Source organism: Hippichthys cyanospilos, chromosome 12, assembly GCF_059441005.1.
Source record: "Hippichthys cyanospilos isolate Australia breed blue-spotted pipefish chromosome 12, RoL_Hcya_1.0, whole genome shotgun sequence".
In the NCBI taxonomy this organism is placed as follows: Eukaryota; Metazoa; Chordata; class Actinopteri; order Syngnathiformes; family Syngnathidae; genus Hippichthys; species Hippichthys cyanospilos.
In genome coordinates, this window is record NC_142380.1 from 17996039 (window position 1) to 18232834 (window position 236796).

The 236796-nt window shown below is 38.4% G+C and overlaps 10 protein-coding genes across 13 annotated transcripts; 2 read left to right on the top strand and 8 right to left on the bottom strand.

The window, feature by feature from the left end:
• Nucleotides 1–2295: 2295 nt before the first annotated feature.
• tgs1 (trimethylguanosine synthase 1) lies at nucleotides 2296–17144 on the bottom strand. The gene is made up of 15 exons (XM_088430273.1): nucleotides 16928–17144; nucleotides 16748–16815; nucleotides 16476–16594; nucleotides 16266–16350; nucleotides 14911–15018; nucleotides 14060–14578; nucleotides 11666–11789; nucleotides 10564–10650; nucleotides 10264–10420; nucleotides 7839–8139; nucleotides 6207–6353; nucleotides 5792–5938; nucleotides 3606–3824; nucleotides 2897–2973; nucleotides 2296–2684 (listed from the first exon to the last, which is right to left on the bottom strand). Exons 1-15 carry the CDS (start codon nucleotides 17032–17034, stop codon nucleotides 2571–2573), a joined length of 2379 nt encoding a protein of 792 aa, XP_088286399.1. The 5' UTR covers nucleotides 17035–17144; the 3' UTR covers nucleotides 2296–2570.
• An 817-nt stretch (nucleotides 17145–17961) lies between these two features.
• tmem68 (transmembrane protein 68) lies at nucleotides 17962–34472 on the top strand. 2 transcript variants are annotated; one of them, XM_088430323.1, is made up of 9 exons: nucleotides 17962–18065; nucleotides 18377–18524; nucleotides 18833–19006; nucleotides 20673–20772; nucleotides 22749–22916; nucleotides 24697–24890; nucleotides 26662–26722; nucleotides 26892–27031; nucleotides 29848–34472. In XM_088430323.1, exons 2-9 carry the CDS (start codon nucleotides 18465–18467, stop codon nucleotides 29950–29952), a joined length of 1002 nt encoding a protein of 333 aa, XP_088286449.1. In that variant the 5' UTR covers nucleotides 17962–18065; nucleotides 18377–18464; the 3' UTR covers nucleotides 29953–34472. The 2 variants fall into 2 exon arrangements, with proteins under 2 accessions (XP_088286449.1, XP_088286448.1); XM_088430322.1 differs by having other exon boundaries at nucleotides 18022–18065; nucleotides 18456–18524.
• A 6350-nt stretch (nucleotides 34473–40822) lies between these two features.
• On the bottom strand, nucleotides 40823–71152 carry xkr4 (XK related 4). The gene is made up of 4 exons (XM_088429984.1): nucleotides 69950–71152; nucleotides 50599–50798; nucleotides 47036–47390; nucleotides 40823–45659 (listed from the first exon to the last, which is right to left on the bottom strand). The coding sequence occupies exons 1-4, from the start codon at nucleotides 70645–70647 to the stop codon at nucleotides 45059–45061; spliced, it is 1854 nt and encodes a 617-aa protein (XP_088286110.1). The 5' UTR covers nucleotides 70648–71152; the 3' UTR covers nucleotides 40823–45058.
• A 2787-nt stretch (nucleotides 71153–73939) lies between these two features.
• rnf31 (ring finger protein 31) lies at nucleotides 73940–121827 on the bottom strand. 2 transcript variants are annotated; one of them, XM_088430119.1, is made up of 26 exons: nucleotides 121716–121827; nucleotides 118412–118457; nucleotides 117573–117771; nucleotides 115641–115787; nucleotides 114688–114843; nucleotides 112876–112932; nucleotides 109184–109388; nucleotides 106777–106957; nucleotides 106284–106417; nucleotides 103797–103969; nucleotides 103319–103498; nucleotides 103084–103239; nucleotides 101286–101453; nucleotides 101022–101207; nucleotides 96862–97068; nucleotides 96515–96688; nucleotides 94737–94835; nucleotides 94565–94654; nucleotides 90784–90898; nucleotides 87692–87804; nucleotides 86027–86137; nucleotides 84298–84346; nucleotides 80038–80134; nucleotides 78336–78501; nucleotides 78177–78251; nucleotides 73940–74559 (listed from the first exon to the last, which is right to left on the bottom strand). In XM_088430119.1, exons 3-25 carry the CDS (start codon nucleotides 117768–117770, stop codon nucleotides 78201–78203), a joined length of 3213 nt encoding a protein of 1070 aa, XP_088286245.1. In that variant the 5' UTR covers nucleotide 117771; nucleotides 118412–118457; nucleotides 121716–121827; the 3' UTR covers nucleotides 73940–74559; nucleotides 78177–78200. The 2 variants fall into 2 exon arrangements, with proteins under 2 accessions (XP_088286245.1, XP_088286244.1); XM_088430118.1 differs by having other exon boundaries at nucleotides 103319–103552.
• Nucleotides 121828–125297: 3470 nt separating this feature from the next.
• On the bottom strand, nucleotides 125298–150918 carry LOC148415198 (potassium voltage-gated channel subfamily B member 2-like). The gene is made up of 3 exons (XM_088428848.1): nucleotides 150654–150918; nucleotides 147440–148171; nucleotides 125298–130191 (listed from the first exon to the last, which is right to left on the bottom strand). The coding sequence occupies exons 2-3, from the start codon at nucleotides 148025–148027 to the stop codon at nucleotides 128248–128250; spliced, it is 2532 nt and encodes an 843-aa protein (XP_088284974.1). The 5' UTR covers nucleotides 148028–148171; nucleotides 150654–150918; the 3' UTR covers nucleotides 125298–128247.
• Nucleotides 150919–151893: 975 nt separating this feature from the next.
• LOC148415199 (dnaJ homolog subfamily B member 6-like) lies at nucleotides 151894–158319 on the bottom strand. Its single transcript, XM_088428849.1, has 8 exons — nucleotides 158152–158319; nucleotides 156829–156925; nucleotides 154904–155013; nucleotides 154717–154782; nucleotides 153520–153630; nucleotides 153265–153411; nucleotides 152983–153178; nucleotides 151894–152651 (listed from the first exon to the last, which is right to left on the bottom strand). Exons 2-8 carry the CDS (start codon nucleotides 156891–156893, stop codon nucleotides 152546–152548), a joined length of 801 nt encoding a protein of 266 aa, XP_088284975.1. The 5' UTR covers nucleotides 156894–156925; nucleotides 158152–158319; the 3' UTR covers nucleotides 151894–152545.
• Nucleotides 158320–159352: 1033 nt separating this feature from the next.
• On the bottom strand, nucleotides 159353–181307 carry exoc3 (exocyst complex component 3). The gene is made up of 16 exons (XM_088430404.1): nucleotides 181169–181307; nucleotides 180275–180468; nucleotides 177671–177890; nucleotides 175607–175779; nucleotides 173928–174140; nucleotides 173258–173436; nucleotides 172292–172408; nucleotides 171859–171976; nucleotides 171259–171384; nucleotides 170365–170465; nucleotides 170115–170225; nucleotides 168450–168591; nucleotides 168233–168355; nucleotides 163823–163984; nucleotides 163297–163418; nucleotides 159353–161093 (listed from the first exon to the last, which is right to left on the bottom strand). Exons 2-16 carry the CDS (start codon nucleotides 180416–180418, stop codon nucleotides 160889–160891), a joined length of 2256 nt encoding a protein of 751 aa, XP_088286530.1. The 5' UTR covers nucleotides 180419–180468; nucleotides 181169–181307; the 3' UTR covers nucleotides 159353–160888.
• A 1750-nt stretch (nucleotides 181308–183057) lies between these two features.
• Nucleotides 183058–204191, top strand: gad3 (glutamate decarboxylase 3). Of its 2 annotated transcripts, none has more exons than XM_088429355.1 (16): nucleotides 183058–183222; nucleotides 183809–183910; nucleotides 185203–185309; nucleotides 185400–185535; nucleotides 185703–185793; nucleotides 188746–188858; nucleotides 194941–195056; nucleotides 195460–195539; nucleotides 196040–196094; nucleotides 197612–197728; nucleotides 200492–200556; nucleotides 200685–200763; nucleotides 200947–201096; nucleotides 202149–202256; nucleotides 202360–202449; nucleotides 202523–204191. In XM_088429355.1, the coding sequence occupies exons 1-16, from the start codon at nucleotides 183201–183203 to the stop codon at nucleotides 202694–202696; spliced, it is 1605 nt and encodes a 534-aa protein (XP_088285481.1). In that variant the 5' UTR covers nucleotides 183058–183200; the 3' UTR covers nucleotides 202697–204191. The 2 variants fall into 2 exon arrangements, with proteins under 2 accessions (XP_088285481.1, XP_088285482.1); XM_088429356.1 differs by having other exon boundaries at nucleotides 202364–202449; nucleotides 202523–202667.
• A 195-nt stretch (nucleotides 204192–204386) lies between these two features.
• On the bottom strand, nucleotides 204387–208376 carry buc (bucky ball). Its single transcript, XM_088429577.1, has 4 exons — nucleotides 208115–208376; nucleotides 204666–206426; nucleotides 204516–204601; nucleotides 204387–204395 (listed from the first exon to the last, which is right to left on the bottom strand). Exons 1-4 carry the CDS (start codon nucleotides 208374–208376, stop codon nucleotides 204387–204389), a joined length of 2118 nt encoding a protein of 705 aa, XP_088285703.1.
• A 12529-nt stretch (nucleotides 208377–220905) lies between these two features.
• On the bottom strand, nucleotides 220906–227504 carry cahz (carbonic anhydrase). Its single transcript, XM_088429420.1, has 7 exons — nucleotides 227339–227504; nucleotides 226984–227181; nucleotides 225282–225400; nucleotides 224408–224500; nucleotides 222887–222949; nucleotides 222627–222782; nucleotides 220906–221282 (listed from the first exon to the last, which is right to left on the bottom strand). The coding sequence occupies exons 1-7, from the start codon at nucleotides 227370–227372 to the stop codon at nucleotides 221163–221165; spliced, it is 783 nt and encodes a 260-aa protein (XP_088285546.1). The 5' UTR covers nucleotides 227373–227504; the 3' UTR covers nucleotides 220906–221162.
• Between the last annotated feature and the right edge of the window lie 9292 nt (nucleotides 227505–236796).

Consider the following 236796-nt stretch of genomic DNA (forward strand, 5'->3'; position numbering starts at 1 on the left):
AAACTCACCACCTCTGCACTGTGTGTGAGGCAGACCTATGTACTAATCAGTCTCCGTGCCATCCCAATGTAAATAATAAACTGTAATTCCAAATATAAGATGCACCTGTGTATAAGACGTACCCTTAATTCTGAGGTCAAATTCTAGTATTTTCTATGATACAGTGTATAAGAAGCACCGACACTTTGGCAACAATGTCCAAACTATAGCAAAACAGAATCGACGTAATCTTTTATAAACTTCGTTTTCTTGTGGTGATATTCGCAAGTTATGTATTTGTTGTGAGTTAAGCGTGTATCAGATTTCCAACTTTGTCAGCGGTCAGTGAATACCCGGCTACTGTAATGTTGATTTCGTCAAAGCGTTTGCTCTTCCTGGGGACGCAGTTTTGAGTTCATTTTACCATAAATACACGATTGCGCAGCATCCCTTTTTCACCAAGTTTGATTGTGTGTGTATGTCAAGACCGCAATTAATAAACCAGTCAAGTGGACTGATTTAATGCCTGCTTCTTTTATTGAAAATACAACCTCAGCTAACAGAAGCAGCTGTTAGCTGCAACAGGTGCTGGCCACCCCAAAAGCATCATCCTTCTATGTGTGTAATATCAACAGCGGCCAGAAGGGGCGCCAAAAACAAAAGATCAAGCACAAACGTATGAACTTTTAAACTGAAACATCTCCAAAACATTATTTCGGGTGCAGTCCACGCGGACCGGTACCGGTTGGGGACCATTGGTTTACAGGATGCAACCATACTTTTGGCCTTATTTTTAGGGAGAAAAAAAGAGTGTCTTCTATTTGTGGAATTACAGTATTTAATAAATGAACATATTGGCACATCACTATCACAAGTAATATAGCAGTGGTTTTGAAGCGGTTTGCATGTACTGTAGGTGTGTATGTGCATACCAATTCATTGTCTGACTGGCAAACATGTTATGTTCATGTCCTGCTGATGACTTACATTTCGGGCATACTGTCTATGTTTTCCTAACAACTTTTTCATCAGTTTAGTGTTTAATATCTGTGTGTGTCCTGGTACTGACTGGTTGGCAAACCGATAGCAGGTTGCAGGTCAAACCTTTTGGAGTCGGGGACCCCTTTTAGAGAGCAAATTTTCCAAGGACCCTCATTGCAAATATTTGCAGAAACAAACAACAAAAAAAGCCAAACATAAGTGCTCTTTTTATTCAGCAACATATTCAATTTGACAACACGTATATTTGTTACTTTTCGGCTTCACTGAAATTTCCAAAATAAAAATTGCAAATTGTACTCTTCCTCCCCCAAACAGGTTGATGAAAATATTTAGCGACTAAATAATCAAGCTTTGATGATGACATGGGTCTTTTTGACAAATTTCTAAATTATTACATTTTAAAAAACAATATATTAAAACGTTCAATGCCAGGAATGTATTTTTTCGGACATTCAATCCCCGATACTTAAGTACTTAATACTGCACAAAAGGGGAAAAAGTTTTCCTTCTTAGCTTTCCGTAGCTAAATGAAACATGACGGCCACTATCTGAATGGCGTTCTCCATGTAATATAAATCGCGATTACTAGTCCTATGTGCGGATATAAAAAGTATGTGGACTTGACAGAACATTTATTTACACATTACTGAAATTTATAGTGGGTTTTAAAATCAATATCTACACATTACACATTGTCCTTTTAAACCAGTGCTACTCAATTATTTTTTACAAAGCCCCCCTAGGAAAAAACAAAACAAAAACATTTCGCCTCACCCTACTTGCTATAAAGACTGTAAATAAGATTAACAATCGAAAAAAAAAGTATAGGTGGCCACAAGTTGTATGTTTTTAACATTTACGAAAAGAAATAAAAGCAATTTAAATAAGCCTTCAACAAAAGATAAGTTTTAAGCCTCAATGATAACCTTCAAGCCTGTACCTTCATCCACGCCCCCGGCGGGGCCCGCCCCACTATTTGAGAAGGACTGCACAGCTAAAACAGCAATATAAAATAAAATGCCGCTTTAGTTTTGCTGGCTTCATCGCCTTGTTAGCAAGCAAATTGCAGACACAAAACACATTTTGACAAATTTAAAAAATATATTAAGCTGCTTGAATTGACAGCTTGATAGAAGAGTCGTGAATGCTTTCAAAAGTTAAAATCAAATAAACTAAAAATACCCAAATTATTTCACGGACACGGACCCCACTGTGAGAACCGCTGCTTTAAACAGTTTTTAGCAGTCGATTAAAAAGCCATTTCATCCAAACAGCTCATATGGAGACAAAAGCATAAGAGGCTTAACAAAAAAAAAAACTAAAAAATATTTATTGGCTCATAACACCAAGTACAAAAACAATGACAAGAACTGTAAACTGTAAGAATTGCAAAATGGAAGGTTTTATAAAACCAATAAAATTTAGTAAACTGTGTTTACTTACCAAGACTTTTTAATTAAAAAGTACAAAATGCAATGTTAAAAGTTACTGTAACACCACAGCCCTTTGGCGTACTTGATGAATTCAGTGCCAATGAAAAACTTCAACTCAAATAAATCATTTAGTGGGTTTAGCTTTTTCTGCAGATTTTAGGTGTCTGTCCTAATCAAACTGCCAAAGTAAGCAGTTAAGGTCTTCAATTTGTTGTTGAGGAAATTCTGCTCCACCTCCACCTTTCCTCCGGGACCAGCCAGCGAGGCTATCTGTGGACAAAATGGACACACACACTTCATTGGCATTAGCAAAATGGCAGGACAGATGGATTTAGTGCATAATGCTGAGGTAAATACTTCGATTTAATGGCTATAGCAGTCGCATACCCAGATGGCTTTTTCAATAACATGCAACAATAAAGTACAAACAGTTACCCTGTTTTTGCCCTCCTGATTCCCCCAGACATATTAAAACTTCTTACCTGATCCATGTCTGCGTTGCGCGGCAGGAAGTATACAATGTTCTCTGATATTTGTTTGGCCAGATGGAAAATCTGAAATGTGACTTGCGCTAAGGATAGAAACCAACACAATAATTTCATTTATTCACCCAATCTGCTTCATACTACTTAACGGGGTGAGCATCTACAAAAAAAAAAAAAAAAAGATAATTCAATACAGATCTCGATACACGGGGCCCCAATAAAATTAAAGAACGGTTCAAGTGGAACAATTTGATTCAGTTTAAATTTTTGGGATTCTGACAGGCTTCGAGATAGTACAGATTCGTTCACAGACTGAAATACACGAGGTACATTGCATCATACTGCTTCTCATGTTCCATCTTTGGTTCTCAAATATTTTTTTCAAAAGCCCCCCCCAGTATCTGTCTGGCATGCAGCAAACATTCACAGCGTCTCTCTTTTATCATGAGAAATCAGTGATGCACTGAGGGCGCGAGAGGGAAGGTGCAAAATAGCGAGTGATCATTGTACAATGTTCCCCACGATAATAAATAGTTTGATATTTATGGATATTTACCCAAGTATGTACTTAATTTGATATCGATTAGTTGAAAGATTAGAATAGCAGGTGACAAGCAACCACAGAATAAATGTGTTTAAAAAACTTAAAATGTTCAGCTTTTTTCTACTCTGCTGACAAAGGTCTGAAAACCAAAGATAAAAGGATATCCGTCTGGGTCCATCATGGTCTTGATGTCAAACACCTCAGCAGTCAAGTAATCTGGTCCGCCCCAGGGGGGTGACAGGAAGACAACATCGCCACAGAGACGGGGCGCCAGCTGGAGGAAGTCACCTTGCAGGAACTCGATTTGATGCGCAACTCCATAAACAGTAGCATTGTGGTGCGCCAAGTCCAGACGTACTGGGTCGATATCAACAGCTAGGACTAGGAATAGGACACAGTTATACATCAGAACAATTTTCATATCATGCAATTAAAAATTCCTGGAGAATCTCTAGCAGACACATACACAAAAGGGAAATTCAAATCTATACATCTGCAGTACCCATCATGTGTAAATCTGAATTTGAAAGATTTAAATAAAAGCTTGGGGTATTCTCATGCAAAAAAAAAAAAAAGGAGAGAAGTATAACTGCTAAAGTGGTAAACAATAAATGGAAGAATTGATTATAAAAAAAAAAAATCACGTCACTACTTTTTTTTTTCTTGCTCCTGCGGCTTATAGTCCAGTGCGAGTTATCTGCAGGATTTAACTAGCCACAAAAAACAAAGGGAGATAGAAGAAGACTGTTGAAGTATTGATCGTGATGGCAGAGTGGGGGTTTGTTGGCGCTCCCAATCTGTTTATTGCTCGATGCCTCAATGACACAGTTTGAGGAAGACATCTAGTGGTCATTAAATGAAGCGCAATAAAGTCGTATTTAAAGAGTCAAAAGACTTTTTATTCCGCAGCATTCATATTTAAATGCACAACAATTTTAAAAGCATTGATGGGTTGTTTGGGATTTGATTTTCTATGCACATTACTGTTTGACTACACTAGATAATAGCAAGGTTTGTAGTCCATACAATAACAATATAACTAGCAATAATAACAATAATTACTGAAAGCATAAACATGCCAGTTTAAAAATGCACATTTATGCATCAAAATTCAGCTTTAACAGATTAATCATCCTCGAAAGGTGTCAAAAAAATAAATAATTTAAGTTACCGTTTATAGGACGTGCCCATGCTTTTGGCCTTCTTTTTTGAGAAAAAAGTGCACATTTTATTTGTGGAATTACAGTATTTAATTTTGCTCCTTTAGATAGCTATATTGGTTTAAATATGCAGTGGATATTTAATACAATTCCATTGCGCTAGCCCTTAACTTTGAACCAACCTTTAATTCAGCTAGCTAGGAGTACAAACACATGTGATTTATGAGGTTAATTTTCCCATCACTATTGGTGACCCCCGGTATACCGTATAGATACTTTCCCTGTGACGTTTCTGAACTGGACAGGCGTGTGGACACGTTGGGGCTCACTGTGCTACTGTCTGGTGTTTTTCTCGTTTGACACGAGAAATCTGGTTGAGCCAATGTCAAAGAATGATACGTTACTATACAATACTTTGTTGCAACAGTACAAGTGAGAGGGACAGTCGCTTTCCAATATTTACAGCACCAATTTGGAATCCTTGTCGAAAGACAGTGGTCAAGCTTTCACAAACTTCACTACTGTTCAGTACGTTTTGAAAAAATTCCCTATTTTGGTAAACCTTCCCCCTTGTATGTCAAGAAATATGTTTACGATTAGGCACCAAACCTTAATGTGAGCAATGTTTCTTAATTGTCGCTGCCATCTGATACTTGTGACTGTGCTGCTCCCACAACTATTTTCTATCTCCCTTTCTTTGGTAACTTTATTACAACACACTGCTCTAACTATTTGAATGCTCCACCTATCACACAAAGTGTAGCAACTAAACGACTTTGGGCTTTCTTTTCATAGACATGTGCACCTGTGCTCAGCATCAAAAGGGATGCTTCTTGATTTTCATGTCGGCAAACCTAGTTTGCAAATTTGGGTGTTCTGGCAGATGGATAGTGTTGTCTTTTACATGCCCAGGCACATGACAATTTGATGATAGAAAGTAGACTGGACTTTAGACCGGGTAAATGCACATATAAGTTGGAGGACAGATGGTGTACAATGATTTTAGTGCATTTGATTAAGGTGCAAGCAGAAAGATTCTTCAATCCACTTGTTCGTGTGGTTGATACCACAAGATCTTATTCATAAATACAACAACAGCATGCATTAAACTCTCACTCAATTATCGTAGAAATCCATTCATGGAATGCAACATCATTTTTTACATTTATTACAATACGCAAACATTACCTCTTTTCCCAGTTAGAGCAAATTGGATGGCATTTCCTCCAACGCCACAGAAGGCATCAATGATTAGCTGTGTGTTGGAAAAGCTGGACTCCACTCTGAGGGCAATGTGCTCAGCAATCTTCTCTGGTGTCACAGAAAACCAGCCCTCTGAAACATGGAACAATGTTACGTTTTTTGAAATAAAAAGCCAGTAAAAGCAAACATGGCAATGACTGATGAAACTCATTCTTTCTTTCAACTTTCCTAAAAACTGATTGTAGACAGCCCTGTGATTGGCTGACAACCAGTTCAGTGTATACCTCGCCTACTGCCCAAAGACAGCTGGGATAGGCTCCAGCACGTCATGGCCTTAATGGGGATAAATGATGAAAAATTTGGATGGATGGATAAATATAGAGATGTCGCCCACACTAACCTCGGTCTAGTTTGATTCCTTTGTCAAAGCGAGAGAAGAGTCTGTAACGCTGAGCCCAGTATTTGGCCAGGCCTGGTTCTTCTGCCATGTCTGCGGGTATCTTCTGCTTCCTCTGTCTCTTACTCTTTTTCTTTGGCTTCTTTGCATCTTTCACATTTTTTCAAAACACACAATCAGTATAACGTCTGCTTCATTAGGAACACACAAATGTTCAGTACTCTGGTTTACAGTACATGTAAACCTTTGTATACTAAAACAATAACATAAAAGTTGCATTAAAATTATTTTCCCAAATATGATGCAGTCTATGGCATACATACAATAAACACATAAACTGGAACCAGTCAACCTGTAAAACATGCACTTCGGAAGAGTGACGGGTTGATGATCCACACTAAAGTTTTATGTAGTCTTGCACTTTTCCCAATCTGTCTTATGATTTCTAAGCAGTGTTGGGAGTAATGCATTACAAAAGTAATGTAATTACTGTCATTCATTACATTTTGCTGCAATGCAGCAGTGTAATGCATTTCACAAGGAAAAAAAAATATATTTTACTCCACCACTACCAAAAGTGGTGGGGGGGGGGGGGGGGGGGGGGGGGGGGTCCTTAAATTTGCCAACAACATTGCAAGACCAATATGGCCATTACTTTCAGTTCGTCAGAGATAAAGACAAGAAAAATATAATAGTTGGGTGCACTTTGTGCACGACACCTAAAGAGCTAACCACGTCGCAAAACAGCGGCAGTAATTTAACAAACCATTTAGAGCGGTGCCATAGTAATGTGAAGTGAGCAAAAAGACAACATGCGGAAAATTGAGAGTAGGGTAAAACAAAGCAGGCAACAACAGTGCTCTCACGCTCAGGGATGCCACTTTGACCTCAAGAGGTTAGGAGACTCGTGGCAGAGTATATCATACATAGAAGATATGCGGCCACTTTCCGCAGTGGATTCGCCAGCATTTTAAAACCTTGTCAGCGAGATCCCTGTCACAAATAGTTATAAATGACAAGGTAAGTTAACACTAATTTTCACTGTACAATTGCTATTAATAATAATCTATAAATACTTGCGGTCAATGTGTATCAAGAACTCAGGTTAAAAAGTACATTAAACACAATAATGACAATGTAGGCTAGCTGCTAACGTTAGCCCCACTGAAACCATCTATTTTTGATACGTCTGTCCCGACTCAACTTGAAGTTGAATATCAGTAGTACGGGATAAAGTATAAAAATACCATCAGTCCATATTTCCAGTTATGTTGGTGAGAGTAATATAAATGTAATGCAATAGTAGTGTAATGCCTTACATTTCACATGCGGTAATATTGAAATGTAACTAATGACTTTGAAATCACAGTAATAAGTAATAAATAATGCATTACAATTTTGAAGTAACTTACCCAACACTGCTTTAGAGTAATTAATCCATTAAAGGTTGTGTAAAACCTCTTGATTCCCATTAAATACAGGCATTGATGAGGCGACTTAGCGTACTTAGCATTCGATGCTATATTCTTGATAATGTCAAAATGCTCTAAAATGGCTGGCGTTGAATGAGTTAAATCTTCATTATCTTGAAATGAAATACAATGTGTCATTTGAAACTGGCAGTACTGTACTCACCGCCATCGCCTGCAGGTCTGTCGGGCAAGAGAAATTCTGGCACCTCCAAAGATTCGAGCTGTCTATTGGACTGCTCTCTGAAACAGCCTTTTTTTTCAATGTGCACCAAATCAGGACTCTCCTCTTCCATTGACCCACTACTTCCATGTGTTATGTTCCTCTCAGTACTTGCATCATTTTTCTCAGTTGAATCCAACATAGGAGGCTTTTCTTCAGAGTGCACGCTTTCTTGTTCATGTGGATAGTTCTCGTTCAAAGTCATATGTTCCTCCCTCTGAATCGTTTCAAGGAAGTTTTGAACCTGTGAAAAAAAAGCTTTATTTGGTATCCTTTGATTCAAAACCCTTACTTTCAAAATTGCCTAGTCTGTGACTTTTTTCTATATTTTGAATGATATCATATACTGTACATTGTATGTTTTTATTTAGACACAGGCAAAGTAAAATGAGCATACAGTGGTATGGCCATACTGTAATTGATTCAATGTGTAGTAAGTTTGTTTCAAGCAGAATATGCATGTTGGATTTCCATACATGTGAGCAATTAGCTTGGACTTAAGTACAGTAATTTGCTACTTAGACTTTAAATTTGGCTGTGTTCACATTTTAGTCAGACCAAACTTAAGACAAAACATGTATGGAAGGTGTGCACATTTAGTCTGGTTTGTTTATAATGCATGCTGGCATTTTTATTGTCAGCAAATAAAAACAAAACAAAAAACAACACAAAACTAAACATCAACAAAGACTCAAATATCTGATTGCATCTTGTGCAGAAGTGCTGGGTATTGTGTCTTAAATGTGTATTGGGATATGGCAAAGGCATTTTGCGATACATATTTCGATATATTGGGCCATAATTTATGGCATATATATTAACAATGACTGAAAAAAAACAGAAGGAAATTACAATAGACAAATTCTACTTATTCTTGTTTCAAAAGCCACACATTATTGACTTGTATGAGCACACGATAAATAAAAAAGCAATTTTTGATTTCAAGCACGCTGTTGACTGTGTTAATATGTCCCCAGCAGTTGACAATACTCTTTCAGATGACGTAGCATATAAAAGAAACAAAACAAATTAAAACAAAACTTGAAATCTCAAAATTTCCATTTGAATTAAACTCAACGTGAGATTCGTCCGGTCGTTAATATGGCTGCTCGTTGAGGAGTACATTAGTGGGAGTCGGATATGATTGTGCTTCTCTGGAACACATACAGGAGCTTACTACGGCTGACCTGATTACGAGAAGAAAGCCTCAGATATGACTCCAACGGCAGCAGCCAAGGAAATGTTATCTTTGTATCATGAAGATTTATTTTTCTGCTTTTTGCCCTCCTCTGCCGCCACTTTTGCTGTGGAACATGGCCTCACTCGAAAGGTCATGTGTTGTAACAATTAATGTGGTGTTTTTGAATGATTTACATGGAAGATGCAATTCATATGACAAAAATCATGATACGAAAGCCACTCTGGAGCGGATTGATTAAAAAAAAAAAAATATATATATATATATATATATATATATATATATATATATATATATATATATATATATATATATATATATATATATATCAACCAAAAACGAATTATTACGAAAAATAAGGCGTTTCAAAACCGATACGCGATATATTGGAAACTGAAAATCGTATTGCAATAAGCGTATTACGTCACGTCGTACTGCAATATATCAATATTATTGCCCAGCACTATTGTACACTAACAGTTAAAAGTCTAGAAACAACCTATTTGTATGATTTTCTTTAGCTAAGAATTAATATTGTGTATTTCAATAGTCATAGAATACTGTGAAAAAATATTGATAGAATTACTTTGTAAATACATAAATGTTTCACAAAGAATATTTAATCATTTTGATTGTTCAAGTTGGCATCTTTTACACATCCATGACCTGAAATGACTTTCAGTTCACAGATGTGCATTTTCAAGTTAATAGCTTGAATTTCTTGACTGCTTAATGTATTTTAGAGTATTTTAATTTTTTGCAAAAAGCTTTTGCTGCTTTTATGAGATGAGGCCTTTGATTAAGGGTAGTTTGGCAACACTAGCCACTCACGAGGCAAGCAGCTAGGAAAATAAAACAGCCAAAAAGTTGGCTTATCTTAAGAATTGAATATTTGTCTTGTCTTTTCTTTGTGCTTTTGTGGTTCTCTCAATTTTAATCAGTGCAGAATTTACATTCCATCTTACGTGGTGTGAGCCATACGGGAGTTTGGTGGCAACCTATCCAAGATCACCTCTTCCAATTGCTTGATGCTCACCAATGATTGCATGACAACTACTTGACCAAACAAACCCCAGTAGTCACATAAAAAAAGTTCCTTTAATGCATGTTTTTATTTATTCATTTTTTAAGCAAAGATGTGTTGGCATAAGTGCAAAAACACATTCATACCTTTTGGAGGGTGGAGCTACACTGCGGCTGTGTTCCATCTTCATCTGTCTCAGTAAATCTGATGTGTTTGCTCATGCTGCTGCCAGTTCTCTTTGAGCACCACTGCTTCTGACGTTTCTGACCAAAACTGGCTTTAAAATTAAAAACACTGTCAAATCTGAGAAAAAGATAAAATGTTATTAGTTTTACAAACATAAGAGTCATGGATATTTAATGTAGTGGACTAACTACAGCGGACTTGGTATGAACAGTTAAAAAAAAATAAAAACTAAATAAACAGTGACAATAACTTGGACGCACAGTGATTCTGGATTGTGTTTGAGTCCAAGTCTGCTCCAGGCTTCGTCGCATGTTGGGTGTGGGTTCTCCTCCACATCAAATTCATGACTGCAGACAAAATAAAAATAAGGCCATCTGTACAGTTATCTTCATGCGATGATCGCAAATCACGTGTCATCTTGCCGGCCCGCAAGAAGATTTTCTGTGGCCCACAGGATATTTATTTATTATTGGAAATGGCCCGCAGGTCTACTGCCGTTTGCAGGCCGCAAGTGTTTTGCACACACCAATACTACATTGGGTGATTTTGTCAGGTAGGTTACAAGCACCCCTGTGAAAAATGTACCCCCTGAAGTTAAAGTCCCCCTATATATGAATAAATTACCACCAATTTATTTGTTAGTTCTGTTTTAAAAGTATTCCACTTGAGTGACTGATAGAAAATTGCTAATTTCTCTGAAGAAAATTTTGCCTACTTTTCTACATTTTCCCAGAGAAAATATGTTGATGTTGCCTTGAGTAATATGGCCTTGTTCATTTAATATGCATGCTATGGGGATTTTTATGTAAACGGAAGTTTGTCTTCTGTGCCAGTTTATACTTAAAAATGACTGACAGAGCCGTAAGAAAATATCGCTATATTCTTCCAATCCTATCATATGTTCGTTTTCAGTAGGTTCAATTAGGTGCTCTAGACTATGTTGCGGTCCTTTTCACTTTTTCAATAAACATTTGATCAGTCTGGCCCCCAGCTTGTAATATTTTTTTTTCATTTGGCCCCCCTGGCTATTAGACTTTGACACCCCTGTTGTAAATGATACAGTAACTTCAAATAGCTTACTCTTTAAACTTAACCTTATTATATACATCAGAAATTTCTTACAGCAGTTCACACAAACTTTCACCTTTATTTGGACTTTTTGTAACATAAAAAAGACCAAATTCAGAGGCTTACTGGTTTATAATGAGCCATGTGGGATCCATGTCTATTTAAGTTATTAAATTAGCTCCTTGCCCTGTGAAAATATCTGCTATACTACAATTGTGCCACACTTTTGAGAAAGCTTTGCTCAATGAGTCTTTAAATAAATACATAGATAAATAAATAAATATTCAAACCCACCTGCGTTTCACTTTCCTTGGTCCTCTTCTTGAGGGGTTTTCATCATCGTCATCATCTTTCCCATTTGATACCTGATTTGTAAAACCCAAATGTATGTTGAAGCTGCCAGCAGCTTGTTGGGATTCTAAATGAACAAACAAACAGAAACAGATTTTGTTATATCTAGTGAATAGACAATGCATTTTAATTGGACTAATGTGAGACATTTTTCAATTATAACAGGAAAAGGATCATTGTTAATACTGCATACACCTACACAGAGGGGTAAACATTTAATGTAGAATACAGTATATAGATTATTTAGAACTGCTTATCCTCAAAAGGGTCGCAGGGCTGCTGGTGCCTATCCCAGCTGACTTCAGGCAGTAAGCGGGGGACACCCTGAACTGGTTGCCAGCCAATCGCAGGAAACAGAGACGAACAAGGATTCACGCACCCAATCACACCTCAAGACAATTTAGTATTTCTAATACACCTGCCGCGCATGTTTTTGGAGTGTGGGAGGAAGCTGGAGTACCCAGAGAGAACCCATGCGGGCTTGGGGAGGACATGCAAAACTCCATACAGTAAGGCCGGAGCCAGCTTGTGAAGCGGCCATGCTAACCACTGCTCTACCAAGCCATCCTACTAAAATCCAAAAAAGTTAAATTAAACCACAGACTCAAACCCTGTTCATTGCTCAAGTCAATCTTGTTCTGTGGTCTTCCCTGTCTTCCTTTTAGTTAATATCTAAGAATACAATCCATCCCACCATCCAATAATTTTCAAAATTAGTGGTCGGGAGAGTGAGTGGGCGCCAATCCCAGCTGGTCAAGTGAAGAGGTACACTCCAGACAAGGTATGGGCCGATATTAAATTTTCAAGAAATGATAATCATGAGCAGAAACATCGATGTGAATTTTTTTTTTTATAGTCTTGTAAATTGAAATATTAAATATCAGAAAAACACTGAGGGCAGCACGGTGGAAGAGAGGTTTGCATGTCCGCTTCACAGTTCAGAGTCCCGATTTCAATTACAGCTCGCTCTGATTTTCCTGTGGAGTTTGCATGTTCTCCCCGTGCCTACATGGGCACTCTCCAGGCAGTCCGGCTTCCTCTCACACTCCATAAACATGGATGGTAGGTGCACAGTGATCCCTCGTTACTTTGCGCCTCCCCTATCGAGGCCTCATCGTGGATTTTTTTTTAATTAAAAAAAAAAAAAAAAGTATATAGTGGAGAGACACGCTGTGAAGTTTTTCTGCATTCCAGACAGACGAGGTACCCATAAACGCACTTGCCACGGACGTCGAACTACTGCAGTACACATATTTCCTTAAATCTTAAATGATTAAACCTTATACAGTAACTGTACTTTTATCCCTTCCCATCCATTTGGCTGTAGTCTCACAGAGAGCCGTGGTTATATTAGCGGCACCCTGAAGTCTAATTAAAGTTAAGCCTGTACCTGAAGAAAACAGGATAACAATCAGAGTTGACATTCTTAATTCCAATTTATTACAAAAGAAATCTAGGTATTAGATTTACAACGCTCTAGAAAAACATCTTTCCTCCTTTCTCTTGCGTCTATTAACAGTGTGTGTTTCATGAGAAAGATGGGCACTCCTACAAGACACGTGATTGGTTCCAAGTGCAACCATCGACCAATGAAGGCAGGAGTTGTACTCTATTCCTAACTCCTTCTAATTAGGTGGACCAAGAGGACTGCTGTTAGACGTATAACAGTAGTTACTGTACAATGTTTAATAATTTAAGATTTAAGTAAATATCTGTATTACAGTAATATTTGTCTTAAATATGTATGGTACCACATAACACATGCATGAAAATTCTATGGTGGTGGTCTGGGGGAGGGGTGACGCTACTTCGCGTAGTTTCACTTATTGGGGGGTCATGAGGGCTTACTGTAGTAGACACTATAAATCGGTGTGATTGGGTGCGTGAATGTTTGTTTGTCCCTGTGTGCTTGGCAGTTGGCTGGCTACCAGTCAAGGGTGTCCCCCGTCTACTGGCCGTAGACAGCTAGGCTCCAGCAAGCCAGTGATCCTAGATAGGATAAGTGGCTATAGAAAAACCATGTTAGGATGGTTGCAAAACACTGGATTTTCTTTTATTTTTGTGTTTCTCTTGTCATAACCATTAAAACTAAAGCAAAGAAAGGTTGAACTATTACAAATAGTGTGAGATGAACTCATGTAATATACATGTATCACACTTTCACTGAAATAAATGGACTTTAGCCTTGTTTTTTGCACCCACTTGTGTAGTATACCCTTTCGAGGTTCGCGTAGAACTGTAAGTTCACACACATTTTTTCCAAGTCATTACATACATACAGAAACAGTGTTTCTGATATTGCAATAAAAGGCATATTTACATCTGTTCAGGTATTACCTGTTTGTTGCTTTTGATCCTGCTGTGAAGAGACATCTGATTTTTTGCCATGATTTCCCCCATCAGAGGGCTCAGAAATACAGTCCTCTTCTAGTTTTTTTGCGATATGTGCCATATTGGAACTCCGTCTGGTTGTTGTGTCAGAGTCAGCTGCGATACTGCAACTGGCCTCTAAAGAGCAGTTCTTTTCGAGAAGATCATTTAATACATCCACAACATCATTCTTTTCATGAAGGCATTCTTCTGAGTGCTTCCCTATACGATTGTCCATTTCCTCATCCACACTTTCTTCCCAGGTGTTCTTTTCACAAGATGAGTCAGTGGTCCAGCCCTGTGCTGCCCAGTATGAGTACTGCTCCCAATAGTAATAATATGTCTCTGCAGCATGTTGATCCCAGGTGGCCTTTGTGTTGGGGTCATCCCATGGGGCGGTGACACATTGGGAATCTTCTGAAGACTGCAACTCATCTGCATGTTTCTCCACCCAGCTGTTCCACAGAAGCGCTTCACCTTGTTGAGCTATAGCGGAAAGAAATGAAATATTTAAAGAAATAAATAAACACCTATTACAGAGAGACAATTTAATTGCGACTTGTGATGTTGCCAACCAAGGTTGTAGGCACACAACCCTAACCCTAACATTCCATGGAGTATAATATCAGACCACTAAAAATTAGCTTACAAGAATTTTCTAATGTAGTCCTGCAAGTTACATGTACAGTTGTCGTTTGGACTAGATAAATGAGTCTTTGATATATACCGTAATTTGTTTAATGCAAAACAGTAAGACATGCTTTCCAATTTAATAAAATATCCACATTTTTTTACTGGTATTTTAGTTTCTGTCCTACCCCAGTATGTCTTCCAGCCAGCATCATTGGCAGATGGAGTTTCTTCTGCTTCACTCTGTGTATTTGTCTTTGGTTCTTCTTGCAGCTGATCACTAATGCCTGTGAAACCTTGGCAGACATACAAATCACAATGGATAAAAACAATACATTTTGAGGGGTTAAGGATTGATGGCCAAGGAAGAGTTAACCATAGATTTTTTAATAGGCATATGAAAACTGCCCTATCTCGAATATTTTTATAGTAAGACAGACAGACAGACAGACAGACAGATGGAGATGGATGGATGGATGGATGGACTTTATTATCATTACACCCGCAAAAGTACAAGGTAGGATAGTTTGACTTAAAAAGCTCGAACCGTCCAAAAAACATACAATTGACTGACAGAGGGAGATGGTGGGGTGCGCTACGCTGAGCACTCCGAGATCCTAGCGATGATAAGGTTACATCAGGTGGTGATGGAGAAGAAGAAGAAGAAAAAAAAAAAAGAGTCCGCGGCCACGACCCTAAAACCATGTTGGCACAAAGAGATCATGCAAACTTCACACAAGAAGGTCGAAGCCAGCTGGAATTGAACTCGGATCCCTTAACTATGAGGTGGACATGCTAACCACTCACGCACCGAGCCGCCCTAGATAATAATCACTGCAACTAAGGGATCACATTGAACCACACACTTTCCAACCAGGAGGATGAAAAAAATGCTATTTTAAATTTATTTAGACAAAATACATGCATGAGCAAAATATGTGCTGTTAATATATTCATTTTTTTCCTTGTGTATTTCTCAATAGGGTGACAAAGTAGTCAACTGATTAGGACGCCTCACATGCGGAGGTTGCGGGTTTGCTTCTGACTCCGGCTTTCCTCTGTATAGTTTGCATCTTCTTTCCCTGCACGTGTGGATTTTCTCCAAGCACTCAGGTTTCCTCCGCGATTCAAGACACTCTAAATTGTCCTTAAGTGTGATTGTGAGTTTGAGTGTTTGTTCGCCTTTGTGTGCCCTGCAATCAGCTGAACATCAGTTCATCATCAGTGTAGCCCACCTACATCCTTACTACAGCTGGAAGAGGCCCCAGCACACCTGCAACCCCCATGAGAATAAGCGGTTAAGTTGGATGGATGGATGGATGGATGGATGGATGGATGGATGGATGGATGGATGGATGGATGGATGGATGGATGGATGGATGGATGGATGGATGGATGGATGGATGGATGGATGGATGGATGGATGGATGGATGGATGGATGGATGGATGGATGGATGGATGGATGGACGGACGGACGGACGGACGGACGGACGGATGGAATGATCCCCCATTAAAAATATCGAGGAATAAATTATGTCTTACCTTCGTCAGTAAGTTGTGAATTTTCCTCTTCTTCCTCGAAAGTTTCTGTATGATAAGTAACTAGTCGTTTTGTTGACCTCTTTCCCTGCCACATGATCAAAAATAACATTCTGAAATAGGTACGCATGCCTCGGATGACGTTAAAATGGTATTTGCAACAGAGGGACAAAGCATTCTTTTTTTTTTTTACTGTCACTGAGCAAAATTTACCTCTTTTCGCTGGCTGGAAGAGGTGGCAAATGCAAGAGGCAAACCCATGCTAGCCATCAGTTGAGCCTCTTCATCTAAAAGTTCAATTTCCTCATCGCCATCTTCTTCATTTTCCGCTTCTACAGAAAAGGCAATGATGTACCAAGATGATCGAACTTTATCTAGTCAACGAGTCTTCCTTGCGTTTCCACTCAAGATATTTAAATCGCATAGGCACTAACTCAGTCAAATGTGAGAGAAAAACTGTTTTAATAATACATTGTTTACCACACCTTGTGTTGCAGCGTCTGCCTGGTCAGGTGAAAGAAGTCTATTATCTGACCGATACAGCTCTCGATCACTGAAAGGGCGCAGACAAAAAGACTATGAACACAGCATCGAACCATTTTTTTAAACAGTAAAACACTTGTTCGCAAAGTATTATAATTAAACATTAAGAGAAAATCACTGACTGCACAAAAGCTCTGGAGCAGCAGCAGTGAATTATTTCTTCGGATGTATGTTTTCTGCTGAAGAAAATGTCTGCGACGATTGTCACCGTGCTATTTTCCAGCATCATGGCAGAAACTGTACGTACATTTGACCTTATAATTTCAACCTCAAACACTACTTTCTAAAAAAGCAGCATGAGCATAACCCAGTTCCGTCGTAGGTATCAGATTTAGTACCTCCCGGCTAGTTTGCGCATAGTAATGACGTCAAACTACGGCACCACCACACAAACAAAAACATTGCATGCGCTTTCCTCACGAGTGTATTATTGCACATTTTTTGTCACAGAGCCTCTTTTATTAACAGTACCGTATACTTTCGATAACTTTCGTTGTGTTTAGTCGTTTAAACATAGAAGGTGTTGTTCTTGAATTCTACGGGGTCTATTTGTGTATATTTAGTGTTCGTCTTCGTGCAGTGGACCAATTTGTTCTTGAAAATATCACCGGAACGTTTTCTGTGTTACACTCAAGTCATTCTGGATCCACAGTTTCTACACGAATGAACCAACAATTGACCCTCAAACCTGACGCCAGACAGAAATCCTTACGTTGCCAATGTTATTGGCAATTTTCCGTTGTTCTTTAGACGAAAACGTCGAAGTGCGTGCATATTCTAAGTGCGTGTTTTTTCAGGGTCCTTGCATAGAGTAATCAAAGCCCCTTTCTGAACCCACCACCGTGTTCATTGTTTGATGGTTCCGTAAAGTATATGCAGCCCAATGTTTGCGTAACACCCATGTATTGTACTGTAACTGTAAGAGAAAATTAATAATAATTTACAAGGTGATAAAATGTACAAATATCACATTTTTTTCCAGAATCATTGGTCAATTGGTTTTTCGCATGGCATTTACAGTGCGCCGTAGAAATCGTAAATTACGTAAAAATAATCGGGGGGGGGGGGGGGGGGGGGAATAACACATGCCCACCGACAGCCTTACTTCCGTTTCGCTACCCGGATGTGACATTGTTATTAGTCCATTTTAGTATAAGTCTGTGCCTGGACCCGGAATCACTAACAGGGTATTTGTTAGGTAAATGTCGTAGCGAGGAATGGGGTTTTAGGCAATGTCTACAAACAGATTATCTCGTCATGGTAATTTATTATTATTTTTTAAAATATCATTCGTGTTTTTGTCGTGATTACATGAACTTAATTTTACAATGTTATCAGTGAGTTAACATGATCACGCCACTGGCCCACCGTTTTTGTTGTGATTATTATCAGTCATTTCTGTTTTAGAAGTTTACGCACTTTTCGTCGCTCCTCTCATAGCATTCCAAATCACATGTGAGACAATGTCATTGTGAAATTGTGACGCCATAGCAATGCCATTTATCTCACGGGTTACTCTCCCAGAAGCAGTACATAAACCTCGATTTTAATTGTTTTCTTCATTCACCTAGTTTGCTCGGTTACAGTAGCAAATGCTATCCAAGTATCATCAATTGAGTAATCCAGAGCCACATCTCCTGTGACTGACAGCAAGCAAGGATGTCAGATGCTGGGAACCAGTCATGTCTCATGGTAGCAGAGGACACAGTCAGCTTACTAGTAAGACATTGTCAACCTCCTACTTGACTTAGCGTATTTTATGTATCCCATGGACTGTTTACCCCATGCAGTAGTAGGTCCGCACTGGCAGCAGTGTTTTACAATGTGCCCTTTACACTCCGAATATATTTGGTGGAGGTTTCTTTCATAAACAAAAATGTACCAACATTGATTTTTGTATATGTTTATATAAATATAATTGTAAGATACTAGTCGTGTGTTAGTAGTAGCCACCAGTGTTTGTTTCTTTTTTTTTGTATTTTTGTATGTAGAAACTATACTCACTGTATGTCCTCTTTTGTTGATAGGTTTGTTGCTTTCACGCATTGGAGGAATGGGTTGGCCTTGGTCAGGTGGAGGACTACCTGAGTTTTTTGGAATATTTACTGTGGGTCTTCACTCCTCTAGCAATCGTCTTTATCCTGCCCTTCCTCATCGTCATTCTCCTCTACCTTTCAATACTTTTTCTTCATGTCTATAAGGTATGCAAAAACATTTTTTTTTAAATTACAGTTATTGCATTCATGTCCAGTTTCTACAGGGGTTTTCAATTTTTTTTGGAGTCGGGGACCTCTTTTAGAAAGCACATTTTCGCAGGACCCCCGTTGCAAATGTTTGTGAGGGGAAAAATCATATGAGCCATTCTATAAGTGCCCTTTATATTTAGCAACATATTCAAATTGACAACAAGTATATTTGTTACTTTTCAGCTACCCTGAAGTTTTGAAAATAAAAATTGCAAATTGCACGCCTCCTTATAACAAACCAAGTCAATTTCCCCCAAAAAGGTTGCCAATTATTTAGTTAAAAACAGCAATATAAAATAAAATGCCACTCTTGCTTTGCTGGTTTCGTCGCTTCGTTAGAAAACAATTGAAGACACAAAATGCATTTTGACAAATTTAAAAATTACATTTTTAAAAATACATTAAACTTGTTGAATTGATTGCTTTATTGAAGAGCCGTGAATACTTCCATAATTTATTATTAAATGAAATGATTGCAAATATGAAATTTTTTTTATTAATAACTCACAGTTCTAATCTGCCTAGATGTTACAATGGATTCTATCTAGGTAGACAGACAGCGAATAACAAACGAACCTGACTCTTCTTTAATTTCGTTGTGTCAGTAGTACAGCTCTCACTCATTTATATTGTAAGACTGTAAAGAAAAGAAAATACACCAAAGATAACTCAGATAAGTTTCTTATGCAAAAATTGTATATCTTACTAAATGTACACAAATTGCATTGATTAAATAAATCAAATTTAATCACTTTATTATCGATTAAATCAATCTAATTATATCTGTTGTTTGTTTTCAGTTATTAATAAATTTGAAGCATGATCATCACGCATACAGTAATTCAAAATCAGGGGCTACTAAAAACTGTTCAAAACTGGAATTGATAACAAAAAAAAATGTAAAAATGTAAAAGTTTCACAGGCCATGTAAAATAACGTGACCCTTGAGTTTGACACCTGTGCTCTAAAGGTCATAACAACACTCTCAGCTTTTGAGGACTGTGGCAAATGGAATTGTGTTCTTAGTACCGATAATATTCTATGTTGATTTGCATAGTCAATTAAATCATGACATTTTAGTACTGCGTGTACAGTCATATAATTGTGATAGGGTATTTGTTGTTGTTTTGTGATTTGATCAGGTTAAAACTCTTGTAGCGCTTACTGTATCCAGTAGCTGATTTTGTAACTTAAAGGTCAGGGTGCAAACGATTTGGAGTGTCTTGAAAATCATTTTCATCATCAATGTTTTGTCATACATAAGTGGAATTTCTTCAAAGTTGTCAAGCTTAGTTCAATTAAAAACTAGCTTTAATTACGCAATGCAAATGTTTCCAAACCTACTGGAGCATGTGGCATTGCAAGTGTAGTAACTCTGTCCACCACTAGGGATACTAGAAGTGACGTTATTAGAACCTGCAAGCAGGCTGCACTCCACACTTATTGGCAAGAAACGTGTTTGAATGCAAGGATCTTGATCAAGGTTCTATCATATGGGCTAACAAAGTGATTTGCTTGTCGTATTCTGACTTTGGTTTGCAGTTTTTTCCCATCACAGCTATTGAAGTTTTTAAAATGCATTGTTGAAATTGTTGTTAATCTATTTTGCATCTTTTAACAGAGGAAGAATCAGTTGAGGGAGGCATACTGCAACAATCTTTGGGATGGAGCCAGAAAGACTCTGGCAACTTTATGGGATGGACATGGCGCCATATGGCATGGTAGGATTACCTGACCTCTCCAGTCTCCAATCCATTGTTACACAGGACAAGCAGATGCATCTAATTAATTCATTGATCAATTTATTTGAAAGGGGGCAGAAACACACTATGAAAAATGGTTTTAAAAAAGCCAGAATTAGCTAGATAGCTTTTTTTGGCGCTGGCCGATAATAGCGATATATCGATAAATTGCAATATGAAGTGATGCAATACGCATATTGCAATATGACATGAATTTTCCAATATATCGCCTATTGGTTTTGAAACGCCTTATTTTTGTAATATTTCGTTTTTTTATATGTATCCGCTCCGGAGTGGCTTTTGTAACATGACTTTTGTCATATTATGAATCGTGTTTTACATGTAAGTCATTCTAAGTGCTTCACAAACATTACATCAAATGTTACAATAGTGTTGCGTGTATGTTGTGACTGGAGAGGAAGATTGGTCGAGGAGGCGCTTGCATGGCAGGTGAGGAAGATGTTGAGAGAGATGCGAACAGCAGAAAAAGAAAACTCTACTGTTCAAATTGTCCACAGTAAACTCTTGTACAGTATGTCTTCCCGAGCAGCCATATTAAGGACCAGTAGATGTTGCGTTTACTTCACATGGGAATTTTGAGATTTCAAGTTTTGTTTTATTTCGTTTTGTACTCTTTTATATGCTAAGTCATTTTCATAATATGAAGGGGAAAAAAAACGTACAGAAGTGACTGTATCTCGAGGTTTCTCTGTACATGTATTTGATAAATGACAATAAATTTCTCCCTGGTTTTTGTGGTATTTTTTTCACCAATGCGAGTGACGTCACAGATCTGTTCAATTTATGATTGAAGAGCACTGTAACCACTATCCTGTGCTGGAACTCTTGGCAATGTGCTACCTGTGTATTCCTCCCACATGAGTTCCATCAGAAAGAATACAGTATTCCCAACTGCTGGGGACGTATTAACACAGTCAAGAGCCTGCTTGAAATGAAAAAATGTTACATGCTTTATTTTTTTTAAAGAATGCTTAATGTGTGCTCAGAGATGTCTGAAAAAGAATAAATAGAATTTGTCTATTTTTATCATTTCCTTCTGTTTTTCAAGTCATTTTGATCTATAGGTTTATATATATATATATATATATATATATATATATATATATATATATATATATATATATATATATATATATATATATATATATATATATATATATATATATATATATATATATATACACACACACACACACAAACATTGCCCAATACTGTATATCGCAATACGTATCACAATATGCCTTTGTTGTATCGCAATACACTTTTGAGACTCAATACCCAGCCCTACTGTATTTTTCATCTGCAGTGCCGTGGTCATGAAAAAAAAAACAATTACAAGAAATACAAAAGAATAGTAAGACCACCCACTTGGTAATTATGAGTTAACTCAAACTCAAAATGATGTTAATGCAGCCTTAGTCTTTCCAAGTGTTATCGGAGGGACTGTCTCATTTTTAGTGGTGGATATTGTGTCCTACAAGTGTTTTGAGATATATTATATTACGATACAGCAAAGGCGTAGAACAGGGGTCACCAATGTGGTGTCCTGGGCACCAAGTAGCCCCAAAGATCACATGAGTAGCCTGCAGGCCTTTTCTGCAAATAGCGTACCAGAGATAGAACATTGTTCATTTTCTATGAATTTTACTAACAATTATCCATGTCTTTTATTTGCATTACATATTACACTTGACTTACACATTTACTACAGCTGTTCCTTAATTATTGTGAAAAATCATTGACATGATAGGTGTCTTCACATATAGTGGTAGCCCCTCGTATTAGTACCAAAGAAGTAGCTCTCGGTTTCAAAAAGGTTGGTGACCTCTGGCATAGAATCACACAATTCTACTGAAACAGAATAATTCTTGTTTTCTTATTGTTCACTTGTGCCTTTTAATTTTGTATTCATTTATTTATTTTCTTCACACCAGGCTATGAGATCCATGGGATGGACAAGATCCCTGACAAAGGACCGGCATTAATAGTCTACTATCATGGAGCCATTCCAATCGATTACTACTACTTCTTAGCCAATGTCATTATCCAGAAAGGACGAACCTGCCACTCTGTAGCTGACCACTTCCTTTTCAAAATACCAGGTATAGGCTCTTTCTGACAAATGCAAAGTTTGCAAGTGTGCTTCTGACTCTTCTGTAATAATTTCACATTGGTATTTTAACGGCTGTAACATAGTTGACAAATGCTTTCTCCATTTCTTCTTTCTTTTCTGACTCCTGTTTATTTTCAGCAACAATTGGATTAGTATATACACAGTGTTCCCTTGTCACCTTGTGCTTAATGTTTTGCGGTGTCAGTTCTTAGCAGTTTGTCAAAAATTAGAGATGAGTTTCTGCCACTAACAACATAGCTCTCATTTTGTCTGAGATCAAGGTGTCATTCATGCCTTTAAGGCAGTGCTCTCGTTTGCCCGTGTCCCTGTGTCTCGACAGACGCGCACTTTCAAATCAATGTACTTCCATCAGATGCATGGTCTTTTTTTTTGTTTTTGTTTTTTTTACATCAAAATATTAATAATCGTCCATCCACTCTTTTATTCAGTAAAACAGATATTGTCTCATTATTACTGTCCAGTAAATATATCTATCCTGCCTTGGATCATCTTATGGTTCTCTGCCTGAAAGGAGAAGCGATTAGTACTGCAAGCCTACTATCATTTGCACAAATATCAGTTGCACAAATCTGAACAGTATTTTCATACGCATGGTGTTTACGAAACTACGACATCATTAAACATCGTTTGGTGATATCACTGCGAAAGGGAAGATATTAATTGAAAATATTTTGGTGTATTTTCCATCATTGGTTATTGGCATAACTACAACAGTTCCTTACAAAGATCCCTGGACTCCATATATTCCTGTTGGGACCCATAGCTGTTTCGTATTGCGAGTCTTGGGGACCCAATAATTTCCAGAAGTAAAATGAGCATTGTTTGATGCTTTCAACACTAAATTATGGAGGGCCTCAAATCCATAATTGGGGAAGGTGAGGAAGAATTCATCATGAAGGAATATTGGCGTGGATATCAATATTGCGAACTGACCAACATTCAAAATGACTGAATGAGAAGAAGCAACAGATGGTCAACTCAAAGCTAGCACTGCTGCTAGCCTGTAGGGCCCAAGAGAGTCATAAGTAAGTGTCCCTAGAGTTTATGGATGTACAACGTCCGTTAGGAGGGAAATCCTACTTCGCGTAATTCACTTATCGTAAGGGTTTTTCTTGTTGCCATTAACTGCAAAAATTGAGGGAACACTGTGTGTGTGTGTGTGTTTGTGTATAATGTACATAAAGACACATATATATATATATGTATATATATATATATATATATATATATATATATATATATATATGTATATATATATATATATATATATATATATGTATATATATATATATATATATATATATATATATATGTATATATATATATATATATATATATATATGTATATATATATATATATGTATATATATATATATATATATATATATGTATATGTATATATATATATATATATATGTATATATATATATATGTATATATATATATATATATATATATATATATATATATATATATAATTTATTTATTTATTTTTTAAATTTATTTATTTTAACCAAACATTGCCCAATATATCTCAGTACATATCACAATACGCCTTTTGTTGTATTGCAATATATCGCAATATACTCTTAAGACTCAAAACAGCTCTACAGCATTTGTCATCTGAGGTGCCGTGGCCATGAAAAAGGAAAAAAAAAAATATCCACACACATTTTTCGATTTGATGTGGCATACAGACACATACGCAGAATTATTTCACATTATTTCATTGCATTTGGTTCCTCCAGGATTCAAATTGCTATTGGAAGTGTTCAGTGTGATGCATGGTCCTCAGGAAGAGTGTGTACAGGCACTGAAGAATGGCCACCTGTTGGGGATCTCTCCAGGAGGTGTGCGGGAGGCTTTGTTCAGCGATGAGACTTACCCTCTTTTGTGGGGAAAACGCAAAGGCTTCGCGCAAGTCGCTATTGACTCCAAGGTGGTACGTAATTTTCCCTGCAATCTTCAAATCTTTTACCTCTTGGTGTTCACATCCGGCACAAGTTTTTATTTTTTTATTTTTTTTCTGATTATCGTTTGATATTATGGTGGGGTTGGGTTTAGGGCTCTTAAAAATGTTCTTCGGATGACAATGATCATAATTTGTTTAATGAATGCCACATGTCTTGGTCATATTTATGAATGAAATAAGGTGACATGTACCACACATGTGCCCGCATCCTGACTCTGTCTGCCTGGAGCATAGCAGGGTCTGCCAAAATCCCAAACACCACAGGCTGGGACTCAAAGTTGTTAGAATGCACTACTTTTGAAGCATAGCGCAGTACACTCTTTGTCACCAAAATGTCAGATGCGCTGGGAGGGGCGCCTATCTGTTTGCTGGCACATCCAGAAATGTGCAATGCGGTCAACCGACCAAATTTCCAAACAAGGAGACTTGCACCTGCACAAAAAAGTTAAACTGGTTTTTACACTGTGCAAATTTGGCTCCATAAGGACAATTTAAAGTGCCCTGTATACCCTCCGTGCATGATTTTGCTATGTGGGAGGAGAATGGAATACCTCCATGCAGGCTCAGGGGGAGGATGCAAACTCCTCACAGGAAGCCTGAAGGCAAACACTCGACCTTTGCGCTATGAGGCCGCCATAGTAACTGGCCGGTGTTTGTGCCATCCCAGTTGAATGAGTTCACTTATTTTTTTATTTTTTATTGTGCAGAACAGTAACATGACATTTCAAAAAGGGAAAGGAAATGTTGCACATGCTAGTGGTTCAGATTCTTGGGGTTCAAGGGTAAACTGCAGGCAGTTTGTGTGTTTCATATTGTGAGTCTTGTGTTGAACACAGCACATTGTGACATGCCTTACGATGTTGTACATTGAATCAGTAAGCGGCATTAATTGTTCTCCAGTTCAAGTATAAATGATTGCTGCTGTATAAACGAAAACATACAAACTAGTAGGTTTTACAAGTACATGATGGATCAGTCAGCAACGTGTGTAACGTTACTGTACATAGTAACCAACTTATCTTCTCATAGACAGTTTTATGTTGTGTGAAAAAAATATGCCTTCTTGCAAATGATGAACTCAACATATCATTCCTACACAGTACAGTACACCAGTAAGTATTACATAAATTGTAACTACAAACTAGCACTTTCTTTCGGGCTCCTATAACAGATTATTGCATTGCATTGGTGCCGCAGGTATTTTAATATCATTGAACAGTGTTATAAATCACTGATTCTCAAATAGCTGTATGTGTTCCCGGGGGTATGTGAAGGCAGTTCAAGAGCTGCGTGAAACTTTAACAGAGTTTCTGCAGGTATCAGCAAATCTGATTTTGTTTTTTAATGCCTGACAGGAGCAGTACAAATGCTTTTCAAATTAAGAGAAAATTGATTGGATCACGATGGAACTTATTGCTAAATTGTGTGATAATATCTTTGCGAAACATTTTATGCCTTTTTTTTTTGGGTCAAATTTTAAATAGATGAAATGAGCATTTGTGCATTGTCATTATTGAAATAATTTTCTGACAGACGAGCAAGAAATAATTTAGATATTGTCACATTACTAAAAATAAATATTTCACAAGAGGAATATCATTGAAAAAGGTTGAAAACCACTGTAAAACAATTTCAAAACAATAAAATACAAGCAGAGAGCTCAAAATGACACAATGACCATCTTTGTTATTCTAATGTTTCACCTTTATCCATCCTTACTGTGTCATATGTTCTCTTTCAGGCCATAATTCCCATGTTTACCCAAAATGTTCGAGAAGGCTTCAGATCTTTGGGAACACTGAGTAAGTACTGATCAAACAGTCTGCCTCGAATTATTTCACATTCAATTTTATCCTTAAGAATAATTAAAAAAAATCACCTCTGTTCACCAGTAGCAATTTCTCAGGAAACAGTAGGATACAAACTTCCACTGGACACTAATGCAAGACTGACTTTGTGTTTTCTGACCAGGATTTTTCCGTTGGACGTATGAAACTTTTCGTCTTCCTATAGCTCCTGTTTATGGTGGATTCCCAGTCAAGTTCCGAACATTCCTTGGCGATCCAATCCCCTACGACCCAAACATAACTGCTTCAGAGCTGGCAGAAAAAGTAAGTTCAAGAGAAGACATAACTCTACCTAAATTGTGAGAAGGAGGTTAGGGTTATTATAAATATTTTGACAACTGATTAATTGTTTAGCGACAGGGTTTGAAAAGGAAGTACAGTCAAGCCAAACTGTTGGTGCAATCCTGTACACTGTAACATAGAAAATACCAGAATTTGACCCTAAAATTAAGGGCGCGTTTTATACATAGGTGTGTCCTGTATCTAGGGGATTACGGAATTTGCCAGTAGGTTCTGAATTAGTTTGCCATTCAAAAATGTTTACTGCACATTGATAGCTCCACACTTCCTTGCAATATAACATTCATCAGTCTGTGCTTGTGGCTTTTACTGTTTAAATTTCAATTAATTCCCGAACCTTGAATAGGGAGGGTTGATTTTGATTTTAAAAAAAAAAGCCAGATAAACCGAATGATGAATTAATTATGTCTTGTATCTCAAAATACTGCAAAGGTCAGGTCTCTCAAATCTCTCATCACCACTGTATAAGTTTCCGCTAATGCTTTTTTTCAGTTACATATCAGTAATAGTGCGCAGCATATGAATGTTTGTTTCTATGGGCCCTGCGATTGATGGGCACCATTGCCAGAAGTGGGCTAAACATCAGTTCATCCATGAATATGATGAGTGCTATAGAAAACGGATGGATGGATTACAAGTTGCTTTCATAGTATTTCTGTGAAACTGGTACAGCAGACATCTCCACTGACTGTTGACATTGCATTTGTTTGCCTTAGAATCCATTGAAGTGGGACATTGCTGTGCTTGACACCTTCCGACACACACACACACACACAAACACGAACACCACCCCGATTTCTAACAGTACTTCACAAGTAATAGTGATGGAACAAACAGCTTTGGCGGGCAGTGTGAAAGGAGCTTTGAAAGTCAGAAAACACCAAGATTTTTTATTTTTGTTTCAAGATCAATCTCTTCTTCAGCAGTTGTAATAGCATTAAATGTCTAGCAACAATGGGAAAAAAAGTATGAAAATGATAACTTAAGGGTCTCAATCACCAGTGTCTCTGCGAGTTGCAAACAAGTTGTGGTCGCTATTTTACTTGCATCGCCTCAAGATACCAGTAATTAGCAATTACTCTAAATGTAGTCTTCCAAGTTAGTAATGTAAATTAATGCATTACTTTTTGCTGTAAAGCGGTAGTGTAATGTATTACACATAATAAAATTGTAATATTTTACTCAAGAGAAATGGGAGTAACGCAATGCATTACAATGCGTTTTCAACCTGAAAGTGGTATTTTTTTTTTCCCTAAATCGCCAAAAACATAGCAAGATCGGGGGAAAAAAGTCCGGGGCAAAATGTTTAATTTCTTTTATATGGACAATATGTACTCAAGATGGACATATGCTCATTAATTTCAGTTCATCAGAGATAAATACAAGAAGAATATAATAGTTAGGTGCACTTTGTGTGCGACACCTGAAGAGCTGTCCACATCGTCAAATAGCACCAGTAATGTGACAAACCGTTTAGAACAGAGCCATAGTAACGTGAGGTTAGAGAAAAGAAAACCCACGGAGGATTGACAGTGGAATAAAACAAAAGCAGGTAAAATTATAATTCTCTCGCTCATAGAAGCCACTTCTCCTAACAAGAGGTTAGGAGACTTGTGGCGGAGTATGTCGTGCATAGAAGATATGCGGCCGCTTTCCACAGTGGATTTGCCAGCATTTAGAAACCTTATCAGCGAGATCCCTGTCGCCACTAGCAATAACAACAAAGTAAGCTAACACAAATTTCCACTGTACAATTGCTATAGTCTATTAAAGTTGTCCATGTGTATCAAGATGAAGCAAACAAAAATTCATGTTAAACAGTCCGTTAAACACTATAACGATGATGTAGGCTAGCTGTTAATGTTAGGACCACCAAAACCATCTGTTTTTGAAATATCTGTCCCTAACCTAGCTGACTGGATTTGAATTTGGAACATTAACAATGAAATTGTGGAATGCACTAAATGTTTATGCCTAAAGCATAAAAAATGCATCACTATGCTGTGAAGCCAAGAAATAAAGGGATTACAATACAAAAAAAGGTTTTATATATTTAAAGGTTTACAATACAATACAGATTAAATGATTTATACTGTTTTTAGGCTTTTATCTGTAAGGTTTAGACCATTTTTCATTACAGACAGCAGGGATTTAGACCGTTTTTCATTACAGACAGCAGGAGGTGCTGCATTTACTATTGTTAGTCGCTATAACAGACATGGCAGCCTCCGGAGGATTGTCACCCCCCATGTAATATTATTTAATGATAACAAGACCTACAATCATATTTAAAACATACTGTTGGTCATTAAGAACACATTTAATTGCAAGTTTTTGAAATTTATACTCATTTAATTTATTCGTTAATGAAAAACGGTCAAAATCTTACACAGTCTCCCTTTAAGCCAAGCTTCCACTGGATGTTTAATGAGCGTAATGAGCTAAATTTAGAATGGCAAATTCATATGTCTAGTTATGCTGGTGAAAGTAATATAAAAGTAATGCAATAGTAGTGTAAGGTTTTACATTTCAGAACAGTAATATTATAATGTAACTAATGACTTTGAAATGACAGTAATAACTAATAAATAATGCATTACAGTTTTGAAATAACTTGCCCAACACTGCTCATGAATTGCACACTAAAACCTTAGGGAAAAAGTTGATGGATCCTGAAACTGTATTCAAACCAAACTGATTATATATGATTAAGAAAACGTGGTGTGGATGATTTTGTATCTGTTGATGACTTTTTTTTTTCCAATTCTTTTTCTCTGCAGGTAAAACAGTCGATTCAGTCCCTCATAGACAAGCACCAGCAGATCCCAGGGAATGTTCTGAGAGCCCTTCTTGAGCGGTTTCACACCAAATACAAAGCTAAATAGCATCAGCGAACACAAAATATCCATCAGATGAGTGGAACAAAATGACATTCAGAAGGTATATTCTCAAAAAGGACGACAAAGCTGGGAAAGTGGAACTAAACTCAAAAGAAAGCGTACAACTCAAAAGTTTGGATTTGATGTATCCTTGTTACACATGTTCTGGAACTTTTCTGACACATTTCATTAGACCTGAGACAGCTGCTGAGTTCAGTTTCAGTGCCAAACACAAGACGGCTGGTTCCCTCTCCAGACGTGCTCTACGGGTGACAAAAGATTATGTGTGTTCATTTTCAGGAAGTCAATGCGCGTAATATGCAGAACCATTTGTTTGAGTCACGTTGAAAATGCCTTTGTTGTTGTGTCACAGAAGGGGTCTCAATCTCGCCGCCCAGGGGCCATTTGTAGCTCATAGAATGATCATTTCCTGTCCCCCATCATAGTCTATTAGGAATGCGTGCTACACTTTTTAGTTGTGTTTTTGTTGTGCATTTTATTGGCTACCATAGCACAGGCTCATGAGAGCTTTTGCTGGTAAAACATAATTCTGAAGAGACATCAAGTTTTCCCCAGTCCTGGTCATATCGTTGTCAAAAGGAGTTTCGAAGAGAACTTTTGGCAAAACAATCAATTTGAAGAAAAAGATTAACATTAATTTTATTTGTTGTTGTTGTTGTGTAGCCAGCACATTGAATGCACAAACAAAGTTGTGTGAAAAAGTCTGACGTCATTATTCCGGTAGACATTCTGAAAGGTATGCAAGGTACAAGGAAGATGTTTGCAGTAGGCAGAACCATTCCTTTTTTGAATCGGAACTGTCATGAATAAAAATTGAGAACATTTAGTTGTACTTTTTTTTTTTTTAAACACTCAATTGCTTATTTTGTGGAACACAAGATGTGGCCCAGACTTTCTCCAGACTATATCTAGCGGCCCACACAAAAGTGAGATTGAGACCCCTTTTTTAATTAAGTTACACTGAATTGCATTGGCAACTGCATTGGCCTCAATTATTTACCGTATTTCTCTGTACAAGTCACGTATAAGAAGACCCTTCCATATTTATTTCAATTTGGGTGAATTTTACAAAACACAAGTATAGCCCTACCCCTGACTTTAGTAATTACACATATCATGATTGTCCAATTCAAACACATGCGGTTATGGGGGGAGGGGGTCGGGTGGAAACCAGACAAGTGCGATGCAATGTGCGCGCGCGCGTAGACGTAAATGCTCAAACTACGGTTACAACAATAAAACGATTTAAGATTCAATACTTTATTTTTTGGCACAGTTGAATGCGAATTCTTCTAAAAGTCCTGAAAGTCATCATCACTGTCTGACACGCCACTTAGCTTCTCCCATTGAAATCCCGGACGTCCTCTTCTTTCTGTCTGTCATTTGCGTAACATCCTCGTTAGTCTTCCGCGGGTAGTCATCTTCGTACCCGTCCAATTTGTTTGAAATGAAGGTCTTCGGAGATGATTTCCTGAACATCTTACTCTGGACATTCTTTACCCAAGTGAGAAATGTTGTGAGAAGCGTGGAAGGTTGCTTTCGGTGTTTCTCCTCCCACATGCCGACATCCATGCCCGCTTGTTCAAGCACATGTCTTAGGGCTGAAGGAGACTATAGTAAAGCCTTTTCATAATGGGTCAAAACTTTTTATCCACACAGCCTCATTGTTGACAACAAAGAGGCAATAAGGTGGTGCTTGACAAAAGTGCATTTGAAAGTGCAATTGCGCAAAAACGAATGAATACAATTTTGAATTAGAGGTATATATATTTTAAGACTTTCAAATAACACGATAGTACTTATTTTGCATTCAAATTAATGTTATTCAAACACAGTTGTAAAAAAAATTGGTCTATATTGAGTTATGCAAGTTGAAAATAAGGGAAAAAAACTCGACTTGTACACGGAGAAATATAGTAATTACTAGGGCTGCTCGATTGCCAAAATACTAATCACAATTATTTTGGTCAATATTAAAATCACGATTATTCATCCCAATTGTTTGGTCAAACATGTCTATTTATTGCACTTTTTTTAAACAAGCAGAATATAAACAAGGCTTCAAGGCTTGACACTTACAAATAATAATTATAACCTTAAAATAAATAAAGTAAATGATAAGTAATGGCAAAAAATTGGCACAAAGGGCAACACAGCTAACTTACTAGCTGAGTGCAAACCAATGAAAAAAATTAAGCCTACTTAGAACTAGGCACATTATTTACTTTTAAGCAAATATTGAATCAACAAGCAGTCAAAATGTCATTTTCGGTCATTTCAAACCGAATTTATTCAAATTTTTTGCCAATCGTATTTTTCAAAATGGATCTCAATTGACAGCTAGCACACTATATATTAGGAATCAGAAATCAGAATCAGAAACTCAATGCCATTTCACACTGGTAAATAATATATAAGGGTGAAAAAATACGAGGGTTTTGTCATACAAACATGTTGGAAACATTGCCCCCCCGGTGGTTGTGCTTGATTTGTGCTTGTAATCAAAAAAAGTCGTTGACTGTTTAAATGTTAATATCGCCGTGGATCAGCTTAATTAATCGTGGCAGCGAATATCGTGATCGTGTTTAAATTTCGATCAATTGTGCAGCCCTAGTAATTACTATTTAAGATTCAGATTCTTTAATCGCTATTTATGTTATAGAGGAAAGTCTTTTGATTGTGTACTTTGAGTAAATACATAAAAAAAATGTTTTTGACAAAGTCTGACCAAATTGTTTTGAAGCCTTTGTACAGTGTGTCTCTCCCCCATTTTATTGAAGGTTTTCTGAAATGTGCATATGTAATTTGAAGGCCAATTATCGGAAAAGGGGACTGTTGGAAAATATCTACTTCACATGATATTACTATGTGGAGATATTGGATCTTTTTTTCACTGAACATGGTAAATCCACAGGCCAGCTACTGCACTGCCACTTACATAAAATATGACTTTCATAATCAACCATCCATCCATCCCTTTTCAGTGCCGCTGAAATTTTACAGGCAATTACAGTAAAACTCCTCTACAACGAAACCTGCATGTGCAAAAAAATCCCCCGTTGTGAAAAAACATGTTTTAGCCTTTCCCTCTTTCTTACTTTCTCATACAACTAAAAAAAAAAACCTGTTGCATAATACGAAATGTTTTTTTTTCTGCCTTTGCGTTGCACCACTTAACGCTCTGCGCAGATTTCTCCCTGCAGTCAGATATTCTCCCATACTCTAGGTGGCGGTAAATGGTCTTTATAGAATATAAATAACTCCACTCTATAACAGGTAGAGAGTCCTTGTCGATCCAAACGATCGAAACAGACTTCTCATCCTTCCCCAATGTCTTGCTCGCCAGGAGTTGTTTACGGTATTTAGATCACTGTATTTGTTTTTAGACGAATAAGAAAGTTTTGTTTTGTTTTCGTTTTTTTTTTTGTTTTGACTGCCGAACTTCTATATGAAAATGAATACTTATTGCAGATTTGGCTTTTTTTTTTTTTTCCAGCGTTGGATGGTTTTGTTTTTAACTTCATTCAGATAACAGATTGCACAACACGTGTTTGTTGTTTACGTTCGAGACATATTTGCGATTGAAAAGTCCCCTATTGTGAAAAATTTCTGATATGATTTTGTTGTAGAGAAGTTCTACTGTATTTTGAATGCACACATTTGTTGCTGAAAAATCTCATTTGTTTGAAAATTGCAGTTGTTCATGCCAATTTTGCCAATGTCACGAACCTTGGAAAGAGACAAATTCAAGTTTCAGGAAATTCTGGGGAAATTCTGTTTTCTTGGAATTCTGCTATGTTTAAAGCATAATGTTCTTGGAATTCTGCAGTGATATTCATCTTTTTTCTTTGTAAGTCTCCATAGTGACTTTTTTTCCAAGGTTTTGATGATCTTGCCACACTTTCAAAGATGCCTTCAAAGGCATTTTTTTTTAGACTTTTCTTAAAGTTATTTAGTTTGAGTACAGTTCTTATGTGACTCTAAAGAAAAAAAATTGACCTTCAATTTACTGCTCAATAAAGCTCTACTTATCAGTGTCTCTGCACAAAACTTAAATATTGAATCAATTCTCTAATGCTACACAACTGTTCCATTAGTAAGATGTAGATTGCAAAATTTAATCTTATTGTTATCATTCCTGGATCCTGGGGGCTTTCAAGTGTTTTAACATGTGCAGTAATTTTTTTGTTTTGTTTTTTTACTGGCCTTATTGTGGTTGGATATGGAGTGTATTTATTACTTTTTGGTGTGTGTTTTGACATACATATTTGCATGTATGTACTAATGATTCAACAGATAAGATTTTTGCACAAAATGCTTTAAAATTGTACTGCCAACTCAGAGTTCATTTTTGTAATTATTGGATTTTTTTCTGTTTAACTATTTTACAGTATATCAGTGTCCTTGCTGTTTAATATGTATATGTGTTCGATTTATCTGATTTTAAATGAGACAATCTAAGTAGGCTACTTTTAAATTTGAATAAATGTATTTTTTTAATGTTACTTTTGAGTTAACAGTGTTCCCTTTGATGTGTTTTTTCTTTTGCTTTTGTGGATTGGATATATTTTTGAGCTGTCTTTGGCTCATATGAGGACCAAGCACTTCCTCAAGACCAATAGGATTTAAAAAGCTAGAAAAGTAAGACCAAGACAAACATACATCATTTTAAAACTTCTATTTCACAATTACTCTGCATTATAAACCATTCCCAACAACTTAGTTTGAAAACAAAATCAAGTAAATGGCAAAGTAAAATTGATGCAATAATGCATCTCTGTTCTGCAATAACCACTCACATTCAAATCCGTGTTTCTTTCGCTTTCCTATTGAGTTCTATAGGTTTTGTGTCTAATTGGTGGAAACAGGTTTAAAATGAAGGCTTGAAAGTCAACAGTCAAGTGAAAGTCACGGACCGCATATATATATATAAATATATATATATATATATATATATATATATATATATATATATATATATATATATACAAGTAAGTAAACTTACAGGTCCTCAATCGGATCGCTTGAAATAGATATGTAGAATAAAATATATAAAAAACAGAAAATAAACATCAAACTGACCACAGTGTACTTTATTAATGAAATTTGGTAATCCATGTTGCATTAGATTCAAATAAAAATTTACAAAAAAAATGTTATTGTACAAAAATGTTTTGATCTTGATCTCAATGGATTTTTTTGGTGTAAATTTATTGTATTCTTCATCGACTTAACACATTCTTTCACATTTTTAGCACTTCAGACTTTAATCACAGAATACAATTGAGCAATCTTCTGAAACATTTGTATCATTTTAGTAATACACCACATACACCATGTTTTTTTTTTTTAGTTCTTAGAAGCACTGTATATTGTCTCATAATTACAGTCATCCAATTTTGCATCAAACTTCAAAAGACACCCTTCACAGTCAGAACTCGAGGATTTAAACATGTACATTTTGCATATGTTTATTTACAGATAAGCTCTAAAGTCATAATTTCCCACATATTCATACGCATAACCATCCAACTGTCTATACAGATGCTTAAACAGGATGCTAGATTCATGAGTGGAACAGGATAAAGAACTGTTTTTCCTCTCTACCATTCGTGTCATGATACCTCATGATTTTAGCAGACCTGTTGCTGTAGGTAAGAGAGGATCATCTTGCTACAGTAATGTGAGTCGACTGGTGGGGTGCTGTCAAATTGAGAAATTAAAATACCATATTGTTGCTCAATCATTACTAAAACACAACATGGAGATTAGAAAGAAACTTCAAGCTGGAGCCCGCCTTTGTTTCAAGAATTGTTTAAGAATAAGACCCCCCCTCTCCCCCCACCACACACACACACACACACACACACACACACACACACACACACACACACACACACACACACACACACACACACACACACAGTGCACAGATTATTCATTCATTGTTAAAGTGATTATTTATCTAAATGTCTGTCTGTTTTCCTAACATCATTTTACATTTTCTGAGTAAGACACCCATTTACCTGATATAATTTTACTGTAACTGAAATTTTGTTCTGTGTACCAATAATTTCAGCTTGGACAAACTGAATTAAACCATATTCTGTGAGATTTTTTTGTTGTTGTTGAAAATATCAAATGAATGTGGAAGATTTTGAGTAGTGATGAAATGCCTTGTAAATTGGGTAGCAAAAATGGATTTGAATCTGAACATTTCTCTTTGAGTTGTAAGATGTGAGTGCATCAAATCCAAGTAATCCACCTAAAATTTACTGTATTAATCAAGTTCAACAAATGCTTTTAATGTTTGTCATTGTACACCAGTTATACAATTATAGACATACATACACGTTATTTACTTGGCGTAAAATAATTCAATTGCAATAAACTTCTGCATGTATTATTTCTCAGAAATTTTAAGCAGACCAAATTATCCAACTGAACTTTCATGGCCAGTTTTGTTCTATGCTCGTAGATGTCCTTGATGTTTGCACATGTGCATCTCTGTCGATTTTGGGCATAGCAAAAGAATAAAAAAGAAAAAAACCCTGGCAAAAATGCTTTAGTTTATAAATACTACGTACATATTTTTGATACTCTATAAACGGAGTACAAGTATATGCAATATACAAATCAAAATAGACACACTGCACCATATTGTCATTGGATCAATGATCTTGAACTTGCCCCAAAAAAATCCCGATTGTGTAAGGTCTGTACCATATATATATATATATATATATATATATATATATATATATATATATATATATATATATATATATATATATATATCAAGTGCAAATACTTTTCCTGCAATTTTTCAGGGGATAAAGGTGTATCACTTCTATTTTCATGCCTTTATAACTTGATCAGATAAATTGGATAGAAAATCAAGTGCAAATACTTTTCCTGCAATTTTTCAGGGGATAAAGGTGTATCACTTCTATTTTCATGCCTTTATAACTTGATCAGATAAATTGGATAGAATACCCTTACAATCGGCTGACTTATATATATATATATATATATATATATATATATATATATATATATATATATATATATATATATATATATATATATATATATATATATATATATATATATATATATATATATATATATATTTACAGTTTATTTTTGGCACAAAACACGTATAGTGCAATTATTTGTATACACTGTATGATGTTCAAATGCAGTATCAGCAAATTATACTTGCAAAATTGACACAATAAAACAGGTGGTTGTAATTATGTGGATTTACTCATAAAACTTTTATGCTAAATTTTGTGAGGTAGCTTCTTGTCACCGGGAAAATCACATTAAAGTGAAAACTGCAAATCAATATATCTCGCATCCAAATTAATTTTTCAATACCTTGTATACCAATCTGCACTTGACATGCTGACATTTTATTGTACGGTGCCCGGTGCCAGAATTTAACGCAGCATATAGAATTTTTTAGCTGCTAGCTAAAAATGCTTGAGTGCCCCCGAGGACAGTGGGTTCATTTTTTAGACGGAAATTAGCGCACACTCTGATGCTGACATCCAGACACAGTTGCTCTCACTACTGGATTAGTTTTGAACACTCAAGGCCTATTGAAATGTGTCTTCTGTGGGTCTGATGTTACTTTAAATTAAAAATAAATAAATAAATAATTAAATTTGGTCATTAATTAATAAGTGGAAATAAGTTATTTGGTCCTCTGTGGTTGTAATTGTTTTTCAGCCCCCCCAAAAAAGACAACTTACAAAACTGCAAGATGCACATATTCCTTTCAAATCACCGGTGTGGTAGTGTTTTGGTTCTCCATTTGAAGAAATTAAAAGCAAAATATTAGCATAGAGAGTCAACAAAAATGACTCTCCTGTTAATGTTTACATTTACATTTTCATTAGCCACTTATCCCCACGAGGGTTTCTGGTGTTGTGGTGCTTCTCCCAGCCGTCTTCAGGCAGTAGGCGGGGGTCATCCTGGACTGGTTGCCAGCCAATCACAGGTCACACAGAGACAAACAACCATTCACTCACAATCACACCTAAGGGCAATTTGGAGCGTCCAATTCACCTGCCATGCATGTTTTTGGAGTCTTGGAGGAAGCCGGAGTGCCTGGAGAGAACCCACGCGGGCTCGGGGAGAACATGCAAACTCCACACAGGAAGGCCAGGGCAAGCTGGAATTGAACATGTGAGACAGACGTGCTAACCAGTCGGCCACCACGCCACCCTCAATCTTTTATTTAGATATCATAATATGGGCCCTGAAAAAAAAACACTCATAACAGACCTTTTTTTTCCACATATCTGTGTTCCACATATCTGTGTTTGAATAACATTAATTCTAATGCAAAATAAGTAGTAATGTGTCATTTCAATTTCAAATCATGTTATTGTTGCAACATTAGTTTAAACTTTAATCTCTACGCGAATGCGTACATTTCTCCGCACTTGCCCCCCCCATAATCGCAACAGTACATTATTCAATATACAAAAAAGAAATGCGTCTAATAGTATTGTAATTTTATCATTATAAAAACACACGGCATGTGTAATAATTGGACAGCTGTGATATGTGAAACCACTAAAGTCTGGGGTAGACTTATAATGGTCTTTTTGTAAAATTCATGAAAATTGATGGAAAGAAACATGGTTGACACACGTCAGGTTGACTTGTACTCGAGAAATACGGTTTGATTGGTACGATTGGAAAATATCTGTTTAGGACAAGCACTGAAGAAAATGTGGATCAGAATGAAAGGATAGTTTGTCTATCAGTTCTATGCTGCTACAGTAGTATACATATTGCTGAATTCTGGCAGTTTCATACACATTGAACAATATCTTGAATACACAGAACTTATCCCTGCTTTTTAATTAGAACTAAAATGGTAAAATGAAAAATGAAGCCTCATGATCCACTTGTGTTTAAGGATAAGATTAAGCATAGCGCAATTGAATTGTAATTATCCACTGCATCTTTAAGACAAGAGTGCCATCTTGGAGAGCAAAAACTCATCAAAAGTTGTTTGTGAGGCTTCAATTTCCCATCACTAGTTGTAGCTACCCTTTTTGCAGTACTTTGAGGAAAGAGGCACAGAGGAAAGTGAAATGTTTTCGTCTCATCCCTCTTTTTACTGCCATGTTGCAATCGGTGGGTGACATCATACACCACAAAACTATTCCATTTGCAGAAAGAATTTAAGTCAAATCTTCCCGCTATTCACAAAAACTCAAAAAAAGAAAAAAACCCAAACAAACAGAACCATAATTACTCTTTCCGTAATTTAAAATGTACTTTTTAAGACAGTTGAATGAGACAAGCCATATTGAATCTCAGAATTTTCAAAGACAAAATGGTACGGGATTGGAACCACAGAAATAAGTTCCAATAATCAGTCATTTGTAAGAAAAGCAAATGCACTTTGCATTATTCCCCAGTAAAATGATCTTAGGTTAAAGCAGCCTTCCTTGTCTGTCATGTCTTTTTAAGTTGGAATACAACTAATTTGAACAAATAAGGTCCACATAGGCACACACATATTCAAGTACAGCATGTCAGCATTGTATGACAATTAATGTCTCGGACAATTAGTAGGCATTAGTACTTTAAAAATGTCCACAAATTTGAAATAAAGTAACCCTTTGCTATAGGTGCATCTGAATTAACAGCTCAAATATTCTAATTATCCAATTGCCTCGTGTTGTGCTTTTCTCTTACCTTGTAAACATAGAAAACAAATTGCACAAACAAGTAAAACACCTGGAAGCTACTTTGTGTAGTTGTAATGCTGGATTTGACAAAAATTACATCATGTTTCGTGATTATGTGCTTGTATAAAGGTCCCAGTGTTCACACGCACGCACACATACTCATATATATATATATATATATATATATATATATATATATATATATATATATATATATATATATATATATATATATATATATATATATATTTTTTTTTTTTTTTTTTTTTTTTTTTTTTTTTCCTCAAGTTTTGTGATTGCATGTTTGACCCTGGAATATATATTCTATTTCCAAAATTTTCATTAGGGGCATTGGGGAGGGAGGACTACCTGCTCCAGTGGGTTGTTGTCACACTAAAAATCTGTTATATCTTTTTGGGCTATTACCGTAATTCCCCAAATATAATACACACTTTTTTCCCAAATGAAGGCCCACAGTTGGGGTGCATCCTATAAACAGTAACTTAAATATTCAATCTTTATTTTTTTTATTCGAGACCATTCAAGGTAGATTGATTTGTCAGCCACAGGAGTTGAGTTTTGACACACGTGTGTGTCTTTTTATATTGGCCGTATTCTTACTTACAATAATTACCATAATGGGATGAGCTAGAGGATGTGGACGTCAGTTGGCTGTTGGCATCAAGTGCCTGTTGCAGCTAAGAGCAGCTCGTGTTAGCTCAGGTTGTTACGGCATTATTTTCAATATAAGAAGCGGGCAGTTTGAACCAACGTACGAGCCCACCCTCGTTCACACACGGGAATATTACCAAAAGTTATGATGTCTCTAGCTGAGTCAATTAGGAGTGCACCGGTTAGAGAACGTGGAAAGGTATTCCATTTGACTCGTTATTTATTGTGGTCATTTGACATATACACACAATCATATACTTGGTGAAACGCGAATGCTGCACAAGCTCCGGTATTTATGGTAAAATGAACTGAAATTGTGTCGCAAGAAAAAGGAAAAACAAGAAGTTTGAGTGTATTCAACATTACATTGGCGATACGTTCACTGACAGCTCATAATGTGGGAAATCTGAAACACTCTTGATGCAAATATATAACTTACGGATACGAACGCAAGAAAATATGACGACTTTAAAAAAAATGCTTTATTCTGTTTCGTTATAGTTTTGACATTGTTGCCAAAGTGTTGGTGCAACTTGTACACGGTAACATAGAAAATGCCAGAATTTGACCCAAAAATTAAGGTTGCGTCATATATTTTGAGGAATTACGATATTTTAATTTGTACAAGCAATCAGTACCATCTGGGAATTCCATTTTTTCCCACAAAATATAAATACTAGACACATTAGCCGAATATACATACCTGAATACATCTACACACACAATATCCTTACTACACATTCCTACACACACACACACACACTACTGTGCAAGGTCTTAGGCTAACTTGAGCGTTATTGTTCCTTTTATCACAGCAGCCATTCTGAGCAGGAATAAAAGAAAACAGCCGACCAATTTCCATTTAACTTAGTGAAGGGCTAGGGAATAGACAGCGAGAAAAAGCCCTGATTTTGCATTGGTGATACTAATGAAAGTGCAGCCATTTTTTTCACATTTTTGGTCTCGGTTGAGGTCTGTGATTTACACACTAGTATTGTAGTATAGCGCGGCATGTCATGAATAGTTAAAGCAACGTCTTTAACCCCTTGATGCCTGAATTCACCGGTTGTTCCAAAAGTCATGGACACATTTAGCTATTATATTAATAAATTGCTATATATTATATATGGCTATATATTAGATGTATGTATTAGCTTTTAAATTGAAGTACAGTAGTTTCCTTTTTGTACCATTTATAGTTAAGTCGAAAAGAGAACTTGAAATGTGCCCAAAAAAATAGTTGAAAGTATATTCCCATGAATAATAATTTATTTTTGAGGGTTGGGGAATTGGGGGCTGCTTTCAAATAGATGCTGAATTAAGTTGAGGTAATTTGAGCATAGCACATAAAATTGATCTAAATTTAGTATTGTGTAGTGATAGGAAAAAGAAGCTTTAAGATGCTTCAATGAGCCAGTGATTGTATTTATTTATTTACTTCTCGATGCGCCAGTGGTATTTTGTGCATGTTTAAATCTCATCCGTAGATAATGTGAGGAGAAACCGCTTTCCTCTATGCAAAAGAGCATCTCGGAGTGAGAAGTCTGAGCCTGTGGATGGCAAGGTATGCTTGGTTGTTGGTCTCTTTATGCCCTGCAATTGGCTGGCAACCAGGGTGTCAACCAGGGTGTCACCCGCCTCCTGCCCGTACACAGCTGGGATAAGCACCAGCAGGCCTGCGACCCTAGTAGGATAAGTACCTAAAGAAAATGGATGGATGTTTGGAGAGATGAATAAAAATAAGCAAATAAGTAATAATAATAATAATAACGGCGTGTCATTTAAAGGTGCCATTCTTAACACTCAAGAACATCATTCAATATTTTACATAAACATTAACGATAAGAAATGGAATCAAATACATAAAAAACAGAAGGTGGTGGAACAAGACTGACATTACTTTAATGGGCATATCTTAAACTGGTGTGAGTCGCTTCCTAACTGCCATGGTTCTGCTATGGTGTTTTTGGTGCAAAGCAAGCATTTTACTTTGTCTTTTGTAGTGATCAGAGGGAAAACATGTGCAAGCTGGCTGCACACAGCTTGTCAAACTGTGGGTGGGTGTATCATTAGTGCAATATCCTTTATGAATAGGCCGTTAAGACAGAGCCAACTGTGGGTGCAAATGAAGTGCATTTCAAGGTACTATCAGTCTTATGTTGAATAGGGAGCGTAATTAAGACATTTTTAAAAATGGTTCATGAAGCATCTTGTAGCTCAAATTTCAGTAGCATCATGCAAAATAGCAGGCAACAATGGTAAAAATGGTAAAAAAAAAAACTGCTGCCAAGATTCTTTTATTGATGTAGTTTTTTTTTCAGACGTTACAACTTTTATAACTGTCATACTATTATAAAACACACAATACAAACTCAAAAAAACCCTTCTACTACCTACTTTTACTCCCATTCAGTCTGACTGACCTTTTAGTGTGGAGAGGAGCACATCACTTCAAAGACTCATTGCGGCAGACCGGCATCAGTTAGAATCAAACCCAATCAGTCCATCAATATCTTCAAAAACACAAGTCAGCGCTACTCTACCTCCTCATGTTAGCGACACAAGGACACAAGTTGTCGAGTCGATCTGAGTGGTCCAAAAAGAGATGGCGTGTCCCATCTGACTAATGAAACCAGCGAAAATAATGCTCGCAAAATGTCTATTATGTTCTATGGAGGAATATAATTGCTGTTTTGACTGTATTTGGACTGAAAGAGGTTTGATGTGATTTGATTTGTGACAATCGACTTTGTTTCACGTATAGTGTATGTGGCAGATGAAATTTAGACAAATGTTATTGAAACTGTTGTCTGTAGTTGTAGGGCAAGCAGTTATAAATGAGATGAATGAGCATCTACCATTTCAGAGTCATGTAAAGCATGATAATGCCATCCAGTGGACATGATTGTTAGTTGCACTCTAGTCCCCTGTATTAAACATGATGGTTATTATAGCCTAGGTTTAAACCCCTTAGCTGGCTTTGTTTTCGTGTTATTCCTACATTGCTGTGTGGTGTTTCAATTGCGGTGTAACTGTAGATAGGACCACAGACATAAATAACAAAACAGAAAATAGAATTAGAATTATGAATGCAGACAGAGGTAGACCAGCACCTGATGAATGACGAACCAGAAAAGAAAAAGTCAAATGTCGCCCTCTAATGGTGGTGGACGGTTGGACAAAAATACACCGACGGACTGATAGGCCGACGATTACAATTTCGTCTGGCTTGAAAAAGAAAAACGACGGACCGACAATGAAGGAAAAGTGGGTGGAACTCTAACAAATGTCGGACCAGGAAAAAATTGTAAGTTGACCACCACTGGCCCACAGGTGTGGAACTCCAGTCCTCAAGGGCAAATATCACGCTTGTTTTCAACCTTCTCTTTCAAACACACCTGATTCAAATGTTTAGCTTATTATGCTAATAAGCTAATCATTTGAATCAAGTGTGTTGGGGAGAGAAAACCAGCAAACATGCAGGATACCGGCCCTCAAGGACTGGAGTTCCACACCTATGCCTTAGACCATTGCATGATACAGTACAGAACAAGAACGACAATGAGCAGTACCCATATTGTTTTGAAAAAATAAGAAAATACTGCATGTTGTATTGGACTATTGTACTTCCTGCTTGCTCCGATTTGGCACTGCAAGCACAATCTTGCCTTTTGTGCACCTGTCAATTCCTTATATCCAGCACAGACCTAATTGCTCCTGTTCTCCTTAACTACATCAGAAGGTGGAAATCCAGTTTAGCTAAGTGAAGGAGCCTGTACTGCTTATTGTAGACTTAAGCTGCTAGCAAGGTGTTATTTAATGGCAATTGAGGAGTCGGAGGGAGACACAGGCTGTGAATGTGCATATTCAACATGACAGCTGTACCTTTTTGTTTGACCTTTTTACTAAGTCAGGTTTGACAACTGAGAATAAATGCTACTTTAACCACGGTCTTCAAGTAGTTGACCTCCTAGCATGGACCAGAACAATCTAAAGATGGTTAAAAAGTCTGCACTTGTGGAGGGACTACAACACCATCTACAGAATAAGGCGCTCCACATCGTCAATATTACCAAGGAAAGGTTTTGGCACTAGAAAAGGGAACAGATAGTGCTGTCACATGGAAGTAAGGTGTACACACCATCAGGTCATCTGAACTCTCAAACATGAGGGCACCTGCACAGTAAGACATGGATGACTATTTCAAGTTTTTTTTTTTTTTTATAATTCTGAATCAGGTATATTTTCCTCAGAAATTCAAGTGTCATTTAGAGATACACGTAAAACATCTGATGACTTGAAACTTGGACCCGTGAGGGATATGGAAATCCTTATGTTTTTTTTTTTTTTTTTTTATACCTTAACCCAGTCCACTTGGAACAAAACAGTGCACCAGCCTCTTGGGGGTTTGAGTTTTTAAGCACTCTGTTGATATGCATTTTTCTCACACCAGACAGAATTTCCCTGATGAGCCGAAGTAAAAATAATAGCAAAAACAAAAAACAAAGACCTAAAAACGCAACAGGAGATCGCGTTGAGTTTCACCTCTACTCCGATCGATCGGTGACAGCAGGGCAAATTCCGGTTAGAAGGTCACTGAGTTGACGAAGAAAGAAGGGGCGGAGATGCGACGGGTAGTAACGTGTTATTGCCACAGTCTGTTTTGCAGATTGTGGCTGCTGAGTGGAGTTATGAGAGCACTATAATGTGGTTTCATACTCCAGCCTTTCTTGTACCAGCGCATCATCTTTATACTGCAACCGTGGGGGAGTCAGCGAGCAGTCTATGGCCAAAATCGCCTTGCGTATACTACGGTCGAGGACATGGCGCTCCCAAGCTGGGTAGCGGTTCCTACAGAGATCAATCTTGATGACAGTCTCATCAAGGCGGGCGGCACGAGACGACGGTGTGGATGGCACAGTGGGGCGCACCTGAAACACAGGCATGCAGCCATCCCTTTCCATGTATTTTGCAGCGTCGCGCTCCAATGTTGTGGCGGCTCCCCGGTTGGACCGCAGAGAATTGGTGCCACCCTCGGACGGTAGGGTGGAGAACTGAGCGGTGGCATCCAGGTCTAGGCGCTGGCAGCTTGGCGAATGTCCGAATCGTGGCCCATTGGGATGGAAAAAGGCATAGTACATGAGCAAGAAAACCACCCCTGTGAGGAAACTACTGAAGATGACACATAGTGCTGGCACAGCAAAGGAGTCAGTGGGATGAGGTGCCCGGTAGATATACCACAATGCACTGAGAGCTGCATTCTCCACCAGTATCACCAGGTAGTAGATAAAAAGACGACACCTGAGTAACAAAATCAGATAGAGGCAAACATGATTATTATTGATTATGCAGCCAAATTTCTCTCTTACCCTTATATATTACCGACTCTGAAATCTCTCTTTGTGATAAAGCTTATACTGAAGTGGTAGTGTTGTAGTTCTCTAGATCGTTTTTGGTCTCAAGAGGAGTTCATAAGGATCTCATTCTTGTCTTGTAATTGAATGCATTTTTACTCACTATAAGGTGACAATATGGCGGACTCTGGAGTTTTGACCAAGACCGACCGGATGTCAATTTTGAGGTATTTTAGGCTTCATTGTTAATATATATGCCATAGATTTTTTTTAAAACAAACATTGCTCAATATATTACAATACATTGAGCAATTGAGAAACACACATTGTTTGCATCATATATACACTGTAATTTTCAAGGAGGTTCACATGTAGAATTACAATATATAATTATCCTTATTTTTTTGTCCCAAAGACCATATTGCCAGAGACGCTTACAGATTGGACAATGTATAGCATTGAATTACACTGTTCCATTAATGTTTAGCCAGTTACCTTAAAGGCAATGTCGTTTCCTTTTTGGCCTCAAGCGGTTCTTGTATTCGACTGGAACTTGTCAGATTCGATAATGCCACCACATTTACTCAGTGGCTGAAATGTTGATGTAGCAGCCATATTGGATATGGCTCAGCCAGGCAATTCTACATTATATCTTGTTTTCATAGTCAACACACCTAAAATCTTTCACCCGAGAGGAGAAAGTGGAGCCCAGGCTAGTTGGATAAATATGGATTTATGGTCCATAGGTTCATATGTTTTGCAATAAAATGATGGTGAGTTGGCAACTACAACTGTATAGTTTTAAAAACAGTAATTAGTGTTTTGTTACACTTATGTGCGGCATGGTGGAAGAGTGATTAGCAACTTCACCTCACAGTTCAGAGAACTGAGTTCAAGTCCAGCTCGTGCTGGCTTTCTTTCAGATTCCAAAAACGTACATGACAGGCATATTGCACACTATAAAATCTAAATTGTCCTTAGGTGTGATTGGGTGTGTGAACACTTGTTTGTCTCTGTGCGCCCTGCAATCGGCTGGCAACCGGTTCAGGGTGTTCCCGCCTACTGCCTGCAGACAACTGGGATAGACACCAGCAAGCCAATGACCCTTAAGGGGCTTTAGAAATTGGATAGATGGATAATTATAAAACTGCAAGTCGGAAGAAAATTAAAGCTGGATGGAGGTTTAGAATGGGAAACGTTTTTCACATTTTTTTGCGTCAAGTAAAATTCAACCTTGAGAGTTTCATAGTATTTGCATTTAATGCAACAAAACGTATGAGCGTAAATCTTAAAAACGATAACATTCATCAACATCCCTCTCACCTTGTCCGTCCCTCCTTAACATTGAACCAGGAAAAGATGTAGATAATGCCCACCACCATGTCGAACACAATTTCTTCCCATTTGCTGATGCAGAAGTCCGTCTCACAGTGGACAATCCAGAAGGTCATGATGCACCAGTGCAGTACAATGAAGATGCCAAAGTAGAGTTGAAATACAGACGCAAAGAGTGCAAAAGTGATGACCCTTGCTGCGATGGTGAAGAAGTGCCAGCAGAACTGAATGATGACAGCCAGGTAGGTGATGGGCTTCTTGTCATCCCGAGATTCTCGGAGGGCTTTCTGATAGGAGGCCAGGGCCCAGGCCAGGGAGACTAAGGAAGCCGCTGCTGTCATACCTGACACACAAACAGGTTGCCCTTCAGATCCACATTAAGCAACACGGGCGTTCTTTCCAGGGCAGACTGGTGCAAGGCTTAGCACAAACACTTGAGGTTAGACTGTTTTCTAGTAGTCATACACCAACATGTAAATGTCAACAAGAGCATTATTTTCATCAACTGGTAGCATTTAGCACAACATTTCACAATAAAGCTTATAATAAGATTAAAACATCATGTCTTATGTCTAACATGGCACATATCTAGGATTAACAACAAGATGTATTTTGCTAAAGCGCTGAACTGAAAGTTTATGCTGGCTGAACTAAACAGGCCGGAAATATTGTTTTCTAACAGACAAATGCATTTCTTTTTACAACTGTCAAAATAACAATGTCAATAATAATAATAATGATAATAATAATAAAAATAATAACACTGACCGCCATGTATGGGAAAAGAAGTTGTTTTTGATGTTGTAAAGCGAAAAAAAATGGCTTACAGAGGGGACAAAAAAAATGTTAAGTTCCACGTCGCAGGATGAAAAAAACAAAAGTCAGGGACATCGTAAACAAGCTTATATCTGTCATCCACTGTAATTAAATTTGTACCCCACTGATCAACAACTTGAGTGACTGTTAGTTCTTTAGCTTGTTGAATAGAGCTGCCTTTTTATGCGTTTAGCTCATTAGCATTTTCGTTTGTGCAAGGTTTTGTTATGTTAGTCTATTAAAAGGTTTCGCATCCAATTGTGATCTAAATCTAAATGAATAGCATTTGTAAGTCAGTTAGATGATTGATTTAATCAATGTAATTTGTGCAGATTTTGTAAGATACATAATTCTTGCATATAGGACTATGAGTTATAGTGCAGCCATTAACCATTGAGGGCAGGAATAGATATAATTCCGGGGCGGGAGTATTACCCAGATTTTTTTGTTAATAAACTAGAATTTCAAGAGTAAACTCTGATTGAACAGGCTTCACTTTAATTAGACTTCCGGGTGCCGCTAGTATAACCGCAGCTTTCCGTGAGACTCCAGCCAAAGCATTGGGAAGACATTATACATTTACTGTATAAGGTTTAAAAACTTCTGTAAATAAGTGTGCAATGGGCTCCGGTTTACAAGATTAATCTGTTCCACGGTTGGAATCGTAACGCAAATTTGCCGTATGGCGGCTGCCCAATCCAAACCTATGTTAATTAGTTAATGCGTGTAAAATCGCAGGTAAAAATATCAAAATTGAATTTACATATTTAAAATTGGTATAAAAATAGTATAGTATTTGCTACGTATATATAAAAAATAAAAAATATATAAAGGATTTATCTACCTTTGAGCAACGTGACAAGCTTGTTATGGCCATATTCCCTAGTGAGGGTATCCTAGGCTAAGCTAGCTTAGCATTCTTCGTATTTCTTGACTCTCCAGCTTCGAGAATCTCCAGCTTCGTTTTCATACAAATCATTTTCTTACTTTTCTCTTTAACATCACGAGCAATCTTGGGACCCATGGCTAACCAATTTAAGTTTGAATAAAGCACTACAATGCACAATACATAACATATTTAAAGCACTCTCAAACGAGATCAAGTCTTTAGGCAGCCATCTTTGTGACCCCGTGCGCCAACCAATAGCAAATCCAACATCTTCATGATCCCGACCAATAGTAGACCAGTGTCTTAGGGAGTTGTGACACTGACAAATAGCAGACCAGCTTTGTAGTGACGTAAACGGTGACATGTGTAAAGATGTATGAGCGCACACTGACCGCCATGTTGGATGTGTTGCGCACACTGACTGTCATGTTGGATGTGTCGTGAGGCGAAAGAAATGGCGTAAAGAGGGGAGAAAAAATAACATCGCGGGCCACGTCATAAGGTGAAAAAAACGTAAGGCAGGGATGTCGTAAACTGAGGGTCTACTGTACTGCTGTAGTTTGAAATCCGAGAAGTGCCCGGGCAAATGCATTTATAGTTCACTCGTCTGTCTGCCATGCCGAAAACCTTCACCTACATCTCTCCGCAATATAGATTTTTTTTTTTTTTTTTTTTTATTGTTCAATTTTCTTTTTATCTGCGATGCACTGAGGGGATAACGGAGACCCGAAGTAGCAAGGGATGACTGTATTTCAGTGAGTATACCACATTTCCCTGAAAGAGAATTGGAGCAACAACAACCATAATAGGAAAAAGTACATCGCATAGAAAAATGATTAGGTGAATGAAATGTATAATTTCCAGTTACACTATACTCTCCATACCAAATCAAACAACACAAAATGATTGGGTGAATGAAAAGTATCATTTGCAATTACACTATACTCTCCATACCAAATCAAACAATAGACCCGTATACAGTATGTCTCAGTGGTAGTGTCTTCATTTTGCAGCCGCAACGTTGCGTGTCGAGTCCCTGACCCAATACCCATGTTGATGCGTTCTTGAACCAGACACTAAACATGAAATTGCTCCCAGTGAATGTGATGCAGTCTTGGATGACGGCATCCTTCATTGGAGAATGAATGTATGGGTGATTTACGTCAGTATGCTAGTTCAACTTTCCTGAGATGAAAATGCAGGGTTTTTTTTTTTTTTTTTTAAATTTCGAAGTCAGGGCCCATGTATATGGCAGTCACTGTGGGATGGGTTTGAAGATGACATACTGATAATAAAAGCATAAAAAATACGGGGTTTGTAGGGAAGGAATTCCATTGTCATAAAACCATATTGTTATTGCATGGATTGCAATTAAACATTTGATCCCTTGAACAGGAATTAAATTAGGGCCACAGCAGGTAGAGGACAAAATCTTAACCACTCATCTGCCATAAACCTGCAAGCAGATGGCATTTGTTCTATGGGAAGTTACACCAACAGTTATAACTCAGCCAGGAAGCCTTTTTTTGCACAATGGCATATTAAGAATATCCAGAGACTTCTATTACAACTTGACAACATTATTCCCCCCCTTTTTCATTCTTTGTTGCTGTTGTTGTTATTTTATAAATATTTCCCTGTGGTAGTATTACTTAATAATTGATTTCCTGTTCATTCGGGATCAATGGAACATGAAATGGCGTACAGTACATTACCCCCCCCCCCCCCCCCCCCCACACACACACACACACACACACACACCACCCCACATACACACACATATGACCAACCACTCACTTTGCAACATTTAAATTAGTTTATTTAGATGATGCAAAGTGTATCTTACCTTGCACAGCCTGAAGTTTGTGTGTCTGTATGATGATGCACAATTGCAGAACCAACTGTGGCGCACTCTCTAGAAATGTGGCCAGCAGATGCAACATGCTCACGTCTGCAAACTCATAAATCATCCTCCAGTGGTAACGCCACCGGTCTGTCTCAGCACTCTGACGACTCCGAATGCCTAGATAAATGGTATGGAGGTACCTGTAATACAACAAAAACAGTGTGAGGGGCAACAACTTTAATTTCTTGTGAAATAACACACAATTGCACACTCCATTTTTTTGGTGATATAGTTATAATATAAAAATGAGCATGCACTGTCATGACCAGAGATGGGCAGTTTGTCGTTATTGATGGACTGTCCGTCTATGACGGATCATCAAATGACGAAAATGTTTGAAAAACAATGGACAACAGAAGCTGGTGTGGAAGGCAGAAAAGCTCTGACGAGACACAGTCAAACTTGCGTCCACCCACAGCTTGGGTCCTGGTACCAGCGCTCTTAGAGGGGGTTGGCCTCTTTTCCAGACTGGAGTTTCCCACAGAGAGGAGCGCAGAGCAAGAGTGGGCATACTTATAAGCCCCCCCCCCCCCCCCCCCCCCCCCCAGCTCGGGGCCTATAAATTAGGGTTCAAGAGGGTAGCCTTTCAACACTTGGGTGAACTCAGTTGTCAACTGATCACAACCTGATGGTCTGTTTCTTCGAGGGTAATCCTTGCAGCTTCAAAAGTATTTCAGAGTAAACAGTTCTTATGTTGTGCGCCAAAACCTCATTAAACGTTTAGGACCGCCCTTCCCAAAAAAAAAAAAAAAAAAAATCTCTGTAATAGCGTTGTGTTTTTCTGCATTTTGTTGTTGTTTTGAAAACATTTCATAACATGTGGCTGGTGTGCCTAAAAACAATAAAGGTATCCAAAATCCATAACTAATAAGGTGTTTAAATATGCCAACTATTTGCTCTATCTTTTTAGACAGTTTCTATGCCAACCTACATGTATGGTAAAGCATGTGATGGCTAAGACTATATTTTAAGATTGCCTTATCCAATGCATGGAATTTTTCTGTTTCTTATTATGTGCTCGTGTGCTTGTTTGATTAAAAAACTTGAAAGAATAATTCCATGAATGAAACTCTTCAAATGCAGTTTAACAGCATACTCATCTTCTGGGAATCGAATCCGCTGTATGTAGATAAGCATGTCTTGACGGCAAACGGAACTAAAGTAGTGAAGACAATATTTGCGGCTATGAGATCAAGTGAGTCCAACAAACTGGATGTTTTCTTCTTTTTGTTGCAAAAAATTAAAACATTAAAACAAGTTTTAACAAAAATTCACAAACATACAAATTGTTACAAATACCACTTTTATTGCTATCATTCAAGATCTACTTTAACTTTGAAAAAGAGGTCAGTTTGACCCACAAAACAAGAGGGGTTAAATGCAGTAGAGTACTGAATAGCTGCTGTTTGTGGCATGAGCTGCACCTGTTTGGTATTTGTATCGTGTACTGACATCGACTTTAGCATAGCTCCATGTTTTCCAGCCAGCATAGTCAAATTGTTTTGAAAGGTGAAGAGCACAGGTGTCAAACTCATGGCCCGGGGGCCAGAACCGGCCCGCCACATGATTTTATGTGGCCCGCCAAATGCTGATTTGCTTTCAAGTTTCTAGCTAAACTTGCAGGTTGTCTTAAAAAAATAAAAAATAAAAAAATAAAAAATCCGTTCCAGATCTATCTTTTGAACAGTTTTTTACCAGCCTCTGACTTCAAAACTAGGTAAGGATTTAAATAAGCGAGAACAGCGTTTATTAGACACATGTTTCTATTTTTAAGTCCTAAATTTTCAGGATTTTAGAGAAATTCAGGGGTACGTTAAAATTTAAGCAATGACTGACTTTTTTAGACTATTTTTAGATGTATTCCGGCCCTCTGACAGAAACTATAACTACGATGTGGCCCACGATAAAAATTAATTTGACACCCCTGATGTAGAGCAAGGTATACCATAAAATGTATCCAAGAAAACTGTCCAGTGATGGAGTAAGAATGCTCTCAAAAAGATGTATGCGTGTTTAACAATGTGTATGGGTATGAATCAAAATTGTGTTGTTTCAATTGTTTTCGTATGAGTACGGCATGAAATTGTGTTGAGTTTATCAATTGAAAACTTGCGAGTGCAAGTTATTTTGAATACAACTCTCGCTTGCCTGACTATGACCACGCGAGACACCATTACATGTCTTTGCATTAATCTCTCCTTTGGATTCGTGGATCTGACCCCTTGCATTGTGGATCTGGATATGCAAATTAATATGACAGGCTACCAGGCAAAGTCAGTCGATCTGCGAGTCATCTTACTGCATACGTCAACAGCTGATGGTTTGCAACGTCAATTATTTACTCATAAATTGTTTCATGATTGGACTGACAGGTTTATGACCGTAGCTAGCAAGCTCATGACCTGTGTCTCCAAATCCATGTAATGTTTGAAAATCATGAATATAAATCATAAGTTGGTCCGTAACAATGGTTTTAAGATATTAACTGCAATGCAACCACAACAATAAATGAGTAATACATAATATTAAACATATTTATTTGTAGACAATTCATCTTTATCTCGTAATCAAATTCCGTTTCAGCGTTCGTATCTGTAATTCAAATCAACTGCAGTGCTTGTTTCGGCCAGCAGAGGTCACTAGCTGTAATAGAAGCTTCCAAATGATGCAATTTTACAATAAACTGGCCCTAAATGGCAACAAATAGCCCACAAAGCTTCATTTGAGCATTACTAAAAAATGTGCATGCATTATCTTTAAGATTGAAGACTGGTGAGCTTTTGAAAGCTTCTGTTTGGCATTCAGTTCATGTTCAATTCAGCTATTTTTTTCTGCTTTACGCATGCATGGCGCCAATGACTTTGCCAGGTAGCTTGGCGTGACATCATCATTATTTGCATATACATATCCACAAATGCAAAGGAAACCAAAGGAGAGATTCGAAAATCCAAAGGAGATATTCATGAGAAGAAGTGAAGTCGTATCTCGCGAGAGTCGTACTCATATGAGTGGTGAAACACGCATACGTTTTTTTGACAGGGATCTTAGTCCATATCGAGTTCTGTTTCAATGAAACTATTAAATGGCTTCTGTAATAACTCAAAAGGAAAACTTATTTTGATGAGATTTGAGATCTTTCTTCAGAAATATGTATCTAACAAATACATAAAATAAATGGAGAGAAAATGCTGGAATGAGCATCGTAGATTCATTCGAGGTTCGTTTTTTTTCTTTTTTGTGTTCGTGGTCTATAATTCTCTGTCTGGTTCTCTGCCTTTTTTTCCCCACACACATATACTTCTATTCATGCACTCTAACCACCAGCATATTAATTTATTTAGCAGCAAGCTAATGATTCATGAAATGAAGTTTCATTGTCAATAAGTATATGCAAAATGTAATCCGGTGCGAGTGTATCACGCTGCAGCATGTTCGCTGCTCAAACTTGTCTCATTGAGCGTGTTTGTGTCTGCAGAGACTGAGCTGACTTGCTGACCTGCCACTCCAGCTACATACATAGCGTAACGGAAGGTGTCCCAGTTCTGACTGCCTGTCACATCCAGTGAAAAGGAAAGTGATGTCTCATTTTCATTTCAGCCTCACACTAAAGCCATCCGAATCAGGACAGTCGCTATTACCATGGAAACGCCACTTTTTTGCTTAATAGCATCCACTCTCCCAAGTAGCAGCGGTCGTTTATGTAGGTATTACAGTACTGCAATTTGACCATTAATCCTAAATAATTCCATTTTGAATTTTTTACAGTGCAATAGTGAGTGGGTCGTTTCATCATGGCTGAGGATGGAGGTGGTCTGTTTGCAAGCATGAGCTCAACCAGCCAAAGTAAAATTTGAAGGATTCTAAAACACTTTCCATGACCCATCATCATAAAACTGTATCATTTTTTTCTCCGTCTCTCTCCTTTCTCATTCTTGTCAGTGTCCACTCGAAAATAGAAAAGGTGCAAAAGTAGGTCAGAGACGTCCTTGTGTGGCCTGGGGTTTTAATATGCAGGCCAAAGGCAAGCCAGTCTGCACAGATAGTCTTGTTGAATATTTGCTCAGTTATTGCTAAATGCTTTGCAAGTGGATTAGAGTACATTACAAGCTACAAACATGGTCATAGGTATGACTCTATGAAGAAATGTTTTCCGAAATATGTTCAAAATTAAAAGCCTAGCCATTCTATTGTATATAGATGAACTTTGATGCATAGGGCTAGTTTTTTATAATCTGGCCACACTTCTGACACTCGCAATGCATTTGTGATCTTGTTCTTTAGGTAATGACCAAGTGCTCTTGCCCAGAGGAGAGTGGTACTGTCGAGGAACCAGTAGATTAAGAGCTTCATCATTCATCTTATTTTTTTCTTCACCAAAACAAAACGTGGAGTATGCATCACTGCAGAAGCTACACACTTGTTATTTGTTAGCACCATTCTTCTTTCGCTCGTATATGTGCTGACATTCATATATTGATAACACTGTTGATGGTGTGTTTACGCCACTTTAAGTCGCTGTGTTACAACAGCGCCTTCCAACGTACTGCAACAACATGGCAACGCTCAGTCTAGTGGAGTCTGAAAAAGTCTAACACACAGTTGTTTAACTCCAGTCCTCGAGGGCCTGCTAATCATTTTAACCAAAACAGGCATTTTACTTACATCAAAATGAACTGGAGAGCCAATAAAACAAAAGACGTGTCAACAGACCGTAAGCATAAACATCGGTCCCCTCCAACAAATCTGTTCCCTCCAGAAACCACGACTCATAGCAAGAATTCTCAGAGCAAAATCTCTCCTTCCAACTTCAGAATGAAAACATAAGTAAAAGACGTGAAGGTCTACTTGGATTAGGTGGGGTTGTATTTACCCTTGCATCGGCGATACGGGGCCGGTGGTATGATTACTTTTGTCCATACTGTGACGTAAACATTGGTGCTATCGTATGAAAGATTGATTTCCATTCCTTAATTAGTATTACACGTATATTATGTATGTGTAGTATGTAGCAAAATTGCCATCCAAGGGTCACAGTTATCACTAGAGTGCTTAATTGTCTTAACAATAGATAAGCACAAGTCAAGGGTGTCAGCTACCCTCCATAAAAAACGTATTTGATGAGAATTGTATTATTTCTTATTGTTGTTGCTATTTTAAAAAATGAAAATTCTTGCCCATGGAACTAAAAGACTTAAAAACTTCCAAAAGTTGAATTTCCATTATATGGGCCCATCAGATTTCTGTTTCCATTACCAGTTTGCTTTTGCGCAATATGGATTTAGCGCAAATCTGAGAGTAATGGAAACACACTAAGTTTTGGCAGACTAAAGGGTTGCCTTGACAATTGCTGCACCAATGCTTGGATTACATCCTCATCTGTGATCAATAATTGATCAGTAAAACGGTGGTTGCGTATGAAAAGAAACCTGGCACATCTTCCTTGGCGTTAACTGCAGCTTGAACTTTGACAAGATGCCTTAGATTCACTCTGAAATCAAAGCATTTATCATCAAGAGACTGTAGCGCAGATCCATTGCTTACATCGTTGACACCTTCAACGTCTCTCAGCATCAAGTACAAAGAATAAGGACGCAAATGGAGATGTTTTTGACATGCAAATGCAAGACAACTGCTCAGGAGGATCATTTTCCATTGCAGCAGGGCTCTCGAAGACCTGGTGACCTCAAGTCCCTGTGACAACCAGAACATTTTGAAGAGCTTTTTTATCAACATGGCTTCCATGGTCAAATCAGTGCCCTCAAACCAGCTCTAAACAAAAGGCAATTATAAAAATGTGGACATACTAAATTGTCCTTAGGTGTGATTGGGTGCGTGATTGGTCGTTCGTCTCTGTGTGCCCTGCGATTGGCTGGCAACCAGTTCAGGATGTCCTCCGTCTACTGCCCGGAGCCAGCTGAGATGGGCAACAGCAAGCCTGCGACCCCAGTGGGGATAAGCGGCTATAGAAAATGGATGGATGGATGTGGCTTTGGCCAAGGCCCCACACCCTGATAAAAAGATGGACACTGTAAGTGTCAAAAGATGGATTCCTCAAAAGATTTTATGTTGAATTACATCACAGCCATCAGAGGCCTAATAAATTCTGCATGCATTCTAGATTCACACGAAAACCAATTAAATTCGGTCCCTGTCTGTCTGTTTTGAACTGTTTATTAGTAGGGTATTCCCGATACCGATACTGGTATCTGTACTCGCTCCTATACTAGCGTATTTTATGTACTCCTACTCGCCACCGCACCCGATACTACTACGTCATCAACAGACTGCCGTGGTATGTGCGACGCGCATTGGATTTAGAGCGGAAGTTTTGAGGGGGGGAAAAATGGGCAGCCAAACAGGTGGGCACGGTGTGTGTGTCTAATGCCGAGTCAGATGGAGCGCGACAACGCGCGTCGTTTACGCTCGACGCGAGTCGTTTTGTGAGTGCGAGTCGCTAAATGCTCGTTAGCTTAGCGCAGTAACTATGGTTCAACAGCCCAGCTGTTAAAAAAGGAAGCAAACGCTGCACATATAGCAGTTGTCCCGAGTTCTCCCTTCCGCCATTCTACAAGCCAGGTCAGTGCTCTTGCTTGGCTCCGTTTTTGTATTGAAAGCTCAGCTGGCCGTGTTGGGTAGCTCTGGGTGACCGCAAAGCAGCCGCCATGATTCATTCCTGTCTCGTGTGTCCCGTTGAACGTTCCCGAAGCCGATTGGCTGTCGCTACGCCAAACATGACAAAAGTATAAGTTTTTGAGATGTATGTTTATGTTATATGTGCACAATATTGATCAGCTCTGGAACGTATGCAGGACTGCTTCTTTTGTGATTCCTTATAACCTCATCAATAAATTTTATGAATCATTGCTGTACAAGATATTAAATACAGTATGGCTCTCACAGAATTTACAGCATCACAAATTGATGTTATGCAAAATATTTTTGTTTTTAAAGGGAATTATGTGTTAAATTTTCTAGTGGCTGTCTGTAGCTGACAAAACCTTTGGCGAGGAAAAGTCTGACCTTTCCGTGTTCATTAAATGGTCAGGCTTTCCATAGCCATCCATTCATCTATCGATCTTCTTATCCTCACCAGGGTCGTGGGCCTGCAGGTGCCTATCCAAGTTGACTATGGACAGTAGGCTGGAAACACCCTGAACTGGTTGCCAGCCAATCGCAGGGTACCCAGAGATGAGCTATTCACGCATCCAATCACACCTAAGGACAATTTTGTGAGTCCTATACACCTGCCATGCTTGTTCTTAGAGTGTGGGAGGGAGCCGGAGTGCCCAGAGAGAACCCATGCCGAAGGCCGGAGCCAGGTGGATTTTAATTTGGGTCCCTGAACTGTGAGGTAGACATGCTAATCATTGCGCCACTGAGCCATTCAGTCTTTTCAAAGTATGTTGAATATATTTCAGTATCCATCCATCCATTTTCTATAGCCGTTTATCCTCAGAAGGGTTGCAGGCTTGCTGGTGCCTATTCCAGCTGGCTTTGGGAAGTAGGCAGGGGACAACCCTGAACTGGTTGCCAGCCAATCGATGGGCTATATTTTAGTGTATTAAACATGATTTGTGAGGGTTTTAACTTTTATATGGATTACCGTATTTTTCGGACTATAAACCGCAGGTCATAACATCAGATACTTACGCAAAAAGAGTGTTATATGGGTAGTTTTTTATTTTTTATAATTATTTTAAAAAAAATTGCCTGCCATCCTTTCTTTAACCAGTATTCAACATGGCCTGCATTTTTAGGCACCAACATATTTATGGCAAAAATGGATGTTTAATTTTCAACAATATAACACTCAACAGTATACTGCAGAGTTAAATAGCAGTTCAAACTCAAAATCATTTCTTCGATAGCATCTTCTTCTGTTCCCAATGTTTAATTGCTAAGGATTATTTTAGTGAACTATAAAAAACACATTGCAGATAATTCAGTACATACAACCATGTATGTATGAATTATCTGCAATGTGTTTTTTATGTTCACTAAAATAATCTAGCAATTAAACATTGGGAAACAGAAGAAGATGCTATCGAAGAAATGATTTTGAGTTTGAACTGCTATTTAACTCTGCAGTATTCTGTTGGTGTTATGTTGAAAATAAACCATCCATTTTTGCATAAATATGTTGGTGCTAAAAATGCAGGCATGTTGAATATGTTAAAGAAAGGATGGCAGGCAATTTTTTTTAAAAATAATTATAAAAAATTAAAAAACTCCCATATAACATCTTTTTGCGTAAGTATCTGATGTTATGACCTGCGGTTTATAGTCCAGCACAGCTTATCCATGACAAAAATTGATTTTTTTGCTCAATTTTCGCTGCTGCGGCTTATATACCGGTGCAGCTTATAGTCCGGAAAAAGACTTGTTCCACAAAAAATACTGCTTCTGCTTCTGACATAAAGTACAGTATATTGATCTTAAAATTGGAGGTGTGTCAGTAGCAACAGACTGTCTGTTGTTCCATCATCCGTTTTGCTGACAGACTAGCAAATGATGAAAAAAACTTTATTGAAATGAAATGATGGAATAAGCCAGACAGAGCTTTGTCTGTCATTTTCATCCGTCGTTGTAATGGTCAGTTGTCACTTGACTGAATCCTCCACATTTCTGACAATAGTTAAACTCTTTTATACTTGAGAGTAGGGGAGCAAAAAACAGAGCTTTATATGGGCACAATTTGTAAATGATGTGTTAAGCCTCGCTGGCCGCCTGGACCACGTGACCGTTTCAGGAATTGGTTTGATGGTTTGGCGAGTACTGTATTGCAAAAATAAAACAACCGGAAAATGCCTGTCATTGTCCATTGTTGCAATGGAATCAGGGCACTAAAGGAGAATACAGGTATACTTTTCGACTATACTGAAGCATGATGGCGGGCAATCCAAACCTATGTTAATTATCTAATGCGAGTAAAACCCCATGTTCATCAAAATCAAAATTATACATCAAAATTATACATACATATTAAAAATTGGTCTCAAAGTATCAGTACTCAGTATAGTGAGTGCTACTTATATATACAGTAATATACATGTATACAATTAAATAACAGAATAAATAAAAAAAATATATGAAGGATTTATTTACCTTTGAGTGACGTGACAAGCTTATTATGGCCATATTCCATAGTGAGGGTAGCCTAGCCTAGGCTAGCTTAGCCTTCTTCATTTTTCTTGATTATCTCCAGCTTCGTTTCCATATAAATCGTCTTCTTACTTCTCTCTTTAACATTACTAGCAATCTTGGGACCCATGGCTAACCAATTAAAGTTTGACGTAAGCACAAAAATGCACTATCAATACGTTTTTGTAAGTTTGTAGTGACATAAGCAGTGCCGTGTGTATAGACATGAGCGCGGATCCACACAAGCACGCTGACCGCCATGTTTGCGGTGTTGTAAGGTGAAAAGAATGGCGTAAAGAGGGGGCAAAAAAAACATCACAGTCCATGTCGTAGGATGAAAAAACGTAAGGCAGGGACATCGCAAACCGGGGGTCCACTGTATTTTTTGTGTGTGTACTGCCTTACACTACCTTGTTACAGCAAAATGTAATGAATTACAGTCAGATGGACCGAGAGAGGAGTTCCAGTGTACTGCCGGACTGTAAATGACGGACCAGCAAAAAAAATGTAAGTTGCCCCACCTCCGCTAATTATATTTCAAGCCATGTACATGCAGTCTAATCTTAAATTAATAAATATCCCCATCTTGCATGCTGGGATGAATGCTAATCAGATTGCTCTTATCATTGACCGTTTAATTAGAAAAAACAGTTTGATCATTTACATTCTAATGAAATTCATAAACGCCCCTCCTCTAACTCCTTTCTGCTTTGAGGCACCCCTTCGGATGATGTGACTGGCCCTTGTTTTTCGCTATTAGCTACCCTTTGGTAACATCACTCATCAGCAAGGTCTCTACATCCACCACATGATTAAGTGGTGACCAGTCCAATGTGGAACTGCCTCTCACGTTAGGCCAAATGTGATAAGATCCAGCTTCCCAGTCCCTCTGCAAAGTATAAAGTAGTCTAAGAAATGGAGCGGTGATTGAATCAGGATTTTGAATTTTGGTTTTGTTCTGTTTACCTGCGTATGTTGAGGTACAATGGATAACTGCCTAGAAGGCTAGACGTTATCCTACGTCCTATTTTGTTGCTCGTTTGTCAACATTGTTCCAATTTTTGTACTTACAGTACAATACCTCATCACACTCGTTCTTTGTCATGATGCAATACAGTAAATTATTGCACCTCACCTAGGGATTTTTTTTTTTAATGAGAATATAAATTGTGGTTGTACTTGGTTTGCTTGGTGTTTGTATATTTTCAATAAAATTACTTCTAAAGACAGTATCATAAACTAGCACATTCTAATAATGAGATCTGAGTTCCAAATGACATGTAAAATGATTAGTTTGCAATGAGTAACACCTGAGTAATTACCTGAAGAGTCTTTGTCTCAGTTTTCAATATCTAAGGAGCTGACCAAAAGAGAGATGCGTTATGAAGACCTCTGTGATTAGTACCACAATCCATCTATCTTTTTTAAAGACTATGCCTACTTAGAATGACTAATGAACATTAATGACAACGTGTACCTAATCTTATTGAATTTTGAATAAGGGAGAGAATGTTGAATATGTTATGTAAGCTGCTCCTTCAGCCCCGTAGTGTCTTGTGGCCAGAGAGACCTCTGCAAGATGGATATGAATAATGCAAGAGGTGGATACACCTTTCACGCACGCACACGCACACACGCAGCCACGCATACACACCCACACACACGCCCACGCGCAGCATCACACACATGCATGGACAGACAAGCACACACGGTGAAATATTTAGTGCAGTTGGGGTTTCCTGATGGGAGATTTTTTTCCCCGTGTCTGCTTTGAACAGCTGCTGTTGAACTGTAGTCACACCCCCTTCCTTAAGTCACCATGACAACACAAACTTACTGTTGCAATGAAGCAGCATTGCCGAACAAACCCATTAGTACCAGGAGTACTGATGAGTTCATTGATGCACTATGCATATTTCAAATAGATACTACATAATTAACCACTCGCGCCATAAAGATGTTGTGATAGATGGTCCTAAATGCATTGTGGCAGCACATCCACAGTAGTTAAACACGGCAGCAATATGGAAATTTGGAGGTATGTGCCAAGAATATAAATGCCTATTAAGTTCTGTGCAAACAAATGTGCAGTCCATGGAGATGAAATACAGGTATTAGCTGCACTTTCACGAAATCAGCACTAATCCGTATGAAATAAGATGGCTGTCAAAAAGACGAATGCGTGTTAAACAATTTGTATGAGTGCGACTCTAAATTGTGTTGATTTTACCAATTGAAAACATGCGAGTGCAAGGTATTTTGAATACAATTCTCGTCTGCACGGCTATGACCACGCCCAGACACCACTTCACGTCTTTGCATGAATCTCTCCTTTGGATTCGTGGATGTGACCTTTGCATTCATTGATCTGGATATGCAAATTAAGATGGCGTCACACCAAGCTACCAGGCAAAGTTAGTCGATCTGCGAGTCATCCTCACCGCCATTAGTCATGTGCGCATACAACTTTTTGACAGTGATCTTAAAAATCAACACCACCAGCTATAGTTTGCAACATGAATGTCAAATGTATTCATAAATTATTGAATGAAACTGGACTGACAGGCTTATGACCATAGCTTGCAGGCTAATGAACTGTGTCTCCAAATCCACATATTGTTTGAAGATCAGTCATATAAATTATAAATTGGTCTATCACAATGTTCTTCAAAAGATGAACTGCCACTTAAACACAACAATAAATAAGTAAACAATAAATAATATAAAAATCTTGATTTAATATTTCTATTTCGGAATAGAATTCCACTTCAGCGTTCGTTTGTGTGTAATTCAAAGAAAAGGGTTGTTCCAAATCAACTGCAGCACTTGTTTCGGCTAGCAGGGGTCATTAGCTGTTACAGAACCTTCCCAAAAAGACGTCATTTTTCAATAAATTGGCCTTAAATGTCAAGAAATGGCCCACAAAATACATTATCCTTAAGACTCTAGCCTGATGAGCGATTGAAAGTTTCTGTTTGGCGTTCAATTTGGCTATTTTTTTCTGCTTTACGCATGGGCGATGTGAATGACTCGCAGATCGTCTGACTTTGCCCGGTAGCTTGGCGTGACGCCATCTTCATTTGCATCTCCAGATCCACGATTCCAAAGGAAAGATTCACTAATCCAAAGGAGAGATCCATGCAAAGACGTGACGTCATGTCTCGCAATTTTCGATAGACGGGAAGAAAACACAGAAACTTGTTCTTTATTGACAGTGGGACAGCCAACACACTCACCCCAAATGCTGCCTCTCGTCACTCCACTATCAAGTCATCACCCCGACACCTCCCTTCCAAATCATGTTTACAGTAAATTGAGGCTCCCGTTGACTAAACTGAGGCTACGGATTACTAAACTGAGGGAACGGAATAGTAAACTGAAGGCATGGAATACTAAACTGAGGCAACAGATGAGTAAACTCAGGGAATGGATTAGAAAGACACAGCCATTCATACTTGTATTTACAACATCACTCTGTAGAAACTGAACACCCGGTGCCATCAAAGTCAGGCTACAAATACAAGACAACAGCCATTCAATTATTTAATAGAACAGGCACTGAGTGAGATGGTCTGTCATCAAGTGACCGCAAAAGAGTTGGCTCAAGTCAGACAATCATAAAAAATAAAAATCCTTTGTTTAATTTTTGGCCTCCAACACATTCCATGTAAGTGTGTGAGTAATTGTATAACACTCTAAATAGTGCATGAGATATAGTTTGCATTTTTAAATTAAATATTGATGTTTCATCACTCACACCAACCTCTGTAACCAGGGAAATGCACTCATCTACAGTATAATCCTAATACATGTAATATGGTAATTTCCCAAATATAAGGCACATTCAAGGCACAATCAAGGCCAAAAGTATGGGTGCATCTTATAAACGTTAATTTCAAATTTAAGAATTTAAATTTGAATTTTTTAATTTATTTTTTTTATTCGACGCCATGAGAGGAAAATTGACCTGTCAGCCACATAAGACGAGTTTTGACACACAGGTGTGCATTTTTATATCAGCCGAAACGGAGCGAGCAAGAGGGCAGAAGTTAGCAACACGTTATAGCTAACAACAGCTTGTGTTAGCTGAGGTTGCTAATTTACGGCATTATTTTTACTAAAAAACGCGATCAGGCAGAATCTACGTCCGAGTCCATCCTTGAACGCAGGAATATTACTAAAACCGAGAGGATTATGAAAAAGTTATGATGTTTACAGCTGATACAATGAAGAGTGGCAAGGTAAGCAGCCGAGTGCTCCTGTTGTAGAACACAAAAAGGTATTCCATTTGACTTGTTTATTAATTAAAGTCTTTTGGCACATACGCACAATCATAAACTTGGTGAAAAAGGATGCTGCGCAACTTTGGCTATTTATTGGAAAAGAAACTCAAGCCGCATCATGCGGAAAAGGAAAAACAATTGTTTCGAGTGCATTCGGTTATACTGGTGAGACGTTCACCAACTGCTCACGATGTGAGAAATCTGAAACACACTTAACTTTACACTCAAACAACTAATAACTTACAGATATGAACCCAAGAAAATATGAAGAGTTAAGTAGGATGAGATTTATATTAGTTTTGAGATTGTTGCCAAAGTGTTGGTTTTGGATTTCGCCTCCACACAATGAAGGCTTTCGCCTTCACACAATTAAGGGCACAACTTATGCTCAGACATGGCTTATCATTGGAGAATTACGATACATCAATTACAAATAACCGTATAAATAACAAACACTTGGTCGCATTTTGTCTTTTTTGTAGCATAAATGATTGTGTATTCATGTGTACTGTTTGCGAGTCAGGCAGTAAAAATTTGTATTAGAAGGCATCCTTTTTTGCTATTGCACCTACCCCCTCTCTGCTTGACCTCATCTTTATTTGTAGTGTTTTGGGGTTGCCAACACATATCATCTGAAACATTAGTTTCATATGTTAATCAAAAAGAAATCAAATACAGTGGACCCCTGGTTTACAACGTTCCTGCCTTTTTTTACAACTTACGACAAAGACTGCGCCCTTTTTTTCCCCTCATTTACATTTTTTTTGCCTTACAACACCTCAAACATGACTCTGCGAGTCACTCCACGCTCATAAGTCAAAACATGCGTCATTGATTACGGCACTACAATGCTGGTCTGCTTTTGGTCGGCGTCACGACTCCGTAAGATGCTGTACTACTATTGGTCGTGTCCCAGAAACACTAAGATGCTGGTCCGCTATTAGTCGGCGTCACTCGTTCCAAAATGGTGGAACGTTAAAGCTTTGTTCTCCTGTGAGTGCTTACAAATACATATTTATAGTGCATTTTAGTGCTTAATTCAACCTTTAATTGGTTAGCCATGGGTCCCAAAATTGCTAGTGATGTTAAAGAGAGAAGTAAGAAGATGTTTTATACGTAAACGAAGCTGGAGAGAATAAAAAAATACGAAGGAGGCTAAGAGCCGAGGCTAGGCTACCCTCACTAGGGAATATGTTCATAACAAGTTTTCACGTCGCGCAAAGTCAAATAAATCCTTTATTTATTTTTTATTCATGATGTTATTTATTTGTATGCATGTATATTATATATAAATAGCACTCACTATACTATTTTGATACCAATTTTTAATATGCATATACAATTTTTCTGTTTTTACCTGGGGTTTTACACACATTACCTTAATAACATAGGCTTGGATTGCCCACCATACAGCGAATTTGCATTACGATCCCAACCGCGAAACGGATTAATCTCATAAAACGGGGGCCCACTGGAGTCAGTATCTACACCTTATCAAAATGAGCATTAAATAGACTTACTTCCTTGAGTCACTGTGTGATTTAGTGGGGCTTTACTAGGGATTTAATCAACTGATTCAGTATATGACAGGTTTTATCAGTGTATGGTCACCATGAAGTCCACAAAGCAACGAAAAGGTCCCGAGACATCATCGGATTATCTATAAATTTCACTTATGTGATTGGTTGCTTTATATGAGATACATTCTGTAACCAGAATGTGCACAACAGGCTCTAATACAGTGCTTCCCAAATAGTGGGGAGTGCCCCCCTGGGGGGAGTGATTGAGATGACTCTAGGGAAAAGGCTTTGTCTTTGTCACGTGAAGTATAATTGCAATAAAATAAGATTTTCTTTTAAGGCGCTTTGAGGCAATTAGTTATTTTTTCTGTTTTAGACGAAGCTGCGACCCGTATAAATGCTGTAAAAATAATTAACAGTTGTTGACAGTTGATTTATTGCTTTTTTCTTTTGTTAATGTTAAAAAGAATACAGGTTTAGGTATAGTTATTAGGCACAAGACGAGATACAAATCCCATGAGACGAGATATCTCCCGAGATTGAGTCCACGACAAAGAGATCTGATGAGATTTTCAAAACATTTTTAAAATAAAAAAAATATTGCTAATTTAATCTTTTCTATTTCAAAATGATTCATTTTTATTGAGCATGCTGCAATAAACTCAAGTTTTTGTATATGCTCTTAGAATAAGTGAAAATCAACTGAATAAAACACTTTCGTTTCACTTGCTTCAAGAAAATTTGCAGCAGAACTCTTTCATAATTGAAAATGAAAAAAAATCATGTGCCAAACATTAAGAAAAAAACAAAACATCAATGCAAATAGCAACATTCTCACTGCCAACTAATGTCGCAGAGATGGAAATGTGCACTTCTGAAAGCATGCAAAGCGATCTGTCGTGATGGCAAAGTTACTTCACGTCATCAATGACCTCCGCTTTGGTTTTCTTGCAAAATGTTGGAACTACTGTACGACTAAAGTGATGTCAACGAGACGGGTGGCTGGATCGTTTAGGGTGTATACCAGGTACAGGTGAATCGGCAAAATACAGGTATACAGGTTGGTTGAGAGACTCTTTACTCAGGCAGTTTAAGATAGTTAAATGAGGACAGATGATAAAGACATAGGAAAATGACAGACGCAGATATACGCAGATGTCTAACTGCAGAAGATAAGATCAAAATAACAGTACCTATAGGCCATATCCCAAATAAATATTTGTCCACAGAAAAATATTCAACAGAATATGTCATCTTTTGGGATTACAGTGGAAATTTGTTCACAAAAATAAATCATTAACTTAATTACTGTATTAATAAATATTTGTACACAAACAATAATCGACATAAAGTGTGAGACCTGTTCTCAAAAAGTAAGAATTATAAATAAATATTTGTCCACAGAAAAATATTCAACTTAAAATGTCCTCTTTTGGTATCCTATTAGAGATTTGTTCACAACAATAAATCATTAACAGCTAATGTGTGGCACGTGTCAAGTTGGGTCTCACCATTCTAGTATGGGGGAGAATCTGGGTTTTAAAAATGATGAAACTGAATTACCTCCCGAACATAGCATTTGTTTTATGAATTGATATATTCCTGAAACATTTAATCCTGTATTTACTTTTAAAGGATTTTTGCATGTTTGTTGGAATTATTTAAAATCTCAAGTACCCCCTAGAGTTCATTCAAGTACCCCTAGGGGTATCCTGATGACAACATTACAAAAGCTATTCATTTCAATACAAAACGTTAATTAGATACAGATGAGTATTTATCAATGCAAAACTTTGCATACGCTAACATTTTGCAAAGGGAAATACCTGGCACAAAACCAAAATGCTAACGAGCTGAACGCATACTAGGCAGGACTATATAACATGCTGAAGTACAACTAACATTAGCTAGCAAGCATGTTATCCACAGTCACAAGTTGTTGGATCAACAAACAAACATATTTCGGGCATATTATCATAAATCACCACTTTCTTACAAACAAAGTAGAACTTACAGAAACTCGTGGGTCAGATTTCACAGAGAGACAGAACAACATGTTGGAACATTACACTACAGAAACAAGCTCTCAACTGAACTGAAGCTGTACAGTCACTACAACATGTAATATCAACAGCGGCCAGAGGCGGTGCCAAAAAAACAAAGATCAAACCGAACAAAGCACAAATGAATGAACTGTTACAGGATAAACTAAATCCGTTTCAAAACATCATTATTTGGGGTGCAGCCCATGTGACCCGGTACCAGTTGATCCACGGACCGCCACCGGGCCGCGGACCGGCGGTTTGGGATATCCGTCTTAGCGGGTACCCATTCACACTTGCAGTTGACTTATAATCAACCCCGCAGTTTTAGATACCTCCTTTATAAGTGACGTTGTTCTGTCTCTCTATGAAATCTGGCCCACCAGTGTCTGTAAGTTCTACTTTCTTTGTAAGAATGTAGTCATTTATGATAGCGTGCCCAAAATGTTTTTTGTTTGTTGATCCAACAACTTGTGACTGGATAACATGTCAGCTATCTAATGTTAATTATCTTCAGCTTGTTACATGTCTACACGCCCAAGCCAGATGATTCCCGCTTCCACACCTGCTATTTTGACTGACACAACTGTTTGCTACTTTACTTTTACTCCCTCGCCTGGCCGTCAGCATACCAACTTCACCCAGAAAGTCACCGGCTTCCTCATTGCTCTCTGATCCTGTCACATGATCTACTGCATGAAACTCTACCTCCACTCTTACCATGTCTCCTCTCCACTTTTGGGTACACACATAGACAACTACAGACCAACATAACAGTGTAATCAGTCATTAGGAACATTTATGCACAAATCTGCAGATTGGGGGGCAACATGGATCCTCGAAGTTATTTGCAAGAAGTGAATTTCAGTGGGCTCTACCATTTGCTGTCAATAAGAATTGACCTTAATATAAATGACAAAACCTTTCAATTATCTATAATGTCTTCAGGCTGGCTGATTCAACATAAGACACTTTAACTCATAAAAAGAAGGTCACATAACAAATGCTGTATTATAACTTTTTGCTGGTGCATTTACCTTTATTGATCAAATTATATGAAAATTAATCATATATAGCAGATGTTTGGAAATACGTTGTTATCCAGTATTTTTTTTTCCCCTATGAAAAACAAGTACATTTTTGGATTCGTACTAAAGCAGGTGTGTCAAGCTCATTTTTATTTTGGGTCACATTGTAGTTGAAGTTTCCTTCCGAATGACTGCCAATCAAATCCATTTTAAGTGTGTTCATCACACAATTAACTAGTTTTGAAATCAGAGGCCAGTAAAAACTGCTCAAAAGACAGACTGGGAACAAAAATTGTTGTTGCTTTTGAAGACAACTTGCAAGTTTGATATTTTAGCTGGAAACTCAAAGTCAAAGCAGCTTTTCACGGGCCGGACCTGACCCCCCCGGTCTTGAGTTTGACACCTGTGTACTAAAATCATTGACATTACGAAGATATATTGACATAATTACATGGTTTAAAATAACAAAAAAACGTTTAGCTTTCTTACATTCCATCTCTAAGTATTTTCACAGTCTGCTTTATGAGGTGGATGACATTTGACCTGGAAAAAAAATCATTTCAAAGCTGCACATTTTGTAGAATTAATAGCTTTAGTTTCTTGACCTCCAAAAGTGTGAGATCTTTGGAATTTGAAGGGGTTTCCAAACCTATGACTAGAACTGTATATTCACATTGTTCCCAGCCAAGTTGCTTCGTTGTTTAGCTCACAGGTGTCAAACTCAAGGCCCAGGGGTCGGATCTGGCCCACCGCATCATTTAATGTGGCGCGCCAGATGCAAATGTTGAGTCAAAATGGGATATACTACCAAATTTGAAAGTTTATCTTCACTTTTTACACGTTTTTTGTTGCCAATACCCCTTTTAAACCATTTTTAGCGGCCTCTGGTTTTCAAAATGTGTAATGATCATCCATCAAATGTAATTTCATTTACAATAGCCCTCTGACCGAAAGTAGAACTATAATTTTTGCCCATGATAAAAAAAAAGAAAAGAAAAAAAGACGGACACCCCGGTTTAGCTCGCTAGATTGTAAATGCAGGTGTGTCTGTGATCACTACTTGTCGTGAGGCGCAACTCTTTTGTCTGAGTCAAAAGTGGAATGCACCGCATCATTCTCGAGCGTTCATTTACGTTAAAGCGAAGGACCCATAAAATAAGGTTTGCTCTGTAGTGGAGCGGAAGGGCAAAGATGGCAGCTGTATGCCAAGCTATGCATTCTAGGACAGTGTGGTTCCGAAAGGACCTGCGGGGCTGTGTCTCACGAGCCCATCCTACCTCCATATCTGGCCCAGCTGGAAGATGTGGATGAGGGACTGCGAGAACCACATACACAAGGAGTAGGAGGCCGAGCGTTTCCTAGTCCGGCTGCCCATGGCGGTGCTGCTGGTACTGTTGGTCGTGGTGTTCTTGCTGGCGGTCGACGCCTGCCTCTGCGGCGTGGTCGGGGGATGCTGAGCGCCCACATCGCCGTGTGAGGCCGAGCCGCTCAGCAGCTTATTGGCGTCCATGTGCGAGCAATCGCCGGCGGATTCCTCCGTGCCGAAGTCGTGAACGAACCATCGGAAGCTGAAGAGCTGCACGGAGAAGGAACCCAGCACAACGAAGAAGAGCGTCAAGCCGAACCACCAGTAGTCTCGCTGGAGGTAGTAGTCGACTGACAGCCACACGTCAGTGCCCACGTCGGCCACGTACACGGCCACTGCGGCGACTATCCAAAGGCAGTCCCACACCGTGTATTTGTGCTGCTCCCTGCCCAAGCGGAGACACGCCAAATTGGACCCCCCGCCGCCGCCGCCGCCGCCGCAGCATCGCGACTCTCCGTTTGCGAAGTCAGCGTCCCCGGCGCCCAGCGAGTCGGGCTGGCCGCCCGGGTGGAGCCCTTGCACCGAGCCCGAGTGCTCCGAGTTCTGCAGGGGCGTGAAGGCCACGTCGCTCTTCTTCATCTTGAGGACCCCGTCCGATTTAGCAGCCATTATTGGCAGCTTCGAATAACGCTAGTCTATTATGATTTCTCCCACCTCCCGAGCCTCTCCTCCAGCCCTGCCGTCTCCTCTCACCGTCTACACCCTTCTGCGCGCCTCCTCCTCTTCTGTCCTCCTCCTCTTCCTTTCTGGGCAAGAGCAGCTTCGCTATACTGCCGACAGGTCATAATCCACAATTAAAAAAAAAAAAAAAAGACTGGGATGATTACACCTTTGCTACTGGTTCATATCACATCTTAAGTGGACTTCTTTAGACAACTCATCACGGGTTCTTCGGCTCTGACCTGCTCACGTTATGCTTCCGTGGGTTATCGCAAAAAGCAGATGGATCCTGCGAGGCCGACCAAGCGTGAGGTGATGACGGACGGATGGAGAGAGTGAAAACGAGGGAGACTGCAGCCACCAGCTTTTTCAATGGCAGCGAGAAACTATGACATCATCTCTCTCTGACACCCCCCCCCCCCCTCCCAGAGTTTGCGAGCTTTGTTACATGGTGAAAAAAAAAAGACCGAGGGAAAGCCGTAACCATGGCAATGGAATCCCAGGTTCTCTTCGTGCACCACGACCCATGAATGAACACTTTAACAAAATCATTTTTGTAGATTACTAGTATGGAATTTTTTTTTTTGTGGGGGGGGGGGGGGGGGGGGGGGGGTCATAACGATAAGCAATCAGATCAGATGCTGGATGAACATTTCTGGTGACGAATCAAGGGTGTACCCTGCTATTCCAAGTCCAACTCACCCAAAGTACAAGCCATACAGAAAATTGATTTGAATTGAATTAAATCCAAAAATTCAGAAATAAATTGCTCTCATTCAATGATGGGGACGTAGTTTCACATTTTTTAAGAGATCCCAGATACTTAAGCATTCAATCGATACTTAAGTACATTATGGACATTAATTTAAGTATTGATTTGATACTTAAGTATCCGCGATTGATTGTCTGGACTCTTAAAAAAAGTGAAAATACATCCCTGGCATTGAATGACTTCAAAGGTAAGTCTTTTTTTTCCCTTTACAATACGTTCTATGCACCAGGCTAGTGAAAAAAAAAAACGTGTTCTTGCATTGCAGTTGGAAATTCACAGATGACCTGTTGTCTAGTTTGGTCATGAAATATTTTGATTTTTAGTGATTTTCAGCTCAGCAAGTGGCAAAAAAAAGCTAAACAATGCCTTTGAACAGTTCCGCTACACAATTTTTTTCTTCAAAACGAAACCCGATCCCCCACACCTTTCCAAAATTATATTTATTCGATTGAACTGTATTTATTTGACTGCTTAACACTTTCCTTGACAGCAACAAGAATTCTCATCATATAAAATATTTGTTTGCCAGTGACTACGAGTGATGACACTCGTGGCCGGCGCTCCTCTTAATTTTAAGCTTGGTGACCACTGTAATAATTAAGTGTGACCTTTTGATGGCAATGTTGCTCTTAATCGCTGCAAAGGATGTGATCGGCGGCTTGCCTTTTCCAATAACGCTTGGCACTGAAAGCCTTAAGAAAGATTCAATTGCTTTATTCAATCAAAATGAATATTCATTATATTGAAGTACCGTGACAACTGCCAAGTGACGGCTGGGATGAGTGTGTTGGAATCACATTACACCGAGGTAATGGATAATTGATAACGTTAATAAATCATGAATGATATTAAATGTAGGACAATTGCCAAAGTGGAATATCTGAATGAATTCATGGCAATGTATTTATGTGCCTCCGGAAACCCCTGGCCAGTCATTATATAAGTGAATATTATAGGAAATGATCCTTGTTAACCATCCTTGTTTAGTCCATTACCTCTACAACACAATGATGACATCATCTAACAAGCTCAGTCACATATTGATGACACAGCTTCAACTATAGCAGGGGTTCTCAACTTTGCAAACCCCCATTGCAAACGTTTTTGCAAACAAAACCTATCATTGTAGCCATTTTGGTCATCCTGAATGGTTTTCAATAATGTTATGAGTCATAACAAATAAATCCAAAATTGTTGTCACATATTCCTTTTTGTAATTTCTTTGTTTGGAAAGCTTTTCGTTTTTTTTTTTTTTCTCACTAGATGAAGTGGGCGGTCTTACAAAGGCATAAAACTATAACACTGGCTGAATTGATTTACTTTATTTATGAGTCATGAATAAATTCACAATTTAAAATTAAATTAATACGATATATATATATATATATATATATATATATATATATATATATATATATATATATATATATATATATATATATATATATATGTATGTGTGTGTGTGTGTGTGTGTGTGCGTGTGTGTGTGTGTATAAAATGACTCATAAAATGGCAAAGACATATTCTCACTTTTTTTCCAGACTACTTATCAGAGGTAGTTACCCCCCCCCCCCCCCCACACACACACACACACAAACACACACAATGCGCTGACTATCAATAACATTATTATCTGTAAAAATTGTATAAGTATACCTAAACTTGTATCCTTATATGGGTTACAGCTTAATATAAAACTGAAAAAAAAATGACCAAGTGAAAAAAAATGCCTGAAACAAACAAACAAAAGAGAAAAATCTTATTTTATTGCTATTACACTTCACATGATGAAAACAACGCCTTTTCCCTGGGGTCATCCGCGCCGCCCCAGAGGGGCCCACCTCACTATTTGAGGAGCACTGGACTAATGAAGGGCTGTGCAAAATGAGTGAATCAAGACCTGTTTGGCTTTAATATTGTTTGATTCCTTGGAATTTGAATCTCTCAACAATAAATATCTTGTTTTTTTTTGCTGCTGCCTTGCATTTATAGCTCAATAAGTAAACTGAAAAACTTTGTTAAAAGACATCTTTGGCACCAAAAGTGTTAATAACCCAAAATATTTCATGGAGCCCCTGCAGACAGGCCATGGACTCCGCGAACCCCGCTTTGAGAACCACTGGACTATAGAACTGTGCTCTGATAGTGGTTTGATGTAGGATTTTGATAATTCACAATGATGACACGAATGAAATCCTGAATCACTTAAAAATGGTGCAACTTCTCAGATGTAACAGCCAATTAAAATGGCTGTCGTATCACATGAGCTTTCACAGCAATATAATATTGAACTATACTATAGTTAAATGTGACTATAGTAAAGTTAAATATTACTATAGTATTATAGTTGTTATAGTATTTATAATGAACTTGATTTATAATTTAATATGTATCGGTGGCTGAAAATGCAAAGCAGAGAGTCTGTCGCCATCAAATAAACAGGTGGAGTCATTGAATAGACAATGCCTCTCAAAAAGTCACTCATGTGTTTATTTTTTTTCATTATAAAATGAACTGTAACTATTCAATCATTGCATCGACCCTTTTCATGCAGGTCCATGAGTAGAAGAATCTCAAATTGCATATGAAAAACCTTTTATAACGTGCATTTAATATGCAGTTGATGTTTATTTTGTGGGATTGTACTAGAACATGCAGTCACGGAAAAGAAAACATTTATCCATCCTTATTGCCTCAGTGTTTTGTTATTTTTTTAATGTGCAGCACATTTGTCAGGACAAACACAATAATGATAACGATTAAATTATACTTCCTTAAAAGTTAAAATAAAAAGCGAATATTGCGCCATTTTTCATGGTTTTCCTGATAGCAACCTAAATCACCAGGAGCACATTCATTGCAGATTGTAGAGAATTTTTGTCCCATACACATATACATATTCTTCAAGTTGATTAACCACTTGTAATCTTTCTTCTGATCTCTACTAGTGTTGTACTTAGATTTCAATGTGTAAATAGGAAAGTTTCCTATGGTGCATCATTGCTACATGCCAAAGGTCTTTTCAGAGAAACAGTCCAGTGTTTTGTGATCCAGGAGAGCAGTGCTGGTTCAACCGCTACAGACCTCAACTCCTCATCCAAATCAAAACATGAACAAAAATGAGATACAACACACACACACACACACACACACACACACACACACACACACACACACACACACACACACACACACACACACACTGTAATACTTCTTCACAGAAAGCGTTTAAAAAGAAAATTCCATGCAAACAATAACATTTAGTGAGATTACCACTTATTTAGTATTCAAGTGATTCATGGAACTGTTTTGTATTGCATTATCAGTTACAGTGGACCCCCAGGTTACAGCGTCACTGGCTTTTTACATTACGAAGTGGAATATGGAGTTTTTTTGTCCCTTCTTTACGGTATTATTCACGACATCAACAACATTACAAAATTCAAACTTGGCAGTCAGTGTTCGTGCGTGTGACTGCGAGTTGCACCGCGCTCATCCCTCACCAGATGCGTCACTGCATACATCACTAAAATTCAGGTCTGCTATTGGTCACCGTCATTAAGATGCTGGTTTGCTATTGGTCAGTGTTAAGATGCTGGTCTGCTATTGGTCGGCGTCATGGTTTCACTTCAATGCCGACATGCTAAAGACTTGATCTCTTGTGAGTGCTTACAATGTCATATATATTGTACATTTTAGTTCTAAATTCGAACTTCTAATTAGTAAGCCATGATTGCTAGTGATGTTAAAGGAGAAGTAAGAAGATGATTAGTATTTATTAGTATTTTCTTCCAATTTTTTAATATATATATACAATATTGATGTTTTTACCTGGGGTTTTATACACATTAGCTAATTATCATAGGTTCCTATTGCCCGCCATACGTCCATTTCACCTTACGAACCCAACTCCGGAACGGATGAATTTCGTATGGCGGGGGTCCTCTGTAGTTGCATCGTCAAGATTTTTGGTAGACATCAATGGTGAACGGATGCAACATGAATTAACATTCTTGAAGCAACAATTGAGTATACAGTACTTTTTAAGATTAAACTGTATTAACAGCAGCAGTTATGAGCAAACATTAATCCACCTTCATTAATGGTGACCTACAGCTTCATATTAATAACACCATAACAGTGTCTGTACGGTAGAAGGCCATCAATGCAAGTTAATATAGGACATTAATCATCTGTAAATTCTGTATAAATCAATCCTAATAACATATGTGCATGTCAAATAAAAACATGCACCTGCATGCAATATTATAAGAACCAGTTTCATATCCTACATTTAATCACCCAAGTCAGTGACAAGTGTGCGAGAAATAATGGATGTCATACTGTGACAAAGTAATTAAAAACCAGGAGCCTGTGCAGTGAGGTTGCAGCCTAATATTAGCATGATTGCAATGTTTCTGTATGTATAATTTTTGGTCCTTTGCTACTCCATCAAATGCCCTCCACCAAAGATCTTATGTTTTTTTTTAAATTGTTGAGCACTTAACTGCAGTTAACGTGTACCTCTGGAGATCACAAATTGAAGTCTTGAGGGGTAAAGTAAGAAGTTCTGTAAAGTTTCATAAACACCGTATTTTCCGTACTATAAGGCGCACCCTCAATTAATGACATATCCAAAACAATTCCATATATAAGGCGCACTGCATTATAAGGCGCAACATTAGCAGTAGCAGTAGATTACAAACCAGCTTTCTGACAACTCCTTTCACTCCCAAAACGAATAAACGACTGTCTTATGTTTAATTTTATTAGTACTGTATTTCCATGATAGTTTATCTTTTAACAGCAAGATATAACATGTAGTGCAACATTTATATCAGGGAACCTTTCCTCCAGTGCAATCACAATATAGTAATACTCAAAGTAATAACAATAATAACTCAAATAACTCTAAACTCTCAATAGCATCATAACTCAATGTCAGTATGAGCAACCTTGTTCAACTGTAAACACACAAAAGAAACAGGTAAAGCTTACTTTATCAGTTCATTACCCATCTACGAATCCCAATCTAAATTTTGATCCATATATAAGGCGCACCATCAGCTTTTTAAAAAAATTAAGGCTTTTAGGTGCGCCTTATGGTGCGGAAAATACAGTAGTTGGTGTTCCAGTTGCGGAGTGACCAAAACAGTTGGCCAATAATCACCCTAGTCAGTTCTACAGCACGACACCATTTTGGGAACAGATGTGACGTCAAGTCGTTGACAGTGCCTGAGTGTTGCCCTTCGATTGGCGCTCCGACGTCGAAGTGAAGCCTGTAGCTAACCAAACATGATAGCTAATTTTACACTTGAAAATTCCAATTTTTTACAAAAGAGGGCCCCAAAGCTTTCTTACCTCCTTGCGATCTCTTTCAGCCGCTTGTATGCGACTGACCCAGAGAACTTCCATGCAATGAAAAAAAAAACAAAACAAAAAAGTAGGACTGCTCTCAACAGGCCAGTCATTCTGTCAATCAGCTCAATGGGCACTCTTACAAGACACGGGCACCAATGAGGAGTGGATTTTAACTTCTGAGCAGGAGTAGATTGCAATTGGTGACCTCACCGGTCAATTGTTGCGCTGGGAACCAGTCACGTGTCTTATAGGAGTGGCCCTTGGATGCGGGACAGATTGCCTGGCCAGACTGACAACAGTATTATTATTATTTATTTTTATTTTTTCCCCCCGTTGTGGAGGAAGCTCTTTGAGTCAATCACACACGTGGCTGAAAGAGACCGGCAAGGAAAAAAGAAAGGTTTGGAAACCTCTTACCTTTTGTAGTAACTACTGTACCTACATCAAATTTTACAGACCTATGGGCACACTGTATTATTAGATATATTTTTTTAAGATAACGTCATACAAAAAGCGGGTTATAATGCACATTATTTTTGTGACGCAATTTATGGTAAACGGTTTATTTTTAATTGCACTGTGCGTTTATGATAGCTTGAGCTATTTGTTGCTTGCTTGGGTCCCCTCGTGCAACCACATTGGTGTGGCTTCGAGCAGAGGAGGGGATCCTCCAACAGACAAAAAAAAGTTTGAACGTCACCGTTGATTGGGTAATTACTTTACCTAATGCTAAATTCAATCTCAGGTGATACGTAGTTCAATAGCTGTGAACAAAGTGAACACACTAACCATTGACCAACCTTTTCTAGCTCGATCCCGGCAGCTCATGGAAGTTAGCAGTTGTTTACTTTGCATCGTTCCCATCTCGTTAACATTGGGAATATGTCACCGGAAGAGGTCAGCTTGCATTAGGTCCTATTAGTGTCTAGTGTGACTATAGTTTCTATTATTCTTAGCTATGGAAGCAGAAGGTAGTTCTCATTCCTGTATGGCAAAAACGAACATATGCTAGCGAACAAATGTTGATGAAAATGAGAGAGTGAACATCAGTCGCAATCCTCAGAGCACAGACTGCATTGATTCTGCCATTTTAGATGATCCTTAGACACCAAAACAAAAAAGTTTAAATACCGTTATGATAAAAAAAATAAAAAATAAGACAACCCATACATAAGGTGCTTCAGAAAAGGCGCACTGTCAGTTTTTGAGAAAATTAAACAGATTTAAATGAAAAGGTTTTAAGTGTGCTTTGGTCTGAAAAATATGGCACATTTTTTCACTGTTGCGATGGAATAGCAAAGATTACTAAGACTATGAGACTACTAGAATTTTAAATGATGTGTACATGATCTGTGGAGTTGGGCACTTGTTATTTCTTGCGTGGGACCTTGTCACCCAATGGCACTTCATCCATTAGTTTCTGCAGGAAAAATAGAGACATATGTTAGTGGTTGATACTGGGGACACTCAGTAACCCGGCTCCTAACCACACCAACACACTGACCTCAAGCAGTCTGCTGTAGTAGTTGAATCCATCTTCTGCATCCCCACGTGTGTCATCTACCTTGTACCTCCTGCAGGCCAGCACTAGTTCATTGGAGCTGTAGAGTCGAGCCGGATCGATCGAATAGCTGTTGATCAAGCTGACCAGGTACTCTCTATAATGTTTCCTGAATCGTAGCAAAGCATCAAAAAAAGCACAAAAATAGACAAAAGGTATTTCATTTTAGATTGATGGGTACATTTGACCCCGCAGCAATACAGAGGCTGAATACAGACACTGACTGCAGAGTACATATGACTCACATTGATGTGAACACTTCAGAACAGTAGTTCTAAAAGTGGGGCCCGTGAAATAATTTGGGTGTTTTGGAACTGATTGAGTTGATCTTTTAACAGTTACAGATCTGTGCCCTGTTTGGCTTAATCTTTGTTTCTTGACGCCACCTTTGTCGGCCGCTGTTGATAGTGCTTTTTGTGGTGGGGAAGGACGGTGTGGCTGCACGCGTTGTTCCCTCTGAGATCCAGCCCATGAGTGTTTGTGGGTTGTGTTTTCTTTGTTGGAATGTTGTCATTTAAGATAATATGCCCAAGATTAGTCATCTGTTGGTCCAAATTGTGACTATGGATAACATGCGAGCAAATGTTAATTTTTATCTTCAGCATGTCATTTAGTGTTGTCTTGTATGTGTTCTGCGCGTTAGCATTTTCGTCTGTGCTAAGTATTTCCTTTTGGTAATTGTTAGCATACGCACATGTTTTGCATAGATAATCATACGTTTGCATCTAATTATCGATTTGTATCAAAAGGAATATCATTTGTAATTCAGTCATATGATTGAGTTAATTGACACAATTTGTGTACATTTAGTAAGATGTATTATTATTGCATATGGGACTTACCTGAGTTACGTTGGGTGTATTTTCTTTTCTTTCAGTTTTACTACTGACACAACTAAAGTAAAGAATAGTTACACTCATTTGCTGTCTACCTAGGTCAAAGCCATTGTAACATCTAGAAAGGACAGAACGTTGGGTTATTAATAAAACAACAAAAACAACATTTGATTTTATATTAAATTGTGAAAGTATTCATGACTTCAATAAAGCACTCAATTCAAGAACTTGATATAATTTTTAAAATGTAGTAATTTTTAAATTTGTCAAAATGCGTTTTGTGTCAGTTGCTTGCTAATGAAGCATTTCATTTTATAATGCTGTTATGTGTAATAATTGGCAGCAATGTTTTGGGGGGGAAATTGACCTGGTTTGTTATAAGGAGGCGTGCAATTTGCAATTTTTATTTTCTAAACTACAGTATGGCTGAAAAGTAACAAATAAGCTTTTTGGCAAATCAAATCTGTTGCTAAATAAAAAGGGCACTTATATTTGGCTTAAATTATTTTTTTTGTTTGTTTGTTTTGTGTCTGCAAATATTGCAGTGGGGGTCCTTGGAAAATTTGCTTTCTAAAAGAGGTCCCAAAAAGTTTGAGAACCTCTGATGTGGACGATCTGAAACAAACGATCATCTCACTCACTCAGTGTAGTATGCGTGCATTTCAGTACAGTATTTGTTCCTGTTTCACCAAACGATGGAGCGAAAATGACTGAGCAAGCAAACCACTCAAGAGTTTTAGTAACTCTGGGGAATTAGCTGTATGCCTCTGTGAGTAGCACGCATCGTGTTGAAAAAGAATGTCTCATACTCGCAGAGTCCAGCATGTCCAGTTTGGGTCTGTGCTCCACAAGCTGAGTCAGGCTGCTGGCCTCCGTCATCCTTCTGCTCAATCACGCCACATAGCCCTTGGAGAAATGACAAGAGAGAAAAAGGTAAATGTGTTTTAAAATGGCCAGAATCAATGAACAGTGGTGATGACCAAACAAAAATATCGTATTTTTCGGACTATAAGACACACTAGCAAAAATTGAGCCAAAAACAATTGTTAAGCCGCAGGTCGTAACATCATATATCTATGCAGAAAGATGGCATATGGAAGTTTTGTTTTTAGTTATTTTTATTTTTATGATTTTAATTGCCTGCTTACAACAATGCCATATCTTCAACAGAATGAACATGCCTACATTTTTTTGCACCAACATATTTATAGAAAATGATATTTCAACATAACACTGTCAGAAAACTGGAGATTTAAATAGCAGTTCAAACTCAAAATCAATACTTTGGTAGCATATTCTTCTTTCTCCTTTTGTTTTATTAATTGATTATTTTATTGGACATATAAACTAATTGAACATAATTCATACATACAATTAAACATAAATTATATACACAGTGATCTAAATATAACATTTACACATCACAAACGTTTATACGAAGTCTTATTCAATGAATACATTTTAATCCTCGGTTTTCTTTTTAGCACTGCCTTTGATTCACATATTTTCAGTTCTATGTCAAATTTGTTCCATAAATTGACACATTGACCAGATGAACATTGACACATTTGCTTTACCGGTGGATTGTCTGCTTGTGGCTAGCAAAAACAATACAAAACAAAACAAATAAACACAGAAAATAAAAACAAAAAATGCAGATAAGACACACTGGACTATAAACTGCAAGAATCAAATAATGAGATAAAAGGCGCGGCTAAAACTTTAAAAAATACGGTAAGTTTTTTTTCAACTCCATGGAAAATAATTTGAAAATGTTCGTATGCGTTTAACTGTTTTTACTTTTTGATTCACTTCTCCTATTTCTGTGTGTCAGCTGGATTATGCCAAAGCAGATGCAAATTTTGTCGTGAACCTAGATAAAAGATGCAGATCCAATATTTTTATTCCCCTAAATTTAACAGCATATCTAACGAGAGAGAACCGTTTGACTTTGTGGTCCCATTTCATGAGAGCCAATAAATGGCGGAAAAAGCTCTTGAACAAACGCTTACTGCACATCGCTACCGCCAACAGGACTGAAATGAAACAGTCATGATTGCGAACCCAATATTGTAAGTGAATGACTTTTTTTCTAGCTAGAAGTAATATGAAGCTCAGCTCTTTATGATTTATTCTAGGGATGAACATTTTTGAAAAATACTGTAATCTAAAAGTGATGCCCCCTGCCTCTCAATCATTATGACTGAATGTTTTGGTACATGTTATTTTGACGCAAAAATAAATGCAAATGAACCATGAAGAAAAATGAACTTCTTTATGAGTTGTTTACATTCACATGACGTTGCAGTCTTTTGAGAGTTCCGTACAACAGCTTTACAAAATTCTACCAAATCAGTGTGGCATAAACAAAAACAGTAAATTGCATGTCAGATTACCATACAACAGCAAACAAATTTGTGGTTTTATCATGCCAAATTATCACGCTTCTTGAAACATGAATGAATCAAGGTAACTAGTGGGGTACACATCATTTTTTTAGTGGGTTACTAACCTGAGTACCAGGACATCGTATTTGCTTCGCACACTTTCTTTCATTAAAAACAAGCGTTCCTCCGTGTACACCGTACCATTTGCTGGAAAGAAAGCGTGCATTTCTTCTGAAGATAGCCCTCACAAAATAAAAGCTTTTTAATAATATTCATATTCAAATATTCATTCGGAAAATACATTAGTTTTAAATACTTAACCAGTCAACATAACTCAAAGACATTTTAAAAGATTAGAACTTTGCAAATTAATTTCGTATTATATTTGTTGCAAAATTATACCCAATTGTACCCACAATTATTAAAGTATATAGCAGAATTCTTGTAACGTTGGTGACGCGTGGCCACAAACGCGCACTTTACTTTTTCCTTCAGCTCATAATGATGAAAATCAAAGTTGTGCAGTAAGTCTCTAGACAAGCATCTGTTAGACTATGGAGAGAAAAATGGCTGGAAACTAGTGATGGGTTGATGAGGTGTTATGGAGCGTGTCAGCACACTGACACATTGTGTTGATAATATGTTGATATTGTGTCATCAAATACTGCAAGACACCTGTTGGATGTTAAAAATCCCTGCAGGCAACACACTGACAAACTAAACTGACTTAGTGTATACCAGGGGTGTCAGTAGACCTAATAAATTAGGAATTATGACAGATTATAAAAAATAATTAAATATAATGAATGAGTTTATGTAAATGTTCATAGTTAAATGTCAATTCGCCCAATGTAAGTCAACGGGACTTTTTGGAATAGAAAATGAGGATTTGTGGGAAAAGGATAAACATTTAGAACAACAAAAATACATGCAGTCTCCTTGTGAATATGTGGAATAATATGAAATTGGAACTATCAAAAAAGAAAAACATCTATTTTTCTGAAAAGTGAACGAAGTGCGAATCCGGACTGGGGTTGAACGACGGACTCTTCCCACATTGGTCTGGTACTTTAACCACCGTACCAAACAGGTATTTGTTGTCTGACAGATAAAATTCGAATTGAGAACGAATGGGACTGTCTCCGATTAGGAAAGACATAAATAAAATTCCAACTGACAACAAATGGGATCGTTTCCCAATGGGAATGAAAGTTGAATTAGTTCGAAAAATACGGAATTATGGAAAAAAAATATCTGCAATGTGTGAATTATTGGAATGTTGGGAGTGATAACACGCTCACAAGGCATTGAAACACCCGTGTGATTTGGCACGTTTCAGCGGTTGCGTCGTCGTTGACAGACACACTTCGTTATAAACACAGTTTGGCGTATTCTTGCTGTGTCAATACAAATCATGACACAGTCACGTGACTGTCTTAAAGCGGTACCCGCACCGACACATGGGTCGTTCTGTGAGCTTGGCACATGCGGCGCCGCATTGGTGTCGTGGGATCCATTCACTACTGGAAACTATTCATTCAATTTTTTTTTTCATACAATGGGGATTTCTATGCATTTTCGCAATCTGTTCTTACGTGCTATTAAGTTTGGTTGTATAACAAAGATCACTGTCAAGATGAAAATGCTTTGGAATTAGAAGAATAATAGATTTCTAATTTTCTATATGCCATGTTTTGTTTTGTTTTGATCTTGCGTACCCGCTACATATTCCGTGTAAGATTATGTACAGATATGTAGGGGGGAATTCCAACTTTGGTACGATTCAGTACACAAGTTACCAAGTATGAGCAGCCTGTTTGTTAGTATAGCGTGTTTCTTTCAATCCTCCTTTCAATCTAGTGCTTACATTAGCAATATATTGCACTAACATTCACATGCTCTTTTCAAATTTTTCAAATAAAGGATGACTGAAAATTAGCTCAACGGTAAAATAGTGTGTTTCAAACCATGGCACATCTTGGAGCCACTTTTCAGAAAAGGAAAAAAAAAAAAAATTGCTCCGCTCAGGCTGGGTTGTCACGGATGAAAATAGGTGGGTACGCAAATACGTACAGTAAAGCACAGTAATCAGTGATTTCTGTCACTTATGTGCACCACTGGTGATATAAACAGTTGTTCTCAAATCTAAACTTTTGATCATACAAAGTTGTAGACCTGTATTGTGAATTCAGCATTTATAAAAAGATTCATGATAAAAACATTATAAAAACAAGGCGAGGTATTTGGATTAATATTTAATGATTTCATCAATACTTCTTCAAAATGTTTTCTTTACATATTACTCTACAATTCATGAAATAATTCATTAATGGGGGAAAATGTGCATTAGTGCGTGTTTCCAAACTTTTCACTGGTACAGTTTGTACCGAGTCTACCATGACCCTTTCATTTGGAAGAAGAGCCATATGGATAAAAACATTTCCGTAAATAAAAAAACTCTAGAGTTTATTTGTGATTAAACGTAGCAGTTAATGAGACCCTTGAAGGTTTTCAGTAGCCCTATTTTTCTAAAATCTCCAGCACTGGCAAACTGATAATAAATGTAAAATATTTAAGGTTAAAAATACTTCCAATCGTATAAAAAAAGTGTCAAATTTTCCATTGCACATAATGTATGTTAAACATCTTTTCTGAGGTGTTTCATTGAGTAGGGTCACCTACCTGTCTGTGTTCCAGGAGGGGGCTCAATATTGTATGCAACACCATTGTTCTGGGGAACAAAGGGTAAAAAAAGAGAAAATACTTGTAAATTAATAATTAACATGAATCAGTAACTATTCATATACCTTAAGTGTTTATCTTTTTTTTTATTGTGACCATAAAAAAAGCTGTAAAAATCTGCCAGTTCAAATCAGTTCACTCTCTTACCGATCTGTCAGCCTGCATTTCATTCAATCAGTCTAATCACCACAAAGTGGAACGATAGGCATCCATTATAAAAACCTGCCTGTCCTGCTTTTCTGTGCCAGATTGTTTTGCTATGCTAAGCTCCTGCATGCAACTTACTGGACTGTCTTCCTGGTTTTCAAACCTGCCCTTCCCCAACAACCCGAAAATCTGCTTACCCAGTTTGAAAACCTGGTCTGCCTGCATGATTAAGATTCTGTCTACTCACATTGGAGGTTTTGCCATTGATTGGCTTTTTCTTGAGCATACAAGTGTGCCCTTTTCATTTGCCCACCTGCCTTTCCCTCGTAGCCAAAAAAAAAAACAATTGCTAAGTATTATTGCCTGTCTCCATATGCTTCTGGTAACATTTTCTGATTGCGTTAGTCCAACCTGGCCACTGGTCATCACCATATTTTTTGCTCAGGCAAGCGCTCCTTCTGCGCCAATATCCTCAGCTGTCTTTCCAAGATCCTCCTGAACCCCATGTTGATATACCAGAACACCATGATGGCAACCCAGAGACTTGTGAAGGCCTCTCAACTGTTCAACATTCTGTTCGCCCTTCAGCCCTAATATTTTGCACTCGAAGAGGAAAAGGTAGCCTTTACCATTAATAATATGACGGGCAGACCCGGTTGTGGGGAACTGCAGAATGTGGGAGGCAATCACAGACATGCATATCTTTCCTGACATTCTTGAGGGGATCAGGACTAAATTATGTCAAGATCTCCTAGCTTTTCAGCAGGGTAACAGAACTATGGTGGATTCCGCCACCTATTTCTCCGACCAGAGCCAACCTAAGTCATAGGAAAGCCTCTGCCCTAATTGTTGCTTTCCTGCATGGACTATCCAGCTTGCTAAATGATAAGCTTTTCGCCCATTACCGTCAGTCTATTCTATATGGAGTGATTTACTTGTCTACTAGTATTGATGTCCTGTTACAACACCGACAACATCTTCCGGAATAGTGGAATCTGTGGTCACCTCATCAACTGGAAACCACTACCAACCCGGCAACAATGCTGAATAATCCACTGGGAACCGCTCCCAAGCCCATGAAGCTGGGCCGAGCCACTTTGAGCAGGAGGAACAGGAACGCCATCACTTTGCACGCCTGTATTGTGGGTTAAGGGGACACCATCTCAAATTGCCTGGCCAAGACTCTGCCCCTGATTAGAGTTTCTGCCCTGAATTGGCTCGCTGTCCTCTGCACATTACCGTGCAAGCCTCTTCAGCTGACCCCCCCCCCCCCCCCAACTTACTATTTTTGTGCCTCCACAAAACAGTTTGGAAAAATGTAGAAACATCTGTCTGTGAAAAGTTCATTACGTCAGAATGCCAATGAAGGATGTAACATTCACTCAGGTTGCGAGTGTGTGATATTAAACCGCTACTTTGAAAATTGTGTCATTGTAATTTTGCCTCAAGATCTATGGACAGTAACCATAAGAAAATATTTGAAGAATAGTTAATGACTAAAAATATATTAAAAATGAGCTACCTCCAGTAAAGCCTGGAGTCTAGATGGTTCCCAGTCTCTCAGATAGAAGAGACAGTCCCTGGGGTGATGGGCGTGTAGTCCAGACACGGTACACTCCTCCACAGCGCAAGTCTAACAAGATAAAGAGAAAAATGGTTGCATTAGGTAATTTTATCTACGGCAGAGGTTGGCAACCCATAATGTTGAAAGCCGTATAGAACCCAAACAATAAAATTTGTTTGGAAGCACAAAAATGTATATACATACAAATGTGTGTGTGTATATATACACATATATATACACATATATACACATATATATATATATATATATATATATATATATATACACACACACTGTTTATATATATATATATATATATATATATATATATATATATATACACACACTGTATATATATATATATATATATATATATATATATATATACACACACTGTATATATATATATATATACACACACTGTATATATATATATATATATATATATATACACACACTGTATATATATATATATATATATATATATATATATATATATATATATATATATATATATATATATATATAGGGTGAATGAGAGAGAGAGAGAGAGAGAGAGAGAGAGAGAGAGAGAGAGAGAGAGAGAGAGAGAGAGAGAGAGAGAAATTTGACACAAATCAGAAATCCCTTTATAAAAACAGCTGATTTGTTAGTAAATATATGCTTTTTGGACATCGCTGAACAGCTTCTGAACATCGGGCATGTAAGATGTTTTTGTTATTTGACAACTTCTTATTACAAAGCAAACATGGAGGCAATCATTCCGCATTGGCAACGAAAGCAAATGATTCGCTCCAAGTACCTTTGCATCGTCTGTTCTATATGTGTCTCTTATTCCCTTTGATATCCATGGCCCAACAAACACCATTATTTTTCCCTCGCAAAACACGTCCGGTGAGCAGATGGGATCATACAACGGGAATCTGCGTTGGTTTTGAGTTTGCCATACTCGTTTAGAAAGTTGCTTTTTACGCCTGGTGTTGTCCAACACGGCGTCGAGAACACCGCTCTGGACGCCTCGCAGAGGTCGCTGTTTATTTTGAATGTTTTGAGTGTTTGGCATGCCCGTCGGCATCAGCCGTAACAAGCAGCGTTTCAAACGGCGTCAAGAACTTTGCAAAAGAACGTCATCTATAGTGGCATTCCAGATTCGGTGTTGGACGCCGCTAGAAATAAAAGCAGCGTTCCAAACGCCATACGGCACAACTCAAAATAAACATGATTAGTGTTTTATATCCTTCTTGTCATACACTCCGAACTGAAAGAAACACGTGTCGCAGGTTATGACGCGAATCTTTGTTGACAGAACTCACTTTTACAGCATTGGCAAAGGTTAAGAACATTTGTGGCATGTTTGAAACCATATTAAAAAAAATACCTATATTTTTCCCAACATCTTTTTTCCCTTTTCATACATTTTTGAAAAAGCTCCAGGGAGCCAGTACAGCAATGCTAAAGAGCCGCAAATGACTCTGGAGCAGCGGGTTGCAGACCCCTGATCTAGAGGGGGGAAAGAAGCATATGCAAGGCTCTATGTTCGGTATTTAATATATTTGTTTTAATTACAATATTTAGGAATATGTAATTAAATCAGAAGATGAAAAAATGATTTTGGAAACTTACAGTATGGAATGGGTTGTTGCAACCACTGCAAAACTGGTAACGACACTGAGAGCAGCAGAAGTGCATGCAGCCGCCTTTTGACAGCGCATACTGGAAGCGACAGTTAGGACAGGCTGAAAGATAAAGACAGGCAATAAATAGAGAGGATGACATCAGCGCATCTAGGAAAAGATATTTAACGGATGTCCAATCAAATAGGTTGTGTTGATAGATCAATGTTATTTAAAAATAGATAAATAGCTCACAAAAGAGGTCTTTCTACTGCAGCAGTTGTTGTAATCAGAAAAAAAAAAAATACAGCTGTACACATTGTTCAAATATGGATCGACACTTCATTATGGACATGTATTTGTGTGCTTACTTCTCCATGCAGTAAATTTGTATCATTTTCACAATTTGATTGGCTCTTACTGGCGATAAGATGTTCAACATGGCACGTAAAACAACTTTCTGGTGATTTAAGAAGGACGTTTCCTCCTTTTTTGCCACCGATTACAGACAAAGAAGGTGCAGCAAACTTCCTCCTGCTACACTGATTAATAACAAGTGATGTTTTGGAAACCGAGCTTTCGCCCTGTATAGGCCCGAGGCAGTAATCTGAAAATGTCGAAACCCTCTATAGAAACATGGCCATATTGACTGCAAATGTGCCGATTGGTTTTGTTTAAGAAGATGGAGGCTTTTTTTTTCCCCCAGCAGTAGTTTTGTTTTTTTTTTTACCTCATTAAATCCAGCGTGACATGCATAGCGCTTTTTGAATGACTGTCTTTTTTCTTAAGAAAACTAAATAAAATACTATCACCCCTAAAGTGTTTTAGGTCTTTTCACTGGCAAGCATTTTTGCATAGGCTGAAGATGCCACGCAGTCTCTGCTTAGAACCCTGTAGATAGATAGCCTTTATTATCACTAAACCTGTAGTACAGAAAAATGAAATTTTGACTTAACGAGCACAAATGACTGACAGGAGAAGACAAGACTGCAAGGCCTGATGGTACCCGCCACGAAGAGCACTTTGCTAACAGTTGGAAGACATGTTACAGGAGTAAAATGGAGGAGGGAAAAATAAAACGAGTCTTCGGCCATGCATAGCTAAAGTCAAGAAGAAAAAAAAAACCACCGCACATGCACCAACAGAAAAAGACACGACAACATATCTCGCACAAACATGTGGATGGGGGTAGGCACAGTGGGGGAAAGGAGGCCATGATGCGGCCCCATGCATGATGCGTGGGTAAAAATTAGGACCAGAGGCAACATTGTAAGTAGGAATGTGTATGTTTAGATGTCTGTGAATTGAATGTGTATGTAAGAGTGTCCTTGAGCTCCCAGTCCAGTCCAACCAACAGTCTTAAGGCCACTTAATCGGAAGGTGGAAAGATTGTCGTATCTCGAGAACATGTCCTCCAAGGAAAGAGAGTCCAGATGACTGTTGTTTTGAGAGCAGGCCCATTAAATGAGATCGACCAAGAGTCCATAGCATGAGATTCTGAATGGGCTTCAATGGGCTGAATTATCAAAAAAATCATTTGATGCAAGCCTCCAATTTCTCAAGAATGGCAACTGTTTTGCTCAGGGATTCAAGAACCGCACCCAGTTTGGAGTTCAGGTCACTTGAAGCAAGAGTCTGAGCATTGATCACTCTCCCAATGCCTTAAGAAAAATACAGCCTCTCCTCCAATCAGGCTGCACCCGCCTAGCCAATTTGTCCATACAACTGAAATCCAATAAGGAGAATGTCTTTGGACAAGATCAACAGTCAAACCATTCTGCACTTGTTCCATGAATAGCCGGCAGCGAATGCCACAGAAGGGCCAGAAGGCTCTACTCTGGTTGCCCCTCTCGTCGAAAAAATGTTGTGGAATGAATCAAAAGCCCACCTGACCAATTCCATGGCTGGATTTAAAGGGCAAGAAATACTGCAAAAGGCCACAATGAAAGATAAAAAAAACGGAGACAGCACGCAACAGAAGTGCAGCAAGCAGTGGAGAGAGCCAAGCAGAAAAGCTATTATGCTGGAAACTACAGTAAAATCCGTCTGCATGGCGGCTGTCCCATAAAAAAGCAAATTGTGAAGCTGGAACACAAGACAGCCTGCGGGCGCTTCCTGGAAGACAAGCAGTCCAATAGAAGTCCTGTATGTTATCTTAAAAATTTGAGTCAGCATTATAGGCCAAATAAGAGGTTTAGCATCTTTTCTTAACAAAAGGTTTGTGCTCATTTAGAATATTGGCACTAGGGCTGCGTGTTGAGTTATTTTTGTCACGTCGAGAAATGGCGGTTGAAGAGGAGGAATATTATTAGGAACAGCGGCAGGGAGATAGCAACAAGGAGGTGGATGAACTCTGGAAACGAAATACAGTACGTATCAATAGGACAATGACATTAGATAACAAGTCAATGACGTTAGATAACAAGTCAATGACGTGACAATGAACTGGAACAAAATTGGGGCTTAAATACATTGCACACTCATTGAGAAAACATACAACAGCTGGTTAAGAATACATGGAGGACAGGTGGAACAAATCACACGAACAAAGACCGACACGTGGGAAACACAACAAGGACCCAAAACAAAAATGAACAGAAACTCTAAAGTTAACCACATAACCCCAAAAAAAACCACGACACCAACAGAACGTGACAGTTTTCTGTTAACCGTATATCTACAAAGTATAATGCTGCAAAAGCTGTATGCATAGAGAAAAAAAGTAACTTGAATAGTTATTTTCCCTTGAGAAGGAAAAAAAAAGAAAATGTATATTGATGACGTATGGCCTTAGGTCTAATTAATGGCTACTAAGTTCTTCCTTCAGCACACTAAGAAGGCCTTGCGAGTTAGGAGATATGGACTCTGAAGGTTACAATTTTCAGTAATGTTCTTAAAATTGTTGGGTACTATTTATCTCTCCCTTTTGACGATGAGATCTCATCTACGCGTTTGAGATTAAAGGTCAATTTGGTGCATATTTATTTGAGTAAGCGCTCAGCTTTCTCGAAGATTTAATGCTGATCATATTACCAGTATAATGCATAAGAATAATGTGAGCGTCTTTGTGTTTGTGTGTGGGTGTGTGTGTGTGGCACGCACTAATGCCGTTGTCTCGTAAGTAGCCAGCCAGGCCCTGTTTCTGATACTCTGGATCATTCTCTCTCTTCCAGGACTGGTATTGTTCACAGGATAAACCTGCATGCTGAGACTCCCACTGCACACAGGATACAGAAAAGGAAAAAATACATATATAACTATAAAGTCTAGGAACAGTTCCCACAAGCTGAATGAAATTCCTTTGTCCATATGACAAATGAGTGTAGGAAACTGTGTAAGCTGCTCTTAGAACTGCTTAGTGAGTGATCACTAAATGTGACTTTTTCTTTTGGTTGTTTTACTTTGGTCCACCTACTCTGCTGCAGTAAGCCAAAAAGAGATTTGTTTTTAAGAATTTTAGAAAGCTTAGTTTCTAAGGTTGGCCCGGACATGTACTGAATCATCCCTTCGTCATGCTGTTATAAGCTGCAACTGCTGAGGTTTTTCCCAAATTTATTGAGCTCCTCTGCTTTGTACGTACGTTCACATTCATCATACCAAATGAATCTATCGCCTCACCTATATCTTGTATACCTACTGTGTATCTTATTCCCCTTTTTTTATATCTAGACTTTTTTTTTGCATGATAATCTGATAACAATTAATATATTATTTATAACTCCTGACAGACGACAATCACAGACAATATACAGTTTCTGCTAACCTAAATAAGTAAACAAACTTTAGTTAAAATAATGGAGATGAAATAATATTTCCTTGTGAGCAGCTTGGTGAGAGAGTGGTTAGCACATGCGCCTCAGAGGTCACTCCCAAGTGCAATTCCTGTGTGACCTTTCTGTGTGGAGTTTGCATGTTCTACCAGAGCTCACGTGGGTTCTCTCCAGGAACCCCAGCTTCCTTCCACACTCCAAAAACATGCATGGCAGGTGTATTGGACATTTTAAATTGTCCTTAGGTATGATTGTGAGTGTGAATGGTTGTTCGTCCCTATATCCCCTGCAGTTGGCTGGCAACAATTTCAGGGTGTCCCCCGCCTACTGCCCGAAGACAGCTAGAATAGGCACCAGCAAGCCAGCAACCCTGGTGAGGATATGGATGGAATATTTTCTTCTAAAATCATCGTATTTTTTAATATCTTAAATTCATGTAAAATGGGGTATCTAACTCAATTGCAAAGAGCCAGAATTTTGCAAAACAAGGTTTATGAGTGTTTGCAAATTGAAACAAAGAGGAAACAATATTAATCCAAACTAACTTTATACATGTTGCTCTGTAAAACAAAACTCTAAATTATACAACTTTGAAATATGAAAATGCTGCAAAACTGAAAATGGGTTGAAATGATAAGACTCTAATTAGCAACAATGGTGAAAACAGTATGAATCTCAGTTAATTATAGAATAGTTATCTAGAAGACAAATCAAAAAAGTGTGTTCCTGTTAATGGCTATATTACAGGGTGCAGGAATTTCACACATTAGGTTCAAAGGAATTATCAGAGAACATCTAATAACAGCAATACTGCAAACACATTCAGCAAAGTCACACTCCAAAAGTTTCACACTATTTTTGTATTATAAAGCGGTTATGCCAATGTACCGTTCTGAGAAAAAGACAAACTTGTTTTTTCCTTGAATAATAACAGAATCACAACTATTTGTGTTTCACAGATACATTACTAGATTTCTATAAGTACAGAATATAATAATAGTAGAATGGGACGTATATTTATTGCAGATACAGATACCTGGACTTGTGAAATAACTCTTGTTACAAAAAAATTCAGCTTAAGAAACACCTCGGAGGAAAAATATAGTAACATCAAAATTCAAGATACGAAATGCGACACTGTTAGAATAGGAGACACCAGCGCTCGCGCTAACATGACTATAATGTAATACGTTATTACAACCCGTGATATCTACCGTATCTGTTATAGTTTCCGTTGCATTTTTATCATTTATTATTGTCTCTTTATGTTTACTGTGGTCTTCCACTTTTCATCTTTGATCGTTTTATCCACACTTCTAAACAACAATTTGCCAACAATTTGCACCGTAGGACTAACAAATATAAAATTTACATTAGCTACAGCGAACATTCCACCCATTCACATAAAAACACATATGTAACATAACACTGCTGTCGTGTCTGACGTTAGCATTGTTAGCATGTCGTTAGCACTTTAGCAACGACATCACACAGGAAGCACTTCGCATGACCCCAAACTAAACAAAGTAAACTTATATGCTAAAATGATTAGCCTTTGATGCAGTCTCAGCATTCCAAATGCCATACGGTGCAAGGCAAAACAAATGCAGATTAGTCAGTATGATCTAATCCGCTTACCGTATCTCTGTTCCTCCCAATGTGCAACCGCGCCCTGCTGCACAAATTACATTGACTTCAATTCAAAAGCGCTGCCAGTTTCACCGTCCAACAAGTTGGCATTGACATAATTTAAGTTGAACGGCAGTTGTGTCAGACATAAAAAGAAGTGTCACAAATGTTGTCTGCCGTCATAGTATTAAACGCCTACAGAGGCAACACCTGTATGTATAATGTTTTTTTAATTTTCGTTACATCTTATACTATAATAGCTATACAGTTCATAGGAAGCTTAAAAAATAGCAGTTATCCACATTCTATTTTTGTGGAGGCACACTCCCTACAAATTTAAATAATAAATGTAAAAAACAAAAACATTCAGTCTGTTATTCTGTCTTCCAAAAAAAACCTCAAATAGCACAATGATTTTTTTGCACGTCGATAAATTGAAGCAGAATTAATTTTTAAAGAATTGAATCTCATCGTTTTGAGCTGAAAATCGATTCTGAATCGAATCAAAGACCCCAAAATCCGAATCGAAAGACAGCCAAAGAGTCTCAGCCCTACTGTTTAATCTCATCCACTTGCATTATAGGTGTGACCCCACCGCTGCACCCGCAAGTCAGCCCAAATCAGCTGAGTCTGCCAGTGAGTCAGTAGTCAGTGGCTGTGAAATTATTCAAAACATGCAAAACACGTTTAAAGGGACACTTGAATCAGTTGAACATATGCACTTGTATAATAGGTCTGCATGTTCAGTACAATAAGAATGATGTTACACTCAATAAAACAATTGAAGTGATTAAAACGTGTCTGGGGTGAGCTTTTAAAAAATTTGGGGACACCCCAAACTGAGGAGGAGTCTTTGGACTTTGTTTGTCATCTAAAATAGTGAACAATTGCCAACAGAATTCTTGTGCATGTTTGCGATGAAAATGAATGGATGGATTCCTACTCTTGTCCACATTAACCTGTGACCAAAATGTAAGTGATCGGCACAATTCCTTCTGATTTTTTTTTTTTTTACAGTAAATATGAACTCAGATGCGAAAAAAATATTATCAGCACTGTTGCACAGTACTTTGAATGGGTACAATGTTATTTGATTTATTACGTATTAGAAACCTTCAAACATTCATTTGTATTGATCTACAAAAAAATCAACATAAATTGTTCTCTTTTGGATTATAATAAATTACATTATTTTGTCCACAAAAATAATCTTTTTCTTGGTTCGGGGGGAGGGCTGTGCAAAGACAATAAATGAGAAGCACTGCTCTAAATTGTCTGTAACTGTGAAAGTAGAATCTATGTACATTCTTTAACGGTTCTGTTAACCTGTAACACTGAAAATAAAAATAATTGGTCGAAAATTGTTTAATAGTCTACATTACAAATGGAGGCCACAATATGCAGATACATGGTGGTTGAAAACAAGAAGTAAAAATGAACACATTTGATGTTAGAAGTATACGGAACTGCTATTTAATACTTACAGGCTTTTTGCACTGAGCACAAAAGCTGTTGCGGCATTGAAAACAGGTGACTTTAAGCTGGTCTCCATCGTAGATGAACCCATACGAACACTATAAAGAAGAGAGGCTGATGATGTTGATGTATACGTTTATAATGTTTGCACCCGTGCATTTTTACGTTTAAAGACCTTACATGGCAGCACCACAGGAACTTTGGGTCCTTGATAAGGGCCTGTTCCGTCAGCTTTTTATGGAAGAGCTCATAAACTTCAGGTTCCAGACATTCCCTCAGCTGAAAGACACATATATATTCACAGATGTATGCTATTATAATGTGAAACATATCCTATAAACATAATATAAATAGATAAATACAACACAGTGTAATGTTAAAATAGCCATGTGCAGTGCCTACTAAGAAGTAGCCGGTTATTTGTAAGGATGTCTTACTGTTATGAGGAAATAATACAGTGGCTAACACAACCTGTTGTTGTGTTGACTGTTATTGTGTTATGTGTGACTAGTAGGGACAGAATGAAACATAAATCCCACCAGACGAGATGTCTCATGAGACTGAGTGCATGAGAGCGAGACAAGACGAGATTTGGGAAAACTTGACAAGAAGAAAAACAACATCACTGTTTTCTTTCTATTGAGCAGAGTTTAAATGTAAACATAAACAGGAGAGACACTTGTTACAGGTTCTATTTTGAGCTGTAGCTGCACTCATTTAACAAAATGCACGCGGCTCACGTCATGTCATGTTAGCTTATTTTTCGCAATGTTTACAGTCTTACGTTTCTTCTGCTGGAAAACCAAAATATCGTCACACAGGTAGTTTGAAAGAAATAAACGAATGGAGAAAAATAATTATAAACAGAGAAGACCAAAGAACACATTTCCGCTGACAAATGAATGACTAAATTGGATATATATACAGTATATATATATATATATATATATATATATATATATATATATATATATATATATATATATATATATATATATATTATAGTTTTTTTGTTTTTCTTTTGTTTGTTTGTTTAATTACATTTAAACCGAGATTTTTGACATGTCTCCCCGTATTTTTTCCCAGTAAGACAAATTGATGTCAGAGCTACAGAACATATTTGACTCAGCCTGCTATGTTCAAAAGTCATCAGTCAACAACCATGTCAGGATGTCATCAATAAAGTGTGAAGTTTCGATTTTCATCTATTATACTGTGTCTGTAAAGTAACCACTCTGGGGAACTCGAGTGCTACTAGCTAGCATTTAATTAAAGCTAGAGGCTGCACTAAACATTGGCAACAGGCGCTGTACAATAAAATCTCAGCGTGATTGAATGTTTCTTTCTGTGTACTGAATTAGCGACTGAATGTGATTTCTGGACAACTCGGTTGTTTGTTTACATCGGGTGTTGCACTGGTAGCTCACAGTTTTGGAGTACAAAGACTAGTCACAGTCATTGCAACATGCTATTCTAGGGAGAAATTATAACTTAAAATAAAAGCAATACAGGGCATTGGTGTCCTTCCTTATTTGGTATAGTAAGACTTCGAAGCATTGACTGGCCTACTCACAAGGTTTGGTAGGGTGCTTTTTTGTCATGGAGTGCATTCTGCTATGTATTCCATTGCAACCCCCCCAACCCCATCTTGTAGGGGTACAAGAAACCTCTCGCCGTTTTAATCTCGCAAGATCTCGTAGTATGCCCATTGGACATCAGTTAATGCTTAATGTGAAGTACCAAGTATGCCACTTTTTCGTGCGTAAAGTTGGTTTAAGTATAATAAATTGTTGTGTGGTCCTTTTCACAAGGTGACTTATTTTTGGATGAGCTAAATGAGGGGTTGTGCAGAAAAGACACACTTTTACACACTACACACTTTTGAGTGACTTTTCTATGCTGTTGGTACTTAAACGACATTGAATAATGAAGGTTATATGGTGCTGATGTAACTCTACCTGGATGTCCAAAGTGGAGAAGTAGCTGTTGAGATCCTCAGGGTCATTGATATCAGGTTCCCAGCAGACTGGACACACCATGTCTCTGATATGTTTGTCCCTGACAGCGATGGTGAAATGTTGCTTGAAACAGTCACAACAGACTGAACACTGGCAGGATGTCAGGGACTGCATCTGAAAAGATGACATGGGAAACTTATTTCGAGTTGCATTTATTTAAGCTGATACAACTGTTAACATGTTGCGGCATTCTATCAAGATAAGTTCAAATGTAACTTAAGGTAATAACGTTTAACCAACATAATGATGTAATGTTAACAAAAATATTACCAGGACACAATCATTACCTTACTATGGGGAAAAACAGAAAGGCAGATGGGACATTCTTTGGCCAGGACTCTTTTGATGAAGTCCCTGTCATGAGATTCCCGTACGGCCTGTACTACATCCTCCAGGGAGTAGGGGGCATTGTGCTCCTGAAGGAGAGAAAGTGCCAACTCGCAGCGACCCCAGCTGGGTAGATCATATACTGCCAGTAACCTCCGACATATGCGCTGAAAGTGTACGATCAATTGACAGTAGTCAAACACAAAACAAATACAAATATAGGACTGACATCTTTATGTAACCCTTTAATGCACAGGTGTCAAAGTCAAGGCCCGGGGGCCAGATTCGGCCCGCCACCTCACTTTTTGTGGCCCTTGAAATGCTCATATGACTTCAGGTTTCTGACTAAAATACCAAAATTGCAAGTTGTCTTTAACTTTTAAAAATTTGGGCGAAGAAAAACAAACATTTTCTCTTTCTCCAAATCTCTTTTGAACAGTTTTTGCCAGCTTCTGAGATCAAATCTTGGTAAATGTGTGATCAACACACTTAAAATGTATTTGAATTCACAGTCAATCCGGCCATCTGACAGAAACTATCACTACAATGCGGCCCAAAATAAAAATTAGTTTGACACCACTGCTTTAATGCAACACATAACCTACAGTTCCCCTGTTGTCCTGGTGTGACATACTCTAATAATTATATAGAAACTGTGCATTTGTTAACCCCTGTGGGAAATTTTGACCCAACTTGAGCTTTTAGATGTTTTTGATGTGTGAGATCAAAGGAAAAGTATACACAAAACACGAGGAGGCTAAAATACTGCATGGATTGTAAAAACATGTCAACTTTCAATATGCCGTCCTGCTGTCCCTTCTAAATTCTTGCAAACGGGAGGTTGAGAGGTACAGCCTGCGTATGTCAAATTTAGGCCATGTCAGGTTCATTTACTCTCATTAAAATATGAAAATATTTCCAATTTTTGACATATTGAAAACCTTCGTTTTATCATACATTTTCCCCAGATTTTTGCATTGATCCTTTGAACGGCAACTCAAACAGGGTGCAGTAGAAATGTTTGTGTTGAGACCACAAACCCAACGGGGGACGCTAGCAGACGACTAATGACATTTGCAAGCCTTTCCATTACTTCATTGAGTGGCTTAGCTGACTCTCATAATGCAAAGTTATTGCTATGCATTGTGGGACTTGTAGTTGACAAAAGGCTTTGCAGGAAAGCTTTTTTTTGCTGCAGGGAAGCGTTTCATTTCATGCAACATATAACGTAACATTTGCCTAGTCACGTCTGCAAAATCTCCACCATTGAATCTGTTTTAATTTTTTTTTTCCCCTCACAAAATGAAAAGTCTTCAAAACGAAACAGCCTTGGATTTTATACTGTATTTTTTGGAATATAAGGCGCGACTTTTTCCTCATGATTTGAGCCCTGCAGCTTTTAGTCCAGGGCGGCGTATCTGCTTTTTTTTTGTTTGATTTTTTTTTTTTTTTTTTTGCGAGCCACCAGGAGACAATCCACTGGTCAAGCAAAAGTGTGTATGTGTTTACGGTGTCAATTTATGGAACAACTATGAAATAGAACGGAAAAGATGTGAATCAATGCCTGTGTTCAAAAAGAGTTTTAAAAATATAGTATTGAAAATATATATTTTTTAAATGTCTAAATTGAATAAGAGCTTGTATAAAAGTTTGGGTAAATTTGTGACATGTAAATTTTATAAACAGTATACAGTATATATTATTTTATTGATATACTTATGATTGTATAAAAGAATTATATGCAATGTGTTTTTATGTTCAGTAAAATAATCGATCAAATAAAGGGATATAAAAGAAGATGCTATTGAACAGAATATTGAGTATTCTGTTGGTGTTGAAAATATCCATCCATCCATCCATCCGTTATAAATATATTTTGATGCAGGCATGTTCAGTTTATTAAAGAGGATGTTTCTGTTGGCAGACAATTACGAAAAAAAAATCCATATAGCATCTTTTTGCAAAAAATAGCTGATGTTATGACCTGTGTCTTATAGTCCTGTGCGGCTTGTCCGTGACAAAAATCGTTTTTTTTTTTTTTTTCTCAATTTTTGCTGCTGCGGCTTATATACCGGTGCATCTTATAGTCTGGACACTGACATTTTAAATGTAAAAATCTATTTATATTTGAAGATGTTATGACCCTTTCAAAGTCAGCCCGAGTTGGATGATAATAAGGCCAGGTTAGTGAAAAATCCCAGGACACCGGGGGTTAAACGTTCCATGCCATAGAATGCATATCTCCACTGTTTAATGAATAACATCAACATTATGGTTGCAACATGGCCACTCAGCTCAATAATAAAAGGAGAAAAGGAATAAACTACTTGAATGTATTTTGGAGCAATTCATCTAAGCAATTCAGAACTAGAGCGTAGCTGTTTAGGTAGATCCAACACTTTGTGGCGGGTGACTGGCACAAATACATATACAGTTCATTTCCTGATTTTAAGCAAGACATCCATAAATATACATTCGTTGGTCAATACACTCTGGTGGCTGTGAGGTCTCACAACATCACCACAGAGGTAAATTTTTAAAAAACTACTGAAGACTGCCCATGTCGGACAGAAAAAGGAAGAACATTTTTCCCTCGAGGGGACCGGGGCAATGGGCTGCCGCGGTTCCCTAAGAGGACACCGCAGTTGGCCACATTACCGCAGTCGCCCCAGTAAATTTCAGTGGCGCCACCAAAATGAAGAGACCATAAAACACACACATATTGGAAAACTAATCAATTAGAGGACAGCAGTTTTTTATGTCAAATTAGAGAGAACAAGGACCAAATGGGAACAAAGTTTACTCACATTAAATCTTATTGAATAGGAATGACTATGTGACCCGTTTGAAATCACAGGTACTGTATATTCTGGCCAACAAAAAATAACTTCTAAAATGGCATCTGGTAATTTCCCATAAAAGGAATAAACAATGCATGTATTTATATGAAGTATCAATGTAACTGCCTGCCCTATGATCCAGCTACATCCGGGAGTGCTGGACATATTTTTTGAAAATTGTTTTCCAATTTAATTAATAAACAGTAATTAACAAAATAATGTTATACTCAAATGTTATTTTCAATAAACTTTTGTTTGCTGTTCACTTGTGCACATCATCATTATGGAGTAAGATCACTGTCAAAAATACATGTGCATAATTAATTATTCTTATCAGTAACAGTAATAATTTGCGAGTTTGTTTTTAATACAAATAAAAATTGTGTGGGGTTGATTTATTTTCTTGCAAATCTAAGACCTGTGAGTGCAAAGTCTCTTCAATACAACTCTCACTTCTACTACTGTATGATGCTTCACTACACACGATTTCAAGTCTGTGCACAACCTTTCGTGTGGATTGCTGACTATGGTTACGAATGTCCTCAGTGGATTGCCTCCTGTGAGGACGAAGCAGAATATTCAAATTTCAACATCTCATTACGCTTAAATGTTAAAGAAAAACTATGCCCATGGTCAAATGAAGCTTTTGTGGGCCATTTCTGGCCATTTCAGCAAGAAGTCTCTCCTGGCAGAAACAAAAGCTGCAGTTGATTTTAAAGTAATGCATATTTCCCTTGAGAAATCTTAGACGCACACACGAAAGTTTAATTTGAAACCTATTAACAAATAAAGATGAATAAATTACAAAAATATAAGTTCATTTTATTTGGTGATGTGGTTTTGTGGCTATTGCTCTTTTATAAACAACAATTTATTTATATTTTATATTCATGTTTTCCACACAATATATGGATTTGGAGACACAGGTCATTAGTTTGCAAAACCTAATAAAATGTGTGTAACAGTAACACTACATTTTTCTTTTCAAAATAAGAGCGAGTTATTTGGAACATGAAGCAACTTTTTGCTGAATTGTGTTATAGTGACTCATTCGTGGTAGTTTTATGCCACATACTATTTCAGTGAAAATAGTGATTCTGAAACCCTGTGTCTATTCTCAATCATTCAAGTCATGGTAATCAATAACATTTCATCATATTGATTGACTGGACTCAAGGCGTCACAACATGTGCTGGGGTGCACAGTATCCATTTACATTATGCACGGCACAGTCTTTAGCAGTAACAAGGAGCAGCCACATAGGGTGTATCTGAACTCACCTGTTTGTCAGGGTGATGTATATCAACTGTTGGCTCAGGCTTGTCACTCCAAATACGTTGATGAAAAGGTTCCAGAAGGGGGCGCTGAAGAAAAGCCAGGGCCCCTCGAACTTCACCTCCACTTTGCCTCAAAACCTCATGACAATGAGCCTCATCACTGAAGCCCAATGAGCACAGCATCTTTACCTGGGGAAGCAAGTGGCAATAGATGTCACTCAAGTATCTGACTCGGGCAAAGTAAGGGCAACTTTAGCAATTTTTTACTTTTGTGAGTCTGTCTCGCAGAGCTTGTCTGGCAGCTATTTCAGAATCACCTCCCGTTAACAGCCAGGCCTGCTTGGCTTCTGCTCTGGAAAGTTGGACCGTAACTTTTGTTTTTAAATCATCATAAACTTTTCCAAACTCCTCAGTGGGGTCCTCACATAACCTGTTCTGTGTTGAGAGTACAATTGATTAAAAGAGGCATAGTATAATTGTCTTCTATACAGTTCAAAACCGTTTTCAGTCGTCCATTGGTACAGACAGACATCTTTTTTGTCAACGGACAGCCGTATGAAATGACACCTCTGAGAAAGCCTGACTAAACGGTAGATTTTATTCAGCCATCGTTTTCATTTGTCATTTTTCCATCAGCTTTCGACTGACTGAATCTTCCAAATATCTGACAGTTGATGTCCAAACACAATCAAAGTAGGCAGCAGACTAACAAGCATGTCCCCTGGGATAAATGGTGGTTACTGAGGCATAAGGACACTACAGTTTCATTCACCACAATATAAAACAGTACATTCTGGTTATAGGGCAATTATCAAATATGTGTTACCGTAAGCAACACTTTCATGACTTTTACCTCTTATTGGTTGCAGATCATGGATGGAACCTCTGTGTAAGAGCTTCGCTTCACAGTCATGATTTCATAAAATGAAGCGCATACATTTACAAAAACCTTGCTCAACACATTCTTTGTATAGGCCTAAAGTACAAAGCAGGTAAGGATTAAACATTAAGAGATTTTAGAATGAAGTATTAAGGGATGTTTGTGTTATTTTGATTTTGAAATATAACGTGAATGAATAGATCGCTTGCACATGGCTGAGCAAAGAATTCTGGGATGCCTTTCCTTTCTTGTGTGACAGAGGCGACATCCTTCAAGCATCAAATGGGATTTCTGCCAAGTAGTGTCTGTGAAAAGTCACTTAACTTGGCTCTGAGCAAGGAATTACAAATCAGTTTGTGAGCTACAAGTTAAAAGAAAATGAGAAGAAATGATCTAGTTCTAGTAAATTAAACTCAGCAACACATTATGTTTTACTTGGGCTTAGTTTTTGTATACATGGCAGATGACTTTTGCTCACATGAATTTGTTTTATGGAACCATAATGACAATAAGATGCTATAGAAAATCAATGGATGGATGGATGGATGGCTGGAACCATGATTGTAAATGGCATTGGGAAGAATGACTTTTGAGTTAAGGGCTGTGTGAATAACATTGACGTATATATCCTCCCCGGTGCACGTTTGCTCCATAAGCAGACCATTGTGTGGGAATGTGGGGGGACATTTAAGCAAAATTAAGCAAATTTGCACCTGCAGGTGTTTGTGATGTTGGCACAATGAAGGCAGTATGGTGTGTTTTGGATGTGGTTGGATGATTGTGCGACAGAGATTTATTTTAATTGGGATTGCTGTTATTATTTGGCATAGCTGAACAACAACAACAGAAAGGGCTCAACTGTACCAATGCACTACGAATGACGGAACAACAAAAAATTGTAAAATGTCTGTGCGATACCCCAACGATAAGACGAACTATTTCAATAAACGTAATGCATATACACAAGTCTAAACAACACATTCTGATTAATATGTAGGCACCATATGGAGTTTGCAAGCGAGTGGAGTCGCATAGAACACATTATTGTAAAAAAAAAATGTGTTCCTTAACTTCTTCTTCAAAAATAACCGTACTAAACCCTATGTAATGTGAGCCATTTAAAGTCCAGTTGTTCAAAGGCTTGAAACAGCAAGAGTTACAAAAATGAGTGTTTGTGTCACATACAGACTGATGGAAGAGCATTGCTGACAACAAGGTGATCTTGTCCAGTTGCTGAGGCAGCTCTGTCTTCAACCATTTGCAAGGCAGAATGCTAGTATCTTTAGCGACCCTCATGCATGTGTACACCTCCTCTGGGCTGATGCCATTTTTCTCTCCATCCTGACCAAGACAGAAGGAGCAAATGCTATAGACAAGACAAAAAAGACATAAAACTGTGGACCGTATTGCGAGGACTTGCTCGAATCAGCTGTATAAGCTTTAGCCCGTCCTCTTTCATCTGTCGCTGTTTTGAGGAGTTTGTGTCTTCCCGCATCACTTCTTTAGGTTTGACTGGCAGAGCAGGAACTCGTCTGACTGGTGACGGAGGACGCAGCTTTGATGGCAGAGGTGCAGGCTCTGGACGGGCTAAGTCACACATCTCACAAATTGTTGCAGGTGAGTAGTTGAGATATGTACAGAACTGACACACCCACTGGCCAGAAAGATGTATGACGATAAAATGATGAAAATAAGAAAGCACACAATTATATTAGTAACAGTACTTCAAAAGACTAAGCATAGTTAACATATTCCAAATAGAACATTTCCTTCCACACTGAGATGGATTAAATACCACATACAATATTAGCCAACTGTTAAAGTTGTTACATAGAAGACATATTAGTGGAGAAAAGATGAGCGACGACACAAATTTTCAACCCAAATAATCAACTCACCTGGCTGTCAGGGTCCCCTGGCATGCCCAGCACAGGTGCTGGTGGTCTGGGAGGGGTGATGGGAGGATGTGATGGGGTAACTGGAGGTCGTGTAGCCAAGCGGGGTCTCTCACACACCTCACATAAAATACTGCTGGCTGCGTTGACCATAGTACAGCTCTTACACTGCCACTCTGTATGAAAACATAAAAAAGGTTATATTTCTACAACCTTTTCATTCCTCAAGTAAGGGCTGGGCAATATGGAATTATGGGAAAATATTGGAAATGATGAATTACTGGAATGATGGGAATGATCCCTAAGGGAGGGAACATGCCCTGAATAGGCCATAACACACTGGTCACTACACTTAAAGGTAAATTAATCCTTTATATCTTTTTAATTGTGTGAAGGCTTTCGCCTTCACACATATGTTATTCCTCCTTTTTATTCTGCCCGTTTTTCAACACGTTTCAACTCATTCCCAGTTCATCCGATTCACACCGTTCCAATTTCATATTATTCCACTTATATGTAAGAAGTGTGCTTCCATTTCTCTCATTCCAATTATTTGTTGTTTTCCCATAATTCCCTGTTTTCCACCCCAAAAATCCCATTGACTTAACATTGGGTGATTTTACATTTCATATTTACAGCTTTCACATTTCATATTTTCAATATTTAGCTCATTCATCTCGCCTTAGGGATCATTCCCATCATTCCAGTAATTCATCATTTCCAATATTTTCCCATAATTCCATATTTATCACCCTTTTAAATTCACAGTTCATTTCCAATGGGAAGGCTTCCCAATTTCCAATTTTTTCAGTTTTTCCCTTGTAACTTTTACACAATTTAGTCTATTCAAATGGTTTCAACTTTACTGTATATATTAATGATTGTTCTTTGAACTGCCTTTTCACTACTTCCTTTCACCGACTAATTTATGTTTTTGCAATTTCAATATCCACACAATTTCCACTTTTTTCATTTTTTCCCTTGCATCTTCTACATTATTTGGCCTATTCAGACCGTTCCAACTTTGTAATATTCATATTTCTTCACAGATTCAACCCATTCAAACATTCAACGTTATTCCACCATTCAACGCCTCTCCCTTCAGCGCTTACGCCTTCACACGCAATTGCTTCAGGAATTGTGCATTTTCTAGTTAATGATGTTATTTAACTGAATGCATGTATATTATATAAGTAGCACTTACTATAATATTTTGGTACAATTTTTTTAACGTGTGTACAATTAGATGTACATGTTTTTATATGGGGTTTTACACAAATTAGCTAATTAACATAGTTTTGGATTGACCGCCCTACGCCTTAATCGCGTGAACCGGGGGCCCAGTGAAACTTGTAGTAAAACCTCATTTTCATGGGATGTTGAATGTTTGTGTATATTATACTGTAATGTGATGTGAATGTTGTTTGCATCCATGCTACTGGTTAAAGCAATGCCGCCGCAAATGTTTATTTGCAGCAGATATTAGACCCCATCTTTGATTTAGTCACCGTATTTTCCGCACTACAAGGTGCACCTAAAAGCCTTAATTTTTTTTAAAAAGCTGATGGTGTGCCTTATAATCAGATGCGCCTTATATATGGATCAATATTGAGATTGGGATTTGTAGATGGGGAATGAACTGATAAAGTAAGCTTTACCTGTTTCTTTTGTGTGTTTACAGTTGAACAAGGTTGGTCATATTGACATTGACTTATAATGCTCTTGAGAGTTTAGAGTTATTATTTGAGTTATTATTATTAATACCTTGAGTATTACTATATTGGGATTGAAAAAGTTTAAAAATATGTCAGTAATTGAGGGTGCGCCTTATAATCCGGTGCGCCTTATATATGGAAAAAGTTTTAAAATGTGTCATAAATTGAGGGTGCGCCTCATAATCTGGTGGGCCTTATGGTGTGGAAAATACGGTACTTAGTAGAATTGTATTGAAAAGGAATGGGACGAGATACAAATTGAATTAGAGGAGATGTCTCACACGAACGCAATGAGATTTGTGCAAAATGTTTAATATCCTGCAAAATAATACCTAAGATAAAAATTCCAGTTTTCAAAATCTGTCCTTTTTGTTGAGCAAAGAAAATTAACATGCAAGTGAGCAAATGTAAAAACAATTTTGCGTTCAAACCGAAACAAAAAAGTTCTTTACAATAGTGTGTTCTACAGTAAATTAAACATGGCATTCTGGTTATTGTTGTATTTGTAAAATATAAATTAAGCCGCAAAATTTTTTCTATCTCTTCAAAATGTGTCATGAATTTTTATTCATCCCTGGGGGAGGCCATTTTGCCATTTTCTGTCGACTGAAAATGACAATACGGGAACGACCAATCACGACTCCTGTTTTCTGGGACGGGCCATGTGACAATTGCAACCTAGCTTAAGATTCCGATATTAGAAACCAAAATAAAATGTAGCTTAAATGGAATCAGACTACAGAGGTCATGATAAGTACCAAGCAAATGAATAGACCTGTAATTGTAGCTGGTGGAGATTCATCTGCAGCAGAGCTGAGTGATTCATAGCGAGGGCACTCACAACCCTCACACAGCACATCCAGGGTTGAGTTGACTTTTGCACAGTGAAGGCAATGCCATGTGGAAGTACTGAAAGTGGCAGGTGAAACTCTGGTCAAGTGTATATCAATTAGAAACTTTATAAACATTTTTTGATTATTACAGTCACAGCAACGATTTCAACTGTTCACTTGATAAAGTGCACATTAAGCAATATTGGATTTAAATTAAATTTGAATTCACCGAACTTATAACGACTGTAATGTATTTATGATGATATCAGTCATGTCCAAACAATCCACAAGGAAGATGAGTCACCAGTAAACCTTTTCCCAGTCTTAACACATACTCTATTCCTTGAGGTGTTTCAAGTTTAAAAGCTGTGATTATTCCGTGAATATAAGTATTGAACCATTACAACTATTAACGTGGAATGTATTCAGTCTAACCTTTTACTATTCCCACTTTTGGACGTTGTGGTGGAAGAAGTGGAGGATGTGACAGCAATTCGATGGTGCTTTGCCCTTTCCGGGTAAGAATGGTAGACTCTGTCACACTCAGAACACATCCCCTGGAGACAGGTCAGGCAGTGGACTGTAATGCGAAAAATTCCACAGATATTGCAGTTCTCTAAAAGGGATTTAAGAAAGAATACTTTCAGTTATATAATGTAGAAACCAGAACAGCATATAGACTAAGTGCACACTTGGACAGAATTGTTGGGACCTCTTGTTTAATTAAAGAAAAAACAGCATATAGTTTTTGATGGGTGGTTCAAGTGAAATATTAAAAAAAAAAAAAACATGATAAACGCCTGGACAAAAATGATGGCGACCCCTAAATATATTTTTGAGTTGTCTCCACAAATTCAATGATTTTTATTACTTTTATTTAGGGCTGCACAATTAATCAAAATTTAAACGCGATTACGATAGTGACTGCCACGATTAATTAAGATGATAATCGTCGATATTAACATGTAAAAAGCCGACTACGAGTTATGTCAGATCAAACACTTTCAGTGATCTTGCCACCAGGAGGCAAAAGCAAGGTTAAGACTTCATTCATCTTAAGAAATAGCACGCAAGCAAATCCTGCAATAAGTGCAGCAGCTTGGTTTATGCTTGACGCGTTCATGCGTTTATGCCGCTATGTGCGGTGTCCATGCTGACCAGATTTTAAGCTGGAATTTCTGTTTTTATTGCTTAAAAGAAGTTTGCCGGTAAATACCGTAAACAACTCCTGGCAAGCCCACGCACAGAGGTGAGGAGTCTGATTAAAAAAAAAAAAAAAAAGAAAAAAACGCTTGGAAGAATTTCAATCGTTTGAATCTACTAGTGTTGTTTGTAGTCTTTAGACTCCATTCACTGCCATCAGTATGGGAGAAGATCGCCTGAATACGGGGGAAAAGAACCGCCGTTACATACGTAACTGTCGATTACGCGTGTCTTCTTTCACGAGTCAAGAGTGGAACGCGATGACTACGCTGAAGGATTGATGACATTCGTGGTCAGCCCTCCTCTTAGTATTAACCCAATCAAGCACTGTACAGTAGTAGTGTAGGTATATATGTATGCAAACTGTTATTTTGCTATCAAAAACACATTCTCATTGTTTTTGTTCATGTTTTCAATGAAGGGAAGGACTGTTGAGGTTTCGTAGGCCACTAATCCAAAAAATAGTAGTGTCAAAGTCATTGTTGAGCAGAAAAATAAAACATCTTTTCACGAAAAGCTCATTTTCTTCTTTAAGTCCACAATAGCTTAGTGTCACTCAAATTACCAATTTTCAAACTGTGATTTCTAAAGAACAGAATAAGATAAAATCTTACTTTTTTTAAGTAAAGAAAAAGATTTTGGAAACCAATCTTTCATATGGTACCACTTATACATACATATATGTGTATGACATAGCACACAATATTTTCTCGACCTGAAAGATCCATCAAAATCGGCTGGCACACTAGGGGTTGCCTTTTCAGATACAACTTGGTCCTGAAAGAGTTAAAATTGTAACATTCTTTTTTGGGGGTAAATTGCAATGTCTTGTGTCACTTGATGTGAAATGCAAAATGTGGAGCAATCCTTGCTGTGAAATGGTCATGGTTTATGTCCTGTTCTGTTGGTTTTTGGTTGTGGGTTTATTTTGGGGGGTTGTGTTCTTTACTGTTTGTGTAGTTCCTGTTTCGGCTCCTCTCTTGTCATTCCGCGTCAGTTTGATTCGGTCCACCTGTTTGCGTTTACCTGCCCCTGCTGTGTCCACCAATCCGCTTCCCCTGCCTATTGTTTCCTTCCCAGCTGTTGCGCGTGTGACTAATTAGTGTGTGTGTATTTAAGCTTAGTTTTTGTTACAGCTAGCTGTCGCATTATTGTCTCATGTCGGTATTCTTGATTCTGAAGTCTCGTGTTGCTCGCCTCTTGTCTGTGTATCCCTGCGCCCACCCGCCAGTTAGTTTTTGTTGCTGTGTCACCCGCCCGTCTGCATTTTGGGAGTTTTGTTGCTGTCAGCTTTTTTCCCTACATTCTGTTCTTACCTTCCTTTGACTATTAAATATGGAATACCAAACACACTCCCTGCCTTGGAGCCTCCCTGCTCCTGGGTCCTCTAGCACCGCAATCACCCGCATCACCCTGCATCAAAACCCCAGTTTCCAAGTATCCATTTGATAGCATTCCTAGGAAAACATGTAACCTCATCACTGATGAACTATTTTTAGAACATGCTCCTGGGGCACCATGAGTGTGACCTCTGCTTTAAGTAATTGTACTTGTTCAAGGCAAAGAAATTAGTTATGGAAAATTACTAGTTCTTATAGAAATAATTCAGTGCAATGAAGCCATACTGTTGTTTCCTCACCTGGGTGTTTCTTGAAGGGAGGGAACATGCCCTGAATAGGTTTGAGACTTTGATGGTTAGAGGAGGGTGAATGAGCGTGGCTGGTCTCCTTCATGAAATGATGGTAGAGAGGGAAGCCAAGCGACTTGGACTGATTGTCTGAATGATGTTCACTACAGCTGAAAGACGAACGGCTGACCACAGCATCTGTGTTTAGACCCACATCCTAAACACAGACAAAATATGGTGTGGTAGTCAAAGTAGATTGATTTACATTAAGAATAACGCTACGTTCACACCAAATGCGACGAAACGTGTCGTTTACGCTACACATGAGGCATTTTGTCGCTCGGTCAAGATGATCACTTTTGTGAAGTCACTTTTTGTCATGTGAGGGGTGGGGAGCGAGCTGTGCACTTTACAGTGGATCTGGAAAGGAGAGCATTGCTGAGAACTTTATTTTTCTGGGATGAAGCAGAGCCAATATTTTCTCCTATAGCATCTGTTTCTTCTTTTTTACCTTCTCCCATTATACAAGCCAGGTGAGTGCTCTTGCTTGGCTCGGTTTTTGTATTGAAAAATAAGATGGCTGTTTTGGATAGCTCCCGGTGGCCGCAAAACAGCCGCCATGATTCATTCCTGCCCCCTGAGTGAGACGTTCAACGTTCCCGAAGTTGAATGGCTGTCGCGACGCGATGTGACACGCAACAAAACTTAAAAAATTTGAACTTCACGCAACAGGCGAAAGTACGCGCCGCACGGCGACTCTCGTCGCTCCATACATGTCCATCATGTCACCCGACGCGCCAACATACCCTGTCGCGCAAACTCCATTGACTACAATACAAAACGCCTCGGTCACGTTCGGTGAGAACGCAGCATTATATGTAAAGCAAGTGCATGGTAATCCATGGTACTCCTCAATTGCTTCCCAAAATAACATAAAAATGGCTGGCTATTACAGGGCAAAGTCAAACGCTGCTGCTGGAGTTGCTTGTACACGGCTGCGAGTAGCACAGCTCAGTATACTTTCCAACTCTAATGTCATGAATTTTATCAACTAAAATTGCCTCTTTTCTATTGTTCTGTATGCTGATTTATTCTGACATTACTCTATGTTAGACAGGCTATTTAACCTCTTCTTGAGCTAATTAAGGAATTTGGTCTATTCCCTGGCTTTACCATAAACAGGGAGAAAAGTGTCCTCATGCATCTTTCAGATGGTTTAGACATAAGATTTTTGGATTAACTACCTTTTCTGAAATTGCAATTGAGCACTTTGAATATCTAGGAATTACATTCCACAGGAACCGTAAACTTATTTTCAAATTGAACGTTACAGAATTCCAAAACATTCCGAAATTATGATCGATAACTGGAAATTACTTCCAATTTCTCTAAGTAGACGAATAAACATTGTCAAAATGATTATACTTCCTAAATGCAGTTCCTTATTGCAGAATTACCCATTGTTTAAAATTAGATGACTCTTTTCTGGTCTCCTTTGTTTGGCCTACCAAGGTTACTCACATATCTTAGGTTCATCTCCAAAAACTCATCATAAGGTGGTCTTGTCTGCCTATTTTGTGACACTATTACAGGGCTTGTGACGCGAGGGCTTTGGTTTATGGCTGGCCTGATATGGAAGCTTATCCCTTTAAACCTTGTACTGGCACAGCCTTATTGTCTTTCCCATTTGGTAAACTAGAAATACCTCTGAAAACATTTGAACACAACTTTGTTTTACACAATTCTGTGAGTTTGAAACCAATCAAGAGAGTATTGGATTTTCCAGATTTTTTAGGTTTCTGCACCTGTATGCAAAAACCCAGCATTTAAACCAGCCAAATTGGATCCCATGTTTATGCAACAAGCTAGCTAATGATAGTTTTTATCTTAAGTATGTCACATAGTGTTGAATTGTATGTGTTTAGCTCATTAGCACTTTCCTTTGTGCTAGGTACAGTATTTCCTTTTGGTACATTGTAGATTTAGAGAATTATTATTACATGTATAGCACGAAACCACACATTAGCATATGTAAATGTTTCGCATCGATAAACATATTCGTTTGCATCAAATTAAGGTTTTGTATTGAAAGGAATATCATTTATAATTCAGCTAACTGATTGATTTAATTGACAATTTATGTACATTTAGTAAGATATATAATTTTTGCATAGTTTTTGCGAGTTATGTTTGGTGTATTTTCTTTTGTTTACAGTTTTACAATATAAATGAGTAAGAGTTGTACTACTGACACAACTAAATTAAAGATGTTACACACATTGCTGTTTGCTGTCTGTCTACCAAGATAGAAGCCATGATAGCATCTAGGAAGGACAGAACTTTGGGGTAATTAAAAAAAAAAAAAAATCCCCTTATATGAGCAAACGCCACACCCCAAAATGGCCGACATGCCGAGGACACCATTGCCCAGCATGCCTCACCACCTCAGGTGCAGCTGCTTAAGTAGGGATAAAAGCAGGCCTGGCTGATTGGCGAGAGAAGACTGTGCTGCTGAGGAAGAGACACATGAAACAGGAAACAGAGTACCAATGAATCCAAAGCCAGGGAGCAGTTTGAAGAGGTTTTATTTGGACTCTGACAGTTTTTTTGAACTGCTTTAAGTTGAACTTTGTGAGCCAGTTTTTGAATCCAGTTTTTGCATTTCTGATCATCTATTTTTCCTGCTTTTAATTGTACTTTGTGAAGAAAGTAGTTTTGAACTCTAAGAACCAACCTGTTTTCAATTACTGCCTTTTGACCACCTGTTTTGATATAGTTTCTTTGAACGTTGTGTGACGAAATAAACATTCAATTTAGAAAATATTACCTCTGTGGCCCCATCTGCCCTGTCACACCTCATGCGACGTTACAATATATAGTTGTGCTAATTTCATTTTATTATACAGTATATCAAACTGTGGAAGTATTCATGACTATTCAATAAAGCAAACAGTTCAACCAGTTTAATATATTTTTAAAACTGTAATTTTAAATTGTCAAAAGATGTTTTCTGTCTACAATTGCTTGCTAACAAGGCGATGAAGCCAGCAAAGCTAAAGCGGCACTTTATTTTATAATGCTGTTTTTAACTAAGTAACCTTTTTTGGGGACATTGACCTGGTTTGTTATTAGGAGACGTGCAATTTGCAATTTTTATTTTCTAAACTTCAGTGTAGCTGAAAAGTAAGAAATATACTTGTTGTCAAATTATTTTTTTTCCAGCAAACATTTGCAGTTTGGGTCCTTGGAAAATGTGCTTTCTAAAAAGGGTCCCTGTTTGAGAACCCCTCCCCACCCCCCGACCCCCTTTTTTTAGTCTTTCACTTAAACAATTTGGGATCTGAGATTTTTCAATTATACAGTGTCATTGACAAGAAAACTAGAACACCTGATGTCTAAACTGTGATCATTGGCTGTTCAGTCCATCCTTTAGCATGTTCACACTGTTTGCTCATTCTCGGTATGTTTTTAAAATTACATTTCCATAATTATGTTCAGCATAATTCTGCAGACTAAATAGTCCATGAGTCTAATTCAGTCCGACCTCAACTGTCAGCCTATCCGTCACTATTGCAAATAGGAAGGGACTTTACACTAAATGCTCTGCATCCTCTTGATATATCTGGAATTGGAATTGGCCGACAGCTTGCACTAAAATGCACTCAAGTAGGGCTGTATATTTAGAGATAATCGTTGGTGCTGACCTTGTGCCTTAGGGTAGGAATGATTCTCTCGTAAAATTCCGGGTGAGGATGAGTTTCCTGGAATCAAATAGGACAAGAAATCATGAATGTCTTTTGAAATGCTAAGTCAAACCTGATACTATCTTCAAAACAACATTTCCATACTTTAAGTCATGGACATCAAAAACTGAAATAATCATTTGATGTACATACCAGCAATAAACAAACAAAAATAGCATAACATTTCATATTACATACTCTAGTAAGGAGAGGCAGCTACAGAAGATGAATGGATGGACTGTATACCGTATACCTACAGGGCAAAATACATAGCAATCACAGACCATACTTTATATGCTGGATGGATATACAGTATATTAGGTGTGCAAAAAATGATTCACATAAGAATTGGGATTCTCATTTAATATGATTTGAATCGATTAAAAACGTCACTAAATCGATATAGATAAAAATAATTCGATACGCTTCCTGTTTGCTTCTGAACTACATGGGAGGAAATGCAGCCGCCCTGTCCACGTCGAAAGAAGTCTTGTCGCATGAAAGCCACACAGGGTCATTTTATCTTGCATAGAACCCCCAGTCAAGGTCGATCAAAAGTCATGTTGTACTTCTTCACCTTCCGAAAAATTGCACCATCAGTTGCCACCTTCTTATTCAGCTTCTTACTTATGGTTTTGTAGCCCAATAGCCAGTCTCCTGACCGTAATCCTATTGAAAATCTATAGAGTGAGCTGAAGCTCAGTCTCCAAGCGCCAGGCTCAAAACTTTCGAGAGTTAGAGATGATCTGCAGAGGGAAATGGGATGAAAATGTCTCCTGATGTGCATGTAAACCTAGTATAACAACTATGCGCTTGCTAACAAGGGTTTTGCCAGCAAGTATTAGATTATGTTTTGCTAGAGGGTAAATACTTATTTCCCTCAATGACATGCAAATTATTTTTTGTTTTATGTAATTTTCTCTCTCTTTTTTTTAATACCCTTTCTGTAACTGTTAAAATAAAGGTGCCATAAAAATCCAACTGCCAAAAACAGCAGGGGGTCAAATTCTTATTTCCTCACCCTGAACTGGTTGCCAGCCAATCACACGCCACACAAAGATTAACCATTCATGCACCAAATCACTCCATTTTGTAGTGTCCAATTCACCTGCTATGCATGTTTTCATGGGAGGAAGCCAGCTCAGAGAGAAAGCCAGGTGAATTTGAACTCAGGTCCCTGAACTGTAAGGCGGATGTGCTAACCACTGCGCCACCACACACATACTGTACATACAATACAACTTTCTCACGATTCAATTCGATTCCGATTTTTGGTTCTGCGATTCAATTGAGAATCTTTCAGTCTGCTTTGCATTTAATACATTTATGAAGTGGAGTTTTAAGCACCATGTTTTTTTCCCCCAAAAAACAGTATATGGACCACTGTTACTTTGATGCCCATTAAAATATTACTTTGTAGTGTGAATTAAGTTGAAATGAAATCGAATGCATCCTTATAATAAAAACTGAAGCCATCAAACATCAACAATCTACAATTGAATGACTGGGATTGTTACCCAGCCCAACTCAGTGACAGTTTTTTTGTGAAGACACAATTTTCATCAACCATTGAGTTGTACACCTATAGGCCTTTAAAGGAAATCAAAATGTGAATGAAACAGTTTATGCATGTTTCAAATTAGCTAAAATTTTAGGGAAAAGACAACAACAACAAATCACATACTAGGTGAAGAGAAACCACAAGTCACCAGAAATGCACATCAATGAGTAGGATTGGGATGGGAAAAAGATGAAAAAATAAAAGAAGCACACCTTGACAAGCATTTCAAGCTCCATCCTTAGGCTCATCACTTCCAGAGTTACTGCTGCAACTTTGCCAACATCAGGATCTGTAACATCATCGGGAAAGCTGAGCCCATCTGGCTGCTGATTCGAGTAACCATAGAGACAAAGTACTGCTCTTCCTCCCTGGAAGAATAGTGAGAAGATCAATGGTTCACTAGGACAGGTTTGCTGCGGCTTTATTTTGCACACTGGCAAGGAAATAAGAATCACGTCATCTCTGATCATTTGTACCTGGTACGGTTTCATCAACATGCATTCTATGGTAATGTTCTTAAACATTTAAAAGCGCTGTTCATTATCTTAACCGCTTATCCTCACAAGAGTCGCAGGCATGCTGGAGCCTATTCCGATTATTTGTAGTAGAGGAGGCTTTTATATATCAGGCAAAAATTGAATATTTGTCAGAAAAATCAATTCCATTGGGTGCACACTCTTTTTGTTTAATGGGATAGGTGTGTAAGATTTAGAGAGTTTTTCATTACGGACAGCAAGAGGTGCTGCATTTTCCATTGTCCGTAGCTAGAACAAACATGGCCGCCTCCAGAGAAGTGCCACCCCCCATGTAATGTAATTTAATGATAACTAGACCTATGATTATATTTAAAACATACTGGTGATCATTAAGAACACATTCATTTGCAAGTTTTTTGAAATTTACAACCATTTAATTTATTCTTTTTTAATTTAAAATAAAAACTGTAAAAATCTTACACACTGTCCCTTTATTGCATTGTTGAGTGATCAGACTGGAACAGTATGGGCTGAAACTTGAAACCAGGTCCAGGGAAGATCATAACTATCTGGGATGCACTCCCTGTGGTTGCAATCAGAGTTGTAATTATCGTTTTGTATTACTGCTTACAGTTTCTAGTGAGGTGATTGTATCCTCGTACGCCACCTATTTGCAGTCAAATTGTTACCTGGATCGCATCAACGGTGGCCCTGAACACTGGATTGTTGTGCTTGACCGTTCTCCAGTACTTAGGTCTGTTGGGATTTGTCAGATTACATCCATACTTTTCCAAAATGTTCAGAGCTGTAGATAAGCGCTGCAGTGATTCTAATGTCTGAAAAAAAGTAAAAAGACTACAGTAAATAGACTTGAAGATTTAAAAAGCAAATTTATTACAAAAGAATTATTCCATCTTATTGCCCCAAAAAAATCTGCGCAACAATATAAGTATTGGTCACAAGAAGGCATTTCAAAATTGTAAAATTACAACCCAAAATGCATTACTAAATGCATACGAAATATGTAATTATTACGTATACACCAAAATGAAAATGTGTCTCAGAAACTGAAACTTCCTTTATGCCTAGCAACAAACAATACGCAAAAATTATTACTTTTCACGCTATCAGCACCAACTTACAAGACCAAACTTTTAAAGCTATCAGCACTGCAACTTACAAGACAAAGTTACCTGTTGTTATGCTTGTGCCAAAGGGCTTGCTAATCACTTTAGTGACAAAAGGGAACAGTCATATGAGCATTTAGCATTGAGCCGTTACCAAACATTTAGCTTTGGTCCCTGTTGTATTACAAAGAATCAGCTTTGTGTTTCTTATGAAAGTTACCTGTACTTTACTTACAGCTCAACTGTTAGCACATAGCGCCAATGTACCGTGATTCCCTAAATATAAGACGCACCTGTGTATAGCGCGCATCCTTAATTTTGCGGTGAAAAATATTTTCTATGTTACCGTGTATATGACAAACCAACACTTTAGCAACAATGTAATAACTACAGCAAAACAATTGCACAAGATGTACAACCACAGATTTTGATTGGGCCATTTTCTTTCCTTTTGATGAAATAAGATGCCTTTCATTTTATTTAATTGGGGCGGCTCATGGAACCAGAGGTTTGAAAGTCTGCCTCACAGTTCAGAGATCTGAGTTGGGATCCACCTCGCTCCAGCCTTCCTGCTTGGAGTTTGCATGTTCTCCCTGAACCCGCGTGGATTCTCTCCGGGCACTCCAGCTTCCTCCCTCACTCCCAAAACATGCATGGCAGGTGGATTGGACATGCATCTATCCATTCATTTTCTAGAGCTGCTTTCTAGGTTTGCTGGTTCCTATCCCAGCTGCATGAATGGTTATTTGTCTTTGTGTGCCATGTAATTGGCTGTCTGACTAATGTTTAATACATCGATGGGATTTTTTCCATCTCAGTCTGAACTGCTCGACTTGCAAATCGATAGTTAGCAGCCAGCGCTAACGCTGGAGACTAATGCTGCTCATTTTAATCGTGGGAAAGGGTCATTACAAATATGGTTTTTAAAAATAACAAGTACAGAAAAATACATGTTTTGCCACATGTGAACAGATCAAATATTCACTATCACTACCGCTTGGGCTCACGAAGATGTTTAAACATGTATAGCACCAATGAAAAGTTATGCTGTAATAAATGCACATAGACTTCTAATGGTCCAATGTTATTTATACAATTTGTATCCATCCATCATCCATTTTCTTCGCCGCTTATCCTCACTGGGGTCGTGGGTATGCTGAAGCCAATCCCAGCTGTCTTCAGGCAAAAGGCAAGGTACACCCTGAGGTGGTTGCTCGCCAGTCGCAAGGCACATGGAGACAAACAATAATTCATACTCAAAAACACACCTAATGATAATTTAGAGTGTCTAGTACACCTGCTAAGCATGTTTTTAGATTGTGAGAAGAAAACTGAATACCCGGAGAGATTCTATGCAGGCACGGAGAGAACATGCTAACTCTACACAGAAAAGCCTGAGCTGGAAGTGAACCCGCAACCTCTGCTCTATTACACAGCTGTGCTAACCAGTCTGCCAATGTGCGGCTCACAATAGATGTTTCAAATTTGATTTACCTCTTTTCTGTTGTTTCCAAAGCTGTTTTTTATCACCATGGTTTCTGCACTTATGTGATGGTATTTGGAGCATGGGGGTAAAGGAAGATGAGCCATAACCACCACACCAGCCCGCACTTCCAGCACCTTACCACCGGAGTATAAACACACTTCTGCTTGACTGCGCGCCTCCTGGAGCTGTTCCGATAGGGAGGGCATCCTACATATACAAACACAGGGGACAAAAGGTCACTGAGTGAGAAATTTGTTTAAAACACTTTTTTCAATGTTAATTTTGTTTAAAAGGGAATCCAAATTTTCTTTACAGTAACATATTCAACAAAACCCCAGTGATCTAAACTAGCCAAATTATTCAGATTAATAGTGCATTTGTGGACTATGAGTTAAGCGGCAAAATCCACCCGTTTTTATCCATCTTTAGGTGCGTCCATTTTGCCAAATTTACATCACGTTTTCTCATGTCTGAGGTAAACCAATCACCGCTCAGACGGCAACTGTGACATGACCAAACTAAGAAAACTGGTGAACCGTGATAAGGCAAGGGCTGATAACTGGATTGGCAATGAATCACGGTTTTAAGTGTCATGGTTATTTGAAACATTCCGAATCTGTCAAAACCAGAAGTTTAACAGGCAATTGCACTGTGCAACCCTCACTGCGTATCATATACAAATCCTCCTCTGCTGCAGCAACCAATAACATTGTCCATTTTCTGCTTTGTGGGCTATAATAAATATAATTTTGGTCCTGTGGCTAACTACAAGTGCTGGGCGACAATACTACTGGTAAATCATTCCAAGCGCTACAAAACCACCACATTAAATGTTACAATACCTTACCTTTCGAGTGAGGCCACGTTCCAAAGCAAAATTGACGGCAGAGGAGCTGGGCAAACAGCAGAAAAAGTAAAGTTTATGACAGCTTTTCTGCTAGTGTAGTCATATCTTGGTCTTCAAAACGTCAAGTCATCCGTAGCAAGCTCCTGTATGTGTTCCAGAGAAGCGCAATAATACGAGCAGCCATATTAACGAACAGAAGAATCTCATGTTGCATTTTAATTGAAATGGGAATTTTGAGATTAAGTTTTGTTTCTTTTATATGCTAAGTATTTTTTGTAATATAAAGAAAAAAAACCTGTATAGAAACGACCGTATCTTGAGGTGTCACTGTATTTGAGAAATTATATCATTAGATTTCTCCTTGTTTTTTGTCATATTTCTTCACAATGTGAGCAAAGTCACAAACCTGTTTTGTTTATGGTTGAAGAGCAAAAATGGCAGAAAAAGAAGAGTAGGGAGTGGTATGCAAAAAGAGGCACGTGTGGCAAAGCGCTACCTCTGTATTCCTGCCACAACAATGCCATGTGAATGATTATTCTCAACTGCTGGGGACATATTAAAGCAGTCAAGGGCATGCTTGAATAAAAAATGTGGACATACGTATTTTAACAATTTTTTTCAGTTTTTTTTTACTCATTGTTAAGATACATGCCATAGATTTTTTTTTAAAACGTTGCCCAATATATCACAATATGCCTTTGCTGTATCACAATACACTTTTAAGACACAATACTCAGCAGTATCAACTACTATGAGTAACGTAGTTAACATGTTATCATATGCTACTTTCACGGAGTGTTTTACATGTTATCACTCAAGGTAGGACGCGAGCTGACCAGCCTACTTGGGTGTCACTCAAAGCAAAAAAATTGGGACCTCCCCCAAGCAAACAGTCAGCAGTACGTGAAGTCTTCGGCTTTTTTAAAAAAGCAGGTGAAGTTGCGAGTAAGCTACGAGCTAGAAGTCCGCAAGCGAGAGAGAGATAGTGTGTTTGTTGTCAGTTAATGACAGAATCCGCATTGTACTTTTAATTGATACACATATGGTCGTAGTTGTGAATGATTTATTTGAAATAAACTACCATCAAGTGAAGGTAGTAGAAGGTAAAAATATTGTTGTGCAGTACAGTATATTTATAGTTATTTTTATCCCAGTACTTCTCAATTATATTTTGCCAAGACCCCCTAGGAAAAAGCAAACTTTTAGCACCACCTTGGCCCCATTTGACAAGATGACTATAAAAATTGTATAAGTATACCTTCACCTGTATCCTTTTTAATATTAACAAAAGAAAAAAGCATCAAGTGCATCATTGTGCCTCAAACTTAAAAAAAAAAAGATGAAAATGTTTTATTGCATTTACACTCCACATGGTACCATCCTGGCAGCACCCCGTGCCCCCCCCCCCCCCCCCCCCCCCCATGGGTGCTCGCCCCACTATTTGAGAAGCACTGTTTTATACTAAATGCCCACGTTTCAGTTTAAATTAAATGTGTACAATCAGAAACAATGCATGTGTGCATTTATTGGTGTGCAAAACCCATTTTTCACATATTTATTTTGATGTAACATGGGAAGTCTTTGTTATTGTAACAAATGCTGTATTATACATATTTTGTTAAAAAATAGAACTGTTTTGATCATGTAGAAAAATTGCTATTTGTCACGTCTTTTGCCTTTTTAGTTTGTGTTGATTTGCAGACTCTCTCCTTCCCCCGCATTGGGCGGGGCCATCGGACACTCACACCTGTTGTGCATCTCGTCAGAGGGCTTTATAAGCTGGCTGGCAATCACAAGCCTTTGCCGGGTTATTCCTTCGCCAAGCTTGCTTGCTGTTCCGTGATTCCCAGCGCTCTTGTCCTCACGTCCTCCCTTCCCGAGTCCTTTTGGTTTGTACTTTGTGCGTGTTATGTTTTTCAGTTTGTGAACCATTTCTGTTGCTACTTTGTTTGCAGCCATTTCCCGTGAACTCACGCCCTCCGTGCTGCCCTTTGTTCCCGTGGACTTTTGATCCAGACGTTCTCGTCTCGCTTTGTGTTGGTACTTTGTGACTTTGATTTGCTACTTTGCCTTCGGACAGTTCTTGTGTTTTTCTCACGCCTTGTGCGCTCTTTTTGTTAATAAACTCTGTATCACCACCTCTCGTGCCTGGTTGGGGTCCATCCCCATTTGGGATCCGCGTTATTCGTGACACTATTTAGCAATAAAAAAAATTAAATTGATTCATTTTACAGCTGTCACTCCAATACCGAGAAATTTATGCCCAAGATTCCATCAGAATCTGATATCGCCCTATGCCTAGTCGTGATTGTGGTCATTACTTCAGCAGCTTTGATGTTATTTTCATTCATTATCATATTGGATATAATTTTTTTCAACTTCAAAAGGGGAAATACTACATTATGGACATTTTAATTCTGTCCGTGATGGCACAATAGAACCGTTCTCTGAATTCCATGCAGGCAAAATGGAAGTAGTTCTCACTCACTAATAGTGGGAAAGGTTCTGTTTCCTCATAAACCTTGTGATTTACTCAGGATTAGTTAAGAGTGTAATGCCTTCTTTTGTTTTATGAATGATGTTTTGAGAGGCTTCTACGCCATACGAGCACAGATGTGTTTTAATTGCTACCTGTGCACAAATAAATATCTATGGGGTGCTTGTTGACTAATCAAGTGTGAACTTGAACAATCGAGTCATATTTTGGGGGATTCTACCTATTTATGAGGAGTCTTTAAGCAAGGTGGTAAGATGACGACCTACTTAGGTAATGTGACCAAAAACAACAACAAAAAAACACGTATTTTGGCTGCTTGGTTATGATTCTACCTCAATAAATTGAAATTACAAGAAATGCCATTATTGTCCTTGTTCTTGCAAGTGAAATTGGGATTTGTGGCAAACAACAGGGCAACACAAATAAGTGACACATGACTACTGGCATTTTAGCAAATAAAATTCTAGTCAAATTTTGTCTCAGTAAGATTTGGGGGAAAAATATGCAGTTTATATTAACCATGTGGTTTTAAACGTAGTATTTTCCACACACGGTCAGGAGCTAGGATATAGGTTTTAAAATGCATCAATGCGTAATTGATTCTTCACGTTCCAATGCGCTGCAGCCAACATTCTTCGTAATAAACCCCAAGCGATAAATGGAAATGTGCATCGTGGGCAATCATTTCATTCTCTGATGAAATGTCTTCAATCATGTTCACGCCATGTGTTACAAAAACGCTAGCAAGCTCCTGGCATAAACGTAACGAGTTTTACAAAATTGCTGTATGTTCACGCAGCTGCTTACCTCGTATTCACAACACAGCGGAAAGACTCCACTGCCCTGGGAAAAGACGCACAATATTTTTCAGGGTCTGAGAAATTGAAAGACGCGACATCTTCGAGCGGCAGCAGTTGCTGTAGTGTGCGTGACGTCATATGAAGCGACGCCAATGTTGTGCCATTTAAATTACGTTAAAAAAATTACAATGTAATTGTATGACTGTATAATTGTGCCCATGAAAATTTCAAAATTTTAAAACGACATGGATACATCTGTACATTTAGAGAGGTTGTTTTGTGTGCCTGTGTGCGCGTGCTTGTGCATAGCACTGTACGCGCACGTGCTGTTGATAACACGCCTGTGAAAAAAAATACTCTCGGGTCCTTCCGGATTTGGAGGACATTTTATACGTCTCATCCTTCAAATTCTGAATCAAACACGTAGAAAATACTCGAACGTCCAATTTCTATGTGAATTTATATGTTCTGAGACCAAATGAAAAAAGTAAAACAAATAAATACATTAAAATGTAATAATAATAATAATAATAATAATAATAAACAATAATAATTATAATTATAATAATAATTATAATAATAATAATTATAATAAAAAGACAAAACAATGATTGACAATCGTTTTAAACATACCAAATAAAGCTGGCGTATCCTAACGACAAAGTCCCAAATAAAACAATGCTTGACAATAGTTTTAAACATACCAAATAAAGCTGGCATATCCCAACGACAAAATCTCAAATAAAATAGCTAAAATTAAATTTCAATTTCAATTCGGGGTTTTATTCACTTGTAAATATGGAACGATTTGTCTTAATAAACAGTTCAAATAATGATTATTATTCAAGGAACGTGCGTCCTACATCATGCACGTAAACTTCAATGCCTGAAATTAAAGTATTTAGATATATATTAGATTCTCTATTTTTACAGACTTTTGTGTTTTCTGAAAAATCTAGAGGAAAAAAAAAACAAGTGCCTATTATTTAAAGAAAGTGAAGATATTTGTTATTTGCAGATATTGTTCGAATATGAGTGTACTGTACTTGTTTGCTTGACCTCAGGCAATATCACCTACAACAAAATCATAATGACAATATCCTCCATTATGCTATATCATTATGCTATAGCTATAGTTGAGGGATAGAAACATCAAGGAAACAATCACATTTTTTTCATTAGATTTTAGGTTTTATTGCCTTGACTCACGAGAATTGTACTGTATTATGAAGCTAAAGTAGAAATGTATATGTTGAAGGATTTTGAATTCCTAAGCAGCATTTACAGTGTTTTATGATGATTTCAACTATTGCAGGGAGAAGAAGGGATGACAAATGATTATGGACGGGCATGCGCCGATCCATATACTGTATATTCTAGGTATTTCAAGGTACTGATACCTGTGATGACAGCCTTTACTATTAGCTACTTTCCTGGAGCAGTGTATTGATAACGTGATAGAAAGTTACAAAGAAGGATAGAAATTTTCCACTAATTTCATGAAATTTTAAGAAAAACACTATGTTGGAATATGTAGATTATTTTTATGTATTTATATGTAGATTGTACTTACAATTCTGTCTTTTAGCCACTTCCACTGCTGTTTTGATTATTTTCATATTTTATTTGGTATCTATAACCAGTCTTGCAAGTAATGCATTACAAAAGTAATGTAATTACTGTAATGCATTACAGCAAAAAGCACTGCATTACAAAATTATATATATATATATATATATATATATATATATATATATATATATATATATATATATATATATATATATAATTACTGTAATGCTTTACTTTTGCTGTAATGCAGTAGTAAATTGCATTACACAAAAAATAGTAATATTTTACTTGATACAAATGAGAATAACGCAATACTCCCAATAGCAGCAGACCACAGGTTGAACATATAAGAATATAATATAAGAAGAATATAACAGTTAGGTGCACTTTGTGCCAGCATCTTAAGAGCTGCCCACTCTGCCAAATAGCACCAGTAATTTGACAAACAATTTAGAGTGGTGCTATAGCAATGTAATGTTAGCGGAAAAAAAAAAACACAGATTGAGAGTGGGGATAAAACAAAGCAGACAAAATGACCGTTTTCTCACCCTGGGATGCCACTTTGACATCAAGAGGTCAGGAGATTCGTGGCAGAGTACGTCTCGCATGGAAGTTGATTCGCCAGCATTTCGAAACCTTGTCAGCGAAAGCTCTGTCACAGCTAGCAATAATGACAAGTTAAGCTAACACTAATTTTCACTGTACAATTGCTATTAATAATAGTCTATAAATAGTTCTGGTCAATGTGTATCAAGATGAAGCACACAAAGTTCACGTTAAACAGTACATTAAACACAATAACGATGATTTAGGTTAGCTGCTAACGTTAGCCCCACCAAAACCATCTATTCAAGATTCAAGAGTTTTATTGTCATGCGCATAGTTTTACTACACAATGAAATTCTTATTTTGTTCACTTCCCCGAGCAGACTTGGGTTTGGGTTATCTGGTTTTTGTTGATGTTGTGAGTTTTCAAGTATCTGTTTTGTTGGGGTTCCTGTCGACTTCTGTTTGGGTTCATGTTATGTTTTCCTCGTGTCAGTCACATTAGTATAATTTGTTCCACCTGTTGTGTGTTCCCGCCCCCATATTTCATCCAATCAGTTTTCCCAGCCTCTTGTTCCCATCCGGCTGTTGCCTGTTTCCCTAATTAGTCTACTTGTATTTAAGCCACAGTTTAGTTTAAGTTTGTTGTTGGGTCATTGTCTCGTTGCTGTATTTTGTTGTCTTGCGCGTTCCGCAGAGTCCCAGGTCTGCCTGTCGCTGTCCTCCCTGTTTACCAGTGAGTTTATTTTTGTTTGGGGTTTTCTGCTGCAACTTTGTCCAGTTTTGTTTCCGGTTTGTTCCTGCATTGATTCCCGATTAAATCTTCATTTTTGAGCCATATACTCCTGTTTCCCTGCATTTTTGGGTCCCCTCCTTCCTCCTATCCACTCACTATGCCTCATTGTGACACTACTTTTGAAATGTCTCTTCCTAGATGACTGAACTTGAATATGAATATTAACACTGAAATTGTGAAACACACTAACTGTTTCTGCATAAAGCATAAATAATGCATCACTATGCTGTGAAGCTAAGTATAAAAGAATTAGAGTACAAACAACAATTTTGTATCTTTTCATGTCTTTAAATTTTTACAATACAAAAAGATTTGTACTGTTTTTAGACTTTAAGCCAACCTTCCACTGGATATGTAATGAGTGTTATGAGCCGCATTTAGAAGGACAAATTCATATTTTCAGTTATGTTGGTGAGAGTAATGTAAAAGTAATGCAATAATACACGGTAATGCCTTACATATTAAATACAATAATATTATAATGTAACTATTTACTTTGAAATGATGGTAAAAAGTAATAATTAATGCATTACAGTTTTTAAATAACTTGCATAACACTGGTTATAACTTTTCAGTTATAACCGGAATTATTATTCAGAATACATTTGTCATATAGTGCTCAAGAAAATAAGACACTGAGCAGTAAGAAGTGTATAAATTATACACCACACAGTGTTAGGTTAGAGAGACATGTTTATTTTTTTATTTTTTTGGATGTAAATCAGTAAATGAATGTAAAGTCACTATTCACTAGTTATCTGTTGATCCTCAACTAATGCATCAGACTAATCATTACATTTGTGTTGAACTAGATAGATGATGATGAACCTCACAAAAAACAATAACAGTTGGAGAATTTAAAAATGGGAAAAAAAACTGGTATAGAGGCTATCTGTAATACAGTATTTGGACGATAGTGACACTTGCAAACGCAGATGAATAATAATGTGGTTATGCACACTTTCGTCTTCAACAAGACTACAGCAGTACTTTTAGTTGAACCGAGTCATAAGTTAATATTGCAATTTGCTTTGCCACTTATTAAACATTGCATAGTGTCATTCAACCACATTGGACTCATTCGTAGATGCTGCTGTTCATGGACACCTATTCACAGTAAACCTGTATGATCTACTGTATGTAATGTTTTTATAATTAGCAGTGCAATTCAGATGTACCGTACTCTCATGGAGATGCTTAAACGCAGAGGAAGTCATAGTGAAATTGCGGCACACTGAGGTTCAAATTGTAGGCGATGTTACTTCTTGTAGATGAGTCACAATGAGGTTCAGTGAAGTACTGTACACCAAAGTCAAACAAAACCAGAGGATTTGAATCTCAACATGTGTCCAGTGAACAAGAAAAAATTAACTCCATTATTCCTATAGTTTTTTTCTTCCACCTTCTCATAAATTGTCTATTTATGAAAAGGCACCCATGTTTAAATATATCTAAATTTCAACAAGAAAATGCAGCGCCATTGTCATATAAAAATACAGTAAATCACTGTTATTTGACAAAAAATGCGATAAAGATGAGTCTATCAACAGACTGAGTCTGTATTTACACACCCAATTCATGTTTTATGTGTCCAAGTATAGTTTTTCCCGAAGTCGTTTTGTGCATAAAAGTACATCTGATAAATAATTTGTCACCCATGCGTTCATTTGAATGTGCAACAACATCTAAAACCATTTGTTACATTTGAACATGAAATCATTTAAGGAAAACACTTTCATAGTAAAATAGCCCCTCACACCACACACTCGCACACTAAATAATTTAATAATAACGTGCTGCAGGGTATAGCCTTGGTTAGCACCTCGGATAGACTCCAGCATCAGTATTTCAATGAGAGAAAAGAAGATAACAATAGACATTAAATTACGACTTTGTATATACAACAAGCAAACATTGGGCAGAACACTGCATTTACTGCTCACGTTTCTTGAAGTACACCTTTCATGTTTCAATATTTCAGATGTCAGCAACTTAAAATTGCCAGAAATGATCAAAACTGAAATGACAATGATGACTTATGTACAATTTACACGGTTAGATTAAAAGACATATGTAAGTCTCATAGAGACCAAATTTTTTAGGTCCATGCACAAGTGCACTTACTTACATGTGAGTAAGTGATGGGCAAATTTCTTGTCTATAGAATGTGTCAAGGCCCCCTTGATTTGTTATGACTCTTTATGACAGACACCTCCGACCTGAAAATCAGGCAGTTTAATGACTCCCTCCAAGGTAATACTTTTTAAGTCGCTATCTATTCATTCCGTGCACATTCCGTTACATTCATACAGTACATCCATGGTGATTACTCTAGAAACAGATGCTACTCTCTAATTGTTCCCTTGTGGGCTTTTCCTCAAGAGCTAATGGTGTGGGAGGATGTGAACAAACCTGTTTACGGGTAGGATTTTTTTTTTTAGGCATTATAGAAAAAAGGACTATGAATACTGTACAAGCATACAATATATTTACAAGTTAGATTAACAGATATGTTTAACCATGCTTTGGGTTGCATTTCAAGTAGCTCGAGCACATGATGCCCGAGAGAGTGATGAGCCAAAGATTTTCATGCATTGCAAAAATCACTTTTTCCCCATATCGTGCATATGTATTATAAACTGTACAGTAATCCCTCGTTTGAAAAACCACGAAGTAGCGTCAGCCCTCGACGGAATTTTCATGTATGTGTTATCTGGGTACCTGAAATTTTTTAAATGGGATAAGTATTCATACTATACATATTTAAGACAAAAATTACTGTAGTACATATTTACTTAAATCTTAAATTATTAAATTAATTCTTAAATTATTAACCCTACAGTAACTGTACTGTTACTGTACTGTGCTGTTATCCCTGTTGATGAAACACACATGTTGTTAGATAGACGCAAGGGAAAGGAGGAAAGTTGTAAACCTCTAACCCAGAGTTCCTTTGTAATAAATTGGAACTTCAAGTGTGAACTCTGATTGATATTGTGTTTGGTCAGCTACAATCTTCACTTTAATTCGACTTCGGGGCATCGCTAATATAATTGCGGCTCTCCGTGAGACTGCAGCCAAACGTATGGGAAGGGATAACAGGACAGTTACTCTAAAAGGTTTAATAATTTAAGATTTAAGTAAATATGTGTACTGCAGTGGTTTGACGTCTGTCTGGCATGCAGGAAACCTTCAACGCGTGTCCCTCCACAATATAGTTTTTTTTTTTTAATGGAAAAAAACGTCTGTGATGCACTGATAGAGGAAGCGCGAAGTAGCGAGGGATCACTATATACCCTTGATGTAATAGGCTGAATATAAAACAATAGAAATCGATGTACTGTTCATGTGAAATTAATTCTGATTTAATCGAGGCTTTGCTCATGTTCACATTGTGATATCTTGTGGTCATCTAAGGTCGATGATTCCAAGGTTTTTAGGTGTTTATGTAAAAATAGATAGTTGCTATCATGTGAAAGCGCACTGACACGAAGGATTGTCCTTCCCTCATATCCAGAGATAGTACTAGATCAGGCAATAGTCCTTCGTAGAATAGTATTCAGGAATATGACACAAGTTCATCCTTTCCACCAAACTTTGGTGGTAACTTTCAGGACATTTGGGGTCACATGCTAGTTTCATTAGAGGGTGGTAGACTTCCCTCTAGTATGTGGTTTTCTTGTCTCTCACCATCCTGAGGTGTCACCTCCCTTCTCCCGCCCTCCACAGTTACCAACTCTACGGAGCAGTTGAGCAGGTTGGCCTTAGGCAGAGGGCTAGTGCAGCTGCCTGAGCCGACGGCAGACCTCTCCATGTGATTCTTCCCCTGGTGGCTTAAGCCTGTGTGCTGCCCTTCACCCTCTAATCTCTTGGCTGCTGAGCCCTCACCTTCCCCCTGAGAAGTGCTTGGGCTAACAGATTGCCCCACCGGGGATGGAGATTGTAGCAGAGCCAGTGGAGATTTAATATCTTGCCTTCCAGTGCTGAACTGTGCCGAAAATCTGGAAACGTCATCTGAGAGTTGCTGAGGAAGCTTGGATGTTCCAGATGAGGGGGAAGTTGGTGGCACCGCTGCCATAAGCACATCATCCTGGGTTCCAATGAGGTCAACCTTGTGGTCAATGGTCTTTTGCAGGTTGCTATAATCTGTCGAGGAGCTGCAGCTGCTGTCTGCCGTAGTGCCCACGCTGGGACAGGACAAGAACTTGTACAGCCCCTCTTTTATAATTGTTAGTGGCTGGCTGCTGTCTGTGGTTTTATTTGTCTCCATGGCACTAATCTGACTCAGATCCAAGGGATGGGGTGCACGCAGTTGCCTCGCACTTTGGCTAGCTCCAACACTACGAATCAGAGAACCTTTTTCCCCGCTTTCTCCGGAAATGATCTCGGCCATGTTGTAGCCTGCCCTTGCATCTCTGGCATGTGAAGTTCCACGGGTTTGGGCCATGGGCAAAACGTTCATGTCCTCTTCTTCTATAAGCTGTGCTTGCTTCTCCTGAAAAGTGGTTGCCTTGTCATAAGCACATTCTAATGTCTTAACATTGAGGCGTTGAGGGCTGCCTTTGTTCGTCAAGGGCTTGGGGCAGTCAGGTGATCCCACTTGAGCAACTTCCTGGTAAAGAGATGAGAGTTTTGATTGGCTTGGGCTGCCTATATCTGCATTGGAGTAGCGTTTATGGTAGCTCCAGCGGCTAGGTGATAAGTGGTTGTCCACCTGACACTTACTATCTTCCTTCTTTTCGATTAGCACATCTGTAAGTTCCATGTTACGTGCGAAAGCTTCTTTGGGATTAATGGAAACAATACTTCCACTTCGCTTAGCTCGTTCAAGCGCTTCCCTCCTCTTGATGGCTTTCTCCTGCCTCTTCTGCTCTCGATAAAACTCAGAGAAGTTGTTAACAATAATTGGGATGGGTAGGGCAATGACCAAGACACCAGCTATGCAGCAGAGCCCTCCGACAATCTTCCCCAGCAAGGTTTGAGGGTAAATGTCTCCATAACCAACGGTGGTCATTGTGATTGTAGCCCACCAGAAAGAGGCAGGTATGCTCGTGAATTTGGTGGCATCTTCATCTTTCTCAGCAAAGAATACTAAGCTAGAAAAGATCATAATGCCCATGGCCAGGAAGAGAATTAATAGACCCAGTTCATTGTAGCTCCTTCGCAAAGTGAAGCCCAAAGACTGGAGTCCCGTGGAGTGCCTGGCCAGTTTCAATATCCTCAGAATCCTCATAATTCTAAAAATTTGGACCACACGACGTACATTCTGGAACTGCATTACATTCTTGTTCGATTCAGTGAGGCAGAGAGTCACATAGTAAGGCAGTATAGCCAGCAAATCAATGATATTTAGTGGCGCTTTGATAAAGTTCCACTTGTTGGGTGCTGACAGCAGGCGCAACAGGTACTCCATGGTGAACCAGGCAATGCACACCGCTTCCACATGGGCTAGGCTTGGATTGTCATTAAATTGGCCAAATTCATCCACAACTTGCAGCTCTGGCAAGGTGTTAAGTGACAAGGAAATTGTGGAAATAATGATGAACAGGATGGAAATCATAGCCAGGATCTGCAAGACAAAGAGAAGAGAGTGTTATGAGCTTTTTTTTTTTTTTTTTTTAATCACACAGCTAAATATGAAGGATTTAGAATAGCAGGGCATAACATCACAATCTCTCATTGCATGAATTCTGCTACATTGTCTGCTTGGATTATTGAGGTGCCAAATGATTTGTCCTGCACGTGGAAACTGTTGTGATGAACTAGATACTTTTATTGGCAATTCTTTATTAGGGAGTTAGGTAAGTCTTTGATTAAATTAATTTTACATGTTAAATAACTGTATAATAATAACTACCGGTATATATTTTCTTCCTGAACCCAACTGTTTAAATAAATGAAGCAATCAATCGGTCTATACAATAAAATACATGATGATATAGCAATTCCTATTAAAAATTCCCAACTTTGTAACAAAACACAATATCATACCAGACACTTAGTGGAGAGTTTTAGTTTATCTGTAACAAACATGTGACCTATTTGTGCATGCCTATATACTTCTACCTTTATATATTTTTCTTTTTACTTTGCTACAATTTGGCAGTCAACCACTTCTGTGTTTCTTTACCGATTTAAACTCTTCTAACTTCAGCATGTTCCAAAAATGTTTCCTTCACAGGCTATTATTTTTCTAATTGCTAACTTAAACAGTTTTTCCAGAATTTATTTGTGACATAAAAAATTCCCATTTATATTGAATGGAGAAATTTAAAGATTTGTCGTACCACAGTCAATTCACCTAGGGATCAATGTAAACATTTCCACAATATCTACATAATGAAAATTTCATCGAAGGGGAATAAGACCAGATTAGGTTTGGGTTAGTTTTAGGGTCAGGGTTGGTTTATCCTTTTGCTGTTTTTTGATCATTTTTTAATGAGAAAATTTGCCAAATTCTCCACATTTTTATGTCGCAATTATAAATGGGAGATTTATGTCATCCCTTAGTCTATTTCCTGCCAAAGACGTTGACACCAGTGATGTTGAGAGACAGAAAGTTCTTTCTGATTGGACAGAATTTGGCAACACTAACTATTTTTCAATAAATAAAGCCATGTGGACAGAATTTTTTTACACACAAAGGGGGAGAGAGAATATGCAAGTTTTAAATAGCCCTGGTTACATGTAGAAAAGGCCCAAGTAGTCATACCATTTTGAACTTTGACATGTTGTGACCATCTGGGTGAAGTCTTAGCTCTCTAGTGCCTTCTTTCAATACTTTCCTTTGATATCAAATGCCTTTGAAGTAAATCAAAGATTTTGACAAAATCCAGGACAAGGATTAAGCTTTGTTCTGTTCTGGTTTAAAATTCAAAATGCGCCACTCATTCAATTCACCTTGGGAATGATTTTCAACATTCCCACACTTTTATAAACCAAAAATTGAAAAAATCTTTAACAATTTGCACATTTCTCACCAATATCATTTTTCTTATTCCTGTGATTTTCATTCTTCAACTACCGTTATTCGCCAAATATAAGACGCAGGTTTTACCCAAAAATAAAGGACAAAGGTATGCCTCCTATCTACAGTAACTTAAAGATTACAATTTTTTGTTTTTTATTCAATATGATTCAAGGAAGATTAATCTGTCAGCCACATAAGCCGAGTTTTTTCTTGCTTACAATAATTACCGTAACGGTACAGGCTAGAGGGCAGACGTCAGTTGGCCGTTAGCAGCCAGTGCCTGTTGCAGCTAAAAGCAGCTTGTGTTTGTGGAGATTGTTACGGTATTATTTTCAATAAAAGAAGCAAGCAGACTGAACCGCTGTCCTGAGTCCATCCTTGTTCACGTACAGGAATATTACTAAAACTGAGAGGATCATGTAAAAGTTGTGTCTCCAGCTGATTCAGTTAAGAGTGGAAAGCCGTGTGTACCGGTTTGAGAACAAAGGAAGGTATTCCATTTGACATGTTTTTAATTGCGGTCTTTTGGCATATACATACATTGATAAACTTGGTAGAATATGAATGTTGTGCAACTTCGGGTATTTAGGGCAAAATGAACTCAAGCTGCATCACGAGGAAAAAAAACCCAACTGCTTCAAGTGCATGCAACGTTACACTGAAGCATTCACTGACCACTCACAATGTTGGAAATCTGAAGTACACATGCAACATTTAATTTACGGATCTGAAAAATGAATTTGCAAAATTTTGGATTCATTCTCTTTTGCCTTAGTTCACACTTAGAAAAAATCAGAATTTGACAATATTAAGGGTGCGTCCTATACACAGGTGTGTCCTATATTTGGGTAATTATAGAACTTTCATGAAAAAAAATATCATGGTTACTTTTTTCATTCACATTTTTTAATTTAAGCTCTCTCGATTTTTAAAAAAAAACTTTTTTACAAAATGACATTTTTCAAGGACAGGTTAATAATTTGTATAAGGGCTGAAATTTGCTTCATTTTTATACATGATTCATTGCAGTGAATGTGTAAGTATGTGTAAGTATAAAAAAAAAAATATATATATATATATATATATATTATACTTACACACACACACACACATATATATATATATATATATATATATATATATATATATATATATATATATATATATATATATATATATATATATATATATATATATATATAGTGAAATTCTTATTCTGTTCTCTTCCTGAGTAGAAAACATTACCCTGAATTATTGTGAAAAGTATACATACCACAACAAAAAAACACATATAATTACTGATATTGTTGATATTTCACCATTAAAAAAAACAAAAAACCTTGTGACCTTGTGTAATCCATATTAGCACAAGGTCATTTTTCGATAAAGTCATGATGGGGCATCTACTCACTTAACACAAGTCAGAAACAGCACTGTAGACTACACCTGAGCATTACTTGACTTTTTAACTATATCCTATACAAACACACCCATTCCAAAACAACCCTCATGTAGAGAGGGATGCGCCTAAATCTGAATACTGTGTAATCTCTTCCTTCATTTTTAAAGAATAGTTTCTCTTTGAAAGGTATTTTGTACTACATAACTAGCACCAGCATGCTTGATTCTTCCGGTCAATGGAAAGAATGAAAGAATGAGTAACCAATTCTAACAGCTCTCTATCCTCGCTATAGATAGCAAGACAATCCTATTACAATTATCCTGAAATGTCCTAGCAAAGGCTGCAGTGAAAGACTACACAAGCTTATAGCTCCTCACCGTTCCACCTGGAGTTCATTTGAGCATACTTTATACTTTGCTATATCTGAAGCTCATCTGCACCTTGTTTATTTTTATACTGTATATGTTCAGTGTAAAGTCCCCTAACCTCTTTGATGACATAAATTAGGACAGATGGGTAATTATTGATCATAGAGTAATTTGTGGAAAATAATCATGGAATGTCATAGAATGATTTTGAATTATATGAAATTATAATGAACAATGTGAAATCATGTGGAGTGATTCTGCGCAGTAAAAAATTATCTCCATTTTTTTTTAAGTTGCATTCATTTTTTTTGAATTTGTATAAAATAAATATAGTTGGGGCGGCTCTGGCGCAGTGAATAGCATGACCTCCTCACAGTTCAAAGGTCCCGGTTCAAATCCACCTGGCTCCGGCCTTCCTGGGTGGAGTTTGCATGTTCTCCCCGAGCCCGCGTGGGTTCTCTCCGGGCACTCCGGCTTCCTCCCACACTCCAAAAACATGCATGGCAGGTGAATTGGACATACTAAATTGTCCATAGGAGTGATTGGTGCGTGAATGGTTGTTCGTCTCTGTGTGCCCCTGCCATTGGCTGTCAACCAGTTCAGGGTGTCCCCTGCCTACTGCTCGAAGCCTGCTGAGATAGGCGCTAGCAAGCCTGCGACCCCTGTGGGGATAGGCGGCTCTAGAAAATGGATGGATGGATGGATGAATATAGTTGGTATGAACGAATAATTGAGAAGTGGTAAAAATATATTATAAATACAAAATAAAAAGGAATTATATATATAAAAATATATATAAAATGTATATAAAAAGATATTTAAAAAAATGGGGGTTAATTTTTTTTTTTTAAATATTGAAATTAATTTCTTGTAGGGATGAGATGAAGAGTACTATTTTGGAACAGATTTAATAAAAAAAATAATAATTTGATCTGGAATTCTGAATGTCATAGATAATGAATTGGCATTTTCTTGCTATAAATTGTAGGTTTGGAAGTGTACATGATTGGAATGAGGGGAAAAAAATCCTCCTGAATGCGTGAATTTCCGTAATGTTTTGAATTTGGAAAAATGAGACTCGGTGGGAAATTACTGGTATTTTAAAAACTATTTTCTTGAATTGGGCCTTTCACTTTGACATTTCATTGTTCATCAGCTAACTTGAGTCTTCAAGCCATGAACCCTTATAACACAGAACTTTCACTGTAAAAGAGTAAGAGAGACAATGTTCTTTCTGGAACACAGGGGTCAGACTCCAAGGCCCAGTGGCCAGATCCGGTCTGTCACATCATTTTATGTAGCCTGCGAAATGCTAATTTGTCTTCAACTTTCTGGCTAAAATACCAAACTTGCAAGTTGTCTTCAACTTTCAAAATTTTAGGTGAAAAAAGCCCCCAACAACAACCTTTTTTTTTCTTCCCAATCTCTCTTTTGAACAGTTTTTACCAAACTCTGATTTCAAAACTAGCAAAGTGTGTGACGAACACACTTCAAATTTATTTGATTAGTCGTCATTCTAGACCTTTGACAGAAACTACAGATAAGTACAATGTGGCCCACCATAAAATTGAGTTTGGCACCCCTGTTCTAGAATGAAAAATATTTCTGAAAAGCCATAACTAGTTTCCCTCAGAATTACAGCATAAACCTGTCTTGAGAACAAGACCTATTTTGAGAACACCAAGCTGACACCTAACAGTTGATCAACACTACCACCAACACTAAAAATGGCCTTTAAAAAAATAATACTGTAGTACTACATATCTAAGTTTAACAATGTTACACAAAATGTACGGAAGATATCACTAATGTCTTTTAGGGTTCAGAAATCAATAACAATAACATTTTACAGGAAAAAAAAAACTTGCCAGATGGAGTCTTGTGTAGTTTGTGTCTTAATGTACTGTACATCAGGGGTACCCAGCCTTTTTATCATCACAGACCGGTCAACGCTTCAGATTTTTATTGTGGACCAATGGCTGCCCTGAGCTTACTTGAGTCTTGAAAATACTTTTGAGGCTGCCGCCTCAAAATGTGCACAAATGTACACAAATTACAACGATAAAATCAATCATACATCTGAATTACAAATGCTATTGATTTCAATAAAAGATATCAAATAAATGCAAACCAGTACTTATAAATGCAAAATCTTTGTATATGCTAACACACAACAAACGGAAATACATGGCACGAACGAAAATGCTAACGAGCAAACCTCATACAAGGCTGCACGATATAACATGCTGGATAACAACTAGCATTAGCTAGCATGCTATCCTCAATCATAAGTTGTTAGATCAACAAACAAACTAATTTGGGGCATATTAACAAAAATGACATCCAACATCCTTTCAAAGAAAGTACAACTTGCTGAAACCCGTGGGCCCGATTTCACAAAGAAACCGATGACAGTGACTGCTCTCAACTGAAGCCACACTGCCCTTCCTCACTACAAAATGTAATATCAACAACAGCCAGAGGCAAGATAGAACGAGCCAAAAAAAGAGCAAATGAATTAACTGTTAAAGGATAAACTAAATCAATTCTAAAACGTCATTATTTCGGGTATGGCCCTTGCAGCCCGGTACCAGTTGATCCACAGACCAGATTGGAGACACAGATTGGAGACTTCTGCTGTATATACTGTACAATGTCTGCTAAGCGCATTACAACCCCTCTCACACTCAAAAGACACCATTAGAAGAACTATTTCAGTTATGCCTACATTCGTGAAGCAAGGTAGCTCATTGCGAATAGCAGCTGTTTCAAATATGACTTAAGAGCAAGTAGAATTAAAGAGAAACTTTGTCTGAACAGTCTGAATATAGCCAATATATCAGAATCCCTGAATGTTACAATCAACTTCGTGTCACATTGTTAGCTGTTACTCACTGTATAATTTTATTATTTTGTTTTTATTTTTTTACCTTAAGATATCAAATTGCTGAAAGTATATAAATTTTTGATCCCATCAATGGAGCTATCCATTATCTTAACCGCTGATCCTCATAAGGGTCAGAGAGGAGTAAAACATTTAGGTCTCCTTCGACTGATTTGAGGGTACTAGGATTTTAGATGACCTGATTACTGTGAATAATATTTCTTAGATTTGTGAAAACTTTTGAATTAACCAAACATAGAAAAAGTGGCTCAAATTTTTTTATCTCTTCTCATTGTGTTTGACTTTAATTTTTGGCACAAATTCTCATTCAACTCTATATTTCCTCTGTGATGCATTTAGCTCCACATTACTTGGCAAGGGCCTTGCTCCTCGCAGCCAAACAAAAACATCTAAAAGCCTCAGGTGGGTCAAAAAAACAAACAAACAAACAAAAAAAACCACCACTGATATATATATACCATATTTTCTGCACTATAAGGCGCACCAAAAAGCCTTAATTATTTTAAAAAGCTGATGATGGTGCGCCTTATAATCAGGTGCGCCTTATATATGGATCAATGTTGAGATTGGGATTCGTAGATGGGGAATGAACTGAAAAAGTAAGCTTTACCTCTTTCTTTTGTGTGTTTACAGTTGAACAAGTTTGGTCATATTGACATTGAGTTATGATGCTATTGAGAATTTAGAATTATTATTTGAGTTATTATTATTATTACTTTGAGTACACTTTGAGTATTACTATATTGTGATTGAAAAAGTTTTAAAATATATGTCATTAATTGAGGGTGCGCCTTATAATCCGGTGTGCCTTATAGTGAGGAAAATACGGTATATGACATCACATTTGCTCAGGGTCAAGAAACAAACACAGGGTCTACAACACAATCACAGATCATCTTGAAACTGTCACATGATCAAATTGGTCATTAACAGAATCCTAAGCAATTGTGGTGTCATTTTAGTCGACAGCAAATAGCAAAATGCACATCCCATCAGATGGATACAAATGGATGGATTTTGCTGCTTACCAGTAATACCTCTCTACAAACAGTATAATCATGGGGTACACATAAAATTGTAATAATCCATCAATCCATCCATTATCGTCACAAGGGTTGCAAGCCTGCTGGAGCCTATTCCAGCTGTTTTCAGGCTGAACTCGTTGCCACATGCATTTTTTTTTTTAGCTTGAAATTAGATGGGAGGTGTATTGGACACTCTAAATTGTCCTTAGGTGGGGTTGGGCGCATAAATGTTTGTTTATCCATTTGTGTCCCGCAACTGGCTGGCAACCAGTTGAGGGTATACCCTGCCTGCTGCCCAAGGACAGCTGGGATAGGCACCAGCAAGCCTGCGACCCTTGTGAGGACAAGCGGCTTTTCGAAGACAGATGGATGGATTGTTGATTGATGGATTTATTTTATTGGGATTAGCATTTTTTTCTGAAGATAAGTCATATTGAAAATATGGGAATGAGGAGAATAAAATGAGTGCTTTTGACATTAAAAAGAAATTGAGCGATTGATCAATTACGATGATTCATTGATCTAATTTGTATTTACCAAAACATTTCAGAGAAAAACCCATCCCTAGTTTTTTCATGAGTTAGATACATCGTGGTATTGTGGCAGATCAAAAGATTGACAAACAACATTGGTGTCAAACTCTTTTTTCATCTTGCATCACATTGTAGTTAGTTTCATAGTAGTAGTTTAATTTCTGTCAGAGGGCCGTTTTGACTGTGAAAGCAAATTAATTGAAGGTCTGTCGGTCACATTTCTAACTAGCTTTGAAATCAGAGGTTGGCAAAACTGTTCAGAGACATTCGTGAAAAAAAAAAAAAAAGTTCCCCAAATTTTTTAAAAATTAAAGACAACCTGCTAATTTGGTAATTTAACCAGCATTTCATGGGCCACATTAAATGATCTGGCCCCCAGGCCTTGAATTGGACACGTGATATAAAACAACATAAAAAAGTGGCAGCAGTAGGTGGCTCAGTGGCACAGTGAATAGCACATCCGCCTCACAGTTAAAAGGGCCCGAGTTTGAATCCAGCTGGCTCCAGCCTTCCTGTGAGAAGTTTGCATGTTCTCCCCGAGCCGACGTAGGATCTCTCTGGGCACTCCAGCTTCCTCCCACATTCCAAAAACATGCATGGCAGATGTCCTTAGAAGTGATTGGGTGTGTGAATTATTGTTTGTCTCTGTGTGCCTTGCAATTGGCCAGAAAAGCCTTGCCAAATAATTTATCTGAGTCAGTTCTTGCTATGCATTGTGAGACAAAAGACTTTGACAAAAGACTTGTATTTGCATATTCCTGTCTGCGAAATCTGCAGCATTGAAGAGAGCTGTTAAAAAAAATGAAAATTCCTTGAAATGAATCAGCCTTGAAATGTGTGTGTGTATGTGTATATATATATATATATATATATATATATATATATATATATATATATATATATATATATATATATATATATGTATATATATGTATAAGGAATCTGGTTTAAAAGCCTTGCCAAATAATTTATCTGAGTCACTCGCTTCAGAGATGAGAGAAATCAATTTGGATTGGACAATCTATATTACAGTTATACAATAAGAATAATTTTATAAATCCCATCAAACTAAGATAAAAAGATTTTTTGCATGGATTTAATCTTGGTTATTGAAAAAGTTACTCTTATTATGAATAGAAATGTACAAAACAGAAGCGTGTGTGTGTGTGTGTCTGTGTTTCATTTAATACTTGTATCTAATCAACTGTACTCAGTTATGCTCAGAGAAGAATCTCATTGGCCAAGAGCAGAATGACACACAGGTAGTGTCATTGCGCAGCGGCCTAAGAAGCTTCCCTCCTGCTGACCCCACAGTTCTGAAATAGTCTGCTCTGTTATATTTAGAAATGATTAGGTTTGTTGCTAAACATAATTGTGTTTATGTGTGTTATGTATGCATGTATGTATGTATGTGTCACGGGGGAGTACGGCGGTTGAGGAGGCCGGCATGGTTGCAGAGGAGGAGGACCCAAAAGCAGGGGAGCGTCGGGACAGGGGGTTGATTAAATCCATTTATTTATAAACGAACGGGAACAAAAGCGAGAAAAACAGGACGGCAAAAAACTCGAACTAAGGGCGCAGGCAGGCTGGCAAAACAGAAAGCAAAACACTATGGACAGGCTGGCAGGAAAACACGGAGCTGAGGGACTCGGGGCAAGACGGGACTACGAGACAATACGATAGAGACAATATGACATGACGTGACAGAGACAATGATCCGACACGGGCTGTAACAGACACTAGGCTTAAATACATTCACAAACTAATCAAACTAACACATGGCAGCTGGGCAGGGACAACAGGCAAAGGGAGCAGACTGGAGGACACGAGGCGCAGGTAACAGACAGGTGGACTAAATCAAAACTAACGCAGGCAGACGCGACAGGGGCAGAAACCGGAACTATAAACGTAAACAGAAACAGAACCCCTCAAAATAAACCCACAACCCAACAAACCATGACAGAACCCCCCTCTCAAGGGACGGATCCCAGACGTCCCAAAACAAACCGACAAGCAAACAAAACCGAGGCAGGGTGGGCGGAAGGGGGACCGGAGGAGGGCACAGGAGAAAAACAAAAACAGTCCAAAGGCACCCCTGGTGCCAAACGGGATGCACCCGAGGGGGAAAGTCCAGAGGACGACCCGGTCGCCAGAGCGAGTCAGGCGGGCGACCCGGTCGCCAGACGAAAGGTGCCCTGCGGGGCGAGTCAGGTGGGCGGCCCGGACGCCAGACAAGAGGCGCCCGGCGAGGCGAATCAGGCGGGCGGCCAGGACGCCAGAGCAGATGTGCCCGGCGGGCCGAGTCAGGTGGGCGGCCCGGACGCCAGACAAGAGGCGCCCGGCGAGGCGAATCAGGCGGGCGGCCAGGACGCCAGAGCAGATGTGCCCGGCGGGCCGAGTCAGGCGGGCGACCTGGGCGCCCGATGGCGAACAGCAAGCCACCCCAGGTAGGCTTGTATCCCGGTTGCCCCTGAATATCGGCAGGCGGGGCGTCAGGCGAGAGCGGAGACGTCAGCAGGGCGGCGTCAGGCGAGAGCGGAGACGTCGGCTGGACGCCGTCAGGCGAGAGCGGAGGCGTCGGCTGGACGCAGTCAGGCCAGAGCGGAGGCGTCGGCTGGACGCCGTCAGGCCGGTGCGGAGGCGTCGGCTGGACGCCGTCAGGCCGGTGCGGAGGCGTCGGCTGGACGCCGTCAGGCCGGTGCGGAGGCGTCGGCTGGACGCCGTCAGGCCGGTGCGGAGGCGTCGGCTGGACGCCGTCAGGCCGGTGCGGAGGCGTCGGCTGGACGCCGTCAGGCCGGTGCGGAGGCGTCGGCTGGACGCCGTCAGGCAGGTGCGGAGGCGTCGGCTGGACGCCGTCAGGCAGGTGCGGAGGCGTCGGCTGGACGCCGTCAGGCAGGTGCGGAGGCGTCGTCGGGGTGCCATCAGGGAACAGCCACTGGGTGCAGACCACAGACACGAGTGAGAGCACAAGACTGACCTGGGACAGGGGCGACCACAGGGAACCGTCTGGCATCTCTGTCGTCTGCGGCAATGGTGGCATGGCTGACAGCTCAGGCGACTGCGGCTGCCGCGCCGAGGCTGGCGGCTCAGGAGGCTGTGGCAGCGGCGCAGAGGCTGGCGGCTCAGGAGGCTGAGGCGCCGTGGCTGGTGGCTCAACAGGCTGAGGCTGCGGCGCCGTGGCTGGTGGCTCAGGAGGCTGAGGCAGCGGCGCAGAGGCTGGCGGCTCAGGAGGCTGAGGCGCCGTGGCTGGTGGCTCAACAGGCTGAGGCTGCGGCACCGTGGCTGGCAGCACTGGGAACGGCAGGCTGGACAGAGACAGCCACTGGGGGCCAATCAGAAACGGCGGGGATGCCAGGAGACTGACTTGGGATGACTGAGGCAGACGGGCGACTGGCTTTGGAGTCAGACGGGCGACTGGCTTTGGAGTCAGACGGGCGACTGGCTTTGGAGGCAGACGGGCGACTGGCTTTGGAGGCAGACGGGCGACTGGCTTGGGAGGCAGACGGGCGACTGGCTTGGGAGGCAGACGGGCGACTGGCTTGGGAGGCAGACGGGCAGGGTTCACAGAGCCTGGGGTCCGGCTCGCAGGGTGCACAGAGGCCGGGGTCCGGCTCGCAGGGTGCACAGAGGCCGGGGTCCGGCTCGCAGGGTGCACAGAGGCCGGGGTCCGGCTCGCAGGGTGCACAGAGGCCGGGGTCCGGCTCGCAGGGTGCACAGAGGCCGGGGTCCGGCTCGCAGGGTGCACAGAGGCCGGGGTCCGGCTCGCAGGGTGCACAGAGGCCGGGGTCCGGCTCGCAGGGTGCACAGAGGCCGGGGTCCGGCTCGCAGGGGTCACAGAGGCCGGGGTCCGGCTCGCAGGGGTCACAGAGGCCGGGGTCCGGCTCGCAGGGGTCACAGAGGCCGGGGTCCGGCTCGCAGGGGTCACAGAGGCCGGGGACCGGCTCGCAGGGTTCACAGAGGCCGGGGGCCGGCTCGCAGGGGTCACAGAGGCCGGGCGCCGGCTCGCAGGGGTCACAGAGGCCGGGCGCCGGCTCGCAGGGGTCACAGAGGCCGGGCGCCGGCTCGCAGGGGTCACAGAGGCCGGGCGCCGGCTCGCAGGGGTCACAGAGGCCGGGCGCCGGCTCGCAGGGTTCACAGAGGCCGGGGACCGGCTCGCAGGGTTCGCAGAGGCCGGGGACCGGCTCGCAGGGTTCGCAGAGACCGGGGACCGGCTCGCAGGGTTCGCAGAGGCCGGGCGCCGGCTCGCTGGGACAGGGGCGGTCTGCCGCCTTGGCGCTGGGACAGGGGCGGTCTGCCGCCTTGGCGCAAGGACAGGGGCGGGTAGCCGCCTTGGCGCAGGGACAGGTAGCCGCCTTGGCGCAGGGACAGGTAGCCGCCTTGGCGCAGGGACAGGTACGGGTAGCCGCCTTGGCGCTGGGACAGGTACGGGTAGCCGCCTTGGCGCTGGGACAGGTACGGGTAGCCGCCTTGGCGCTGGGACAGGTACGGGTAGCCGCCTTGGCGCTGGGACAGGTACGGGTAGCCGCCTTGGCGCTGGGACAGGGGCGGGTGCCGCTTCAGCCCGCCGGCAGGAAGTTTGGGGAACAGAGACCGGTGGTACAGACGCGACAGGAGCTTGGGACAGGGTGCAAGAAGAGGGTGGTACAGAGACAGGAGGGAACGGATCGGAAGGCTGAACAGATGGGTTCTGGTGGTCACTGGGGCGGTGGCCTTTTCGCGGGCCCCTCCACCGGCGGCCACGAAATGCCAACCGGGAGCCCACGAAAAGGTCACGGTCAAATAGGGGCTCTGAATCGGAGTCTTCGGACGAACTGTAAAAGGACTGGCCGGACTGATAGTCAAAATCTGAATCAAAATCATAAGAGGTGCACAGGCTCGAATACGGAATATGATAAAAAGTGTCGAAGGAAGAGGGACGCGGGTAAACAAAATCCGGACCGGTACTGGAACGAAACGTGACGAAAGGAGGGCAATCCTCGATATCGGAAAAATCTGAGTCCAACGTACAGTAAGGTGCGCGAACAGGAGAGGAAGGGTGATCGGGTGTGCGGACAGAAGGTGAACTACGCAAATCAGAAAAATCGGAACTACAAAAAACGTGCGGGGACAGAATCGTGTCGTATGGGAGGTCGGAGGAACACGAGGGAAACGCGGAAGTAACAGACGCGGGGGGCGGATCAGAAGCGGGGACAGACGCGGACTCGGAGGGGAGAAACACGGAAGAAAAAACAAGAGGTCTCACACTGGGGGAACGGGGCTGACCGGCGGGCTGAGAACGGATGCGGGCGGGGCGGCGGCGTCGAGTCCGCCGACGCGGACTTCCCGCTGGGTCCTGTGCTGGTCGGATCATTCTGTCACGGGGGAGTACGGCGGTTGAGGAGGCCGGCATGGTTGCAGAGGAGGAGGACCCAAAAGCAGGGGAGCGTCGGGACAGGGGGTTGATTAAATCCATTTATTTATAAACGAACGGGAACAAAAGCGAGAAAAACAGGACGGCAAAAAACTCGAACTAAGGGCGCAGGCAGGCTGGCAAAACAGAAAGCAAAACACTATGGACAGGCTGGCAGGAAAACACGGAGCTGAGGGACTCGGGGCAAGACGGGACTACGAGACAATACGATAGAGACAATATGACATGACGTGACAGAGACAATGATCCGACACGGGCTGTAACAGACACTAGGCTTAAATACATTCACAAACTAATCAAACTAACACATGGCAGCTGGGCAGGGACAACAGGCAAAGGGAGCAGACTGGAGGACACGAGGCGCAGGTAACAGACAGGTGGACTAAATCAAAACTAACGCAGGCAGACGCGACAGGGGCAGAAACCGGAACTATAAACGTAAACAGAAACAGAACCCCTCAAAATAAACCCACAACCCAACAAACCATGACATGTATGTACTGTATGTATTCAACAACTTAAATATAAATTGCATGTTATACGTATATGAGGAACATATCTTACAGATTTTAAGTACATATCTTATGTCTACATATACGTATATGAGTTACATATCATATATATATATATATATATATATATATATATATATATATATATATATATACAAAATATATAATAATTGTGTTTATGTGTGTTATGTATGCATGTATGTATGTATGTACTGTATGTATTCAACAACTTAAATATAAATTGCATGTTATACGTATATGAGGAACATATCTTACAGATTTTAAGTACATATCTTATGTCTACATATACGTATATGAGGTACATATCATATATATATATATATATATATATATATATATATATATATACAAATATATATATATATATATATATATATATATATATATATATATATATATATATATATATGTATATATATATACATATATATACAAAAGAAAAAAGCAATATATGTATATATATATATATATATATATATAAATATATATATATATATATATATATATATATATATATATATATATATATATATATATATATATATATATATATATATATATATATATATATATATATATATATATATATATATATATATATATATATATATATATATATATATTGCTTTTTTCTTTTTTTTATGTTCAAAGGAAACAGATTTAGGTATACTTTTAGGAGAACAGTTTTAGGTATACTTATACAATTTTTTATGATAATAATCATACATGGAGTTACCTAAAAAAAATTAACAAATTTACAGCAATTTTAAGGATGCTAAGTTGAAATCCCAGCTTAGAAAATACATCAAGTTTTGGCGCATACAAAGCTATAGTATGTATTAAAAGATATTTACCTCAAAATGCTTGCAAGTTTTAAAAGATTATTAGAAATTCCAGTAGAAGTAATTCATTGTAATACAATAGGACCTGTCGTGATATCTTTTGATTTTCAAGGTTAACAGTGTTCATATTAGATTTTATTTTCATCCCACTAAATACAGCATAGTGTGAACCTCTCAGTCTGTCATGGATGGTTCATTAACAGGGGTAACTCCACTTACAAAATAATTCCTTCCGGAAAAAAAAAAAAAATCATAACGTGAATCTTCCATAAGTAGTGACCCTTTTCATAAATAGCCTATTCATAAATAGCCTAATCCATTCCAAGCCCCCCAAAAAGCTCCCAAAAAAAGCTCCCTTTCAATGAATAATATTAACACATTTTTAAAATACATTACAAATAGTAAAAAATACATACGTATTAGAATTAAATTGGTGCATAATAATCAAAATATATCATGTAAAGAATGATTAATAAAAACAAAACAAACAAAAAAAAACTCTCCTAAACCCTTTAAATTAATCAAATAAATTGTGGCGATTGACAATATGAATGCACTTCACTCATTTGAGAAAGAGTCCAGAGGAGCAGTAATATTTGTTTTTGGACTGCTTGAGCATTAAAGCTTATTTTGGTTTAATTTGGGTCATGCAAAGTGCATCCTGTGTGATGTCATTGCTAAAGTGCTATAGACATGCTAAGAACGCAAACGTTAGATGCGACAAAATGGTATGTTACATGTGTGTTTTTATATGAATATGTACAATGTTAGCCGTAGCTAATGTCAATTTCATGTTTGTTAATTCTACAGTATAAATTGATGGTGGAAAGTGTGGATGAAATGAGTAAAGATGAAAAGTGCAGGATCGTAATAAAAATCGATGTGAAAAACTCCTTTGTGTGCAAGTCGGCATATTAATAAATTATAAAAATGAGTTTGACACCTGTACTTTAAATGAACTAACAATAACTTTTATATTTATTACTTAATTAATTATCAATTACAACTGAGTAAGTCCTCTAAATAATTATAACCAAGAATAAATGAAGCATTCTCTTCCTCAATGGCCGACAAAAGCAGTCATCTCTTCAGTAATTATCGTATATCTTTCCATTTTCTGAAATGCTTAACAAAGAACAATTCTTTCCAATACATTATCTACATTGGAGAGCTGGTTTGTCATCCTTTTAATGTAGTTAAATCTTCACTGCCCAGGACAAACAGTTTGATCTGCTTTTGCTTGTGACTCTGGTTTTGAGCTTCCGGTATACCCACATACTTTTGGGCAGCTTGTCAGTCTTGATCTGAACTTCATCCTAATGTCTGAATTTGGAAGTATAGTGACAAGCACCTGGGAAAAACAAAGCCTTTTCCCCAAGCCGACCACCAATTAGATTCTCATCTACAAAAACTGGATTAGCAATCCGAAAAGTGTATCCTTTTTTGACATTTTTGACATTGACAAAAGGAAAAAAAACAATATAAATCAAGGGTTAGGGTTAGGGTCTTTCAACAACTGGTGACTTATTTTTTCCACAGTGTTTATCCATGCTACATGTTAGTCTAAAACAGAGTCCCGAGCTCTTCGCCTGGCTCACCCGCCTCTCCAGGGGTGAAAAAATAACTGAGTGCATCAAAGTGCCTTGAATCAGGGGTTCTTCAACTTTTTTGGAGTCAGGGACCCCTTTTAGAAAGCAAGGACATTTGCAAATGTTTGCAGAAAAAAAAAAAAATTGAGCCGAACATACATGCTCTTTTTATTCACCAGCAGAATCAATTTGACAACAATTCTCTTTTGTGACGTTTCTGTGATACTGAAGGTTAGAAAATAACAAAACTCAAAAACATCATTATAAAATAAAATGCCACTTTAGCTTTGCTGGCTTTGTCGCCTTGTTAGCAAACAATGTAGATCCAAAACGCATTTTGACAGATTTGAATATATATTTTTTTAATGTAGTTGAATTGATTGGGTTATTTAAGAGTCAAGAATACTTTCACAATTGAATAAGAAATAAAACAAAATGAACACAAATCAATATTTTTTTAAATGAATAACCCAAATTATATCACGGACCCACTGAAGTCAGGGCACGTATTGGTCCTTATTTTATTTCAATTACAATTCACATAGCAAAAGCAAAGCCTTTTCTCCCAAGGTCATCTGCACCACCCCATGGCATCGCCTCACACCCCGCCTGGGGGGCCCGTCCCACTATTTCAAGAGGAGACTTGGAATGAAATGCCCATAGAATTCTAATGTTCCAAAGTTATTTATAAAGTTTCCATCCATCCATCCATCCATTTTCTTAGCAGCTCATCCTCACGTAGGTCACGGGCATGTTGGAGCCTAACCCAGCTGCCTTTGGGTTGCACCCAGAGCCAGTTATCAGCCAACTGTAGCGCACACAGAGACAAACAACCATTCACACTTACAAACACACTTAAGGACAGTTTGGAGTCCCCAATATACCTACCATGCATGTTTTTGAGGAAACCTGAGTACCGGGCAAAAACTCACATGGGCACAAGGGAGAACACGCAATCTCCACACTGGAAGGCCGGAGCCAGAAGAGAATCGGTTACCTCAGAAATGCGAGGCGGACGTGCTAACCACTCTGTTATATAAACTGCATACGCTCGAGTGTGACGACATAACGGTAAATCATAAATAGGTACGTTGTTACGAACTGAGTGATAAGTAAAACAAAGCGGGATTTTTCAACAGTTTGAACAACTGCCCTTCAAGAGTTGAAGTGCAGTTGGAAGTCCAAGAATTTAAAATATTTCTATGGGTGCCACGGTAATGGTAACGAGAGATGCTGTTACCTTTGCTGCCACAGATGAGCTGGGTTTCTCAAGGAGATCCCAGAGCTTCTGCCTCTGGTCAGGACAGCAGCCCTGCTCCTCCTCCTCCTCCCCTTCCTTGTCTCTCAGAGTCTCCGCCTCCCTCCTCAGCTCCTCGTTCATCTGCTCTTTCTTCTGGTGGTATCGTGCCTGACAGCACGACTCCAAGTAGATCTCATCAATGCCCCAATAGTCCAGCTCCTGGCCAAAAGACAGGGCGCACATCTCCTCCATCATGTGCAGTTTGCCTGTTCTGTAGAAGTTGAGAATGGAGGAGAAGGCCACAGGATGACGGTCGAAGAAATACTCGTTCTCAGATAGGCTGTAGTCATCGCAGACCTCCAACAGGGACTCATGGGTGTTGCAGTCTCTCAGCTGTCCCAGGCGAGTTCTGGGTAGACGGTCCAGCGTTCGCCATAAAACCTCATGTGTTAGGCCTCCCACATTGAGCCTGACCCTCCTAGATCTGGCCTTCACACGGATGATGTCGATGGGTTCGGGGGGCAGCACTGGAGCTGCCGGGGGCCGATTGGTGATTTTTGGCGTGCTGTATAGTGCTTTGTCGGTCATATTTGGTCGCCGTGAACGCCACTAATGCATATGATGTTTACTGGTTTAGATGACTTTGTGGTGGCTGATGGGCACAAAGTGGCGTTGGCCCACCAAATCCACCCAGCTCCGTTCAGATTGTAGTTCTTCTGCTAGAATCCATGCCTGGAAGGTGGAAATGTAAAGTATACTTGTCAGAGTCACTTCATGAAGAGCAATATTATTCAACCATGAATTCAAACATGAATCCAAATACTGTACTGCACACCCAAGATCCTTTTTGAACCCAGTCGTGTTCTAATAAAGATTTCCAAGCAGCCATTTGGACATAAAACTGAAAAAATATCAGGGCACATGCCGTTAGCTACACAAATCAGCTGGAGCCAATTTAGTTAGGAGAAGATATGCTGTTGCCGTCTCGAACTTGGCTGTGGGAAGGACAGCTCTGACCAGCCTGCTGAACTGCAGACAGAAATCACTACAAAATATCTTGCAGAATGTCTTGACTCACAGAATGCTTTGCCACACATGAACTAATCATACACACACATAGAAGGACAAATAGACCATGTTTTTTTTTTCCTTTCTAGGGCGGAAACCTTCATGTAATTACATACTTCTGAATCATATCAAAAGAGAGGGTTTGGAGAGGCTGAGCAGAAGAATTGTACTCGTGCAGTCCTTTTCCGTTCTCCTCATCCATGATCTGGTAAAAGAATGCCTTTTGTCCTTTTTTTGTCTATAGTCTAACTGGGGAACTTGGCACTATAGTGTCAATGGAACCCTCCAATCTCGACAATCATGCCCTCATGTCTGTTTGTCATTCTCCATGAACCTTTAAGCAGCTAAGTACCTATACAGATGGACAAAGAAACACAGATCTGACCTTTGACCGCGACAGAGGTTTTACTTAGTAACATTGTGTCAGTGGCCAATGTAGCATTTAAATAACAAATCTTGTGCTGTTAAAAAAAGGGTTTTTGGGGGCCCCCAAAACTAGACGTTTATGAAGACAATTTGAGGACAGAGAAAGCTTTTTTTTTTTTTTTTTTTTTTGCTCCAAATCTTTTTCACGAGTTATTTTTATTTTGGAGTTGAGTGTCATTTACAAAGGACAACAGTTCTGTGAACTTTTATTTTTTCTTGTGAAAAGTGATAAAGCTAAAAACTTTAAAGCATTTAGTTGAAATGAAAAGAATGAAGTGAAAAGTTCATCGCAAATTGTTGCCTTAAAAGTTCATCGCAAATTGTTGCCTTAAAATTTTGACTACACTCAACGTCTTTATCTGCTTTTTTTGTTTTTGTTTTGTTTTAACAGTGTAAGACTTTTGCACAAAACTGTGCTAAAAAAAACATTATTACACATTCAAATCATTTCTCAGTTATCTCAATGAATACAAGTAAAAACATTTTTTTTCCAAAGGGAATCTATTTGAAAATAAGAATGGAGGATAAGGAAACTGAAACAAATTTTATTGCAAAAATCTCCATGATTTTCTGGAATTAACCATATTTCATTACATAACAACGTATCTACCCGTACATTTTTTTCCCCGACAAACCAATTTTATGAAATCGCAAATGCTCATTTTGACATTAGATGTCCTTTGACAGTAGGACCTTTATCTGGTTGTATAACGCCGTACCACAAATCCAAGCAGGGGCATTAGGCTTCGTCTGCCCTAGCTCAAGTCTGCTCTAAGTTAATTATAGTGCGTCTATCTTCTTTTGAGACACTCATAGGACACATGACTATGTCAGCATCCAAAACTACAACGTCACTAAATATCAAGTCATATTAAATCGTCCAATCCTAAATAATTCATACCATCAAGAAATTTCGAATATGATCCTTTCTAAAATGTCCTTGAGAGTTTTAAAGTATCATATCTCAGTTGAACAAGCATTTATAATTTTATTACGAGTACATCAGAGAGTCTTAAGATTTCAAATGGAATTGTTTGTATAACAAGAGATCATAAAATACCTTAGTGTCACCTCCAGTATTGTTCTCAAGACATACTCTAAGACAAATCCCATTAAAACATAATAGTAACTATATTTGAAGCACAATGTTTTTAAACTGTCCAGTATTCCCATATTGACCGGAGATGGACAAATTTGACCTTTAAGGCATCAGAACAACTACTAACTTTATTTCCCGGGTACATTTTCCTTTAGAATATTGCCGCGGGCCAAAGGTCCCGAAGGGACACTGACTATGCAACTGCATTTTATGTAGTATACATAAAGATCATGGAAGTCCAAAACTAATGAAACTTTTTAATGCGTGTACATTTTCCATGACTTGGAATCTTTGTCCAAATCGGAAGCAACTTGTTTAGAAGATAGCATTAAAATCTAAAGTGAGAGCATTCATTTCTAATTTGTCGTCAAGAGATTAGGCAGCCTGCGGCTTATCCCTAGATTATGCACCTGAGTACAGCAAATTTAAAAAGCACAAAGTACAAAGCCTAAAACGGCCTCAGTGTTTCAAAAACATTTACAGTCCTAGAATAATTAATTAAGTGTCCCCTCCACACATACACATTTTTCAAAACTTCCATCGATGATTATACGTTGCAAAAGAAAAGACATTAAAAACTTTGCAGAGTGTCATGAATCAAACAATCTTAAAGAAGCCTACCTGTATGTTTGCTGCTAAATAATTCTTGAAGTCAAAGTGCTTCTTCCACTAGGTCCCACCATAGCAGCCAGTTTATGTCAGATGTTCAACACCATACTGACAGAAGAAACCCACAGGAGGTACTTCCAAAGATCAACATTTTGGCCGCAATGGCGATCTTAAACAGTGCAGATAAAGTGGCATCAAGGAAATGTCAAGAGTCAAGTTACACTAGGAAAAGAAACCTTCACACAACTCCAGAGAGAAAAGGGAAGCCCCATGGACACCGACTAAATGGTTCCCGTGTGGAGGAGGGGGGCTGAAAAGAGACAGGAAGAGAGAGAGAGAGAGAGAGAGAGAGAGAGAGAGAGAGAGAGAGAGAGAGAGAGAGAGAGAGAGAGAGAGAGAGAGAGAGAGAGAGAAGCGGTGGTTTCCCTGGATAAATCCTTCAGCACCAAGGACAGCTCTTGAGTGCTCCTTTTTGGAAGGCGGACAAAACTCATGTGAAAGAGTATGTTAAACACAATAACAATGATGCAGGCTAGCTGCTAACATTCGGCCCACCGAAACCATCTATTTTTTAAACGACTGTCCTTAACCTAGCAGGCTGAACTTCAATTTGAATATTAACCCTTTCAGGCTCAAATTAAGTTTCTCTCTTTTTTTTCAAACATCTAAAAAAAATTCCTGAAACAATATTAATGTGGAATACTTAAGGGACTCGCATATTATTGTTAGAAATTTGCAACGCCTGCCTGGAGAGGGTTGAAATTGTGCAATGCACTAATGCATAAACTAAATTGACTCGGTTTGTTATGAGGAGGCATGCAATTTTCAATTTTTATTTTCTAAAGTATAGCTGAAAAGTAACAAAAGTAACAATCTTTTCAACAGCAACTTGTGGACCAGGTGCAATAAAAAAATAAAAAATTGTACTGAGACCGCAAAACCACTAACGGACAATTTATGACATTTGCAAGCTTTTCATTGACTTAATTGAGTGGCTTAGCCTGACTCCCATTATGCAAAGTTCAAGAAGGAGGCCAGGTTAGTGAAAAATCCTGACATTCAGGGGGTTGATAACACACACCATGAGTTTAACTGGACAGCCATGATATATGTAACCTCTACAGTCAGAGGTAGACTCATGATTGCATTTTTGTAAAGTCCACCCAAATTGAAGAAAAAAAAAGTGGGGGGACTCATAAGTGAGGTTGACTGAATGCTTGTATGGAAAATATTAAATTCAAGAGCTCCAAAACAGAATGAAACTTAAGTTTATTGGTTTACAAAGGTCACTAAACTTCAGACTTCATATACAGTATAATTTATAGAATGACTTAAGTTATTTGTGCACCATAATGCAGCTTCAACATTAAGACTGAACAAGGTATCCATGCATCTTTAAATAAAACATACATACCAGTCATTGAGAAAAAACAACAACAACAACAATTAAGAACAGGTTAGACAAGCAATGAACAGAGGGGATGATACTTTGCTTGGGTCTACCCACATTATATAATTCCATTTGACACTAGTAATATTTACACTTTTTTTGGAATGCTGTATGACGCGCACAAAGAGTGTACACAAAATACTGAAATAGAGAGGTCAGGGGTCAGAATAGCGTTGTGGTCCCAAACTCTGAAGCATCAATACCAACCTTAGCCAAAATTCAAGGTCAGCTTCAGTTCAGAAGTAATTCAAGAAAATGCATAGTCATCATCCAAATCCACTGGTGGTGAGCGTCATATGACAGGAAGGGACCATCAATGAAAACCAAACAACCAAAGTATGTACATCAAAACAAAAATGACACACACTATTATTACAATTCTTTGTTGCTTTTTGTTGCCGCAGATTTCTAGTTGCAAGCTAAAGTTTCTGTGCTGAGGTAACTCTTGATTCCTTTACTTGTGTTCCAGCCGTAGCAGCTGCTCCTTTCCATTGATGGTTAGTGACCTCAGCTGACCGTCCTCCTCCACCTCAACCCGCTCTTGACCGTTTTCCACGATCCTGGAAGAGCAGGACATGACAACGCTAAAGTTCATACACTTGGCACACGTAAAACAGTTGATCTTTTTTTGGTGAAGAAAGAAAAACTTGCAATCTAATTTGATAGAATATGCATCCGTTTTGTCACGTTTGCACTTTCAAATGCACTTTTGTCAAGCGCCGCCTTATTGCCTCATTGTTGTCAAAAACAACGCTGCATGGATAATTTTTCTGTCTGACCCATTATGAAAAGGAAAATAGGGCTTGACTTGTCTGTTCAAGAAAAAATGCGAGAGCAGTGGCATAAAAAGATTTGGGTACTTAGAACTAGGGTATGAGAATGAGTGTTAACCTTTTAGTCGTGATCTTCCTGCCATTGATGATTTTGGTGGAAGTGGACACTGAACGAAAGTTGCCCATGCCTCCTCCACCACCTCCCCCAAATGAGCTGCTGGAGAAAGAGGTGAATCCACCGCCTCCGAGACTACCCATAGTCGTCATGTGACCCATGTGACCCATGGAGCTCATGGAGCCAAACGAACCAAAGCCTGGAAGGAGGGTAGAAAAATTATAATAATAAAAAAAAAAACAAGCCATCAAACAACATCATTGCACCTTGTTTTTGGCTTCTTACCTGAATCAAATGGTGAGAAGCCAGTATTAAAAGGAGGGAAACCTACAAAGCCCCCCAAAAAGGAGCTCCCTGTTCGGCTTCGACTTGCCCGACTATGGTGGCGTCGCCCGCTGCCAAAAAAAGGATCGTCACTAAATGGATCTGCACCTTTAAGAACAAGAAGACAGACAGTGAGCAACATTTAAAAAAAATATATACTGTATATGGGGGGGCAACACAAATAAAAATAAAATTAAAAAACACACACAGGCTCACCAAAAAGGTCTGCAAATGGGTCTCTGCCGCCAAAGAACTCCCGAAAAACATCTTCTGGGTTGCGGAATGTGAAGGGTTCATGGAAATGATCTCCATTGTGGAAGTGACTCCCTGAAACAGATTTATTCAAATAATTTGTTTGTGCACAATGCATAAAAAAAAAATCCATGTGTGTGTGTGTGTGTGTGTGCGTGTATGTATATATATATATATATATATATATATATATATATATATATATATATATATATATGTATATATATATGTATATAGATATATAGATTTTGGTTTTTGCTTTTTACACCTAAATCAATATAAGGCAAAGATAATGACATTCAAACATTCATCCCATAATTGTCTGAAAATTTAACAGATTTTTCACTCTCTAAAGTATTATAAAACAGTCTAATGGCGCTGTATTGTAGTCGGAGCCATATGTCGTGAGAAAGTCGGCCAATCCTTCAAAACAAACTATACTTAAAGTCCAAGTAACAAAACTCAAAGGACCTTGGTATGCTTTCATGATAATCTTTAGTTCCTGGAGTGAGCAGGCTATGACGTCAACAACACGGTGCTATTCCGAAATTAAGCTCACATCGCGTTGTTCTGAAATGAATTTCAAACTGTCGATTCGGGAACGGAAAAAAAATTAAAAAATTGAAATCTAGTCAACCAAATTATGGAGTTGCCACCAGCCTTAAAATAATAAAAAAAAAAAAATATGTGACATCTATCACACGGTACATTCTGCGCATATTGTAATCTTAACACCACTTGTTGAGTTGAGGTTGGTAATCCAGGGTCACAGGGGACACCCTGGACTGGTTGCTAGCCAATCACAGGGCACAGAAGGATGAACATCCATGAAAGAAAACACTAGGGAGCTGAACACTTCCTGGAGTATGCCATCCATGCTTCTAATTTCTATAGCTGATTACCTTATTTCTATAACATGCTGGAATTGAACTCAGGACTCTGAACTGTGAGGCAGACGTGCTAACCACTCTTTCACCGTGCCGCCAGAGTGTGTCATACCTTGGCTAAAATACTGGTGGAACGACGTGAAAATGATCAAAACAATGCACAAGTTTGCCAAATATTTTGACAAAACCTAGAACCGAAGTACGACACTTTAAAAGGTCTAATTAAAAAAAACTAACCATTTTTTGCTATATTTGTGTAAAATGATCAAATTACCTCGCCCTCGAGCACCCCCCGTCAGTCCTTCTTTGCCATATAGATCATACGTGCTCCTCTTGTTCACTGAGAAAAAAAAAAAAAAAACACAGCTCACCAAATAGAAAACAATTATCAATGCAGTGCAACGAACAACAAGACTATCAACAATTTAATGAATTAAAATATTATCAAAGACATTACAAACCATCTGACAAGACTTCGTAAGCCTCTGACAACTCCTTGAATTTCTTCTCAGCCTCCTCTTTGTTTTCTGGGTTTTTATCCGGGTGCCACCTCAGGGCCAACTTTCTGTACCTGCAAAAAAGTAGCGGAAAAATAAGATCTGTCATCTGTCATGGGGATAACTTGGCATTTCCCCAAAAGTCTTTTTGAGGGGCGTGGCATGTTCCAAAAAGGAAATCATGAAATTTCATCTCGGATCTGGATAGAGGCTCAAGGTTTTACAGGGGATTGTCGGAATTTGACATTTTTTCGAATGTTTTCGGTTTATATATGGTTTATAGTCCAGTGCGGCTTACCTGCCGTTTCTTTCTTAATTCACTATCAGACGGAGATCTCGTAAACAAAGGAAGACAGAAGACGACGGTATCAAAGAATTGATTTGGAGTTTGACCCGCTATTTTACTCGCCACCTGGGAGCACTGCCCATTAGTAAATGCCTAAGACATGTTACTGTTGTGTTGGTGCAGTATTCAAACAATCCAAGTGCATCTGTTTTGTTGGAAATTTGTTGGTGCTGCTCTTATTTGTAAATGTGCACATGAATTCAATTTGTCCTGAAGGTGTGTTGGTGCTGCTCTTACTGTATTTCTAAACATGCAGGAATGTTCAGTCTTTGTTGAAGGGATCATGTTGCTGGAACCAAGCAGTTTGGAAAAAAAAAAGTTTGAAACAAAAACTAATATTTAAAAACTTTTCATGGACCATCTTTCTGCGCAGTTACTGTATCAATCTGCGGTTTATCGTCCGGTAAGGCCTATACATGAGAAAACTGCATTTTTGTTGGTGCATTTTAGAGTTGTGCATCTCATAGTCCGAAAAATATGGCAATTATATTGTGTGGTTGCGGTAAATGTATTATCAAAAAAATGTTCCACGTAGTACAACAGTTACATACTTTATTTATGCATTTTTCTGATTGTGACCATTTCTCAGGCTAAAATAGAACAGCTTCCCGCACAACAGAGCGGCTTTGGTTTGAGACAACCAAAACTGGACTGGTGTTTTTGGATTGCTTGTCTTGATACAGTTTACAGACCTGACATCACTTGAGGTATAAAAAAAAAAAAAAAAAAAAAATATTAAGTGGCTTGGCGGCTCAGTGGGAGAGTGGTTAGCGTGTCTGCCTCACAGTTCAGAGTCCCAAGCTCAATTCCAGCTGGCTCCGGCCTTTCTGTGTGTGGTTTGCAAGTTCTCCCCGAGCCTGTGTGGGTTCTCTCTGGGCACTCAGGCTTCCTCCCTCACTCCGAAAATATGCATGGCAGGTTCATTGGGTCACTCTAAATTGTCCTTTGGTGTGATTGGGTGCGTGAATGCTTGTTTGTCCCTCTGTGCCTTACGATTGGCTAGCAACCAGTTCAGTGTGCCCAAAGGCAACTGGGATAAGCACCAGCAAGCCTATGGCCCCAGAGAGGAAAAGCGGCTATGGAAAATGGATGGATAGAAGATGTGGCTGTTGAAGCTGTCTGATTACTGGTTTGATGGTGGATTGTGTTCTTTAAAAACAGCAAATACCATCTGTCACCAGTAACAAGCGCCCTTCTTTTTCTTAAGGGGACACTTTCATAGATGCTTGATTTAAAGTTAAAGGCTACTGCGATGGAAATATTTTAAATCTCCAGTGCCTATTTAAACCCTGGGGGCCCAGGGATTTTTCATTAACCTGTGGCCACATATGTAATAACACATGATTGTGAAGAAATGCCTTTACCTGACTTCCCCATTGATATACCAAATATTCAATATTTTATTTAAAAATAACATTTTATTTTTCCCAAATATAAAAAAAAAATTAAACTGTAGTTTTAATACAGTGCCAATGCCATAGCTTTTCACTTTCTTTGACAAGTATCGATGAGAAATGTCAACTTGTAAAACTGATCAACTGACGATTTCTTGATGTCGTCTGCAGTTGCATCTCTCCGTACTCCTAGAATCTGGTAGTAGTCCACCATAGTGAGTGGCTGAAGAGAACAACTTGAAGAACCTAAAGGGTAAAATGAAATTATGTCAAGAGGTGGAGAAAAAAAAATGCACATTGCAGAATGGCACGCAAAGCATCTCAATTGTGTGTTGGGATGTAGAAAAAACATATTGACTAAAAGCTGTCATCTTGCACTGATGCCAGGTGAACAATTAACATATGTTTTTGTTTTGTGACTTCACACATTGACGGCTGCGAATGAGAGCGGAAATCGTCAGCGCTGTCGGACCATACGCGATGGTTTAAGGCCGTTGAGAAGTTCACTTCCTAATGTGGAGTCGAATGCATTGCAGTGTAGATACTAAGTCAAATGAGAATTGTCGTAAAAAATTACCCAGAGAAAGCAAAATAAGATTCAAACATTTGAACCACTCTTGTGTTTGCTTACTTCAAAGGTTGTTGCATATGTGAGTGATGTAATGCACAGGTCTTCTAAAAAGGAGAGCTAAATCTTTTGCTTCACTATTTTATTTACATGTGCTTCAAAAGACATGTACAACAGAGGGAAAATGACTCTGCACCTGCTATGTGAAACGGCATCGTATGGGGAGCTATAGTTTATTTTGCCTATTTTACTTCCTATTTACTATTTTAAATGTTATCTAAGTTTCATGGTCTGCACAGTTTTATTTGCTTTACATTGTGAAGTTTGTAGTAAACGAATTTATTTGTATTGACATTTTACACTGCTGCCTGCAGCTTGGCCAGCTGCAATCGCCTTACCTGGCTATTTCAATCGGTTTTCTCAACGGTATACAAAGGTTAAAAAAAAAAAAAGACCAAGATACCTCTAATTATTCAAGTGTATTGCATTTTAACAACATTTTGTCGTTAACATAGCGTGTGGCCGCGTAATTATTTTAGTCAATTTATGCATGCACGTTCCGGATTAAAAAAAAAAAAAAAACACTTACGTTGCATTCAAAACATAAAATACGCCAAGCAAATAGTTTAGCATCACGACACCAATTGACCTGTATACTGTTAATTACTTTTGAGTTACGTTCTGTTCAAAAAGACATGAATACATGAACAGACGCAAGTCCGCCCAGCTTAAAATCTATGTGTGAGTTTTTTTTCAATCGAGAAATTGAGTAAAACGCTACAAAGTTAATGGTCGTGGCGGGTTAGCTTGTGAGCTCCTTGGCGTGTAGCGCTCCAAAGCTAGCTTCGCGCTGTATGTACACATGTAAACAACTCATTTGCACACTGTTCAAGTGGTCTCTTACCTAAAACTGATTCGGGGACGTGTGACGACAGATAGTACGTAGAATTGACGCAAATTTCCTCGGGGGACTTCCCTCTAGCTAAACAGGTTTGTTCTTGCCACAGTATGTAGTTTCTTGGCTTAATCGCATCGTTCAGCTTCTGCTTCTTCTTCTTCTTCGACACCAATCTGCGGCGCAGCTGTTTTTTCAATTTACCAAGACACCCTGCCACCAACTGGAAACAACAGGTATTGGAAAGACAGATTGTGGAAAAAGAAGCTGGTTGAAACTATAGCGTCGGTTCTGGAACAAATGTATTCAAATCTCCGCTCAGTCGTTCGATTTCAGTGATTTAAAATCCAATTATAGAACACCTTAGACAAGTCGAACCAATTAAACCTCGTACCTCACTCATTCGGCTTGCGTGTTCTCTAACAGCCCGCGTGGGTTCTCTACCGGAACTCTGGCTTGCTCCCACACTCCATAATCATGCGTGGCAGGTGTATTGGACATATTGAATTTTCCTTAGGTGTGATTGGCTACGTGAATTGCTTTTCGTCTGTGTGTGTGTGCCCTGCGATTGTCTGACAGCCACTTGAGGATGCTACTGCCCGAAACCAGCTGGGATAGGCTTCAGCAAGCCTACTATGAGTTTTCTGATCTCACCTGTTGCACACACACACCCATCTACTGGTCTACAAATAGATTTTGTTGTCTTTGTGCAAATAAATAAACACATTTGATACTGTTCCTTTTAAAATATATACATTTGATTTGCAGTTTCTTTTCCAACCTCAAAAGGTATCTAGCATGTACAAATTGGATATATTCATTCAGGAATTTAATTTAGGGTAAGAATCAATTCGGATTTCATAAATTCGATATTTACAGTATAATTCCATATACAAATGTTTATAAATTCAATTGGACGAGTGGTTAAACATCGGCCTCACAGTTCAGAGTCCCGAGCTCTAATCCAGCTAACTGGCATTTTTCTGTGGCGTTTGCCTGGTCTTCCTGTACCTGTTTTGGTTTTCTGCAGGCACTCCGGGTCCGTTTCCTTTTGACTTATTTTCAGCTAAGGCGTTCACAAAATACTTAATTTTACTGTCATATAGATATTAAGAGAACAAAAATACTGTAAGCAGTAGAAACACCTTGCAAGAACTCGGTGCATCAATGAAAATATGAACGCTGTATTGGGAATAAGAATTGAACCCAATAAAGTTACAGCAATTATGTATATTTTATTAAACATGACTTGATCAGAACTATTATGGTTTAAACAAACTCCAACCATAGGGTAGACTTTAAAAGCAGCAAAACACCACCTATCCATGACATTCACATTCCGGTGACCATCTACAGTTTCAATTCCTTGCTCCCTTTATGGCTAAATTCATCACGATATCAGGCTATGAAAAAAAAAAATCTTTAAAAATGTTTTGATTAATCCCTTGTTGCAAAACCCACATAATTGCTCTTCACTTTGCTTTTTTTCTTCCATAAGTAAGTCCGTGCAAAAACGGATGAATGATAACCCTTAACTACAACTCACCATCACTTCATTGTCAATACGATTGGTCCGATAAATGAGTTGAGTCTCTTCTAGTTCACATGGCAAACAGTGGGTTGCATCCTTGAACTGCAGTAAATAACCCATTTTAAAGCACAAAGTTACATTGTCATTTGTGAGGTCAATTTCATAATTATGAAATACTGTACGAAGGTATAATTGCAAAACATAAATTGTATTATTTATTAAGAGCATTTGGGCGAACCAGATTTAGAAATACATAAGACCTTTTTTTTTTTTTTACAGAAAGAAAACACGACACCTGATACTTTTTCAGCTACAGTAAATGTTTTTTTTAAAAACATGTTCCTGTAAAATCCAAAATGCTAGAAAAAAAAAAGCACACCAAGATCTTTTTCGTTCTAAGCCAGATGGAAAACCATACTCACTAACATACGCAGGGGAAATTTGACATTTCCAAAATATATTTACCATGTATGCTATTTTTTTTTTTTTGTACATGCAAACTACACAAGTCTGGAGCCGGAATCAAACCCACAATGTCTGAACTGTGAGACGTATGTGCTAACCCACAGGTGTCAAACTCAAGGCAAAGGGACATATCCGGCATGCCACATCATTAAGTGGCCCACAAAATACTCATTATGACTTCCAAATTTCTGACTCAAATACCAAATTTACAAATTGTCTTCGACTTTAAAAAATAAACAAAAAATGAGGGGAAACAGCATGCATTTTTAGTTACCAATCCCCTTTTTGAACATTTTTTACTGGCCTCTGATTTCAAAAGTAGGCAATTGTGTGACAATCATACTTTTTAATCATAATCATAATTTTATTTGACAGTCATAATGGCCCCTCGACAGAAAGTATAACTACAATGTAGCCCATGATAAAAATGAGTTTGACACACCAGTGCTAACCAGTCAGCGTTACATTCCCATATTTACTTGCACATGGAGAGAAAAAGAGTACTTGGTGGGAATGGTCCTAATCCTCAGTGATTTGAAAGTTTTCTATTGAAGTACATACAATTAAAGAGGCAGTTAATTTTTACAAGTATACATTTACAATCTTCTGGAGCACAAAAGAAATCAGCATGACGATTAAACTGCAAGTAAACAACGAGAAAGGTGCAAGAAAACAAAAACAGAGAACCAAGGTTCTTGAATTGAAAATCATGTCATTTTTTTAGGACTACTGTACACAGAAAGACTGGCATTACTTAAGCAGCTTTGCAGTTGCCATGGAAGTCATGGTAGTCATGGTAGTCATGGTGATAGTGGGCACAGTGATGTCTTTGAAAATAGGCTGTGTGACACCTCCATAAGATACTTTGTTCTCACTGAGAGTTCCGATGATCATCTGGCGCATATCTCTGCTGGCATCGCCACGCACTGCGAGCAGCGCCTGGATATGTTCCTCCCTGAGGGGAAGCGTTCAGCATTCAGTACTTGTGTACCATCATTTCTCATATAATATAATTCCCCAAATATAAGATGGACTTTTTTTTCCCCCCAAATGAAGGCCAGAAGTATGGGGGTATCCTATAAATGGTTCTTTTTTTTTTTAATTCAATACTATTCGAAGAAGATTGATCTGGCAGTCACATAAGCTGAAATATAGGCCATATTGTTACTTACAATAATTACCGTAATGAAGTTGTTAAGGCATTATTCTCATTCAAAGAAGCGACTAGAGTGAACCAAAGTACGAATCCATCCTTGTGCACACACAGGAATATTTCTAAAACGGAGACGAAAAAGTTATGATGTCTCCTGCTGATTCAATTAAGAGTGCAATGGTTAGAGACCACTGAAAGGTATTCAATTTGACTCATTAATTGTGGTCTTTTGGCATCTACGCACACAATCATAAACTTGATGGAACATGGATGCTGCTAAAATCAGAGTTATCTATGGAAAAAGCAGCCCACGCGGCCCGGTATCAGTTGATCCACGGACCGGGGGTTGGGGACCACCGATCTAAAGGACACATATGGTAAATATGCCACTCTTGTCGTTTGAACTTCCTCAAATGTGGGGTACTAATCATGACTTTTAATGTGTTCCAATTGCAGCACAACTGCAGAACCTCAGACTTTGCATTGATACAGCGATCCTTCGTTTTTCGCAGCGCCCCTAGGCCCCTCCCACCCCCCAGTAAATGATTATTATTTAAGACAAATATTACAGTACAATATTGCAGTACTGTAGACATGTTTACTTAAATCTTAAATGATTAAAACTTATACACTAACTGAACAGTAGCTACCGCTTTCCTTCTTTCGAACTCTTGCGAGCAGCTGCCCGGACATCGAATTAAAGTGAAGCCTCTTATATCATACCAATACACTTGAAATTTCAATTTATTACAAAAGAAATATAGGTAAAAGTCAGATTTCCAAAGCTGTGTATTTCTCCGTTGCTGTCTATGTAGGCACACAGACGGGTGTGTGCGTTTGCTCTTGGCACGCCTATGAGTCACGTGATGGGCTCCCAGAGACCAAGGTGTCAATCAATGCGCTTACTAGCACGTTCTTAACGTGTGCGTGTGCGCTGAGCTGAGCGCACACAGGCGGTTACAGGAGAGAAACAGGAGAGATGAAAGCAAGCTTTGGGATCCTCTTGCCTTTTGTAATAAATTGGAATTTAAAGTGTAAACTGCCTTTTAATCATGTTCGGTAAGCTTCTTGTTTCTCGCTCTAGTCGGACGTCCGAGGAAGTGCTAAACGTATAGGCACATGACTAGATACGGAAGACAGGGAAAAGAGAGGGCGTAACAGTACATTTATGGTATAAGGCTTAATCATTTAAGATTCAAGTAAATATGTGTACTGCAGTAGTAGTTCGACTTCCAAGGAGTGCCAGTGACAAGTGCATTAATAGAAATGGCATGTCTCTCCGCAATATATTTTTTTTTCTCACCCCCAAAAAATCCGTGATGCACTGAGGGCACGATAGGCGAAGCACGAAGTAGAGAGGAATCACTATATATATCAAATTTCCTCTAGTGGTGGCGGAAGGGTGGGGAAAAATACACAGGTGGACTGACGGACCGACGTTGTAATTATTTTCTGGCTTGAAAAAAATGACGGACCGACAATGACAATGACAATTACACTTGATGAGCGATTAATATGAAGCCAAAGTTAGGAGACATCATTAACTTTTTTCTCTCGGTTTTCGTAAAATTCCTGTGTGTGAACAAGGATGGACTCGGACATTGGTTGAGTCTGCCTGCTTCTTTTATTGAAAACAATGCCGTAACAACCTCAGCCAGCACGAGCGTTAGCTGTAACTTGATGCTAACAGCCAATTGATGTCACCCTCCTCTAGCGTGTCCCATTGTGATAACTATTATAAGTAAGGATAACTATTATAAGTAAGGATATGGCCGTGACAAAAATGCACACCTGTGCGTCAAAAGTCGGCTTAGATGGCTAACGGATGAATTTTCCTCGAATAGTGTCCAATTAAAAACAAAAACAAAAATCTTTACATTACCGTTTATAGGACGCACCTATACATTTGACATTCATTTTTAAGAAAAAGGTGTGTCTTATATTTGGAGAATTACGGTACTTAAAAAAATATATATATAGGTTAACTAGGACAGAGCCCTGGTACCTGATATCAGGGTATTTGGAAACCAGGGTAGTGACCTCCAGGAAGAGCAGTGTTGGGTCAGTCAGTTTGAAAACTTCAGCAATGGCCACAATGGCACCACATAGACGATCTGTGTCTTCTCCCTACACCACAATTATCTTCATCATCCACAAACTAACATTTGTACAACGCAAAAGCCAATCCTTTAACTGGACAATGTGTAAAATGTACACTGTTTTTCATTAGGGACCGCAGGAGGTGCTGCATTTACCATTCTCCGTAACTAAGACAGACACGGCTGCCTCCGGAGGAGTGCCACCCCCCATATAATATAATTTCATGATAACTCAACCTACGATTATATTTAAAACACACTGTTGGTCGTTAAGAACACATCTATTTGCAAGCTTTTAAAACTTGTAATCATTTAATTTATTCCTTTTTGGTTGAAATCTTACACATTGTCCCTTTAACAAAACATTTCATGTAAGTTACGAGCTCATTACACATTATAACACTTCTGGGGTATAGTTAGATAAGCACTCACGGCAGCCAGTTTTCTAAAGAGGAACTTGAACTGATCAGCCTCTTTGATCATTCTCTCAGCGCCTTCTCTCCTCTCATCAGCATTCTTAAAGGTGATCCTCTTTTGCATCACTGCTTTAATGTAGTCGACCACAACTCTGCGAAGGGCTTCACTTGTCATTTCCTGCACACATAGCACACCATAATTAAAAAAAACAAAAACACAACATCTTTACACTTATTAGCAGTAGTACAAAATACATAAACTGCCTTAAACATATAACTTTTGGGCCAACCAAAATGTTAAAAAAAAATAGGTGTCAAAACCTGCACAAACACTTGAAAGTCAAACTATTATAACCTTTTTTGGTTTGTTACAGTTTTTAAGGACACGTGAGTGTGTTTTTCAAAGGTTGAGAAATTAATGTTTAAAAAAAAAAAAAGGAAATCGACTGACTCACAGAAAATATTGTTTTTAAGTCACTACCTAATCCAACAACAAAGTAAATAGGCAATAACACACATCAGAGCATTTTCACTGGTTTTCACAATACAACATGATCACATTTATTGAAGTCTATTTCATAAATTTTAAACTTGATACAGATGGACGGACGGACGGACGGACGGACGGATGGACAGACAGACAGACAGACAGACACAGACAGACAGACAGACAGAAAGACAGGATGGTATGAGACACAAATCCCATGAGACTAGATTGAGCACACGAGAACAAGACTACATTTTGACAATATTAGTAATAAAAAACAATGCTCTCAATACATTTTCCAGTAGTCAATGATTTCTTTTTTTTTTTGAGCAGACTGCAAGAAAATTAAAAATAGCGTGCAAATATAAACATAAACATGAGTCAGTTTTGTTACAGGCTCCTATTTCTGCTGCAACTAAGTTAGTTGAAGGCACATTCAGCCCATGTTATGTGACTTGCTGCGGGGTGTTTAGAACATCTGCCAGTCAGCCTAGTTACTGTATATCATGCAGCTAGCCCCAATGTTCAACTTTTTTTAGGCCCATACACAGCTCGAGTCTTGTTTTGTTCACCTCCCCTATCCCTCCTGCTTTTCTTTTCTCATCTAAAATCTCGAACAGCTTCTTAGCAAGTAACAACAGGTTCAATTCTGTCTCCTAATGCTGATTATGGTCTTTTTATGTTTCTTGTAGGCCTGAGCGATCGATTTCTCGATTAATTCAGATTTTTTTTTTTAACAGACGATATTAAAAAATAAAAATAAAATCACTATTTTCCTCCGCCGTTACTGCTCCGAACTCATTAGCTTCCCTAGCATTCCACTTTCCTCTTGTTTTCTTCACACTCAAACAGAACCCAAACAAAACGGTAGTGCAACATGGCTATGGCTAATGTATGTAATGAAATGTATCGTCAGTAGTTTGGGTTTGTGCTGACAGATACGGAACAAGAAACACCACATTGAAACGTTTGTTAAAGACTGTTAAGAGAGATGACTGCGGCAGCACAACGAACCTATTTCAGCAAATCAAACATAGGCACTCATGCAACGATTGAAAACACAGGTGTCAAACTCAAGGCCTGGGGGCCAGATTTTGCCAGCCATATAATTTTATGTGGCCCGCAAAATGCCTATTTGACTTCAAGTTTCTGTCTAAAACACCAAACTTGCAAGCTGTCTTCAACTTTTAAATTTTTTGGGGGGGGGGAAACCAAGCTTTCTTTTTTATTCTTTTCTTCTTCTTTTGAACAGTTTTTTTCCAGCCTCTGATTTCCAAAAGTGTATGGTGAACAAATTTAAAATTTATTTGACGTCACTGTCATACGGGCACTCTGACAGAAAATATGACAACAATGTGGCCAATGATGAAAATAAGTTTGACACCCCTGATTTAAAATGTCTAGCTTTGCGCATCACAACAAACTTATTTTTGCAACTAACACTGAGGTGAGCTGCATTAAAATGCTTATTAGTATTATTCACATATTAAGAAATTCAGTTTTCTAACAGTTGTATAAAATGTACTAGGGCAACAACACAAGGAGGTGACATAATGCCCCCAGCTTGTTCTAATTAGCAACTGTACCGCATCGCGGGCTCGTTAACGTGGAAGTAGCCAATACACACACACACACACACACACACACACATCTATCTATCTTTCTATCTATCTATCTATAAATATATATACGTATATATGTATCTATCTATCTATCTATATCTATATCTATATATATATATATATATATATATATATATATATATATATATATATATAGTTAGTTAGTTAGTTAGTTATGATAATGTCAGGTTATATTAGGCCAGCAGAGAAAGCCTTGCAGGCCCTGATGGTCCACCACTGATATACGCACAGTATATACAGTAAAAATGTATTGCATTCATTTTAAGAGGGACCTATGTATGCGAGATTATCACCTAAAACAAAAGCAAAACTTGTTTTTGATTTTCTGTGATTTTTATTTAATTTCTCAAAAAAATAGGAGGGGAAAAAATCGTGAAAAAAACCATCACCAGAATTTAACATGAGCATTTTTTTTTAATGATAAATGATTATATTTTTAGACACCACCTGGCTCTAATTTCTTGAACAGTTCAAGCTTGTACTTGTTCAGGTGTAAGACAATAAAGAAACCTTGAATATGTACTTAACATTGATGCGTGACGTCTATAGGTCAAGATGAAATCAGCAGTATTTTTTTTTTTCCAGTGACTTATTACAAACTGTGTTATGGAATGCTTTCTTTTTTACATTTCGTGAATTGGTTTGTCTTGTCGTCTCTAAATTGTTATTGTAATAATAATACAATAAAATAAGGATTAAGTACCGTATTTTCCGCACTATAAGGCGCACCGGATTATAAGGCGCAATCTCAATTAATGACATATTTTAAAACCCTTTTCCATATACAGTCGGCCCCCGGCTTACGAGCACCCTGATTTACGAACAATTCGCCTTACGAGCGTGGATCAGGGAGATTTTTGTCCTCCGCTTACGAACAAACCTCTCGCCTTACGAGCAATTCAACATGCCGGCCATTGAGTATGTAGAATTGTTCTCGTTAAATTGCGTCAATAGAATCAACAGTAGCGACATCATCAATCATCAGTAGATACTTGTGGCAGTAACGTGAACGCTATTGGTCTTACAACGTCACACTGACTGTCTCACTCACGGTGTCTAAATATATTACCATTTAAGTGTAGTGTTTGTACAGCTAAAGGGAAAAACAGCTGACATGAAATTAAATGTGCCGATTGCAGGACAAAGAATTGTCAGTGGTTTAAATGTGTGTTTTTTTTAAATTAATTGTCAATACATTCCAACCGTTTAAAAAAAAAAAGTGCGAATAATTATCAGTCAGTCACGGAGATGCGAATATGCTATTGGTCGATTAAGGTCACCCGGTCTCACTCACGGAGATGCTATTGGCCGGCGTCACACGTCAATCACAGAAATGCCGATATGCTATTGGCCGAACGCCTTTATCTAGCTTGAAGGGACAGGATGGAAGGAAGCAGAGAAAATTAGTGAAAAACGGAATGTTGTGAAGACTTTGCAAACTTTATCTGTTAGACATAGCTTCTAAAATTACTAGCAGCGGTAAAGAAAGAAATAAGAGGATGATGTTTTAGTATCTGCGTGATTTGCACCCTGACTGAAAGAGTTACTGTAACACTGTAAGACCAATAGCATATCCATCGCCGTGTTAATCTTGAGCGTTGGACTCTGCCCCCTATGCTTACACCCAACTCAAGTCTCGTCGTTTCAAAGGTAAAAGCTATTTATCCAATGTATTTATTATAAAATGCAAGTGTGCAGCAGATTATGTCACTCAATTTTAATATATGTATACAGTGTGTCGTTTTTCCCTAAGACTTCTGCGCGCGATGCACGCATTCACGAATTAACATGGGTTTGGATTGCCCGCTATACGAGCAATTCGAGACACGAGCGTAGCCGCTGAACGGATTAAGTTCGTAACCCGGGGGCCCACTGTATAAGGCGTACCGGATTATAAGGCGCACCCTCAATTAATGACATATTTCAAAACTTTTTCAATCACAATCTAGTAATACTCAAAGTAATAACAATAATAACTCTAAACTCTCAATAGCATAATAACTCGTCAATATGACCAACCTTGTTCAAATGTAAACACACAAAAAGAAACAGGTAAAGTACTTCATCAATTCATTCCCCATCTCAATATTGATCCATATGTAAGGCGCACCAGATTATAAGGCGCACCATCAGCTTTTAAAAAAAATTAAGGCGTCAAAAGTGTGGAAAATACAGTAGTTATTATCACTTTATTGAATGTGATATATAACAGTAATAAGTTACTTTTATAATGTGTTACCCCAATACTGGTTAAAAAACATAACAAAGAAAAAATAAATTAAAAACAATTTCTTACCTGATTGAAGGGTTTCTTAATTTTGTTAAAGTCATTGAAGTAATCCTCCACTGTGACACAGATTGTGTCTACAGCATGAGAGCCTGTCAGCCATTTCCTGGTTAGAAGCTCATTGAGATGATGCTGGAAAAGGACACGTTAATGATTATATCTGAGCAATTACATGCATAGTATAATTTTAAAATCTCGCCATGTCAGTTAATGACTTCCATCCTACCTCCAGGTCTAAGAAGACTTCATCTAAGAGAAACTGACATCCCTCTTTAGCCACCTCGTTGAGTGTCCGCTCTATGGCAGCATCCCCATCAGTGGGCTCTGATGAATGTGAGTACTTTCTCTTCAGACTGTAAATGGATTCTCTAAACAACACATTGAATGCGTAGTAAACAATATAAACTATACAAAAGTCATTGCAGATGAATTGAGAGTCACCAGAAGCTCTTTGGCTATGTGCTGGCACTTGGGTAACATTCACAGTACAGGGCGTGATGCCCAATTTGGATTTTTGGACAAATGTGGTCTTTTTATGGGCTTGTTCACATAACAAAAATAAACGTCTTCTAATGGGAAGGCTATGTGTCGGGGATGTGAAGCACAAAAACACCGGCAAGATACACAGGACGGAATATGGTCCAGCGTGTATATTAGAGCTGGGCAATCCATCACCAAAGCAGTCGCTGACAAAACCCCTCCCTTTGGAGAATGTGTTGGCATTTTTGGCATGTGCTTTATGACACAAAACCTTAAAAAAAAAAAAAAAAATACATGGACTGAGCACCGACTGTAGCGGGTTTACATACATCGATCAGGATTAGTACAGATTATTCTTCTCAGGCTTTGTATTTTTACAGCACTCGCTGAAGACGGTTGTTCTGGTTAGCAACCTGCCACTTTGACGACAGATTGCCCAGCTCTGCTGATTATATCACCAGAGTAGTGGTGCTGGTGGAGGAAGAAACCTCAAGCTCTGCATTACATGAGGATATCTACTAAAGGTGATGTCAAATTATTGCCACACACAACAAAAGAAGCTTTTTGCGAGGACAGAATACTCGTATTAAATTAAAGTCACATATAAACTCAACACTGTTATGCTTAACAACTTTGCAGATTCACCGACAAAGTCTCCCCTAGCTATCCCCAGCACACCCTCCCACCCTCACAGAGAATATTGGACATTTGATGACATGTAGGTTGCATGTGTCCAGATGAGCTATCATAGTGTAGATGCATCGCATGCATATCTGATTTATATCTGAATCAGAAAGAGCAGTGCTTCTCAATTATTTTTTTTTGCAAAGCCGCCTCCCAGGAAAGAGAAAATCTTTCATGCCCCCCAACTCACTGCACTTTGTGTGTTTACAGATGAACAAGGTTGGTCATATTGACATTGAGTTATTCCGCTCTTGAGAGTTTATGGAGTTATTATTTGAGTATTACTAGATTGTGATTGAAAAAGTTTGACAATATCTGATTGGGGGGAGTCTTATAATCCGGTGCGCCTTACAGTGCGGAAAATACTATAATATATATATATATATATATATATATATATATATATATATATATATATATATATATATATATATATATATATATATATATGCCTTGGATTTGATTGGAATTGTACTGTATGGAAAAAAAAGTCTGACATTTATCAGATATGGGCAATAAATAAATCAAATCAAATAAAAAATATTGAGCTGGAGTGTGTAGGTACTTTTGGTTGCATTGCTTCTTTCCTTAATGGGCAGAAAATGAGTGTGTTGTCACATACGTTACACAAGCAGTTTTCATTTAATGATATGACATGATAATTACGAATAATAAAGGAGTCCAAATTGAATTCCAAAGTCACGGTAGATAGCTACTAAGCACTTACTTAAATGTTTGGCAATTGTTTATGATGGCGATCATGTATTGCACATAACACTGAGGCAGTTGTCGATCTCTCAGATGTTCCTCTTTAAAGGCCACAGCCTCTTCTCGGTACCTAGACACAGAACACACACAGTTAAGGGCAACATTTATCTTGAACATCCTGAGTGCAACTTGACATTATTTGCATTCATTAGACAACTACCCCTGAGCTAGACTGACAATAGATGACATGGTAACATTCATAAGATTACCTAATAAGGAAGGAGTTCATCTGTTTCAGGCAGAGTTTGAGAACCTGCTCTTTAAAGTCCCCATTGATCTGAGCAGCTACTTGCAGGTTCTGTTCAAACATCTGACAACGCAGAGAATGATGACACACAATAAAACAGTGACAAATATTACAGATGAAAAAAATAAATATATATATTTTTATAAATAAATGAATAAATAAATTTTATATATATATATATATATATATATATATATATATAGAGAGAGAGAGAGAGAGAGAGAGAGAGAGATAGAGATAGAGATAGAGAGAGAGAGAGAGAGAGAGAGAGAGAGATTATAGTAAAGATGAAAAGGACGACCACAGTAAACATCAATGCAAAGAACCTGTCTCATTTGTGGGCAAGTTGGCATATTAACAAATGACTAAAATGCATCACAAACTGTAACAAATACGGTAGACATCACGGGTTGTGATAGCGTAGTACATTAGAGTCATGTTGGCGTGAGCGCTGTTGTCTCGTGTCACATTTTATATGCCAACAATGTCGCCTTTCATATCCTGAATTTTCTCTTGTTACTGGAGACTAAATTTTTCCGCCGAGGTGTTCCGTAGGCTGATTAAAATTAATTAATCGACAAAATAATAACTATTTACTGTTGAAAATAAGTTTAGTATCCCTTTAATATTTCACATTCTCTGAGTCTATTGTCTTGCTCAAGCTATTTCTTAACCTAACCCGATGTTCAAAATAAATAAATAAATGTGTACAATGTAAAAACATTGCAATCACTTTTTGTGGATAAAACTCAAATTGAATGTTACATATTCAAAAAGTAAGACGCTGAGGAATGTTTTACATGCAATCATTCTAGATGAGTAACTTACTGGATGTGTGTAAAAATGTGTTTTGTACCTGAAAGACAATAGCTGGCAATGTAGTTTGGTAGTACCCGTCCTGATCAGCTTCAGGCTCTGTTTCTTTCTGCCAGTCCTTCTTATCTGTTTCTAGGGCTTTCCTCAGCCAGCCGGTAATATTTGACTGGACACACAGATTGTAATGCACAATGCAATAAGATGTATTTGATGTGACATTTTTAATAATTAGTACCTGAAATTGAACTTTATTCATTTAGTACCAGCCCTTTTTCAGTCCACCCCCTCAATTTAAAAAACAGAAACAAATAATGTAAAAATACATCTTTGGCATTGACTGAGAAAATGTATATAGCTATGTTCATTTCATTGTATTTTATATTGAATTGTGAAAGTATTAATGACTCTTCAACAAGTTGAATATAATATTTAAAATGTAATCATTTTGAAATTAGTCAAATAGACCCATATAATCCACATCTTCATCAAAAAGCTTGATTTAGTCACGAAACAAAATGATGATTTTTTTTTTTGTTTCCACAAACATTTGCAATGAATTGTTTATTTTCTCCATAGTCAGCTGAAGATATCGAGCCAAATGTCCATCCCAAGTCTCCAATTTATTGTTTGTGATACTTACTGTGAAAGTCTGGACATATTTGCTGAGTAGGTCATTCACCATATCTTGAGGTAGGAGTGACTCTAGCTGGTTAATGTCACATTCGGAAATTAACTCTGGATGGCCCATCATCTCTGCACTAAGATACACACAGAAAACCGCAATGGCTGACTAAATTCGCCAGGGCAGTGCTTCTTAGAAACACTGGATTAAGGATGCCCAATTGCTTGTGAAGCAAGGGCAACATGCACAGTGCATACAGTATATTAAATGAATTGTGTCTTTTTAATAAATAAATAAATATTGCATCCAGTTGTTTTGCTTCCCCTTATTTTATCAATCCAGGAACTGAGAAAAACTTGACCTAACTGATTTGAAATTAAATGCATGTTCAAAAAAAATACTGCAGTAAACTTCCAGTAAGTGAGGTATTGTGGCTTTGTACAGACTGTACCTTTTATAGGTATTGAGGACCCAGGTTAACATGGACACTATCTCATTAGCCTCCAAGTCCTCACATGCCAGTTCTTTAACCCGAGTGGAAACAGCATTGTGGTAAAGGCTGAAAAACCTGAAAGAAATGAGCATACAACTATACATACATATAAAAAAAAATTGAGTTCAAATCAGAGAACAATAGTAGCGCCCAGTAAAACAAAATTACCACATTTTGTGGACTATAAGCTGCACCGGTATATAAGCCGCAGCAGCAAAAATTGAGGGGGAAAAAAATTGTCATGGATAAGCCGCAGGTCATCAGATATTTATGCAGAAAGATGGTTAATGGAAGTTATTTTTTTGTCTTTTAACTTTTTTTAATTGCCTACTTACAGCAACATCCTACCTTCAACAGGCTAAACATGCCTACATGTTAAGCACCAACATAATAGAAAATGGATGAATGTTTGGATATTTTCAACATAATGACAGAATACTGCAGAGCTAAATAGCAATTCAAATTTGAAATCAATACTTCCAAATGTCTATATATATATATATATATATATATATATATATATATATATATATATATATATATATATATATATATATATATATATATATGTATTTAAAAATTTTAAAACTCTTTTTGTTCACAGCTATTGATTCACATCTTTTCAATTCTATTTCCTAGCTTGTTCCTTAAATTGACACCTTGAACAGATACACACACTTAATTTGACAACAACAAAAACCCTGCAAATAAGCCATGCTGGACAATAAGCCGCAGGGCTTAAATCACAAAAAAAAGTTGTGGCTTAGAGTCCGAAAAATATAGTACATATAAATTGTACTTTCTGGAAAGTAATAGAATTGACATTTTTTTTTTTTTTAAGTTTTGGTATAGAGCAAGGCAGAATTTTTGCATTTTGCAGCCCTTGAGAACTCACAGGTGAGGAGGAAAATGTTAAAGGGATACCTGTTGAAGGTGTTGTAGTGTGGCGGGAAGCACTGAACCATGAGATTCTTGACAATAATGAGATCATCTAAAACATATTTCCGAGTTATCTCCAAAAGCCGAACAAGCCACATTTTATCAGCCTCTCTTGTCACTGACTGTGTGCCCTCAATGCGAGTGCTGACAGTGCCCTCCAGAACCTGCGTTTGAAAATATTTCGATCAATAAAGTTTTAGCATATTACAATGACAAATTTCATACTTGGGAAATTATAAACATAAAACGTAAAAAAGTCAATAGTCTCTTAGCTGAAAGATTCCCACCGGTTCTATCCATCACTTTAATGACAAGATAACACGTTTAACCCCTGGGGAAATTTTGAGCCAACTCGGGCTTTTAGATGTTTTTGATATGTGAAATATGTGAAAGAGAAAGTTTTGAATAAAAACACGAGGAGGCTAAAATCTTGCATACTGTAGAATGTCAAAACATGTCGACTTTCAATATGTCATCCTGCCGTCCCATCCAAACGCATGCAAATAGGAGGCCGAGAGGTACTGTACACGCTGTATCACTGTATATAAATTTACATATTTATGTATAAGGCCAGCTTAGTGAAAAATCCCTGTACACCCAGGGGTTAATTGGACTGATGAAAAAAAAATTCCTCAAGTAGAACAATCCCTCTCACCTCAAACATTTTATCTTTCCATCCTTTGGGGCGCCCAGGCGGGATGAAGCCTGTCTGTTTTTTACGGTCAAGCATGCGCCGGTCGATTTTCTCCTCACGCTCAATGATACGAACCACTGATACCAACATGGTGGGGTCACGACGAACAGTGACCATGGCCCTCTGCAGAACCATCCATGACTGTTTGGCAAGCTCATCTGATAACCGCTGAACCTGTAATTAAAAGAAGTCATTTAAAAGAGCATTGTGTGTGTGTTTTTGCTACATAAGCTAAATGGGTGTTCAAAAGGAGACTTTCATTATTTAGCCATTATCAGAAGTCAAACAGTGACATTTGGTCTGATTGATTAAATAATAATTATTTTCAAGTACAATTAATATCTTTAAAAACACATCGCCACTTGCTGTCGACGAAGGTACAGCGAATCATGGCTCAGCTTGAAAACGTGAACATTGACTAAATCCAGCGAGCCGCCGAAGGTCAACTCAATTTTACAATGGTTGACAGTGTTAATATTTTATCCTTCACCATGCAGTAGGGCGGGGTTATCGTTACAAAAATACATTTAAAAAAAAAAAAGCACAATTATTTTTAATTTATGTTGAAATTCCGACTAATAACCAGGATTATTAATTAATTTTTTGTATTTATTAAACTACTGAAACTCAACTTTAAGTACATCAGAAAATAAATCAGTGGTAAATAAAACAATAGCAACTGGAACAGCAGTTTTTTTTTTTTTTTTAATAACCACAAATAAGTACCTGCTGGGCTCAGTTTGGCCTCTTAAGGGACAGTGGTCCATGCATGTATTTACTTGGTTACACAGATTAAAGAAAAAAGTAGACAACCAAAGGCTTGCTTGCAATGTTCCCTCTAATTTTCAATGCGTCTGAGCATTCGCACAAGCTCCCTGAGCAGGCTTTGGACCAAGGTGAGAAACTTCTGACATGCGCACAGTAAGTCACCATGTGCCTATCTGATGTCTCTCCTATGGTGGCTTTTATTTGAAGTATTTTTATTTGAAGAGCTTTGGAACTACTATCGAAATAAATGTATCATTTTATTGAATCAAAGAAGAGATAACAGTGTAATGTATATTGTACTTGTCACCATGGCAATAAACGAGCAATGTGAAAAAGAAAAAAAATGTCACCCACTTTCACCGCTTGTTCTTCTATTTGCACATACTCCGACAGCCATTCCCTCTTAAAAGAAGTGTATTTCTATTTTACTTTGCTTGGTGAGTGGATGTGTCACTGCTCATTAATTTTGCGAGGAAAAGGGGTAGGCGTTTGCGTCTCTTAACTCTGCACGTCACTGTTGTTAGTTAGCTAACCTGCACGGAGTGTATATGCAGGGAACGTTTTTGTCAATGCGTTTGATTGGATGAATAATGTAAGTGAAACTTATCGTAAGATTGGCTGGACACTTGTCACTCGATGCAAAATGGTACAGAAAACAATATTATTGGTCTAATTAATCAAATGAGGCCTAATAGATATTGTTTAATACATTTATATTGCATTTTGTTTTATGCGCAGCATAGTTTTTCTTGTGCCCTGAGAACGTGCGAGCAGTGCGCAATTGCGCAAGGACGCAGCTTAGGAGAAACACTGCTTGCTTGAATTTAATTAATAACATTATTTTTCATAGAACATATGAAGGTCTAACTTACATCTTCAAAATAGATAGAAATGAGATGCATGTCCCGGGTGTTCTTGCTGTCCATACGATATTGCTCATACATGAGGTCATCTCGAGAGCTCTCCAGCTCCATCAGCTTCCTGTGGGCCTGAAGCAGCTCTGCCTGTTCTATCAGCTGCTGGGTCTCTGCCACAATCTCCGGGACTGTGAGAAGAGATGTTGCAAATAGGCATCAAAATGGGTTTTGCTCACAATATACGTACTGTACAATTTGCATTGATTGAACACATTCAATTTAAACTAACATATGTGCGCTCAAATTATAAATCTACTGCACAATATGTTTAAAAAAGATTAATTTGAAATAAAATACCATCACTCGATTGTAGTTTATAGCATCCTACCTTGAGCGATAGCGTATATAATGCTCCGTGAAAGTAGCATATACAGTATTAACATGTTAGCCAATTTACTCCCCTTAGTTAGCCACTCGAGCAAGATTATAATGAAATTAAAGCCCACAAAACAGGAAATGGACAATGTGACTGGCTGATGCAGGAGGACTCACATATGATACACTGTGAGAGCTACACATACCTGTTAAGGCAGATGATTGGGAGGAAAAATAAAACTGACCGGTTTTGACAGATTCGAACGGTATTGCCAATGCGGTTATCAGCCCATGCCTAGTTTCGAGTCATAGATTTACACCTGTTTGGTTTGCTTAGCTCACAAGGCCTGGGAGCCAGATCCGCTCAGCCACATCATTTTATGTGGTCCTCAAAAGCGAATCATGTCAACTTCCTTCATCCCTTGCTAGACTCATTTCTAAAATGTGAACTTGTAATGTATCGTAAATAATAATGTAGAGATTTGACAATATGTTTTGGTTAGATTTAATAATAAATCAATGAACTCTCATCCTTCATCCTTCTCATCCTTCTACTAAATCATCAATTAGTTTAAACCAAGTAATTTTTTAAAAAATTGGACTTGGTTTCCTCATCATATTGGACCAATGAGGGAAGTTGGAACAATAAAATGGCCCATGACAAAAATTAGTTTAACACCTATTTTAGAGGGAAAATTTAGAGGGGTAAAAATGGCATTGAACAAATCCCAAATCTTAAATTTGCTGAAACACCTTAAAATATGTTTATCAGAACAACCTTTTTTAGCATCAAATGTTTCAGTTGTTCAAAAATGTTTCTGATTGATGCAGCAGTGTCAAACATACGGCCCACGAGCTGGTTCAGGGTTGCAAACGGGTTTAATTGCCCACGAAGTGATTTCCCAGTGTAAAGTGTAAAAATGATCTGAATTTTTTTTCATAAATAAAAAACTTGATTTTTTTAATGACTAATAGTAATGTTAGTGTTTTATGATTAAATGTGAGTTCGTACTTCTTCTATTTTTAACTGTATAAGTTGTTTTAAAGTTATATGAAAACATACCATGAATTTCTTGGTCCGGCCCACTTGGGAATCGATTTTCCTCAATGCAGCCCGCAAGCTTAAACGAGTTTGACACCGCAGACATAGCCGATTCTCACTTCGAATATGGATCGGCAGCAGTTACACCAGTTGCCGGTCAAGGCAAACTGCTGGCCCGGGCAGGGCAAAATAGCGATCTTGTGAAGGGTAACTGCTGCCACAGCAGATCCCAGTGGGCGCCGTTAGTTCGGGAGAGACACAGAAATGGCTCTGAGGATATTTATGACATCGCTCTCTGCTCTAGGTGCTCTCTGTCCTGAGCTAGTCCCCGCTTGCTGCTTCTCTTGGTCACCCTTCTGAGCACAGAAGAGCAGGGCATCCAAGAGGAACGGCCAGCGGGGACTAGCTCTGCTAGAGCGGGTGGTGTATGGCAGAGAGGGGGTGCACATGCACGGTCTTCCTTCGTTTGCCTCGTGAACTAGGAATCAAAACTTTTATACAATTATAAAAGCAAAAGAGTTTCAGGTGAACCAGAATTATAGTCCCAGTCCCACACTATTAAAAATTTGAGTGTCCAACTGTGATTAAGAGGCAGGTAATGTTTCTAGATTACAATACAGAGTATGAGAGCAGGGATCATAGAGCTGGTCCTAACTACCCACCTGAAAAAATGTTTTTAAGATTTTCGACAGCGGAGGCCAGCTGACTATGTTGAACTACAGCATCTTTGACATCTTTCAGGTTCTCTATGGTGTTGATACTCTGTCTCCAGTCTTTGCTCACATCAGCTAGTGAGCTCTGGATGTCCTTCACATCAAGCAAGGCACTGTGCAGCTGAGTTAGTCCAGTGCGAACACCATCCAGCTGAGACTGAATGGCCGCCTGAAACACATTAACACAATCATTAAATAAAGGATCATTTCATTCTAAATATAGTGCAGTCGCTAAAGTAGATTATTTCATTTTAAGTGTTCATCTAAGGATTTATTGTGTGTTTTGCTTTTTTGCTGGCCATAACAAATGGAGATAATCCATTCATTATCCATCGCCTATAGCACATTTCCTCACTAGGATCACATCTTTGCTGGAAAACATCACAGCAGCACACATTATGAACTGGTTGACAAACAATGTAAAGGCACATATAAATGAATAACCTCTCACAATCACATTCACACCTACGAACAAATAAATCGTCTGAGGTAAACTATGGATAGCTGAGGTAAACTATGGAAGCTATGAAATTGAGATGGATGTGCTAATCAGTCAGCCTATGTACCGTCAAAAGTATACCAGTGATGTAAAATAAATAAATAGGGCTGGGCAATTTTGCCTGCAAATAAAATGTTTTTTTTTCTTCTTAAAATTGCAATGTCAAGTCTTTTTTCTTTTTCACCCTCCTAATATATAAAAGTAATAAAGGAAATTTACAATGAGGTTTGCTTTTATTTGAGCTGGCATTTAACATACATAACTAGTCAAAAAATTAAAACGAAATATGTCTGCCTTGAATGAAATATGTCTGTAAACAAATGTAGCAAGGTCAAATATTGTTTGGCAGATGTGTCCAAACACGGTCCTCAAGGGGCAGTATCCTGCATTTTTTCCAGCTTTCTTTACCTGACACTCCTGATTCAAATGATTAGCTAATCAGTTAGCTAATCAGGTAGCTAAGCAAAAGCCTGACCATTTGAGTCAGTTGTGTTTTGGAAAAAACATAGCAAACTTGCAGGCTATTGGCCCTCATTGTTGACTGTAATTCCCCAAATACAAAATACACCCCCCCCCCCCAAAAAAAAAAAAAGAAAGCCAAATGTCTGTGTGCGTCTTATAAACAATAACTTAATTATTTATTTTTTTTCGATACCATTTGGGCTAGATTGATCTGTCAGCCACATAAGCAGAGTTTTGCTCACAGATGTGCATTTTTATATCGGATGTATCCTTACTTACAATAATTATCGTAATGGGACGGAGCTGGAAGAGTGGGACGTCAGTTGGCTGTTGTCATCAAGTACCTGTTGCAGCTAATAGCAGATTGCGTTTGCTGAGGTTGGTTTATTTTCAATAAAAGAAGCGGGCAGGCTGAACTAGCAATCCATCCTTGTTCATGCACAGGCATATTACTAAAACCGAGAGGATCAAGTAAAAGTCTCCAGCTGATTCAATTAAGAGTGCACCTGGTAGAGAACACGGAAAGCTATTCCATTTGACTCGTTTATTAATTGCGGTCTTTTGACATATACACACAATCATAAACTTCAAACAAACAATGTAGCGGTACTTGTTTCACGTCTGTGACCGCAAACCCAAACAATACAACTCCTGTGTTTTGGAAACAAACGGTTCGCTTTTGTTAGCTGTAGCCACGTTGAGCTAGCCTTCCGCTCACGGAAACGCTGATATGCTATTGGTCTTATAAGGTCACAGTCACGGTCTCAGTCACGGAGATGCCGATATGTTTATTGGTAGATTAAGTTCACAGTTACGGTCTCAGTCACGGAGATGCAGATATGCTATTGGCCGGCGTCACGTCAATCACAGAAATGCCGATATGCTATTGGCCGAATGCCTTCATCTAGCTTGATGGCTCAGCTGGTTGGTGTGTTGTGAAGACTTTGCAAACTTTATCTGTTAGACACGGCTTCTAAAATTGCAAGTAGCAGTAAAGGAAGAAGTAAGTAAGAGGATGATGACAATAGAAACGAAGCAGGAGATAATAAAAAAATATGAAGGAGGCGCACGCATAGTTAACCTTGCTAGTGAGTATGGCCGTAATCGCTCGGCAATCTTCTAAAGGGCAAGACTTTCCTTGCCATGGGACGGACCTCCCTCGGTCAACAATAAAATGGAGAAGCTTCTTCTATTATGGATTGAAGAGAAGGAAATCGCCGGTGATATGTTCTCGTTTGAGAAAAGTTCTCATTCAAGAAAATAAATAAATAAATTCAGCGGGTTCGTCTCTGCTCCCCTCCGTCTCCACCCACCACCAGCTCAAGTCACGTCGCCCCAAAGGTAAATGTCATTTTTCCTTTGTATATTTATGTTATTTAACTGTATAGTAGATTGTTACTAATTTTTAATATGTGTATATAGTTGTGATGTTTTTACCTAAGGTTTTTGCACGCGTTGCACGCATTCACTAATTAACATAGGTTTGGATTGCCCGTCATAAAAGCAATTCGAGTTACGAGCAAAGCCGCTGAACGGATTAAGTTCGTAACACGGGGGCCCACTGTACTTTAGTTTGAAAATAATGCAATCACCTTTAGCCTTGCTTCAACGGATGCTTTCTTTCTGGCTTCTCTTCTTCTGTACTGCTCCACTTTATCCAACTGGTCAGATCTTTGTAGCATTCCAGCCACACGCTGCACTGCTGTGGCAACTGCCTCACGGCTTGTCTCCTCCATCCTGAAGCTCAGTTGTACAACGTTGTGTCCATAGGTTTCAAGCAATCACCCTTGAAAAAGGGGCGGGAAATTGGATTATGTCATATTATAGAGCTAAATGTACAATTGTTTTCTATGCTTTGCAAAAGGGGTGACCAACATGGGCCCCATATAGTCGACTAGCATTGTTTATTGATATTGACACAGGATTAAGGGTAGTTAAAGGAAGTTTGTTGTCAAGTCAGAATAGCTGAAAGTGGTGGCGCTCTGCATTAATCGGTACGCAAAAACTAGCTCTAAGTTTCAAAAAGGATGCTGGCCGATGCATTTCATAAACCAGTATTATATCGAATGATTCAGCATCCAATCATGACTGGCCTACGCTGCTATTTCTCAAGACCGTATTTTCGTCTTTTTTTTTTTTTAATGTAGATGATGAATATGACAGCTTGTAAATTTACTAATCACTTTGGAGCAATATTGTAATGTTTTCTATAATTAATTGCACTTCACGCAAACCTCCAAAAGAAATTATTCACGCTTAACGTTGCGCATTTTTGCTTTTCTATTGTTTAAAGCACGAATACACCGATTGTTACGTTGTTGTTTATGTCTTCGACATGCCTTTATCGTTGTTCGCTATGGTAGAGTTGTAAACGTATTGACGTTTAGGATTTTCAAAGAACCAGCTGAGCAAACTATCAACGTAAAAGGACGATGCATTGGTTGTATGTGCTGGTAGGAATGAAAACTACAAACAAGAAGTCTTACGTTGCGATCCTCATGTTCCAATGCTGGTAAAGCAAACACGGCATTATACGCAAATAACGTTAAAATCACAAATACAGTACGACCTCAAATTATGTTTTGGGATCCCTTTAACTTCCTTGTTTGGCCCGACCTACCTCAGATACTTCCGACTTTTTATTCTTCTGTTGGGATAAACCGGCATCCGACAACTATTCCTCATTACTGCCATCCATCGGCTCCTCACAACTGAAACGTTTCTAGAACTCGCTGAAGTAAAAGTAGGTTATTTTCCATCATTTTCTTTTTGGAGGTTATTTTGAACTATTCGTGATGTTATACTTTGGGGGTAAAAATATTGTGCCTTGCACATGATGTATTTTTAATCGCCTTCAATTACTTAATTGCACAGTATATACAGCACACCTGTAAACTTCACAAAAAATCCTCCAGATTACCTGTTTCCTCTGGGCGCATCTTTCAAGTTCAGTCTCTGCCTTTTCCATACTTAATTTAAACTTTGATTGATTACCATTTTTTATGTCTGAAAGCTGCAATGAGTTTTTCTTTTTGTTTACCACCTTAAATGTTTAAATGGTGGTAATAAAAGTACATATTCTTGAGTACAAAACGCATCTGGGAAAATAATTACTCATTTAACTCCTTAACTAAAAAACAATTGGATGAATAATTTTATTTTCACCCATTTTGTAATATTGTAACATTGTATTTTAATAATAATAATAGCAACAACAAAAACAGCAACAACTACAACAACAATAATAATAATAATGAAAATTGAAAAAAACAGTATACAATGCCTTTTTTGCATGAATAAACAATAATAATAATGTAACAAAAAACAACAACAAAAACAATAGCAATATGAGCATTGATCTTCCCATGCAATCAAAAAAGGAGGAGGCAGAAGTAAAAAACTTAACATAATAATAACAATAATAATAATAATAATAATAACAACTTTTATCCTCATTTCTGATTTTTGGCTACAGGAGTAACATAACAGGAGCTGACTGTACCATTGCTTGAGACGCATATTGGTCTGGCTCCAGCTCTCTGACCCAGCTATCCATCCAGGTTCAATAACTGCCTGTCTTTTTCAGGTTCATGGTGAGCTGGAGCATATGCCGTCTTATTTAGAGCGAAAGACAGACTCAGCCCTAGATAGGACCAATCGGCACATGCACTATCAAGACAGAAAACCATTCAAATCCACATTGACGATATTTCTGAGTGGAATCTGAAGCCGTATGCTGCCTTCACTGAAATCAGGCAAGTCAATCACTACACCACCAGGGACTCTGGGAGCCCAATTTTCCATAATCTTGATTGAACTACCCACTTTTCAGTTCAACCAGCCATAGACTGGACATCCGCCATGTAATTATTTACTACCTGAATAAATGATTGATAATTCATTTGTGTTTTTGTGTGTTATAAAGCACAAATCATTGGTGTGGGGCGGAGTTCTTCTATCACTAAAATCATCACTTTTGAGGAGACAACCAAAAGAGCAAGTTTGTTCAGCCGTTAGCATTGCATCATAAATGAGAGCAAGCCATTTGCAACACTTTAGATTGGTTGAAAATGAGAGACTAATGTGCTTTCTGTAATATACACGCTGCTGTTATGACAATTTACAATAACATACAGCAATTTAAAAAACAATTATTATTATTTGTGCATATATACAAATCAGAATCTGTCCCTTCTCCGAGCACAAACACATATTATATCTTGGTACCATGCGAAGGGTGTGAGCAATTCTTGTATCATCAGCCCCAACGCTCCCCTCCCCTTGCTTGGATTTTGCTACTCAGAAGTGGCACAACAAAGACCCTTTTATGGTCTCACTCTAGTTAACATTGTTTGCCTGAGAAGAGTATCTACTGCCAATTTCAACCACGGGCAAAGTTCTTCGAAAAAAAAAAGTCACTGAATAACTGATGTGACTTGCAGTGACACATATTTTCGTACTTGTCTTTCACTAAAGCTTGTGTTTTCTTTTATTTTGAAAGCTGACATTGGTACTGACATGGATTTTTTACAGCTGCCAGGTAAGTGTCATTTAATGACATTTTGAACATTTCAAGGAATACTGTGTACGTACATTTGTCAAAGAGAAACCAAAACCTGGGATTGTATTTCAGTCATCTGTCATTTTTGAGCTGTCAGTTTCTGTCATTGTCACTGTCTAATTGCTTTGGAATTTAAATAACTGAATAGAATATCAGTTGAGAATTACTCATGTATGCAGCAAGTCAAAAAAGAAAGGATGGCTGGATGGATGGATGGATGGATGGATGGATGGATAGATAGCTAGATAGATAGATAGATAGATAGACAGACAGATAGATAGATAGATAGATAGATAGATAGATAGATAGATAGATAGATAGATAGATAGATAGATAGATAGATAGATAGATAGATAGATAGATAGATAGATAGATAGATAGATAGATAGATAGATAGATAGCAGTGCTGATAGAAGTATGGTAAGCAGTGATGTTGTCCACTATAATACATTTGAATATTAAACAAATTATTGAGTAGATCCTAGCCACTAATGTCCTTGCTGTGCCCTTAAGATAGACAGCAGGTAAAGATTTGTCACTGATATTGGATGTTTTCCTTTTTCAGACAGTGTCACGGCTAAATCAACTAAAATGGACAAACACCCCGAGGACTCACACAGAGAAAATACACAGACACTTACTGATTTCAGCAACATTTACTGCAAAGGTGACAGTTGACAATTCTATTTCAAGTATTACAATCAAAATGACTTTAAACACCTCACCAATACATACATTTTGAAGGTTTATTGCAGAAATGGTTTCAGGCTTGAAGAGATAAAGACCGAACTCAATAATGACTAATGTGGTTAAACCCAAACCAATGCTTGCTTCTGCCCCGCCCCCAAAATACCCCATAGTAAATAAAGGCGTACTAAATTCTATAATAATATCCTTTAGTCACAACTTTTTATGAAACAATTTAAATATATATATTTACAAAGAAATATATTAAATATATAGTAAAATATAACAACTATTTGAAATACTGTCCATGAATCTTAGTATATAGAAGAAAAAGATTGAAATACACAAGTAAACATAAGTGTAGGTATAGATATTTGATTTTTTCAGAAGTGATGCTGATTATTTCTAGCGAAGACTAACCAATATTTGAGGCAGATAATTATTTTGAGGAAAAGTAATATAGCATTATTGGTGTTAACATTTTGAATAGTGCAAACGTTAATTCTCAACTTTGTAGATTTAACTTGAAGCACATATTTACAGATTGTCAGATATACCACTTGTTGAGGGGAACTTTTTTCCCAATCTTTGACAATAGACATCCTTGTTTTAAATGAATGCAAACAGGAGGGAGCGCTCAGGCTTAGCAGCATTCTTTTATTCGTTAAAGTATTTCCGAGAGGTAAATGGACTTGCATTTATATGGCGCTTTTCTACCTTAGGTAATCAAAAGGATTTACACTGACAAATTATTTATCGATTGATGACACACATTATCAGGAGTAACTGGTGATTGAATCGTGCTCAAGGACACTTCGGCCACTATGGTCGCAATTGTTAATGGACTGAACCCACGAACTCTCAGTTGGTAGATAATCATTAAGCCCTGCCTCCCTATTTACTAAAATATTGCAAAATTACAATATAACAAATTAAAAAAAAAAAACAAAGTGTGCAGGAAGTTCCCAGCCTTTTGATGCAGCATCAAAATAAATATTTGAAAAGACCAATGTGTCAAAATGGGAACTATGATAATCATCCCGGCAGATGATGTGTTATAACACACCTAATGTGGGATAAAACATCCTTTGTTAGGTGTATTATAACACTACATAATAAGTTGCTACATCTTGTCATTTTGGTAATTATTATCAACAGAATAATCAATGCAATGCGTGTATAGCTTATGCAAAAATGATGTCTTCCCTTTCTTCTGGTTGTACAAAATATCCTGTTTAAATGCATATCCTGTATGTTTTTGTACACAAATAGACCTTTTGCCAACTTCAGGAGGGGAAGGGATGACGAGGGAATTTCTGCAGGAGATTGTCAATTTATTGATGAATTACATCAGCAAGTCCTATCAGAGAAATTCCAAGGTGCCCCCCCCCCCAAAAAAAAAAAAACAAAAACACCCCACTAATAAGGAACATTAGTAAGAAAACACAGCAATGCTAATTGTTTTTCAGGTTTTGGATTTTCATCATCCTCACCAACTCAGAGAAGGACTTGAAGGCTTTAGTCTGGACCTGCCTGAAAAACCAGACACTCTTGAGCAAATATTAGTGGATTGTCGTGACACACTGAAATACGGTGTCAATACAGGTGTGCTTTTGTCTTGTGTTTGCCCGAGCTTTCATGGAAGCATTTTGTTTCTTTGTGAGAATGCCTGTGGCAGTTTATGAATCTGATTTGTATTCCTACATCTACTGTTTGCAAAAACAATGCTAACCTACATTTATATATGCATGACCTATGACCTCCCTTTCCAGGCCATCCTCGATTTTTCAATCAACTGTTCGCAGGTCTGGATGTGATTGGTATTGTCGGTGAATGGCTGACTGCTGTTGCCAACACGAACATGTAAGATTCTTATTAAGTATAGTTAACCTTGAGTTAGTCAGACCCAGGTTCAGGGTAAAATGCTTTGCAGCTTACTAATGTGAAAACATTAAGGTTAAGTTTAATTTGAATTTTTTTGACATAAAAAATTGTAAGAAGAAGAACTATGATGCCCCCTCCAACATACTTTACAGTTGGAATGAGACATTTTCTTCTCCAAACTTAATGTTGTGTCTTCATTTCAAAGAACTCCACTTTGGTTTCATTCAAAATAATTTAACGATTGAGCTGGGAAAATCCGCTGTTTGCCCTGTGGGTAGTATAATTTCAATTACACCTTTGACTGAGGGTGAAAGATGTCTTTTACATGAAGACCGGAAATTGGACGCAGAAGCAGACATGATACAGAAGTGAAGTAAAGCCCAATGCACAACGGCGCTCAGCGCATCGTGGCTTGTGAGCAGAAGCATTTTGGAGTGCGGAGGTCGCTGCGCCATCGGCACCAAACATTCAAACCAGTATGAACATTTCAATGTTCAGTCACCAAGTAAAAAAAAAATGCATAAATGTAAAATATAAGATATAAAATATATGTAAGTATTTTTATTTATACTCCTGGAGAGCTTCCGAAATTACTCCCACCCTCTGCATTGATACATAGAAAAATGCATTGAAAAATAAAATAAAATAAAATCCTTAAAACCATTGAAGTTGTCCTTTATAGCCAATACCGTATTCAAGATTCGATCAAGTTAAAAATATTCAATTGCATTCAATTGGTGTAACGAAAAAACTACACTGATTCTCCCACATGCCTACAGAACTAAGCTTATAAGGCTTTCTGAAAAGCATTTTTTGTAGAATAAATAAAAACATTTTGTTCTTTTTTTCAAAGCTTTTAAATGTTGTACTTGTTATAATATGCCTGTTATAACAAAGGTATTTAAAGTAATTTTTAAAGGTATCATTATATTAGTATTATTAGTTTTGTTATTATGACTCATTTTTAATTGTTGAAAATATAATAAAATATATACTTTCATTCAATGTTTTGTAATAGAGGAGTTTGTGTTTTCAGGTGAAGAATGATATATGTAATGCAATGAATCCAACTTAATTACATTAAATTAGGACAAGCAACAGTAATGAGAATTTTGGCTCAAACGATAACATTACTTGAAGGTAAAACGTTCATGTTACACCAATTATATTTAATTATATTAAATATTTCGAAATTGATCAAAATCCTGAATATTGGCTGTGACAGATGACAGTAATATTTTTAAGTTAAGGCCATGTTTTCTTTTTTCATTGTATCTAACACCATCTATTTTGAACTTGGGTTTCAAATTGGACTGAATTTAAACTGGAGCAGACAACTGACACTTGTATCCTCTTAGGCAGAGTTAGAAAAAGTAATCCATGACTTTGTTACATTTCAAATGGAACACTGTGAATGCAGTTAAATTTGGAGTCAGTCAATCCTCTCTTAAGCATTTTCCACTTTCAGCAAAATGCCCCTGCTCGCCTTCTAATTGGTGCTCATAGGACTTTCTCTACTTCATTGAAAATTCGGCAAACTGCTTATTCTGCCATCTTTACATGGAGGCTAGTTCTAAGAGTCACGCCATTCGTAATATATACGTATATAGACAACCTAATATTGTTTTCTAACTCTTTCCAGCTTGATGGAACTAAGCAGTGGACAGTGAACTGAGTCATTTGACTAGCTTTTACTGTGAATGATGCAACATGAGTATCTTTGTAAAAAAAAAAAATCACATCACTAGTGCATGTTATATATAAGGCAAGGCAATTTTAACCAACCCAACAAGTGTTTCCAAAGGGTTCACATTCTTTTTCTTGCTAATGATTTGTCATATTACACATCTTTACCATTGTATTTTGTAATGATACCGTGTTTCCCCGAGTACAAGTCGAGTTTTCTTTCATTATTTTCAACCCCCATATTGGGGGGGTCGATTTATAATTGCACAACTCAAAACCAGACCAATTTTCTCCATGTATCTGAATTTGAATAATATTAATTCAGAAGTGAAATAAGTCATATCATGTCATGTACAGGGCTTAAAATGATTATACAGTATATACATCTAATATATGTATGCATCTGTTTTAGAGTGTTTGCACGAAACATTGCAAAAATGCAAGTTTTGTCAAGTGCCACCTCATTCCCTCTTTGTTGTCAACAATGCTGCGTGCCACAATTATTTTCCAGTGGACTTTGACGCATTCTAAAAAGGAAAAGACGGCTTGACATCCGTTGTCAGTTCAAGACAAAAATGCGAGATCAGTGGCATGCATGGGTGTCAGCATGTTGAGGGTTAGAAATGCAGCAAAGGGCAACCTTCCACGCTCTGATCTCGCTACAGTCGTCACTTGGGTAAAGAAAGCGTCAGCATAGCATTCCTTGAGACCTACATTCAAAAAAATTAGACAGGTCTGAAGAGGACTACCCATGGAAGAGTAATGAAGATGTTGGAACAATTGACGAAGAGGAGGAACAACACTTTCGGGAGTTATACCCATACATTGAAATGGGAGGAGCTATTTGGTGCGTCAGAGAGTGAAAACTAGACAAATTAATATTCAGCTGTGTCAAAAAATAAAGTATTGAAATTTCAAATCATTTTATTGTTGTGACATTATATTAAGCATTTGCGTCTACCCCCACATTACCTCAACAGTATAAGATGTAGAAATGCCTCTAAAAGTAGAGTAATTTCAGCATTTTAATAACACGCACTATGTGAGAGCCATGATCTATATAACTACTAAAGTCAGAGGTAAACTAATAATTGTTTTTGTCAAATTCCCCCAAATTACAGTAAAAAAAAACAAACTGTGTGTGTGTGTGTGGGGGGGGGGAGTCTTGTACTCAGAGAAATACAGTATTTTTTTATATGTCAAAATCTTTTTAAGTTTTATACTCAAAAATATTTTGTTTACTAGGTTTACATATGAGGTGTCACCAGTCTTCACCCTAATGGAAGAAGTTATACTGAAGAAGATGTATAGCATTGTAAATTGGTTGGATGATGAGGGAGATGGTATCTTCTCACCAGGTAATATTTTTGGTTTTTATATGTCACACTTAACTTTTTTTATATCGTACAAGGCTCTGAATATTTTTTTTTGCAGAGCAGTTTTGCAAACCATTGACTTAATTTGATGAGCAACTTTTTAACTATGCAGAGCATTTTTTTGCACATTAATCCCAGGGACCTGAAGCAATGTTTTTGTTGTTATTTATTTATTTTTTTGTGAAAGGACCTGTATTTTAATCATTCTAAAGTTAAATATATGCATACAAATAATGAACTCTTGCTTATCAACAATAAAAGACTAGAAAAGGCAAGACTCTGAGAAAAAAAACGTCTTTTGCAAAAGAGGGAGAGAAAGAGCACCAAGATCTTCCGCTGAGCTTCGTTTTTGTTACAAAGATTGCAAAGAAGGCGGTTACAAGTTTCATAGTAATACTTTTAAAGTAATTGTTCATGTGTGTGTATGTTTGTGTGTGCGCGTAGGTGCCAAAAGTTGTGCAAGATATATGTTTCCATTCATTATATATATATATATATATATATATATATATATATATATATATATATATATATATATATATATATATATATATATATATATATATATATATATATATAATCTTTGAAACATTGGTGCTTTAATTTCTTCTGAAGTATGAGTTTCTTTAATTAGCGACATTTCTAACCAGGAAACTGTTGACTGAAATAGTGACTCTCAACATGTGGCTGCCGCACCTTCTTCCTGACGTTACATTAAAACAGACTGGCCACGAAACAAAAACAAAAAATAAGTGGTATGAGGCAATACAAGGGCCTTCCTGAGCCATCCTGGGTACTTTGCCATCTTCATACATGTCGCAAGCAATAGTGAACCGTCAGGGCCTGCAAGGCCTTCACTGCTGGCCTAACATAACCTTACATTATAATCATAACTATAATAAATCATAATACAGTCGGCCCCCGGTTTACGAACACCCTCTTTTACGAACATTTCGACTTACGAGCGTGGTCCGCGGAGTTTTTTGTCCCCCACTTACGCACAGACCATTCGCCTTACGAGCAATCTGACATGCCGGCCATTGTATTTGTTCATATATTTTCGCCTTGCCACGTCATCAAATTCAGTAGTTAAAGCTTGTCCCGGCAACGAAGACCGATATTGCTCTTACAATGTCACAGTCACTGTCTCAGTCACGGTGTCAGTCACAGTCTCACTCACAGAGATGCTATTGGCCGGCGTCACGTCAATCACAGAAATGCCGATATGCTATTGGCCGAACGCCTTTATCTAGCTTGATGGCACAGCTGGTCGGGACGGAAGGAAGGAGAGAAAATGAGTCAAAAACGGAAGGAAGGAATGTTGTGAAGACTTTGCAAACTTTATCTGTTAGACATGGCTTCTAAAATTGTAAGTGGCGGTAAAGGAAGAAGTAAGAGGATGATGACAATAGAAACCAAGCAGGAGATAATAAAAAAATACGAAGGAGGCGCGTGCATAGTTAACCTTGCTCGTGAATATGGACGGAACCGCTCGGCAATCTTCTAAGGGGAAGACTTTCCTTGCCGGGGGACGGACCTCGCTCGACAACAAAATGGAGAGGCTTCTTCTATAATGGATTAAAGAGAAGGAAATCGCCGGTGATATGTTTTAGTTGAAGAAAAGTTCTTGTTTAAGAAAATGAATAAATAAATTCTGCGGGTTGGTCTCTGCTCACCTCCGTCTCCACTCAGCTCAAGTCATGTCGCCCCAGAGGAAAACGTCATTTATCCTTTGTTTATCCATGCTTGTTATATTAACTGTCCAGTGAATATGGTACTAAATTTAAAATGTGTGTAAAATAGTGATGATTTTAACTATGAATTCGCCACGCGTTGCCAGTCAATGTGCACGTACAATTGACCTCGCTTTGCTACATTAACGAAAGCATCTGCTTATGCATGACACGGTAACGCTGATATGCTATTGCTCTTACAATGTCACAGTCACTGTTTCAGTCACGGTGTCAGTCACGGTCTCACTCACGGAGATGCTATTGGCCGGCGTCACGTCAATCACAGAAATGCCGATATGCTATTGGCCAAACGCCTTTATCTAGCTTGATGGCACAGCTGGTCGGGACGGAAGGAAGGAGAGAAAAGAGTCAAAAACGGAAGGAAGGAATGTTGTTAAGACTTTGCAAACTTTATCTGTTAGACACGGCTTCTAAAATTGCAAGTGGCGGTAAAGGAAGAAGTAAGAGGATGATGACAATAGAAATCAAGCAGGAGATAATTAAAAAAAAAAAAAATACGAAGGAGGCGCACGCATGGCTCGTGAGTATGGCCGTAACCGCTCGGCAATCTTCTAAGGGCTTTCCTTGCCGGGGGACGGACCTCGATCGATTGAGAGGCTTCTTCTATTATGGATTAAAGAGAAGGAAATTGCCGGTGATATGTTCTAGTTTTGAGAAAAGTTCCCGTTTAAGAAAATAAATCAATAAATTTTGCGGGTTGGTCTCTGCTCCCCTCCGCCTCCACCCAGCTTAAGTCACGTCGCCCCAAAGGTAAATGTCCTTTTTCCTTTGTATATTTATGTTATTTAATTTAACTGTACAGTAGGTTATGTTACTCATATTTAATATGTGTATAAAGTCGTGATGTTTTTACCTAAGGTTTTTGCACGCGTTGCACGCATTCACGAATTAACATAGGTTTGGATTGCCAGTCATACGAGCAGTTCGAGTTACGAGCGTAGCCGCTGAACGGATTAAGTTCGTAACACGGGGGCCCACTGTACTTTGTGTCGCCAGGTTGCTTGAAATCTGCCTGAGGCCTGGGCATTCGGAATCCACAGTTGCGGGCTCCTGTGCAGTGTGCAAAGACAAATGTGAACCAGCCCATGTAATTTATAGACAGTTGAAATAGCCAATCGAGTCATAAGTTGGCCATCTAGAAGTGTCATGTTAAATGTGACGTGATTGGATGCTCACTGCAGGGAGGTGGTGCTAAGTTGATCAAACGTGTTTAACATTGAAAAATGTATGTTAAATTAAGTAATTAAAAAAATAAAATAAACAACAACAACAACAAAAAAAACGTTTTGCTCGACCAAGCTACACCATGTTGCTTGGCTGATCTGCATGAAAGGTATAGCTTACAGTGAAGCCAGACCCAAGTACCGTATTTTCTGCACTATAAGGTGCACCTAAAAGCCATAATTTTATTAAAAAGATGACAGTGCGCCTTATAATCTGGTGCGCCTTATATATGGATCAAGATTGAAATTGCGATTCATAGATGGGGAATGAACTGATAAAGTAAGCTTTACCTGTTTCTTTTGTGTACAGTTGAACAAGAGTTGGTCATCTTGAGTTATTATGCTTTTGAGAGTTTAGAGTTATTATTTGAGTTATTATTGTTATAACTTTGAGTATTACTATATTGTGATTGCACTGGAGGAAAAGTTCCCTAATAAATACTAATAAAATAAAACATAAGACAGTTGTCAGAAAGCTGGTTCGTAATCTACTAATAAAGTTTGACTGCTTCTACCGTTGCGCCTTTTAATGCGGTGCGGTGCGCCTTATATATGGATCAAGATTGAAATTGGGATTCATAGATGGGGAATGAACTGATAAAGTAAGCTTTACCTGTTTCTTTTGTGTACAGTTGAACAAGGGTTGGTCATCTTGAGTTATTATGCTTTTGAGAGTTTAGAGTTATTATTTGAGTTATTATTGTTATAACTTTGAGTATTACTATATTGTGATTGCACTGGGGAAAAAGTTCCCTAATAAATACTAATAAAATAAAACATAAGACAGTTGTCAGAAAGCTGGTTCGTAATCTACTAATAAAGTTTGACTGCTTCTACCGTTGCGCCTTTTAATGCGGTGCGCCTTATATATGGAAAAGTTTTAAAATATGTCATTGAGGGTGCGCCTTATAATCCGGTGCACCTTATAGTGCGGAAAATATGGTAAATTTAGCAAAGAAATCTAACCTACTTTTTTTTTTTAACCCACAATGGCTGAAGAAGAGCAAAATGGAAATTGGACAAGACACTACTTTTGAGCATTAGCGTCCATATCAATAGAAAAGTATTTATTATTGGAAATGAAATTCACAGACAAACTCTACAAGCAAGTCATTGAAGTCTTTCTGAGGAATGGATTTTGTATTGAAATAAGTGGGGGACAGCCATTTTGCTGAGTGCAAGTATTTTATTTTAGTTTTCATTTTTCATGTTTTTGTAATTTTATTTAGTTCATATTCAATTAGTGGTAAAGAAATATAAAGATGTTTGTATAGTAAACTGCGATTTGTACAAAATAATTTAGCCTACAATCTTACTAAAGCCTGCCTGCTCTTGGTGGACTTGATAAAACTTCGTGGACAAATAATTTTTAATTATTGTTAATTATTTTCAGTTTTGGCAGTATCACGTATACATTTTAATTTCTGATGCGGGTTTATTGATGTTTAAATGCTCTGAAAAATAGCCTGTGTTGCCCCATAATGCGTACGTGTGGTTTTGAGGGGTATTTATTCGAGTGGAATCACTGAAGGCGTAGGGCTGAAACGCACGGAGTGCCACTGACCGCATGCCATTTTTATCTACTCAGTCATTGCCAGTGCTGAGAGTACAGAATCAGCAATGAATTCTTAGAAATTCATCACTGAAGGAAAATAACACTTTGGGGCTGTTTAGGGTGAACAATAACCATTGTAATGTGGTTAAAATGCTAAAAAGTTGAAAAGATAAAAAGTTCTATTATAAGGCAGTATAACCAGTAATATGGCATTCTTAACTGTTATTATTATCACTACAGTTACTATTGTGTCAATGGCCTTTGAAATGTCCCACTCCCTATGAATGCACCATGTGTCTCAACCTCATGTTAGCAGCTAAAGGGGACGTTTCAGACAATGACAGTGTGACTGACAGATGTGTTGATGTGGGTAGCTATATAATGTAATGGCAGTTACTTGGAATAAAGGAGTCAAGCTAATTGCTGCTTTGAGAGAAAATTTCAAAATAAAGGCCTACTTAGGCTATTTTGTTGACGTCAGGGTATTGTTTGGTGTGTTCATTTCTGCAATTGGCCATCATGTTGCGTTGGTGTGTTAGGCAGAGGAAGGCAACTTACAGTAGATTTTTTTTGCTTTGCCGACATTCGTCAGAGTCCGTCCTCTTTCCGTCATCATCGGTCCATCAGTTTTTCAAGCCATACGATACTGTAATTGTCGGTCTGTGAGTCCATCTGTGTATTTTTGTCGAATCTTCTGCAACCACTTGAGGGCCACATTTGATAATTTTTCTCCTGGTCGGTCAACGGTCAGGCGCTGGTCTACTTCTTCTGCACTCATACTAATTATTTGTTGTTTTTTTTTTTTTTTTTTTTGTCAAATCAGCAAATCAGATTGAGCCAATCAGGGAAAGAATGCGAATCTGTTCTGCATTCATTGGTTACTTGAAATGCATCCCAGAATGGTCTTATCAGCAAGAAACCTGAAACCAGGACTAAGAAAGGGTGCAACCACAACTAAGCCCATTGGCATAATAGTTGTCCATTAGCGACACGCTGATGGACTGTCTGTCAGTCCCGATGTAGGTCAGGTCATGTTATGTTATGTTGTTGTCACCTCCCTGATTTTTAAGAGTGCCTCAAGTAAACATAAATGCATGAAACCAAGATACAAACACTTTTCTTTTAAGAAGCTGCGTTACTCAAAAACTTAAATTGATAACATCCTTCCATGCTTATATGACCAAGGTGGGTTTCTCTCCTCTTTTGTTTGACATCGTTACTGTTGTAGCAAACATGAAATGTAAATTGATCATGCAGCTTTCGCAAGAATGAAAACATTATTTCAGAGAGCAATGCACGTACCATGTGCAGCCCGAACCATGGCAATTGTTAACAAAACCTGGCACTCTTGAACACGAGTTAACTCTTGCTCAAAAACCATTTGGGCACTTGATTCTCAGTTTACGGATTCCATGGGTATACCTGAGACGCACAGTCCTTAAATGACTTCACAAAGAGTGAAGTGAAACAATGTATTGCAAGCTTTGTACAATACATATTATACTGTATCTTTTCTTTTTTTTTTCATAAAGGAGGGACGATCTCTAACCTATACAGTATGCTGGTGGCAAGATATTACTTCTACCCAGAAGTGAAGACGAGAGGAATGGGAGCTCTACCCCAGTTGGCCCTCTTCACTTCTGAACATGTAATCAATCATATTGTTTGCATCATCAGTAATGTAAATGCCACACAATACAGATAGACATCCAGGGGTGCTTGATTGGAAAATGAAGAAAACAAGGTTTCTCATTATTTTGCTCACAACCCAAACATGTAAGTATGCAATAAGGGGAATAAATCAGTGGTCAGAGCTGATTTGGGTTGGGAATAGAGAATTGGGAAATAAGTGAGCCCAGGTTCGTACGTACGGTTTAGATTCAGTTTCTTTTGAATTCATTTGCTGGCTGTATTTCATCCTCAAAAGCAAATAACCCAACAAAGAAATTGTTTTATTTCAACCACATATAAAGTAGATTTTAAGCCATTCTTTACGTATGTCCCTTGAGTCAGACGGCTAAAGATGAATGACTGTGGTTTTGTCTTTACAGAGTCACTATTCAGTCAAAAAGTCTGCTGCAGTTCTCGGTCTGGGCATTGAAAATGTGTTTGTAGTGAAATGCGATGAAAGGTATGTGACGTTCACAAAATGTGAATATTTGTTTAGAGACTATTATAGTTCATGGCACTGTAGATGTTTGCTCACCTGTGCTATCTTTTTGTAATTGGTTGTGCACATTCAGGATTTATTGTGATCTTTATAGCCACTTTACTAAATTTGTTGTTAAAATGATAACAGCATGAATACAGACCTGAAATGAGAGTCCATTATATGAGATGATAGAGCTGGTCCTAATGTAATGTGCAAGTAAAAAGCAAACAAACAAAAAGGCTCCTATACTTGGCTACTGTTTGTTTTGACACAGATACAGGCTGTGTATTTGATCTATTCATATTCAAGTGATCATAACAGTGTGGCCAACCAAGAACTGGTCTATTGTTCTCTTCATATTTTGTTCACGTATTTGCAGACAAAGACAGCGATCAGGGAGTTGCAATACAATAAAATACGATACCACATGTACAGAATGTTGTATCGACAGAAATGTTGTCTGCTTTGGTGCTTTTTAGAGGCAAAATGATTCCAGAAGATCTTGAGGCTTCCATTCTTACAGCTGAAGAAAAGGTAACATTGAAAAGCCAAACTGTCAAATTGTCTTAAAGGGCCTGTATCATGTGAATGCAACTATTTGGAGCTTCTACCCATGTTAATTGCTATTTCCTTACCAAAAAACACTTCCAAAGTGGTGTTTTCCTCCATTCAAGCATCTCTGAACCTGGTTATTCCTGCGCTCTGAGTACCCGTTTTGCCCGATCAGAGAAAATGACAGGGTCCTCACTTTGTTGAGTACTACCCTCGGACCACCCATGCAGACTAAATACATGCCCACATTATCATACCAGTCAAGAATCTCGAGACAATAATCTCCAAGGACTATGATATTTGCAGATAACATTGTGATCTGTAGTAAGAGTAGGCAACAGGTGGCGGAGAAGCTAGAATGGTGGAGGTTGGCCTTGGAAAAGAGAGGAATGAAGGTTAGTTGCAGCAAGACAGTATATGTGTGTGAATGAGAAGGACCAAAGTGAAAGAGTGAAGATACAGGAAGAGGAGATATAGGTAGAGGATTTTAAGTATTTAGGATCAACAGTCCAGAGCAATGAAGAGCGTGGAGGATTTTAAGTATTTAGGATCAACAGTCCAGAGCAATGGAGAGCGTGGAAAAAAGGTGAAGAAGCATGTGCAGGCAGACTGGAACAGGTGGAGAAAAGTGTCAGATGTGATGCGTGACAGAACAGTTTCAGCTAAATTGAAAGGAAAGGTGTACAGGACTGTGATAAGACCAGCGATGTTGTTTGGCCAGGAGACACCGCTGCTGCGGAAAAGACAGGAGGCAGAACTGGATCTAACAGAGATAAAGATGCAGAGGTTGTCTTTGTGCGTGACCAAGATGGATAGGGTCAGAAATGAATACATCAGAGGGACAGCACATGTTGGAGTTTTGGGAGATAAAGTCAGAGGAGCCAAACTGAAATGGACTGAAATGTCCAGAGACGAGATAGGGAATATGTAGGTAGAAGGATGCAGTATTTGGAATTGACAGGCAGGAGGTCTAGAGGAAGACCAAAGAGAAGGTTCATAGATGTAGTGAAAGAAGACATGAAAGTAATCAGAGTGAGAGATGAAAATGCAGGAGACAGGCTTAGATGGAGGCAGTTGATACGCTGTGGTGACCCCTGAAGGAGACAAGCTGAAAAGAGGAGGAGGAGGAGAAGAAGAAGTAGAGGAAGAAGAAGAAAAAAAAGAAAAACAAGAAAAAATGGAAGAAGAAATGGAAGAAGAAGATGATTCTCCTATGGAGACGTCATGGAAAGGGCACCACAAGGTGAGAGGCAGGGTTTCAGGGAGCCAGAATCATACTTCTGGATTTGAAGTATAGTCATAAGTGTAGTCATATTTCATAAGGAGCCGAATTATCAAAAAAGTGATATATTAAAATCATATACACAGGCTACCTATAGTTAACTAGAAAGTTTAAGATACCAAGATACAGGCCCTTTAATAGTTAGGATGTTGCCCTTACATGATGTGAAACAATGTGAAATTCGATACATTTTTAAACGTACAATTCTTTTCTGCAGAACATGGTTCCATTCTATGTGAATGCAACATCAGGCACGACCGTGTATGGAGCTTTTGATCCCCTCAATGCCATAGCAGACATCTGTCAGAGACATACTTTATGGATGCATGTTGATGTAAGACTATTATGCTATTTAACATCATTTTCTAATTCAATAATAACAAAATAAACCATTAAAGTAAGTAAACTTTCATATATTTTTATATATTTCATTGAAATGTTATTGCCAACAACAGTGGGCACTTGGTCAGCACTGACGGACTGTCCATCAGTCTGTCACAGACTGCCTGTTTTGCCAACCAACCAACAAATTGCAGGAATGGTCAAAAAACAGTGAATTAAAAATGTCAGAAGTCCCATTTTCGTCCATTGTTGTAAATGTTGGACGGACATTGTGTCAGATGTCCATCAGTAGTCATCCCTACATCCTTTTTGCTTCCTGAAATACAAGTCAACTGCATTTCATGTTTGTCTGCCATATTGCTGCAATTTTAGAGTACAAACTGCAATCGCTCTATATTCATTGTGACAATAGTCACTTAACAGAGCCACCAAGCAGTAAGGCAATATGTTCAGTTGAGTGAATGAACTGCATTGGTTCAATTCACTTCTTGTCATTCATAGTTATAACTTGGCTGACCTTACTGGAGATTTCATTGTACTGTAGTGGCTACATTTCTTAGTCCTGGTTTCATGAACCAAAAGTCATATTGGACACAATCTTGCTGACCAAACGTTAAAAGTAATGTTTAGAATTAAGTGTTAAAGAGATTTTTTTGTGTTATATTTACTTGGCAACACTGTCATCCAACGGTCACAGTTATCACCACAGTGCTCAATTGACTTCTTATTAGATACGCACTACTCAAGGGTGTTGGCTTCCTATATAAAAGCAAACAAAAAAACTATTGGACGAGAATTTTATTTATTATTTTTATTACTATTTTAAAAGACTATAATTCTAATCCATGGCACCAAAAGAGTTAATTTACTTTGTTTTCATGGCACACCCATAATTACTGTTTTCTGTTTCAAGTGCAGTACAACAGTAGTTACAGTTAGTTAACTTTAGTTCAGAGTTAGTTAATTTTAAGTGTTTGTTAACTTTAAGTGTTCGTTAACTTTAAGTGTCAGTTAATTAACTTTAAGTGTAAATACAAGCGCAGATAAAAAAATATGAGTGCAGCGTGACTTACATGTTTGGATGGGGAGGATGTCGATGGAAGTTCAGTTCTCATTTTACCTCAGGAAAGTGTTGTGTCCCTGGGACTCCCAATTCTAAAAAAAATAGGTCACGACAGAAATGTATAGAGTCCCAAAAATTGCACAGTAAAAAGGACAAAATTAGGAGCGGGAATCTTTTTCTCGATTTGGGGGGGGGGGGGGGGGGGGGGGGGGTCTTTGATTCAATTTAGAATTGATTTTTGATTCAAAATGATTCTATCAAAATTATTTCTGCTTTAATGTATTGATGTGGAAAGAATCATCACACAACTTCAGTCTGCTTTACAACACTGAATATAAAAAGGGAAATACTCTTTTTTTTTTTTTACATACTAGGTTTTGATTTGTAAGACACATGCCTTTTCCCCCCAAAAGAACATGAGGACAGCTACTGTTTGAAGTTAGCTAAATATTTTATATATTTTACATTATAAAAATATTGTCCGAATGAAAAAAATATTAATATTTGTCAGTGCATTTATGACAAACGAGAGATGAAAATAAACCTTTTCATGTGAGCTTATAAATTATATGTGCAAAGTATTCAACGGTGTACTAGCGTCTTCATCTCTGAGCATATGGGGAGAATTATCGTTCACAATTATAACAAATGATTTCATTACAGTGGGTCCCCGGTTTACGAGATTAATCCGTTCCGGGGTTGGGATCGTAATGCAAATTCGCCATATGGCGGGCAATCCAAACACATGTTAATTAGCTAATGCATTTAAAACCCCAGGTAAAAACATAAAAAATGTATAAACATATTAAAAATTGGTATCAAAATAGTATAGTAAGTGCTACTTATATATAGCATACACGCATACAATTAAATAACATTATAAATTGAAATATAAAGGATTCATATACCTTTGAGTGCCACTTGTTATGGCCAAATTCCCTGGTAATGTTAGTGTAGGCTAGCTTAGTTCATATTTCTTGATTATCTCCAGCTTCGTTTCCATATAAATCATCTTCTTACTTCTCTCTTTAACATCGCTAGCAATCATGGGACTCATGGATAATCAATTCAAGTTTGAATTGAGCACTAAAATGCATAATAAATACAATATTACACTTTAACTCGATATACTGTTAGCATCCTGTCTCGAATGATATCGCAAACGCTCAGTGAAAGTAGTACAAGCATAGTTTTGGTAATTTACAGAGGTAACTCAAGGCGAAAAACCAGGAGTTGAACGTGAGAGCGTGATTGGCTAAGGCAGCCAAAGATAATATGTCACATCGAGAGCAGGTTCCTGCTTTAGGCTAAAATTGCCTTGTGTGAACCAAGTGTTTTGCAATACCCCTATAAAAAAAAGGTTGCATCGGGAGGATCCACGTTGATTTGAAAGTATGCGTCTTATGACAAAAATTATGCATCTGGGACGCAGGAATGCAGGCAAAATGGAGCACTGGAAGTTGGTGGCAATTGGGGGAGGCGACGGATTTGCCTACCTCTGATTGCTAATTTTTTAGTGGTTTATTCAGCTACCTACAGTTTGGAGGTCCCTGCTCTAAAATTATTAACTGCTGCACCATGTCTGTGAAGTGGGCACTCGGAGACCACCTTCTAACCCCAATCGTGTAGCTTAAAAGCAGAACCCGCGACTCTATTTTATGTGTACCACCTGATTTTTTTCTCTCCTTCCAGGCATCATGGGGCGGAGGCCTACTTTTGTCAGAGAGACACAGGATGAAACTCCAGGGAATTGAAAGGTAGTAACATTACTAAACAGAACATATCATACAGTACTGTATATGTTTGTTCTCTGGTATGTCCTGTGATGGGACCTCTGCTGAAAGACAGACGGTATGAAAGCATTGAATAAACAAAATGCTTTCAGAGCGTGGTCAGTAACATGGAATCCTCATAAGATGATGGGTGTTCCCCTGCAGTGCTCAGCGCTACTGATAAAGAAGAAAGTAAGAAACTAACAATCTGCATTATGCAAATATGCATTATCTCGGGTGAGAAGTGAGCATTAAGCAACAAGAAAATTAATGTTCTGATAATCTTTTTTGACTTGGATGATCAGTGAAATACAGCTCCATAATTGAACCAAAATATTGTACATGTCTTCATAACGGTCTTGTTCTTGTCCACAGGGCCTCTTGCAAAAGTGCAATGAATTGGGGGCCCCATACCTTTTCCAAAAAGATAAATTCTATGATGTGAGCTATGATACTGGTGATAAGAGTATCCAGTGTGGCAGACATGTGGATGTCTTCAAACTTTGGCTCATGTGGAAAGCAAAGGTATTAGTGTGCTCAGAATAACCACAAAACAAGAACGCAATGAAAATGATTGTTTGATTTTTTTTTCCACTGAAATGTTTGACCACGGTTTATGTGAGAAGTTACTCGGCTTAAACTTCCATATTTCCCGTTTTATTTTATTTTATTTTACCAGTTTTTTATTTCGTCATGCTCAGAAAACAACCGGCAGGTGCAAATCGTCGGTAATAACCTAAACAATGTCAAACATACGATAACAGGTTTCAAACAGATATTTTCAAAATAAAGAAGCATGTCTGTATAGCAATATATATCTATAAATATGATATACATACATGGACAGATCAAGAATATATTTACTTTCTAATCAATGAACCAGTCTTTTCTCTAGTCAGCACGAATGCTGTGCAGTTTGCTGCAACACAACTACATTACCAATGATGCTTGCAATACTGAACAATAAGCAGTACAATATATCAAAGAATTATACAATCAAAAAAGTTGATACATTAATGCAGCGTTTTCCTAGTGAAATGAGATATTAATTCGTCTTGAGGTCTCTTGGAATATACAGTAGTTTGATCAGACGCAGTGCTTCTGGATTTTCTGTTAACATTTACCTGTAGTGTGTACGGCTCAGTAGTGCAGTTTAACATGCCCATCTCACTTATGGGACCCAAATTCAAATCCAGCTGGCTCCTGCCTTCCTTTCCTGTGTGGAGTTTGCATGTTATGCCCAAGCCTACATGGATTCTTTTTGGGCACTCCGGCTTCCTCTCACATTCCAAAAACATGCATGACAGGTGAATTTGACACGCTAAATTGTCCTTAGGTTTCAGTAGGTGTGTGAATGGATGTTCATCTGTGTGCAACGCAATTGGCTGACACAGGTGAGGGTGTCCCCTACTGGCTGCCGGAAGTCAGCTGGGTTAGGCACCAGCAAGCCTGCAACCCCTGTGAGGATAAGCGGCTACACAAAATGGATGGATGGATTTAACTGTAGTTTTTCACCATGTTCTTTTTGGGATGCTAAAAAGTATGATTGCCTTAATTTTTTCCCCTTCTTGCTCCAGGGTACTGAAGGCTTTGGAGCTCAGGTCAACAAGTGCATGGGAAATGGAAAGTATTTATATGATGTGCTGCAAAAAAGGAAGGACTTCGAACTTGTCCTTAAAAACAAAGTAAGATTGGTTTTTATGAAACATGTCTTTAGCGAACAAAACAGCACAATCAAAATATCTGATACTTTGAACCGTTTGTGTTTTTTCTCTGCTTTTTGCACAGCCAGAGCACAGCAATGTGTGTTTTTGGTATATTCCTCCCAGTCTGAGAAGCATGCCAGCTGGCACTGATCGAGACAAGAGACTTCATCAGGTTTGTAGAGATGACACAAATGTTTTATTTAACCATGGCTTAGAACCAGATATTAAGCCTCACTTGATTTCAGGTAGCGCCTCAGATCAAAGGAAGGCTGATGGAAAAGGGCTCTGTCCTGATTGGTTATCAGCCTACAAGGACCAAAGTCAATTTCTTCAGATGTGTTTTTGCCAACCCTGCTACACAGCATGAGGACATAGACTTTCTGGTGGAAGAGATAGCCCTACTGGGGCATGATTTATGACAGAGTGGCTCATTTTAGATTTATATTTAATTAATCATGCTTCTGTCTGCTTTGCATTGGTATTAAGTCTGATTATAGGTTACTGCTTATGTCTCAGTGTCCAGTCTCTAAACAGTTTACCCCCACTGTACAATGGGGCCTGAGGTAAATATTGTGACATGGTCTTACTAAGAACCAAAATCTTTACCCCCCCGCAAAAAAAAAAAAAGAAATGCAAAGTGTAACTTTGGTATTTTAGCCAGAAACCTGAAGTCAAATCAACGTTTAGCAGGCCAAATAAAATGTGGCCATGAGTTTGACACCTATACACTAATCGCAATACTTTAAAATGTAAAACCATGCTAAAATCTCTTAAAGTATCAGTTGATTTGTCGGAAAAGAAGGAAAACTAGAGCAGTTAATGCTGCAAAGTGATCAAAATGGGCACACATTTTCAAGTATAATTTTAATAGCATTTAATGTACATATCTTTAAAAACATTGTCAAACTGTTGAAGCGTTAGTATTATAAGTGTTCTCCATCTCCACCTTGAAGAAAATGCAAGCAGATGTCATTTTAGTAGCATGTCAGAATCATTGATTATTGTACCTATTGTATATGCAGAATTAAATGAATGCCATTGTTTAAAGTTCCATGAAAATAAGGTAGCACCGTTCTTAGTTAAGTGCTCTGGGTTGAGCATGAAATATTTCTGTATAACTCAACTCATACTGACCCAAAACGTGGTTACCTTTTGATTTTGCCTCGCCACTGTATCGATTCCTCACCATCGTTGTACTTCTCTGGGTAAGAAAATGATTTCACATTAAAGTCATGTATCTGTGAAATTACCCTTGGTTTTCATACATGCAACCATGATCTGCAGTCTGGCATGTCAGTTTCTAATCACTTCAATGAAGTACAAGAGCAGAATACAAAATACAAAGCGACTAAAATAATCTTGCAACCAAAATGCCCACATAATTTCGACTACACAAACTGTTGCTTGGGAGTCATGCTGCTACAAACAATGTAATTTTGTTCTGAAATCACAATGGCCTATTCAGTGTGCTAAAAAGCGACTTAACCATGGCGACATTGTACAGCGCCAGTTGCGAGTGTTTAGCACAGCGTGTAGCATAAATTGACAGTTAGCTTGCAGCACTCAAGTGCTCCAAAGTCAGTTTAACCCATGTGCAATATTTTGTCCAATCATTTGATCTTGAGACATTTTAGAAAGGGAAAAGGTTGAAAGACACAATGAAGCTGAAATTTCACCCTGAAGGTGACAGTTTAAAATCGCCTTACCTTGGAAGGTTGTGAGTGTGGAAGAAAATGATCAAAAAGAGGTCAAAGTAAGGCACAAGTTAAAGATGTAACTGATGCTGCCAGCTGCTATTCTCACTGATCACGTTTGAACAAACCAGACAGCAGTGCTCATTTTACCTCTGTGAACTTGCGATACTAAAAACTATGGGTCTCGACAGAAATGTTTGGTGTCCCCAAAAAAAAAAAAAAATAAAATATATATATATATATATATATATATATATATATACATATATACACACACACACACACACACACACACACACACACACACACACACGCACGCACGCACGCACACACACACACACACACGCGCGCATACATACATATAATTTTAAGTCTTTTTAAATGGCATATTCCCTCTTTTGCATTTGAATTAATGCTATTCAAACTATTAACAAACAAATAGGGTCTGTATTGAGTTATGCAGTTATAAGACAACCCCCCCTAATATGGGCGTTAAAAGTGAAGAACACACAATGCCATTTTTCTGAAAGTGAAATAAACATACCAATCCGTTTTTCCATGGACCCCATTTCTTCAGATTTTTCTGCAGTCGTCCATTGGAGACTCCTTCAGCTCTGCCTTTTCGTGCAGCTATACATAAGCACTTGTTAAACATACTGTAGTTAAACAGCTGGTAAACTTTGTGTCAGATTACCTCGATGTTTTCCCTTTGCTCCCGTGTTGGGTTTCAATTCTTCAAATGGACATTTAGCTTCATGGAATTTATTACAATGGCATCCAATGCAAAAACAATATCCTAGGTTGCCATTAGAAAATTCAGCTGTTTTGGGGTCAGCCACAGGAAGATAAAGGTGATAGTTGCTCATATGACAGTTTTCAGGGCTTCCCACCACATCAGTTGTTTCCTCAGACTCTCCATTGAGAGACGACTGGTCTGTAGATGGGATGTTTTCCGCTGCTAAAGTGCTTGAGGAAGGAGTTCTGTTTTGGTCAGCAGTGCAAGGGATTTTAGATTGTTGAATACATGTATTCTGGTTTGGGTTTTGATTGAGCACAGGTTCAGGGGACTCATGTGACTCTTTTGGGGGTGCACCATCAATGTGTGAAAAAGTCGAAAGGTCATTTTGTGAAGGAGGTATACCAGGGTCTTGCTTTGACAATGTAGTCATTTCAGGGGTTTCAACCAAATTCTCTTTTGGAGATTGTGCCAGATTTGCTTTATCAGCTGGGGTACTAAACACAAGACTGTCTGTCATTGGCGCAGAACCTGAGGACAATTTTAGACCCTGGTTCCCATCATAGTTAGCTTTAAAAACGTCATTTTGATTTGACAGCTCATCTTTTTCTGGGTCCTCTGTTTTCTCAGCAACCATCCATGTCTGAAGCATATCATTACGCTTAAGCCATTCCTTATTCGGTATAAAAGGTGCTAAAGATTCCACGGACCACACAGATTCATTCAAATTTTTCTCCTCTCGGAAAGTACTTAAAGGAAAGTCATAAGGAACAGAAGCATTTTCATGTGGATGCGTAAACCTGTCATTTTCTTCATTGTTTTGAAATCCATCAGAATCATTCAAGGAATGTGCACCTCCATTCTGGTCATCTGTTGACTTTTGGGAAACATGCCCTTCTACTTCGCTCTCTCTTCTGGATCCCAGAAATATAAGGCCAACCTTCCGTTTAGTCGCACTACGACAAACGGGCCTTTGGCCATCTTGAGTAGTGTTGGAAACCAGCTGATCCTTGTGAATAAATAGCTTTTCAGATGCTTGCAGTGTGCGACCTCGGTAGTGCATCAAAAGGTCACGGAGAGAAATATGCCCATTATTAATACCCTCTTCTTCTTCTTGTGATTCAGGGTTTGCACCATCGCGAGGCCTCACTGACCATGTATTATTACTATAGTCATTCTTGAAGGATTGGGCATGTTCCCGATTGACCATGTCTGCAAGCCTACTCTGTCTTTCGGACGCCTCACAACACAACTCAATGCCCTTGTTTTTACAACACAACTCAACGCCCTTACTTTCTAGAGGACGGGAATTGCTTTTTCTGGTACTGTGACAATCCATGTCTACATAACTGCCTGGTAAAGTACACTTTTCAACCTCAGCTAAGTCTTGTTTTTGTGAGCTCGAACTGCAGGATGGAGAACATGAAGCAGTTCCTCTCCCTGAATCTGAAACTAGATGCACGCTGCCCTCTTTGTCACTATTTGAACCTTCCATAGGTTCTGTTTGGACCTCAGAGTTGGTGGTTTCTCTACTGCTGAAAGTATAAGGAGAGCGAAATCTTCTCATCTGGTTTGGGTTCTGGTACAGCGTGCTTTGAGCATTGACCATTGGGTGCAGAAACTGTCTGTAGTCAAGTGGTTGAACTTGAGGGTGGGGCATGACGTATGCTTGTGCCTCAAAAGGGAGATGAGGGAAGTGGGGCATAACCATTCCATAACCTGAGATATGAAAAGAAAAAGGTTAAAATGTTCATTTTAAAAAGCTGTTAAATTATAAACAGTATTAAACAGTAAAACATAGCAAGATACAGTGGTAACCTGCCATCCTTCATGTATTTCATTGATTGTCATTGGATAGTCCATTCAAATACCAGAGCTGTCAACAAAGCAGGTCAACTAGTGCAGTGGTCCCCAACCACTGGTCAGCGGCCCGCACCCGAAATAATGTTTTAGAATTGATTTGATTAAACAGTTAATTCATTTGTGCTTTGTTTGACTAGAGTTTTGTTTTTTGGCACCGCCTCTGGCCGTTGTTGATATTACATTTTGTAGTGAGAAGAGTGGTGTGGTTTTGAGATCAGTCGGTGACGCACACGTCATTTTGTTTGTGAAATGTGTCCCACGACTCTCTAAGTTGTATTTTCTTTGTAAGAATGTTAATGTATGATATGCCCCAAATTTTTTTGTTTGTTGATCCAAAAACTTGTAACTGAGGATAACTCGCTAGTTAATATTAGTTCTTATCGTCATCATGTTATATTGTACTGCCCTGTATGCGTTTAACTCGTTCGTTCCCTTGAAATTAATAGCTTTTGTAATTCAGTTTTATGATTGACTTAATGCAATTTGAGTAAATTTTTGTACATTTTGTGTTTCTGAATAAAAAGAGCACTTAATGTTTGGCTTAAATGATTTATTTTTGTTTGTTTTGTTTTTACAATGGTGGCCCTTGGAAATTTTGCTTTCTAAAAGAGGACCCTGACTTAAAAATGTTTGAGAACCCCTGCATTAAATTATCATTTACACAGAGATGGAAACTAAGGGATGTAAAACAAATAGCCCTCACTGAAATCAATTTTTACAATGACTCTTACAGGGATGGTTCCATCAACATAATTCATTTGAGCAAAAGTCATTTGTCACTTACACAACTAAGGCCAAATAAAAAGCAATGTTTTGCTAAGCTTAATTTACTAGATAATGGCTTTTTTTTTTGCAATTACTTAACATGTAGCTCAGAAACTGGTTTGCATTTACCGGCTAAGTGATTGTCACGATACAATTTTACGGAGCCCATTGATTGCTTGAACGACGTCACCTCTTTGCTGAAGGGAAGGCATCACAGAACGCTTCGGCCATCTACTGTACGTTTAAGTGATTTTTTTTTTCCATTCAAATCGGACTTAATACGAGCACATCTATAGATACGTTATTCTAAATATTGCTTTTTACTTTAGGCCTGTACAATGAATAGGTTGAGCAATATGTTATTGACAGTCTTAATTGAGATTTCAACATGATTCAAAATCCATCTGTTATTCATAAATGCCTATTTGCTACTTTACTGCATAATCTGACTAATTTGCACTCCCATACTTAAAAATATGAGGCAATGTCAACATTTCTCAAAGGTTTGGGAGAGCCAACTGATGACTAGACATTTCCGCCATGCAGAGTCCATAATTTTTAAATGTTGTTTCTAAAATTTGATCCGCCTAAAATGTTTAATTTCTAAAATGTATCCCACCAGACTTATTTTTTTTTCTAATATGCTTTTAGGTTCTAAAATGTTTTTGAAAATTATTCTCACTCAGTCCGCCTACAATGCTGAGTACAAAGCCCACTTCTGTTTGTTTACCTCACATAGAGTATACATGTATAAAGGAAAGAAAACTCTTCGTACACACCCATGCCTGGAAAGCCACCAAACGGGTTGTAGGACAAGGGTATGGGCCACTGGTAATGAAGAACAGGCGGCGGAGGTGGAGGAGGGACATAGAAGACTGCCCGTGAAGACATATGAGGATGGGGTGTTGATCCTGGGTCTTGGCTTGAGCCTTGTGCTTCTGGGTCCGGTTGTCCAGTGTTTGGTACACTACCGGTGGCAGGAAAGTGCCGCGCCCTCTCTCGTTGCGTGCGGGCATTTAGGGGCCTGTTAACGGTTGCCATGTGGATCTGCACAAAAACACAGTTAAAAAATACAATTTATCAAACTCTTTTGGACCAGTGCAAGAGTAGACAAGTTTTCAATTCGTTAACACAATTCAGTCGTACTCATATGCAAACAACTCAAACAAACCAATTTTGAGTCGTACTCATATACGAATTGTAAAGAAGCATACGTTTTTTTGACAGATGTCTTACTCCATACAGTTGCAGTCAACTTGTTTTCTGGGTCTGGTCAAATGCTATTCACAAGCTCAGACATGATTCGTTGTTATACGAGTATTTCATTTACTGTTGCCAGAAAGTGGCAAACAAAAAGAAAGTGTTTTGAAGTTTTAAATATAGATGAAAAATAATGATCTAAGTAGAGTTCAGTAAATCTTTCATTTGAATGGTGAGTTTATATCAGAGGGTGTGGATTAAAAATTGGAAAGAAAATTTGGGGATTGATATACTCTAAGAAATTCAGTGGATGAATGACTTAAACATAATGATGCATTCAAATGCCTTGGTAATCAAACAGTAAGGCATTTTGTCTACCAATGCGAAGGCAAAGACTGAGGTTTTATGGTATGATGCAGTGCAGTTTTCTTAGAGTACAAGTTCAAGACTGAATAATCATTCAAACAAGGCATTTGTGTGAATCCAAATCTTAACTACATTTCAGAATTATCTCTTAGAAATTGTCACCTTGTGCAAAATAATAAAAAAAAAAAAAGGCTCTCAATTTTGCAAACTATATGCAACTATTTCACAGTGAACAAAAGAATACACTAATATTTCCAAGAATCAGCTCAAACTTGTAGAACACGGTACCTCACCAAACCTTAATGATCTGATTAAGTCAATATCAGCCATGATTACCTTGAAATTGCATTGAAATGTTGGAAAAAAGTTGATCAAACAAACGTTGCCCAAAACATTTAAACATTGTGTTTCTTAGTTCAATAAGTATATATAGTTTTGTTTTTTGCTTTTTGTTTTTTTTGGTTGAGTGGTTACTAACTTGCAGTCGTAATAAACTATGCACCTAAACACTTAAAATGGCACAATTTTACATCATAATTATGAGATTTTTTTAATTTATTTTTTTACCTGGCAACCGTTTCGAGGATGAGTCAATAATACGGGCTGTCACTTAAGCAAAATCAAATGAAAGTTTACAAACCACAAAACACACACACCTGAATAAGTAACTGCTCGTCAAACATGTGTGCGGCGCTTCACCTCATTTGGGTGGAAGCCAATCAGCACTCACTAAATTGGACCTCTGGCAAGCCTGAACGTAATTAGCTTTGGTGAACTCAAACTACAAACAACAGTCAGTATACAAGTAATAACGTAACACCTGATCTATGGTGACTGGAGCAAATTAATTGCACCGGCAATATATTGTCAGAAAGGCTTCTTTGAATCATTATCGTTTGATTCAGAAAATGATGCGATCTTTTGAAATGTTCCAAACATCTCACACAGTGACATCTAGTGGCTAAATGTAAAATGTCATAATCAAACAAACTGTGTTGTTACAGTACAGTATAGTATACTTAATTGTCCTCCATGGTTCCATGTTCCAAAAAACAAAAAACAAAATTGGGGGTGGGGTGTAATGAAACATGTAATGAAACACCGCCCTTCTGATACAGACCTCAAAAAGTCTTCTTGAATCAGAGGTTCCATCTGGGTATGGGTACATGATACCAAAACACTGTTTCGATTTTTCCATCATGAATAAATTTTTGTCAACACATGTTAAACCTTATTAAAATGCCACATTCTAGATCTTTTTTTTTTTAGGTAAAGTTGACTCATCTTATTTTGTGGAGCAGCCACAAACAGGATGTTGACTGCAAATTTTATTTTATTTGTATCCTCCTGTTAGTTAAAAGAAAAAACATTTTATGGCACTCTTTACTGAATAGCTATCTGTCTACATATTCCATCTCATAATCTCCAGTTCACCAATGAACCTGAACAGGGCAGGAGTTATACAATAGATGAAAATAGACCACATTCACAGCAACAAATCAAGCATTTCCAGGAGAAAGATTGTGTTGCATCATGAGTTTCCAGTCTCAACATATTTCAAGTGACCTACATATCGTTGGGATTGTTTTTGTGGTCTCTAAACAAAGTTGAGGTGAATCCAAGCGAGTTCATGTACACACTATTTCCATAGATCTTTTTTTTAAATGGCTGCGAGACTAAGACAACCTACTAGAAAACTGTATTTTGATGATGCCAAAATACTTGACAATACTTTCGAGGCTTAATTACAGTGGCCCTGAAGTGCAAATCGAACAAACAAAAAACTAAGCAAACAAAAAGGGTAATCGCAAAAAACAAGAAAAATGCCCTACTAAAAAGAAGCACACAAGAAAAAAGAAGCAAACAAGTAAAAGATGCAAGCAATGAAAAAAAGAAGTGAACAAGAAAAAAGATGCAAGCAAGACAAGAGAAGCTATCAAGAAAAAAGATGCAAACAAGAAAAGAGATGAAAAAAAGAAAAAGGACACACAAAAGAAAAAAGAAGCTTGAAAGAAAAATTAAGCAAACAATAAAAAGGAGCAAACTAACTTTCCCTACCGGAAGTCATTGGTGTGGGTGGAGAGGTTTGTGCACTTGCTCCTGTTTGGACAACAGGCGACCGCTTGATTGGACATAAACAATGTTCAACTTTGTGCACCCCAGGCAAAAACTTCAAAATTGTATATAGTATATATATTTGGAATGGGTAAAAAAATAGTATAGGAAGTGCTAGATATTTATAATAAAAAGTGGACCCCCGTTGTACAACGTCCCTAGCTCGAATTTTTTTCACCTTACGATGTCTACCGCGGCGTTGTTTCTCCCCATTTTATACAATTTTTTTTCGCGTTACGACAAAAACTCCTCAAACTTGGCGGTCAGTGTGCATTTGTGATACACGTCACCGCTTACCTCAATAGAATGCTGCTCCACTATTGCGTCATGACTCCCTAAGTTGCTGGTCTGCTATTGGTCGGTGTCACGGAAGCACTAAGATGCTGGTCTGCGAATGGTCACAGTCACGGTTTCCAAAATGGCGGAACGTTAAAGCTTTTTAGTACATTTTAGTACTTAATTCAAACGAGTTGGTCAGCCATATATATATATATATATATATATATATATATATATATATATATATATATATATATATATATATAAAATTGAACTTTTTTGCCAGCCCCTGCTTGTTGGACACAGTAAAGTAAAATACTTTGCAAACACTATACTATTTAGTCTCTGTCAATCTTAATGTCATGAAATTATGCAAAGTATGTAAAATTTGATTAGTACTGTATATGTTATCAAATATGGTAATGCTGTACTGTCCCGAAAAAATGTGTGACTAATTCTTGATTTTCTAAGACTCAAAGTAACAATGTGTAAGATTTAGACCATTTTTCATTACAGACAGCAGGTGGTGCTGCACTTACCATTGTCTGTAGCTATAAAAGAGATGGCAGCCTCCGTAGGAGTGTCACCCCCTATGTAATATAATTTAATAATTAGACCTACAGTTATATTTAAAACATACTATTGGTCACTAAGAACACTTATTTGGAAGCTTTTGAAATTATAATCATTAAATTAATTCCTTTTTAATGAAAAAAATTCTAAATCTTACACATTGTCCCTTTAAGGTCATTAGAAAGGCCTGGAATTCTTTTCAAAAAACAAAACAAACTGGCACCTGACATTTACAAGCCGAAGTGATCTTTTCTGGACTGTACACAGGAGAAAAACAACATTTAGAAGCCTTGATTTTTTAAAGTTATGTCTTATTCCATACATACACACACACTGCATCTTGATGTACCAATAAGCTCCCTATTCTTTATATTTTTGGCACATTTTTCCAAAAGTAGTCAGTGTATTGAAGTCTTGTACTTTCAGTGATGTCATATATGCATTGTTTCCTAAATCCACAGCATACTTTTTATACCTGCCGTCTTGAACAGAGGTGGGCATCTTAAATTGTTTTGTTGTTCCGACAGTCGCCTCGCCACCCTTGTCAGTCAGCCTTTTTTTTCACCCCTGACAATAGTCATCGTCAGTCCTTCAGTTTGTCAGACAACCTTCGCTCACTTCCATTGTTGTGTTTCTGTCAGCAAAATGGGGGCATCAGACTGATGGACATCTGACAGAATGTCTATCCTGACTTTTATATCCTTAACTGTTTTTTTGTTACTTCATATAACAATGATGCTCTGGACTACGACGTAGTGTTAACTCATTAACATAACACGTACTGTAGTTGTAACAAAAGGCGGTACAATGAAACCCATCATGGATTGCATGACAAAACAACTCAAAATACACCAAATACACTACACCGATGATTATAACGACAGACGACAAACACACTTCCTACATTCTTATTCCATCATGTATTTTTTTTTCTCATCATTCGTTGTTCCGTTGGCAAAAAGAGCGCCCATCAGTCACAGACATAGGAACAGTCCATCGAAGCTGACGGACTGCCCACGTCTGGTCTTGAATGAATTTACTTGATACTAATGAGCCGAATGGAAGACTTGGCATTTCTGTAGAAGAGGATATGGACAACAATGTCCAGTTCACTTGAAAGCCTTGTGTGCATGCCTGCGTGTGCATGTGTATATACAACTTGTCTTTCAGCAAATGAAAGGGGCATTGATAAACAAGAATGTTTTGTTTCATAAATTAGGACACGGCTGAAGACGATGCAGACAGAGAGAAACAGACAGTGACAGATATGAGATTGTTTTGTAAAGTATAATGTTGTGTTTGAAAGGGTTATCTATAACCTAAACAATTACTAATTGTTCATAAATATTACATAACGACAGAGTTCCCTTCCCTTATTCTGCATAATAACCTTTCCTCAGATTCCTCAATACAATTTTCTATGGCTGAGTGGCACCAGTAACTATAGCAACTGCATGTACCTATCATAGGCCAGACAAAGGAGTTCATTTTGTTGGTGGTTTCATCTGCGCTTTTTGCAAAAAGAAAAACCTCAGAGACAAATTATAATGATGCCAAAATGTATTCTACAATATTTTGTACTTGGCATAATAACCAATTCTACTTGGTAAAACGCTCAAGATTTTTTTTTTTTTTTATTAATCAAGTTTTCTCCAAATGTTTTACAAACAATTTGAGCAATCATTAAAATAAAATACACCGCACTGTTGGAGGTCAAAAGTCTGGGGCAATATATTTACATTTTTGTTATTAGTACCTACTACAGCAGAAAGGAGTGTGGCAGCAGCAGACAACATATTGAATGTGAAAAATAAGTATACAAGATGGACATACAGCCATTACTTTCATTTGATCAGTGATAAAGACAAGAAGAATATTATAGATAAATGCACTATAAGTGTGTGCGACAGCTTAAGAGTTGTCCACTTCGTCAAATAGCACCAGTAATCTGACAAACCATTTAGAGCGAAGCCATAGTAACTTGAAGTTAGCGCAAAGAAAACACAGAGAATTGAGGGTGGGGATAAAACAAAGCCGGCAAAATTAGCACTCTCTTGAGCGCGCTCTCAATCGAGAAGTCAGAAGATTTGTGACGGAGTATGCCATACATAGATATGCTGCTGCTTTCCATAGTCAATTTGCCAGCATTTCGAAACCTTGTCACCGAGATCCTTGTCACAACTAGGAATAATGACAAGGTAACTTAACATTGCTATTAATAATAGTCTATAAATGGTTGTGATCAAAGTGTATTAAGATCAAGCATACAAAAACTCATGTTACACAGTAAGTTAAAGACAGTAACGATGATGTAGGCTAGCTGCTAACGTTAGCCCCACCAAACCATCTCTTTTTGAAACGTCTATCTCTAACCTTGCCGACTGAATTTGAATATTAACATTGAAATTATAGAATGCGCTAACAGTTTCTGTGTAAAGCATGAACAATGCATCACTATGCTGTGAAGCTATGTAATAAAAGGATTAAAATACAACTGAAGATTTTGTATCTTGTCTTTAAAAGGTTTACAATACAATCCAGATGAAATGATTTGTACTCTTTTTAGGCTCAAGCCAACCTTCCAGTGGAAGTGTATTGAGCGCAATGAGCTACTGTCAGAGAAATGTGTAAAGAAGACTAAGACAAGCCCAAAGCTGGACTGTAAAAGAATAAATCCAACCAGTCAAGATTTACTTTTCTTGCTCGCGAGGGACAGTGAAGTTTACACCTTCATGTTTGGTTCCAGATTGTTAGTGAGCCGCTTTCGCCGTCTGCCTTTTATTGATTACAACAGTTCAAAGCTCCAGACGCAAGAAAACAACAATTTCTCTCTTTGTTCACCAGCTGCACCTTTTTGCAGTCCAGTCAGCATCCTTTTTTCTGCTAACTTTTCTATGCCTTCACACCTAAGAGTGTGGCAACTTGTACTGCAGCTGGAAAATGTGTGGATGGATTCAATAATATGTTTTAACAAAAGTATCAAGCGATATAACTTTTAAACATGATAACATTGTTACTGCCTGATTTCTTTCACAGCTACATTGAGAATGGCAAATTCACATTTCCAGTTATGGTGGTTAGAGTAATATAAATGTAATGCAAAAGCAGTGTAATGCTTTACATTTCAAATACAGTAATATTGTAAAGTAACTAATTACTTTGAAATGACACTAAAGTATGTAAAAGTAAGAAAAAAATAATGCATTGTAGTTTTGTTGAAATTTGCCCAGCACTGCTCGTGAATTACTACATCATTTGGTGAATTAAGCATAACCCTGTACCCATCTATTTTCCTGGTCGCCACGGTTGTGCACATGCTGGAGGCTATTCTTCGGGCAGTAGGCGAGGTACACCCTGAGCTGATTGCCAGCCAATCACAGGGCAAGTCCAAACTCTTCTTATTGAATATGTACAGGGGTGGGGCCCACTCTCTGTTATCGTGCAAATGCAATAGATCTGTGGTAGCGTCTGTGGTTTATCATAACCTATTCACACAACTCTTATCAGACACTGTGATGGCCCTAACATGACATATGCTCCCTCTTATACTGTGTGTGCGTGTGCGTATGGTGTGTGCATGTGCATGGTGGACCAATAGAGCTCAACAACGATAAAACAAATGAATAGCTCCTCTTTTAAATTGTTAAACTAGTAAAGTGACCCTGGATAGACACATTTACCCGGCAGTAACTAGTAGGGATTGGACGATATCAATTATTTATTTCTTTTTTGCAGGGAAAATATGATTCCTGACAAACTACTTTACAACAGTAAAACAGCCTAACGCTGTGGGAAGGCGAGTCAATTCTTCAAAATAAACTGTACCACAACAAATACTGTATGACATGAACAAGTTTTTTTCTGAAGTTCCTCTTTGTAGCATACCCCGGACAACAGTCAACTTGCTGATCTTTACCTTCTTGAGGGTCCCAATTGCAAATAACACTATGGGGATTCTTGATTTGTTAGTTCTTCTTCACCTCAGGTGAGGCAAAGGCCAGAGATAGTTGTGTTTCCGTTTGGGGTTTAGGACGATTGGTTGATTGACCTGGTGCTTACAAACTTGAGGTGGACTCCACCTGGAAGCTTAGAGGACCTAGTAGTCTCCAGCAGTCTCCCATCCAATTACCAACCAGGCCCGACCCTGCTTACCTTCAGAAATCAGGGTGTTCTCAATGGAGTACGGACGCAAACTCTTTCTTTTTTTCGGTTAAAATTATTGAGGACCCCTGTTAGAGGATAATCATATAAAATTTAAGATAGTTGTGCATTTGAGGTGCCATAGTTGAGACAAAATTGAGATATATTTTTTTTTCTTGCCTCTTTTAATTAATATGGTTGGAATGCCTTTTTTAATGAGGGCAAAAGTAGTGAAGCATGTGACAGACATGTAGCTTTTTGTTATGCAGGTAATGGCCTATGACATCAATTATTCAAATAATAAGCAGCAGTCCACACACTCAATTTTATATTTGGCATTGTGTCTGAAGACTGCAGTTATACTAGTTAGTGGCTTATCCAACATGAAAACTAATGAGCTGAACACTGTAGGAAAAAAAAAAAAAAACGGCACAAAACAACTGTTTCTAGTGTCAGCTGCATGGCAGAAATGATCTTATCATAATCTTCTAGAGTGGAACCTCAATCAAATGGACTAATTGGAGGAACGGGCCGCTGGTTTGAACTGATTGAGGGACTTTTTTGAGACATGTAAACATCCAATGCGGTTAAAAAATATTGTTTTTTTTTTCATTGCCTAAAGAAGCAGCTTTTTGAGGACGGTTCAATCAAAAATATTATAAAAAAATTTGAAATTTTGAGTTCATCCAAAATATGATTAAATACCATTAGAAAAGACTTGAGCAAGAAAAAAAATATGGTACTTAAAATAGCAACATTTGACAGACATACAGATAAGCCTTCACTTTTAAAATTAATAAATTAAAAAAAAAACATCCATTGTTATGAATGGCTATAACGCTCTCCTTTCATACTTTATGGTTATGACAATGCAAAGCGTCCATTTTTTTTTAATTGCTTGCCATTGGTGAAACGATTGCCACAACTGACATGGCCGACATTTACTGTATGTCCTTGCATTTTGCTTGATGGGAACGTTGCCCCAGTCAGCATTGCTGAGACATAGGCGTGTCTGTGATCCTGGTCTGGTCTGTCCTGTATATCTGTAGTCTGCAGTTGTGAGGCCGGTTGGATGTATCGCCAACTCCCTGAGCTGTCCGGGGTAACGTTATGGTATTGAAGAGTGGTTCTCAACCGTTTTTCAGTGATGTACCTCCTGTGAAATATCTTTCCAGCCAAATACCCCTGTGCAAAGCATTTTTGCAAATGAAGACATGCCATCAGTGTCTGATTTTTTTCAACTTTCGACCTTTTCAAACTTCATTTGTATTAGTCCACAAAAAAGTAATCAACCTAAATTGTCATAGAAGAAATCTGTTATCCAAAGTAAATAACTTAATTACGGTATTAATACATATTTTTCCACAAAAAATAATCAATATAAAGTGTCAGACCTGTCCTCAATAAATGAATAAATATTTGTCCACAGAAAAATAATAAACATAAAGCATCCTGTTTTGGGGCTACCTTAGAGATCTGTTCACAAAAATAAATCATTAACTTATTTATTTATAAATGTTTGACCCCCCCCCCGCCCCTCCCCCAAAGAAATACTCAATATAAAGTGTCAGACCTGTTCTAAAAAAGAAACTGTTATAAATAAATATTTGTCCAAAAAAAAAAATCAACTTAAAGTGTCTGTTTTGGGGATCATAGCAGCAAACTTCAAAAAAATAAATCATTAACCTGACATCTGCATGTGTGAGGTGCACCTCGTACAAGAGGCGGCACATGATAATTTGGGTCGAACCATTCTAGGATGGTGGAGAATATGGCGTTTTACAATAATGAAATAGAATAACATACTGAACGTAAAATTTGTTTTATGAACTTATATGTTTCTGAATCAATCAATTAATTCAATAATGATTTTTAAAGGATTTTTGCATGTTTGTTCTATTTAAAATGTCCATTGCCCACTGAAGTTCCTTCAAATAACCACAGGGGTACAAGTTACCCCTATTTGAGAACCACTGGTATGAAACACCATAGGATGATTGATGCTCCTGCCGTCAGCATGCCAAAAGTATTGTTGCCCTGTTCAGTGTTGGGCAAGTTACTTCAAAACTGTGATGCATTATGTATTATTTATTACTGTAATTTAAAAGTAATTAGTTACATAACAATATTACTGTATTCGAAATGTAAGGCATTACATTACTATTGCATTACTTTTACATTATTTATCAACGTAACTGGAAATATAGATTTGCCGTTCTAAATGTAACTCATTACGCTCATTACACATCCAAAGGAAGATTGGTTTAAGCCAAAAAACAAATAATCTCATTTGGAGATTATAAAGACCTATAAAGAAAATATACACAATATTTGTTTGTATTTTAATCCATTTATTACTTAGCTTCACAGCATACTGATGCATTGTTTATGCTTAAATAGAAACAGTTGATAAGAGTTGTGTGAATAGGTTATGATAAACCACAAACCCTTCCACAGATCTTTTGCATTTGCACGATAACAGAGAGTGGACCCCACCCCTGTACATATTCAATAAGAAGAGTTTGGACTTGCCCTGTGATTGGCTGGCAATCAGCTCGGGATGTACCCCGCCTACTGCCCGAAGACAGCTGGAATAGCCTCCAGCATGTGCACAACCGTGGCGACCAGGAAAATAGATGGGTACAGGGTTATGCTTAATTCACCAAATGATGTAGTAATTCATGAGCAGTGTTGGGCAAATTTCTACAAAACTACAATGCATTATTTTTTACTTACTTTTACATACTTAGTGTCATTTCAAAGTAATTATTTACTTTACAATATTACTGTAGCCTATTTGAAATGTAAAGCATTACACTACTTTTGCATTACATTTATATTACTCTCACCACCATAACTGGAAATGTGAATTTGCCATTCTCAATGTAGCTGTGAAAGAAATCAGGCAGTAACAATGTTATCATGTTTAAAAGTTATATCGCTTGATACTTTTGTTAAAACATATTATTGAATCTATCCACACAATTTCCATCTGCAGTAGAAGTTGCCACACTCTTAGGTGTGAAGACATCGAAAAGTTAGCAGAAAACAGGATGCTGACTGGACTGCAAAAAGGTGCAGCTGGTGAACAAAGAGAGAAATTGTTGTTTTCTTGCGTCTGGAGCTTTGAACTGTTGTAATCAATAAAAGGCAGATGGGGAAAGCGGCTCACTTACAATCTGGAACCAAACATGAAGGTATAAGCTTCACTGTCCCTCGCGAGCAAGAAAAGTAAATCTTGACTGGTTGGATTTATTCTTTTACAGTCCAGCTTTGGGCTTGTCTTAGTCTTCTTTACACATTTCTCTGACAGTAGCTCATTGCGCCCAATACCCATCCACTGGAAGGTTGGCTTGAGCCTATAAAGAGTACAAATCATTTCATTTGGATTGTATTTTAAACTTTTAAAGACAAGATACAATATCTTTATTTGTATTTTAATCCCTTCATTACATAGCTTCACAGCATAGTGATGCATTGTTTATTCTTAAGACAAGAACTGTTAGTGCATTCTACAATTTCAATGTTATTAATCAAATTCAAGTTCAGTTGGCTAGGTTAGGGACAGACGTTTCAAAAAGAGATGGTTTCGGTGGGGCTAACGTTAGCAGCTAGCCTACATCATCGTTACTGTGTTTACTGTACTGTTCAATATGAGTATTTGTAATGTTCATCTTGATACAGAAGTTTTTATAGACGATAGTAATTGTACAGTGAAAATTAGTGTTAGCTTACCTTGTCATTATTGCTAGTTCCGAAATGATTTCGCAATAGTTTCAAAAAATATTCTACATAAAACATACTCAGCCACACGTCTCCTAACCCCTTGAGGTTAAGAGGCATCCCTGAGAGAGTGAACAATCATTTTGCCTATTTCGTTTCATCCTCACTCTCAATCCTCCACATAATTTCTTCTTTACTATGGCTCCGCTCTAAATAGTTTGTCAAATTACTGGTGCTATTTGGTGAAGTGGACAGCTCTTTGCCCCTCTTTGATGTTGCGCACCTAATTATTATGTACTGTATATTCTTCATATCTTTATTGCTGACGAACAGAAAGTAATGGATGAATGTCCATCTTGTGTACATATCCATATTCAACCTGTGGTGTTTTTTTTTTGGGACTAATAACAGAAAGTAAACATTTTGACCTGTTCTTTCCTCCTCTGATCTCACTGTATTTTTGGTGAATTTAGAGAGAAATAAATACAATTTTCTGGTTAAAAATGCATTGTAATTAGTAAAATACTACTTTTATTGTGTGTAATGCATTACACCAGTGATTCTCAAATGGGGGTATGGGTATCCTTAGGGGTACTTGAAGTAACTCCAGGGGGTAATCAAATTAAAGAGTAAAACAAACAAACATGAAAAAATCCCTTTAAAAAAAGGAATAATGAATTTATTGAATTAAATGTTTCAGTAAAATATAAGACAAATATAAAACAAATTTTATGTTCAGTAGGTTATTCAATTTCATTATTAAAAAATCTCGAATCTCCCCCATACGAGAATGGTTCGACCCGACTTGCCATGTGCTACCTCTCATTCCCTGTCAAGTTATTAAGTTAAATTTGTGAACAGATCTCTACTATGATCCCAAAAGATGACACTTTGAGTTAAATATTTATCTATAATTATTTCGTTTTTGAGAACAGGCCTGACACTTTATGTTGATTATTTTTTTGTGGACAAATATTTAATAACAATTAAGTTAATAATTTATTTCTGTGAACAGAGAAAGCCCTACTGTAATCCCAAAAGAGGACGCTTGATATTTAATATTTTTCTGTGGACAAATATTTATTTATGATCGTTTCTTTTTGAGAACAGTTTATTGTGGACAAATATTTATTAATAATTAAGTTAACGGATTGAGAAAATCAAATGATGTCAATCAATGTTTCCCATTCTTTATTGAGCCAAGGCACATATTTTTCATTTGAAGAAAAAAAGTGCAGATCATCAAACAAAAATAACACAAAATGAGAATACTAAGGTTAATTTATTTCTAATGTAAGGGCATTTTATCATCCTACCTGTCACTACTGCTTTCAAGCAGAGATATCGTCTACAGTTGTAGTCGATAAATAATTTTTCTATCAAATAATTGGAATTAATCACTCATGGTACTCGAATAGGAAAGGCTGATAATTATTTGAAGGAGGCACGGACTTGTCGACCCTTCAAAGGTTGAGGAGGCCTGTAGTTGTCCGCCATGCAGCACTCTTCCTCTCCTTTTCCATTGAAGAGCAGGCTGCGGAACATTGCCATCTGGGTGAAAGACAAGAGATGGTTTTCTTGAATATACAGTAGCTCCAGATGAAAGGTGACTTGAAAAGGAATATGCTATCAGATGAAAAGTAGAAGTGTTTAATAATAATGCCAATCTGCTAATTATGCAAATTAGAAACAAGCGTTTGTTTGGAATTCATTGGAAGAGTCACATTTTCAGTTTCAAGGGGAGGTCAATTCTGTAAGCAGCGGTGCCTTGAGATGCGGGTTTGAGTTGATCCGTGACAATGGTCGTAATGTCCAGCCTTTCTGTGTTTAGTTTGCATGTTCCTCCCGCTCCTGCCGCACTTCCCAAAACTTCTCCCACATTTTCAAAATTGCCCTTTTGTGTGTTTATGAGTCCAAAGGGTCATGAGTCTCTGTGTGCCCTGTGATTGGCTGGCAAACAGCTCGGGGTGCATCCTGCCTGCTGCCCAGAGACAGCTGGCATGGACAACAGTAAGCCTGGGAACCTTGTGAGGACAAGTGATTATATAAATGGATGGATGGATGGATGGATGCATCAATTAAATGACCATTATGCTGCTGCCTGTGTTAGCCACCTGGCGGCAGATGAACCCAGCAATGTATGCAAACAGAATCTGGACAATTTAAAGGGTCCGTATCATGTGAGTTCAACTTTTTGGAGATTTTAACCATGTTGCAATGTTGATTTCTCATCCGAACCATCCCCTTTTTGTCTTTATGGATGCATTTCTCAGCATTGCTTGATGATTCTGCGCTCTTAGCATCAGCCCTGCCCAAACAGACAAACATGACTTGAGGCCTGAAGACGATATATTTTTATATAGTATTATATAGTAGGCGGGAGACACCCTGAACTGGTTGCCAGCCAATCGCAGGACACACAGAGACGAACAACCATTCTCGCACCCAATCACACCTAAGGACAATTAAGTATGTTCAATTCACCCGCTGTGAATGTTTTTGGAGAGTGGGAGGAAGCCGGACTGCCCGGAGAGAACCCACACGGGCTCGGGGAGAACAGGCAAACTCCACACAGGAAGGCCGGAGCCAGGTGGAATTGAACCAGGACCTTTGAACTGTGGCGGACGTGCTATTCACTGCGCCACTTAGCCACCCTTATTTTTCGTGCTTTTTTTTTTTTTTAACTGTTTTGAGCACAGCCATTGATTCCCAAATTCCATAAATTGACATCTTGAACAGATACACATATAGTATTTGCTTTACTGGTAGATTGTCTCCCCATTAAGATAAGCTGCACTGGTCTATCAAATCATGTGAAAAAAAGCTGTGCCTTAATAGTATATAAAAATATGGTATACAGTATTTCTTTGCATAATGCTTGTTTATTAAAAGTACCTGTGCAGGACTGACACTTATTGGCTCCTTGAGAACAATCCACGTGACACTCTCCAAAAGAGGTGGCGTGGTCAAAGAGCCATCATATGTCCAAAAGTCCAGAGAGCCAGGAAGAAGAGTAGCTGGGTCAAAGTTTGGAAAGGTGGTCTGCATTCCCTGTATGTGTCATGGAATAAACGGTGAGAGAATGGGGTTACAAATAACTTAACTATACTGCACTATGTATCTTTTAAGATACAAATTCTGGTGGGGTTTTTCACCTTATTCTTAATTGACTCAAAGGCATCCAAAACTTTCTGCAGCCTGGGGTTGGCAGCACCAATCTAGAGGATGTAGAATATGAATCCAAGTTAAGTGTAAAGAAAAAAGAACCATTTGATTTTCATTGATTATCAAATTTCAGAGTCTGGATAATTCAATCACCTGGAACCATCAATCAGAGGCCCATTTAAAATGTATTAGCATTTTAACTTAGCGTTTACATTTAAAAATGTAATAGGTGCCCTTCTATTCAGCAGCTGATTTAATTTGACAACACGTATATTTGTTACTTTTCAGCTATACTGAAGTTTGGAAAATAAAAATTGCAAATTTCACTCCTCTTAGAACAAACTGGTGCAATTTCCCTCAAACACCTTGCTGCCAATTTTTTTAGTCAAAAACTGCACTATCAAATGAAATGCTGCTTTAGCTTTGCTGGCTTCATCGCCTCATTAGCAAGCAATTGTAGACACCAAACGCATTTTGACAAATTTCAAAATTATTACATTTTTAAAAATATATTAACTTAGTAAATGCTAGGGATATCTTTTCACATTTTTTCAGTCCGCACAGTCAATCCCAGATACATATTAAATCAATACAGAATTTTAGGGACTTTCAGGACTTTATTTTCCAAATAATTCAATATTAAATTGATAATTAAGTATCTGGGATTGGATTGGATTGGATTTTTTATTTTTATTTATTTATTTGTTTTGAATTGATTGCTTTATTGAAGAGTCAGAAATACTTTCACAACTTAATATAAAACATATAATAATAAAAATAAAATTATATATATATATATATATATATATATATATATATATATATATATATATATATATATATATATATATATATATATATATATATATATATATATATATATATATATATTATTACCCCAAATTATTTTATTTCACCCCACTTCAGAACCACTGGTGACTGTGATGGACTTATATTGACAGTATGACATCTGTGTTTATTTCTAGCACAGGGGCTTTAAAAGTTTTTGGAGTGCAGGGATCCCTTTTAGAAAGCAAATTTTCCAAGGACCCCCAGTGCAAATGTTTGCGGAAACAAAAACAAAAACATAATTTTAACCAAACATAAGTGCCATTTTTATTCAGCAACAAATTCAATTTGACAACAAGTATATTTGTTACTTTTCAGCTATATTCGTGTTCGGAAAATAATATATGCAAATTGCACGCCTCCTAATAAGAAATTTCAATTTCCCCCCAACAGTTTGCTGCCAATTACTTAGTCAAAAACAGCATTAACAAATGCCGCTTTAACTTTGCCTCGTTAGCAAATAATTGTAGACACAAAATGCATTTTGACAAATTTTTTAATTATTACATTTTTTAAAATGTAGTGGAATTGATTGCTTTATTGAAGAGTCATGAATACTTTCACAATTTAATTTAAAAGAAAATGAAATTAATATTTTTTGATTAATAACCTAAATTATTTCACGGGCCCCAGTTTGAGAACCACTGATCTAGCAGACCCACCTTGAGCAAGACCCCAACCACAGCAAGTCCATCAGGTTGGCTGGCCGCCTCTCCAAAGCTGGGATATTTGGTGTTCCAGTGCACCAAGTGAAGCTGACAAGACAGCAAAAGCAGATACATTTTAGAAAAAACAACGTAAAAATAAAGGTGCTTGTGGAAGAACAAAAATCTCCAACCATGTCATTTTACCAGAACTCCAACTCATTTTAAGAAAACAAAGGTTGACAACAAGTATATTTATCAAGATCAAAAATTATTGAATTGATTGCTTTTTTGGAGAGTACACTATTCACTGGTGCTGTTTGGGGGGTAGTACTCATCTGTTGGTTTATAGAGAATTTTATTTTTGATTTACACAAACTGTAATGAGAGCGGTTTTGGGGCACAGTTAATAACATGTCCGCCTCACAGTTAAAGGGACCTGAATTCAAATGCAGCTGGCTCCGACCTTCCTGTGTGGAGATTGCATGTTCTCCCCGAGCCCGTGTGGGTTTTCTCTTGAGTTCCTCCCATCCCATCCTGTGTGCCCAGCGATTGGCTGGCAACCAGTTCAGAGTGTCCCCCGCCCACTGCCTGAAGCCAGCACCAGCAAGCCTGCGAACCTTGTGAGGAAAAGTGGCTACACAAAATGAATGGATGGAAAATTTATCAATGTGGTTGTGCGTACAGATCAGTCTTTTTCTTTGAGGTGATTAAGTTTGAGTAAAGTGCTTTATAAATAAAATGTATTATTAATATTATTATTATTGTTATTATTATTATTATTTATTATTGTTGTTGTTTTGTTGCTGCTGTTGTTATTTATTATTGTTATTATTAATAATAATAATACATATATATGTTTTGAATGCACATTTTATTCCCAGTACAGTACCTCACAGGGGAACTTGATGCCATTAATTGTGTGCTCAGAACCTCTTTCATCACTGGCTCCCCAGTGGAAATGAAATTGCTTCAGACGGTAAGTTCCAGAAATAGGACCCCCGGTAAGGGCTGTAAGAAAATATCGGAATTAGTAACAAGAAAACATCATAAATGTTAATACACACACACACACACACACACACAACCACACACAGCGGGCCCCCGTGTAACGAGATTAATCCGTTCTGCGGTTGGGCTCGTAAGGCGAATTCACCGTATGGCGGGCAATCCAAGCCTTTGTTAAATAGCTCATGCATTTAGAACCCCAGGTAAAAACATCAAAATTGTACATACATATAACAAATTGTTACCAAAATAGTATAGTAAGTGCTACGTATATATAACATACATGTATACAATCAGAACACATCATACATAAAAATATAGAAAGGATTTATTTGGCATATTCCACATCGCAACATGAAAAAAACGTAAGCCCGGGACGCTGTAACACGGGAGTCCACTGTGTATATATATATATATATATATATATATATATATATATATATATATATATATATATATATATATATATATATATATGTATCTTCATTATGAGAACTTTGACTAGGGCACAGGTGTCAAATTCAAGGCGTGGGGGCCAGATCCGGCATGCCACATAATTTTATGTGGCCTGCAAAATGCTTATTTGACTTAAAAATACCAAACTTACAAGTTTTCTTCAACTTTTAAAAATTTGGGGTTAAATTCTGTTTTGAAGAGGTTTTGCCGGCGTCAGACTTCAAAATAAGGTAAGTGTGTGACGAACACACTCAAAATTGATGTCATTTCTGACAGAAACTATGACTACAATGTGGCCCACGATAAAAATGAATTTGACACCCCTGGGCATCTCACGAACCCATCCGATAGTGAAGCAGAAGAGCAGTGACATCATCAGATGTCGTTATCTGGTGCAGTGCACACAGCAGGGTGGAGGCATAAACAACGAGTCAGTCAGATAAAGACATGAAGGAATATTTACAGTACTGTAAATAGTCTTTATGAGCGCTGTATGAACATTTTGAAGCATAATGCATCAGAAATATTGATGCATGACAACAAAAGAATTATTCTACAGTAAAAAAAATATTCATTTTAAGAATTATTCTACAGTAAAAAAAATATTCATTTTAGTTTTTCTGATGATTAAAATTCTTCATACACCCCTCATATACTTGGGGTAGATGCTAAATAACAGTACGTAGCTTAAAGCTCAATTAAATTGTAGATGAGATTTTTGTAGGACTTATTCTTTTTAAGATTTGCATAGACTTTGAAAGTAAATGATTGTATATAAGATCAAAATAATTGCGCCAACTGTTCAAGAAATTTCAACAAACAAAAGGCACTGGGGAAAATTAGCATTTAGAATGCTCTGCTTTTGGATTTGGATTTACCGTATGCATTTTCCTTAACATACATATATGTACTATAACAGTCATTATGAGAGGTGTATGAACATTTTTAAGCATTGTGAACAAGAAATATTGATGCATGACAACAAAATAATTTTTCTGCACTAAAAGCCCTTCAGTCGAGCATGTGTTATTAAATTTATATATATATATATATATATATATATATATATATATATATATATATATATATATATATATATATATAGTTGTTGTGTAGAGTCCAACACTTACTGGAAGAATCGACATCATCCAAATAGTCAACCTGGAAGGAATGTCCATTGTTGAGAATGCTCAAGGAGTTTGATGGATCATATTTAAGTTTCAGAGGCTTCAGAGTGGTTGAAAATTGGGCTTCCTTGGGGACAATGTTGATGGGAGACTGTCTGGGCCCATTGGCTATTGGGAAACCTTCTTCCCATTTGTCAGGTCCTATGAAACGTGGTACAAACATCAACATCAACATCAATGATAATAATAATAATAATAATAATAATAATAATAATAATAATAATAATAATAATAATAATAATAATAATAATAATAATAATAATAATAATAATAGTAGTAGCAAGAGTACACAACTCACCGTTATTCGGTCCGTATCCCCATTTATGAGACATGTTTGTTCTTTTGCGCTACCTGAAATTACTCGAACGTGCGACAAATACCAGTGAATTCTTCGACCCAAGAAAAGTGGCCGAAAAGTGATGGAACGACGTCTGGACGTCCGCCTGAGCGGCACTGCAGGTATTTATATGGGCGCCCGGTCTGCTCACCCTGGTGGGTTTGGCTTGTTCCTTCATGCTGCTCAAACGTGATGCCGTCCAAATTCTTCTCTCCGGCTGTCGGCAATGTCAAGAAATATATTTGCGTTCAATTGCTTTATCCCGCATACTTTACGCGGAAGTATAGCATCATGTTGGCTGGTGAATATCTCTGTTGTTTTCCAAGATACCTTCCTCACCCCCCACACCCATGGTCCGCCGGATTTCTTTGCAATATCCTGAATTCGAATTTTCCTTCAGCCTTGAGTCTCGCCTGCAGGTGCCATATATTTGCTCCGTGCTGTGCTCGTTTCATGATTTCAAACCGACTGGATCAAGAGCTTTGTATTGGCTATTTATTTTTTCCCCCTACCTTTTTGTCTTTCCTGTTTGTGTCAGCATAGCTTCTTGGGTTTCCTCAAAGTGAGAAAGTGAAACAAATGGAAATAAAACAGCCAATTGCATATTTTATTAAACTATGTATTTGATACAGTATATATAATCTTGATTTATTTATTGCTACATACTCTTCTACAGTAATTGGGAACGAATACATCGTTATTTAGAAAGTTAATTTAACGTTATTTGCCAAACTACACTTCATCAAACCCGTGAAGGCAGGTACGTACCTTATATTTGACGTACGCAGAATATCGGTCTTGTTCAAAAATCTTTCATTTCAGCTCATAAGAGGAGCCAATTAAATCTCTTTAAACAAGCTGTAAAAACAATATGTTTGTCATATAGAATGACAAAACCTGGCATGAAATAAGATTTTATAGGGACTGACACTATCGCCTAAGAATGATTGATAGGTCTCAAAAAATGTTCAAAGTGTAAAGCAGGGATGTCAAATCAAGTTTGAAAATGGCCTTTTGTGGGATGTCACACTACCTAAAATGGAATACAGTACATATGTCAGCCATATAGAAGGTGTATTTGGTATTATAATTGGTAGTAATAAAAATTGGGCATTGCTTTAAATTTGAATGTGTTATACTGTTTGATGTTTATGATGTGATGTGTAAATTTTGGTGATTAATTTGCCCACAGAATGTTTTATCTGAAATGTATTTCATCAATTGAGATTTATCCTTTGTCTCGTTTTTTTATACAGTCCCACAGTTTGGCAATTCAACAAAGTTGAGTTTTATTCATTAGACGTGCTCACCTCAATTACATTTATTTCATTTTGCAAAGCGCCCCCTCCCGCTCCCAGTTAAGAGAAAACACCCCCCCCCCCCCCACACACACACACACACACACACGCGCACACAAACACACTTGCTTCGCTGAACATTTATAATACGATTATATATAAAAATTGTACAGGTATACCTGAAACTGTCATTTTTAACATTGACACAAGGAAAATGCAATATAAAAAAACCTTTCAACATCTGCTAAATACTTTTTTTTTTACAACATTTATATAGGTTGCAGGTTTAACTAAGCAAGAACAAAGCCAAATGCACCAAACTGCCTGATTTATTTTATTTTATTTTTTTTTTTAAATCACAATTACACTTGACATAGCAAAAGCAACTCATTTTCCCTGGGGTCATCCGTGACCCCCTGGCATTTCCTTGCCCAATTCATTGCCAACACCCCCTTCCCCATCCTCCCACTGAGAAAAACTGCATTAGATAATGGAAAAGAGTTGCAAGTACCTTATATTCGAATTAGACTGAGGACTATACAAAAATATCACTACAAGATATGTTTTTTTAAATAAGTATAGGTATAGAAACACAAACATACACACAGTGTTAACATCACCCACTTGATCAGTTATATTAATTTTACATTTTAACTCAGCTTTCTTTTTACTTAAAATTTGGAGTGAATATTGTAGAAATAATTCATTTGTATAGTAAAGGTGAATTTTGGCGTTTTGGCGCTCCCTAGTGCGTAGTTGACCCTGGTAGTATTGGAGGTTGAAAAAGTTATATCGGGACATCTTTCAAACTCATTTTTATCATGGGCCATATTGTAAATATGATTTCCCTATGTCCATTATGTCTAAATGTACATTGTTATATACATACAATACATAATACATGAGAAACTGATGTCAAAAATGATAGTTTGTTCAACTATTATTCAAGTTAATGTATTAAGGGATTTGGTAACAAGAATACGCTTGCAATATCTCAGCATAATTTTTCATTTATATGGCAATTTGAAACATTACTGTTAGCTCGGTTATGTTAGTGTTTAGCACGTCTGCCTCACAGTTAAGACCCAATTCCTGTCTTTGGCCACCCTGTGTGGAGTTTGCATATTCTCCCTGAGCTCGCGTGGGTGTACAACTACAGTACATATTTTTACTTAAATCTTGAGATATTAAACCTTCTACAGGTTCTCTACTTTTGTCCCTTCCCATTCCTTTGGCTGTAGTCTCACAGAGAGATGCTGTTATATTAGCAGCTCCTGGAATTTTAATTAGGGTGAAGAATGTAGCTAACCAAACATAAAAACAATCAGGGTTTGCACTTGAAAATCCAATTTACTTCAAAATAAATTTAGGTAAGCTGTTTACAATATTCCGGTGCAGCGCTGCTCTTTCCTACTCTTCCCTCGGATCTTCCCAACAGCACGTTTGAGTTTCGTGAGGGAGACAGGCTCTCCTACAGGACACGTGATTGACTCCCGGTGCGATCATCGACCAATGAAAGCAGGAGTTTTATTTAATCCTCCTTCACTCAAATTAAACTTCTAGGCACCACTAATACAATCACAGCTCTCCGTGAGACTACAGCCAAAGGGAAAGGAAGGAATAACAGTACAGTTAGGTAGAACTTTTAATAATTTAAGGTCTAAGTAAAAATGTGTACTGCAGTAATATTTGTTTGAAATATGTAAAGGATAAATACATTTGACATTTAAAAAATTCCGGTGCCCACATACACATGCATGACAATTCAGTCAGGCCGGGCCGGGCTCCCCATTAACCGCAAACAACGAGGGATTACTGTAGTATTACTTGCTGTGATGGAATTTTCAGTTGTACTGTACTTGACACATTCCTTATGATCCTAATAATTCAGAAATGTTTGTTTTGTTTGTTTTAATACTTAATCTGAATTTGAGTCTGTTATTTGTGTTTTCACCCTCCTATTTGGATCGGTTTTGTACATGAATATCTTCAGTCATGCTCCATTTCCAATTGCAAGCATAGACTGTAGCCACACTGGTGGGTGTGCCAGTAGCCACATAAGTCTTTTGAACTGACACTCCTAGTTGAACTCTATTTGACAAAGTATGGTCACGCATATCCCTTTATATTTCCTAGGTCAGTTTAAGGTCATCTCCTCTGAAACCTCCCACAACAAAATACGTTGCACAATGGTCTATTTCAGCTGTATGTCATCCTGTCATGCAGTGGCTTCTCAATCCTCTCCATGCTCAATGTACATCATGAGTCAATTCCACTTCAAGAAATGCTGTGGCAGTCTGAAATGCCCAGAATGTCTCCTATACTGTAGGACACTGAAGACTTATGGAAATGATTAAACATCTATTATCTAGAAAAAAATAACACAAGCCATGGCATACAATGCATTTATATACACAAATGATAGTATTTTATTACTTGAAGAAAAATAAGACTACTGCACCGTCATTACAGCAGTCATTTGCTGCCGTCTTAAGGCTTGATAAGAGATTGCTAGTATTTTCCTCATTTTGTGGAAATACTCGTGAAAGTGTGCCCTTGGAATTGGCTGGCAGCCAGTTCAGGGTGTCCCCCCGCCTACAGCTCGGATAAGCGCCAGCAAGCCTGCGAGCCTAGCGAGCTTAAGCGGATGTAGAAAATGGATGGATGGATTTTTTTTTTAAATTATTATTATCCATGTACACGTGAAGAATGTCCTCAATACCTAAATGTCTCACCAAGATAGGAGTTAAAAAAAATCTTGAGGTACTTAATGACTCCAGAGCAGTGGTATAGTCATTAGCCAGATGGTATCCAAGGACTTTGTTGGTTAAAGCACTTTTGACTGTACAATCATCAATCTACAAAGGGCCAGTGTTGGGCAAGTTACAAAACTGTAATGAATTATTTATTACTTGTTTCTGTCATTCCAAAGTCACTCAGTCAATGGCAGGATGCATTAAATCCCAGATATTTATTATTAAATCGATATTTAAGTGTATCTGGGATTATTGTCTTGAATATCTTAAGAAAAAAAACGTCATTGATGGACGTAATTACATTATAGAAGTAGTTACATTATAATATTACTGTACTTCAAATCTCAGGCATTACACTACAATTGCATTATTTTTAGATTACTCTCAACACCATAACTGGAAATATGGATTTGGCATTCTAAACGTAGCTCACTATTCTCATTACAGATGCAGTGCAATTAACTTTAAACTAAACTTAAGTAAACTTACCAGCTCAAAATTATCCACAAATAAATATTATTCCTCCCGTGGACTTGTAAATGATGCCTAGATGGCTGGAAATGTAAAATAAAAACGTACAACTAAGAGGACAAATTTCTTTGCATTGCACAATACACCAGCACCATCTCAAGGCAACCAAATGAACTGCATTTATTTTATCGACAACTTCAAATTATAAATTTAAATGGTTTAGGAGCGTTTGTTGGGGGGCTATATATTATAATTTATTGTAACACACGTTATTGTCATTTTTCCTTAAAAAATATTTCAATATTTTCTTTTGTGTGTAACGTATTACACTACCGTGTTACAGAAAAAGTAATGCATTACAGTAATTACATTACTTTTGTAATGCATTACTCCCAACACTGCAAAGGACCACTTAATTTCTTTTCAAATACCACATGAATACCATATCTTACCTATACATTGCTGCTTCAAAATCATATATGCAGGTATGATTAAAACTTAGAAGTATAATGCCTCTGCTCACATTGGCAGACTGTTTAGCATGTCCACCTCACAGCTGAATCTTTGCAGGCGACTGGTTTGCACATGTTTTAATGCTTCATGTTGCTTCATTTGCTCTATGGCAGGGGTGGAAAACTCATTTTTTGTCGCAGGGCATTTTGTAGCTGCAATTTCCCTCATTGGGATGATATAAGGAAACTAAGCCAGTTTTAAATTGTCTCATTGTATTATTATTGTACACAACAAATTTGTAGTTTGTAGGCTTTGTAGTTTTGAAATCAAAATACAACAAGTTGAAAATTTGGAACTCACTTTAGCAAGGGTAATGGAAATTTACATGACTTGCTTTCGCAGGCCACATAAAATGATGTGGCGGGCCAGATTTGGCCCTTGGGCCTCTAGTTTGACACCTGTGATCTATGGGAGGGGTTCTCAAATTTAATGGAGTCAGGGAGAGTTTTTTGGAAAGCAATTTTTGTAATAAACCAGCTCATTTTCCAATGATTTAGTAAAAAACAGCATTATGAAATAAAATGTTGCTTTAGCGTTGCTGGCTTAATTGCCTTGTTAGCAAACAATAATAGAAAAACCTTGTTGACAAATTTTAAAATTATTACATTTTTTTATACTATATTAAATTGGTTGAATTGATTGCTTTTTTGAAGTCTTGAATACTTTCACAAATTAATATAACATCAAATGAACCGACAATGAATGAATCAACACAAATATATAGTTTTTATGAATAACCCAAATTATTTCACGAAAACGCTGCAGTCAGGCTACGAGCCACCGGGGGTCCGAGGACCCCACTTTGAGAACCACTGCTCTATGGCACCATAACCTGGTCAAGAAGACCACGCAGTAAAATTTACAGAATGAAATAAAATTGTACAATTGAAAGACCAAATGCACTTATATACTGTCACGGGGGTGCGCGGCGGGTAGGAATGCTGGCGTGGTTGCGGAGGTGGAGGACCCATAAGCAGGGAGGCATCGATGCAGGGGCAAAAATAGTCCAAAGGCACCCCTGGTGCCAAACGGGAAGCACCCGAGGGTGAAAGTCCAGAGGGCGACACGGTCGCCAGAGCAGAAGGGACTGGCAGGCCGAGTCAGGCGGGCGACCCGGTCTCCAGAGCAAATAAGCCCAGCGGGGCAAGTCAGGTGGGCGGCCCGGTCGCCAGACGAGAGGTACCCCACGGGGCGAGTCAGGAGGGCGGGCGACCCGGTCGCCAGACGTGAGGAGCCCGGCGGGGCGAATCAGGCGGGCGGCCAGGACGCCAGAGCAGATGTGCCCGGCGGGCCGAGTCAGAAGGGCGACCTGGGCCCTTGCGAACAGCAAGCCACCCCAGGTAGGCTTGTATCCCGGTTGCCCCTGGAGCGGAGGCATCAGCTGGACGCCGTCAGGCGGGAGCGGAGGCGTTGGCTGGACGCCGTCAGGCGGGAGCGGAGGCGTCAGCTGGACGCCGTCAGGCGGGAGCAGAGGCGTCGACTAGACGCTGTCAGGCGGGAGCGGAGGCGTTGGCAGGGCGCCGTCAGGCGGGAGCGGAGGTGTCAGCTGGCCGTCGTGGGGTGGAGGCCTCGTCGGGACGCCATCAGGGAACAGCCACTGGGTGCATGCCACAGACAAGAGTGAGAGCACAAGACTGACCTGGGACAGGGGCGACCACGGGGGGCCGTCTGGCGACTCTGGCATCTGCGGCAACGGTGGCATGGCTGACAGCCCAGGCAACTGTGGCAGCGGCGCCGAGGCTAGCGGCTCAGGAGGCTGCGGCAGCGGCGCCGTGGCTGGCGGCTCAGGGAACGGCCGGCAGGACACAGACAGCCACTGGGGGCCAATCAGAAACGGCGGGGATGCCAGGAGACTGGCTTGGGAGGCAGACGGGCAGGGGTCACATATCCCGGGGTCCGGCTTGCAGGGGTCAAAGAGGCCGGGGTCCGGCTCGCAGGGGTCACAGAGGCCGGGGTCCGGCTCGCAGGGGTCACAGAGGCCGGGCGCCGGCTCGCAGGGGTCACAGAGGCCGGGCGCCGGCTCGCAGGGGTCACAGAGGCCGGGCGCCGGCTCGCAGGGGTCACAGAGGTCGGATGCCGGCTCGCAGGGTCACAGAGGCCGGGGGCCGGCTCGCAGGGGTCACAGAGGCCGGGGGCCGGCTCGCAGGGGTCACAGAGGCCGGGGGCCAGCTTGCAGGGACAGGGACGGGTAGCCGCCTTGGCGCAGGGACAGGGACGGGAAGCCGCCTTGGCGCAGGGACAGGGACGGGAAGCCGCCTTGGCGCAGGGACAATGGGCGGGCAGCCGCCTTGGCGCGGGGACTGGGGCGGGCAGCCGCCTTGGCGCGGGGACCGGGACGGTTTTCCGCCCCGGGGACATGTGCACTTGCCGCTTCAGCCCGCCTGCAAGAAGCTTGGGGAGCAGAGACAGGTGGGACAGACACGACAGGAGCTTGGGACAGGGTGCAAGAAGAGGGTGGTACAGGACAGGAGGATGTAGACAGGGCGCGGCAAGAGGGGGGCACAGGGACAGGAGGGAACGGATCGGAACTGAAGGAAGACTGAACAGATGGGTTCTGGTGGTAACTGGGGTGGTGGCCTTTTCGCGGGCCCCTCACCGGCGGCCACGAAATGCCAACCGAGAGCCCACGAAAAGGTCACGGTCAAATGGGGGCTCTGAATCAGAGTCTTCGGACGAAGGGCTGTAAAATGACTGGCTGGACGGGTAATCAATCTGAATCAAAATCATAATCAGAGGTGCACAAGCTTGAACACGGAATATAATAAAAGGAGTTGACGGAAGAGGGACGCGGGTAAACAAAATCAGAGCCGGTACTGGAACGAAACGTGACGAATGGAGGGCAATCCTCGATGTCGGAAAAATCAGAGTCCAACGTGTAGTAAGGTGCGCGAACAGGAGAGGAAGGGTGATCGGGTGGACGGACAGAAGGTGAACTACGCAAATCTGAAAAATCGGAACTACAAAAAACGTGCGGGGACAGAATCGTGTCGTAAGGAAGGTCGGAGGAACACGAGGGAAACGCGGAAGTAACGGACGCAGGGGACGGATCAGAAGCGGGGACAGGCGCGGACTCAGAGGGGAGAAACACGGAAGAAAAAACAAGAGGTCTCACACTGGGGGAAAGGGGCTGGCTGGCGGGCTGGGAGCAGATGCGGACAGGGCGGCGGCGGCGGACACGACGCCGTGGGCTTCCCGCTGGGTCCTGAGGTGGTCGGATCATTCTGTCACGGGGGTGCGCGGCGGGTAGGAATGCTGGCGTGGTTGCGGAGGTGGAGGACCCATAAGCAGGGAGGCATCGATGCAGGGGCTTGATGAAATCCATATTTATTGACAACGAACGGGAACGAAAGCGGGAAAAACAGGACGGCAAAAACTAAGGGCGCAGGCAGGCTGGAAAAACAGAAAACACTACGGGCAGGCTGGCAGGAATACACGGTTCTGATGGACGCGACGGGACTACAGGACGACAATGACATGACATGACAGTATGACAATGACACGACAAGGGCTGTAACAGAAGCTAGGTTTAAATACATTCACAAACTAATCAGAAATCAGCCATCCAAACGATGAAGCAACACATGGGATATTTACTTAAATGATAGTGTATGGTCTATTCATCCATTTTCTATAGCCGCTTATCCTCACTAGGGTCCCTGGCCTGCTATTGTCTAACCAAGCTGTCTATGGGTGGGAGGGTAACAGGGACTAACAACCACTTATGCACCCTATCACACCTAAGGACAATTTGGAGCATGGGAATAAGCAGGGGTGCTCCAAGAGAGCCCTCGTGGGCATGGGGAGAACATGACAACAAACTGTGAGGCAGACGTGCTAACCACTCCTCCATTGTGCTGTCCATGTATTGTGTATGGCAGGGGTTCTCAAACTTTTTGGACTCAGGCACCCCTTTTCAAAAGCACATTTTTCAACCCCCCCCCCCATTGCAAATGTTTGAGGTAACATGAACAAAAAAAAAATCATTTAAGCCATAAAGGCTGTAAGAGCCACCGTCCAATATGGTGCTCTTGAGGATTGAACCCATGGATGGACCTGGCTGATGCGCCTTTCCTATTCCACAATGTAGTGTACACCGACAAATGGCCCTTTTACAGCTGCACTGTGTGGCTTGATTTATTTGCACCAGAATTTAATGTCATCGGTATCTGCGTATAAGACATCATCAGTGAATACTGTCGAGACAAACAAATTTCCATGTTTCCGTGTTGCACCTTTACCATGCTTGCGGTCAAAACGGTTTGCCCTTCAGGGTCAATTCTCCCTAACCCTACTCATGAACCTCGGGCTTATATAAGCCACAGCACCACCCCAAGGTAACATGTGATATTGTGCATTTGGCCCTTACAAGGGCCCTTTTTAT

Excerpts from the sequence above, each read along its gene's own strand:
- LOC148415198 (XM_088428848.1), bottom strand. The coding sequence starts at position 148,027 with ATGACCGACAAAGCACTATACAGCACGCCAAAAATCACCAATCGGCCC. Across the intron at positions 130,192-147,439 it reads GCTCATCTGTGGCAGCAAAG|ATCCTGGCTATGATTTCCAT; the intron begins GTAACAGCATCT and ends TTTGTCTTGCAG.
- cahz (XM_088429420.1), bottom strand. The coding sequence starts at position 227,372 with ATGTCTCATAAATGGGGATACGGACCGAATAACG. Across the intron at positions 222,950-224,407 it reads TGGTTGGGGTCTTGCTCAAG|ATTGGTGCTGCCAACCCCAG; the intron begins GTGGGTCTGCTA and ends TACATCCTCTAG. Across the intron at positions 222,783-222,886 it reads TTGAGTCAATTAAGAATAAG|GGAATGCAGACCACCTTTCC; the intron begins GTGAAAAACCCC and ends TGACACATACAG.
- rnf31 (XM_088430118.1), bottom strand. The coding sequence starts at position 117,770 with ATGCCCTCCCTATCGGAACAGCTCCAGGAGGCGCGCAGTCAAGCAGAA. Across the intron at positions 101,454-103,083 it reads CAATGCTCTTCCATCAGTCT|AACAGGTTATGTGAGGACCC; the intron begins GTATGTGACACA and ends CTCTCAACACAG. Across the intron at positions 84,347-86,026 it reads GACTCCAGGCTTTACTGGAG|AACAATGGTGTTGCATACAA; the intron begins GTAGCTCATTTT and ends TTTGTTCCCCAG.
- tgs1 (XM_088430273.1), bottom strand. The coding sequence starts at position 17,034 with ATGATGCTGGAAAATAGCACGGTGACAATCGTCGCAGACATTTTCTTC. Across the intron at positions 10,651-11,665 it reads CCAAGGAAAGTGAAACGCAG|TCATGAATTTGATGTGGAGG; the intron begins GTGGGTTTGAAT and ends TTTTGTCTGCAG. Across the intron at positions 8,140-10,263 it reads GTAGCTCCACCCTCCAAAAG|GTTCAAAACTTCCTTGAAAC; the intron begins GTATGAATGTGT and ends TTTTTTTCACAG.
- LOC148415199 (XM_088428849.1), bottom strand. The coding sequence starts at position 156,893 with ATGGTGGACTACTACCAGATTCTAGGAGTACGGAGAGATGCAACTGCA. Across the intron at positions 155,014-156,828 it reads GCAGACGACATCAAGAAATC|GTACAGAAAGTTGGCCCTGA; the intron begins GTCAGTTGATCA and ends ACTTTTTTGCAG. Across the intron at positions 153,179-153,264 it reads CTTCTCACCATTTGATTCAG|GCTTTGGTTCGTTTGGCTCC; the intron begins GTAAGAAGCCAA and ends CCCTCCTTCCAG.
- tmem68 (XM_088430322.1), top strand. Across the intron at positions 20,773-22,748 it reads ACATGGCGCCATATGGCATG|GCTATGAGATCCATGGGATG; the intron begins GTAGGATTACCT and ends TCTTCACACCAG. Across the intron at positions 22,917-24,696 it reads CTTCCTTTTCAAAATACCAG|GATTCAAATTGCTATTGGAA; the intron begins GTATAGGCTCTT and ends TGGTTCCTCCAG.
- xkr4 (XM_088429984.1), bottom strand. The coding sequence starts at position 70,647 with ATGGCTGCTAAATCGGACGGGGTCCTCAAGATGAAGAAGAGCGACGTG. Across the intron at positions 50,799-69,949 it reads CAGCTGGGCCAGATATGGAG|GTACCTCCATACCATTTATC; the intron begins GTAGGATGGGCT and ends GTTGTATTACAG. Across the intron at positions 47,391-50,598 it reads CAAACTTCAGGCTGTGCAAG|GTATGACAGCAGCGGCTTCC; the intron begins GTAAGATACACT and ends TTTGTGTGTCAG.
- gad3 (XM_088429355.1), top strand. The coding sequence starts at position 183,201 with ATGGATTTTTTACAGCTGCCAG. Across the intron at positions 195,057-195,459 it reads CCCTCTTCACTTCTGAACAT|AGTCACTATTCAGTCAAAAA; the intron begins GTAATCAATCAT and ends TTGTCTTTACAG. Across the intron at positions 200,764-200,946 it reads CGCTACTGATAAAGAAGAAA|GGCCTCTTGCAAAAGTGCAA; the intron begins GTAAGAAACTAA and ends TCTTGTCCACAG.
- exoc3 (XM_088430404.1), bottom strand. The coding sequence starts at position 180,418 with ATGGAGGAGACAAGCCGTGAGGCAGTTGCCACAGCAGTGCAGCGTGTG. Across the intron at positions 168,592-170,114 it reads AACAATTGCCAAACATTTAA|AGAATCCATTTACAGTCTGA; the intron begins GTAAGTGCTTAG and ends TGTGTTGTTTAG. Across the intron at positions 163,985-168,232 it reads TTAAGAAACCCTTCAATCAG|GAAATGACAAGTGAAGCCCT; the intron begins GTAAGAAATTGT and ends CTATGTGTGCAG.
- buc (XM_088429577.1), bottom strand. The coding sequence starts at position 208,376 with ATGGCAACCGTTAACAGGCCCCTAAATGCCCGCACGCAACGAGAGAGG. Across the intron at positions 206,427-208,114 it reads TGGTGGCTTTCCAGGCATGG|GTTATGGAATGGTTATGCCC; the intron begins GTGTGTACGAAG and ends TTCATATCTCAG. Across the intron at positions 204,602-204,665 it reads AGCAAAGGGAAAACATCGAG|CTGCACGAAAAGGCAGAGCT; the intron begins GTAATCTGACAC and ends GCTTATGTATAG.